The 288,358-nt window shown below is 44.4% G+C and overlaps 1 protein-coding gene and 1 long non-coding RNA gene across 2 annotated transcripts in view; one reads left to right on the top strand and one right to left on the bottom strand.

Moving 5' to 3' along the window:
• ERG (ETS transcription factor ERG) overlaps positions 1-47,931 on the bottom strand; it is a 247,873-nt gene extending 199,942 nt beyond the window's left edge. The window contains exon 1 of the mRNA XM_068270411.1: positions 47,852-47,931. Coding sequence (XP_068126512.1) covers positions 47,852-47,890 — 39 coding nt within the window. The 5' untranslated portion in view covers positions 47,891-47,931. The remainder of the gene's footprint in view (positions 1-47,851) is intronic.
• A 79,256-nt stretch (positions 47,932-127,187) lies between these two features.
• Positions 127,188-253,858, top strand: LOC137544942 (uncharacterized). The gene is made up of 4 exons (XR_011025947.1): positions 127,188-127,220; positions 134,989-135,106; positions 244,197-244,298; positions 253,660-253,858. It is a non-coding gene; the product is annotated as an uncharacterized lncRNA (long non-coding RNA).
• The last annotated feature ends 34,500 nt before the right edge of the window (positions 253,859-288,358 follow it).

The raw sequence follows: 288,358 nt of genomic DNA, 5'->3' as shown, positions 1-288,358 counted from the left end.
TCACTTTTTAATAATACATATAATCTGACTTAGGCCACATTTGCTGGTTTAAAATTCTGCATAGCGTACAAAGGGGTTAATTCAGTAAACGGTGATAACTCATAGCACAGCCACACTAGCGTTTTGCGTGCATTATAAGGAGCGTAACGGTTTTTGAGCGCAATTGTGAATTTTCAATTGCACGTGAAAATTAAAACACTAGCGCGGCCATGCTATAAGTTAGAACAGTTTAGTGAATCTAGCCCATAGTTCCATGTTACATACTACTTACCAACCTTCTGCCGCCTTCCCTCCCCAGTAACCTTCTCTGCCCACTTCTTTTTTTTTCAGCAGTTTGAAAACTTAAAGAGAACCTGTACTGAGTAAAATTATTTAAAATAAACACATGAGGTAACTTCAAATGAACATTACATAGTTACCTTGACATCAGTTCCTCTCAGAAGCTCACCATTTTCTTCTTGCCGTGATCCCTTCCAGTTCTGACAACATTTTGTCAGAACTGAAATATATCAGTTGCTGTCAGTTATATATCAGTTGCTGTCAGTTACAGCTGAGAGGAGAACTGATGTGTCCATGTTTCCCTATGGCTCAAGTGGGCGATGTTACAGTTTAACAGTGTGCTGACCAGGAAGCTGTTATGGGGTAATAGCCATTTTCAAAATGGAGGAGAGAGAATTCCATTGATTACAGTGGACAAACAGGACGCAGGAGAGGAAAAATAGATTGAGGAGTAGACTGCACAGGAGGTTAGTATGACTTGTGTATGTTTATTTTGACTTTTAATTTTCAGTTCAGGTTTTCTTTAAATGGGCACAGACACCTCTCTCTGCCCCACTATCAAAAAAAAGTACTGTATATCTGATGGGGCAGAGTGGTCGGTATACGCAGATAGGCACCAGGTATAACAAGTTAGAACTTTTTACTGATGCAAACGTGCAGAGATAAATCATAGACAACCATCAGGTAATGAAGCTTACTTAGAACAGAGAGGAACACAGAATGATATAGGAAGTCACAAGACCATAGAGATCATCACTGCACATTATGCACAGTGACATCTTGTGGTTGCCTTACTATACTGCAATTTAAGTAATAATGTTGATAAATCCAACAATATCACTGTAAATAACCTGACTTTTCAACACCAAAAAATGAAGTGCCAGCTTATCTGCAAGTGATGATTAAAATTTGACTTATGTGCAGGGCCTTCCTATGCAGTGTATGCATTGGAAGTGTGCCCAAAACTACAGTTAACTCTCCCGGTTCTGCCAGCAGTCCTCATGTGTCCCCTGAAGCTTTGAACTCCACATGCCGCCGAGCTTTACTGTGGTCACATGACAGTAAGCCCTGAAGCTCTTGCAGGGAGTTTAAAGCTGCAGGGAAGCTGCAGGGAAGAGGACTGCTGCAGGGAGAGGTAACTATGGTTACGGGGACACTTCCAATGACTTCTTTGCATGAGGGTGGGGCTGCAGGGAGGAACTGGGCTGTGAACCTATAAGTGGGTTAAACCTTTTGGCCATTTTTCTGTGGGTCAACCTATGTGTGAGTATATACATTATGTGTTAAAGCGGACAGACTTTGTAGAGTTGCTGTTGTTGTTCAGTCGCTATTGAGCTGTTTTCGACTCTTTACAGCCCAATCGACCATAGCAAGCCAGGCCCCTCTATCCTCTACTGCCTCTCACAGCTAGTCCAAGCTACATTGTAGAGTAAAAAAATGCCCTAAATCCATAATAATAGTAAAGTGCAGTTTAAGCTTTTGCTAATTTTTGAAAATTCATTTCTGGTCAAAAATTGAAATGGAAACATAATTTTTTAATCACATTAATTTACAAATCAAACCAACAAACGCTGATTATGGTAATACCTTTAAAGGGAAGGTTCAGGGAGGGTGGGTAAAAAATAAAAATCAATTTCCACTTACCTGGGGCTTCCTCCCGCCCGTGGCAGGCAGGAGGAGCCCTCGCCGCCGCTCCGCAGGCTCCCGGTGGTCTCCGGTGGCCGACCCGACCTGGCCAGGCCGGCTGCCAGGTCGGGCTCTTCTGCGCTCCAAGGCCCGGAACTTCTGCGTCCCACGCCGGCGCTCTGACGTCATCGGACGTCCTCCGGGCTCTACTGCGCAGGCGCAGAACTATTGCGCAGGCGCAGTAGAGCCCGGAGGACGTCCGATAACGTCAGAGCGCCGGCGTGGGACGCAGAAGTTCCGGGCCTTGGAGCGCAGAAGAGCCCGACCTGGCCAGGACGGGTCGGCCACCGGAGACCACCGGGAGCCTGCGGAGCGGCGGCGAGGGCACCTCCTGCCTGCCACGGGCTGGAGGAAGCCCCAGGTAAGTGGAAATTGATTTTTATTTTTTACCCACCCTCCCTGAATCTTCCCTTTAATGACTAACTGTACATGGTTTATTGCAAGCTTTCAAAACCAGTGATGAGAGAAAATGCCGATATTCTTTTTGCATATATTTTTGCAAAAATAATGTGAAATTCGACTTTCCGGCAAATATGCCTTAAACATCACTTTGTAATACATTCATGATTTTTCACGTTTTTAATCATTTTTTTGCTTTAAAAGGTGTGATTTTTTGTGTGTGTGTGTGTTTGTGTGTTTTGCTATTTTTAGATGTGGATGTAATTTGCTCTTAACTCATGAATTGCAATTTTGGCAAAAATGTTGGCAATTTTTTTCATACAAAAATTCACATTGCGAAATTACAATGTATTTTCGTGAATATATTTTCGAAAATAGCATTTTCAATGTTAAAAACGCTCTGACAAAAATTTGCAAGCAACACTGTTTGAAACGTTAAGTTTCTTCTTCAGGCATTGTAAAGGAAACCAGTAAACTTAACGTTTCGAAAGGCTTGCAATAAACCGAGTACAATTAGTCATTAACGGTATTACCTGAATCAACGCTTGTTGGCTTGATGCCTGCATTTCTACTCCTCAACTAACACCAGCCCATATTTCATTAATTTAGAAAAAAGAGAAAATATGTAACAAAGTAAGAAATAATACAAAAAAAGCTGAAAATGCCCATTTTGGGCATTTTTCTGTTCTTCTGCCGATCCTCTGTTGTTTGCATGCAATAAACCCATGCAATCCGCCCTTGTGCAGAAGCCAGCGAGTACAGTACAGTAGAGCATGTTATTAGTAATACTACACAAAATCCTTAAAACTCTTCAGATCACAAAGATCTCAGAGCTGGAAGGAAGCCTAGTTCTGCGTGCTTATCACATAATTATAGAAAGCCGTTATAATAATAGACAGACATCGGGAACGGCCTTTTAGGCAAAGCCAAAAAATTTCACAATCTTTTGTTTGTCGGATAACTTTAGCTGCAGTGAAAATCAAGACAATGGTCTGGAGTAAATTGATTAAATAACAAATATGGGGCCAATTATCAGTACCATTCGATAATGCGGACTAAATGGAAAGGCCTGCTCTTTGAATCTCTGCACACACATATTTGCTTTTAAGATGTGTGTTTGACTACAGGCCGGGATTAAGTAATTTATGGAGCGCGAAAGGCCTTAACATATTTACAAATCGATATATTTTCAGTGTCAAAGGAAAAATAAAAGAGAACCTCAAATTTAACAGATGCTGGTTACATAAAGGACCTCTATCGAAAACATTCGGAAATTCTCCTAACCCTTAATTCCTGTAAAGGCAGCAGATTAAAATAAAATCTCAAATTCTCAATATATTTTAGTACTTTTATAATAAAAAAAAGGTAGTGAACATAAAAATATCACCGTAAAAAAGAAAGGGAAAATCGAGAGCACACTACAGTGTAGTATTTTTAAGCAATAAGATTCAAAATCAGTTATTGGTTATACTCACAAGTGTGGGTTACCTGTAGGCAACCACTTGAAACTTAAGCCCGTCCCCTCAGGAAAGTTAAGATGTCGCTCTCCGTAGCAGGGGCGTAACTAGGAGCCACCGGGCCCCCCTGCAGAGATTCCGCCCCCCCCCCCCCTGGGGTCCACTCAGGGCCAATTTGGGGGGGGCTGGAGGGGTAGCAGCATGAGGGGAAAGCTATGGCCACACTCGGCGGGGAGGGGGGATGGTCCTCCCCCTCCCTCACCTTGGGCTCTCCCCTCCAGCTTAAATTTGTGTCTGGGCAGCGGTGGGCAGCGGGCAGATACATACCTTCCGTGCACTCCACCGGGAATGTTCCTCTTTCTAGCGTCTGACGTCACCTCCTGTATAAACAGGAAGTAGCGTCAGACACTAGAGCGAGGAGTATCTGCGGTGGAAAGCACGGAAGGTATGTATCTGCCCGCTGCCCAGACAGGGAGCAGGGGCTTCAGGCCCTATTATTACGCCCATGCTCCGTAGAATTTAGCAAAATGGAGAAAACCGCTCCACACAAGGTGAACCCGATGTATAGTAAGCAGGAACACAAAGGCGCCAATCAGACTGAGGGGCCTTTCACACGGGCGCAGTACAGTGCAGCATTTTACCGCAGCCTAACTCTAAGGCAATGAAAGTCTATGAGGCATATCACACTACACACGACACAGTGCGGCAGAAGTCCCTAATCTAATGCGAGGGCATACCTACGTTTCCATGAAACTCCTGTGACAACCTTCGGTAACATGCAGCAGACAGCAAGTCATGTAAGTCTATGGAGACGTGTGTGTTTTTAAACGACCGCCACAAATTTTGCATGCGGAAGCGTATTTTAGCAATATACTTCCGAGCATGTCATCGATTCGGCCACAGCAAGTGAGTGCTAGAGAGCATCACTTCCTGTTCAAAGCGGTAATCCCCAAAGACCTGTTTTAGGTGATGCGGTCTTCGGACCACACCACTCCACTAATAAATAAAATAGGTGAAGTAGCACTTACCTCCCCATTAAAAAATTAGTGCACGTTTTATCAGGAAAAATTCCTTAATTATTACTCCAAAAATGTTGCATTTTTGGAGTAATAATTAAGGACTTTTTCCTGATAAAACGTTGCGCGTTGCATAGGACCAAGCCCACTTCCTCATGCAAAAGAGACAGGAACAGCTGCTAGTAAGTCCAAGCGAGCGTGACGCCTCCAGAGGCGCCACACAGAGAAAATCAGTGTAAAACAATACTATGTTAGATTGGAATAGAACATTTTGTTGATGGGAATGTTGGATTTCGCAATTGTATCTGAAATGAAAAACTGCCATAAATCTCCAGTTTATGAGAACAATCAATAATTTAGATCAGGCAAAAACAGCATTGGAAATATGGGTGTTGCCAGAGTTGTTATAGGCTGTAATGTGAATTATGGCTATAGCGGAGCTCAGTCAGTAATTTGGGCGTCGTCAAAATATGGAGCCTAAATTACAATAAAACTGTGTAATTTGGCCACCAGCAATTACTAGTAATTAATACCCCCAGGACTTTTGCAGGAGTAGAGTGAACTTTTTTCAGCTTTATTGTGCGCCCGAATTTCCTGGTGCCTTCATTACACGGATGCCAATTATTACCTTCCAATTACTTCTGGTCCAGCAAATCTAATCAAATGATCACATCTGATGAAAATATTGTCCTATAAATAGATACCTTAAAGATAATCTGTAACAAAAAAAACTCCTCTCCTCGCCTGCACAGTAGAGCGGACCCGACGGAGATCAGCTATTTCCGCCTATCTCCGTCAGAAGAGCCGCAACAGCGCCCCCGCTGGAGCCTGGAAAGGTAAATATTGAACAGGCTGTCGGGTCTGTCGTGCCGCTGTTCGGAGGGCTGCAGCGAGAGGCTTCCCCCTCCCGAGGTGAGTACCCCCCAGGGGACGTTTTTATTGTTACAGTGTCTCTTTAAGAAAGATTTGCCAGCTGTAGGCTAAGTTTAGAACACATCATTTAAAGGACAACTGAAGTGAGAGAGATATGGAGGCTGCCATATTTATTTCCTTTTAAACAAAACCAGTTGCTTTGCTGATCTCTTTGGCCGTCGTAGTGTCTGAATCACACACCTGAAACAAGCATGTAGCTAATCCAGTCTGACTTCACTCAGAAACCTCTGATCTGCATGCGTTTGATAATGATGAACAGAGAATCAGGATAAAATTAGTTAAAAACATTTTAAAAAGGGAGGTAGTGGAGGACTTATCTTCCTAAAAATGACTTGAACAGTCAATATTCAGTAGTACAAAAGTTCTTTAACCATAAAACTCCAAAAAGTGCTGCAACGCGTTTCACAGGCTTGAACCTGCTTCATCGGGCAATAAAACAGGAGTGACTGTATACTGATTTAGGGTTTATGAGTATTAAAGGCAGAGAATCAGCATAACAGCCAACATAGTGATACTACAGCCATCGTTCCAAGCATTCATACTTGGGAAGAGAGAATATTATTTTCACTGTAATCTAAAGCTTCATACACATGGGCTACCGTTGTTGCTGTTGCTAGCACACAGGAGACGTGTGCGCAACAGCTCGGCGACAGCTCCGCCTAGGCGACAGCTGTCTACACGTCTCTGCCCAACAGGCAGAGAAACGGCGGAAGGTTCGGTCCCCTGCCGGAAGCTCCGTTCACAGTGTGTGGGTAACTGTCGCTAGTCCGCATACACACGCAGTACACATGGCGGACTAGCGACACTTGCAGAGACAGAAGTTGCCAGCGATTGAACTTTTCAGTTCGGGGTGCGCGCCTCATACACACGGGGCAACTGTCGCCCACACATGCACGTGCCACGTGTTTGTGGCGACAGTTGTGCCCTGTGTGTATGAGCCTTTACAGTGCAGCTACTTTATGTTTGTGTTCAGTCATACTTTATATTAATTGCTGCCGTTTCTGTCTACATTGCTTGTCTTACTACAGGTCTGCATAAGCTTCTCATGAACTTGTGACACTCTCAGGTCTAGTTTTGGGTGGAACCTCTGGAAAAAGTGAAGCCAAAGCACAGAAATATCTCTCCAGTGATGCTTTTGGAATTGATTTTATGAGAGGAGGTGGGAAAAAACACCTCACTGGCTGCTTAACTGGCATTCTAAGATTAGAGGGATTTTATAAAACACTTCTTGCACTAATATCTTCCACTTAACCTTTTCCTTCATACTATTTCAAAAACAATTAAACTTGTATTTTAAAACTATTGTAGGTATAAGAAATTTGAAATTCTTTCATCTCGGTTAAGACATATTATGACATGTATACAGTAAGTGGTACACAAGTCAGTTAATAAATGAATGCAAATAATAATTATGTTATTTTTATTCTGCAGCCTACTCTATAGGTCTTTAAAAACCACTACCCAACCACAGGTTTTTTTCCCTCAAAAATAAGAGGAATTTTCATATCACGCTCCTACCATTTATTCGCCAATAACTGTATTGTTACTTATCACACCAAAATGAACCATATATTGTTTTATTTTTCTATCTACATATTTTTGCCACACATTAGGCTTTCTTTGGCTGGTACTTTTTGCTAAGAATTATTTTATTTTATATACATTTTGAAGGGTATAAGAAGAAAAACATGAAAAAAAAATGTTTTCAGATATTATAGTTTTCAAATAAAATGTGCTACAATAGATAAAACCCAGACATTTGCCCAATTGTCATGGTTATTACAACATTTATATTGCATCTCTAGTACAATGTATGGCGATAATATTTTATGTGGAAATAAAGGTGTATTTATTTACAGAAATAACAGTTATATACCCTCATGACATGCATATTAAAAAGACCCTAAGGTAACTATTTTTTTTTTAATTATGTCATTTTTTGTTTACAAGTGTTTTCTTTTGGTAACTATGGGTTAGGGGAGATAGGGGTTAAGAACTAATTAAAATGTATTTATTTTTATACATAATAGTTTTCGTGGGTGTAGTTTTATTTTTTGGCCACTAGATGTCGCCACACTTAATGCCTATGTACTGTGAATAGTACACAGGAAATGGTATGTGTCTGTGTTTTCCTTTCACTTTGTGAATAAAAGCCAGCGTCTTGCTGACACCGGCTTTCATCTCATCAAAGGCACTGTGTTCTGCTTTGTGCACTGCTGTTCCCATTCACTGATCACAGAACGGTGGGGTGGCGACGGAAATTAATGAGAACTTTCCTTTTTTCCCCCCTTTTTCTTCTCTTTTTTCACTTTTTTCATCCCTTTTTTTTAAAACACTTTCCTAGCAGAAAATGGCTTCTGAGAGCAGGAAAGAGATAAAAAGGGTCAATAGTTCATAAATTGTAGCTCTGGCATACTTCAATGAATGTGTCATTGAGAAAAAACAATAAAACAGTTAAAACTTAAAAAGTGGATTTAAACATGAAAATAAAACTGTGGAAAAGCTTGAAAAGTCATTTTTATGAGAAGGAAGGTAGATACAATCGTTTATTTTATTAGTTTATTTTCGCCTCTGGTGTCCTTTAAGGGGCATAGAAATGCATACCAGTTGTGAGGAAGGGGTTAAGGGCCTGGACCGTGAAACAGCAATGTTTTTCATGTACAAAATCTGTACTTTTCACTGCTTATAGTAAAATATATACCACTCCAGTAGTGCTTCTCTACCTGCAGGTGCAATTAGCTGCTGGCAGCGGAATGCATTGCAACTCTAGAGGGGTGTCACCCACACTAATTAGAACACTGATGTCCAGTATTCATTTTGCTAAGGAAGGCTGAGCTATGCATATGGCTGTGTCTACAGATATGGCCAAGGCAACAAGTTTGTAATAATGTATGAAACCCCCCTTGTGATATATAGATCTGAACTGAGGGGATTTCTTTATCATAACAAGAGTGGAATATCTATTTTTTTAAAGCATATCACTAAAATGAGACTTTAAAAAGATCTTCAAGCAGGGGCGTAGCAATGGGGGTTGCAGAGGTTGCGACCACATCGGGGCCCTTGGGCCAGAGGGGCCCCGAAGGGCCCTCCCTCAATTACAGTATTATCTCTCTATTGGTCCTGTGCTCATAATAATCACTTCTATAGATACTTTGAATAGTGGTAATTATTAACAAGCTGTTCCCCATCCCCTTCTTGCACCTCTGACACTGCAGTTGCCATTGTCAGGTTTTGGTGCGCAGTATCAATTGTTATGTATAGAGTGCCTGGGGGGCCCCATTGTAAAACTTGCATCGGGGCCCACAGCTCCTTAGCTACAGCACTGTCTTCAAGGATATAACTTATTATGATAGTCCCTTTAAGCCATTTTCCAGCCTCTGGTCCTTGCAGAACCCAACACAGGAACTCACATACTCTCTGTCGTACCTCTTGTTTAATCTTCATCCTATTAAACTGCAAACTAGTAAGGGACTCAGTGTCCCCACTTCTCCAGTGCAGCATAGCACCCGGGGGGTACACATCTACAGCTGATGCATTGGTCATTCAGTATGATAAATAGCACCTTATTGGACTAGAAATGACCATCTCCACCTGTGCAGTGCAGATGAGCTCCACCAACAAGCCCTTGTTGATGGGCTTTAGGGGGTCCCATCATTGGAACAGCGAGGAAGAGGTAGAGGCTTCTCTCTACTTAGGAATCTATCCATTTGGGGCACTTTTTTCACTACAGGTACACTTTAATCTTTCCCAGACATAAACTTGTTACTGAAGCAGAAAGCCTTGTACACATTCCAGATGGTCTCCCACTAAAGAAGCAAGTCAAAGCCACCTCTTCTGAAAAGCTAGCATGTGCACAGTGGCCCTGGATCCACATCGATGTGTCAGTGAACAATCAGTCAGGCAGATGGTCTAGGCCAAGTGCATGTTCTTCTACTTAGCCATTCAACTCTGTGCCCAGGGGCGTAACAATAGCCCCTGCAAGGGATGCAGCCACAGGTGAGCCCTTAGGGAGAGAAGCCTGAGGGGGGGCCCTGGGTCTGGGGCCCTCTGGGCCATTTTTAGGGGAAGAAGGGGTGCAGTGCAGGTAGGGGGAGCAACAGGCACAAACAGTAGTGGTGAGGGGGGCCCTACTCCCCCCTCTCTCACCTCGGGCTACCATCAGCGCTCCCCCCTTTAGCAACAAGAGCCCCGCTAGCAACAAGAGACCCGAAACTTTGGATGGACGGGGCTGCCCAATGATTTCTAGTTATGCCCTTGTCTGTGCCATTCTGCTTTGCACTGCCTTGTCGACCCTCCTTCTCCCTTACATAGCAACAGTCCATAATGCAGTGGTGAGGTCGCACACCATGTGCAAATTGGCTCACAGTGATCACAGGGGCAGGAGCCAATGAAATCAGCTCCTGACTGGCTCACAGAGCTCTGCTGTCATACAGCAGAGTGAGTGGGCTTCAGGGATGAGAGAGTTGCACAATCACCGTGCAATGGGACGTCCTTGAGCCCAGTTTTCGGACTAAAAAGTCTCTGGTCCTTAAGGCGCCAGAGACTGCTGGTCTGAAAGAGATTGAACAGCATTTGTTTAGTATTGGTTAGTATTAGAGCGTTATTTTAGGAGGAACGCAAGTGCCCAATAGCACCATCCCTGGAGCTATTCAAATCCAGACTGAAAAGCCACCTGTTTAGCCTGGCATTTCCAGATTTATAAAATTCTTCCTCTGTACCACGATGGTCGGAGCCATGCTTATGCGCTTTGAGTCCCACGGGAGAAAAGCGCTTTACAAATGTTATTTGTTGTTGTTGTTGTTGTTGATGTATGTAGCCAATGATAGCTGGCACTTTGTCTTTACTATTATATAGCAAAGCCTCAGCTTCTTGTCTATACAGTTCAAATTTTCTTCAGAGTCCAGCTATTATATAACTCAATGCTGGTACCCAAATCAAACACCTGGCACTGAGCCTCTGTTTAGCATGAGCTCTTTGGCTTCACTGGTGACCCCATGTGCCCGGTTACACTGATTCCAATGAATAGACCCTCATTGTCCTCCACTTGTAGTGCAAACATACTCCTGGCAGGGAAGATACAGAAAAAGACTTGAAGGTTTAGGACTTAGGATATCTGCCAGGTCCGTTTCTGAATACACTTAAATGGTATAGAGAGTTTCCAAGAGCTCCTCAACCGTCAGCACAAGTTCAACAGTCCACATTTACAGAGCTATATAATGTCTACATGCCCATAACCATAGTCCAAAATGCCAGTTCGTATGCCAGTTTCCAAAATTCCTTAGCTCACTGGGAGGAACTGTGCAGCCTTGTGGGCAGCTTTTTTATCCCACCCTTTTTACTCCAACCAGTGGTGGGGAGAGGAGGTGATGCCAGCTCACACTCATCCATATGCTCAAGGTGTATATGCAGATTCCGAATTAAGGCCTTCAACTCAAAACTGCTAAATACCAATGCAAAAGTCTGAATTTAGAATTTTGGAAAAACTGTGCACTCATCCCTATCAGCTAGTAAGGAAGCTGCAGTTTGGTTTTCAGGTAACTGCAAAGTCTAATTGAAATCATTCCATACAAAATTGGCAATTGGCCATCCTAAAATCTGTAGAATCATATAGAAAGTTAGTATTAAAAATCTGAGTGAGTAAGTGTAGGACAGCTGAGATCTCTCCAATGTTAAGCTATTGGCATTTTAGTTGCCAACATCATATTGGCTACCATTTGTCTGTGCCAAGGTTTAATGAAGTCCGTGACAAGACTGATCAAAGCTAAACTAACTGAAGGCTTAGATCTGTATCAAACCAAATGAGAAATAAAATTAACGGATCTTTGCCATATTTTCATAATATGGGACATGTCCACCTAATATGTAGGATCAAGCCAGTACCCGAATAGTTTCTCCAACATCTGTTGCCCTTATAATCAACAGCGATGACTAAGGAGCTAGCATCACTTCGATACGCATGACCTTTATGATGTTCTGTCTGTTCATTGATTGCAAATAAAGATTGGACCGTTAAGACACAGTGGTGAAGCAGAGTTTTACCTCCTACTGGCATCATTCAGTCGCATCCCATTACTCTGCTTCAGGTGTCTGGGGGGAGGTGACCCTTCCTTCACTACTTCTATTGGAATGAGAATCTGAAATTGTGTTAATACCTGTGCCTTATATTTTTTTTAAATTGTGGTTTTTATACGATATTTTATAAGTAGGGATGGCAATGCTTGTGATCAGCAGGGCCGGATTTCTGGAAAGGCCACAAAGGTCAAGGCCTAGGGCGATAAAATTCAGCAGGGCGCTGGACTTGGAGAGATAAGAGGTCACATGTCAAAGTAAATCACTTCTGCTTTGCTCTATTCTGCCTGAATTCCAGAGATCCCTGCATCTCTCTCACTGCAGAGTGTGTGTGATGACAGTCAGCATGTGTTGTCATCTGAGGATCTTGTCCTTAGTATAATGAGTGGGGACATACAAGCTGCTGTGAGAAGAAAAATATATGGGCTCAAGTAGTAGAACTTTTGAGTTCAGATTAGTTTCTTTATGCAGCACGCATTCACGGACAGGAATTATCAGCTCTCTTCTCCCCCAGACTGATGTTTTATTACTTGGTCAGAGCTGTTAAAGACCTGAGACCTGTAAGATTTATGGTTTGTTTTCTTTCCTGACAACAACATTCTCTTTGCTACAGTTTAACTCTTCCCTGACATGTTTTAGAAGCAGCAAAGCATTGTTCTGTTTTAGCCATCAGTGAAAGCAGGATGTTTTGAAACAGAATGACAACTGTATTACATTTATTTATATTTACAAAACAATGTATGCATCTCCTGCTGACTTTATATATATCTGGGTTCCCCAACATCTTACATCTTGTATACAGGAACAAAGTCTGAAGATGACTCATTAGCCAAAGGCTCACTATTTTCTTTTGGTTAGCCAATAAATATTATCATTCTATTACAAAACGTAAAAACTTCCTGCTGACTGATTAAGATTTGTCTTAACTTGCCCCAAGTGCTAAATTGTCACTGTGTAAAGTACACCTGAGCTTATGCTAGATACACATGATGCAATTTTCTGACAGATTTACTGTCAGATCGACTATTTCCAACATGTCCCATCTGCTATCCGATAGATTTTCTGAATGATTTTTTTCATAGAAATGAACGGAAAATCGATTGAAAAATTGATCGGAAATCAGATCAGACATTGTAAACAATCGATGTGACAGTAAATCTCAGAATTGCATCGTGTGTACCTAGCATTACACGACATCTATGCCAGCGTGTGTAGTGTTGGATCCTTCTACTTACCTGTTCTGCTTTGGATGGGTTTCTCTCCTTTGCGCTGCACCATCACCTGTTTGTGACTCTGACTGAAGCAAGTCGCACAAAGGACAAAGAAGCAGTGCATGCTCTGTCCTCTCGGGCTTCTTGTTATTACGCACTCCTGTACTGATGTGCACAGCAGCCGAGGCTGGGGGTGTTATGGGTATGTGTACTTGACAAGTGCTGCTCATATATGAGCATCATTTCTGAATTATGCAAGCCCAGAACACTATCGGCTGCTGTGCATCCAGGCTGGAGTGCAAAATTACATGGAGTGGACAGAGCATGCACTGCTTCTTTGAACGGGGGGGGGGGGGGCAAAGCAGCAAAACAGACAGGAGCCCATGTAAACCAGTGATCACTAGTCAGAGTTGGACAGAATGGGGGAGGGGGGGGGTGGTTGGTGACAGCCGGCCTAGGGCGCTGGAAAGTACAAATCCGGCCCTGGTGATCAGTTTGATCAGCTGACAGAATTGTAAGGTTCTGATTTGCTGGTCATGATCATGCGTTAAACCAGGAAGTCATCACAGCAAATCAGAACCTTAGAAATCTATCAGCTGATCAAACTGATCATCTGCTTCTCCATGAGTTCCACTAAGCATCCTTTTATAAGATGCTCCATGAAGAAGTTGTATCATTGCATTTGACTAAAAGCCATGTTAGGTATACCCGAGGCAAACCTAAGAGAAAAAATTAGATACTTACCTAGAAGAGGGAAGCCTTTGGATCTTTCAGAGGCTTCCTGTGCCCTTCTGGAGACCACCATTGCCACACAAGAAGAGCTTGTCAGCAAGCCCGGATTTATACTCTTAATGCCCCTAGGCCAACTTTCTTGTTGCTCCCCTTCCATAGCCCCCTCATCCATATTACACATCCATGCACAGCAGCCCTTTTCTTTCATGTACAGCTCTCTTGGTCAGGAGCACCCCTTCTCCATGTGTTTTTGCCCATTTTCAGCCACTCTTTTCAATTTGAAGCCTCCACCTCCATATGCAGCAGCCCCTCTTCTCTATCCAGCTGCCCCTCTTCTATGTCCAGCCACCCTCTTGAGCTGCAGCTGCCGAAGGCCTTTGTGTCCACCCCTTTGACAGATATGTTATAGTAGTGGTTGCGCGAACACGGCTGTGCCTATGCAGTGAGCCGGAGCCTCTCATGCACAGAGAAGAATGCAGACACTAACCTCAAGAAGGTCCTAAGCAGTGGTGGTAGTCTTGAGGAGGACAAGGTAAAAGTCTGGAGGATCCCTCTTCATAGGTGAGTATGTGATTTTTTTCCCCTTTTGGTTTTGCTTTAAAAATGTTTTTAAATAAATCTGTACAGCCTAATTTCTGTGACTGGAGATACAGTAATAAAATCTACAGTAAGCAGCCATCTGCACCAGCAGAATATGGACACGCTTGGTGAGTGATCAGGATGCTCTTTATTATGAATTCCTCTGGAGGGCTTCATGCACAGCCCAGACCATGCAGCAAGTGCCCCGTAAAAGGTACGTCAACGTGAACATGTTCTCTTAAACAAACTTAAACAACGCTGTGGCCAAACTCAATATATCACCTTTTATACCACTTGGCTACAAAACATACATCAGACTTTCCACATATATATTTTACAAAATTATGTCTCTTGTGTGCAGCCTAAATACACTGCATTGGATTTATTAGCTCTGTGTCAGCACTTATGAAGTCCAATTCATCAACATGTCTTACATGGCTGGACAGGTAAGAAAAAAAGATTCCATATCATACAGTATATTAAAGAGAAAAGTAAGGTCTCCTTCACAAAATACGAGGTTGATGTGTAATTCCATATTTTTTTTTTTAAATGATAAAACAAATATCAGTGCCACAGAATCCACTACATAATATAAAGGGTAAGTCCACCTTGGTACAAATTTTGGCATATGTCATCATGAGTACAGTACATAAGCCATGTATAACTAGACATCACTAAACTCTTGGTGTGCACTGAAAGAACTGAAATCAAATGAAAGGAAACTGTATAAGAGCTGCCATGAAGAAATTCAAGAAAATAAACAAACGCTAAAACCTGAGAGCAACCAGCGCCACCTTGGGGTAACCTAGAAAGATAACATATGCTAACAAGATATCACACGTGCTTCACCCCTCCTCTGGAATGCTCTTCCACAACACTCCAAGCTTTGATATCCTCAACACTAACTTTTTCCGACAAGCATACACTCTACCTTAGGCCATTCACCCTTTGAACTAAGGCAGTGATAGGCAAACTTGGCTCTCCATCTGTTAAGAAACTACAAGTCCCACAATGCAATGCAGGAGTCTGACAGCCACAGTCATGATTCATAAAGGCAAATGCATTGTGGGACTTGTAGTTCCTTAACAGCTGGAGAGCCATGTTTGTCTATCACTGTCTAAAGCCAGGAAGCACTCCTACTAGATATCCTAAAACACACTGCCTCTATGTATGATTATTGTATACTAACCCATCTCGTTTCCCCTCTTTCCTTTAGATTGTAAGCTCACAAGGGCAGGGCTTTCTCACACTTTTGTTACCCCTTACATTTTATTCATCATGTTACTTTTGTCACTGTTATTACCAATTCTGTATTTTGTACCATATCTGTATTTTGTATATAGGTGTATACCTTTGTCTGTATTATTTATTATGTACCTCATGTTGGATTTTTACTTTGTACAGTGCCACAGATTATGTTGGCGCTTTATAAATCAGCAATATTAGTACCAACACAGTATTAACTGAAGAATGATTTTATTACAATAACAAATGTGGGTTCATAGCCTCTTTAAAGCTTGTCTACAGTTTTACATTTTTAGACCCCCTTGCTTCCACCTCCAACTAACTTAAATGTTATTTCTCTTACTCCTCAAACACCGCCTTATAGTCACCAGGACCCCCACAAGATCCAGCAACATGGGCATGCTGTTGCTATTGTCCATGGCTGAGTAAGCTTCTTGTATCACTGCATTACTAAAACCTCCTGCCTATGGACCTCTCTGCAGTATATTTAGCAGCGAGGATGATGTGACTGCAACAATGCATTATGGTAAGAGAAGATACAAGAGTTGTTGAGGAAAGGATTGATAGGCTCAGAGGTTCTTGGCCCCATGGTAGTCTGATAAGATGGTGGTCACATGACCCAGAATATCAATACTCCCAACAGTTAGTATAGGGAACATTTTGAAAGGTAGTGGGTGCAGCATTAGGTTAGATGAAGGAGTGAAAGTGGTTAGCTCTTACATAGCGCGCATTAATCTAACAGTGCTCATGTTACCTAGGTTACATTGGTCGTGCAAACTGCATGCTACCTTGTCAGTATAGTTAGCTGTAAAATTACTATGCGTATCAGTAGGAAAGATAGGGTTATGGATATTGATAGGAAGGTTAAGTTTAGGCATATCAGTAGGACTGTTAGGGTAAGTCTGATTTGGAGAAAATTTAGGGTGGGCATGTTGATAGGCATATCAGTAGGAAAGTAAGAATTAGGTATATTATAAGAAGGGTTAGTGTTAGGCAGATTGGAAGGAAAGATAGGGTTAGGCGTATTGATGATAGGAAGTGTGGGATAAGGCATAGTGGTAGGAGGGTTAGGGGTCAGTGGAGGAGGAGGTTAGAGAAGGCTACAGCATGGATCGGGAAAGAACAGTCACTAAGCCAGTTGGAGAATATCGGTAAGAGTACAAAAAATCCTTAGTGGCAAAACATACACTACTGAGGGTGATATGCCAGTTTTATAAAATGGTATAAAAAGAATAACTTCTTTTTAAAGTAATGTGACACATTCACTGAACAGGGAGGCATTGAAATAATGAGCTAACGTTTGTAAAATGCTATTTGTAAAGTGCAGATCTGAATGTTAACTCTTTCAGGTAGAGAAAGAAAAAAAAAGGAACACAGCCTAGTTATTTGTATGCCTGTCATGGTCCAAACACATTTATCTCATCAGTTTATTTTCTTCTCGATAGGAGAACTAGTACTAGTACAGTATATAGCATTTCCCCTTTAACAGAATATTTTTAACTCTGCACTAAATTCTCCTGGATCTAGTGTGCCAGAGAGAAGGTTCCAGCAGCGGCCGCGGCACAGTAAATATGAGTAATGTCTGATCCTCTCCATTTTCCACTGTCAGAGTGCTGAAATTTTGGAGAGCACAGATCTCATGGAAAGTGCTTCTCCCCCAGCTCTCACACTGTGACGTGACCGTCCAGATGGCCCCTCCACGTGGGCCGTTCGTCAGAGTGTTTGTTGTAAGACTCTCAGAGAAAAAAAAAAAAGGCCAAGTCACTATAAATACCCTGTTTATTGATGACCAGGCATTACCGATAAAAGCAAAAACGCTGGGTCGTAAAACTGAGATGAAAACTTTGTATACTTCAGAAAACTTTTACTGCTACTCCAGTTCATGCGGAATGGGTCAGTCGAATTTTTTTTATTGCCATATAATATTACAGGTTTGGTTGAATCTGTTCCCCCGAGGCCCAGGCGTGCCGCCCATCTGCACGGCAGAGGCCACTGATAAAGATGAGAGCTCAGATCAGTTTGCACATCTGTAAACACTCCAGACTTTATACCCGAACTTCATATCGAGTACGGTTTCATAGAGGATTGTGAGGAGGAAGTCATATGCTGGCCACACATTTTTGTCTTATGTATTCCTCTTTTTGGATGGCCACCAAGATGCTGAATATCCAAAGAGCGAAGAACGCAGGTTCAGGATCCAAGGCAGGACAACAAAACATCTGGATTTATCTGGTGATGCCCAGCTAGTGCTAAAGCATACCAAACTGGAACAAAAAAAAAAAAGTAGATTTTTACTTACCTGAGACTACTTCTAGCACCCCTGTGGTCTCTCCAGATCTTCAATGTCCTCCATCGTTCCACTGGCCCCTCTGAAAGATCTTCGGCTTGAACTCCAGTCATGGCTACTGAAAATAAGCAGCCCTTTCTGGTGCCTCCTTGATCATGTTCTGGTGGCTGAGACCGTTCTGCGCATGCGCAGTGCACATAGGACTTGATTTACAAAAGAGTACTAACTGTTAGCACGGCCGTTTTCACGCAAATGTTTGCGTTTGCGCACGATTGTGAATTTTCGCACGCAAACGTGTTCGCGTGCAAATGCGAATTTTCGTGCAAAATCGTTATCGATTTTTCGTGCAAAAACGATAACTATTTCATGCGAAAGTTTGCATTTGCGCGCGAACACGTTTAATTGCACGTGAAAATTTGCGATCGCGCAGAAACGTGAAAATTCACGGGAAAACGGCCGAGCTAACAGTTAGCACTCTTCTGTGAATCAAGCCCATAGACTTGTAAATGCGCATGTGCAGAATTCTTCCGGCTATGAGAACAGGATTGAGGAGACGCGCAAATGGAACCTGGCTGTAGCCACGACTGGAGTTCCAGTTGCAAATCTTTCAGAGCGGCAGCGGCACAATGGAGGGAACAGGGAGGAGGAGTCAGAGGGACCTAAAAGACTACAGGGGCCTAGAAGAAGCCCCGGGGTACTGTAAGTAAATATTTACTTTTTTGGTCCAATTCAGGTGTGCACTGCAGTTGATGCACAGTTTTTTTATATGCAGTCAATACATTTTAAATTATGTATTAAAAAGTTTTGCAAAAAAGCTACAGACTATTCCAATTTAAAAAGGAAGACACCTTGTAGATTATCATCTCGGTTTTAGAGATCTCTCCAGCTGCTTGCTCACTTCCCCATACTAGTCATTCTGAAGCGGTAGATCACTAAGATGGAGATGAGGATCTATAAACTGGTACGGAGAATATTTTTCACCATTTTGCAAATGCTACAGTGTTTCTTCCCACAAATAATTTTATGCATAATCAATTGAAGTATTGATATACAGTACATTTTAAATAAATATAAAAGCTGTTATGAAATGGGGAAAACATTTGGGGGCTCAGCTGAGTTGAGTAGGCCATAACCACTAAGAAAAAAGGCATGGCATACATCAGATCGGTCAGTGATAATCATTGCAATCACATAAACAAGCAATATATAAATTACTCTCAAATAGCAGATGGGCACAACTATGATCCCCAAATAGCATGAATGCAGCAGCACTATGCTCCACACATAATGTAAAGCCAGCAGCATGCCCCCCAAATAACATAATATTAGCAGCAACATGTTCCAAAATCCACACATAACAAATAGGCAGCATTATGTCCCCCAAATAACATAATAGCAGCAGCACCACATTTCACACACAACACATAGGCAGCAGCATGTCCCCCAAATAAAAAAAACTGCAGCACCACTATGTTCCATATAGGCAGCAGCAAATACATTTCTTTTTGAAAACAAAAGTTATGGCTGAGTTTTCCTAACAAAAACAATTCCATGCATACATTCTGTATCCATATCTCAAGCTGTTTAAGAAAACTGTTTTAACCCATTCGCGTTCCATCGTTTTCACTTGAGAAATGTTCACCTCCCATTCAATAGCCTATAACTTTATCACTACTTATCACAATGGACTTATCTATATCTTGTTTTTTCCGCCACCAATTAGGCTTTCTTTGGGGGGTACATTTTGCTAAGAGCCACTTTACTGTAAATGCATTTTACCAGGAAGAATAAGAAAAAAACGGAAAAAAAATCATTATTTCTCAGTTTTCAGCCATTATAGTTTTAAAATAATACATGCCTCCATAATTAAAACTCATGTATTTTATTTGCCCATATGTCCCGGTTATTACACCGTTAAAATTATGTCCCTATCACAATGTATGGCGACAATATTTTATTTGGAAATAAAGGTGAATTTTTTCTGTTTTGCATCTATCACTATTTACAAGTTTAAAATAATTTTTTTTTTAGAAATATATCTTCTTTACATTGATATTTAAAAAGTTTAGACCCTTAGGTAAATATTTACATTTTTTTTTATTGTAATGTTTTTAGTTTTTTTTATATTAAACATTTTATTTGGGTAGTTTTGGGAGGGTGGGATGTAAACAATAGGTTTGTAATGTAAATGTGTGTTGATTTTTATTTTTTTTAACTTTTAGTTGTAGTATTACTTTTTGGCCACAAGATGGCGGCCATGAGTTTGTTTACATGACGTCACTCTAAGCGTAACATACGCTTAGAGAGACGCATGGGGGAGGTAACAGCCAGAAAAGGCGCAGCTTCCGAGAGAAGCTGTCGCTTTTTCAGCGGGGGAGAGGAATCAGTGATCGGGCACCATAGCCCGATTCACTGATTGCCTGGCTAACGAACCGCGGGCCGGGAGCGCGCGTGCACGAGCGCGATCGGCCGCGGGAGCGCGCATGGTTCCATGACGTAGTTTCTACGTCCAGGAACCAAAATAGGTTAAAGTGTAACTGTCGGGCATAAAATCAAAAATCAATTCTTTATTTTTATCTGGTAAACAAGTAATAAGGATGCTAACCAGGCAATCCAAAAGTTAAAATCTCTATTACTTTTCTTGTTGATAAATGATCATTCCCCAGTTTACCTGACTCTTATATGGTACACACAAAATTTGGTACACAAAAAGGAAGTTGCAGGGCATGCTGGGTTGTCCATTTTTGCTTCTGTACATTAGTTAAATCTGAGGGGAAATAAAGAAGTAAAAAAGAGACAACCCAGCATGCCCTGCAACTTCCTTTGTGCGGCAACGTACCAAATAAGAGTCAGGTAAACTGGGGAATCTTATATGGTACACACAAAATTTGGTATACAAAAAGGAAGACAACCCAGCATGCCCCGCAACTTCCTTTGTGCGGCAACGTACCAAATAAGAGTCAGGTAAACTGGGGAATGATCATTTATAAACAAGAAAAGTAATAGAGATTTTAACTTTTCAATTGCTTGGTTAGCATCCTTATTACTTGTTTACCAGATAAAAATCAAGAATTGATTTTTTATTTTATGCCTGACAGTTACACTTTAAATGCATAGATAAGCTGAGCTTGTTGACACTATTAACAAAAATGTTAAACTGATTAAAAAGTTTTTAGACAGAAATAAACTGTTTAGAGTTCTAGGCAGCAGAGGCAGTAATAACCCTTCAGTAACTGAAGCAGGTGTCACATATTACTCAGAAATATCAATGATGCAGGTTATTTCCAGAAAGCAACCCACTCTCTTCACTCTGAAGCCCTGGCCAACAAAGTGATGACACTGTGCAATCATAAAACCAAATGATTTAAGTATTTAAGTTTGCTTTAAAGGATAAGTATACTTTCAACATAAGAAAACACTGTTGGAGGCCCTAATTGTATATAACTGGAAGATGGTATTGTCAGGCTTGTCTGGCTACTTGCTATAGGTCAGACTGTATGCCCATATGACTGACCTATAACCCAGCCCTAACACCTGCGTAAATTCCTGCCTAACAACAATACTACAAAACCCTGCAGGTAGATGTAGCATACAACCTGGCACATAGCACTTACCAAATACAGCAAGGTAATGCAGACACAGTATACTTGAATAGTCTATGGGCTGAGGCAATCCAGACGAAAGTGTAAACACAATACAGATGCGTAGTCAAAACAGGCCGGGATCAGGGCAGGCAGCGTTCATGCAAGGTCCTTTAACAATCCGAGGTTGGCAACAGCAAATCCAGTAAGATGCAAGGTCAGGTACAATCCGGGTTGGCAACAGGTAATCAAAATCTGCAAGAAGCGTTGATCAAGAGACATAATTCTGCAGCAAGACAAGGCACTTGGTGTGAGCGCAATCTCAGCTACAAGCTCAGCATAGGCTATCACAGGCGAAGACTGAGGGCGCTCAGCAGATTCAAATACAAGCATCCACCAATCGGAGTTCGGCGTGTCAGCTAATCAGCTGACACGCAGGGGGACACGTGACTACCGTCGGAGCGCGCACTTACACTTCTCATTTACATACCATCTTTCAGTTATATGCCATTAGGGCGCCTCCACCAGTATTTTAGTATAGTCCATACCCCAAGGGGTCCTGGTAAGAAAGACCGTAGTGTCCTCAGAAGTTATCCAGGAGAGCGACCGACCAGCATCTGCACCCAGTGGCGTTCCTACCTAAGGGCGCAGGGGGGCGGGGCGCACCGGGTACCAGTCAGCCAGGGGGGTGTCGCCACGACCCCCCTACACCTGACTAAGGAGGGGAAGAGCAGCGCTAGGAGGAGGGGTGACAGCAGGGATAGCGGCGGGGAGGGGGAAATATCCCCCCCTCCCTCACCTGGGTCCCCTCCTTTTGCCTCTCTTCTCCCCCCAAAAATGCGGGCAGCGGGCCGGTGGCAGTGGGCAGCGAGCAGGCGAGCGCGGAGTATACTCACGTTACTTCCGCGTATCAGCCTGGAACGCTGCGTCACCGTCACGTGCCTCTTCTGCGCCTCCAATCATTGGAGGCGCAGTAGAGGCACGTGACGGCGACGCAGCGTTCCAGGCTGATACGCGGAAGTAACGTGAGTATACTCCGCGCTCGCCTGCTCGCTGCCCACTGCCACCGGCCCGCTGCCCGCATTTTTGGGGGAGAAGAGAGGCAGAAGGAGGGGACCCAGGTGAGGGAGGGGGGGATATTTCCCCCTCCCCGCCGCTATCCCTGCTGTCACCCCTCCTTCTAGCTACACGGGGGGGGGGGAACTATACTACCTAAACTGGGGGCCACTATACTAGCTGGCAGCTGGGGGCCACTATACTGGAGGCAGCTAAACGCGGGGGGGGGCACAGGGCACTATACTAGCTACACTGGGGGCATCTATGGGGGCCACTATATTACCTATACTGGGGGGGGGGCACCATACCAGCTACAATGGAGGCAACTATACTATCTAAACTGTGGGCCACTATACTAGCTATACTGGGGCAACTATGGGGGCCACTATACTAGCTATACTGGAGGGAAGCTCTACGGGGGCCACTATACAAACTACACTGGGGGCAGCAACACTACCTACATTGGGGGCAGCAGCTATGCTGCCTATCCTGGGGGCAACTATACTAGCTATATTGGGGCAACTATACTACCTTCACTGGGGGCAACTAGCTACCTATACTGGGGGCAACTGCTAGCTACCTATACTGGGGGCAGTGGCGGCGGGGGGGGGGGGGTGTGTGCTTTGGGTGCTGAAGCACCCCTTAAAATTCTCCAAGCACCCCCCAGCGTGAACTGACTTTCGGCATCTAATAGACGCCGTATCAGTTCACTGCAGCGGCAGAGCAGGGCTATAGTAAAATGTCCGAAGCCCTGCTCTGGAGACTTTGGGAGTTGCTGGCTGCAGAGGATCATGGGAGCTGCGCACTGGACGGAGGCCGGAACAGGAGCTCTGCTGCAGGTGAGTAAATGTTTTTTTTTTTCTTTTTAATTTATATTAGCAGCCAGGGGTAGCATTTTTGTTCTGGCCAGGTCTGCTACACGATTGAAGTGTTTTCTGGACAGGTCTGCCACACGATTGCATGTATTTTCTGGGCAAATCTGCCGACATGATTGAACGTATTCTCTGGGCAAATCTGCCGACATGATTGCATGTATTTTCTGGGCAAATCTGCCGACATGATTGCATGTATTTTCTGGGCAAATCTGCAGACATGATTGAACGTATTCTCTGGGAAAATCTGCCGACATGATTGAACGTATTCTCTGGGAAAATCTGCCGACATGATTGAACGTATTCTCTGGGCAAATCTGCCGGCATGATTGAACGTATTCTCTGGGCAAATCTGCCGACATGATTGAACGTATTCTCTGGGCAAATCTGCCGACATGATTGCATGTATTTTCTGGGCAAATCTGCCGACATGATTGCATGTATTTTCTGGGCAAATCTGCCGACATGATTGAACGTATTCTCTGGGCAAATCTGCCGACATGATTGAACGTATTCTCTGGGCAAATCTGCCGACATGATTGAACGTATTCTTTGGGCAAATCTGCCGACATGATTGAACGTATTCTCTGGGCAAATCTGCCGACATGATTGAACGTATTCTCTGGGCAAATCTGCCGACATGATTGAACGTATTCTCTGGGCAAATCTGCCGACATGATTGAACGTATTCTCTGGGCAAATCTGCCGACATGATTGAACGTATTCTCTGGGCAAATCTGCCGACATGATTGCATGCATTTTCTGGGCAAATCTGCCGACATGATTGCATGTATTTTCTGGGCAAATCTGCAGACATGATTGCATGTATTTTCTGGGCAAATCTGCAGACATGATTGAACGTATTCTCTGGGAAAATCTGCCGACATGATTGAACGTATTCTCTGGGCAAATCTGCCGACATGATTGAACGTATTCTCTGGGCAAATCTGCCGACATGATTGAACGTATTCTCTGGGCAAATCTGCCGACATGATTGAACGTATTCTCTGGGCAAATCTGCCGACATGATTGCATGCATTTTCTGGGCAAATCTGCCGACATGATTGCATGCATTTTCTGGGCAAATCTGCAGACATGATTGCATGTGTTTTCTGGGCAAATCTGCAGACATGATTGAACGTATTCTCTGGGCAAATCTGCCGACATGATTGAACGTATTCTCTGGGCAAATCTGCCGACATGATTGCATGTATTTTCTGGGCAAATCTGCCGACATGATTGAACGTATTCTCTGGGCAAATCTGCAGACATGATTGAACGTATTCTCTGGGCAAATCTGCAGACATGATTGAACGTATTCTCTGGGCAAATCTGCACACATTACGTGTATTTTCACCCGGGTTCACGTCAAATTACAGTTAGCTCCGCCCTCATCCGATCATGGCCACGCCCATTTTTTGCCGCGGCGCGCTTCGCGCGCCGCATGTTATAGCGCCACCCATTTTTTGCCCCTTCACCTTTTTTTTGGGGGGGGGGGGGGTGTCTTATAATACCCAGCACCGGGTGTCAAATGCCCTAGGTACGCCACTGTCTGCACCTACAGACCTGAGATACCGAGCGTGGACAGTTATATTCCCGCAGGCACTGACGGTGTGAGTATATTACCCACTATCATACAATATTCCCTTTATCTAACGTTACTGCGCCATCGGGCTCCTTGTCTCTCTCATCCCACAGATAGTTAGAGGTGATTTACAACATAAATATTTTTAATAAGATCCACATTTATAACTTGATCAAAAATGTAGCTTTAATCCTTTACGTTTTTGACTACCTGGAAAGCCGCCATTGGCGAACGAATGCCATGATATATTCATTTTTAAATGAGCCCCCCTCCCCCCCACCTCAATACCTTAGAGTATGATCTATCTTAGCCCTGTCCACCTTATTCTGGGTCTGTTGCACCTCTGAACAAGTACATGCACATCAAAACAGTTAAATTACAATCACTTTAATAGATAGTGCTTCTTAATTCTGAATAAATGTCCACAGGGATGACTCCCAAATCCTTTTCTCTTCTCTTTGGCACTCTTGTGGCCGAGTATGCAGATAAAACCCTCAAAGAACCATAAAATAGAAGCGCTTAGTATAGTCTGTTTAGCACAGGAGTTCCAGGGTCCACCACCCAGAAATCAACTTCCCATATTATATTAGTGGATCACCAGCCTCCATCACGTATCTTTTTGATTGTTAACTGCCACCCAAGTGGCACGCTCACCTGGCCCTTTTGGTGCCCGCCCCCACAGACAGCAATATATGCTTAACAATACCACCGATTGGTCACCTCCACATCCACATCATCAATCCTTCCATACACCTCAGAAAGAATGAAACAACATCATTGTGAAAGTTATCTGTCTGATATGCAAGGCTCCACTGTCCTTTCACTTTGATAGCACACCCTCAACACTGCCACCTCTTGCTCACCCTTTGAATGTGCTGCCCACCCTCACAGACAGATGTAATGGTATTGCTTGTGGCTAACCTGGTATCAGACACTGTAAATACATATCCCTCAGACAGCATCCGGAATTCCTCCTGTATCTTTCAATCACCAATCTAAGCATGTAACAACAGTTCCCCTGCTCCATCTAGGGCACAGTTTCACAACCCTGTCCTCAAGGCCCACCAACAGTACATGTTTTGCAGCAAACCACAAACATGCACAGGTGAGGTAATTACTGTCTCAGTAGAGCTGATTAACCACCTCTGTGGATTTCTGCAAAACATGCCCTGTTGATGGGCCTTGAGGACATGGTTGGGGAACACTGGTCTAGGGACTGTGTATTCCCAATGCCAATAAGTAAACTAAATACCCATATATATTTGTGTATAAGCTGACCCATGTATAAGCCAAGGTACCCACTTTTTGCTTAGAAACCAAGAAAAAGTGATTGGCTCATGTATAAGCCCCCTCCACAGTATAAATATTTATCACCAGTATGAGGCATCCCCCTTCCGAGTTTAAATAGCCAGTTTTGCCCCAGTACTAGGCGTCCCCCTTTTCTGAAGGCAGATGTGCCCCCAGTACTAGGCAGCCCCCCTCCCCACATTGTGAGCAGCAGTGGCGGGCAAACATTTCGCACTGAAATTCACAATTATGTATCGTAATCGTAATGTGAAATTTCAGGGAAGATCGTAATTAATTCCGTGTGTAATAGTAATATTTCATAATTTTCGATAAATTTCGCATAATTTTGAGCAAACTTTAGTGATTAATAGTAAAGCCCTCATACATGCTATTGACACCAAAATTGTTAGATATGTTAATGAGAATAGTGGGTACAACTCAAAAAAAAAACATTAAAAAAGAACTTGTAGATTTTGAGAAAATCGATTTAAGAAATGCAAAAAAAAAATGTTTTTTAACTAGTTCTTTGCCCGGGTACATTATATCTACACCCCTTTTAACTTCACTTCCCCACCCGGAGCGTAGATACACGTACTACCGCCGCTACCGCTGCTGTACGTCCTCCCGCTTGCTCGTTCACGCTGCCACCTGCTCGCCCGGAGATCAATGAATGTGAATTTATTGCTCTATGTCCCCGAAGCAATGACCTGCGGCTTCTATGAGAAGCCGTGTAATCATTGTGGAAAAAAAAAAGTCTCCCATTCACAGTGCACTTTCTGTAAGCATACTATGTACGCTTATAGGATGCATTAAAAAAAATGACGGAGGCCATCTCGTGGCCAAATAGTAAAGTACTGATGTGGCCACATCAGTACACTTTTTTTTTAAATTACAAGAATTTTTTATTTATTTAAAATTAACTAATGCCTCCCCCCCACCACACACACACACACACACACACTCTCTCTCTCTCTCTCTCTCTCTCTCTCTCTCTCTCCCCCCTAAGGTAATCAATTTTTTTTAATATACATTTTTTTAAAAATTGACAATAAAAAAAATAAAATAAATATTGCAGCCATACATTGTGATAGGGACAACATTTAAAAGGTGTAATAACTGGGACAAATGGGCAAATAAATTACGTGGATTTTTATTGCGGTAGCAAAAATTATTTAAAAACTATAATGGCCGTAAACTGAAAAATAATAATTTTTTTCCATTTTTTTCTTATTTTCCTGTTAAAAAACATTTAGAATAAAATAATTCTTGGCATGATGTACCACCCAAAGAAAGCCTAATTGGTGGCAAAAAAAACAAGATATAGTTCATTTCGTTGTGATAAGTAGTGATAAAGTTATATCCCTGCAGGATCTTTATGCTAGCAGGTGCAGAAAGAGAGCGACCAAAATTGCCTTTGACCCCTCTCACCCAGCTCACTCCATCTTCCAGCGCATGCCTTCAGGAGTAAGATTCCGGTCAATCACTACCAAAACCTGCAGACACAGGAACAGCCTTTTTCCTCAAGCGGTAGCCGTACTTAATGCTGAACCACGTTAGAGCTGCCAGGACTTGAAAGTAATCAGCACAGAACAATTCTCACATTGCTTACTGACACTATACTTATAATGTCCTTGACTTGTAATATACACACTGTCTGTCCTTGTATTGTTTTTGTTTGTGTTTGTTAAGCAACTGCCAAAACTAATTCCTTGTAGGTGCAAACTTACTTGGCGAAATAAAATTGATTCTGATTCTGATTCTGAATGAATGGAAGGAGCGCTGAAAGGTGAAAGTAGCTCTGGTACTCAAGGGGTAAAACCCCTAAGTTGTGAAGTGGTTAAATGGTCATTTTTCTGAGTTTAAAAACCATTTTTTGCTTTGCATTTTTAAAATCAATTTTTTCAAAAACTACGAGGTCTTTTTGGAAAATTCCGTGTACCCACTATTCTCCTTAACATATGTAGCAATGTTGGTGTCAATAGCATGTATGGGGGATTTGCTTTTCACTGCCAAAATTACGCAAAAATGACTGGAAATTTTATGCGAAAATAATAAATGACTATATGAAATCAATTAAATGTTCAAATCGAAATTACGTATATGTGAAATTGCGAAAATGTATGCGAACATTTGCATAATCGTAGTTAGCTGATTACAATCATCACTAGTGAGCAGACTGTACAATAGTGGGGGGGAAGGAATCATCAGGGAAGTCCTCACATATCAGGATCACTGCACTAACTATACCTCTCTGATCCACATAGCCGGGGAACACGGACTCCACCATACACTCACAATGTGGGGGTGACTTCCGCATAAGCTGAGAGGTGACTTTTAAGCAAATTTTTGTGCTGAAAAGTTTGGCTTACACGCGAGTATATACAGTAGTCATGGCATTGGTTTTCCAGTGCAACCTTTTATCTCATAATGCCTAGCATAACCTTTAAACTGAAGTCAGCTAGCCATTGGCATGCACAAAACAATGCGGGTATGCAGGTTTGGGAATGCAGTCACAGCAATGAACGCCATCCCTATTGGCCAGCTGACTTCAGGTCAGAGGTCATGCTGAGCATCATGGGTTGGAGGTATCGGGTGAGAAAACACAGGGGATCCGGGAGCCCAATCTGGTGTAGTACGTTAGTGGGTATGGGAAGATTATGTAGAGACAACAAAATTTATACTCACAAGTGTAGGTTGCTGAATGAGGCAACCACTCGTTCACGCCTGTGGGGAAGTACCGTCCCCACTCGGTCTTTGTTCTTGGTCGCAGCTCCAAAAAAGTTAGATTTATCGGAATACTCCGATAGTGATCTTCCCCTAAGATAAGGGGTTACGATGTATTTATGGAAGGAGTAGGAGGCCCCCTGGTGACAAGGGAGTAAAATATTCACTCTATATAGTAGATACAGCATTCAGTAATAGATGGTGTGGTCCTACCTTCTAGATGTCCCCTTTCGGGAAGTATACAAACTGTTTTTTTTTTCTTTTGTGTAACGATTTTATTTTGCACAAGACAACGCGGATACACAGAGGCTATCTTACAGAGGCACTGCTATTGACCTGAGGAAGCGTTTTTTACCGTGAAACGCATTGTCTTGTGCAAAATAAAATCGTTACACAAAAGAAAAAAAACCCAGTTTGTATACTTCCCGAAAGGGGACATCTAGAAGGTAGGACCACACCATCTATTACTGAATGCTGTATCTACTATATAGAGTGAATATTTTACTCCCTTGTCACCGGGCGCCTCCTACTCCTTCCATACATCATGGGATGGAAGTTTCCTGGTTGTGAACTGATGCTGTGGTAAATTTCATCCCAACTGAGGACCCCCTGGTGACCAATTATTTACAGGCTTTTCCCCATTACCAAGTCTGTACGCGACAGGCAGGAGGAGGTCCTCAGATCTCTTCAGGGGAGCAGTATCAGTAATGGATGGTCATTGGGTCACTGTGTTATTGATCACTGGGCAATCTCAGGCTGATAGAACATAAGCACATATGCTTAAGCTTTCACTGAGCGTGTCCCCTCTGAACCCTCCTCATTTGCAGATTACTAGGAAGGAAATTGCACAGATATCCTGCTGTCGGCTGAGACCCCTCTTTATACACATTGCTGTCACCACTGCCAATCAGGCCGATGATGGATAACATATCTATGGAGTGTACATTGAGAACACACATGTGCACTGAACAGACTCGTTAAGACTCGGCCTACTTGATGACTACATCTGGCGCACATAACCAGAGCTCCTGATTAGAAGCGTATGCCTCTCTCCTGATTTATACAGTGGCTTTTATAAAAGGAGAAGGGAGAGAATATATCAAATCTAAAGCATTAGAGTCACCCTGCTGGAGTCTACAAATAAGACTGCATCCCCCCAATAACCGTATAACTAGCAGCTAAGGGATTAATTACTGTCACCTTGCAGCACTGGGTCCCTGATTCAATCCCAGCCAGGGTAATATCTGCATGGAGTTTCTATGTTCTCCCCGTGTCTGTGTGGGTTTCCTCCAGGTACACCGATTTCCTCCCACATCCCAAAAACATACAACACAGATAAGTTAATTGGCTACCCCCTTATATATATACATTGTATTTCACTCGCCCCTTATCCAATATAATACACCACATAGTGATAGCTAAGGGATAAAAACTATTCTACAGTATTTGCTTCGGTTTTTATGAGTCTGAAGGCTGCCAGAGGGCAGAGGTTCAAACAACACGTGTCCTCGGTGGGAGAGGCTCTTGTAATATTTTCTTAATGTTCCTAAAACAATAGGAAGTGTGTAATTCTTCTAGTGGAAGGAGAGGACAACTGACTACCTGTTGGGTGATGGTGTAGCGTGAAATAGGCCATTGGTCTCAATTCATTTGCCGCCACGGATTCTGTAGGATTCCTGCACTCAGGGCCGGTTCTAGACTTTTTGCTGCCTGGAGCAAACTGTGGAGGCTGCCCCTGACTGCATTTTGTGTTTTACCTTTAATAATTTCTGATCCAATTATCAAATCACCTACGTCCCCCCAGCATTTACTTCTGCTGTGCTAGGAAGGGGTGTGTGGGTAATCTCTCTGTGGTGCTGCAGGGGGAGTCGGTACGGTCTCTACCTCCTTGTACTAGTGCAAGGAGGCGACCAACCAGCACGGGAGGGGGGGGGGGGTGACCTAGGGTGAGGCTGGTAGCAGCTTGTGTGCTGTAGCTCTGCCCCTCATCGCAATCACACCAGCGCAGTGTGGTTCCAAATAAGACCAGAGTGTTGGACTTTGTTTGATGCGAGTAGCCTGACATTGTACCAGACTAGATATGGCAGTGGCGTGGGAATCAGGGAGCCCAAATACACCCAAGTAATATTTATTTCACGTGGCGGCAGCCATTATTAAGTTCCTTGTTGGACTATGCCCAACTTCAGAGCTGGAAGGGAAAAATCCAATGCCCAACAAAGTCTCTGCTTCCATTAGTTGTATGGCTTTGAGCGGCTATTATTAGTAATTATTATTAATATTTATATAGCACCATTACTTTACAATGGAAAAAAAAACAAATCAGGTACATAATAAATAGCATTGGTGCATAATATAGAAGTGTAAAAAAATATAAGTTACAGTGACAAATGTATGGTGACAAACAAAACATACAGAGGCACAAAAGGGAGAGAGTCCTGCCCTTGTGAACTTACAATCTACATAGAATGAGGCCCTTAAATGTGCATGGAAGATTAGTGATAACGGGAATAATGCCTGCATTGGTCATCACCAATGCCAGGAAACTAAATCAACCTAATGATAAATGGTTAAAAATGTATATTAATGCTACCAGTAATAATAGTAACAATGGTATGTGACTGTGGGGAGGACATTAGAGTGTGAGCTCTTCTGGTGCAGAGACTGAAGGGAATGAGTCATTGATTATTTTGGTCTTGAATGGGGTATTGTGTCACAGATGTTGCCGGTGCTGCTCCCTAGGCTGGTTTCACGGTAGAGCTGGCCCTGATTAACCACTTCGCATCCAGACCTTCTTATGGACCAGAGCAGTTTTGGCGCTTTAGCCATGTCCCTATTTAAACAGCCATAACTTTATCCCTACTCACGACACCTAAATAATCTAGGTATCATTTTTTTCAAGACATACTAGACTTTCATAAGGGGGTATTTTGACATAAGAAAAAATGTTATGCATTTTAATGGGAAAAAGAGGGGGGGAATGAAAAATTGCATTAATCCTTAGGTTTCACCAATTCTAGTAAAAAAAAAAATGATACAGTAGATAACAAACATGCCAACAGTATTACGTCTCCCAAGGATAGATAGCCAGGTGTGTCCCCAGTATCAGCCCCCCCCCAGTATAGCCAGGTGTGCCCCCCAATATCAGCCCCCCAGTATAGCCAGATCTGTCCCTGTATTTGCTAGCCCCGTATATAGATAGACAGATGCGCTCCCCGGAATAGGGCCCACCATTAGGGCAAGATGTGTCCCCGGGATCAATGTTCCCCATTGTAGCCAGATGTGTCCCCAGGATTAGCGCCCCCTCCCCATTATAGCCAAATGTGCCCCCAGTGTTAGGTTATGGCCCCCAGGACCATCAGATGTGCCCCCATTATTAATTCCCCACCCCCTGTTACCCTGATGGGCCCCAAAATACAGGCTGTTGCTGCAGCATGATCACAGGAACCAGTTCAGGTGAGATATTCAACTTGTAGGGGCATTTTTTTAACAATCCGACCACGGAGGGGGAGAAATGAATGATCACTGCTGTTGGCAAAAGCTGTGAAAGTTCATTCGCGGGGGGGAATCCCTAATTGGCTACAAGGGAACATGTTCCCTTTCGCCAATTAGTAATACAGCTGACAGTGCCGGGGGGGGGGGGGTGCGCTTTGAAGCGCACCCGATCATGCACAGCAGGGCTGCAAGCCAGTCAGTATATCTACGTCATGGTGGCTTGGAGGGTGCCACAGATGACATAGATATACTGTAGCAGGGGAAAAAGGGGTTAAAGGGCAAAAAAAAAAACCATTATTGTACTAATAGTATTTGCAAGTACAACTCTCTGCAAGTACAGTTATCCTTTGAGTATAAGCATGCTAACACTGTAACCAGTCTGCCTACAGAGTTGAATAAGGGAGTCAGCCATTCTTGGGAGCACACGGTAAAAGTGAAATTGTTACAATAACGCAGCATTTACATGAACTCTGAGCAAAGTTCACAGGAAATTGCTGGTATTGAACTAATTTCACACTTTCTTTTAGCGTTGTGCGAATAGTTTGGCTTAAACACACATCCAAATCTTTTATCCTTCATTTGTTTTAAGTGAAGCCAGATTATTTTTTTTTTACTCTGAAAAATAACAGATGCTTCACTTTCAAAAAATATGACAATTTCAGAGAGGCAGACGCAAGTCAGAAGCTTTGTGTATTGGGAGCGAACGCTGGACTCTGATCTCACAAATCAAACTGAAATCATGTCCAACAGATTTGGAAATGGACAAGATTAAAAAAAACAATATTAGTTCTTCTGGTCTGCTCTCTGCATTGTTCCCTGTAATCAGGCAAGCATCCAAAATCTGGAAGAGGGAAGAAAATTGGCTTTGAAACCGCAAGACAAACTCACTTAACAAAAGCCTCATAGAGAGGTGAAGAGTCTGTTGATGGCCAATGTTAACGTTAAGATTTTCTGAGGTAATGCTCGATTTTCTTTAGTTCGCTGCCTGCTAACCCTGCAATCCAACTTAAAGGGGAACTGCAGTGAAAATAACACCATTAATACAATTGCTTATTTTTTACTATATTTATAGATTATTTAGTCAGAGTTTGTCTATTGCAAAATTTTTCCTTTACCTGATTTCCATTCTGATATTTATCACAGATGGTGACATCATTAGTTCTGCCAGGTGATCTGTACGGAATGTTCGTTACTACGAGTTCTAGGCACAGAGGGAGATATTGCTTGGTTGGCTGTTGGAAAAAAACGTTATTTCCCACAATGCAACAAGGTTCACAGACAGCAAACTGTCATGACCTTGGTCAAGACAACACACTGTGGGAGGGGTTTTGCCACAATATTAGTCGCACAGACCCCTCCTGATGATCTTATGGTAAAGATTTCTCGTGGAAAAAGGGGGAATCGGCTACTGATGGGAATGAAGTTCAATCCTTGATTAAAGTTCCTCTTTAAAGTGTACCTGCAGTGGATTCATAAGACTCAAACTAAACATGTGAGAAGCAGAGAAGGGGAAGGAGGGTGGGGAGCTATGCCATTGGCTGGACAAGAATGGGGGGAGGTGCTTGTGCTGATTTTGAAGTGATATGTTTACACTTAGGACCTGAACACACCAGCGCACTAATGTCTGATTTTTAGCAATGTGTATAAGCCAATGTGTTGCTGACAACTGGACAGGAGCGTGTTTGTGTGTTCATGCCCTTACTAGGCTATGTTCACAGTGGGGCATTGCTTTGTATTTCCTGCAAAAAAAGGATCTCAATGCAATGGAGGGGAAAAGTCATACATGTGGTGCAATGAATAGGGTGGAAATTCAATATATACAAAGTACTGCACCAGTTAATATGCGCGTTATGTTGCACTGCATTGCTCCTCGTTATGGCAATGGATTCCTCCACACTGATGCTAACACGTCAATGTGAACGTACCATCACAAAATAATTGCATTGCGCCAGCAATTACATTATATCGTCTGATGCAATGCACTGCTCTAACTGCATACTTATTGGATTAGTATGCATTTGGCTGTGCACAGCAAAATGCGCACTGCCACACTGCCCATTGTAGTCAATGCCCCCCCCCCCCCCCCCCCCCCGAGCCCCCATGTTGTTCAGGTACATTGGCATACTGCGTTCGCATTTTTTCCCGCAATTTGAAATCGGACAGCTCTCTGCTTTTCTCTGCATGACACACACATCCTCCATTACAATGTATTCTATTGTATTCGCAAAATAGCGTGGAAAATCACATGTGCTCCATGTTTCTGATCCATTTTAAGCTCTTTTTAAAGATGTTCCCCAAAAACTCTTCCCCACCTCGTCCCTCTACCTTCGCCTTGTTCTCTGGACACTGCCAATATCCTGGCCACGCCTCCTTCCCTTAGGAAGCCAAGGCAGAGAAGCTGAATGGCAGGCCAGTCCCATAGCTCCCACAATCCATTGCACCATTGCCAGCATCTAACTTCTACCTGTTTGGCTGATGAAGGTTTCACCCATGGCACAAGACAAAAAGACCTGCAGAAAGTTAAAATGGTGGAGCCGGGATGATATTATGAAATATTTCTACCAGGGGCGTAACAATAAACCCTCCGCAGGGGGGCCCAGAAGCCACAGGGGGACCGTGGGGGGGAAAGTTTGAGAGACTGACAGCTAAGGGCATGGAGAGGAAAAACGTATTCTGCTCTCGCACCATTGTTATATTGACTGCATGTGTCCACCTCACAGATAAGGAATCGCACACACTTTGTGCACTGTCCCTGCTCCCTAGGGTTCGTAAAAAAACATTTGTCTCACGCTGCAGCTCAGTTTTGATGACTTCATGTACAACGTTACAAACAAAGGAGTCACAGGGTGAAAAAAAAGTTGTAGACTGTCCCTTATAAGCAATCACTCCAAAGAGATTCCTAGATTCTTATCACACACAGGCTAATGACCTTATGGCCTCTGATTACTTTGACAACACAGCGGAGTGGTTAAGATTTATGTCTAATTGTCCCCGCCTCATTTAGAGCTTGTCTCATACTGAGTCCAAGATCCTGTAATAGTATCAATCAGTGACATTCTGAATGTTTTGCCAAAGTTACAGTAAATACTATATCTTATGTTCAGCATGTCATTGTTGTTCCTCCATATAGCATGTGCTCTCATGTAGTAAAATAATAAGGCTGTGTGTGTATGTATATACTGGGAGCAGAGCTGTAACAATGGACTTGTCAGCTGCAAGGGGCTGGAGGAAGCCCCGGGTAAGTAGATCTAGGGGTAGCATAGATTGCCTGACATTTCCTTTAAGTCTAAGGGCTTGATTCACAAAAGAGTGCTGATAGCACGGCCATTTTCGCGTGAATTTTCGCGTTGCGCGTGATGCGAATAACGGTTACGGAACGATAATGGTTTTTGTGCGCAAGCGCGAATTTTCACGCAAAAACTATATCGATTTCACACGAAAACCGCTATCATTTCGCGTAAAAATTCACAATCGCGCGCAATGCGAAAATTCGCGCAAAAACGCCTGAGCCATCAGTTAGCACTCTTTTGTGAATCAAGCCCTAAGTGTTTTTATCTGCATGGGGAAAACACATTGGTCCTCAGTTTTCCTGTGCAGAAAGCGAGGGAGGTGGGGGGCCCTATCCAAAATTTCGCAGGGGGGCCCAGTGATGTCTAGTTACGCCCCTGGTTTCTACTTTGGATCTAAGGCTCAGAGTCATTGCTGATGGAATGTCATAGAGACTATGTGGAAAGGTAGCTGCGAGTAGTAGAGGAATATAGAGGCAACGTGGATTTATGTTGATTGTTTCCATCTCCCCATTATTAAAAACACTATGCCTTAACAGGCATTACTTTTTGATAGCCTATCATATATCAAATAAAAAGTCGGTGTGCGCATCTGTAATTTATTGTTTAACAGTCCCCAAGCGTCTATCTTGGTGCAACAGCCAAACAGATATACTTTTAAATATAAAAAAATGCACACCTGGCGTGCGTCTAAAGGAGCTATGAGCAGTCAGAACTATGCAGCAGCAGCCCAGTCCTAACTCTCAATTTACAAACGGTGTCTGGAAGTGTCTTATGCTGCACACTACGCTACACAAAGGGGTGGAAGAATGGTGAGATTAGCAAGGCAATGCTGAACTAGTCAGTACTAGCCTCAGAACTATGGGTTTTGGGAGGGGTACTTAGAGAGATAGTCCCCTGCTTACAAATGACTTAAATTACATTGTTTCAGGGACACAATCAAAGTTGTCTTCATGTTTAAAATATACAATACTATTTTTTATTACATATTTTGTCTGTTACATGTTGCAGTATTGTATAAACTGTCATATGTTGTTTAAAGTGGAACTCCAGTGAACATTTTACTGTTGGCAGGTGACGTAGCTGCTGCATGTTTTTTTGGCAGTTGGAAACAGCTGTAACAGCTATTTTCCACAATGCAACAAGGTTCACAGACAGAAAACTGCCAAAAGTTCAAACTTTTCTTGTGGGAGGGGTTTCTTGTGGGAGGGTTTTCACCACAATATCAGTCATACAGCGCCCCCTGATGGTCTGTTTATGAAAAGGAATAGATTTCTCATGTAAAAGGGGTATCAGCTACTGATTAAGATAAAGTTAAATTTTTGGTCGGCGTTTCTCTTTAAGGTTGCTTTTGCACTTGTGGTGAGCCCAGGGCAGGACAATCGCACTGCACCAATACTACATGCATATTATCTTGCGGCTGAGTGTGCCAACCAGGGCCGGGCCAAGGCAGAGGCGAGAGACACTCCAGCCTTACGGCGCAGTGTAAAAGGGGGCGCAAAACTCACTCAGCTATCATTCCCCTATTGTGTTTGTAGCAGAGAGATATCAGAAAAGGGGATACATGGCAGTGACTGCAAGCTAGATAACTAGAGATTAAGGTGTTGGGGGGTTGGGGGCCCTGGGGTGCCTCTTAGTCTATTAGCAATCAGTGTGTGACGGCTGGGGTGGGAGGGATGGAGGGGCGCACTTTGGTGTCTCAACCTTGGGTGCTGGAAGACCTTGTCCCGGCTCTGGTGTCACCAGGGCAATATGCGCAGTGCTGCCCCCTGCTCAGGAGACGTTAGCCAAAGCGAAGTCGTGATGTTTGGACATCCGTAGATAAGAGGTGTCCTTCTTCATTTGCTGATGATTGTAGCACTACACAACGTAAAGGGGCCCATACACCTAACGATTTTCCCGCCGAAATATGGCCGTTTCGATCACAGTGATCGAAACGGCCGTGAAATTGCCGCGCACACTGCTGACAGAACGATGGATTTCCGTCCGAAATCCATCATTCCCGTCGACTCCCGTCGATCCATCCGTGTGGAAGATTTTTCTCGGGTCGGGAGCGGGTCGGGAGTGCGTCGATAGTGCGTTCGAATGCCCGACGACCGACGCAATACAGCGGAGATACATTACCACTGTCACCGCTGTCACCTCCCGGCTGGCATCTTTTCCGCAGCACGGCATCCGGCATAACTTCATGTGTCACTGCAGTGACAGCGGAAGTACAAATAGAGGGCGCTCTATTTGAACTTCCGCTGTAACTGGAGTGACAGAAAGTTATACGAGGATGTGTGATGTGGAAGGTGATGGGAGAAGATGCCAGCCAGGAGCCGATGCAGAGAAGATGCCGGGACCGGGTGGAGAAGAAGACATCGGTGGACCAGGGGACTCGCGCCGGCCGGCCAGAACAGGTAATCTATGTGGGGGGGCAGCAGCGGCAGCTCCACCACAGACTGTGATCGGTTTCAGTCTGAAATCGATTCACAATCTGTTTGCAGAAGGTGGCCATACGATCCCTTTCTGATCAGATTCGATCAGAGAGGGATCTATCTTTTGGTCGAATCTGATGGCAAATCGACCAGTGTATGGCCACCTTAACACTTGTAAAATCAGATGACGTACTGATCCTTTGAACAAAGTCATTACATTAGTATCAGCAACAGCGTATGACCTCTGCTTTATCAAACTTCCCAGCATTCTATGACTATCTTAGATGATATCTAGTCCCAGTGAGGCCCATCAAATGAAAAGAGAACATAATACCTATCAATTATATACAGATGTGACCTGCACCATGGCGATGGCTAACACTGAAGTGTAGCATAAAGATTTCATTGTGTGTCTGTTAAAACATAGTTTTTCCTTTATTCCATTTCTCCTATTTCTTAAACAAACCGCATAATAAACAGTATTTCAAGGATTCAGGTTTTCATGATATCACTCGCCATATCAAATCTTTACCCAAGACGTGAAAAATGTTCCTACAAGGTCTTCATTCCCTTGTCAATGGAACTACCTGTTGTTTTAAAAACACACTCCCAAAACCACTTTTCACAACGCATGCAATTGCACAAAAATTGATATGCTTTTTGAATTGCAGTTTTTAACGCACAGATGTGGGGACCAAGCCTTAGGCCCCTTCTCCTCTTGCATGAATCAGGAATCGAGGGTGGCCATGCAATGTGTGGCATTCGCAGTCTTATGTGATTTTCGGCAATGTGATTCCAATTCATTATAAAGAATGGGAATTGCAACATGTTTGCAGGATTCGTCAGCAACCATGAAATTCCCACACCACACCTCTACATGTAGTGCAAGGTGCCAACAATACAGGTGTCCACCTTTTTTTGTTTCTGCTGGTGAAGAGGTGTGTACACCTGTGTTGCTGGCCCCTTGCGCTACACAGAAGTGTGGTGTGCAGAGGCGTATCTACAGGGGTACAGGTCTGACAAGTGCCATAGGTGCAACTTACTGGGGACACTGCAATATAGCATCCTTGGTGTTTTCCATACAGATTCTATGTTTTATCTGAGGGACATTTTACTGCCTGGTTACATCTTTTTGGGGGGCAAGCTCCCTGTTATTAGGAAATATGTACAGGCTGACCTATTACGTTACTCCATTCTTCCAGGCCATGCTTCACCTCAACTTGGACACAACCAATTCAACTGAGATTCAACGGACTAAATATTTGGTAGGTGCGACCCCTTCCCCGGGGGCGGATTTCAGTGTTTGCCATAGGTGCTGTTTTCCTTAGATACGCCCCTGGTGGTGATTGGGCCGGCAGGTTGGGGCAGCAAATTCTAACAGATTCAATCAGACTGATCGAATCTGCAGGAATTGGTAGGAAAAATCTATAAATATATGGCCTTTAATAGTTATTTTCTGCCTCCAAAAGTCTTTGGGTAGAGGTGGTAAATGAGAAGCTAATTACTCCACTCCAATGCAAATTGTATGTAGATTGAAATTTGGATAAATCAATGCATACAATTTGCATTGAATGTATACACAAGATAGAAAATGTTGCATCTTATTGATCATCTATGTCACTAAGATAACACAATTTGCACAGAAAGGAGGTGGGCAGTGCAGGGAGCTTGCTAGTGGCAACCTCAGGGGGCATCGGCAAAACAGGAAGTGAGGATATACGTGTAAGATCCCTTTTACACATGACAGAGTTTGCGTTTTCCGTTTCTGCAAATTTTCCCCACATCTAATGCAAGTCAGTAGCATCGCAATTGACATGCTTTATAGTGCAAATTTTCCTATCCGATTTTTCTGCAGAAAAAAAAACAACCTACATGCGTTTTTTTCAGAACAGGCGTATAAAATGGAAATGCAAATTTTCACATTACAAATTCAAAAATTTGAATATGAATATAACGTTCTTACATACAAATTCATGTAAAAGAATTGCATCGATACGTATGAAAAAATCGGAATGAGAAAATTTGCTGTAAAAAAAAAGAATCGGTTGTGAAAAATCGCAGAATCGCACTACTAAAAAAACATAAAAAGAAAATGTCTGAAAATTGAAGGAGTGAGTGTGACATCTAATGTGGCATCACTGACAAAAACTAAAAACACAGGTATATAATCAAAGGTGGCTCAGAGGAGAAGAAACAAACAGCTCTTATTTAAAAACGACATCCAGAGTTCAAGTCGACCTTAAACACAGGTTTGCGTTGGGTCCCAGCCAGCTAGGAATGCAAATAAAAAATGAAATGGTTTAAGTGTTGGGTACCGTGCAGGCCGACTGGGGTGTGTAGGCAATGTAGGCAGTGACAGGTTTGCTGCAACTGCAAAATAAACATTGTGAAATGACAGTTGGAAGCAGGACCTATATTTCAAGGGAGCCAACAGGTATCCATACGTCATATGCAGCTGACACGCTTCCTGTGCCTAAGAATACTAACCAGAGGTTTAAGATATCTACAGGCCACAAAAAAGAAACTAGCCACCTTACTACCGCTCCCTATACCCTGATTCACTAGTGTTTATTGCATGCTGATGTTTTTGTGGCAGTGCGTGAATTGTGTATGCATACGATGCATACATTGCTCATGTTATGTGCATTGGGATTTGCCAAAAAAGTATGCAATAGGTGCAACATATGCATTGTATGCTCTATGCACTAAAAGGAAACTTGTGGGCAAAAAATAAATACTTACCTTGGTAGATGGAAGTCTCTTGATAGTCCTAAGGATTCTCAAATCATCGTTGACCCCCCAATCCAGCGCTGTGACCCTCTAAGCAAATCCCACAAGCCTTTGATGATACAGAGGCTTCCCGTGTCCTTCTTGACCCCACTGTTTTTTGTCGGCAGGGCAGTTTATAGGCATAGACAAACCAGGCAGATGCCTGGAGTGACACCTGTAGAAGGGGGCACGCCAGAGCTATTCTTAGTACATCACGCTTGATGGAATTGTTATACAAAACGACTTGTTAAATTAAGAAGGGTATGAATGGTAATTCACATGCAGGTGCTATTAATAAGCTATTTAAGCAGTAATAGCTTTAAGTTTAGCCTATACTGATTTTGCATTTCTGACCTATAAAGACCCAGGCTGTACATAAAGATTATAATAATTTCTGAATATAATTTGTATATTTGTTAATGGCACCAGCCAGAGCCGGGACAAGGTCCTCCAGCACCCAAGGCTGAGACACCAAAGTGCGCCCCTCCATCCCTCCCACCCCAGCCATCACACTCTGATTGCTATTAGACTAAGAGGTGGCCCAGGGCCCCCAAATCTCTAGTTATCTGGCCTGCAGTCACTGCCATGTATCCCCTTCTCGTATTTCTCTCTGCTTCAAACGCAATAGGGGAATGATAGCTGGGTGAGTTGTGTCCTACACTGCCCCCTGAGGCTGGAGCCTCTCTCGTCTCTGCCTTGGCCCGGCCCTGGCACCAGCAAACTAATTGATTTTGATTGGGAGGGGGAGAGTGAGCAAAATAAGCCATGCCTGGGGCATCAAAATAGCCATAAACAACCCTGCTAATGCTACAATATCATGCTGGTCAGGCGTGCATGAAAAAAGGGCGCCCTGAAAAAAAGGGCCCGGCTGGATAACAAAATGGCGCCGGTAAATTACAAAACCTGATAATGATAAACATCGTTGTCAAACTTGGTTAACGATAAATACCGTTGTAAAAACAGAGAGAAAATAATAATGAAAAAATATTAACATAAAACATTGTTACGTAATTCAACAATACAGCTTAACCCAACCCTAAAACTAACCACTCCTGTGGTGGTGCCTAACCCTAACCACCCCCCCCCCCCCCCGATGGTGCCTAACCCTATCCACCCCCTGGTAGTGCCAAACCATAACCCCCCCGGTGGTTCCTTACCTAACCACCCCCCTGGTGGTGCCTAACCCTAACCACCCCCCTGATGTTGCCTAAAACTAACCGCCGCCCAGGTGGTGCCTAACCCTAACCACTCCCCCTGGTGGTGCCTAACCCTAACCACTCCCTCTGCAGAAACACCCTTTTACACATAGAAATGATAATATCTTTGATAACGTAAAATCTGTACATACAAACAAAATAATATGATAAAAACTATAACGTTGTAAGCTTCTAAAACGATAACATACTTCAAAAACTTTAATGTTCTAATGTTGTTAAAGATATTTATCGTGGCGCCCTTTTTTTTAGCTTTTTTTGCCGTATTAACGATAACTGCATTAGAATCTATGCCGGCGCCCTTTTCGTCCACCCTCAGCCGGCGCCCTTTTTTCCTACTACCCTGGTCAGGGCAGATAAAAGACAGTTTAGAGTTTCTACAGACAAAAGTTACTGGAAGTGCTACTGGCATTCAGAGATGGGAGTGCATTATATACTAATAAATTGGAGTGCCAGTAACTCCTAGTCACTACAATTCCCGTCTACCCTTACGATAAAAAAAACGGCTTAGAAAAATAAAGACTTAAAACAAATTGAAAAAGTACACCTGCTACAAATCAAACCAAAGCTCTAAAAGATGTTATTTCCATATCAAAGGAAGCGTCTTATATCCAGCTTCTCGGGAAAAAATGCTAAAAGAGTTCATCATCTGTCACAACTCTGCTCAGCGGCAGAAGCGTGGGCCGCAGCTGGACCCCGCCAGCAGGTTAGAAAACGATACCGCCGCTTTGGTTCGTACGGTTTCTGGCACTGCAGAGCCATAAACAAACACAAATAACTTGGACCCTGGCACCCACGTTTTCCTGGAAAAGGCCGTCTCCAAGAAAACCCATTAGGACTTCGCTGGAATCGCTCATTCTCCGAAGAAAGAAAGAAAAAAAGTTTCTGCGGTGCGTTCCAAGCAAAATCTCTCCTAATGAGAGTGTAAGCGTGCAGCAATGTGGGCAGAAATACTCCAGAACGGACCGATTGCAGGTGGTGCTGTTTTGTTGAACTTCTTGAATTACTGACTTGGGGCTCTCATTTCATACTGTTGTTATAAAAATATTATCTGTTCTGCAATAAGTCTTTCAAAGGAGAAATGCCTTCTGGGTAAAAGCCATTTTTAGGCAGCAAGCCTGCTAGTGAATATCCCACCTACAGGGATTTTATGGCGTGGTCTACAGGGTTTCCTACAGTACACTGATACACAGGAGCAGAGGCGTACCTAGGGTTTTCAGGGCCCGGGATAAAGACCCCCTCCCCACCTTCTGGACAGAATGGCCATGGCCTCGTATCAGGATGTGGAGTCAAATGTACAAATGCTATTTAGATAGCCCCCTTCCCCCCTATAGATAGCTATATGCCCCCCTTCCCCCTGTTTAGATAGCCAAATGTGCTCGCTTCCCCTGTTTGTGCCCCCCTTTAAATAGGCAAATGTGCCCCCAGTTAGATAGCTAGATGTGCCCCCCTTTCCCCCTTATAGATAGCCAGATGTGCCCCGCTTTTTCTTCTGCTGTTAACGTTTCTTCACTCCTCTGCATGTGAACGGAGAGAAGCAGGGGCACTTTGGGCAGCCAGCGAACCGTCTCTCACACACGTGGGGTGCAGCACTCACAGTACAACGCCTGCGGACACATGTCCCCCTCCCCCCATAGCTACGCCTCTGCACAGGAGCTGGGGTGTATCTATATCCATAGCAGCTGGTCTGGGGACTGAGGGTCAGGGGCCCCGTTTGAGTCCCCTGTTACCCAGTGGAAGTTTTGTTGGGGAAGTGGGACTGATTTAGTAAGCCAAATGACCGCACTCAGAGATACTTCAGTTTAGGTCTTTCAGGGACCACTACAGCTGGGCGGAGTGTGATGTGCTGGTGGAGTCGCAGTCAGATCCATTGATGTGAATAGGGAATGCTGCATGTGTGTGTACATTTCCTTATCCCTCACTGGTCATCACAGTCTCAGTGGCTAAACATTTAGAATATTTACTTTAATTTTCGCCGGCAGTGTGGTGCCTGTTGAAGTTTTTTTTTACACTCCGTACAAATGTGTGCATGGTGTATAGTGCACAACGTGTAGTAAATGCACAGCTTGCCAGCGCTGTTAGAGCATTTAGTAAAGCATGGAGCCTCCCACCTCTGATCTGCTCTGCTCCCAGCCCCCACATCATGTGATACCACAGAGCTGGGTCCCAGTCAGCTTCTGCAATCCCTGGGGAGAGAGGGGGGCTCTATATGGGGAGACTGTAAATGGGGAACGCCAGGGGTGCTGCAGCACAGCAACCCAACAGAACCCAAGGTGAGCCTAAGGAAAAAAAATTATATGCTTACCTAAGAAGATGGAAAGAAAAAAGGGGGAACACTGAGAGCCCAATATAGTGTAGTATGTAAAGTAATTGGATAAATGAGTAGTAAGTAAAAGTTATACTCACAAACCAGGGTTACCGTATAGGCAACCACTGTAAAGACAGTTGAGGAGATTAGACCTGTCCTCACTCAGGATTAAGATGTCGCTCTCTGTAGATCAGAAGAAGAAAGGGGATTTGACCCCTCCACCAGGGGTGGATATTGGTATTGTAAGAGTGAACAGAGGCGCCAAAAGGATAAAAAGTATTTAAAAACTTTAAAATTCACTCAGGAGGCAGTGGTGGACTTACCTCCCCGAAGTAGACATGAAACTGTCGATTTTCACATAGAAAAATGTATTCTCATAATCCAACAAACAATGCAACGCGTTTCGCAGGTATATTCCCGCTTCCTCAGGCATTAACAGGAAGGAGTACACAACAGTATGGTCTCAAGGTCCTGATAAGGCACTTCAGGGAGGTAAGTCCACCACTGCCTCCCGAGGAATTTTAAAGTTTTTAAATACTTTTTATCCTTTTGGCGCCTCTGTTCACTCTTACAATACTAAGAAGATGGAAGACTCTTGAACTTTCAGAAACATCCCACGTCCTCCCAGAGACCACCACTGCTGTCCAAGACACTCTTAAAGATTGCGCTTGCACTTCTTTCCATGCATGAGTAGAGCTGTTCTCCAAGCACGTCAGTATGGCCAAACCTGCTTACTGCTCAGGTGTGGCCATACTTGCACAGTATGGCCACGCTCATGCATGGAGAAGAGTGCGGTCACATAACATATCTGATAAGCGAGTTCACGTGTGGCAATAGTGGGGGGCTAGGAGGATTCTTAGGAAAGTATCTTTTTTTCCTTTTACCTTGTCTTAGGTACACTTTAAAGTAGGAGGAACCACAGCACTTGCCATACATTGAAATCTGGAGATACATCTCTGCTTACACAATTAAACGCTGGTGTTGGTAATGTTTTCACGTATTAGTGTAAATACATTAAACAGTGCTATAAAAATATATTAAAATGCTACAGGCTGGGATATGAAGCGGGGATTGATAATATACATTCTGCCCTGAGCTTAGACCTTCCATCCAACCCCACATCAGCTATCCTGTCTGAGACACAGCTGTATAAAACAATGGAAATCCCCACAGTTTCTGCATGGAATAATATAGAGCACGCCAATATGTTTTACTGTCCATCTATGGAAAATGTATAAATCTTGGGCATATTTCATCTTCATAAGACGGGCCAGGGAACATATGTGATGTCTCCATCTGCACTGTATTGCCAGGCTGTTTGTTTTTGGATGATCAGATAGGAGTCTATCTGTGACGGATTTTCGGAGCGCATTTGAATACAGATGTGAGTCAAATCAGATCCAGATCCGAGTGGCCCACGACGACTGCGAGGCTTATGTTTGCAACCTTCCCTAGCGCTTGGGTGAATTCTTGAGGGATAAAACTTAATACAAAACAGCCCAGGAATGTCACTGGATCTTCATAGGCTCATAATTCTCCTGCAAGGTGTCAGTCAGCGCGAATCACTGTCTCTGTATTTAGGGGGAGGTCATGTGCTGAATTTGTGTTTGGGTTGAAGGGTGAACCATTGCTGAAGATTAGAGGACCTTCAACAATTAGTTGACTTCCTCGGCTGGCAGACTGAAGGTAGAATTCTGTCCACCAGCTAGCCATGCCAACCAGTCGGAGGCATCATTGAAATCAAGACCTGGAGGGAACATTAACTACTGTAGTTCATATGACTACTGGTGTCTAGCATCTAATGCTTAGATTTCCACCAATGCTTGGTTTTAGGTGACCTATAAAATTCCTGACATTTCCAAAATCCACCTACTTACTTACAATTATGCAAAATTTTGTGTACATTTTTCTCAATTATGGCCATACGTAATTATGATTTAGACATACAACTGATTTAGTGTAATGCATTTGTAAGTTTAAAAATGCAAAGGACAAAAGTTTTTTAAAGTTTAAAAAATATTTTTAAAAGAGTTTCTAAAAAAAACGACAGGTCTTTTTGAAAGAAATAGTGAGAACAAGTCAAAAACGACTTTTTTTTACTTGTTTCCAATATTCCCTTTAACATACATAGCAAATTTAGTGACGATAGCATGGGGGCTTTGCTATTAAGTCGGCACAAAATTACACCAAATGTCAATATTGTGGTTCCGGATTACGTTTACACATGAAATTCATTACAATTTTCCCCAAAACTTTGCATTACGATTTTGCATTGTAATTGCGAATTACAATGCGAAATTATGATTATGCGAAATTCATGCTCATCACTTCTAACCAAGCCCTAACCCCACCGTTGTGCATCGTGCTTCAGCCAAAGACCCCCCCCCCTCTGTATTATCTGACTCCTTTCTTGCTGCTAACCCACCAAGTAGCCCTGCCCTAATCTCCCAACATCTACGAATGAGAAAGACAAACAAAAGAGTGCAAAACTATATATAGGCAAAGGGCATGCCCCTGGCACACCGCTGACACACCCCTTACACGCCCATGACACACCCCTGATATTCATCCAGTTAGGTTAGCTCTTTGTTCATGCAATAACCAGGTTGCGCTGTAGTGCAATGTAGTGGGCATACAACAGATAGACGGAATGGAATCCATCCAGATAGATGGAATCACATGTCTCTTGCAGTTCTGTGGGCTGCGCTACTATGCAACCTGGCATCTTTTCCTGACTTTGACATCATTGTCATTCATTAAACCAAAGGATACAAGATAAAGCTTCCAAAACAAAATCAAAATATGAGCCATGGAAGAAATATAACTATAAACTTAAACATGAAAAGACAACCATGGCTAAACACAAATAGTATCAACACCAATAGTGTCAAAAATAATGCAAATCTTTATTAGGGACATATCCCTTTCAAAATAAAAAACAATTAAAACCAAGACTGGCAAACAGCAATACAGATCAAGGTACTGCAATCAATTATACAAATAAGCAATACAACCAAGGACTGATAGGATCAACCAGTAGGTAAGTCAGCGTAAAATAGATTCTGGTATGTATATATAAAGTCTGGTATGCTTTGAGTAGCAGACTTCCTACCTCCATCCTGCAGGTGTCACTGTTGCATTATCTACACTTTCCTGAAGATCAGGATCGTCTACCCCTTGTCTAGTAGATCATCTTGGTGTGTTCTGGTAATGGCTGTCTGACTCATAAACCACTATTCACAGCTTGGCTTCCTGACTACAGTACACAATCGTTCACTACAGACAAGCTCTATTCTAGTACAAGCACCCCTACTATCTAGTGACACAAACTGCAGTACAGTAATAAGGAATTCAGTCTCTTACCTTGATATGAGCCGATGGATCTGGAACAGTCTGAATCATGTCCTTACTCCAGTCTGATCACCATACCATACAGTGAGTCCTGAGTGGAGCTGCAGAAGAGGAGACACAGTCTTTAAAAATATCACTAAGAAAAAAAGGACTAGTTGTTGTTGCATAAAGAAATAACAATGGTAGACTGCAAGGAGAAATGATGAGTAGTTGCAAAGATACAGGCAGCAAAAGCAATATGCAAATGTTGACTTTTCATGTAAAGCCAAATAAGGCATCACCCCTTTCACCTATCAAACTTTGGTCCCAGCCCTTCTGCCTCCCAGTTCATCCTTTTGGACATTTAGGCTTTGTTTGCATAAGTTTTCTTGCAACGCCTTAACAAGCGCAAATGGTGTTGCCGTTGTCTAGGCGTATGCATTTCAAGGGTTTATTGTATTTTGTAGCATTTTTAAGGCATCTGAACCAAATGCTTAAAGGACTTACGAGCTGAGTCATAGAAAAAAAGTTAATTACCTTAGGTGAATATCAGACCTCAGGGCAGACGATCAGTGGCCCCCTTGCTGTTTACAGACGCTCTTTTAGCCTAATCCACTTATCGTTAGCGGCCCTGACCCAGCCCAGGGTTGCCTTATCTCACAGCGATTAGAATCGCCGCTTTAAAAGTCCTCTGCCTGCGCAGTTCGCATAGCCAGTACTGCGGCTGCGCAGGCTTTCAGCCCTGGGAGCGACGCATCGTCGCTCCGTATACACTGTAATACGTCATGTGGGCGTCACCACATGACCGTCCACATGAGTGACTGCCCTTCGAGCCAGCCGCGCCCCCTCAGTACAGCATACCAGCAATGAACGAGGGAGGATGTGGTGACGCCCACATGACATATTACAGTGTATATGGAGCGACGATGTACGGTTCCCAGGGCTGAAAGCCTGCGCAGCCACAGTACTGGCTATGCGAAGTGCGCAGGCAGAGGACTTTTAAAGCGTCGATTCTAATCGCTGTGAGATAGGGCGACCCTGGGCTGGGTCGGGGTCGCTAATGATAAGTGGATTAGGCTAACAGAGCATCTGTAAACAGCAAGGGAGCCAGTGATCGTCTACCCTGAGGTCTGATATTCACCTAAAGTAATTAACTTTTTTTCTATGACTCAGCTCGTAAGTCCTTTAAGTGCTTAAAATGCTTTAAACAATCAGATAACTGGCTCAGTGAATTCTCAGAGAAATGCCCAGGAAAAGAAACAGCACAAATGCAGAGGGAAAACATCACCTATGGTAAACACTAAAATCTGCCCCTGGGGAAGGGGGTGTACCCTCAAACTATTTAGTCTTGGCTGAATTGGTTGTGTCCAAGTTGAGGTGAAGCATGAACTGTAAGAATGGAGTATCCCAATAGGTCAGCCTGTACATATCCCTCAAATAATAGGCAACTTGTCCCCCCAAAAGATATAATCAGGCAGAAGAATGTCCCTCAGATAAAAACTAGATTCTGTATGGAGAACACCAGGAATGCTACAGAACTGTGCCCCCAGTTAGAGGCACCCATGGCACATGCCATTCCTGCACCCCTGTAAATACCCTTCTGCACAAATGCTTCCATTATCTCCAGTTAAGCCTTTTGGCTGTATATTTGTACATATTATTCTGTTGCTTCCCAGATTATACATGCACAGTGTATTTAGACGCCACATGGTACCATAAAAACGCTCTAATGTCTATCCCCTAGGTTCTCAATATATGGTACTCATACCCTAGGGGTAGCAGTAGGGTATTGTACCGTGTTAGCCATCAGTAAAAGCAAGAAGTTTTAAATCAGGATGATACCATTTATTGGCTAACTACAAATGAATAAGAATGAACAAGCTTTCGGCCTTGCAGCCTTCGTCAGGTTTACATCCTGTTAGTTTGCAAGCTGGTGGTACAGACAGCTTATATACATGCAACATCAAAAGGGAAAACAGATATTTTTTTCAAGCATAAATACATCATGAAGATGCCTTAATACAAACAGACCATCTAAATGGGGTAAGATAAGGATCCTTGTTTACTTTATTGCTCACAGACCTGGTATTAGGATTGACCCAGAGGTATCGTAAATTCTTAGTTCACAAGTTCAGCTAGGGTGGCTGAGACAGTTCATATATCATCAATCTCATACCAATATAGAAAGTTGTTGTCCTTATTCAAACCCTTCTGCACAGCTTTGAAACAATTTATAAATTTTGTTTCTGCTATTAATCGGTCATTTGACGTTTTGAAGCCGCCCTTCAGGACAGTGACACGAAGATCATCCATGCTGTGTCCGTTGGACCGAAAGTGTGTAGCAACTGGGAGTCCAGATTTGGTATCATTAATAGTGTGCCTGTGTCCATTCATACGTTTGCGCAGAGTTTGTCCAGTTTCTCCCACGTACATAACATTGGGGCATTTAGCACACATGATCAGATATACCAGATTGGTGGACCCACAAGAAAATTTACCTTGTACTCTGTACTCCTGTTGTGAACCTGGTATCGTTACCCTGTCAGTGGAGTAAATGTGTCTGCAGGTCCCACATATTTTTTGTCGGCAGGGTGATGTTCCGTTTTGTTGAGGCCTATTCAAAGAGCTCCTGACAATCATCTGTTTTAGATTGTGTGGTTGCCGATATGACAAGAGTGGAGGTTTAGGGAATATCGTTCTCAGTCTGTGATCCTTGTGTAAAATGGGATGAAGTTCCTTAGCAATCCTCCTTAAGATTTCCAGGTGTGGGTTGTAGGTGACAACCAAAGGGACACGTTCCTCTTTCTGGTTTTGCTTATATTTCAGGAGTTCAGTCCTGGGGATGTTGCTGGCTTTCCTGATTTGGGCCTCGGCCATGGGAGGACTGTAACCTTGTTTAATGAAAGTGTTCTTAAGGTGATCCAGGTGCTTGTCTCTGTCCATCCTGTCAGAACAAATCCGGTTGTACCTTATAGCTTGGCTGTAAATTATAGAGTTCTTAATGTGCTTGGGATGAAAACTGTCATATCTTAGGTATGTGGGACGGTCTGTAGGTTTGCGATACACAGAGGTTTGTATGTTGTTACCCCTGATGTATATGGTGGTGTCCAGAAAGTTAATCTCTGTGTGAGAGTAGGTAAGTTTCAATTTGATTGTAGGATGGAAGGCATTGAAGTTCCTGTGGAACTAGAGAAGATCATCCTCACTTGCGGACCAGATGATTAAAATATCATCAATGAAGCGGAAGTAGGCCAAGGGTTTTATGCCACATGCATTGAGGTATTCCTCTTCGATTTTGGCTATGAATAGATTGCATACTGTGGAGCGAATCGCGAACCCATTGCCACGCCCATCTGCTGTAAATAGAGGTCCTGTCCAAAAGTGAAATAATTATGAGTGAGAATGAATTTGATCAGTCCAGTAATAGGCTTTACAGGTATGCCCTGACCCTGAAGATATTTACGGCAGGCCGCAATACCATCATCATGGGGAATGTTCGTGTACAGGGACTCCACGTCCATCGTGGCCAGTATGGTTCCCTCAGGTACTGGGCCGATGGCTGACAGTTTGTTCAGGAGGTGGGTGGTATCCTGTAAGTAGCTGGGTCTTTTACAGACAAGAGGTTTCAAGATGTTTTCCAGCCACCCTGAGATGTTCTCAACATCAGACTACATGTAAGGACCCTTATCCCTGAAGAGCCTAGAACAGCCTGCTTTTACATGCTTCCCAAGATCCACAAAGAGGGAAACCCAGGCAGACCCATAATCTCAGGGAGCGGAACTCTTACAGAGAACATCTCAGGGTGGCTGGAAAACATCTTGAAACCTCTTGTCTGTAAAAGACCCAGCTACTTACAGGATACCACCCACCTCCTGAACAAACTGTCAGCCATCGGCCCAGTACCTGAGGGAACCATACTGGCCACGATGGACGTGGAGTCCCTGTACACGATGCATGTGGCATAAAACCCTTGGCCTACTTCCGCTTCATTGATGATATTTTAATCATCTGGTCCGCAAGTGAGGATGATCTTCTCCAGTTCCACAGGAACTTCAATGCCTTCCATCCTACAATCAAATTGAAACTTACCTACTCTCACACAGAGATTAACTTTCTGGACACCACCATATACATCAGGGGTAACAACATACAAACCTCTGTGTATCGCAAACCTACAGACCGTCCCACATACCTAAGATATGACAGTTTTCATCCCAAGCACATTAAGAACTCTATAATTTACAGCCAAGCTATAAGGTACAACCGGATTTGTTCTGACAGGATGGACAGAGACAAGCACCTGGATCACCTTAAGAACACTTTCATTAAACAAGGTTACAGTCCTCCCATGGCCGAGGCCCAAATCAGGAAAGCCAGCAACATCCCCAGGACTGAACTCCTGAAATATAAGCAAAACCAGAAAGAGGAACGTGTCCCTTTGGTTGTCACCTACAACCCACACCTGGAAATCTTAAGGAGGATTGCTAAGGAACTTCATCCCATTTTACACAAGGATCACAGACTGAGAACGATATTCCCTAAACCTCCACTCTTGTCATATCGGCAACCACACAATCTAAAACAGATGATTGTCAGGAGCTCTTTGAATAGGCCTCAACAAAACGGAACATCACCCTGCCGACAAAAAATATGTGGGACCTGCAGACACATTTACTCCACTGACAGGGCAACGATACCAGGTTCACAACAGGAGTACAGAGTACAAGGTAAATTTTCTTGTGGGTCCACCAATCTGGTATATCTGATCATGTGTGCTAAATGCCCCAATGTTATGTACGTGGGAGAAACTGGACAAACTCTGCGCAAACGTATGAATGGACACAGGCACACTATTAATGATACCAAATCGGGACTCCCAGTTGCTACACACTTTCGGTCCAACGGACACAGCATGGATGATCTTCGTGTCACTGTCCCGAAGGGCGGCTTCAAAACGTCAAATGACCGATTAATAGCAGAAACAAAATTTATAAATTGTTTCAAAGCTGTGCAGAAGGGTTTGAATAAGGACAACAACTTTCTATATTGGTATGAGATTGATGATATATGAACTGTCTCAGCCACCCTAGCTGAACTTGTGAACTAAGAATTTACGATACCTCTGGGTCAATCCTAATACCAGGTCTGTGAGCAATAAAGTAAACAAGGATCCTTATCTTACCCCATTTAGATGGTCTGTTTGTATTAAGGCATCTTCATGATGTATTTATGCTTGAAAAAAATATCTGTTTTCCCTTTTGATGTTGCATGTATATAAGCTGTCTGTACCACCAGCTTGCAAACTAACAGGATGTAAACCTGACGAAGGCTGCAAGGCCGAAAGCTTGTTCATTCTTATTCATTTGTAGTTAGCCAATAAATGGTATCATCCTGATTTAAAACTTCTTGCTTATACCCTAGGGGGTACTTCTGGTGGTTCCAGCATATCAGCTCATTTTGGAGCAGCGCTTTGGGCACCACCATAGGTGGTAACGATAATTACAGCTATAGCGGCACTAATGATTAATTGTGTAAAAATACCTTCAAAACTGAGATCCACATCACACAGAGAGCAGAAAAAGACCATCAATCCTCTCAAGCATTACTAACCTTCTCTCCCTCACTGATGCCAGACTCACCCTCCTCCCCCCTCAAAAAAAAAAATCGAAAAAAAAATTGGCCAGTTGATATTTTTGGCACACCGCGGCCCCGACAGCCCCTAGCAAACATTTTCCAGGTGCCAACTGTCGAACATATATCAATACGGCAATAAATGAATATTCTTTCAGGTTTGTGCTGAGTGTAACATTAGATTTTACAAATGCTTAGGCAGTATAGTGAAAGCTTTGTATGGATAATGCACTTGTAATGCCAGCTGAGAGGCCTTTTTGTGACTTCTGCATGAAAATGTCAGAAGGAAAAATGGCTCTGCTTGTTCACAGGAACCAATCAGAATCTCCCAGCATGCCGCAAAAACATGAAAGAGTGATCCTTCAGTTGTTAGGGCAACATGACCCTTTCTTGCTTTAGGGATATAATGCACAAAAACTGCACACACACTAACACAAAACACACAGCTCATTTGTGGTTATGTGTATATAAAGCTACGCCAACACATGCAATAACTCTAGGCCGAAATGGCTGATAACGACCATTTCAGCTGATGATCATTTGTGTGTACAGCTGCTGCCAATCAATCTTGCTTGGGCATTAAGCATTGTTTAGGATCCGTCTTGATGGACCTTCAACGATCCCCGATGCCCGAGCATGATCGATCGAAATTTTATTTCCAAGCCCCACCTGATTGAAGGCGCTCCGTTGCCTGACGATCGTCGTCCCTCTGCCCTCCTCTATAGCAGTAGGACAAATCACTAGCCTCAAAGCTAGGGCTGTGTCTGTACAGCATCATTCCTCAAATTGTCGCCTGACAGATCATTTTCCGATCCCCGATGGTCGATAATTCTCGTATTGTGTGTACATAGCTTAAGGCACGTGTTTGACTATGTGGCTGGAATGTAAAACTTCATACACAAGCTTGGAAAAACTAGGCTGAGAAGATTGTTCTGCGCATAGGTACATGCCGACACATGATAAGCGAGCAGATTGCTTTTATTATGTATTCTGTGCCGCAGGACACCGCCCAATTGTGCACCACCCATCCTCCTTCCTCCCTCTTCTTCGCAGAACAGTTTCTCTCAGCTAAATTTTTCTTCCCTTTTCCCCCTGCCCCGAACTAATATAAAGCTTTCCCCTCTAATGAAAAAACAAACTTTATACTAAGAGGGACCCTCAAATCTCCCTTCCAGTGATGACATCATGCTGGAGCTTCCAAATGGGCTCTGTCAGCTCTCGAGTCACTGCTTTATCGCAGCAGTGACATCTGGGAGGGGCTTGACGCTTGAGCAACTCAACCCACTTTTTACCAGTAATTGGAGAGTACCGATGGCTATTATAGCCACCAACCTCATGCCAGCATTGTGAGTGGTCAGGGAAATTATTTAGACAAATGGGTCCTAAAAATACCTATCACAGATAATCCTCCACAAGTCTGAGACTTCTCAATATGACCAATGTAAGACTAAGGAAGCAGGAGGAAATAAATTATATATACAAGTACAAATTTTATTAATGACCAAAATACAAACACATATATATGTAAATCTATTTAAAATTAACCAGAACACACAGGTGTGCCAGCATGTCTAGGCCAGATGGAAAGATGTAGGGGATCCCCTAAAGAAAATATTGATAGTGCGCAATCCATCAAATATCTTAATGCAAAAAGAGGGGGAAGCGACTCCTAGCAGGTAACATTGAAACAAAAAAACAAAAACAAAAAAAAAACCCCTTGGAGAAAAATATATCATTGGTTTTGAAGGCCAAGTGTCCAGGACCTAAATGGAAAAAGACATCCTAGTAAAAAAGCACAGGTGTATCAGATTCCGGCTGTGTTGCTGCAATGTTTCATTGGTTTTAAAGGCCAAGTGTCCGGGACCTAAATGGAAAAAGACACCCTAGTAGAAAAAGCACAGGTGTATCAGATTCCGGCTATAATATTTCCAGTGATTTTGCAGGATCAAAAGGCTGAATAATGGCTGATAGAGAGATTCAATCCATCACAATAGGTGGTCTTACTGCATATGTTATCACAAAATAATTGATGTGCAGGTCCACAGGTCAGGCAAGCTGTCTCATTTAGGAGCTATAACAATGGCCAGGTGCACAGAGGTAGATTGATAGGCACACACTGTAGGTGGCAAGCACTTCGGCTAGTAAACAAAAAATTATATTCACAGCAAGCCTGACACATCCGCAAGCCCCAGGAGCAACAATTAGTCAGGGAAATTAGTTGCGGCAGAGGGTACAGCAATGTGGTGGTGGCACGTAGGTTCTCGGTGCTCAACATGGGAGGTTGTTGGTGAGCTGGAGTCAGGACAGTGGTAACTTTGGCTCCATTGGTGACATTTGGCTTGTTAAAAATTTGGCTTGAAGAAAAAAATTTAATTTACAATAGATACCGGTACTTATAAAACGTAAATTTCTCACAATGTAAAATGCACTATAAATTACTTTTTTTCTATGTTGCTGTCACTTTCAGTAGGTAACCAAAAGCTGACTGATACAGTGTGAAAAATTTTAGATAAGTCCATTTCCTCATAGGAGAGTATTACTTTTATTCTTTACAAAAGCACTCACTGGAAATGTTCTATACAAAGGTGTCAGGTGGCTTCCCTACTTATTTGCACACTATTTTGGTAGTCCTGTGTAACTGCAGTTCAGTAAGTGCTTTTGTAAATAAAAAAAAATAACTGAGACCCCCCCCACCCCCCAAGGAGATGGAGTAGTCCAAAACCTGACAGATATGATAGATTTGCACTACCTTGTATGGAACAGCAACGTAGGGAAAAAAAAAGTTTGTAGTGCATTTTATTCTGGGAGAAATTTACATGAATTTTCAATTTTACATTTTTTTTTTGCAATACATAGCTCCCAACCACTTTTGGAGGGACAGTCCCTATTTGGAAACCAAATCCCCCAGTCCCTATTTCTTCCTTATTTGTCCCTCTTTTAAGACTGATGTACAGATCTATATTAATATATGTATTTTTCTATTTTTCTACTGAAAACTGTGTGACTCTAGACTTTATTCCAATCAAATTCATATATTTCATATTTCAAAATGGTAAAATGAAGAAAAATGAATGTTGATAGAAAGGACCAGTGTGGTTTGAATGATAAAACTATATCTTTTGATTCTGAATTCCTTGTGATATGCATGGAGAGGGGTGTGGTGGGGTGTGGTTAGAGGTGTGACAGGGGAGTGTCTTACAGCATCCTTCTGTCTTATCTCAGAAATTTGGTAGTTATGCAATAGTTGTCCGAAGTTACTGGTAAATATATCTACATATATAAAGCAATCACAAAGACGTGCCTGCTGTGTAATTTCTTTTCTTTCTTTCTTTTTTTTTTTTGTGTGGCCTATATGCTTTTAAGTCATGTTTTACATCTTTCATAGCTTTACAGGAATAGAGGAAGTTGGTCCCTTACCTTCCTCAGTATATGTAATAACTTTTAGTTCCCCTGGAACTTTTATCATTGTTACAGAGAGCTGATCTACAAGTGGAACTGAAATTGAAAGGAAAGAAATATGACTTGTTACCATGGACAAGAGGAAATGCTTCCCATAACTCAAGCTACATTTAGTAAACATGAGCAAATTGCAGAAACTGAGCTGTACTGAGCTGAGAAGCAGAAGAAGCTGAGATGTGATCACTAGATAGATTTTAATAGATAAATACAGCAGCTATACAATAAAATGCAATGGCTGCTTCCAGAGCAGATAAACCGTACTTTGGAAGTTTGTCATTTGTAGACAGACAATATTACTTCTGCACAAAAGCAAATATGGTAACTGTATGGGTAATAAAAAGTAGGAAAACACATTTTTATTAAATGTTATGTCAAAGTTTTATCACACTTTAAGGTGCCCATTAACGATCCAATGTTCTGAATGATCAGCCATCCGATTCGATTGCTGCGATCGATTGATCGCAAACGATCATTTGGGCACACCAACAAAGTGGAAAATGATAAGCAATTTGATCAGACTGAAAGAAGCTTTGAAAATTATTATCAATTGAAGGATCAATTGGCACCATTAACAGTGCTCAATGGATTGTATGGTCGATAATTTGGGAGAATGTAACATTAATGGGCATCTTTAGATTATTGGACTGATGCAAGATAGGGTGCATAAAAACATCTAATATTTCTCATTTTGATTTTCCGAAGAATGGCCAATTTGTCCACTTTCCTTCATGCAGCATGGGGGGCCAACAGATTCTGAATACTGTGAACAGATTGTGTAGATAAGCTCTCATACTACTTGTGACGAATCAGCGTTTATTCGTCCTGGAAAAAGTAGTTAGAGCCTTATAAAATATTCCCTGTCGCCACTATTAAAAAGTGACAGATAGGGAAAGGCTTAATTTACAAAAAGATCAGGGAAGCCAGGGGTTAACAGTTCCTCTCCCTGGTCAAATGTAGCAAACACTGGCTCTCTGGTAGCTTCTAATTACAAAACATTGCACCTTCATGGGACCGGGTGTTTCCTGGCCTTATGTGGCCCCCTAGAGAGTTTATAAGCTCATCCATCAGATGAAGGGTAGATATCAGCCGACAGAAGCTCATAAATTGCAGTTTTCTCCAGTCTGATCGGCCCCAGTCTCAGCAGGAGATCTGACACCTAGGCTGCTGCCTGAGCTTCTAAAGACTTCTGACCTTAGGAAAACCTGCTGTGACCTCAGGAATACCAATATTCATATGTTCTCCATATTTCCTTCATAATTCCTGGCATAGCAGATCTCCCTGCCCATGAAATCTGCACAGGTTGTGGGATTCCACAGGGCGCTGGTTCTGACAGGTTTACGGACCAATCGGACTGCCAGATCTAGCGTAAGATTGTTTTAAAATACCCCTCTAATACCCCAGGGGTCTGATCCCCCAAGTTTGGTATCAACGTTCTTGATAAATTCTGACAAACCTAAAAATGTTACTAGATTTAACATAACTTGTATGGTTTGCAGATGAGCACACTTATCATGAGTCAGGTATATTTTGTGTTCATGCAAGGGGCGGGAAGATCTCCTGTTTTAAAGAGGTGTGTGATCCACGACCCCTAACCCCTCCTTGCTGGAGTGGGGGCTATAACCACAGAGAGCCCAGAAAGCTCTGAGGTCCTCTACCTTTCATCTGATGCCAAGTAACATCTTGGAACTATTTCTAACAAAGGCTTGTTGGCCGCATGGCAACCGCCATTTTGGACTCTACGCCAAAGACTTGCGATTGCCACATGGACTACCAATAACGGTATTTGAACTGTATACAATCGGACATTCTGTTTCTTTTCCTCTCTTCTCTCTGTCAAATCAATCTGTTCTAAAATAAGCTGTGTGTATGTAGTTTAGAAATAAACTAATGATTTTTATCGTTCAGTCGTGTGCCTTTTCTGGTCATCTGATTGCTGCTATAACGAATCTGCCCTCTGAAGAGTTAGTCATACTACCGCATTGTTTTATTACTTGCTTATAACTTGTTGATTTGCTAGCTAGGTTGTAAATAACCGTTTCTTCCTTTTAGGATTAGCTAGTACCAGATTTCCTGTGTGAAATCGATAACTTTCGTTTCTCGATTGTAAATACAATTCGAGATTGCATCATATAGGGGCCCAGTAACCTTTCTTTAACGTCACATTGCTCACAGTCTTTAAGCCGTTGGAAGTGACTATTCCCCCGAACGGTGACTGGAGCGTGTTGAACGTGATTGGGCTGGCTACCGTATTATGATAGCGTTGGGGTCTCTTCGCCCTAGTTGGAGACTGTCTGCTCCATTCATCCAATCAGGCAGTGGTGGCAGTGTATTTACCCGATTTCCAGCGCGAAATCGATATTTTTAGTTTACCGATTGTATATACAATCAGAATTGTACATGTATGGGCACCTCCAACCGATCTTAACCGTTTACTACGCACACAGTGAATTTGCCTCCAGCAGTCTCTAGTGCATGAGACCTGCATGGCAACAGTGGCCTAGTAATACGGGATTGGTGGATGTTTGTCCCATTACATATTGTCGGCAGCTGCGCGACCAATCTTTGTCAGTCTGTTCACCGTACTTCCTGCGTATGCTAACGGGAGCAGATTAGACGGGGTTGGCACACTCTGTCGCTTTTTCTTTTTTATTCCCTCTGACGATCCAGCAACCGGTCTCGTTGTCCGTCTGCGCCCGTACTTCCTGCGTACGCTAACGGGAGCAGATCTCGACGGGAACGCGGGGCTGGATTGTCACACTACTGTACATGGAAGTGGTGAAATTGGCCAATCAAAATTGGATGTGTGTAGGTACCATTATCCTGTCACCAACATCACATTACTAGAGATAGTGTCAGTTGCAGTTGCCTCTTTCAGGGGGCAGTCCCTTTTTGAGAACCGAGTTCCTCTGTACCTCTTTCTTCTTATTTGTCCCCCTTTCAGGACTCATGTACAGATCTGTGTTAACCACTTTGTCCTCCTTGACGTAGAACTACGTCAAGGAGGCCATGTGCACTCCCGCGCGCTCGGCCGCGGATCAATAGCCCAGGAATCAATGAATCGGGCCATGGTGCCCGATCACTGATTCCTCTCCCCTGCAGAAAAAGTGACAGCTTCTCTCGGAAGCTTCGCTTTTTCTGCCTCCTATGTCCCTCTAAGCGTACATTGTACGCTTAAAGTGACGTCATGTAAACAAATCAAGGTTGCCATCTTGTGGCCAAAAAGTAAAACTACATCTAAATATAAAAAAAAGAAAAATACACATGTATTTACCACAAACAAATACTATTTACATCCCACCATCCCAAAAATACCCACATAAAATGTTTAATAATAAAAAAACAAAAACATTACAATAAAAAAAAACAACACATAAATATTTACCTAAGGGTCTAAACTTTTTAACTATCTATGTATAGATGAAATATTTCTATATATTTTTTTTATAAGCTTGTAAATAGTGATGGATGCAAAACGGAAAAAATGCTCTTTTATTTCCCAAAAAAATATTGTCGCCATACATTGTGATAGGGAAATAATTTAAACGGTGTAATAACCGGGACAAATGGGCAAATACAATATGTGGGTTTTGATTATGGAGGCATGTATTATTTTAAAACTATAATGGCCGAAAACTCAGAAATAATGAATTTTTTTCAGTTTTTTTCTTATTCTTACTGTTAAAATGCATTTACAGTAAGGTAGCTCTTAGCAAAATGTACCACCCAAAGAAAGCCTAATTGGTGGTGGAAAAACAAGATATAGATCAGTTCATTGTGATAAGTAGTGATAAAGTTATAGGCTAATGAATGGGAGGTGAACATTGCTCAGATGCATAAAGTGAAAACGACCGAGGGCTTAAGTGGTTAATATATGTATTTTTCTACTGCAAAAAAAAGTGTTTAACTGATTCTTAACTTTATTACCATCAATGAAATTGATATATTTCTTTTTTTCAAATGTTAAAATTAAGAAAAACTAATGATGATAGAAAGTACCAGTGTGGTTTGTATGATAAAATGACATGTTTTGATTCTGAATGCTTTGTGATATGCATGACAAGGAGTGTAGTGGGGGCGTGGTTAGAGGTGTGGCAGGGGCGTGTCGTTAAGTGTCCTTTCTAATCTCAAAAAGTTGTGAAGTATACTGTTGGCCAATGGGAACAGCTTGGTGAGGCAGGAAGAGGCGGGCACAATGTATGACTAAGTGTGAAGTCTCTCTTTAAACACATATAAAAACCCAATTTAAAAGGCGAGAAAAGTTACAGTGTAGCCAGAGATGCTGCGATTTGAAGGCAGCAACAAGTATAATGTTTTTCACAGGTTTGCTTTGCTTGACAGTATTTGGCCGGGAGTTTCCTTGAAGCAGCCTAAGGCAAATCACTGCTCTGTGTCTTTCAGTGAGATCTTCCTTTTTAATTCCTTGAAAAATATCACATAGTAAGATTATATTAACATTTGCACACAATATAAGGAAAGAGCAGCTCTCTCACTCTCTCCAAGAATCACCGCACAATGTGTGATTTATGAACCAGTGAACCCGTATTTTGGAAGCGGAGAGGCCTGCAGAGTATTAATTATAAGATTTTCCAGACGGTTACTGAAGTAGCCACGCAGTGATGTCATCCCTCCGGGAGCAGAATTACGTTCTTTGCTTCACTATTCGTGCAAAAACAGCAACTTTTCTGTCTCTAAAACCACCGATAATAACAGAACGTTTTTTTTTCCTTTAATAACAGTTCATGGCAGAAGACATGGCAGGGCGAGTGATCGGTAAATCGGGTAAGTGGGGAAGCTGCTTTGCAAAATACATCATCGGGAACTTTGGGTTCAAAGGGAAATTCTATTTTTATTATCTCACTAATATTATAAATGAAAGTTTGTATGTTTGTTACTCAATCACGCAACAATGGCTGAACGGATTTGAATGCAATTTGGCACACACATAGTACATTGCCTGGAATAACATGTAGGATACTTTTTATCCCCATAACCAAAAAGTGGGCGGAGACATATAGTAAGTAAACTGCAGCCATTCTAAGGCTCCCTGCACACTGCAAATCCGATTTGCAATTCCGATTTTCCATGAATGCTATCAACAGAAAAACGCAGAAAAAACGCAGCATGCAGTAACGATTAAAAATCGAAATTAAATGTAAAAACCGATTAAAAATCGGAATCGCATGCAGTGTGCAGGTAGCCTTACACTGTTTATCGTTGGGTTCTCAAACTTTGCACAGTTGGTCACTAGGTGACTGGGAATAATACTCAGAAAAGTGGGTGGAGCCTGTAAAAGCCAATCAAAATTCACATATTAATTTTCAAGGGGAATTTAATTGCTACCATTCTTGCACTGTTAATGGCACAAGCCTCAAACCTGGTACAGTTGGTCATTGGGTGACTGGGGTTCAAATTCAGAAAAGAAGGTGGAGCCACAAACAGCCAATCATATTTGTTTCATTTCAATGCAAATTATTGATGCCAAAGAACGCAAAGCTCACAAACTTGGTCATTGAGTAATTGTGTGTTAGGGTTAGAAAAAGTGGGCGGAGCCAACAGCGGCCAAATACATACCCGGGCAACGCTGGGCCATCAGCTAGTTTTATAATAAATATTGCTCTAAACAGTGATGGGTGCTGCACAAATCTTTTTTGTAATTTGAGGCTCCTTTTACACTTGCCCATGTGTTACGCCCCTGTTTCTGCATCCATGCCATAAAGGCCATGCAAGTCTATAGAGATTTGCACACTTCACACAATGCAACGCGGTGCGCACGAAGTAGGCAAACTGCCGCATTCCCTCCGCAAAGCCTGCGGCGCGTTGCTGAATGGTCTGTGCCTACCGCATGGATTATGCAGCAATGCAAGTCAATGGGTGACGCAGTAAGTGTAAATGACGGGAGTGCGGTGCAACACAGCGCGGACCAAAGGGAATCCCGGGGTGAACTTCCTGCCCAGCAGAGAGTATGTCACTACGCACATCCAATAAAAGCGCCTGGAAAATTTGGGGCCCAGTAATGCCGATAGTAAAATATCAGTATTAAATACCGATATTTTACTATGGCCAAACCTAACCCTACCCTCACACAGAGCCCTCCCCCCTGACACCTAGCCCTTAAAGAGAAACTGTGGCCAAGGATTGAACTTCATCCCAATCAGTAGCTGATACCCCCTTTCCCATGAGAAATCTTTTCCTTTTCTCAAACAGATCATCAGAGGGCTCTGTATGGCTGATAATGTGGCAAAATCCCTCCCACAGCGTGATGTCATAACCATGGTCCTGACATCACACTGTGGGAGCCTTGTTGCATTGTGTCTCCAACTGCCAAAAAAGCAAGCAGCATCTCCTTCCACTGACATCACCTGCCAGCAATAACAATGTCGCCATGTGATAAATGTCAGAATGTAAATCAAGGAGAGGAAAGACATTACAACGGGCAAACAATGACTAAATAATTTATACATAATTATTGTAAACATTAAGCACTTTTTTTCATTACATAATTGCCACTGGCGTTCCTCTTTAATCCCCCCCCCCACCCCTGAACACTACCTACCTAAAGCCTAACCCTTAACCCCCCCCCCCACTACCTGCCTAATGCCTAACACCCCTCCCCCCCCACACACACACGCCCACTAGCTACCTAAGGGCCCACTTCCTCTAGCGGCGGTGCAATACAGTGATCGCATCCGCGGCAAAAAATCAATAAACCACCAAGATGTTTTTTGTCACCGCTGATGGTCACCTGACTTTAAGTTATATTTGGTGGGGTCTAAAATCCACCAGGTGCCTTCACTGTTTTAAATTCACTCTTAAATTTTTAGATTAGAGTTAGCACATAATTTTGCATCTGTTTTGCATTAGAGGCATGTATTCAGCCCTAGGGGGCTCTGCATTGCCGCTGATGGCTCACAATTCAGGTGCATCCTTGAGCGCTTATCATTTGTCTGTTTTGCTTGTCCTATGAAATGTGTATACCATTTATGAATAGCAGCACGAGGAATTATGTTTTTATTGCTAGGTTAGAGGTAGGTCTTCCCCAAGGGGGTACGTCACCGCCGTGGGGAAGTCTATTAGGTCATAATTTGTGCACTAATTATCACTGAAGCTAACACCCCCCCTTGGTCTATAGTGATGCAGGGTGTGTAATATAGTCCAGTTTCTGGAGCTCTGCCCACTGATGCAGCTTAATCACTAATTCCCCCTCCCTCTCTTTGCCTGCAGTGTATGCTGGGTGTGTAATTTAGTCCAGTTTCTGGAGCTCTGCTCACCATTGCAGTTAAACCATTCAGGTATGAGGTTGTTTGAAAGCGCTGCCATGTCTCCCACTGTGCAAAATTAAATGTAAGTATACTAGTGGCTAGCTGCCTTCACTGTTTTAAATTCACTCTTAAATTTTTAGATTAGAGTTAGCACATAATTTTGCATCTGTTTTGCATTAGAGGCATGTATTCAGCCCTAGGGGGCTCTGCATTGCCGCTGATGGCTCACAATTCAGGTGCATCCTTGAGCGCTTATCATTTGTCTGTTTTGCTTGTCCTATGAAATGTGTATACCATTTATGAATAGCAGCACGAGGAATTATGTTTTTATTGCTAGGTTAGAGGTAGGTCTTCCCCAAGGGGGTACGTCACCGCCGTGGGGAAGTCTATTAGGTCATAATTTGTGCACTAATTATCACTGAAGCTAACACCCCCCCTTGGTCTATAGTGATGCAGGGTGTGTAATATAGTCCAGTTTCTGGAGCTCTGCCCACTGATGCAGCTTAACCACTAATTCCCCCTCCCTCTCTTTGCCTGCAGTGTATGCTGGGTGTGTAATTTAGTCCAGTTTCTGGAGCTCTGCTCACCATTGCAGTTAAACCATTCAGGTATGAGGTTGTTTGAAAGCGCTGCCATGTCTCCCACTGTGCAAAATGCAAGTCAATGGGTGACGCAGTAAGTGTAAATGACGGGAGTGCGGTGCAACACAGCGCGGACCAAAGGGAATCCCGGGGTGAACTTCCTGCCCAGCAGAGAGTATGTCACTACGCACATCCAATAAAAGCGCCTGGAAAATTTGGGGCCCAGTAATGCCGATAGTAAAATATCAGTATTAAATACCGATATTTTACTATGGCCAAACCTAACCCTACCCTCACACAGAGCCCTCCCCCCTGACACCTAGCCCTTAAAGAGAAACTGTGGCCAAGGATTGAACTTCATCCCAATCAGTAGCTGATACCCCCTTTCCCATGAGAAATCTTTTCCTTTTCTCAAACAGATCATCAGAGGGCTCTGTATGGCTGATAATGTGGCAAAATCCCTCCCACAGCGTGATGTCATAACCATGGTCCTGACATCACACTGTGGGAGCCTTGTTGCATTGTGTCTCCAACTGCCAAAAAAGCAAGCAGCATCTCCTTCCACTGACATCACCTGCCAGCAATAACAATGTCGCCATGTGATAAATGTCAGCATGTAAATCAAGGAGAGGAAAGACATTACAACGGGCAAACAATGACTAAATAATTTATACATAATTATTGTAAACATTAAGCACTTTTTTTCATTACATAATTGCCACTGGCGTTCCTCTTTAATCCCCCCCCACCCCTGAACACTACCTACCTAAAGCCTAACCCTTAACCCCCCCCCCCCCACTACCTGCCTAATGCCTAACACCCCTCCCCCCCACACACACACGCCCACTAGCTACCTAAGGGCCCACTTCCTCTAGCGGCGGTGCAATACAGTGATCGCATCCGCGGCAAAAAAATCAATAAACCACCAAGATGTTTTTTGTCACCGCTGATGGTCACCTGACTTTAAGTTATATTTGGTGGGGTCTAAAATCCACCAGGCCCCTAGACTCTCTCCAGGCCCTAGGCAGCTGCCTAGAATTGCCTTGCGTATAATCCAGCTCTGGTCGATAAACAACAGGCAGCTAAGGGGTTCTCAGGACAGTTCAGAAGGGAGAAGGAAGAGTAACATGAGTAATGAATTACAGTTGGATTATTGATCAGTCGAACGCATGGAGCTAATATAGCCTATTTATGCTAAAAGAACACTTATCCTGTAAACCCAAAGCATGCAGCCAGCTGGCCCACCCAACTTGTCCTCCTATACTGGCATTTAGCTGCCTGTGTATGCAGTAACAGGGATAAAGCCATGGCCAAACTTCAAGAAAATAGCGATGGAAGTCCTCAGCCAAGTCTGTGATGCATGAGATCTGACGGGAATTTGGCTGGATGTACCTGGTCCGGCTACCAGTCTCACCCATCCTCGCATGCCGTAGCCCCATCTATCCTCCTCCAGCAGCTGGAACTGATGACAAAGAGAGTTCTAACGCAGACAGAGGAGTTAAGGACTGGAACCCTTAATCTGACGGGCTTCCAGGGAGCCTGTGTGCTAAAGTGCTCCTTCGATTCAATAAGTCACTCTGTAGAAAGTCACTCGCACTACATAAATCTGTTTCTACAGTGCCATATGTGCTTAATCACAAGCTTTCCCTCTCGTCTCCCGAGCCAGATGGCACAGAAGAGACTGTGTAAGTCTTACACCTTTCGGCAAACGCCATCAGCCTGTCCCCCTAACAATGTAATGTTCTGCAGGGATATTCTGCACAGGGAGTGGGGCACCAGTTAAGCAGGGATCCCTGCAAATCTCACTTTCAAAATAAATATGATAAATATCTTGCTCCAGAAAAAAAAATACATAAGAGTGACCAGGGTTGTTTTTTTCCATGAAGCAATGTGAATCACGTTCTCCAGAGCGGCAACAATTAGAGGGCGGCAAGAGGCCTCTCCCCTCCCCAAATGTCCCCCACCTCTCTCTTCCCATCTCCCCCTACCTAGATGCGCGGTGCCGCTTCACTCACCTGCTCTCAGCATGCGATCTCCACGCATCCTGTATCCATGGCTACAGCGGTGCCTCATGTGACCGGTTATGTGCTGCCGGGTCACATGAGGCGCTGCTGTAGCCACAGGGGAAGCAGGACTTCACATGTGGTTGGTGATCACATCGCTAATCTGCTGAGAGCGGGTGAGAGATGTGGCACCGATGCAGCACATACTCGGCATCCTGAGGATCAGATACTGTGGGCCAGCAGGGAGGAGATGGTGTCTTGAAGGGAGCAGAGGGAGGTAAGCGTAGTTCCAGTGCCTGCAATCCACAGCCCGGTGTGTCTCTCCCCTCCCCTGTGTAGTAAAAATACAGCTTTCTACAGTAATTCGGAATTCCGTAAACAAAATTTCCGTCAAGTAATTTCGCATTTCGGCACAAATTAGCACTTAACACGAAATTTCATAATTTGGTGTTTTCTATTGAAACAGTCATTTTAATTACAAAAATAGACATAATTTCGTTTTTAATAGTAATTATGCAAATTTAAAGAGACACTGAAGCGAAAAAAAATATATGATATAATGAATTGGTTGTGTACTATGAATAATTACTAGAAGATTAGCTGCAAAGAAAATATTCTCATATATTTATTTTCAGGTATATAGTGTTTTTCTAACATTGCATCATTCTATAATAAGTGCAGATTACACAACACTCAGCATTCAAAATGATTCTTTCAGAGCACTCTGTGAACTAATGACCTCTCCTCTGGCAGAGAAAAAGACATTTGTTTACTTACAGTTGAGATAATAAAAGTCAGATAACAGCCCTTTCCAAGACTTTGAAAGTCGTAGAGCTTAATGGCTTTTTTGCATAGAGATAACAACTGGAGTTTCTTAACTCTTCCTGTACTGGAAACAATTAGACTGATGTATCTGATCTTAATGTTTTATTTCTTAGCTGTACTACACATACAAATCATAATATCATAATTTTTTTTTCGCTTCAGTGTCTCTTTAAGTAATTACTAAACTCAGGAAACTCACTCATTGATTGCAATTACTAATAATGCAAAGGCCCCTGCACAAGCTGTCACTTTAAATGTATCAGGAGGCTCTACCTGTAGCCACTTCTAAGACAGGTGCTCTTTCCCAAGGTGCACTTAGCGGACATGCATTATGAGACACTTTGTTTTGGGCCTTGCAATAACTGATAATGCAAAGGTCCCTGCACGTGCTGTCGCTTTAAATTTATCAGGAGGCTCTACCTGCAGCCACTTCTAGCACAGGTGCTCTTTGCCAAGGTGCACTTAGTGGTCGTCCATGCTGAGACACTTGGTTTTGGGCCTTGCAATAACTGATAATGCAAAAGTCCCTGCACATGTTGTCAATTTTAATGTATTAGGAGGCTCTGGACTGGAACACTTTTTTGAGAACGGCCAAATTTCTGATTGTTTTCCGTTACGAAAACGATTGTAATTTCTAAAAATTACGTAAATTTGTGAAATTACGAATGTTCAATTATGGGCATAATCGTAAGTTTGTAAATTACATGTAATTAATAATCGTAATTAGGTCATTACGCTCATCACTAGAAACAGGCCCATAGGCATTTAGTGGAGTCAGTTTTTTTGCATCCAGAATCCGCGTGTAGTGGAAACAGGCCCTATGGCTGTGTTCACACATAAAAGGTGTACATTTCCAAATCCAGTCCAGTCCAGTCCAGTCATGTCCGGTCCTGTCAGTTTTATATCAGATTTGTATTCGTTTTCTGCGGATGTGCTCACACATAAAAGGTGTACAGTCCAGTTAGGTAAAACTGATAGAAAACTGACAGACAGGACAGTACTGGACTGGACCGGAAATGTGCAGATTTATGTGTGAATCAGACCTTATCGTTTTTTTTCTAATCTAATTTGCGGTTCTGTATGTTAGTAGTGTGTTCTGCTTTGCGCAGATCCCCCCATTCCGTGCTGAGCTGTAGGTCATGTTATTTCACAGAATGGAATGCCATGCAGCCTTCCCTGATACTGACATCTGTTTAGAAAACGAGTCCCAGAATTCCCCCAGTGCAGCCGTACAATCAAAGACATTTACAAATGTGCTTCGCATAAACAAAATAATTCCTATAGATGGAACTGAGACGTGAGTCATGTCTGACACATCGCAAGAAAGTCACTTTCTTTTCTCCCCCTCCTTTCAGTGGCTAAACAGGGTTATTTATTTTTCACTCATGACCAAAAACTACTCGTGAATGAAGCCAGAAAGTTATAATTGGGAACGCTGACATGATGTGTGGCAGGACAAATCACTGGGCCTATTCTTGCACTGCTGGATTTCAAACTCAAGCGGCATAGTGGCTGAGTTGTTTGCAGCCCTGGGGTCTTGTTGTCAGTTCCCACTAGGGACTGTCTGCATTTATATTATCATTGTGCTTGTGTGAAATGGCTCTACAGCGTGCATAAAACAGGGACGCAAAGAGAAATAGGCGCCCGTTTTCATTAATAAAATTATTGTTAATATCTACCGATATTCTTAATTTGTAAAGTGTAAATAGTGTAAATTATCGTAAATAAAATATCGGCATATATTAACAATATTTTACTACAACTTAACCTAACCCTACTCTCACATAGAACCCTCCCTCTTCTGATGCCTAACTCTAAAACCCCCCTTTCTGACACGTAACCCTAAAACCCCCTATCACGCTGATACATGAAGAGATCTGATGTAACAAGTGCAAATCACAGTACTAGTGAGAAAAGCGTAGTCTGAGACAGGCCGAGGTCGTACACGAGATCAGATGACTGAAGTACAGAAGGGCTAGGCAAAATCGTAGTCAAATAATGGGCAGAGTCATACTCATACACATAAGTCAGATGTCAGTCGTATTGGAAGGATCAAACGGTAGCGAAGTCAGGGACAGGCCGAGTCATACACAGAAATCAGATGGCAGTAGTACAAAGGGGCTAGGCAAATTCGAAGTAAATAAGCAGGCAAAGGTCGGTACACAAATCAATATACAATATTACAAATAATACAATACTGACTGACTAGAGTACATATATATCGTGCTGCTGCGCAATATATGAACTATAGCTCTCAAACTCTCACTAGCTAAGGGCCAAGAACCAGCGAACTGATTAGTATCAAGGCCGATGAGCAAGTGAATGCTCTGGCCTTAAGTACTCAAGGGACAGACCCTAAGCCCACCCCCAAAATTGACAGCACCTCCTGGAAAAGGTGTCAGCTGATGACCTCACAGCTGACACCTCATCAAACACACCTCCTAAGCCTATAAAGGCCGCCCTGTCCTGCGCGCGTGCGTCTGGCCGTACTGCGCACGCGTGCGCATTAATTCAATGCTGCAGGGGTGCTGGGGATGCCATCGGAGGACGGCAACGTGGAACTCCCGATTTGTGAATGAGTACTGCTGGAGACGCCACGTGAGACGTCGCGGGACCCGCTGTAGAAAGGTAAGATTGTTACACCCCCCTGAGAAGTAACTCACCTCTCCACTATCTACCAACGATCTACATTCCACCCACAGTCACTATCTCTGTGAATCCAGCATTGTCTCGTCATGTGACCCGCCAGCAGTTCACATGATGAGAGACAACGTTATAGTCATGGAGACAGGAATGTCTGGAGAAGGAAGATTACTGGTGGCGCTTAAAGAGGAGTGTTCTCTCCTCTGGTGCACTAGCTCTACTGAGTACTTTAGGCCCGGTTCACACTTGCGGTTTAGTAAAAACCACACCGGATGTCCGGACCGCACCGTATCCGGACCGGACCTGATCCGTACGGTTCCTATCCGGATCCGGTCCGTTTGCATCCGGTTTCCGTGCGGTGTGAACACGGTTGCGGTCCGGATCCGGTTTCTTAAGGAGATAACATCCTTTTAATTACCTGGGGTCTGGGAGGTCAGCAGAAGGGTCTGGGGTCATTGTTGGAGACAGGTGGACGTGTGGAGACCATCCGTGGATACAGAGACTGCAGTTGGGACCATGGATCCAGGCATTTACTCGTAAACCTGGGAATTCTCTCTGTTGTTCGCCTCCTTCAGCAGACATGTTGCTGGCAAAAAGAGCTCCAGCATGAAATCGCTGCTGCCCCACTCTTCGCTGGGCCCATGTGGTCCCCATCCAAAATGCATAGGAAGTGGGGTAGAACGTCCGGTTTTTGTAGCCAGTGTGTTGTGCGCTCTCCGGCTCTCATTGCTTTGTATTGGCCGGATGGTGCAGTCCGGCTCCGCTCCGGATACGGCTGCCGGAGGAGCCGGACCAAAAAATAGCGCATGTTGGAACGGACGCCGGAGTCCGGATCCGGCCCGGATCCGGTCCGGCTCCGGTCCGGCAGAACGGACGCATGTGAACGGACGCATAGGCTTTCATTGCCATGCCGTGCGTCCGTTCCGTCCGTTCTGAAAGCGGTTCGGCTCCGGCACGGCGATTCCGGACGGCCACCGCTAATGTGAACCGGGCCTAAGGTCCCTGCCGTGGACCTCTTTATCGCTGCCAGCTATGAAAAAGGGCCCCACAGCACTAGCTATGGCTGCTATGGTCATGCTATGGCTGCTATGGTCATATCCAGAGTTCACCTCCAAATTTATGGAACTAGAGCATCTAATTTACAGCTCCTACAAAACACAAATTACTCCTTTTTGCAGCCTTAAAAACCGTACTCCCTACACTCTGTTTGAAGTACTTTTTAGTTGTTGATGCTCTATGAAAAAAGATACAGTAATAGTAATGGCAACCCAAGGTGTGCTGATTGCCAGAGGCAGTTAGAATACCCCCCATGGTGCAAACCCGGAATTTGAGGACAACTAAACCATGTGACTGATCAGCTAAAGTGTTGGTCGGATGCCGGACACTCTGTTGAATGTTCATAAATACCTTTTTATTTTCTAGTAACTCCAGAGCTGGATCGTAGTTTTGCAGATCTTTTTTCAACCTGCCAGACTTAAGTCTCTTAAATGAATGGCCTCCAACCACCACTTAATGGTTATGGATGGAGGTGTGATGGCCAAAGCCAGGAGTGTAGCGTTGGGACGTTACATCTCAGTCTCTGAATGGATCGACTTTCTTAAGCTGTATTTACCGGTTGCCAAAAATTTGCTCTTAGAAAGCTCTGGTGGTAAAGTAGCTGTTTTTGGCCCCCGTTCCTCTGGACTTTGTCAGATTTCCAAGACAACGTTTGTTGAGTCCAAGAATCTGCAAGTTATAGGCCTCATCTAGGAGGTCATCAATATTTAATGATGTCTTTGTTCGAGCGCAAACCCCCCATGTTGTAATCCAATAAGTCCCTAGCAGACAGTTTTGGGTGGGGTCTGTCCAACACCGCTTCACTCATTTGGGGCTGTTTTTTAAAAGTACATTAGGTAAGTGGACGCTATTACACTAATATTAAAAATGGTAAAGTTTAAAGAAATATTTATCTAATATAAATGCACACACATCCATAAACAGTTTATATCAGAAACTCAGTAATTACTTTAGCAGGGGGGGAAAGCAGTGTACCGCTTGGCAAGAAGTCTTGGCAAAACTCTTACGCAATCCTAGGAATGAGATTACCCTTTTTAATAGTCACTTCTGAAAGGTAAAATAGTGTTTTTGCATGGATGGAGGTTGACTTTAAAGTACACATTGATCCAGAAATATTTTTTTAACACAAGATAGCACACTGAATACACAAGAGTTCAGATAAACATTAACATAAGTCCTGTGTCCAAATAAATAGCTAATTACGATTTACTTCCAAATTAAAATCCGGCCAGAATGAACTGTTGCCTATCTTGTATAAAAAAACGATAAGATCCTGCTGTTATTGTCCTGTCACTGGTAGTTATTTCAGATGACAGTTTGATTTAACATTGCACAGCTAGATGAAAGTCCTGTGAATTCTCCTTGCCTTGTAAATAGTGCTGATATCCAGGGGCATAACAATAAACCCTGCAAGGGATGCAGCTGCAGAGGGGCCCAGAAGACACAGGGGGCCCCATCTTGAGAGGGCAAGGAGAGAAAAAAACTTTCTGCTCTGCACAATTGTTGTAATGACTGCATCTGCTCAGCCACTGATAAGGAATCATACAAAGTTTTGCAGACAAAGATTTGTAGACAGTCCCTATACAGTGTTCAGCAGGGTCTTGTGTGCAGTGCTGTTCTACCCCATCCTCTCTACCCCTCCCTAAGTGCTGTGTACTGTAGTGATGCTTGAGGAGTCTGGGCACGGAGAGAAAAAGCTTTCTAGTCTCAGCCATTGGTAACAAATCGTACAAAGTTTTGTAGACAAAGATTTGTAGACAGTCCCTATTTGGAAAGCAGTAGGGTTTTGTGTACAGCGCTCATCCCCAACCTCTCCACCCCTCCCCAAGTGCTGTGTGCTGTAGTGATGCTGGAGGAGGGGTCTGCAGAGCCAGTTCTGCTCCATCAGAGATGGACAGAGTGAGTGTAATAAGCTGAGGCTGGGAGCACACTCATCTGTTGGTTTTCTGCATGCGTGCTTTGGCGGAGAGGGGGCCCCATTGCAGGGAGGCCCAGTGATTTATAGTTACGCCCCTGCTGATATCACTAACAAGAAGGAAGATGGTAAAGAATGGTAAATGATAGTAAGTGTCAGTGTAAGGGTAAGTGTCAGCTGATGACGCTATTTGAGGGGTCAACTGCTATTGAAGAGAAATATCTCATCATATTGACAGCCATTGCCAAGATCTATCCCACCATGGCTGTTAAAGCATTAAAACAAGCTTAGGCAGCATTTAGCCACCACAAGCTTGTTTAAAATATAATGTACAGCCTCTGCATGGTAAAAAAGGGTGATTTTACTTTAATCAGGATAGCCAGAGCAGATGATTGGATGGCTGGAATGAGTGGAGGTGAGTGGACATAAACTGTGGACATAAACTATCATGCTTCCTTATTCCTAATGACAGATCTTCAAAGCCAATAGGTACCGTTTAAAAAAAGAAAAAGTCAGATACTCACCTAGGGAGAGGGAAGGCTCGGTCCTAATGAGCCTTCCCTCTCCTCTCCCGGTGCCCTCGGTGCTGCGCTGGCTCCCCCGTTCGCGCCCGCCGTCGCAGGGACTTCGGAGGTCTTCGGGAGCACTCGGGCTTCCGAAGACGGGCCGCTCCATACTACGTACGCGCGAGCGCGTCATAGAGGGCGCTCGCGCATGCGTAGTATGGAGCGGCCGCGTCATCGGGAGCCCGAGTGCTCCCGAAGGCTTCCGAAAGCTCCCTTCGGCATGCGGAAGTGGCAGTATTTGACCGAACTGGTCGAATACTGCCACTGGGGATCCTGCGCGGGACCGGGCACCGGGAGAGGAGAGGGAAGGCTCATTAGGACCGAGCCTTCCCTCTCCTTAGGTGAGTATCTGACTTTTTCTTTTTTTAAACGGTAAACATTCACTTTAAGCGTCTAGCAGGAAAAACAGCGGTCAGTTTAGACCCCTGGGCCGATATGCAATTTACCTTTTCTCCTGAGTTTTAACACCTTATCAAAAAATGCCTTTTAAAGTTTTTAAACCCGTGAAAGCAAAAATAAAAATAAATAATCTTGATAGTACTTTTTCACCTACTTTTTGATACTTTTTCAATTGCAATGTCATCATGGGTAAATCGATCCCGATATCAAGCGGGGTAGTTTGGATATGTTGAGTTGATGCAAATTTATGGAGTTTGAAAATGGAGATTGAGACCTGGGTTTCAATTGATTGGTCCATTTTTAAACTGCATACATTTGCATAGAAATGTGCATAATTTCGGAAGAATTTGCACCTCATTGATCATCTCTAGTACCCAGCATTACTTAATGATTTATCTCTCCTTATCTATCTTAACTCATGATTTATCTCTCTATATTGATTTATCTTATCATGTATCTGATCTTTTCTGTTTATTTAATTAAATAGCTCTCTTTGCGGTTGATTCACAAAACACATTGCATACAAGCAAGTTGCAAAGCTTGTACAATATGCATTACATGAATGGCGTAAACAACTATCAAATTGCTGTGCATCTGCAGGGCCGCTTCTAGTCTTTCTGCTGCCTGAAACAAACTTTGGAGGATGAGTCCCCAAAACCCCCCCTTCCCCCGGGGAGAAATCACCATGGCCAGTCAGAGAGGAAGCTTTGGCACATGACCAATCACAACAGCCCGCTGCTCCTTTTCCTAACTGGTGCTGATGGCCCTGTGGGCGGGACAAGGGCACCGTCATTGGGCCAATCACTGCACTCGATCAAGATCAGTGATTAGCCCAATGACGGTGTCATGGACCCGCCAGCGAGACCATCGGCACCAGTTAGCAAAAGAAACCCGGCGCAGTTGTGATCCCAAAATGCATTTGATAGGAGATTTTTTTCTAATAATTCTTTTTATCGAGAGAATGAAATTTTACATTAGAACATAAATTCATTCTCAAACATAAGTTTTTTTTGTATATCAAATTAACATGAGGCGATATTACCTTTTTATCCATTTGGTAGTACTTTTTTATTTGTTAGGTGCTGAAAAGTTAATTTGAAATAAGATGAAAAATTATCTCTTGGGAGAAAGGCTAATTAAGGGCCCTTATCTGTTTCTCTCATAAGTTAGCTCTTCTTATTGTTGAGGTGAACAATAATAGAAACGCTTTATAAAGGCTCATACAACGTGCAGACAATCTGCCCAACTATCAACCCAACTTGTCTGTTGGACGATAGTTTGGGCGTGTGTGGGCAATAAACGACTAGACATTCGGACACAGTATTTTAATGAGTTAGTTGTTTCGTTGGTCAGCGTGTGTGTACGTAATGGTCATGCAAACACCAAGTTGTGTAGTTGGTTGTTTGGTCATGCATTAAGTTGCTGTGTAAGTACCTTAAACCAATCCCTTTGTTTCTTATAAATAGTGGGGCTAATGTATGGTGCAAAGCAAATTGTATGTAAGGTGCAAAGAAAATTGCATGGTGCAATAAAAACAGGTGCAAAGAAAATTGGAGGAAATTGAAAGTGTTTCCCGTGGCAAACAGGAAGGTAGGAGCCATTAGTGGATGTTCATTGGTCGCTCAGGGAGCTGCTAGATGGCAGGGATTAGATTGTGAGCCCCTCTAGGGACAGTTAAGTGACAAGACAATATACTCTGTACAGCGCTGTGGAAGATGTTGGCGCTATATAAATACTAAATAATAATAATAGCTGCTCCTGTGTAGTTATTGCTATTACTGACTTTTCCTCCACATTTCTGTTCACATCTTCACAGAAACAAGGAGAAGCCTCAGATAAAGTAAATGTTTATACAGCATCACCATCATTTTCCAACCGCTTAATCCTTTTTGGGTTGCGGGGGCAGCAGGCAGAGCAGAGCTGACTGTCCCAGAGTCAGACATCTCTCTGTCTATCATTTTTAATAAAGGAATTACCAGTAATGAGATATAACCTGACCAGCAAGCATAGAGCTATAGGCATAGCATGTGACTGCTTTTGGATCTGTAGCACGAGGGGGCCACTCATGTAGGTAGCAACACTATATGAAATGCGTTGGTAAAATTTAATATATATTTTGAACCAAATTTTAAAGCCCCAGTTTGGTCTGCATTATGTTCATTTGAAATTATTATTGCACAAAATCAGAAAATATGTGCTTCACCAGTTCATATATATTCATCTCCTCCTCAGCAGCCTACAGCTGCCTGCTCACTTCCAGTCTCATTTAGTCACATGAGCCTGCAGGGGTTAGAATGATTGCTTTGCCAGCTTAAAGAGAACCCGAGGTGTGTTTAGAGAATGTTATCTGCATACAGAGGCTGGATCTGCCTATACAGCCCAGCCTCTGTTGCTATCCCAAACCCCACTAAGGTCCCCCTGCACTCTGCAATCTCTCATAAATCACAGCCGTGCTGTGAGGCTGTGTTTACATCTGTAGTGTCAGTCTCAGCTGCTCCCCCGCCTCCTGCATAGCTCCGGTCCCTGCCCCTTCCCTCCAATCAGAAGGGAGGGAAGGGATGCAGGCGGGGACTGGAGTTCTGCAGGAGGCGGGGAGAGCAGCAGACTGACACTATAGAGATAAACACAGCCAGCTCTGGCAAGCTGGCAAGCAACGTGGCTGTGATTTATGAGGGATTGCAGAGTGCAGGGGGACCTTAGGGGGGTTTGGGATAGCAACAGAGGCTGGGCTGTATAGGCAGATCCAGCCTCTGTATGCAGTTAATATTCTTCAAACCCACCTCGGGTTCTCTTTAAAGAACAAGTGACACCCATGCTAACCTAGAAATAAAAAACTTATATATAAGTACAGTAAATAAATACTAGTTCTATTTACATAACAGATGTATTGCACTGTCCACGTTATGATTCCTCTGAATTTTATTAAAGGAAAAGCAGAGAATCCTATTCTAGACAGTTTCCATCTTGGTTACCTTTGAATGAAGCTAATCCTGACATCATTTCCTCCCTCCCTCTATTTTCTTCTCTTGGTAATTGTGTATTCGTTACCCGCCCTCCTCTCAGAGTCTTCAGACACTCCCACTGAGGTCTATACTAGGAAGTACACTGTTTTATGTCATTAGAAGGAGGGGAAATAAAGGGAAGAGAAGGAAGATATTGTAGATAAAAAGACTCCCCAGCATTCAACTGTTTTGTCAGCCAAAGGCAATGGCAATTAAAGGGTCAGTGCTCCTAAAGGTATATGATAACTCCAAACCATAACAGCAGAAAAAGTTTTGAAAGTGTTGAATGCAGAATTAGCATCTTCACCTCAGACACTCTGACCAGTTGCAGTTGAAATTTGATTTTTTTTTTTGTGACAATCCCACTTTAAAGGCAACTGAACACCTGGAGATCAAAATTGATAAAATGAACCTCCCCATAAGGGAGGTTCATAAGAGTGTGCCATGGAGGAAGGGGGGTGGGTGGATGCGAGTACATCTCTGTACTTACATAGACTACATCTCCCAGCATGCATTACAGTGGTCGCACGCCACTGGAAACTTCAAAATAGGGTACAGCTGCGGTCTGTCCATGTTCTAAAACATGATCACCACTTTTATAAGTTATATTTATTATACTTAGTCGCTGCAGACCCATGCTTGATTGCCAGTATCGGAATTTACTTAAATGCCAATATTGTAATGTACCTGAACAAGTCGATTCACTTCTATACGCTGTGACATTACTTCTCAGCAAAAGTAGCAGCAGGCATTGCATTGTCTTTTATTGTAGTCCTTTACCTGCTGCAATAGTGGCAAACCAATGTTTGTCATTACTACTTAACGGAGTTGCCACAGTGAAAGTGGCGTATGCTGCTTTAGAAAGTGGAAAAGTGTCGGTCCTTGATGGTTCCCAGTAATCTCCAAGTAGCTGTGGGCTGAGAGACTATGGTGATGTGAAAAGGTTCCATAATGTCTGAATTGAAAAAAAAGATCAATGGACATGCAGAATGGAACATGCTTTCCTATAGGCCCATTCACAAAGTCTGTTTTCACTAAATCTGGATTTGTGCATTGCGATACTGTAGCAAACATTTCCGATCTGTGCAATATTTACATGGTGATATACTGTATGGTATGCTTCTGCTCTGCAGACACTGTAAATACTTCAATGGCTCCCAGTTAAACTGTGTATGGGCAGAGCGCACCCAACCACAGGCCCGCGCATGCGTAGGAGTCGGATCTTTCAGAGGGGACAGCAAGCACCTGGGATGTAATCATTCATTTTTGCAAAAATAATGTAAATACGACTTTTGTGCGGAAATGCCATCGAAAATAATTTTTGGGTGATTTCTCGCAAATTTTCACACTAAAATAAATGATTTACGCACTTTCCGTGTATTTTTGTTGCAAAAATAATGACTTTTTGCGTTTTTCACAAATTTTCACATCACAAAGAAAAAATAGTTTTATCTGACCATATTGCAACAATACAATGTATTTTAGCAAATATTTTTTTCAAAATCAACCAAAGCATTTTCAATTTGACCTTGGTTAAAATTTGCACTGTTAGAGGTAAATGATCAGCAGTACAACCAGGGAATTTGCATTGTTTAAAAGGAAATAAATGTCTTCATATTTCACTTCAGGGGTGCTTTAAGACTGGCACCCAGTGCCCAGATATTTGTAGATGTTAAATCTGTGCACAATGTCATTTCTATATTGACTATTCAATCAACTTCTTATTCCTAAGGTACGCAAATATTAGGGTCCAGTCCACCCATTCTCCCAGCAAAAGTTTCTTTTTTGAGCTGTGCAATAACTGTAAAGGATTAAATGGTCTTTTTGCAGTGCTAGTTTATTGGAAATCTTGATGTCCACTTTAAGGTTAGTGTGGGGCAGAGCAGAGGGAGGGACTCAAACACATGCTAGAGGGTTGTTGGCCAAGGCAGAGTTCATGGCTGCCTCTGCAAAAATCTAGAGGATGTACGGCAGAAAAGGATTAAGATGGAATGGGCCCTAGATAAGATAGCAGTTTTTGCCATCCTGACTTTTTTAGTAAGATTTGGTGGGGGGCTAGTGTCCATCAAGCCCCTAGGCTCTCTCTAGGCCCTAGGCAACTGCCTAGGTTTGCCTTGTGGATGATCCATCTCTGATGTACGGGGGCCTCTGATCACCCCCACGTGTCAGTGAGAGATCAAGAGTGCCGGATCATCTCAGGGTCCTTTCACACTTACAACTTTGCACCACATTGCATAAAATCAGTGTATAGTGTGATGCAGAAGCAATGATGGCCCTCTAGGGATCACACTACTCGTGGCGTAGTGCAATACAATGGCTTTTGTCGGGGCAATGCAAAAGATACTCTTGCAAGGACAAAGCTCTGGCAGTGAGGCTTAATTTCATGGTAATGTAAGCCTCACTGTATGGTTGTGTAACTTTTTGTAACCATTGTGATGCGATTGAAGAACAATCGCATCACAAAGGAAAGCAAGAAGTGTAAATGGACCCTCATCGTTTTCCCTCCTCTCCCCATTTGCTCCGTGGTACTCGGTCATTTGTCACACATAGTCCCTCAAGTTGACTCCATAGCAACAGAATGTGTCACTACTCTGGAGGCTAGTGACACAGCATTGGATGTTGACGTGTCGCCAAAGGGTTGGAGTCCCAATCTCCATGCAGGCAACAACACTCACACCTTTAACAAAGCCAGATTTAAACTTTTTGTGCCCATAGGCCAAGTATGTTGTGGCTCTTTTATGTGCAGCAGCGGCCCTCCCATTCCATGTGCAGCCCCCTCTTCCATGCGTATAACCCATGCACAGCAGTGCCCCTCCCATTCCATGTGCAGCCCCTTCTTCCATGTGTATCATCCATGCACAGCAGTGCCCCTCCCATTCCATATGCAGCCCCTTCTTCCATGTGTATCATCCATGCACAGCAGTGCCCCTCCCATTCCATGTGCAGCCCCCTCTTCCATGTGTATCATCCATGTACTGCAGCCCCTCCCATTCCATGTGCAGCGACCTCTTCCATGTGTATCATCCATGTACAGCAGTGCCCCTCCCATTCCATGTGCAGCCACCTCTTCCATGTGTATCATCCATGTACTGCAGCCCCTCTTTTGTATACCCATCTCTCTTGGAGATCAGTTTCCCTTTTACTTGTGTTGCTTCCCATTTTCAGCCTCCTCTTTTCTTCTCCGTTCGCGAACGCGAACTTCCGCAAATGTTCGCGAACAGGCGAATCTAGCAAATCACCATAGACTTCAATGGGCAGGTGAATTTTTAAACCTACAAAGACAAAGTTTCTGGCCACAAAAGTGATGGAAAACTTGTTTCAAAGGGTCTAAAACCTGGACAGAGGCATGCCAGATTGGGATCAATGCCAAAAGTCCCACCAAAAATTACGGAGTTCATGCAGAGTCAGGTTTTAATCCCTAAAGGGCAGAAATCACATTATGCACAGCTCTGGGTGTCAGTGAGCTGTGGAGTGTCACACACAGAGAAATGCAATAGTACTATCAGAATACAGTGAAATAATAATGCATTGGAGTGGTTCTGTGCATGCAACTTAACGAGGCAACAGCTGCAGTGTGCACACAGCTCTGGATGTCAGTGGGCTGTGGAGTGTCACACACAAAAAAACACAGGAGACCGATGTGCTAGCCCTTAAAAGGCCTGCTTCCTTTCACAGCTAGTGATGAACAAGGACAAGGCTAGTGATGAACAAGGCCTAGCTAATGCTTTCCCTACCTATCTGCAGCAAGTCTGACCCTGCTCTCACTAACAGTCAGCAGCCAGCAGAGAATCCAATATGGCCACCGCAACTGCTTTTTGATAGGTGGGGTGAGGGGTCCATGAAGGGGTGCTAGCTGATTGGCTGCCATGTGTCTGCTGACTGAGGTAAGGGGTTAAATTTAGCTTAATGATGATGTATAGGGGGCGAATCGAACACGCCGAAATCGAACATCAAAATGCAAACTGTTTGGACCATCTCTATGCATTGGGCTGCAGCATGGGCCTTTGTGGCCTTTCCAGAAATCGGGCCCTGGCCTTTACTCAGGTGAGATAACAAATTTAGACTGCATAGTTCCTTTAATTTTCTTTAGGTAAAGTAAGACCTTCGTGACACAATCTCAGAGTGAAAAATAAACTATCTGTGTATATTCTCCAGCTGTTACTTTTGAGTTTTCCTTCCCTGCTGGTCCAGAGCCTCTCACCAAATCATTTATTTCATAAACTCACTAAAATACAAAAAAAGAGAAAAAAAATAAAGAAACTGAGCTTGTATAAAAATAGACAGAGACCAGTGATGCGTCATGGCAGTCAGGAGATTCACAGGATATAAGTCACGGCTCACTATGCTTTGATATTCGACATCAGGCTCTCGGTTTAAGTAAGTTGGACTTGCACCAGATGAGTAAAGGGTAGAAAGGGAAAAAACTTTATTCTGAACTTAACGAGAGCAATTTGTGGGAGGAAATTCTTTTGTATTGCTTCTCCCAGAAAAATTCAAGAAACTTAATCGGCGTAAAATTAATCCAAAGACCAGATCCATTCAGAAATAAAGCACAAATGATTAAAGGATGATCGTGTTCAATAAATGATAGATTTTTAAAGTTTCCCTTCAGGAAATAAAACTATATGGTTTTATAGAGTGTTAGAAGGGGTTATAACCTAATAGACTCTTTTCTAACTTTAGTCCTGATGCACAAAATGTTTTTCATGAGTTTTTGCTTCACTATGGCTCACTTTATATAATAATTTCCAGCACGGAACAAGCTGAAAGGTTAAAGTGTACCCAAGGTTACATGTGACATGATGAGATAAACACGTGTGTGTGCAGTGCAAAACATTTATATAACCAGGCTGTTTTACTTGCTTTATTTTGCTGCCTGAAAGAGTTAATTTCTAGGCATGGGAGTGACAGCTTCTGTCTTGTCCGTACCTTGTCAGGAAATATAATAAACATCACTGATTGCAGCAAATAACAGTCATAAAAGTTTTCCTGGTAGAACACAACTTCTGAGAGCAGGGGGAGATAAGATACATGAACTATTGACCCTTTTCTAACTCGGGGACACTTAATAGGCTGCCACTGATTAGAGACAGTGGTGCTCAGCAGAGCTCGAATATTCGAGTAGCTCGAATATTCGAGCTCTTTTTCAGCTATTCGAGCTCGGTATTCGAGCTCCGAATAGCTGCAGCTATTCGAATGGGCTATTCGAGTAAACGTGAATAGCCCATTCACTATTCGAGCTATTCGAGCAAACGGCGCTATTCGAGCTCGAATACAGAGCTCGAATAGCGTCATAGCCCAGATTGATGTCCTTAGAGCCAATCAGAGGGCTCCCAGGCCCTCTGACGGCAGCCAATCACAGAGGGGGACCCTGGCCAGCCCCTACCCTATAAATAGCGGCCGCCATGTTCCGTTTCTCCGTCCTTGCCTGAGACTTGCATAGAGAGAGAGTTGCTCCTTTGTGCTTTGGCTTAGCAAGAGCTCTATTGTGGTCATTTACCTAGCGTTTTTGCTCACATACACCTCCTATACACACCTATATTGTTGTTAGTTAGATAGACATTGTATTTTAGTTAGTAGCTTTTGTGTTACATAGAGAGAGACTCAGACAGCTGCTGCAGGCTTACAGCTTTAGGCCTCAGGGCCTTGCCTGTGTGGGCAGCTGTCCTCCTGTCCTCTGTTAGTTTATTTCTCATTAGTATTTAGACAGTATTAGATAGTATTAGACAGTATTTCTGCTGTCCTCTACTACTTAGTAATTGTATTTTGTATTGTAGTTATATACTGTAACTGTACTAGGACACTCACTGACTGTCACTGTTCATAGGCTAGCTCCTGCGTGTGCTTGCACTCACTGTCTGTGTACACACACTCTATTTCCTTCTGAATAGTTATATACTGTAACTGTACTAGGACACTCACTGACTGTCACTGTTCATAGGCTAGCTCCTGCGTGTGCTTGCACTCACTGTCTGTGTACACACACTCTATTTCCTTCTGAATAGTTATATACTGTAACTGTACTAGGACACTCACTGACTGTCACTGTTCATAGGCTAGCTCCTGCGTGTGCTTGCACTCACTGTCTGTGTAGTACACACACTCTATTTCCTTCTGAATAGTTATATACTGTAACTGTACTAGGACACTCACTGTCACTGTTCATAGGCTACTAGCTCCTGCGTGTGTGTGTGCACTCACTGTCTGTGTACTGTACACACACTCTATTTCCTTCTGATTACTGATTGATTATTGTAAATTCTACTTCCTGACAGTTACTACTTACTTACTGTAGTAGGGACACTCACTCAGTCACTGTTCATAGGCTAGCTCCTGCACGTGTGTGCGCGTGCGTGCACTCACTGTCTGTAGTGTACACACACTCTATTTCCTTGTGATTACTACTGATTATTGTAACTTCTAGTTGTACTTCCTGACTGTTACTACTTACTTACTGTACTAGGGACACTCACTCACTCTCTGTTCATAGGCCAGCTCCTGCGCGTGTTTGCGCGTGCGTGCACTCACTGTCTGTAGTGTACACACACTCTATTTCCTTGTGATTACTACTGATTATTGTAACTGCTAGTTGTACTTCCTGACTGTTACTACTTACTTACTGTACTAGGGAGTCGGGACACTCACTCAGTCACCTCACCCACCAACCCACTCCATTAAAGTACCCCACTTTTCACCCGCCCTTTTCAAAAACTTTTGTGTTTACGCCCAAAACATCGAAGATGTCTGGAAGTGGCAGCCAGCGCGGTTTGGGCAAGGGGAAGGGCAGCAAGGGAATCAGGAGGAGAGGGAGCAGCATTGTGGCAAGCCGCGGGCGCGGGCGCGCCACCATGCACAGTTCCGCAGCAGCAGCAGCAGCGTCAGTGGCTAACATTCCTCCCATAGCCACTGGCCGTGGACGCCTTGGGCGCCGCCCAGCAAGAGCATCTGCAACTCACGCTGCAGAGACACAGCAGCAGCAGCAGCGTGTAGCACCTGCTCCGATTTTCCTCCAGCCGGGTCGGAAATGTCCCATTGAGGAAAAGGATGCAGACACTGTGGTGCAACTGATGACGGAGGATGAGCAGCCCGCCATCAGCTCTGCATCCGAGGCCTCCACCCTCACCACCACCACCACCACCACCCCTGTTCGCAGCAGCCGCCCAGCAGGGCCTGGGGAGGAGGCCAGTTCACCGTCACTCGCCGACCTGTCATTCAGCAGTCTTTTGACCCCAGGCATCATGAGTAAATTGTCTGCTGTTGTTGGCGATCTTGAGGAGGAGATGCTGATGGGCACTTTGGGGGATGAGGGATTGGACAGCAAGACTGTGGCGACAGTCAAGCAGCCCATCCATGCATCAGGAGAGGAGTTTGGGGGGTCATCATCCCAGCAGGACATGTTTCAGGAGGGGGAGGATGATGATGACACGGTGACAGACAGAGACTGGGTGCCACCAGCTCCAGGGGATGTCGTCATCAGCAGCTCTGAGGAGGAGGAGGAGGATGCGCTTGTGGGCCTTGCAAGGAGGCGCATCATTGCAAGCATTGGCAGCAGTAGGCAGGTCCCCCAGCCTGCTGGTGTCTCAGGCTCAGCAGCAGCAGCAGCAGCATCTGCCAGTACCACCACCAGCCGCACCCAAGCCCCCCCCCCCCAACCACCACAGGGAGACAGGCAGCAGCGGTTCCATGCCGTAGGGGGTCGTTTTTGTCACCAATCTGGCGTTTTTTCACCATGCCCACAGTGTACAGCAAGTACGCCACTTGCAACCACTGTCAGCGGAAGTTGAGCAGAGGTGCAGACCCCTTAAAGTTCAGCACCAGCTCACTCATCAACCACCTTGCTGCGAAACATTTCCACCAGCATGAGGAGTTACAGAGGCTGAAGGCATCTGGTGCTGGCAGTGGCACCACACCCATCACTGCACAGCCTTCAGCAGCAGCAGCAGCAGCAACAGCAGCCACCCGCCCTCCTGCTCCTCCAGCAGCACCAGCAGGAGTGCGGAAACGCACTGCTCCTCCCCCCTCTGCAACTCCTGCCGCCGACACTGAGGCCTGTTCTGGCAGCCAGTCCTCAGTGGCCTCCTCTGCTGTGTCTGCTGATTCCCGTGCCAGCAAAAGGCCACGCCAGAGCCTTTTGAGCGAGTCCTTCCAGGGGGTGGTTAGGGCTCTGCCTCCCAGCAGCCGTCGCGTGCGGCAGCTGAACGGCTTGCTGGCACGGGCCATGTGCTCCCAACTCCTGCCGTACACGCTTGTGCAGGAGGGGAGCGACATGCGTGCGCTGCTTGCTTGCGCAGCCCCAGACTGGCAGCTCCCCAGCAGACACTTCTTCGCCCGCAAGGCCATTCCTGCACTGCACCGCTTTGTGATGGCCAATGTGGAGCGAGGGCTGGAGCACGCGGTTGGTGAAAGGGTCCATGTCACCATGGACTCCTGGAGCAGCCACTTCGGGACAGGCCGCTACCTGTCCTTCACTGTCCACTGGGTCAGCTTGGTGGAAGGGGGTGAGGATGGGAGAGCAGCAGCGGGCACAGCAGCAGCAACACAGTGGGTGGTGCCCCCCGCAGGGTCAGGGGAACTGCAGCAGCTTCCTCCGATCCTCTGCCATCCTCCGGCACACCTGGCCAAACCCCCCGCCTCAGCAGCAGCGTGAAGGCCCGCCACTGCCAAGCGCTGCTGCACTTGGTCAGCCTTGGGAAGACCAAGCTGACGGCAACCCATGTGTTGGCCAAACTCCAGGAGCAGGAGAGGATTTGGCTGACCCCCAGAGGCCTCAGAGTCGGAGAGGTGGTGGCCGACAATGGGGCCAATCTGGTTGCCGCAATAGACAGGGGAAACCTGACCCACATCCCCTGTCTTGCCCACGTGCTGAACCTGGTGGTGCAAAAGTTCTTGCGCACCTACCAGGGGATGGGCGAACTGCTGGAAACGGCAAGGAACGTTGTGCGTCACTTCCGGCGCTCGGCTGCAGCCTGTGCGAGCCTGGAAGACGTGCAAAAGGAGCTGGAGCTGCCACGCCATCGGCTGATCCTTGACGTTCCGACTCGCTGGAACTCCACCCTGGCGATGTTGGAGCGTCTGGTTGAACAGAAGCACGCTGTCAACCAGTACCTTGCCCTGGCCACTGTTTCCGCCGCTCGGAGAAGGGACAAGACCAGCAACATCCCGTCCATCGTCCCCGATGATGACTGGAGGCACATGCAGCAGGTGTGCTTAGTGCTGGCTCCCTTTCTGCAGGCCACTAACATGGTGAGCAGGGACCATGCTATGGTCTGCGAGTGGGTGCCCCTGGTTTGTCTGCTGAACAGGGCCCTCGATGCTTTGCTGGAACAGGGAGCGGCAGCCTTGGACCAGCAGGAGCGGCAAGCAGCTGCACAGTCCACCTCTGAGGGGGAGGAGGAGGAGGACTTGGTGGAGGTCCCTGACCTTGCTGCTGATGAGGGGGATCAGCACAGCGCAGCTGAGTTGGTGCGGGGGTGGAGAGAGGATGAGGCGGCAGAGGAGGAGGATGAGGAGGACAGCACTGCCGTCGATGTGCCAGCACACGTGGCCCGCCTCTTCCCAATGGCAGCGCACATGCTGGCGTGCCTGCGCAAGGACCCCAGGGTGATCCAGATGAAGCAGAGGGAGGACATCTGGATCAGCATGATGTTGGACCCACGCCTCAAGGGGAAGTTGAGCCAGTTCCTGCCGCCTGCAGGAGGAGACCCAGCGCAACAAATAAGGAGCTTGCAGCAGGCCCTTGTTGAGCGCTTGGAGGAAGCCTTCCCCCAGCCTTCCACCCCCACTGTCCAGCAGCCAGCACAGAGGCAGCAGCAGGTGCCTGCATCCAGCAGCAAGCGCCCCACAGACCTGCTGTCTCTCAGCCACGAGCTCTACAGGACTGTAGAGGCTCCGGCAGCAGTGACTAGAGAGGAGGTGCATGATGCAGCAGCATCCTCCTCCGGTCACAGCCAGCGCCTGACCCGCATGGTGGCTGACTACATGGGGTCCTACAGCGGGCTTGACAGCGATGCCCCTGTTGATCCCATGGAGTATTGGGTCAAGCGCCTGGAGATCTGGAGCGAGCTGGCGCAGTACGCCCTGGAAGTGCTGTCCTGCCCCCCTTCCAGCGTGCTGTCCGAGTGCTGCTTCAGTGCAGCTGGTGGCGTGGTCACCGAGAAACGCTCACGTCTGTCTCACAAGTCTGTGGACAGACTGACGTTTCTCAAGATGAACCAGGCGTGGGTGGAAGGCGAGTTCCTGGCCCCTGTTGTCGGCGAGAGGGGGACATGAACTGGCTAAGAACCATCGTTAATGTGCCTTACCACCCTTTACCACCTCCTGGCTCCTGCTCACTAAGCCAGCCTGGTTCAGTTTGACTATTACGTCGCCTGCAGCCACACATTTTACACCTACAGTGGGCTGCTGTGTACTGCCCTTCTGCTGTCTGTCTGTGTTTCCCACTGCCAGGGTACACAGAATTACATTCTGCTGCCACTCTGCCACCAGCTATTACGTCAAACAATAGCTATATATCTGTGTAATTGGTTGTACAAACAAAACCAAAAAACCATAAAAAAAAAAAAAAGGTTTAATTTTTCTGAGGCGCCCGGGTTGAAAACTGTGTTGTCCCAGTTGTTTATTGGACACGATGTGGGCTGCACGACCGCTGTCTGGGACCTATTGTTGTGTTTATTTACAGCCCTGGTATCACCGCTAGGTACCAGGGCTATTATGTCACGCTGCCTGCCTGCTGCCACACTCACACTACTCCTCCATTCCTCCTGCTGCTGCTGTCGGTCTGTGTTTCCCACTGCCAGGGTACACAGAATTACATTCTGCTGCCACTCTGCCACCAGCTATTACGTCAAACAATAGCTATATATCTGTGTAATTGGTTGTACAAACAAAACCAAAAAACCATTAAAAAAAAAAAAAAGGTTTAATTTTTCTGAGGTGCCCGGGTTGAAAACTGTGTTGTCCCAGTTGTGTATTGGACACGATGTGGGCTGCACGACCGCTGTCTGGGACCTCCTGTTGTGTTTATTTACAGCCCTGGTATCACCGCTAGGTACCAGGGCTATTATGTCACGCTGCCTGCCTGCTGCCACACTCACACTACTCCTCCATTCCTCCTGCTGCTGCTGTCTGTCTGTGTTTCCCACTGCCAGGGTACACAGAATTACCTTCTGCTGCCACACTGCCACCAGCTATTACGTCAAACAATAGCTGCTCACATTACTCCTCCATTCCTCCTGCTGCTGCTGCTGTCGGTCTGTGTTTCCCACTGCCAGGGTACACAGAAATTGCAGAATTACATTCTGCTGCCACTCTGCCACCAGCTATTACGTCAAACAATAGCTATATATCTGTGTAATTGGTTGTACAAACAAAACCAAAAAACCATAAAAAAAAAAAAAAAAAAAAGGTTTAATTTTTCTGAGGTGCCCGGGTTGAAAACTGTGTTGTCCCAGTTGTGTATTGGACACGATGTGGGCTGCACGACCGCTGTCTGGGACCTCCTGTTGTGTTTATTTACAGCCCTGGTATCACCGCTAGGTACCAGGGCTATTATGTCACGCTGCCTGCCTGCTGCCACACTCACACTACTCCTCCATTCCTCCTGCTGCTGCTGTCTGTCTGTGTTTCCCACTGCCAGGGTACACAGAATTACCTTCTGCTGCCACACTGCCACCAGCTATTACGTCAAACAATAGCTGCTCACATTACTCTTCCATTCCTCCTGCTGCTGCTGCTGTCGGTCTGTGTTTCCCACTGCCAGGGTACACAGAAATTGCAGAATTACATTCTGCTGCCACTCTGCCACCAGCTATTACGTCAAACAATAGCTATATATCTGTGTAATTGGTTGTACAAACAAAACCAAAAAACCATAAAAAAAAAAAAAAAAAAGGTTTAATTTTTCTGAGGTGCCCGGGTTGAAAACTGTGTTGTCCCAGTTGTGTATTGGACACGATGTGGGCTGCACGACCGCTGTCTGGGACCTCCTGTTGTGTTTATTTACAGCCCTGGTATCACCGCTAGGTACCAGGGCTATTATGTCACGCTGCCTGCCTCATTGACTGCCTGCTGCCACACACTCATCCTCCTCCTCCTGATGCTGAATTTACCTCCTGCTGTCTGTGTGTTTCCACTGCCAGGGAGCACATACAATGGCGCTTCCAACATGCGTGCGCCACCAGCTATTTGTTATGCTCAAAAATAGCTGCATTTCTGAAAAAAAAAATTGAAATGAGAAATAAGTGAAGAAGAAGACGATATAGAAGAAGATGAAGAAGATGAAGAAGAAGAAGATGAAGAAGAAGAAGATGAAGAAGAAGAAGAAGAAGAAGGAGAAGAAGAAGAAGATGAAGAAGAAGAAGAAAATGAAGAAGAAGATGAAGAAGATGAAGAAGAAGAAGATGAAGAAGAAGAAGAAGGAGAAGAAGAAGAAGATGAAGAAGAAGAAGATGAAGAAGATGAAGAAGAAGATGAAGAAGATGATGATGAAGAAGATGAAGAAGATGAAGAAGAAGAAGATGAAGAAGAAGAAGAAGAAGAAGAAGAAGACAATATAGAAGAAGAAGAAGATATAGAAGAAGAAGATATAGAAGAAGAAGAAGATAGAAGATAAAGAAGAAGAAGAAGAAGAAGAAGAAGAAGTATATACAGTACTGAACAAAATTCTGGACACAACTTCTCTTTTCACCTTTTTTTTTTGAAAGGAACATCCCCACATAATCACTTGCTGTTGTTACTTGGAAAAAAAGATGTTTCTTGCATCATTCACCCTCAAAACAAGTGTTGGAAGCTATTTAAAGAGACTCTGTAACGACAAAAAGATCCCCTGGGGGGTACTCACTTTGGGTGGGGGAAGCCTCAGGATCCTAATGAGGCTTCCCACGCCGTCCTCTGTCCCACGGAGGTCTCGCTGCAGCCCTCCGAACAGCCGGCGACTGTGCCGACTGTTCAATTCAATATTTACCTTTGCAGGCTCCAGCGGGGGCGCTGTGGCTGCTTTCGCTCCGAAGGAGGCGGAAATACCCGATCTCAGTCGGGTCCGCTCTACTGCGCAGGCGCCGGAGACTTGCGCCTGCGCAGTAGAGCGGACCCGACTGAGATCGGGTATTTCCGCCTCCTTCGGAGCGAAAGCAGCCAGAGCGCCTGCGCAGGAGCCTGCAAAGGTAAATATTACGTCACCGCTGTACGGAGGGCTACAGCGAGACCCCCGAGGGACGGCAGACGGCGTGGGAAGCCTCATTAGGATCCTGAGGCTTCCCCCATCCGAGGTGAGTACCCCCCAGGGGACGTTTTAACGTTACAGATTCTCTTTAAGGCCAATTCGAATAGTCAGCTCGAATAATGAGCTCGAATACCGACTCGAATAGTGAGCTCGAAGTCCGAGGTCGAATCGAATGGTAAAAATTATTCGACTCGAATATTCGACTGACCTCGAATAATTTACTATTCGAATTCGACCAAACTCGAATTTTAAAAAGGGGTATTTGAGCACCACTAATTAGAGACAGTAAAACCTTCAACCTGCTTTGTAAATATTTAAATATAAAAGAAAACCATGCAATACTTAAGAAAAGCCATTTTTTAGGAGAAGGTGATTCAAAATAATACTTTATCTCATCAGTTTATTTTCACTTCAGTTTCACTTTAAATACATTTAGAATTTTCCAAAGTATGACTGAAGATGAATCATATGGGGAACACAGTATCTATGGGATTTAAAATCAGGGGCACAGAGGGAGGATCAAGGTAAGGTAGTCCAATAATGACTGCTGAAGAGGAAGACAGAGGAGCATAATGACAGAGAAGGATTAGGAAGGGAGTACAATAGCAGAGGAGGACACACAGACTGGTGAGGAGCAAAATGAGGCACACTGAAATAAAAAGGTTCTGGGTGCAAAATGAGTGTAGATGAGCAAGATGCACATCACTGTGGAGGAGAAAAGCATGGACACAAAGACTGAGGAGGGGCAAGGCGTGGGCACGACTGAGGCTTGGGTACAATGACTGAGGAATAGCAAGGCATGGGTACAATGAATGAGGAGGGGCAAGGCTTGGGTACAATGACTGAGAAGGAGCAAGGCATGGGTACAATGACTGAGCAAGGGCAAGGCTTGGGTACAATGACTGAGGAGGAGGAGCAAGGCATTGGTACAATAACCAAGGAGGAGGAGCAAGGCATGGGTACAATGACCGAGGAGGAGGAGCAAGGCATTGGTACAATGACCGAGGAGGAGGAGCAAGGCATGGGTACAATGACCGAGGAGGAGCAAGGTGTGGGCACAATGACTGAGAAGGAGCAAGGCATGGGTACAATGACTGAGCAGGGGCAAGGCTTGGGTACAATGACTGAGGAGGAGGAGCAAGGCATTGGTACAATGACTGAGGAGGAGGAGCAAGGCATGGGTACAATGACCGAGGAGGAGCAAGGTGTGGGCACAATGACTGAGAAGGAGCAAGGCATGGGTACAATGACTGAGCAGGGGCAAGGCTTGGGTACAATGACTGAGGAGGAGGAGCAAGGCATTGGTACAATGACTGAGGAGGAGGAGCAAGGCATGGGTACAATGACCGAGGAGGAGCAAGGTGTGGGCACAATGACTGAGAAGGAGCAAGGCATGGGTACAATGACTGAGCAGGGGCAAGGCTTGGGTACAATGACTGAGGAGGAGGAGCAAGGTGTGGGCACAATGACTGAAGAGGGGCAAGGCTTGGGTACAATGACTGAGGAGGGGCAAGGCATGGGTACAATGACTGAGCAGGGGCAAGGCTTGGGTACAGTGACTGAGGAGGAGGAGCAAGGCATTGGTAAAATGACTGAGGAGGAGGAGCAAGGCATGGGTACAATGACCGAGGAGGAGCAAGGTGTGGGCACAATGACTGAGGAGGGGCAAGGCTTGGGTACAATGACTGAGGAGGGGCAAGGCTTGGGTACAATGACTGAGGAATAGCAAGGTATGGGTACAATGACTGACGAGGAGCAAGGTGTGGAAAAAATGACCGAGGAGGAGCAAGGTGTGGGCACAATGACTGAGGAGGAGCAAGGCATGGGTACAATGACTGAGCAGGGGCAAGGCTTGGATACAATGACTGAGGAGGAGGAGCAAGGCATTGGTACAATGACTGAGGAGGAGGAGCAAGGCATGGGTACAATGACTGAGTAGTAGTAAGGTGTGGGAAAAATGACTGGGGAGGAGCATGGTATGGCCACAATGACTGAGGAGAAGCAAGGCATGGGCACAATGATAGAGGAGGAATAAGGCGGGGCACAATGACTGAGGAGAAGCAAGTCAGGGTACAATGATTAAGTAGTAGCAAGGTGTGGGCACCATCACAGAGGAAAAGCAAAGTGTGGGCACAATGACTGAAGAAGAGTAAGATGTGGGCACAACCACTGAGAAGTAGCAACATGTGGGCACAATGACTGAGAAGTAGCAAGGCATGGGCACAATGACTGAGGAGGAGCAAAGCGTGGTCACAATGGCTGAGGAAGAGTAAGGCATGGATACAAATGACTGATTAGTAGCAAGGTGTGTGCAGAATGGCTGAGGAAGAGTAAGGCATGGGCACAATGACTAAGGAGGAGCAAGGTGTGGGCATAATGACTGAGGAGTAGCAAGGTATGTGTACAATGACTGAGGAGTCACAAGGTGTGGGCAGAATGGCCGAGGAAGAGTAAGGCATGGGCACAATGACTAAGGAAGAGTAAGGCATGGGCACAATGACTGAGGAGGAGCAAGGCGTGGGCACAATGATTGAGGAGTAGCAAGATGTGCACAATGACTATGGAGAAGCAAGGTCATTGGTACAATGACTGAGGAGGAGCAAGTCTTTGGTACAATGACTGGGGCGGAGTTAGGTTTGTCTCGGAGACAGAGAACAACCAGTTTAATGCTTTTTCTTGTTTTTGTTTTTCTTCGAAACGTGAACTAAAAAAAGTTTGCATGACCTTTGAAATAAGAACTGTATTGAGGTAAATGTTATTTTTATATATCTAGATATTTTCATACATTCTTTACATCTTGTATGGTTGGATTATGGGTTAAGCTATTTTTATAAATAACAAAAATATGATATTATGAGATTCCATTTATAGATCAGAGCCTCTCAGAACCTTCTCCTCACCCCGGCTTCTGCTGCTGCTGTGTACGTAGCCAGCTGCACTCACTGTCCCCTTATTTAAAGCACAGGTCTGGTTAGTGATTACGCATTCCAACGAAATACCTCCACCCAGCCAAAGAATCCGTGAAATAGTTTTTATCTGTGAAACTCCATCTAACCCAATTTCTGAAACTGCCACTTCTTTGTGGTTTTCTTCTTTGCGCTAGCCAGCAGCTACATATAAAAATATATGTATAATATATAAAAAAGGGGTCGGGCAAGTAACTGAAACAAAATGATTCATCGCTCAGGACCTCCAAGCTTCACTGAAAGCCCAACTCCACCAAAACGTTATTTTTAGTTAGCCCGGGGAAAGGTGAGGCCTGTCTGGGTCCCTGTTGTTTCTCCTTATTGGACCATATTTACAAAAGTTTAGTAAAGTTGCTGTGCACAGAGAGTGCACAGCAATTTTACCATTATACTGACAAGGCAGTGCACATTCTGCAATTAGCAAGACCCACGGTACCTAGGCAACACAAGCATTACTAGGATAACACACTGCTTACTGCCACTGTGGTTTTACCACCACCACCACTGTGTTCTTCTGCCCGATTCCACTGTCACTCTCCATCTCCCACCTCCATTGTGTTCTGCTGTCTGATCCGTCCCTCTAGTTCTCCCACCGCCACTGTGTTCTCCTCGCTGACCCACTGACACTCTAGGTCCCTCACCACCTCTGTGTTATCCTCACCAATCCCACTGCCACTCTGGATTCCAGACAACCTCTGTGTTCTACTGCCTGATCCATTATCACTTTGGTTCCTCACCACCATTGTGTGGTCCTCACTAATCCCACTGCCACTCTATTTCCCACACCACCACTGTGTTCTCCTCGCTGACCCACTGAGACTCTGGTTACTCCCATCACTAGGTCCTCCTCACTAACCCACTGAGACTCTAGTTACTCCCATCACTAGGTCCTCCTTACTGACCCACTGAGACTCTGGTTACTCCCATCACTAGGTCCTCCTCACTGACCCACTGAGACTCTGGTTACTCCCATCACTAGGTCCTCCTCACTGATCCCCTGAGACTCTGGTTACTCCCATCACTAGGTCCTCCTCACTGACCCACTGAGACTCTGGTTACTCCCATCACTAGGTCCTCCTCACTGACCCACTGAGACTCTGGTTACTCCCATCACTAGGTCCTCCTCACTGATCCCCTGAGACTCTGGTTACTCCCATCACTAGGTCCTCCTCACTGACCCACTGAGACTCTGGTTGCTCCCATCACTAGGTCCTCCTCACTGATCCCCTGAGACTCTGGTTACTCCCATCACTAGGTCCTCCTCACTGACCCACTGAGACTCTGGTTACCCACATCACTAGGTCCTCCTCACTGACCCACTGAGACTCTGGTTACTCTCATCACTATGTCCTCCTCACTGACCCACTGAGACTCTGGTTACCCCCATCACTATGTCCTCCTCACTTACCCACTGAGACTCTGGTTACTCCCATCACTAGGTCCTCCTCACTGACCCACTGAGACTCTGGTTACCCCCCACCACTGTGTTCTCCTCACTGACCCACTGAGACTCTGGTTACTCCCACCACTAGATCCTCCTCACTGACCCACTGAGACTCTGGTTACCCCCCACCACTGTGTTCTCCTCACTGACCCACTGAAACTCTGGCTCCCGCACCACCACTGTGTTGTCACCGATCCCTCTGTCACTCTAGCTCTACCACCACCTTTGTGTTCTCTAGGCTAATACCATTGCCACTTCGTTTTTCCCATCACTCTGTGCCCTCTTATCAGATCTCACTGTCACTGTGGTTCCCCAACTATAAATATGTTCTCCTGGTCCTGGTGCCAATGATCCCCACCACATAATGGGCTTGTAAAACAAAAAGAAACGAGAGCCCCAATAGTGTAATGTTGTTTTGAAAATATAGAAGTATGGGATGTGGGGATTGGTTACTCACAAGTGTAGGTTGCCGAATTCAGGCAACCACTGGACATGCAGGCGGGAAGTTTTAAGCCTGTCCCCGCTCAGGCTAAAAGGTCGCTCTTCGTAGATAGAAAAAGGTGGTCACACCTATCCAGCCAGTGGATCCAATAGTATTTAGAATTATACAGAGGCGCCCAAAGGATAAAATCACTATAACTTAAAACCATAAGATGGGGGGGTACTGGACAACTTACCTCCCCAATGAAGACAATTTGCGATTCAAACAAGATACAATTTATTCTACTCCACAATATAAATACTCTGCAACGCGTTTCATGGGTCCAACGCCCGCTTCCTCAGGCAATACAAAAAGAGAGTACTGTAATAAAAACATAAATATATTTTCTAAAAAAGCAGTCCATTACAAAATTTATATAATATTTAACATATAACACAGAAGATTTACCACAGAATATCTTCTCTGAACATGGTGGGGTTCCTTGCCCCTTTGGAGCAAGATGTGGGGGGCCATCCCCCTAATAGTGCTGGGTTTAGGGGATTATTATTGAAGCAAGACACTACCTGAGTAAAAGGCACCGTCTTAGTATCTCTGTGGAGATTATCATTAAAGCAAGAACCCGCATAAGTGAGGGGTACCAACTTAGTATCCCTGTAGGGATAAAAGCTAGTTTCCCTGATCGCCCTTCCTTTTAAATAACATATCTGGCTCACACTATCGTCAATTAAGAGCCAGTACCAAAAACCCTATTCCCTATTGGGCAAACGTGCTCAATTGGGCAAACGTGCTCACTTTCAGTATATAACTATGTAGCAGGCCAGTGACCCAAAAATTACTTGAGATTTACCGTTCAAAGTAATTTTGGGTCAAAAAATGTTGGTTTACATTTGAGTAAATATAGTACATACATGCATATTCATCAATCAAATTAGCTCAATAATTCATAACCAGAGTTACAAAGACTATATGTGCCTGACATATGTTTTGTGGGAATTCCCGCTTCCTCCGAGGTATGCAGTTGGTTACCTTGAAATATATGTTAGATAATCGCTAGTGACATAATATGCCGATGGCTGGGATTTCACATAAATGGACGCTGTCTGCAATCCCTGACATGCGTTATTGATATACATGGAGTGCAGAGTTCAAACCAACTGATATATCAGCATACGACTCCCCAGAACTTTCCACAAAGCACTGCTCAGTATGTACTGCACAATGCATATCTGTGCGCGGTAACAGCTAGGTGGCTAACTTGTCTTTCATAAGACATTGTTCAGTAGTATTTCTGATTTTAAAGAGGCACCATAAAGGCATAAGGGAAAAAGAGGCGCCTAGGGTATGATAAAACTGAGCCAAAACCAGTTAAAAAGAAGTTGAGGTGGCTTACCTAAAATGAAGACAGAATAAACCAATGAATGGCTTTAATATGCACTGGCAATGCATTTTGTGGGACTGTGCCCACTTCCTCAGGCCAAATAAAAGTGCCTAAATAGTGCTATGAGCCAGATATAGATGCCGCTTCAACTGTAGGGACATATAGTAGAATGCAGTAAATTATTTAGGTTACCCACTTTTTTCCTGGTTTCAGCATCAGAAACACTTCCTATATCTATACAGTATATTGTTGTATATTTTCATGTAACCCCGCCCTCCCAGTGATGTCACAGCCTAGGCTGATTACATATGCAGAATTCTCCCCCCTGAGCATTCTGGGAGACCAGCTATGTTTTTGCACTAGCTTTGGAACGCTCAGTAAATGAACATTCCGCAGAGAATGCCCACCAGTACTAAAGGTGTTGCCGCTTGTGATAAATTAGAGCATAAAATCAGGGAGAGGAAGGATTTTACAATGGGCAAACACTGACTATGTAATTTATAAATAATATTGTAAAATAAATGAGCAATTGTATTCATTTTGTTTTTTTCACTACAGTTTATGAACATGTTTATGTACTACTTTATGTACATCCATTCCTCTTAATCTACAGTGGGTGAATTAAACATTAAAGGGAACCTTAACTGTAGCAAAAAAAAAAAAAATGAGTTTCACTTACCTGGGGCATCTATCAGCCCCCTGCAGCCATCCTGTGCCCTCGCAGTAACTCACGGCTCCTCCGGTCCCCCGCCGCCAGCTAGTTTACTTTTTGCTGACTCTAAGTCTGCGGTCCACCACGCGTACCGTTGCACGCATTACCGCTGGTGCAGGAAGCTATCGCGGACATTAACAAGTACATTTTTCCAGTAACACGTAAAAATGTACGCGTTAATGTCCGCAAAAGCAGGAACGCGTGCAAAGTTACGCGTGGTGGCCCGCCAACTTTGAGTCGGCAAAAACGAAACTAGCTGGCGGTGGGGGAGGGTTGGACCGGAGGAGCCGTGAGTTACTGCGAGGGCACAGGATGGCTGCAGCGGGCTGGTAGATGCCCCAGGTAAGTGAAACTCATTTTTTTCCCTACATTTAAGGTTTCCTTTAAGGTTATAATGAAGTTAAGGAAATTGTTCATCCTGTTTACAATACCAAAAAGAGAAGGTAGACCTTGATGAAGACCCCTTGCAGTGAGAAGCATCATTTTCTGAGAGTTCCCCTTTAAGTTGCATTGATAAAGTAGAATTTTTGTCCCTTTGTTTTTATCTTATTCTCCCCAACCATTTGGGCTGCCATTGGGTGCAAATTGTCCCTCAACTATCACCGTTGTATGTTCCTAGATGACAGGGATATGAAGGCTGCGATATTTATTGTTTCCTTTTAAACTATGCACATAGCCTGGCTGTCCTGCAGTTCCTCTGCCTCTAATACTGTTGGCCATAACCAGCAAGCATGCAGATCAGCTGTTTCTAACTGAAGTCTGACTGGATTAGCTGCATGCTTGTTCCAGGTGTGTGATGCAGATACTACTGCAGCCATAAACCTCAGCAGGACACCAGGCAACTGGTATTGGTTAAAATAAAATAAATATGCCAGCCTTCATATCCCTCTCAGTTCAGTCTAAAAAGCTTTAAAGAGGAAGAGTTTTCTCAATGTCCATCTGAAAAGCAACAGTTTTGCTCATTTGTCATTCATAATCTGGGTACGGATGACTTAAGTTCAGCCAAGCTGTGTATTTTGTCCAGCCGGGCAGAGCAGCTGCAGTGAATGCTAATGAGCCTGGCATTGGTTTAGTAGAGATAAAACGATCTCTGTAGAGTTCACTATTTTTCATTCTTGAATGCTAAAAGCTGAATGATCTGCATAGTTTATCTCCCCAAACTCTCAGACGCAACAGCCTTCCAATCTGTAGAACCGAGTTATCTGGCAAAGACATTTATACTACTCTTTCTGATTTAACTTCTCATGTCCCTGATTGTTAAACTCTCAGGTCCATTCACTTTCTTAAAAGGAAACTATAGTCTAATAAAAAAAAATGCCAGTTTTACTTACCTGGGGTTTCTACTGGCCTCCTGCAGCCGTCCTGTGCCCGCACCGGTCCCCTGCCACAGCTTTCGATTTTGCAGACTGAGCCTATCGCTGGCCACTGTGCCACCCTGTCTACGTATGACCTCGTTCATGCTCCCATTGCCGGGAGTAGAGAATTTTTCGTATTGATCCTGCAAAGGACGCTCTGCCTCCTGGTGACGGGAACGCAAACGAGGACGCAAGCAGCCAGGTGGCCGCAGTGGCCAGCGATTAGCTCAGTCTGCAAAATCGAAACTGAGCCGTGACGGGGGACCGGAGGACCATTGAGGACCGGTGCGGGCACAGGGCGACTGCAGGGGGCCGGTAGAAGCCACAGGTAAGTAAAACTGCCTTTTTTTAAAATTAGACTTTAGGTTCCCTTTAAAGCGAACATTACTGAATATAATGTAATGAATAACATTGCTGTTTTTTTACAATATCTCACTAATATTATAAATGCAAACATTTGGATGTTTGTTAATCAATCACGCAACAATGGCTGAAGGATTTGAATGCAATTTGGCACACACATAGTACATTACCTGGAATAACATATAGGATACTTTGGGATCGGTTGAAAAGGGCGCCCGAGCTGCCTGTATGAAATGGGCGCCGCCATAGACATCAATGTTATTTCTGGAAATATGGGCTACAAGGTGTAGAAAAGGGCGCCCGAGTTTTGATATAGGTTACAAACGGGCGCCCCTTTGTAGCCCATATTTTTTCGGCTACAAGGTTTTCGGCTACAAGCGGGCTCCCCTTTGTAGCCCGTATTTTTTTCGGCTACAAGGTTTTCGGCTACAGTAAGGTGCCCCTTTGTAGCCCATATTATTGCCTTTTTTTGTAGCCTATGTTTTTATATGGGCTACAAGTGCTGGAAGCCGAATTATTTCATTCCCCCACTATCCATGGCGGCCTGGAGGGGGAATAGTAATTTACACATCCCGGAGTTTTTTTGCAGCCGAAGTTTTTATATGGGCTACACCAAGCGTCTTTTTTGTAGCCGAAGTTTATATGGGCTACACCAGGCCCCTCTTTTTTGTAGCCAAAGTTTTTAGATGGGCTACACCAGGCGCCTTTTTTGTAGCCGAAGTTTATATGGGCTACACCAGGCCCCTCTTTTTTGTAGCCGAAGTTTTTATATGGGCTACACCAGGCGCCTTTTTTGTAGCCGAAGTTTATATGGGCTACACCAGGCGCCTTTTTTGTAGCCGAAGCTGGTATATATGGGCTCCACCAGACGCCCTTTTTTACCGGCGCCCTTTTCATGTAGACCCGATACTTTTTATCCCCTTAACCAAAAAGTGGGCAGAGGCAAATACAAATTTCACTGGGAAGATGTAAACTGCAGCCATTGTTACACTGCTAGTGTTAGGGTTCTCAAACTTTGCACAGTTGGTCACTGGTAGTGTTGGGCGAACATCTAGATGTTCGGGTTCGGGCCGAACAGGCCGAACATGGCCGCGATGTTCGGGTGTTCGACCCGAACTCCGAACATAATGGAAGTCAATGGGGACCCGAACTTTTGTGCTTTGTAAAGCCTCCTTACATGCTACATACCCCAAATTTACAGGGTATGTGCACCTTGGGAGTGGGTACAAGAGGAAAAATTTTTTTTGCAAAAAGAGCTTATAGTTTTTGAGAAAATTGATTGTAAAGTTTCAAAGGAAAAATTGTCTTTTAAATGCTGAAAATGTCATGTTTCTTTGCACAGGTAACATGGTTTTTACCGCCAGGCAGTCATAAATGTAATAAAGATAAGAGGTTCAATAAACAGGGACCGGTAACGCTAACCCAGCAGCAGCAGCAGCACACGTGATGGAACAGGAGGAGGCGCAGGAGGAGAAGGCCACGCTTTTTGAGACACAACAACCCAGGCCTTGCATGAGGACAAGAAGCGTGCGGATAGCATGCTTTTTACCGCCATGCAGTCATAAATGTAATAAAGATAAGAGGTTCAATAAACAGGGACCGGTAACGCTAACCCAGCAGCAGCACAGAGCACACGTGATGGAACAGGAGGAGGCGCAGGAGGAGAAGGCCACGCTTTTTGAGACACAACAACCCAGGCCTTGCATGAGGACAAGAAGCGTGCGGATATAGCAGCAATGCTTTTTGCCGCCATGCAGTCATAAATGTAATAAAGAGAAGAGGTTCCATAAACAGGGACCGGTAACGCTAACCCAGCAGCAGCACAGAGCACACGTGATGGAACAGGAGGAGGCGCAGGAGGAGAAGGCCACGCTTTGAGACACAACAACCCAGGCCTTGCATGAGGACAAAAAGCGTGCGGATATAGCAATGCTTTTTGCCGCCATGCAGTCATAAATGTAATACAGATGAGAGGTTCAATAAACAGAGACTGGAAACGCTAACCCAGCAGCAGCACACATGATGGAACAGGAGGAGGCGCAGGAGGAGAAGGCCACGCTTTTTGAGACGCAACCCAGGCCTTGCATGAGGACAAAAAGCGTGCGGATATAGCAATGCTTTTTGCCGCCATGCAGTCATAAATGTAATACAGATGAGAGGTTCAATAAACAGGGACTGGAAATGCTAACCCAGCAGCAGCAGACGTGATGGAACAGGAGCAGGCGCAGGAGGAGAAGGCCAAGCTTTTTGAGACACAACAACACAGGCCTTGCATGAGGACAAAAAGCGTGCGGATATAGCAATGCTTTTTGCCGCCATGCAGTCATAAATGTAATACAGATGAGAGGTTCAATAAACAGAGACTGGAAACGCTAACCCAGCAGCAGCACACATGATGGAACAGGAGGAGGCGCAGGAGGAGAAGGCCACGCTTTTTGAGACGCAACCCAGGCCTTGCATGAGGACAAAAAGCGTGCGGATATAGCAATGCTTTTTGCCGCCATGCAGTCATAAATGTAATACAGATGAGAGGTTCAATAAACAGGGACTGGAAATGCTAACCCAGCAGCAGCAGACGTGATGGAACAGGAGCAGGCGCAGGAGGAGAAGGCCAAGCTTTTTGAGACACAACAACACAGGCCTTGCATGAGGACAAAAAGCGTGCGGATATAGCAATGCTTTTTGCCGCCATGCAGTCATAAGTGTAATACAGATGAGAGGTTCAATAAACAGGGACCGGAAACGCTAAACCATCCCAGATGTTCATTGGTCATGTTACTTGGTTGGGGTCCTGGAGTGTTGCGTAGTCGTTTCCAATCCAGGATTGATTCATTTTAATTTGAGTCAGACGGTCTGCATTTTCTGTGGAGAGGCGGATACGCCGATCTGTGACGATGCCTCCGGCAGCACTGAAACAGCGTTCCGACATAACGCTCGCTGCCGGGCAAGCCAGCACCTCTATTGCGTACATTGCCAGTTCGTGCCAGGTGTCTAGCTTCGATACCCAATAGTTGAAGGGTGCAGATGGATTGTTAGACACAGCTACGTCATCTGACATGTAGTCCTTGACCATCTTCTCCAGGCGATCGGTGTTGGAGGTGGATCTGCACGCTTGCTGTTCAGTGGGCTGCTGCTGCATGGGTGTCAGAAAATTTTCCCACTCCAAGGACACTGCCGATACCATTCCCTTTTGGGTACTAGCTGCGGCTTGCGTTGTTTGCTGCCCTCCTGGTCGTCCTGGGTTTGCGGAAGTCAGTCTGTCTGCGTACAACTGGCTAGAGGAGGGGGAGGATGTCAATCTCCTCTCTAAAGTCTCCACAAGGGCCTGCTGGTATTCTTCCATTTTGACCTGTCTGACTCTTTCTTCAAGCAGTTTTGGAACATTGTGTTTGTACCGTGGATCCAGAAGGGTATAAACCCAGTAATTGGTGTTGTCCAGAATGCGCACAATGCGTGGGTCACGTTCAATGCAGTCTAGCATGAATTGAGCCATGTGTGCCAGAGTCCCACCAGAATCCTCATCATCCTCTTGTGAGCGTTGTGATAGTTGTTGTGATGCATCATAGTCGTCACCTTCCTCCTGGTCTGCTTCTGCTGACCATTCGCGTTGAATTGTGGAAGTCCAACGTGCACCGCTCTGGCCCTCGTCAGTGGTGGCATGAAACTCCTGCTCCAACTCCAGCTGTTCCTCCTCCTCTTCTTCGTCATAGCTGCTGGGGCCAGCGTTCCCTGAGGCGGATGGCCTGATGTTGGTACCATCACGCTGATCGTTTTCTCCTTCAGATTCCCCCAGTTGCATCATGACAGCTGTTTCCTTGATTTTTAACATCGACCTCTTCAGTAAACACAGCAGTGGTATGGTAATGCTGACTGAAGAGTTGTCACTGCTCACAAGCAACGTGGATTGCTCAAAATTTTGGAGGACTTGGCAGAGGTCCAACATGTTGGCCCAATCGGATCCACAGAAGCTTGGCAGCTGGCCGGATGCGCCTCGGTACTGCGCCGTCATGTACTGGACCACTGCACTCTTCTGCTCGCAAAAGCGGGCTAGCATGTGCAGCGTAGAATTCCAGCGCGTAGGGACATCACACAGCAAGCGATGGTGGGGGAGATTGAAGCGCTCCTGCATCTTGGCGAGTGCCCCCGAAGCAGTACTGGAAGTTCTACAATGTTTGGCCACTCGACGCACCTTCAACAGAAGATCGGCCATGCCTGGGTATGTCCTCAGGAACCGCTGAACTACTAGGTTCATCACGTGCGCCAGGCAAGGGATGTGTGTCAGCTTAGCCAACCTTAAAGCGCGAATGAGATTACTCCCATTATCACACACAACCATGCCCGGTTTCAGGTCCAGCGGTGCCAGCCACAAATCCGTCTGTTCCTTTATTCCCTTCCAAATTTCCTCCCCTGTGTGCTGCTTATCCCCAAGGCAGATTAGCTTCAGCAACGCTTGCTGACGCATGCCAACAGCTGTGCTGCACTGCTTCCACGATCCTACTGCTGCTGGGTTAGCGTTTCCGGATGAGGTACAGCTTTGAGATGCGTTGGAGGAGAAGGAGTCAGAGAGGTAGGTGCTGCTGTTATCCAGTGTGAGGGACGGCGGTGCAGCTGTTTGTGGCGTGGGCAACACCCGTGCCGTAGCAGGTGAGGAATCGCTGCCAGGCTCCACAAGGTTCATCCAGTGCGCGGTAAGGGAGATGTATCGACCCTGGCCGAACGCACTCGTCCAGGTGTCAGTGGTGAGGTGAACCTTGCAGGCAACGGCATTCTTCAAGCTTCGGGTTATTTTGCTGACCACGTGCTCATGCAACTCAGGCACTGCAGAGCGTGCAAAGTGGTAGCGGCTGGGAACCACGTAACGTGGGATGGCCACTGACATCATGCCCTTGAAGCTGTTTGTCTCCACCAATCGATATGGCAGCATTTCGCAGGCCAGAAGCTTGGCTATGCTGGCTGTTACTGCCACGGCCCGGGGGTCATTTGCTGGCAATTTCCTCTTGCGCTCAAACATCTCCGACACAGACAACTGAACCGTAGCGCTGCACACGGAAGGGCTGTTGGTTGTTGTGTTTGAAGAACACTGGGAGACCTCAAGAGCACTACTCCGGAAAGTGACAGTGTCAGCGTCGTCTGATGTTTGTGAATGTTGTGAACCACGCAATGGCTGGGCTACTGCTGCTGCTGAGGCGGGTCTGGTGAACCCAAGGGAGGCAGTGTTGTTTCTGGTACCCTGTCCTGACGCGTTTGACCAAAGAGTGGGATGTTTGGATAGCATGTGACGGCTCATGCTGGTGGTGGAGAGGTTGTTAATACTTTTCCCCCTGCTCAGGCGGGTCTTGCACACCTTGCAAATCGCCATGGTAACATCCTCAGTGCAGTCTTCAAAGAAAGCCCAGACTTTGGAGCACCTGCCTCCTTGCTGGCGATTTCTGTTTGCTCCTCTTTTGCCTCTCACTTGAACTTCCACGCTTGTGGTGCCTGAAATTGCGCGCCGCCTACCTTGTGGCACAAGGCGAGCTCGTGCAGCAGTGGGTTCTTCAACAGACTCATCTGTGCTGCTGCTACGACGGCGATGTTCTCGTTCACAAACAAAATCTGGGTCTCTGTCCACATTGTCCATACCCTCCTCTTCCATCTCCTCAAACTCGTCATATGTCATTGTGGGCCGCCGCCGTGGAGTAGAGCTCCCCACAACAACCTCTGCGCAGCACACTCCAACGTCGTCTTCCAGATCTTGTCGGCCGACCTCCTGCAATTGCAACCCCTCCTGCCCAAATTGCTCTGGGATTTGGGTTTCCGAGTCCTCTTCGGACTTGCCTTGTATTTCAGTGCGCGGTGCATTTCCCACAGTTAACGGTTGTGAATCCAGGCACAACATTTCTGGCTGTTCCTCCATTGACCTTTGAAAGGTGGAAGTTTGTTGGGCTGGGAATAGCTCCTGCGAATACCCCATTGTGTCCTGAGGTAATTCATCGGACTGGTTATCTGGCAGTTGTGTGCGTGGTGTCGCTGCCGGTTGTGTCAGCTTTGTGCCCACTGGCTCCTTGTAACTGGCTGAGGACTCGGACCTCGTGCGTGATGTGCTGGTGCTGCTTAACCCACTGCTGGACGCTTGAGAGGTCATCCAAGTAATTATCTGGTCCTGTTCTTTTGGATTTGTGAGGGTGGTTGTCCTGGACAACATGGGCGGTATTGAGTGGGTTTTCTTGGGTGCTCCCCTGTGGCCTGTACGTGAACCGTCAGGGGAAACACCTCTTCCCTTGCCCCTCCCTCTTTCACCGGATTTCTTCCTCATTTCACTTATCCTTACAGTACACGCTGACTGGCAGCAGTACAGTGGCAGTACAGAAATGCTATACAGTACCACTATTCCCAGCAGCGACACAGAGCACAATGCTATACAGTGACGGGTGAGCGGTGTACCACTATTCCCAGCAGCGACACAGAGCACAATGCTATACAGTGGCGGGTGAGCGGTGTACCACTATTCCCAGCAGACACAGAACAGTACACAGAATGCTATATAGTGTGGCTGAACGAGCGGTGTACTACTGTTCCCAGCAGACACAGAACAGTACACAGAATGCTATATAGTGTGGCTGAACGAGCGGTGTACTACTGTTCCCAGCAGACACAGAACAGTACACAGAATGCTATATAGTGTGGCTGAACGAGCGGTGTACCACTATTCCCAGCAGACACAGAACAGTACACAGAATGCTATATAGTGTGGCTGAACGAGCGGTGTACTACTGTTCCCAGCAGACACAGAACAGTACACAGAATGCTATATAGTGTGGCTGAACGAGCGGTGTACTACTGTTCCCAGCAGACACAGAACAGTACACAGAATGCTATATAGTGTGGCTGAACGAGCGGTGTACTACTGTTCCCAGCAGACACAGAACAGTACACAGAATGCTATATAGTGTGGCTGAACGAGCGGTGTACTACTGTTCCCAGCAGACACAGAACAGTACACAGAATGCTATATAGTGTGGCTGAGCGAGGTACACAGTGGCAGTAAACAATGCTATATATAGTGTGGCTGAGCGAGCGGTGTACTACTGTTCCCAGCTGCGACACACAATGACTGGGGGGGACCCTGGCTAGCGTGGCTGGAGCGCGAACTACCCTGCCTGCCTACCCAAAGCTAAACCCACAGACAAATGGCGGAGATATGACGTGGTTCGGGTATTTATTTACCCGAACCACGTGACCGTTCGGCCAATCAGAGCGCATTCGGGTCCGAACCACGTGACCCGTTCGGCCAATCACAGCGCTAGCCGAACGTTCGGGGAACGTTCGGCCATGCGCTCTTAGTTCGGCCATGTGGCCGAACGGTTTGGCCGAGCACCGTCAGGTGTTCGGCCGAACTCGAACATCACCCGAACAGGGTGATGTTCTGCAGAACCCGAACAGTGGCGAACACTGTTCGCCCAACACTAGTCACTGGGTGACTGGGATTAACCAGCTGAGCGGTCTGGACGAGCTCAGCTCGTCCAGTACCGCCGGAGCCTGCCGCTCAGGCCCTGCTGGGCCGATTTGGCTCAAATAAAAAGCAGCACACGCCGCCGGCACTTTGCCAGCCGCGTGTGCTGCCTGATCGCCGCTGCAGTGCGGCGATCCGCCGCATGCAGCGGCGAAAGAGGGTCCCCCCAGCCGCCTGAGCCCAGCGTAGCTGGAACAAAAAGTTCCGTCCAGCGCTAAGGGCTGGATCGGAGGCGGCTGACGTCAGGACGTCGGCTGACGTCCATGACGTCACTCCGCTCGTCGCCATGGCGACGAGGTAAGCGAAACACGGAAGGCCGCTCATTGCGGCCTTCCGTGTTATTTCTGGCCGCCGGAGGCGATCAGAAGATCGCCTCCGGAGCGCCCTCTAGTGGGCTTTCATGCAGCCAACTTTCAGTTGGCTGCATGAAATAGTTTTTTTTTAATTAAAAAAAAACCCTCCCGCAGCCTCCCTGGCGATCTTAATAGAATGCCAGGGTGGTTTTAATATTCAGAAAAGGGTGGAGCCTACAAAAGCAATCAAAATTCATCTATTGGTTTTCAAGAGGAAAATTTATTTGCTGCCATTCTTGCACTGTTAATGACACAGGCCTCAAACCTGGTACAGTTAGTCATTGGGTGACTGGGGTTAAAATTCAGAAAAGGGGGTGTAGCCACAAACAACCAATCAGATCTGTTTCATTTCAATGCAAATTACTGATGCCAAAGACCGCAAAGCTCACAAACTAGATCACTGAGTCATTGAGTAATTGTGTGTTAGGGTTAGAAAAAGTGGGCACAGCCAACACCAGCCAAATACATACCTGGGCAATGCCGGGCCATCAGCTAGTTACTTTATACATTATTTTCGGCAGTGTTTGCCCATTGTAAAATCTTTCCTGTCTCTGATCTACATTTTAAAATGTAATTATCACAGGCGGCATCTTAGGCAAGGTGCATCACTGCGGAATGTTTGTTTTCTCTGTCTTCCAAAGCCAGTAAAAATAATACCTGGTCTCCCAGAATGCTCTAGGATGCTCTAATGCTCTAATTCTACATAATAAAAATCCCAGGCTTAGCCTCATTAGGAGGGCAAGATTATATATCAATATACAGCAATATATAGATATAGTGTTTCTGATGCTGAAACCAGGAAAATTAAAGTAAAAGTCAGTATCCTGAATAATTTTCTTCATTCTACTATGGGTCATTACAGTGCCTCTTTAAAGCGGTATAAAACCCTGACATAATATTCAATAAAAACATGTTTTCCTACTTTTTATATGCCATACAGTTATCATATTTGCATTTGTGCATAATTATTATTATTCATTTAGAAATTAAAATTTTTTGCTCTGAGAGCTGCCTTTGCATTTTATACATAACTGCTTTATTCATCTTGTATTGAAGGCAGAAGTGTTTTCTGATTGTCTCTCTGTGTTCAGGAGAGTCTGCAGTGTCAGAGAATGTGTCACATTCCTCACTTGAAACAATTAAGTAAACACAAGATAACACTCCAGTTCGGATGCGTTCAGCTTTCTCTGCACTGAGCTTGTAACTCCTGTGTTTAACTAATTGAATGCTGTTCTAGTAAAAAAAAATGGTGGTAGGATATAATATGCTGTAAATAATATTTTAGAGCAAAGAAGAAATGCTGGGTTTCATTCCACTTTAAAAAGAACTTGATGCATAATTAATATACAAAAGTAAACCTAAGGAGAAGGAAGCCTCCAGATCCTCTATTGACTTCCCACGCTATCCTTTGGTCCTCCACCGCTGCCCGGGACCCTCCTGCTGATCAGGGCCACGCTAACATGACCACTCGTGCTTGAAGCATCAATCAGATCTTTGGAGGGTCTGTGAGCAGCATCGGGGGAACAGAGGACGTCTTGGGAAGCCTCATCGGGATCCAGAGGCTTCCCTCTTCTTAGTTAAAGAGACTCTGTAACAAAATTTGCAGCCTTATTTCTTCTATCCTAAAAGTTCTTACACCTGTTCTAATGCGGTCTGGCTTGCTGCAGCCTTTTCTAGTTGCACTGTCTCTGTAATAAATCTAATCTTCTTTCCTTTGTCAAGCTGTGTCCAGGCAGAGAGGAATGCTGGGATAGGGATAAGTTATACACACCTCCTCCACGCCCCCTGCAGGCTCTCTGTGTAAGCTGTGTGTATGAGTCAGACAAGGTCTCTGCTCACAGCCAGAGTCTGCAGGCTCAGGAGCTGTGACCTTGTGAACCGCTGTGAGCGCAGAAAGATCAGTTCAGAGCTCAGACAAGCAGATAAGGCAACAAGTGGTGTAACATTTCAGCAATCAAATCACGTTTGAGAGGAGCCTCTGCAAACAGGCACCTGCTCTGATGATGTATTTCCTGTTTGGCGGCCATCTTCATTGTTTACAAAAACAATGAATAAAACAGTGTTATTATCACCAGGAAGGCAGCGGGAGCAGCGAAAATGGCACAGAGCAGGCTAGGAGAAGACAAACAGGCTGGTACGTTTATTTATGTAAGAGTCTCTTTAAAGCGGAATATAACCCTGCATTTCAACTTTGCTCTAAAACATTATTTACAGTATATTATATGCAACCAGCATTTTTTTTTTTACTAGACCAGCATTGGAAGGGTTACACAGAGCTTTAAAGTTTCCTGGAGAGAACTACAGACGCATCCAAAGCTTAATAGATACATTTTGTTTACATAAATGTATCTAAGTGTGTAATGTGACTCACTCACTCTGACTGAGAAGGAGCTGGAGGACAGCCAAAGAGTGTGTAACATTTATCACTTGTTACATTCTATTTAGTTAAACCTCTGTGTTTAACCCTTCCAATGCTGGTCTAGTAAAAAAAAATGCTGGTTGCATATAATATGCTGTAAATAATGTTTTAGAGCAAAGTTGAAATGCAGAGTTATATTCCGCTTTAAGTATGTGATTTTATACCCAAGTTTCGGCTCAGGTACACTTTAAAATAAAAAATACTTGCAGACTAAGCCGCATGGCTTCAATTTTGCATACAGTGGGTTGCAAAAGTATTCGGCCTCCTTGAAGTTTTCCACATTTTGTCACATTACCGCCACAAACATGCATTTATTTTATTGGAATTCCACATGAAAGACCAATACAAAGTGGTGGACATGTGAGAAGTGGATCGAAAATCATACATCATTCCAAACATTTTTTACAAATAAATAACTGCAAAGTGGGGTGTGCGTAATTATTCTGCCCCCTGAGTCAATACTGTGTAGAACCACCTTTTGCTGCAATTACAGCTGCCAGTCTTTTAGGGTATGTCTCTACCAGCTTTGCTCATCTACAGACTGAAATCCGTGCCCATTCTTCTTTGCAAAACAGCTCCAGCTCAGTCAGATTAGATGGACAGCGTTTGTAAACAGCAGTTTTCAGATCTTGCCACAGATTCTCGATTGGATTTAGATCTGGACTTTGACTGGGCCATTCTAACACATAGATATGTTTTGTTTTAAACCATTCCATTGTTGCCCTGGCTTTATGTTTAGGGTCATTGTCCTGTTGGAAGGTGAACCTCTGCCTCAGTCTCAAGTCTTCCAAGTTTGCCCTGCATTTGGCTTCATCTATCTTCCCATCAACTCTGACCAGCTTCCCTGTCCCTGCTGAAGAGAAGCACTCCCCGAGCATGATGCTGCCACCACCATATTTGACAGTGGGGATGGTGTGTTCAGAGTCATGTGTAGTGTTAGTTTTCCGCCACACATAGCGTTTTGCATTTTGGCCAAAAAGTTCCATTTTGGTCTCATCTGACCAGAGCACCTTCTTCCACATGGTTGCTGTGTCCCACACATGGCTTGTGGCAAACTGCAAACGGGGCTTCTTATGCTTTCTGTTAACAATGCCTTTCTTCTTGCCACTCTTCCATAAAGGTCAACTTTGTACAGTGCATGACTAATAGTTGTCCTATGGACAGAGTCTCCCACCTGAGCTGTAGATCTCTGCAGCTCGTCTAGAGTCACCATGGGCCTCTTGACTGCATTTCTGATCAGCGCTCTCCTTGTTCGGCCTGTGAGTTTAGGTGGATGGCCTTGTCTTGGTAGGTTTACAGTTGTGCCATACTCCTTCCATTTCTGAATGATCGCTTGAACAGTGCTCCGTGGGAAGTTCAAGGCTTTGGAAATCTTTTTGTAGCCTAAGCCTGCTTTAAATTTCTCAATAACTTGATCCCTGACCTATCTTGTGTGTTCTTTGGACTTCACGGTGTTGTTGCTCCCAATATTCTCTTAGACAACCTCTGAGGCCGTCACAGAGCAGCTGTATTTGTACTGACATTAGATTACACACAGGTGCACTCTATTTAGTCATTAGCACTCATCAGGCAATGTCTATGGGCAACTGACTGCACTCAGATCAAAGGGGGCTGAATAATTATGCACACACCACTTTTCAATTATTTATTTGTAAAAAATGTCTGGAATCATGTATGATTTTCGTTCCACTTCTCATGTGTACACCACTTTGTGTTGGTCTTTCATGTGGAATTCCAATAAAATTGATTCATGTTTGTGGCAGTAATATGACAAAATGTGGAAAACTTCAAGGGGGCCGAATACTTTTGCAACCCACTGTAACTTCAAATGGTAACTAAGCACAAATGCTGTGCTTGTTTCACCTGCTCTGGCAGTATTATTTTAAATCAATTTAACACAAATCATTTAGAAAAATAGACACAGATATCAGGGTATCGCTTGCAGCAATAAAATCTGAACCCCTGCCATCTTATCTATATGGAGTTCTTCTTCACATTTGTGTGGGTTTCCTCCTGGTCTTTCGGTTTCCTCCCACAACTCAAACATGCTGTTACGTTAACTAGTTTCCCCCATTTCCCACATGACCTCGGGAGGGGGAAGCCTCTGGTGGATCCTAATGAGGCGTTTCCATCCTCCGCAGCCAATCAGATACGCTGCTGGCAGCCCAAACAAAAGTAAACAATAACGCTGGTGCTCGCAGGTGTAGTATCGGCTTTCTGCAATGGCTCCAGCGGAAACAGCCGAAACCTGATCGGGTCCGCTCCACTGCATAGCATTCTATGCAGAAAGATGATAGTGCACACACACTGCTGACATCCAGAGGTGTCCCAATCCTGAGGAAAGTACCCCCCCAGGAGCACTTTTTTCTGTGCAGGTTCACTTTAAAGTCATTAGGAGTCATTTAAAAAAAATAAAAGCCAGATACTTACCTAAGGAGAGGGAAGGCTTTGGTTCCTATAGAGCCTTTCCCCTCCCGGTGCCCTCGGTGCAGCAGCAGCTCCTTGGTTTGAATTCCCCGCCGCGGGGGACTTCGGAAGTCTTCAGGAGCCGACTCCTTCCAAAGACAGACGGTATCATACTGTGTACGCGCGAGGGTGCAAAAGAAGGCACTTGCGCATGCGCAGTATGGAGCAGCCATCTTCAGGAGCACTTGGGCTCCAAAGCCTCCCTTCAGTGGCAGAGGGAGCAGTATTTCACCAAATTGGTCGAATACTACTCCCAGGGAGCCAGCGCTGGGACGGGGACGGAGAGAGAAGCGGGAAGGCTATATAAGGCCCATATATAAGACCCAGAGCCTTCCCTCTCTTTAGGTAAGTATCTGGCTTTTTTTTTTTTTTTTTAAATATGACTCGCAATGACTTTAAGCATGCTTATAAAGTACTGCACATTGCGTTAGTGCAACCAGCGTTACTTAGGTTGGTAGAATGATGTGCGCTATGCTAGTAGCATAACACTAAATGCACTCACACTAGCTAGAAACTCAAATCACACTACTTGTGTGGCGCGCTCTACTTTGTCAGTGTAATTAATGGTAAAATTGCCACGAGCCGCGCGCTCTCTGGGTTTGCCAACTTTACCAAAGTTTTGTGCATATGCCCCTTAATGTGTCATTACAGACAGTCCTCTACCTACAAACAACTCGAGATATAACATTTCAGAGACACAAACAAAGTTGTCTTCATGCACAAAAAAATACAATACTGTTTTTTAATTACATGTTTTTGTTGTTAAAATCAAATGTGAAAATCAAGAGTTGTCCAAAAGCTAAGTAAATCATTTATCCACGTTTCACCATACAGGACTCAACTTACAAACACATTTAACTTGCAAACAATCTCCCAGAATGGAACCTGTTTGTAAATGACAAGACAATATACTCTGTACAGCGCTGCGGAAGATGTTGGTGCTATATAAATCCTCTATAATAAAACCCCTGCGTCTCTGCATCCTGTGTCCGTGTGTGTGTCCCTGCATTTGCGCTACTGCGCATGTGCCGCAGGGACACCCTTTGGACAGAGAGCAGGACAGCTAGGGGGCGGCCGACTGGGTGCGCGGCTGGGGTGTGTGTGCGCGGCGGAAGGGCGGGTGCGCTGGCAGTGGTGACGGATAGGTCACTAGTACTAAATAATGATAATAATCATTGTAATAATAAGTACAGGACCACCCTTATTATATAAATATATAAATGCATAGGAGTAATAAATATAAAATAAAAATAAAATATAAAGAGAAAAATATATATAAAATAAAATTGTTCTTTAACCATTTCCCCGCTGCTCTTCCCTTTCCATAAAGGCATGCATTGAGGCCTGGCAGATGTTGAATCTATTTATTAGCCACCGATTCGCATTTCACTTCATTGGCCGATTGTGTGCCTGGAACGTTTGGGAAGAACGCCCAGGGGCCCCGGCCAATCAGATTAGTCAGAGTCAAACAAAACATGCAATTGTGAGTTGTAGTTGATTTTCTGGAGATGGAAAGTCTAGAGCAGTGTGTTTTCTTTATCGGCCCGGCGGTGTAACCCGAGCCGCCGTCCCCTGAAAGCACGAGGAGAATGTGTAAGATTTTCCCCAGCTTCACCGTTTCAGCTACATTTTGTTTTGTGTTTACAGAAGTGGGGGAACCGAGGCCGCGTCTCCATCGCCGGCCCACATGTGGGAACATTCCAGGTTTTGGGGCACCGGCGGGCTGCTCTATCCTCGGAGGATTCTGCTGATGGCTGATGGTTTTTCTGAGTACGCAGAAGAAAGTCGGGGGAAGTTATATATCTGGGGATTAATGACTAAACTGATTAGTGGCAAATGTTAGAGAAGTGCAAAAATGTGAATTTGTGACCCTATTTGTGAAAATTTTATTTTTTAAAAAGTTTTTTTTACAATGATCTTTGAATTTTACACAGTCAAAATGAGTGAAAAAAGAAAAAGACACTTTTCAAGACAAAGTAATGATGACCCATATAACCCTCCTGGCGGTCTATTAAAAACCGCCAGGGGGCAGTTTTTAAATTTTTTTTATTTAAATCATGTAGCGAGCCTAGGGCTCGCTACATGATAGCCGCTGTGCAGCGGCATCCCCCCACCCGCTCCGATCGCCTCCGGCAATCTGCAATCAGGAAATCCCGTTCAAAGAACGGGATTTCCTGGAGGGCTTTTCCTGTCGCCATGCCGACGGTCATGATGACGTCATCGGGAGTCCCGATCCACCCCTCAGCGCTGCCTGGCGCTGATAGGCCAGGCTGCCCAAGGGGTCTGGAGGGGGGGGGGGGCGTCGCGGTGGGTAGTGGCGAATCGCCGCAGAGCGGCAGCGATCGGAGTGCACACGCAGCTAGCAAAGTGCCCAGCAGGGGTTACCGCCAGGAAGGTTAATTCATTATCTTCTCCTTGATGTCAGGAGTGTTCATCACAACCAAACAAATGTTTTCTGACCTCTAATTTGTTTACAAGGAGAATCATGTTGTCATAGTGCATACCTCCCAACTTTTTGAAATAAGAAAGAGGTGCGCTTTAAGACACTCCCCTGCCACACCCTAATCAACCTCCCCCCCCCCCCCCCCCCCCCCCCAGCACACACCTAGTCACTGATACCAGATAGAATTCAGAAGCATAAGATGAAGTTATGACATTCAGACCACACTGGTCCTCTCTATCATTAGTTCACTTTCTTTTTAACATATTTAAGAAATATATAAATAAATGGAATTATGTGCAGTGTGAAAGGAGCCTTAGTGCCCACTTTATGACTGTACTCCAGCACAGAGTATATGGGTGCAGAGGAATGTGCTTGACTGGTATGTATCTCTCTCTTTAAAGCAGTGCCTATGCTGTCCTACACTCCACCATGACCCAGTGGTCCTGTCACATGATGTAAGTCACATGATGTAAGTGCAAGATGGCATTATGACTGGAGTGCAGAAAACAGAAATCAAAGGGAGCCACTGAGGAGGACTGCACTGGACTCAAGACTGGATTTATACTATTTCTGCCCTTGGGCCAGGTGTGTTGTGACTCTCCTTCCTTGTGCAGCAGCACCCCTCCCATTCCATGTGCAGCCCGCCATGTGTAACATCCATGTACTGCAGCATCTCTGTTTCATCGCTGGCTTCATTTTCAGCCTCCTCATTCATATGTAGCAGCCTCTTTTTTATGTCCAGGTGTACCCTTGGGCTACAGCCGCCCAAGATCCAGGCCTGTTTGGCCTTTCCAGAAATCCAACCCTGACTGGACTTCTGAAAGAAAGTCAGAGATTTCTAGAGACAGTGGGTAGAAAGGTGGCAGTGCCAGCTCATATCTTCAAGGTTTCCAAGTCTGCTGATAAGCCTCTAAGCCTCTACAACCTTCCAGGTCCTTCATAATTCACAAATGTTTTTGCTCAGCGGTAGAACCTTAGAAGATCAGGCCCAGCCCGTCACTACATATATATCACTAGAAAAAAGCTTTTTTTCTCAATTATCCATCAAAGGTTGTTTACGGGTGAACCACACGGCTTTTCAGGTCAGTTTTCTTTGTGATGGGCCTTTAAAAAGTTGATTGATAAATAAATAGATTAACCACTCAGTTCTGTTGCCAGAATCTAGTTGGAAACATGTGCCACAGTTTTGGTGCAGTTTTTGATGAAATGCTGTTTGGAGCAATCCTTAGGGCTTTATTAGGCGTTTTCATAATAATGGCTGTATCTTCTGATAACGAGTAATTGGCAGGGCATTAAAGAGAACCTGTCAGATTGCTTTTTGCCTGCATAACAGTTACAGCTGCAAAGGTTCTTGGATTTTGGGAGATGATCCTGGTGGAGACCATAAACCCGACTCCACTCGGGGTAGTCCAAGCCGGGACCTGGATGTGGTCGCTCAGCTTGAAAAAGTAGGGACAGGTGTCCACTGTGGGGCACCCACAGGTGGTCTGACACCACCCCTCAAACACAGATTGTTTGGGGGTATAGCTATGCACAATTGAAGGTAAAGAGGCGCCCTGGTTGAAATAAAAGCATCTAAAACCAGCTTAAAATCGAGCAAATAATATGAGGTGGCTTACCTCAATAACGAAATCCTTGTATATGACAAAAGATTTAGCCTGTGCTAAATAAAAATCTTTTGTCATATACAAGGATTTCGTTATTGAGGTAAGCCACCTCATATTATTTCCTCGATTTTAAGCTGTTTTTAGATGCTTTTATTTCAACCTGGAGTTAGTCTGACTGGGTGAAAAATTGGTTGAATTGGCGCCGAGTTGGCATGGTTATAACTAAAAGCCAATATGTGCCAGAAAATCATTTGGTCCTTCTTTGTCATCATGGAGTGTCCGCTACTGGGATTATGCAGATTACCTGTGGAGTAGGTATTAAAGGGAACCTAAACTGAGAGGAATGTGGATGTTTCCTGTTAAACAATACCAGTTGCCTGGCAGACCTGCTGATCTCTTTGGTTGCAGTGGTGGCTGAATCACACACCTGAAACAAGCATGCAGCTAATCCAGTCTGACTTCAGTCAGAGCACCTGATCTGCATGCTTGTTCAGGGGCTGTGGCTTAAAGTATTAGACACACAGGATCAGCAGGAGAGTCTGGAAACTTGTATTATTTTAAAAGGAAAAATTAATGTTCTTCTCAGTTTAGGTTCCTTTTAAACTTTTTACTAGCTAAGTACTAAATGGTGGTGTTAAAGCCTATATCCACTAAATGATTTCCGTGGGTGATTTTGCACAACGAACAATTTGTTTTCATGATATTGTGCAACATTGTTTAATAAAAATTAGTTAAACTTGTTAAAATGATGTTTAACTATGCATGCCACCCACGACCATCATTCGTGTTTGAATGACCGGCATGTCCGTTTAAAGAGAATCTGTACTCTAAAATTCTTACAATAAAAAGCATACCATTCTATTCATTATGTTCTCCTGGGCCCCTCTGTGCTGTTTCTGCCTCTCCCTGCTGCAATCCTGGCTTATAATTGCCGTTTTTATCTAGTGTTTACAAACAAAAGACATAGCAAGTGATACGCTGAGCGTACTCCGTGTGTGAGTCATACAGAGTGTGCAGGGGGCCTGGAGAGGGTGTGTATAGCTTCTATCCAATCACAAGCAGCACAGCACATTCCAGCCTGACTGCCTCAGCCAGACAGAGGAGAGAAGATTAGATCATATAACAGAGATAACACGGCCACTGTGCAAATAGGAAAGGCTGCAGTTAGACAGAGCACATTAGAACAGGTATAGGAACTTATAGGCTAGCAGAAATAAGGATGAAAATTTTGTTACAGAGTCTCTTTAAGACATTGAGGATCAGAATGCGTGGGTTTTGGTGCAATCATTGTAAACGATCGTTTACGCGATTGTTCATTTCCGATGCTTGCTGACGCTAGCCAGATGGATCGAGGAAACAATCGTTCTTCGGAGGGGATCCCCGATCCGTCACGCCGCATCTACCGTTAGTTACGTAGTTTCAGATATCTATCCCTAAGACTGGCCCATTTTTTACCTATTTAGTGCCCTAGACACAACAACCTCCCTCCACCATTCCCACATGCATGGCTGCATGGCACACATACACTATTCCAAGGAGAAGATGAACAAGGAAGCATCACCAAGGGATTATACTTCAGGGGACACTGAATAGCTGCAAGACATCACAGGGAAACTCTAATTGGTGAAATATACTGTGTTGTGCTCTGCAGAAGGCCTGAAACTGAATTTTATTACCACAAAGCACTGTACAATAGAAGGTGCTCCAGGCCTTTACCTGGCCTGTGCCCAGAAACAACCATGATTCAAAGGGAATTCAATATTAAAAACAAGCCTAGCTTATAAAAAAGCTGACAAAGGCAGAACTATTTAATGGCTTCTGGACCCTTGTAATTGAAATCTATGCCCTGGTTCGAATTTGTTATCCTTGCCAGGGCATAGATCTCAATTACTGTGCCACACGCTCCCCCCGCTACTGCCGGTCTTGCTGTTCTCCTGTTGCTGAAGCCCACTTGCTTCGTGAGATGGGCAGGAGCCAATTTAATTGTCTCCTGACCCTATAATCACTGTGATTGGCTCACAGTGATCACAGGATCAGGAGCCAATAAAATCAGCTTCTGACCTACTCACAGGGTTCTGCTCTCATACTGACAGCAGAGCAAGTGGGCTATAGCGAGTGGAGAGCGGTGTGATTTGCAAGAGAGATGGGTCCATGCCTGTTTCTTGGGCCGTGCGGGGCGTGCTGCCACCCGGAGCTCTGTAATGGAGGGGGGAGCCGGAGCCGCGGGGAGGGCAGCCCGACCTCTCCCTCCCTCTCCTGGGCCGCCCTCCGTGCTCCCCCCTCAGACGCATACTCAGGCAGGAAGCGCCGCTGTTTACAACTCACCTCCCTGGCTCCAAGCGCTGCTCGTCTCTCGCCGCAGGTCTCCTCTCTGTATACACGCTGATACACACGCTGCCGGAAGCAGCGTGTGTATCAGCGTGTAGGCAGAGAGGAAAAGACCGGCGGCGAGAGAGCGGCATTTGGAGCCAGGGAGGTGAGTTGTAAACAGCGGCGCTTCCTGCCTGAGTATGCGTCTGAGGGGGGAGCACGGAGGGCGGCCCAGGAGAGGGAGGGAGAGGTCGGGCTGCCTCCCCCCTCCATTATGGGGGACAGCTACCTATCTAACCTACGCTGGGGGGCACCTACCTAATCTAACCTACGCTGGGGGGCAGCTACCTAATCTAACCTATACTGGGGGACCACTTACCTAATCTAACCTACATTGGGGGCAGCTACCTATCTAACCTACACTGGGGGGCAGCTACCTATCTAACCTACACTGGGGGGCAGCTACCTATCTAACCTACACTGGGGGGCAGCTACCTACCTAATCTACACTGGGTGGCAGCTACCTACCTAATCTAACCTATACGGGGGGGCACCTACCTATCTAACCTATACTGGGGGGCACCTACCTATCTAACCTACACTGGGGGGCAGCTACCTATCTAACCTACACTGGGGGGCAGCTACCTATCTAACCTACACTGGGGGGCAGCTACCTACCTAATCTAACCTATACTGGGGGGCAGCTACCTAATCTAACCTATACTGGGGGGCAGCTACCCATCTAACCTATACTGGGGGGCACCTGTCTAATCTAGCCTATACTGGGGGGGAGCTACCTAATCTAACCTATACTGGGGGGCACCTACCTATTTAACCTATACTGAGGGGCACCTACCTATCTAACCTTTACTGGGGGGCACCTACATATCTAACCTATACTGGGGGGGCAGCTACCTATCTAACCTATACTGGGGGCACTTATCTAACCTGTATTGGGGGCACCTACCTACCTAGTTAGCCTATACAGGTGGCAACTATACTGGCTACCTATATTGGAGACACCTACCTAAATAACCTATACTGGGGGCACCTACCTATCTAACCTATGCTGGGGGCAACTATTCTGGCTACCTATATTAGAAGCACCCACCTAGCTAACCTGTACTGGGGCACCTACCTATCTAACTTATACCGAGGGCGCCTGCCTATCTAACCTATACTGGGGCAACTATACTGGCTACCTATACTGGAGGCACCTACCTGGCTAACCTATAGCGGGGGCAACTATACTGGCTCACCTATGCCTGGCTACCTATACTGGGGGGACCTATAGCTGGCTACCTATACTGGGTACCTATTCTTGGCTACCTATACTGGGGGGACCTATACTAAGTGCAACTAGACCTGGCAAACCTATACTGCGGGCACCCATACCTTGCTCCGGGGGGAGGGGTCTGGGGGGGGGGGCGCAATTTTTACACCTTCGCCCTGGGTGCATTTTAGCCTAGAAACTGCACTGGATGGGTCCATGTGGCCCGATGTTGGGGAGACGCATTTCTTTTTACCAGAAAGTCTTTGGTCCTTAAGGGGCCAGGGATTTCCGGTACTTAAAGCGGACCTTAACTCAGAACGTCCTCTCTGCCCTAAAAGATACACAACAACATAATAAACTTTATACAAAAATCATTTCTTTGTTACACCTGATACAAATCCTAAAATAAATCTACACTGTTTTTCCTTCCTGATTCATGGAAGCAGACATATTGTTAGCAGCCTGTGCATTCAAATGAGCTTAACTGCCAACTCTGCCGTGGCAGTCAGGTGACACAGGGGAGAGATCAAATTAGAAATTGTGATTAGACACAGATGAGGGGGAATTAGACAGGCTAAACTCTCTAAATACATACAGGGGGAATTTCTCTCTGTTTTCCTTCTGTCCTGTGCAAGAGTTCAGGTCCACTTTAAATGGTTAAAGGAAACCTAAAGTGGGAGGAATACGGAGGCTGCTAGTGCTATCTTCATTCTTTAATAAACAATGAGAGTTGCCTGACTTCTGTACTGATTCTTTGCTGCTAATACTTTAACCCTTCCCATTCCTTTTTCAGGATCATCCACATACTCCTCAGCACCCATTTTTTTCCAGGGTGCAGGGAAGTACATAGGTGATCCTGAAAAAGGATCAGAACAAGGGATCTGAAGGCTCTCCTATGTATCAGTGCAGTGTTCTCCCGAGCTTTTTTAGCCGGGTGCTCCACCCAGCCAATTTTGGTGAGCACCCGGCTGTCATCAGCTCACCTCCTCCTCCTCCTCCTATGCTGCAGGCAGAGTTGCACCAGCACTGCATTCCCCCATCATGCCCCACCCGGCTACTTTTTCATGCCATCCAGCTGGAAAAAAAAATTCTGGGGAGAACACTGTCAGTGGCAAGGGCAGGGAGCAGCATCAGTTGTGGGAGGTGGGGCCAGTGTCGGATTGTGCTTTAGATCAGCCCCCTTGCATGATCACCAGTGTAATGACATTATTACATGGTGCTTTTTACTTCTGAAGGGGATCAAAGTGGCAAAAGCTGAATTGAAAGCACTGAGTTTTTCTGAACAAAAATCATACATTACTGTGGACGATAATAGATCAACTGGTGATTTCTACAAAATAAAAAAATGCCTAAGGCCAGGTAACGGGAGCTTTGTAACGAGGCTTACCGCACTGCAATGCACCACCTATCTTGTTTTTTTTTGCCACCAATGAGGTTTTCTTGGGGTGTTATGTTTTGCTAAGAATTATACTATTCTAAATGCATTTTAACCTGAATAGTAAGTAAAAATGGCAAAAATTCATTATTTCTCAGTCATTACAGTTTCAAAATAAAATGTGCTACTGTGGATAAAACCCACACATTTTATTTGCCCATTTGTACGGGTTATTACAACGTTTAAAATATGTCCCTAGTACAATGTATGGTGACAATATTTTATTTGGAATTAAAGGGGTATTTTTTTTTCAGTTTTGCGTCCGTCACAGTAATATATCTTCATGACATACATATTAAAAAAGTTAAATCCCTAAAATATCTATTGATGGATAACCACCAGCGAGGCATAGATATACTGCCTCCGCTGCAGTGGTTAATGGACAAAAAAAATCGTACTTTTCGAATTAGCACCCTCACATTAACCATCGGTTTTGTTAATCAGTGATTTTGATCAGTGATCAGCTTCCCATTCTCAGAGTAATTTTAGCTTGTTGAAAATGTTTTCTTTGCTCACCAGTACCGCGATATCGGTACTGTCCGCCAACGGAGTTCTTCCAGCACTGAAACAGTTACACACCGCTCCGTAGACTGCGTAACCAGTCCGTTAAGCCAGATTAATGATAACCACATGCTGTTTGTATACACAAGGCCAACACATTACTAAAAAAAAAAACTTTGATTAATAAGCATGAAACGTCTGACTCACAGACCAAAGTCACCCAGAAACTCCACACTCAAACGTTTGGAATGCGCAAAGTACAACAGCAGCACACAATGAACACAAGGCATATTCCCCGTCATACGCCGGGCGGTTTCATGTCACCGGCTGTCCCAGGTTCAGCAAGCAGGAGACTGGTAGCAATCAGGCAGGCAGGCAAGACACAGCAGAAGCAGGAAGTCTAAATTTAGGTTTTACTACCTATAATGGAGGATTTATGGAATGGTTTAATTGGCAGTCTTGGGACTTAAACCTTTTTGCCGGAGAACAAAAACATCATTCTGGGCACACTCTGCGGACTCCACTTCAGAGGTCTGAAAAAAATGCAAACTAGGGGTGAACTTTTAACGATGTAATATCCCCTTTCAGGAACGCTGGGCTTAGCTGTCAGTGCCGTAATTTTTATGCGATAATGCACGTTTCTTATCCTCCTCTCCTCGGACGGTTCTCCAGATAATGTGATTATCTTCATCGTTTCAGCAGCCTCCGGGCCACCTGATACCTTTATTTGCTCAAAGATGTTGGAATGAGCTGAAGCACCGAGGCAGCCAAAACTTTCTTTTCGTCTTTGGGTTGAGCGGGAAAAAAAGTTTAGAACCAATGTTAGAATTTTATGGCAATCCGTGTTTTTGTATTATTATCACTAACGACCTTCATGAATAAAGCACCAACAGACATACCTCTCAACTTCTTGAAATAAGGCAGAGGGACACTTTAAGACACGCCCCTGCCACACCTCTAACCACACCTCCATCACACTCCTTGTCATGTATATCACAAAGAATTTAGAAGCCAAAGATGTTTTATCATTCAATCCGCACTGGTCCTTTCTATCATCAGTAGAGATGGCCCGAACTGTTCGCGGGCGAATATCTATGTGCCTGTACTACTTCCGGGTCGCTATGACCCATGACTATGACGCATTCCTGATCGCGCGCCTGTTGCCGGGCACTCTCTGCGCATGAGCGTGACGTCACTCATATGTGCAAAAAGTGCCCAGCAACATAAGTGCGATCTAGGACACGCACTGCCGGGCCAGCGCAGCCGTACTACTCCGGGTCATAGCGACCCGGAAGTAGTACAGGGTGAGGTGTTCGCCGGCGAACGGTTCGGGAACCATTCGCCGACATCTGTAATCAACAGTAGTTTTCCTTCATTTTACCACTGAAAAATATAAAAAAATTATCGATTTAACTGATGGAAATGGGTTTATAGTCAATTAAACACATTGGGCTTGATTCACAAAAGAGTGCTAACTGTTAGCACGGCCGTTTTCACGCGAATTTTCGCATCGCGCACAATCGCGAATTTTTGCGCGAAATGATAACGTTTTCGCGTGCAAACGCGAATTTTTGCATGAAAACGATAACGATTTCGCGGTAAAATTCGCGTTTGCGCGCGAAACCGGTTTTTCCGCGCAATGCGAAAATTCGCGCGAAAACGGCCGTGCTAACAGTTAGCACTCTTTTGTGAATCAAGCCCATAGTTTCAGAAAAAAAATACATATATTTACACAGATCTGTACATCAGTTCTGAAAGAGGGACAAATGAGGAAGAAAGAGGGACAGAAGGACATGGCTCCCAAAGAGGGAATGTTTGGAACTATGCCCACAGATTACATAACACCGTACAATAAGTAAGGAGGGTACATGATACATTTGAGAAACGCAGCCACAAAGACTTTACATAAAAAAATGGAATATTTAATGCTGACAGACAGCAGGTAAAGCCTTACATAGGCGCCTGATAATTCTGGGCCGACTCGGATGAGAATCTTGCGCTTGCTGGGCTGCCCCGTGTACTCATTAAATAACATTACTGTCCACCTCCCTCCTCCCCTCTCCATGAAGCAGAACACACTGCTTGGTTGTAGATGAGCAGTATGCCTGTACAGCACTCACTCCCCAAATTCTCATCTTGATAGATAATTAAAGAGTGTACAGGATGACAGATACTGAGTATGTGTGCAAACCTCAGGGACCCTTTTTCCACTAAAAATCATACCAACAGAAAGTTCACACTATGTGATTTTACATGTGTTGTGGCTTAATTTTTAAGTGATAGGACAGTTTTCACTGGGCAATTGCATTTTTTAAATTTGAAAAATAAAATTGGGGGTCCATCTGAGTGTGGTAGTGGTGGTGGTGGTGGGGAGGGGGGTATTAATTATACAAAGTGGATGTTAAAGGACATCTGAAGTGAGAGGGATATGTAAGTGCCATATTGATTTCCTTTTAAACTATACCAGTTACCTGGGAGTCCTGCTGATCTATTTGGCTGCAGTAGTGTCTGAATAACACCAGGAACAAGCATGCAGCTATTCTTGTCAGCTCTGACAATAATGTCAGACACACCTGATCTGCTGAATGCTTGTTCAAGGGCTATGGCTAAAAGTATTAGAGGCAGAGGATCAGCAGGACTGCCAGGCAACTGGTATTGCTTAAAAATCTATACATTTGGCAGGCTCCATATCCCTCTCGCTTCAGGGCTCGTTTCCACTGTTGCGACGCGATTTCACCGGCATTCCGACGCTTGTAAAAACGCATGCGGATGCGTTTCCGCATGCGTTTTTTACCCGCGATTTCGCGTGCGATTTCGCATGGCAGGGTGCCATGCGAAATTAACCATGACACTGCCAGGGCAAAATAAAATTGAAAAAGGTGCGAAATCGCGGGTAAAAACGCATGTAACAAACGCATGCGTTTTTACTATTAAATACATTAGCGGCGATTCGCATGCATTCCACTCGCAGGAGAATTCGTTGGCTCTTTTGTGCGTTTTTTTACCGCTGAAAAAAACGCACCTCAACAACGCTACAGTGGAAACAGGACCATCCACTTGCATTACATGTGCGAATCTGCATGCGTTGGACGCATGCAGATTCGCGATAGTGGAAACGAGCCCTGAGTTGTCCTTTAGGTAAAGTTTTTTGTTTTTTACAGTATGTAATGGTGTTTCATTATTACTATAATTATTTTTATTATGTTTTTCGTGTTATGTTTATGAGATATATTCATTCAGATGAACCTCAAAAAGATAAGGATAAGACTAAAGGTGGCCATACACTGGTCGATTTGCCATCACATTCGACCAAAAGATAGATCCCTCTCTGATCGAATCTGATCAGAGAGGGATCGTATGGCCACCTTCTGCAAACAGATTGTGAATCGATTTTAGCCTGAAACCGATCACAATCTGTGGAGGAGCTGCCGCTGCTGCCGCCCTGCATACATTACCTGTTCCGGCCGGCGCAAGTCCCCTGGTCCACCGCTGTCTTCTTCTCCGCCTGGTCCCGGCATCTTCTCCGCATCGGCTCCCGGCTGGCATCTTCTCCCATGACCTTCCGCATCACACATCCGGCATCCGCGCCCTCTATTTGTACTTCCGCTGTCACTGCAGTGACACAGGAAGTTATGCCGGATGCCGTGATGCGGAAAAGATGCCAGCCGGGAGCCGACAGCGGTGACTCGCGACGGTGGAGCAGGTAATGTATTTCCGCTGTATTGCGTCGGTCGTCGGGCATTCGAATGCCGCTATCGACGCACTCCCGACCTGCCGGCGATCGAGAAAAATCTTCCGCACGGATGGATTGACGGGAACTATGGATTTTGGATGGAAATCCATCGTTCTGTCAGCGGTGTGCGCAGCAATTTCACGGCCGTTTCGATCACTGTGATCGAAACGGCCGTATTTCGGTGGGAAAATCGTTACAGGCCCCTTAAAGGGATACTGTAGGGGGGTCGGGGGAAAATGAGTTAAACTTACCCGGGGCTTCTAATGGGCCCCCGCAGACATCCTGTGCCCGCGCAGCCACTTCCCGATGCTCTGGCCCCGCCTCTGGTTCACTTTCTGGAATTTCTGACTTTAAAGTCTGAAAACCACTGCGCCTGCGTTGCCGTGTCCTTGATCCCGCTGATGTCATCAAGAGTGCACAGCGCAGGCCCAGTATGGTCTGTGTCTGCGCAGTACACTCCTGGTGACATCAGCGGGATTGAGGACACGGGCGTGCAGGCGCAGTGGTTTTCTGACTTTAAAGTCAGAAATTCCAGAAGTGAACTGGAGGCGGGGCCGGAGCATCGGTGAGTGGCTGCGCCAACACAGGATGTCTGCGGGGGACCATTAGAAGCCCCGGGTAAGTTCAGCTCATTTTCCCCCGACCCCCCTACAGTATCCCTTTAAGAGTAGGTTGATAAACCAAAAACTATACATTGACTGGTACTCACAAAACTAGCATGGTCACAAAAGCAGTAACTGATAGAGCACATAAGGAACACAACCTCATCACCCATAACAACCCACACAAATGCACTAATACTTCATATCATACTGAATTGGCCTTATAAAGTGTGTTACCATGAAACGCATTGGGCGTACTGAATATTTTGTTGTTGTTGTTGCTATGGAGCCTCTGGAGACGTTTGCTAAGCAAAACAGTTGTTCCCGCTTCCATGCTGCCCCACAGCCACGGGGATTGGGTATGTCCATACCTTTTAACGTTGCATGTTGTAACATTGAAAAAGTTGTACAAATAAAGCTTTTTTACAGCTGCAGTGACGGACAGCCCTCTTTTTGCATAGAATACTGAATAAATCTGGTGGCTGTTTTTGGGAGGTAGGACTAATGGTTTAATCTCCATTTTACTCTATATTTACTAATATATATTTTCATTATTTTAGAGTATATTGGGTGCCAGTATGAAGGCAGTGCTTCCATAGAGGCAAAGGGGGCAATTGCCCCAGAGCCTGTGTGGGCCCTCCAAGGTTACCCCTCCTCCCCTCCCTCAAGCTATGGTGACCCATGAGAGCGGGGATGCTGTGTTTAATCTGTATAAGAAATGGAAGAGGTGCATAATGGGAACCCCAAAAATGCTTTTTAGGGGACATACGTGGACACTAATGATATTGTGTGATGGAAGAGGGGGGATTGGATCAGGCCTGGCAGCCGGCTCAGGAGCCCTGGGGGTGATCTGGTTGGAAGGGGGGGTGACCCCAAGTTACATTTTCCCCAGAGCCCCACTGTAGCTAGAACCGGCCCTGCCATGTATAATGATCATATGATACAGACCACAAAAACTGTCTATCCAAAAACAGCCTCTGCGTGACAGTGGTGTATGCAGGGGAAAGGATTGGATTGCCAATGATTACCACTATTTAACTGGTTCAGGACCGCATGTAAATAAAAATCTATGCCAGGTTTGCCTTAACTACATCGTTTCCGCTCCATGCATTCCCGTCGCACTCGCCTGCGTACCACCACCAACAACTTAGCTGTTCACACCCATTCACTGATTAGGAGCCAATTGTACTGGCGATAGATCATGTGATCACTGTGAGCCAATCAGTGAACACAGAGTGAAAAATAAAAGAAAAAAACCCTGGTGCAGAGCAGAGTGGTACTAGTGTAAAGCATGTATAATACAGGCAGCCGCCCCCCCCCCCAATAAATATGTTTTACTATCAGTTTCATAGATTGATATAATCATAATAGATCCAGATTTGCAATCCTGGGATTCTATAGAGAGGACACAAGATCATCCCAGCATACCTGTTGCACTTCCTTACTTCCTGTGTGAGGGGGAACCACTTGTACTCTCTTGGTTGATGGGGAGCTTTTCTTAGTTGCACTGTCCCTGCCCTAACCAAAGGATATCCTCCATGTCCTTCCAGGTATGATGATTCTTTTTTCTAAGTTTTAGCTTTACTAAAATCTACTTGTCACACATCTCCCTGATCTCTCATATGTCAGAGAAAGAGAAGAGAGTGTAGTCACAGAACAGCTTCCCTGATACTCAGTGCAGTGCTGTTTGGACATTGCATGTGACAGACATGACCACTTTATGCAGAATGCTGATTGCTGTTACCTGTGATATGCTGCAATGTATTTGCATTGATGTTATTTCTGAGTAATATGATGTTGTGTTATGTAAAATTTTATGTAGTTCCACTGTCCCTGCCCTACCCATAGGGTATCCTTCATGTCATTCCAGATTGTTTGATCGTCATTATCTAGCAGCCTCTACCCACCCCTATCGCACTGTAGAGTTTATTTATCATATGTGCAACACTAGGGAGGTTAAAGGACATCTAGGGGTGATTATTAACATCATAGCACCAAACTAAAAATCTAATGATGAGACTGGAGGAGGTCCCCACATGAGCACCTCTGGTCCAGGGGCCCTGTGTGGTTGTGGCCTCTGCAACTTCTATTACTAAACCATAGATCAATACCAGTTGTTGTCACTAAAGTTATTCTTTCATGTAATACTTCATTTTATCCACAGCGCTTTACTAAGAACATTGAACTGTTTATACGGCACTATGGGGTTGATTGTTGTAAAGGTGCCTATACATCAGATGATGTATGGGCAGATCGACCAAGAGACAGATCTCTGATTGAATCTGACCGGAGAGATCTGTTGAGCGCCATAAATGGCAGGCAGATTTCCAATCAATTTCAGCGGGAAATCTCTTGGGAATCGCCCTCATGACGCCGCCTCGCTGTCCCCAGCCTCTGTCCTCCCTAGTGTAAAATGTGCCTCGTGCAGTTATCATTTACCTGCCACTGTCCGTCGCTGTCTCTGCTCTCTTTCCAGATTGGCGCCCTATGTGGTTGCCGGCGTATTGCGTCATACACGCGTCCAACGCACTACACATCGCCAACCACGTGGGACACAAATCCGTAATGAGTTTGAAGACAGCGGCGGATAAGAGCAGGTAAAGTATAACTGCATGGGGCACATTTTACAACAGGGGGACGGCGGCTGGGTGATTCCGTTGTCTTCATAGTTTGCAATTATCGCATGCCGTTAATGCCGCGAACAATCATGTCGGCCCTGCATCTTGCAGCATGTTTGATCGATACATGCGACCAATTTTGGCACGATAATTTAATTTTTATCGTATTGGATGGTCAATCTGCTGCTACATCGGTAGATGTATGAGCACCTTAAAGTGGCACTTAAGTCAAATTAAAAAAATGAGTTTTACTCACCTGGGGCTTCCCTTAGCCCCCTGCAGCTGATCGGTGCCCACGTAGAGTCGCTCCGATCCTCCTGGACCTGCCGGCGGCCACTTCCGGTTTCGCCATCAGCCGCCAGCAGGCTGGGAACGCGAGTGATTCTTCGCGTTCCCAGCCACAATAGCACCCCCTATACTGCTATTGCGGCAAGGAAGACTGCAATAGCAGTATAGGGGGTGCTATTGTGGCTGGGAACGCGAAGAATCACTCGTGTTCCCAGCCTGTCGGCGGCTGATGGTGAAACTGGAAGTGGCTGCCAGCGGGTCCAGGAGGATCGAATCGACTCTATGTGGGCACCGATCAGCTGCAGGGGGTTGAGGGAAGCCCAGGTGAGTAAAACTCATTTTTTTTATTTGACTTAAGGTTCACTTTAAGGAGAGTTAGTACATGATATAAACAAATATGGAGGGATAATTAACTACCTGCGGACCGACGCAAATTAAATCTACGTCAGGCAGGTGTCGCTGCGGTTCTGACCTGACGTAAACTCTACGTCCCATTCACCGCGCGTCCCCGTCGCTCTCGCCACTCTGTCCCCGCCGCAATGTGATGCCCTGCCGCCTCTATGACGGCAAATCACTGTGAGCCGGGCAGGAGCAGTTTTCATTGGCTCCTGGCCCTGTTATTCCTGTAAGCCGTTCCCATTGGCTTACATTGAGTGACAGGGTCAGGAGCCAATGAAAGCGGCTCCTGACCCCGGCGCACAGTGCTCTGCTGTCATAGCGACGGCAGAGAGAGCAGCCTGCGGCGGGAACAGAGCGACGGGAGCGGCGGATTTTAGCGGCCATTCGTCAGGAAGCGGCGGTTTACTGTACCAGCACCCTCTGGTCCTTAAGGGGGCAGAGGGTGCTGGTACTGAAGTGGTTAATGAGATAAACCGATAAGGAGAGATAAATCATGAGTTAAAGGACATCCAAGGTGAAAATAAAGAGATGAGAAAAAACAATTGTATCTATCCTCCTTCTCCCTAAAATGACTTTTTTTGGGCTATCCCACAGTTTTATTTTATATTTAAATCTAGTTTTTAAGTTTTTACTGTTTCATTGTCTCTACTCAATGACACATGCATTGAAGTATTCCAGAGCTGAAATCTATGAATTGACTCTTTTTATCTCTTTTCTGCTTTCAGAACCCATTTACTGACAGGAAAGTGTTTTATGACTGTAATGACTTATCAGTGATTATGCTATAGTCTTAGGCTAGGTTTCCACTTGTGCGTTTTGTGTCAGTTTTTCTGCTCAGAAAATTCGCATAGATTTTAAAACTAATGTTAGTCAATGTAGCTGTTTCCACTCTATGCGAAATTTCGTTAGCGTTCGTACGCGTGAAAAAATCTGAGGTCCTGTATCATTTTTTCGGACATCGCGTACGATTCGCGTACAATGCTTTGTATAGGCAATGCGAATTTTCGCATTACTTGCCCGAAAATTCGCATTAGATCCATGGTTACAGGAAGTTGTCAGCAGTCATGACTAAGCTGTTACTAGGCAGATTATGCATATGTAACTAATGCGAATTTTCGCGGACGAAAATTCGCATAAAAACGAGTACAAATTTACATGCGAATGTTCACCAATCAGAAAAATCTTATAAGATTTTTTGCAGGCGAAAACGTAACGCTACAGTGGAAACGTACCCTTACCCAGTCTGACCCGAACAGAAACTGTCAATTGCATACCTGATGTTTAACTCTTTTAGGCAGAAAAAGAAAAAAAAAGGAAAACAGCCTAGTTATTAGTGTGCTTGGCACTGTACATACACATGTCTATCTCATCATGTCACATGTCACCTTGGTTGTCCTTTAAGTCAAATATGGAAAGATAAACCATGAGTTATGTCAGTAAAGGAGTGATAAATCATGAGTTAAGTTAGAGAAGGAGAGATGAATCATGAGTTAAGTCATTTAGGGAGAGATATTGTGACTGAATTAATAAATAAGGTGATATATTTCAACAGTAAAGCTTTGTGAATCAGCCCCTATGTAGCTACAATCTGCACAGTCATGGAAGTCCTAGAAATCGAATTGACTAGCTGGGAATTATACCGGACCGATCTAACCAATCCATTTCCACAGAGACCACAAGTCCATCTACCCCGCCATAATCTGGAGCACATTTCTCCAGGAGAAAACATTAGGCATGTAAGCTTATTAGGGTGGGAGGGAAAACCAGGGCTGTAAATAAACCTTGCGCAGGTTGTATGGCCGGCACACCAGAGGAGCCGCACACACAATGTGCTTTCAATGTGTTTCACCTCTCTTCTGGGGCACAGGCATAAGAAAACACATCCTAATGAGTACAGTTCCTGCCATGTTCCTCGGAAAATAGACGTGAGTAATCCAGTGTGGTTGCGAGGGACTTGCAGCAACCGCAGAGTAACCGAGTCACTTAAAATATCTTTATTTTTTTTTTTTTTATTTTTTTTTTTTCATTTGAGAACGTCACAACCCACCAAGTCTACTTCACCCAGAAATACAAACATGAAGGCTTCATATAACTTTTTAGTAATTAGTGTTTGCCAGTGCCACAAAAAACAAAAATGTTATTATTTCTTCTGAATCAACACGGTTTTTCTATTCGCTGTATCCCCCTCCCGATTCATTTTAGAATCAGCTTCAGGATCCTATGTTTGGCCTACAAATCTATACACTAGTCTTGCCCGACCTACATCTCTGGGTTGGTCAGCAGATACACACTTGGCCGCCCACTTTACTCCTCCAACAACCTCCCCCTAACCACCCCACAAATCTTCCACTTCCATGCATGACTACAGGACACTTTCAAACAAGCCCTCAAAACTCACCTCTTCAAGAATGCCTACCCCACCTCATGTGTAATAATCGTAAGTGTACTTAGCTTAAAGTGGATCCGAGATAAACTTTTACACATTTCATAATTGTGCCCCTTACATATACTGTAGTTTATAGGGCATTCCTCAAGCCAAATACTATTTTTTTGTTTTAATGCCCTAATTCCCTATAAACTAAACAAGCCACGCCCACAGCTCCTCCAGGGCCTAGGCATTTTGAGTCCCATGTAGCAAGTGCTCATGGGAGCTCAGTCTGGGGAGGAGGAGGCTTTTACCCAAAGGAGGAGACGTTACCAGCCGGGAGCTGCTGAGATTTCAGAGGCAAAGGGGAGGAGGAGAGGGTAGTGGAGTTTTCACAGGCTGAGGGGTGGAGATGCAGAGCAGCAGTGATGACAAGCAGAGTATGACTGCTCTCATTTGATCACAGGAAGAAATAATCATATACTGCTACTTACACTGGGTCTTTTATCAGCCCCCTGCAGCAGTAATGTCCCACGCCGTCCTCCTCCGATCCGCCATTCTTCGCCGCCGGCCCCGGTCTAGCGCGGCATGCCATCCAACTGCGGCCGCACGCCTGGTCGCTGCCACGCGCATCATCAGAAGCTTACTGCGCAGGCGCAGTACAAGAAAACTTTGTACTGCGCCTGCGCAGTAAGCTTTTGATGATGGGAACGGGATCGCGCATTATTCTTTTTGTTAGACGAATAATTGCCCAGTGACGGCAGCGGGGAACGGCGGATTGACGTGGAACATTACTGCTACAGGGGGCTGATAGAAACCCCAGGTAAGTGTCTGTTTTATTTTCAACACACGCACACACACACGCACACACGCAAGCACACACACACACCCTTTAAACTTTTTGCTTCTCAAATGTTCCAAATCCATTCCTCATTTATAAAATCTCACTCTGCACTCCTTATTCATTATGGGGATCATTATCAGCACTTCAGAATACATGAGATATGGGAGTACAGGTTAGCCAGCAGCCATTTCTTACAGTAAACAGGGTGAGTGACATGCCAGAATCTCAAAGCAAACCTGTAGTGAAAAAAACATATATAATGTATTCTATGTGTACTATGGATAATGAATACAACATAGGTAGCAAAGAAAATAGTCTCATGTTGTTTTCCAGTACAGGAAAAGTTAAAAAAAAAACTTCAGTTGTTATCTATGCAAAAACCTTCTATGAGCTCTTCCACCCACTGGGTCGAATACTGTCCTGCTTTCTGAAACACTTAAAGAGAACCAGAGACGAAGCACCCTCATGTATTTTATTACATTTATCAGTGGGAACATGACAGTAAACACCTACCCTGCTTTTAGTTTAAATCTTCTCTGCTTAATCTGTCTATAATCAGCTGTGATAAGAATCCCTGACTGAGTCAGTCGAGGTTTGACCTGGAATCATTATAGCTCTGTCACTCTTTTGTGGAGTCTTTTCAAGCCCAAGCCTTCCCACTCCTGGATCAGATTTCCTGCTTTATATACTGAGAGCTCTGATGACATGGGGGGGGCTGCTGCTGCAGGAAAAATCTCTGAAACAGACAAGAGTGGCTGTGTGATCTGTGTGCTCTGTCTGTGCAGCCACTCATCATTATTATCTACTGTATGCAGTTTCATTACTATGAGAGACACTTCCTACAGGCAGCCACACAGCATACCAGAATATGAAGTTGAAAGCATACAGATGAAATGCTGCAGCAGCAGCCCTGCTTGTCTATAGTCTCATAAAGCCTAGACAGCACATCCAGAACACCTCATAACCTGGAAGCAGACGGGACATGAGCCGGCGGCCATATTGGATATTTCCTGGAGCAATAATGGATAAAAAGCACTCAAAAAGGCACACCAGAGTGGCAAAATTATCGGGTAGAGCATTTATTCTTTACAAGCTATCAACTGATATGTTTATTTTGTGTGAATCGTTCATCTCTGGTTCCCTTTAAACAGCCAAGAAACAGCGAGAGACAGCTTGCGGTAAGGTTTTACTGCAGGAAAGTTCAAAGGGTCATTATTTCTGCTTTGTTTTATAGCTTAAAAGACTGAGTATGGTTTTGCAACTGCAAATATGACAGAATAATGCAATGCTAAAAAAAAATAAAATGTGAGACTAATTTCTTTGCTACTAATGTTCGATACATTATCAGTACTACACATACAATTCATGATATCATACGCTTTTTTTCACTTCAGGTTTGCTTTAAAACAAGGCCAAATTCAGTACTGCATGCATATTTCACCACTGACCATCAGAGTCGCAGCTTTAATGCTTTTTTCTGCAAGTTTACTACTGAAAAATGGTTAGCATGCCTCCATTGTGAGTGACAGCATATAACCCCGTATATGGTATAGCTCTGGCCTAACCAATAGTTGTTGGAGGTTGTGGTGGTTTGGGGGAGGAGGGGGTAGTTTGTTACTAATCCATTTGGTAATTTTTTAGTTGTTTATGTCTCCCTGTAAATGTCAGACACTACAACACAAGAATATTATTTGCCTATGCTAAAACCATTGTGTAATGTTATTAGAATGACTAACATGACTTTCCCAACTCAGCCTACATGTAGCAGTAATCTTATCCCTTGCTGTCATTGTGACTGTGCACTCTCTGTGCATGTAGCCCCTAAAATCATTTGTGCATATTTATTTCCCTTCTGCTGTAAGTGTATTATTCATACAGTTCAGTGAGCTCACAAAGAATTCATGACGTCAAACGGGTGCTTACGGCCCGTGTGCGGCCACTCCCAATTCAGTTTTATCGAAATTGTGGAAGGTTAGAGGCAGAGCGCAGGAAAAGTAGGAAACATTCAAATACGTATGGAAAAAACATTCATAATGCCTATGCTTGTCAAATTTAAAACACATACAAAGAAGAAGTATATTTCTCCCAGAGTAAAATGAGCCATAAATTACTTTTCTCCTATGTTCCTGCCACTTACAGTAAGTAGTAGAAATCTGAGATTACCGACAGGTTTTGGACTAGCCCATCTTCTCATAGGGAGGTTCTCAGGGTTTTCTTTATTCTTAAAAGCACTTAGTGAATGGCATTTTCTCTGTCCAACTGCCAAACTAGTGTACAGCAAGCAGGGAGGCTGGCCAGCATCTTTTGTGTAAATCTTTTTCAGGGAGTGTCTTTATAAAGAATATAGGCCATGCTGAGAATCCCCTATGGAGAGATGGGCTAGCCCAAAACCTGTCAGTAATGTCAGATTTCTACTACCTACTGTAAGTGACAGCAACATAGGAGAGAAGTAATTTATGGCTCATTTTACTCTGGGAGAAATGTATTTCTTACTTCTCATTTGTACATTTGTATGTGTTTTAAATTTTAAGATTTTCGCGACAGTTCCTCTTAAAAGAGAAACTGTAGTGAAAATAGCATAATGAATAAAATTACTTATTTATTACAATATTCATTCATAAATGTAGTCAGTGTTTGCCTATTGTAAAATCTTTCCTTGGCCTGATTTACATTCTGAAATGTATCACTGGTGTTTTTTTCTGTAGTTCTGGCAGGTGTTATGTATGGAATGTTCATTACTGAGAGTTCTATGCACAGAGGGAGATATTGCTTGCTCAATTGTAAAATGCTGTTATTTCCCATAGTGCAACAGGGTTCTCAGACAGCAAACTGTCAGGACCATGGTTATGACATCACATTGTGAGAGGAGTTTCACCACAATATCAACCATACAAACCCCCCTGATGATCGATTCGAGAAAAGGTAAAGATTTCTTGTGGGAAATCCATAATTTCAAACAGAATTACTTTGAACTCAACATTGCGAAATTCTGAAAGTTGGAATTCCGCGAAATCAGGGTGCTTATCCCTACAGGTGTTGTCATTTCAGGGGAGTGGGTGGGTGGTGTGGTAATGGGGTGGATAGCAGGAGCTCTCTAAGGTACTGAAAGGATACCCGTGGTGACATGTGACATGATGAGATAGACATGTGTATGTACAGTGCCTAACTCACAAATAACTAGGCTGTGTTCCTTTTTTTCTTTCTCTGCCTGAAAGAGTCAAACACCAGGTATGTAAGTGGCAGTTCCTGTCTGAGTCAGGACTGGGTCAGACTACAAGTGACTATATTCTCCCTGTATCCAGGCATAGGGTCTGGAGATGGACAAGAAAAGTTAATGAGCAAGGTACCCCTTTTCGGGGATGGGGGGGTTGGGGTGTGTGGCTGGGGAGTGCATTATGAAGGGACAGCAAAACGGCCATCATTTCAACCTGACAATTTGACCAGATTGTTAAAGCAACTCTGGCATAACATTCAATAAAAACGTGTATTCCTACTTTTTTATTACCCATAAAGTTTTCATAATTGCTTTTGTGCACAAGTAATATCATCCGTTTACAATTTACAAGTTCCCAAAGTACAGTTTATCTGCTGTGAAAGCTGCCATTGTAATTTATTGTATATATTATACAGCTATTACCGAGAGTTACACTCTTGACGTTAGCGCAGTTTCTATATTTATATTTAGTTTTAATTTATTGTATAGCTGCTGTATTCATATATTATAATGTATCTAGTGAGAATTTGTCTCCTGTTTCACCTTCTGCTCATCCATGCAAGCTGAAGCATTGCCAGGAATGTTTACTAATTTGTGATATAAAGAAACAAACACAATAATGTGATCACTTCCTCGACTTTGACTTAGGAAATAAGCTTCCCACTGAAGTAGAAAGTGCTGTGTTTAACTGATTGAAAGCTGTTCTGTTGCCATTTTTTTTTTCTGGTAGTAGGTTTTATGCCGTAAATAATCTTTTTGAGCAAAGAGGAAATGCTGAGTTTCAGACCACTTCAACGCTCAAAGGCTATGGCCCAAAATGCTACTTTAGCAGCATTTTTCAAGAGAGATTTCTGTTGATTTTGAAGCATTTTTAAAGAGACTCTGTAACAAAATTTTGAGCCTTATTTCTTCTATCCTATATGTTCCTATAGCTGTTCTAATGTGCTCTGTCTAATTGCAGCCTTTTCTAGTTGCACAGTGGCTGTGTTATCTGTTATATGATCTAATCTCCTCTGTCTGGTCTGTCGGGCTCAGGCAGTCAGGCAGGAATGTGCTGTACTGCTTGTGATTGGATAGAAGCTATACGCACCCTCTCTAGGCCCTCTGCACACTCTGTATGACTCACACTGAGATACTCTCAGCGTATCACTTGCTATGTCTTTTGTTTGTAAACACTGCATAAAAATGGCAATTACAAGCCAGGATTGCAGCAGGGAGAGGCAGAAATAGCACAGAGGGGCCCAGGAGAACATAATGAAGAGAATGGTATGCTTTTTATTGTAAGAATTTTACAGTACAGATTCTCTTTAAATGTAATGCAAGCAATTTGTACAGAGATTCCAATTTACAATTTTCTTTTTTCTGTGGTTCAGGGTAGTAAAATCACTAAAAACACTTTATAAAGCAATTGAAATGCGGTTTTGCAGTGATCCTATACTTTGTATGGAAGCTCAAATACTCCAAAAATGAGGCAGGCACCGCAGTTACGATTTAGGAAAATCCAACTGGGGATGGCACAGGAACAACAGGACGGAATACGCACAGAGGATCAGGAAGGTTCTGTCGTATGCAGAGCTTTCCCTCTACATCAGTACATTATGTACGAAACTTTTAGTTTTCCCCCCAAAATTTTCTTTTTTTGCATTCTCTGATGCAAACAATTGATAATATACTCCTCGTTGGGAAAATGGGAATTGGCGGAAATAGGAATTTACACGGAATCGGAAATGTGCATATCAGACCATCCCGAGTTACGAATCTGATTGCAATTATGATTTTACGGATAAACTTTCTTTTGGTAATCCTGCCATGATTTTATGTAATTTTTGTAGGTTGCCGAAATTGCATTCTAGGGAAATCCACTAATGTGTGGGCTTGAGACAACACACTTTCACACCAATGCATTGAAGTCTATCGGAATGAGAAAGTTCTGTTTTACCAAAACTAAGCATCGTCGGAAAATCACGCATCACAATTACGATTGTGTGAGAGATAGATTACATTTTACAGATTGAAATTTTACATTACGATTTCACATTGTAATTCCAAATTTTGCTCCAAAATTACAACTATGCAAAAGTGAAACTCATCACTCGTAGTAAGTACGTGAGTATGTGTGCTTCAGGATGCAGATAAGGACACATAGATTTCAAGTATGCATTGAGTGAAAGTTTGGAGCCTAGGAAATCCCCATACACATTCTGACCCTTCGATGACCCTTAGATTTACTTTAAAAACTTAAAAAAATATATAAAGCTTACAAATACCTTCAATTATTTTTGAATACAGTTGTGACATCATCATGCAGGCCCCACTAATCTTTCAATACCACAGATACTGAACTGAATCCATAGATAGTTCTGGGAATGTACAATAGGTTAATGGACTTCCGGGGGAGTAACTGAATTTACCTTTACTTACCTCAGGCTTCTTCCAGCCCCTAGAACTCACAGCTCACAAATGGAACACAAAGTACTTCTAGGTGCTGGAAGAAGCACCAGGTAAGTAAAGCTACTGTAAATTTAGTTACTCACCTTGGAAGCAGTGTAGTAACAACTATTGACCACTAGATGGCTGTGTAGGAAGACAGGAGAGATAGCAGAGCAGTTCTATTTGTAAGGTCTTCATAAGTCCACCTACTGTCCTCTCTGGTCTTTGCCCTCTTCTCGGTGTGAGTTTCTCTCTATGTTGCACATGACATACGGAAGACAGGGGGGTAGAGACCAGAGAGGATAGTGACACCTAGTAGCTGCGCTGGGAGCGCCGAAGAAACCGTAGAAGAGGTAAGCCCCGGTCATTACTACCACCACGCTCAGGGAAGTTTCTAGGCTAAATTTCACCCAGGGCGATGGTGTAAAAATCAGGTATAGGCGCCTGCAGTATATGCTTGCCAGGTATAGGTGCCCACAGTATCGGTTAGCCAGGTATGGGTCCCCCAGCATAGGTAGCTATGCATAGGTGCTCCCAGTATAGCCAGACATAGGTGCTCCCAGTATAAGTAATATGGCAGCGGCGGGAAGAGTGGTCATAGCACTACAATTCACCTTCCTCGGTCCCTGCACGCACGCAGCCTCTATCTCCTTCCTCCTAGGTGTCCGTCGCGACGTTGATAACATCACCCCTGTGATGACATGCAGTTATGTCATCACAGGAGACGCTGTTACCAACGCAACAGATGCATGGGAGGAAGGTGAGTTGTAGCACTATGCCCGCTCTGCCCCCCCCCCCCCCCCCCCCACCTGCTGCACCGTCTGGCACTCAGGGAAGTCGCACTGTCCGCACAGGGTGTGAAACAGGCCTGACCACACTGATTCTGTGGGCCTGACACAATCAGGGGAGTACGGGAGGGGAGCCCTGGTGGAGGAGGAGGAAGGAAAAAGTCTGGGCCCCTCCTCCCTGGCAGTCCCCCCAAGGGGGCAGCTGCCATGTAGTTATGCCACTGATAAGACCAAGGAATACTTCAAAGCAGATAACTCAAAACAATATGCCTTGAAAATAGAAAATGCACAACAAAAGCAATGTTCTGTTATTTTCCTGGATTGTGCTTGCATGAAGGAGATCTCCCCTTCATCTCTGCTATTGTACTATTACAGAATTTGCTATACACATTTTTGGGATTAAGCTGCTGATACATTTTTCACAAATCTTTGTGTGTAACAACCCAGCCAGTCACACTTAATATACTGCTGAGTCTACATGAGTGGAAATTTCCAAAGTCATTTAATAATGACTCTGCTGGCGTTTGTGGGTTATTTTTTACTTTCCTTATTTCCAAAAATAGCTAGTTATGGTTATGAAGTTCTATTAAATACCGAGAAAAGTCACTCAAGCTTACTCTGTATTTTAACAATGCTGACATTATAAGCAGTGTAGTATTCTGTCAGCTTACCTACTTTTTATTCCACTGGGTCTTCACTGCTGTTAGTGAAGCAGGTGAGCTTGATGCAACCAAAGTCTTGATAAGTTGGGGGTGGGCATCAGTGGCAAAGCAATAGCCATAGCAGCTGCTATGGGGCCCTGCAGCATAGGGGGCCCAGGTGGTACTTAATGTATTCACTATGAACTTTCTTGTGTTTTTCCACCCTCTGACTTTGTCTCAGTGCCCATGAACTATGTGAATGAGAATGTAAATTTCCCAAATAACCCATATCCATAGGGTAGGGGCAGGTTGTTTTGCGTAAGAGTGCCTACATCTGAGGGCCCCATGAAAGTTTTGCTATGGGGCCCCATGATCGCTAGCTAAGCCACTGGTGGTCATCAGAACTTATCAGTATAGAGAGCTTGGTTTGGGCTTCAGATAACTTTGTAATTGGCAGGGCGTAAGAATGAAATCACCATCGGGAGACTTGATTGCAGGATACAGCTGACATACGGCTCACCCTGCTCATGGCAGCATTAATTATTATTTCCTCTCCAGGTCGATGTGGATGGTGGGGAATGATGTAATTCGGCTGCCAGCTATTGCAGTGTTTTAAAAGTAACTTCAGCTGTCTTCTGACGGGGCTGAAGTTACTCACGGTGTTCTGCTATAGCCGCAATTCCTATTATGGTCTATCTTGGCGCTGGCTGGATCCAAATCTCCTGCGCTGTATTCGTTGTGTTCGATCAGCAGATGCCCGTGTCACTGAAATTACTTTCCAAAACACTGAGACTTGGGACACGGAAACCAAGCTGATGCCAAATGTGAGCATTAGTTAGCATTATTAACTAGGGTTATTGGATAGGGTTAGATCCGAAGGTTATTGGATAGGGTTAGACCCAAGGGTTATTGGATAGGGTTAGATCTGAGGGTTATTGGATAGGGTTAGACCCAAGGGTCATTGGATAGGGTTAGATCCAAGGATCATTGGATAGGGTTAGATCCAAGGGCTATTGGATAGGGTTAGACCCAAGTGTTATTTGGATAGGGTTAGATCCAAGGGTTATTGGATAGGGTTAGATCTGAGGGTTATTGGATAGGGTTAGATCCGAGGGTCATTGGATAGGGTTAGACCCAAGGGTCATTGGATAGGGTTAGATCCGAGGGTTATTGGATAGGGTTAGACCCAAGGGTCATTGGATAGGGTTAGATCCGAGGGTTATTGGATAGGGTTAGACCCAAGGGTCATTGGATAGGGTTAGATCCGAGGGTTATTGGATAGGGTTAGACCCAAGGGTCATTGGATAGGGTTAGACCCAAGGGTCATTGGATAGGGTTAGATCCGAGGGTTATTGGATAGGGTTAGACCCAAGGGTCATTGGATAGGGTTAGATCCGAAGGTTATTGGATAGGGTTAGCTTAGGCAGGTTAGTATGAAAAGATAAAGTGGGGGGATGTTATGGTCAGGTGTCAGAAAATAGTCAACATTATAGAGGAGGTTAGAGTTAGTTGTTGGGAAGGTGATTTATTGTCAGGGAGATTGGTTAGGGATAGACATTAGGAAAGGGATGTAGCATTAGAGGGATCAGATCAGGTTAGGATTCAAGAAGTGGATTTAGCACTAGAGGGATCGGTTGAGGTTAGACATCGGGAGGGGGAATTTAACATTAGAAGATTCAGCTCAGGCTAGGCATCTGGAAGGGGCTGAGCCACTGTTCTCTCTGTCCCAGGTGACCCTCCTCTGTAAAGCAAATATACTGCAGGGCACACACATACTATATGATTGGCCCCTTAGGGATTCCACATTGGTGCATATGTAGGATTGGCTGAATAACATAGATGCAAAGAAAACTGGGGCACAAGTTTGAGCAACTTTCTGGGGCAACGAGCTGTATTATTTTCTATCTTTAACCGTTAAATCCTGATCGGCTACTCTGGGCAATTTCTACACTTTTGCATAGATTTCGTAGTACGAGTCATCGTTACAGTCCAATGACATGAGTATATTGGATGGTAATCCTCAGCTTTCCTGCTGCCATGAGCCATACTTAAGGCTTTAAGCCGCATCTACACGCGTAGATGCGGCTCCGATGTTCCTTATTAATCGAGCCGCTGATGTGGCTCGATTGATAAGATCCGACAGGAGGGATCTCCGCACTGCCGATTCCCTGCTCGCTCCCCGCGAGGGGACAATGGCAGGGAATTGAGCGGAAGATAAGCGGCGCTGGCGGGGACGAGCGGGGAATCAAATCCGGGGAACGCGCGGGGACGCGGAAGAGGCGATCCAGCGGCTAATCGAGCCGCCGGATCAGAGCCGCATCTACGCGTGTAGATGCGGCTTAAAGCTGGGCATAATCAGTGAGCATTTGAAAGACCGAGATAAGAATATAACCTTATGAAAATACATAGACATGAAAATATCAGTCCTATTGTTTTACTGTATTACCTTTCCAAACTTTAGGCCTGAAAGCCCCCAGCAATGGTTTCTAATGTCCTGCCTGATCTTAATGTATGTAAACTAAAATCTCTTCCAGCTACTAAAAGTCTCAGTTAACACTTTGTAAAGCTGCCTGAGATGCAGGCTATGAAGTGTACAGTGAAAAAACGATAATCGAAGTCAATCGTCAACAGAGGTCATACACGAAGTCAGAGATATGCGGTACACTGGGACTGAGGCAGAGCAAGGTCAATAACAGACTAGGATCATACACTGGTAATCAGATGGCTAAAGTACAGTAGGCTAAGACAGGTGCGAAAACGTTATACAGGCCGCAGTCATACACATAGGTCAGATGTCAGTCGTATACGAAGGATCAAACAGGAGCAAAGTCAGGGACAGGCCGAGTCATACACAGATATCAGATGGCAGTAATACAGAGGGGCTAGGCAGATGCGAGGTCAAGAGGCAGGCAAAGGTTGATACACAGAACAATATACAATATTACAATAATACAATACTGACTGACTAGAGTACATATATATCGCGCTGATGCGCAATATATGAAATTTAGCTCTCCGGAAGTTTAACTAGACTAAGTAGTAAAGCAAGGTCCAGCGCTCAGAGAACTGAAAGCTATAGCGGACAGCAAGTAACTGAATGCCCAGGGCTTATATAGCAGGAATAACGCACAGACCAAGCCCCCAGGAGAATCAGACCAATCAGCAACATCCCTGCAGCAAGTGTCAGCACTGACACACATCTTCAGGGGCGCCAGGGATGCAAACATGCTGACTCACGTCTACAGTGGAGCCGGGGATGCAAACATGCTGACTGTCGTCTACAGGGGAGCCGTGCATGCAACTGACCAAAGAGGAAGTAGAAGCTTCCTCCAGGTGCTCCACACTATCAGAGCAGCCTCCAGAGACCATACCAGATAAGTTTGTTACACACTTTCTTTAGCTTTGATTCATGTATTGCTTACAGCACCTGTGATGCTAATAGTTTCATAAACATCTAGTGGCTGGCAAGAAATGCTACCTACAGATGTACTTGGCTAGTTTGCTGGCATGTTTTAATCGTTACTTGCTGGCAAGCTGCTCCTGTGTGGACATTTCACAGACAAATCATTCCTGCCCCCTGCCTGTGTCTCATCACTCTACAATAAAGGGGAGGGAAAGAGGTAGTAGGGGGAGAAACAATGTACATAATTCCTTATCTTAGTATCTAAGCATTGCTGAACACTAGAGCTTGTATGTTACAAACCAGAAGTTTTAAATCCGGAATATTATCCCGATTCAAAACTTCCTTTCTGTAACAATACAAAGTTTAGTTTATTGGCTAGTTTAAATGAAAAACAGTAAGCTTTCAGCTTGAAAGCCTTCTTCAGACTCTTAACACTGTTGACTGGCAATGCTAGGGTTTACAATGAGAAGGAGGTAAAGAGATGTTTTTGCAATTATAAGTGTTATAGAGATACATTAATTATAAGGGATCTTGCAAGGATTGTGAGGTATTTATGGCAAATAGACAAAACCCTTGGTTTACTTAACGCCTGCTTAGACTCAGACTGACATGGAGAGTTTTTTTTTTTTCAAAAATCCTGTCCTGTTCACTGCACACTGCTGGGGCCTGGAAACAGTCACCTGAATGTTACTGAGCAGGGAGACCACAGAGATTCCTGGGGGGGGGGGGGGGGGGAGGAGTGCCCCAGCCTGCCCCAGTGTAGTGCGGCCCTTGCATAACCATTTTTGTGCTTTTGCCATTCTATTAGCACAGAGGTCAGATGGTTTTGCTATTACAGAAAACCATACCCTATATTTCCAAAAGCCAGCAGGAAAATGTATTTATAGAAACATTATAGCCGTCACTATAATACATTGCTTCCTAATGGGTATACATGTGATTGCATGTGTGGAGATGCATGTCTGTAAATCATACACAGACATAAGTGATTTGCCTGTGATTGTATTTACGTTGTTGCTCATATTTTGCGCTTTTTCTAGCTGCATTTTGACTTTTACAAGCAGTTTGTTTAACCACCCTGGCGTTCTGATTAAATCGCCAGGGTGGCTGCGGGAGGGTTTTTTTTAAATAAAAAAAAAACTATTTCATGCAGCCAACTGAAAGTTGGCTGCATGAAAGCCCACTAGAGGGCGCTCCGGAGGCGATCTTCCGATCGCCTCCGGCGCCCAGAATAAACAAGGAAGGCCGCAATGAGCGGCCTTCCTTGTTTTGCTTATATCGTCGCCATAGCGACGAGCGGAGTGACGTCATCGACGTCAGCCGACGTCGTGACGTCAGCCGCCTCCGATCCAGCCCTTAGCGCTGGCCGGAACTTTTTGTTCCGGCTGCGCAGGGCTCAGGCGGCTAGGGGGGCCCTCTTTCGCCGCTGCTCGCGGCGAATCGCCGCAGAGCGGCGGCGATCAGGCAGCACACGCGGCTGGCAAAGTGCCGGCTGCGTGTGCTGCTTTTTATTTCATCAAAATCGGCTCAGCAGGGCCTGAGCGGCAGCCGCTGGCGGTGTTGGACGAGCTGAGCTCGTCCAGACCGCTCAGCTGGTTAATACAAGGAAAGCTACATTAGAGACATTAGCAAGTGCTCAGATCTCAGTGGTATGTAGTAGGCAATTACACCATCTGTACCTACAAGAAAATGGAGTCTGGAAGTGTAAGTGGTCCATTCGGCTCCCAAATGCAGCTTAACCTCCCTGGCGTTCACTTTCCCCAGGATTTCGGTGCAAAAAGTGATCCAATTAATTTTCATAACCTTTTTTTTCCTGTAACTTGCCACAATGTGTCAAGCAAGGGTCTAGTATACAGTGCAGGAGAGTATTGATGTGTATGCACGTCAATACTGTCCACAGCATGTTTTGTATGGACGTGTATAACCGTCAATACTGCTAGGTAGGATTTAAATGTGGGTGCTGCATTCAATGGCGTAACTACAATTTGAGGGACCTCCAACAAAACTTTTATGAGGTCCCCCAATGTTCACACCCCTTCTCTTGCCTCCCCTTGGTGCCCTTCCTGGTCTTGGGGCCCATCTCATCCTATACAATAAAACCCCTGCGTCCCCTGTCCCTGTGAACGTGCTTTTTTGCCAGCGTGCATGCTCGGCACACAGAGGTTACACGCTACAGGAGGATGATGGCAGGGAGGCAGGCGTGTGCAGTGGGCGGACATGTGCGGTTATGCATCATAGCTGTTGCGTGTGTGTGCGATGCGGCCGTGCACGCTGGCGATGCGGCGGTGGTGAAATGGGCGGGGGGGTTGTGAGGGGCCGAAGCCTAGTGTCCGTTATTGTAACGGGCCTAAGGTCTAGTAAGGGTCATAAATCAAGTGTAGCCATCATGATGTATTTCTTCACACCCATAACAAGTTTAGCCCCAAAAACACCTGATCTGAAGTATAGTCCTCTGTATTGGAGGGGGGGGGGGAAGTTTAGTAGTTGGGACCCCTCCCAGCTCTGCCCCCCCCCCCCCCCCCCCCCCCTGTGATTGCAGGGGCTAATCCCCTCTAGTTATGCCCCTGGCTGCATCTCATACACATGTGCCTCTAAGTACATCGCGGAGGCGTGGCCTAGTTCCACTTCCTATGCTCCCACATGTTGCACTCTACAAACAAATGGTGACATCACTCCCATGTACAGAAGCTGCTAAGGGATAAGGACTTCTGAAATCATGCACCATTTTAATCAGTGGACACAATGCTTGAAATCCCTCCTTCCAGCTTAAACCAATTGACTTCCATAGATGGGGGAAATGGGGTGAATATCACTATTTCTTTACTGTATATGTGCAGCAGGAAGTGGAGGAGGGGGGGGGGGTGCTGCATATGGAGAGCTGTACATTGGAGAAGGGGCTGCACACAAAGTGTGGAACTAATGTACAGTAGGGGTCTGCACATGGCATGGGGAACTGCCTTACAGTAGAAGTGAACATACACCTGGACCTGGGGACTGCTGTTGGGTGAACATAAACCAGGGGGACTGCTGCCTATGTGGAGCATTACATAGAAGAGAGGGCAGCAAATGGAATTGGAGAGCTTCTACAAATGGGGGATGATAAGCTGAAAAAGTGCTGCAACACTTTATATGGAACGGAGGTGCTGCAGCCCATGAAGGTGTAGGGGGGATGATGAGACACTGCACATGGAATAGGGGCTGCTTCTGCACAGGAAATGTAGGCAGATGTACACAGGGTGAGGGGAACCTGTGGAAGAGGTCAATGTGAGGCCAGCACATAGATAAGGGTGTTTGCTATATGTGGAGGCTGCACTTGGATTGGTAAGAGGAGGGTTGCTGCACATGAGTTGGGGGATACTGGTGGTAAGCAAGAAGAGTAGTGCTGCAGTGGAATGTGGGATTGCTGTACATGAGGGGCTGCTATACTTAGAATGGGGTTGGAGCACTGCACATGAAAGCTGGGATGCTGTACATGGGGGGCTGCTGCACAAAGGAGGAGGAGGGAGCAGGACACATGGAAGGTGGGATGCTGTACATGGGGGCTGCTACACATAGGAGGAGTAGGAGGGAGCAGGGCACATGGAAGGTGGGATGCTGTACATGGAGGGCTGCTACACATAGGAGGAGGAGGGAGCAGGGCACATGGAAGGTGGGATGCTGTACATGGGGGCTGCTACACATAGGAGGAGGAGGGAGCAGGGCACATGGAATGTGGGATGCTGTACATGGGGGCTGCTACACATAGGAGGAGGAGGGAGCAGGGTGCATGGAATGTGGGATGCTGTACATGGGGGCTGCTACACATAGGAGGAGGAGGGAGCAGGGCACATGAAAGGTGGGATGCTGTACATGGGGGCTGCTACACATAGGAGGAGGAGGGAGCAGGGCACATGGAAGGTGGGATGCTTTACATGGGGGCTGCTACACATAGGAGGAGGAGGAGGGAGCAGGGCACATGGAAGGTGGGATGCTGTACATGGGGGCTGCTACACATAGGAGGAGTAGGAGGGAGCAGGGCACATGGAAGGTGGGATGCTGTACATGGGGGCTGCTACACATAGGAGGAGGAGGAGGGAGCAGGGCACATGGAAGGTGGGATGCTGTACATGGAGGCTGCTACACAAAGGAGGAGGAGGGAGCAGGGCACATGGAATGTGGGATGCTGTATTTGAAGATGTATCATTCCCAAATCATTTAACCTAAAGGTGGCCACTAATGGTACAATTTCTAGCGAAAAATTGCTAAGCGATCAGAAATTCTAATCGGATTGGTTGTAAATAATCTCCATTGATGGGCACAATCGATTACGAACGATAATAAAAATAGACGTCCGATCGGATTTTGGTCAAACCAAATTCTGGATTTTCTAGTTGGTTGTGATAGATAGGAAGCAAAGATTGGTTTGTTGATGGTGTAGTGAACGGCTTTTCTTCCGATCAGAATTATCTGATCGCTCTAACGATTTTTCGCCAGAAATTGGATCGTTAGTGGCCACCTTAAAGGAGACAAAAAAGTATCAATTTGGCCCAGTCACATACGCTGCTACAATTATTTTTAGACTGTCTTAGATCAACATATTGCTGCAGGTCTCCAGTTACAGTGAAATAAGGGCGTTTCTATAAAATTGTACAATGGGGGTTTCTAAAGTCTGCAATTAAGAGCGTTGGCTAAACTTGAGATCCAGAGACGCAGCAGGAGCTGAAACACAGGTCAGAGTTTCCAAAGGGTCAAGTGTGTCTGTAATTGGTTTTGCAGGCTCTTAATAGTATACAGAAAAGGTTCCTTTAAGGGCTGAATTTACAGAAGGCCTCTATGAATAGAGATGCAGGGCAGGCTGGGGAGTATTAAGTTATACATGCTCTCAGGGGTAATGTATAGAAAACACAGAGTCCTGTATACAGCGAGAGAGAGAGAAATCACACTCTGTAAAAGAGACATGGCAGTGGGACTATTCCAGGGAACAAGAGATGTATTTTCACCAACAATGCTGCAAACTCAGCGTGTGACATCAGACATAAGAAAAAAAAACAGACAAAATCTTTGTGTAGTTAAATCACAGCTAAAATTTTCCAACAAATTAGCGCTGCAGATGCCCCACCGTTTAATGGGAAGTCCTCACCATGACCAAATAGGAGAATGAAAGCAAACCTCATGCAAAAATAAACTTATGAGATAATGAATTGTATGTGTAGTATAGCTAAGCAATAGGACATTAGTAGCAAAGAGTCATATTGTTTTCCAGTACAGGAAGAGTTAAAAAACTTCAGTTGTTATCTATGCAAAAGTGCTTTGACCCACTGGGTCGCATAAAGTCCTGTTTTGTGAAGCACTCAGAAAGTGAAGTGGTCTAACACCCAGCATTTCAACTTTGCTTAAAGGGGAACTGAAGAGAGAGGTATATGGAGGCTGTCATGTTTATTTCCTTTTAGACAATACCAGTTGCCTGGCAGCCCTGCTGATCCTCTGCCTCTAATACTATTAGCCATAGCCCCTGAACAAGCATGCAGCAGATCAGGTGTTTCAGTGGTTCAGACTTATAAGTCTGATCTGACAAGACTAGCTGCATGCTTGTTTCTGGTTTTAATCAGATACTACTGCAGAGAAATAGACCAACAGGGCTGCCAGGCAACTGGTATTGATTAAAAGGAAATAAACATGACAGCCTCCATATACTTCTTCAGTTCCCCTTTGAAAGATTGCTTAGAAACTATTATGCCAGATTTTTTTTTTAGCAGAAATTCACTGAATGGATTAAACATGACATTTTAGTGTTGCATTTAGCTAGAAATCCGTGTCCGTGCTGATGTTTAGATACAAATGTATCTATTTACAATGTAAATAAACAAACACCTCTCTGAGAGAGCACAGAGGGCTTCCCAGACAGGCTTTTCAGGGGTCTTTTTGCATTCCAAACAAAGATACATTTGTAACGAAACCTAAACAGATGCGGATTTCTAGCTAAATGCAAAACTAAAATGTCATGTTTAACCCATTCAGTGAATTTCTGCTTAAAAAAAAATCTGGCATAATTGTTTCTAAGCTGTAAGCAATCTTTTAAAGCAAAGTTGTAATGCTGGGTGAGACTCAGAAATGAATAAACATAATTGATTTATACATATCTGGGGCTTCCTCCAGCCCCATCCGCACAGATCACTCCTACGCCGCCGTCCTCAGCCTTCTCTATCGCTGGTACCGGATCCCGTAACTTCGACCAGTCGACACAAGCGCAGTGCGCTCCCTCTGTACAGCGCAGCCGCATGCGTAAGGCAGGCGTAGGAGAGATGGAGGGAGTCGCTGTACATGCGTAAAAGTGGCCACAACTGGCCGAAGTTACGGCACCCGGTACCGGCGATAGAGAAGGCTGAGGACAGCGGTGTGGGAGCGATACATGCGCCCCAGGTATGTATAAATCTATTATGTTTATTCATCTCTGAGTCTCTTTAAACAGCCAAGAAATAGTGAGAGACAGCTTTCGATAAGATTTTACTGCAGGAAAGTTCAAAGGGTCATTATTTCTGCTTTGTTTTAAAGCTTAAAATACAGAGTATGGTTTTAAAACGGCAACTGTAACAGAATGATGCAATGTTACAAAAAAAGAAAAAGGAAAAAAAAGCTATGATTAATAACAATCAATATATTTCAATCCCATCACAATTTTCTGGATCCCCATTTGACCCCATTTGATTTATACTGAAATTGAGTACAATGAATGAATCACTGTTATCTTCACAATCTAATTTAATAATAATTACTTAAAAAAAATAAACAAATGTATAATTTCTCAACGGCAAAATACACAGATTATGTTTTTGCCTAGACTGCAGCTTTTGGTAAATTTTTTTTGTATACTGGGGTAATAAATTATCCTTCCCTTTTTCCCTTTAACTTTTCTCCTTTCACTCTTTTATTGTCACCCTTGTGTTTTCTTGGTACTGACACCATACGCTGTAGCCTTATTCATGGCCACTATATTCTGTATGTTGTAACGCGTATCATAATACGCCTGGTGCTCACCAATAGGACGAAGCGTCAGCAGTCTATGCATATAGGAAGTACCCACCCCGTGCTGCGGTGCTGGCACGCATACGCATTCCAGCAGGTTACGTATCTCACAACACAGAAGGATGGGGGAAAGCCAATAGCGACAAGACGCCACTCATTGGACTTCTGGTTACAAATACCGGAAGTCAATGCACACCGCCCCACAGCCTCTGTAGAAGCGCAGTTTGCGCAAAACGGCTTTTAGGCTTCAGTGCCCAGCACCCACCACCACCGATTTCGCCTCTCTGCACTGGTGTGTGCTATTTTAGCATTTGCATGTGAATATTGCTTATTATGACAACCTATATAGACTTCGTAAAATAAAAGCAAATACCAGCAGTGCCGACTTTCCCTCTTTGTCTTCTAAAATAATAAATGATACTAGTGGTGAAGCTAGAGACTATAGGCTTGATTCACAGAGCGGTGCTAACCTACTTAGCACGTCTAAAGTCTTTAGACGCGCTAACCAGGGTGCTAAGTAGGTTAGCACCAGTTTTCTCAATCAGATCGCGCACTAACTTTGCGCGTCCCATAGGCTTTAATGGGCACTTCGCGCGGAGTGCCCTGCGCTCTGTGCAGTACGCGCATAAAGTTTTGCGCGCGTAAAGTTTTATGCGCGAAAAGCTTGTTTAGACGTGCTAAGTCTAAACAGTTAGCACCGCTTTGTGAATCAAGCCCCATGGGGCTTCATAGCAACATTTTCATGGGGTCTTTAGTTCTAGGCACTCTTGAGCAATGCCACCTGCCCCTACCCTATGGATATGAGTTGACTGGGCAATTTACATGTCCATGCAATGTACACTGTGTATAGTCCATGGGCACAACAACAGTCAGAGGGTAAAGATAAATAGGAAAGATAATAGTTAACACAACAAGTACCTCATCTCTAGGGACCCATAGCAGTTGCTGTTGCTATTGCTACGCCCCTGAATTATACAATTAATATGTGTAATATGTGTAGGCCGTTGAGATAAATTATGTGATGCTTTTTGCCTTTTTCAGTTTTTTTGCCCTTTTTTAGCAGGATTGGGGGTGGGAATATGTTGATGTTGTAAGTAATAAAAGTTATATATAGTAGTTATATAACAAAAATAAATAACCCATCAGATAGGACACCTATAAAAGGCATGCAGCATTTGGTGTATTGGTGTAATAAGATTTGCGCGTGTTGAGCTAATGAATTGAAGAACACTGGCGGCGTACAATTTATGAAGGGCTGCATCTGCAACAAGTTAAGTTTTCCAACCCCTACAGTGAGCTTCTTGTTGTAGATCACGGCACAGGCCCCGCTAGAGGAGAAAGTTGAACTTTTCTCCCCTGCGACTGATCCGCATGTTTTCTTAATAAACCAGCTCGGGATGTGACCTTCCTGTGCTGCTCCTCTGGCAGAGAGTCTAAGTGCCCTATCTCCTTTCATACGCATCTTGTGAGACTCCGGCTGCTCCTGAAGGTGTGAAGGCTGCAGCACAGCAACATGACAGCCACTTACTCTGCATCTCTGAGCTAATCCCAGCCCGCATCAGTGGCTGGACCACGACAAGATGGGGTGTGGCAGCCACGATGGGTTGATTCAAATCTAGAGGTGTTATGCACACATGCAGAAAGGGAGCTGGAAATTTGAGCGCCGGAAATAGCCGCTAGTAGAATATTACTTCTATTCTGCAGTGCTAATACCTTTTTGCTATAGCTAAACCTAACCCTATTCTCAGTGGAATTGGAGAGGAAAAGAACAGTACCTGGCACCAAATGCAGCAATGCAGACACACCGGAACCGGGACAAGGAGCGTGCACATCCGCAAACTTGTTGTATCCAGTAGAATCAAAGGAAAAACGGGGCACCACTTCTCTAAAATTCCTTTATTCCGGTGGGGGAAATAGCAGGTACACAGCAGTGGGGGTAAAAAGAGCATGACAGCTGTTTCGCTGGTTTAAACCAGCTTCTTCAGAGGCAGAGTGTACCTCAGAGCAGTGGGTGCCTGACCTGAAAAGAAGCATACCCCCCACCAATGCCTCACCTTAAAGAGAGAATGTCAGCCACAGAATCAAACTCCATTTACCCACTGCTCTGTGTTTAATATGCAGCCTGCAACCTTACCCTGCATTGTAAGCACTCCAATCTATGCAGAAATTTTTCTGCTGTAATAAATCTTAATTCAGTGTGTTTGGCTCTATTTTTTGCCATTGCCAATGAGAAGGAAGCTTGTCATCACCCCTCCCACATTCCTGCTCCTCACTGATTGGCTGAGAGCAGTTCAGTTGGTGCTAAAATCTGATCTATGCTGTGCTCACATGTGATTACAAAGCAAGCTAGCTATGACAGTGCAGTTTCTAGGAGGGGAAAAAAGTAAGGGAGGAAATGACATCAGGATTGGCTTCAGTCAGAGGGAAGCAAGATGGAAAAAGCCAGGAACAGAATTCTCTTTATTTACTATATAAAATTAACTGAAATCAAAATGTGTACGTTACAATACATCTGTTATGTAAGTAGAACAAGTAGTATACAGTGGAGGAAATAATTATTTGACCCCTCACTGATTTTGTAAGTTTGTCCAATAACAAAGAAATGAAAAGTCTTAGAACAGTATAATTTCAATGGTAGGTTTATTTTAACAGTGGCAGATAGCACATCAAAAGGAAAATCGAAAAAATAACCTTAAATAAAAGATAGCAACTGATTTGCATTTCATTGAGTAAAATAAGTTTTTGAACCCCTACCAACCATTAAGAGTTCTGGCTCCCACAGAGTGGTTAGACACTTCTACTCAATTAGTCACCCTCATTAAGGACACCGGTCTTAACTAGTCACCTGTATAAAAGACACCTGTCCACAGAATCAATCAATCAAGCAGACTCCAAACTCTCCAACATGGGAAAGACCAAAGAGCTGTCCAAGGATGTCAGAGACAAAATTGTAGACCTGCACAAGGCTGGAATCGGCTACAAAACCATTAGCAAGAAGCTGGGAGTGAAGGTGACAACTGTTGGTGCGATTGTTTGAAAATGGAAGGAGCACAAAATGACCATCAACCGACCTCGCTCTGGGGCTCCACGCAAGATCTCACCTCGTGGGGTGTCAATGGTTCTGAGAAAGGTGAAAAAGCATCCTAGAACTACACGGGAGGAGTTAGTGAATGACCTCAAATTAGCAGGGACCACAGTCACCAAGAAAACCATTGGAAACACATTACACCGCAATGGATTAAAATCCTGCAGGGCTCGCAAGGTCCCCCTGCTCAAGAAGGCACATGTGCAGGCCCGTCTGAAGTTTGCCAATGAACACCTGAATGATTCTGTGAGTGACTGGGAGAAGGTGCTGTGGTCTGATGAGACCAAAATAGAGCTCTTTGGCATTAACTCAACTCGCTGTGTTTGGAGGAAGAAAAATGCTGCCTATGACCCCCAAAACACCGTCCCCACCGTCAAGCATGGGGGTAGAAACATTTTGCTTTGGGGGTGTTTTTCTGCTAAGGGCACAGGACAACTTAATCGCATTAACGGGAAAATGGACGGAGCCATGTATCGTGAAATCCTGAACGACAACCTCCTTCCCTCTGCCAGGAAACTGAAAATGGGTCGTGGATGGGTGTTCCAGCACGACAATGACCCAAAACATACAGCAAAGGCAACAAAGGAGTGGCTCAAGAAGAAGCACATTAAGGTCATGGAGTGGCCTAGTCAGTCTCCGGACCTTAATCCAATAGAAAACCTATGGAGGGAGCTCAAGCTCAGAGTTGCACAGAGACAGCATCGAAACCTTAGGGATTTAGAGATGATCTGCAAAGAGGAGTGGACCAACATTCCTCCTAAAATGTGTGCAAACTTGGTCATCAATTACAAGAAACGTTTGACCTCTGTGCTTGCAAACAAGGGTTTTTCCACTAAGTATTAAGTCTTTTATTGTTAGAGGGTTCAAAAACTTATTTCACTCAATGAAATGCAAATCAGTTGCTATCTTTTATTTAAGATTATTTTTTCGATTTTCCTTTTGATGTGCTATCTGCCACTGTTAAAATAAACCTACCATTGAAATGATACTGTTCTGAGACTTTTCATTTCTTTGTCATTGGACAAACTTACAAAATCAGTGAGGGGTCAAATAATTATTTCCTCCACTGTATATGTCTTTTCTTTTCCTAGGATACTATGGCTGTCCCTGCTGCTTTAAAAGGCCCTCACCAATGCCTAACGTTAACTCACCCATAGTAATTTTACCTAGAGTAGGAAATTTGGGTGCTGAAAATTTTGGCACCGGAAATAGGGGCAAATTTATAGGGAACTCTATAGTGCCCAAATTTCCCCCTTTAGCCTAAATTACTGTGGGCACCTATGGTGGCACCCAGTCTGCTGTGGTGCCTCCAGTGGCAACATTTCCTGCTTTCAGTGTTAAACCCAGTGCAATGAATTTTTTACGAAATTAACATAATCCACTCATAATTTTGCATAATTACACGGAATTTCATACCCACTTTATCGGTTAATAGCAAAGCCCCCCCCCCCCCCCCCCCATACATGCTATTGTTACCAAAATTGCTACGCATGTTAAGGGAAATAGTGGGATCAAGGCAAAAAAACTAAATTTGCAGAGTTTAAAACCATTTTTCCTTTGAATATTAAAAAAAAACAAAAAAACTTTAAGATCTTTTTCAAAAAAACCTTTCTTTTCTTGTTACCACTATTCTCCCTGACATAGGTAGCAATTTTGGTGCAGATAGCATGTATGGGGGATTTGCTATTAACATCTAAAGTGAGCATTAAATTACGCATAATTATGCAACATTACAAATGGATTACGCGAAATCAATTGAATTTCCAAATGGTAATTACATATGGCTGTAATTGCGACACTTTACATGAAATTTTGTGTAATCATAATTAGCCGATTACAACCATCAATATTAGGAAATAAGTAGTCCCCTAAAGGCAGCCATACACTGGTCGATTGCCACCAGATTGACCAGCAGATTGATCCCTCTCTGATCGAATCTGATCAGAGAGGGATCTATTGGCTGCTTATACACTGTACACAGATTTTGAATCGATTTCAGCATGAAATCGATTCACAACCTGTGGAGCTGCCGCTGCCACCTGCCTCGCCTCTCCCAGATCACTTCTGCTTCCCCGGTCAGCAGCAATACATTACCTGTCTGCCGGCGCAAGTCCCTGGGTCTGTGCTGTCCCTTTCTCCAGGTGGCCTTCTTCTCCATCTTCTCTTCACTTCCTGTCCCGTCCTGTCAGAAGGGGAAATTCAAACAGAGCGCACTCTACTGTTTGAACTTCCCCTTCTCACAGGACAGGACAGGAAGTGAGGAGGAGATGCAGAAGACTAGCTGATGGAAGGGACAGCACGGGCCCAGGGACTCACGCCGGTGGACAGGTGATGTATTGCTGCGTCGGTCTTCGCTAAATAGAACACTGCTAACTCCCGACCCGCCGGCAATCGAGTGAAATTTTCTGCCTGGACAGATCGACTGAATTGATTAATTTCAGATGGAAATCGGTGGATCAGTCAGCGTTTGGGTTATCGACTTCACAGCAGATTCAATCACATTGATCAAATTTGCTGTATATCGGTGTATATATTTGCTGTATATCGGTATATAGGGTATGGGCACCTTAACACTTAGTTTTATAGATAAGCTAAGGCAGGGATTTTCAACCTGTGGTACACGTACAGTGGTACTTTGCTGTTGGCCAGGTGGTACACTCATGGTTTGCCTGCCACTTAATTACCCACCTGTCTCTTGTCCTGGTCCTGTCCAGCCTCCACAAAGTTCAGCTCCCCCTCCCTAGCTCCTTGCTGTGCTGCCCTGCGGCATACTTCAGACCTCAGCTAAGCGGTGAGGAGACAGCCAGGCGAATAGTGCACAGTGACTGCGGGTATACTTCATATACAGGAAATGACATCACTCCACCAAGCCTCCTGCTATTCCCCTCCCATATGTTTCCTCTTTTCTTAATGTGTACCAGTAAGAAAAAAAGTGCCCTGGGGAGTACTTACCTCGGGAGGGGAAAGCCTCTGGACTCTAAAGAAGCTCCTTGTCGGCGTGAATGCATGCGCAGTAGCAGCTCTCCGCTCATGCTCTGGCAGAAACAACCGAGCCTATCTACTGTGCAGGCACACTGGTGGTACTTTACATTTTTTATGTGATAAAAGTGGTACAATTCGTGAACAGGTTGAAAAGCCCTGAGCTAAGGCATTATTGTACAGACAATACATTACCTGGAAATGATTGACACCAGGACAGCATGAGGCAAGGTCTGCATGACTTGAATATGGAGTAAAAAGAAACTATACACACTGAAAAGATGATAATAAAGTACACGATAAGGGGATTCCTTAAGGGAAAACTGCATGACAAAATGATCTTTTGTTCCAATGATTTACCTCTGAGAAGTACTACTGTGGGCTAGATTGTCAAAAGGAATTATCTATAGCCCTTAAAGGGATACTTAAGTCAAAACAAAAAAATGATTTTTACTCACCTGGGGCATCCCTCAGTCCCCTGAAGCTGTATGGTGCCCTCGCAGCCTCGCTCCGATCCTCCTGTCCCCGCTGGCGGCTACTTCCGGGCTCAGCGACAGCGGCCGACAGGCTGGGAACGCGAGTGATTCTCCGCGTTCCCAGCCGCTATATCACCCTCTATGCTGCTATAGCATATAACATATACGCTATAGCAGCATAGAGGGTGATATAGTGGCTGGGAACGCGGAGAATCACTCGCGTTCCCAGCCTGTCGGCGGCTGTCGCCGAACCCGGAAGTAGCCGCCGCGGGGAGAGGAGGATCGGAGCGAGGCTGCAAGGGCACCATACAGCTTCAAGGGGGTGAGGGATGCCCCAGGTGAGTAAAAATCTTTTTTTTGTTTTGACTTAAGTATCCCTTTAATGCTTGTACACACATCGGATTTTTGCAAACGACCGGTCGTTTGGAAAATTGAATGTCCGGTCGTCAAATCGGGCGTGTGTACGGTTGGTCGTTCAGCTTATAACACCGAATTTGAACGATCCTCCAAGCGTATCGTTCAAATCCAGTCTTATCAGCTGAACAACCAACCGTACACACGCCCAATTTGGCGTCCAAAAGACCGAACGTTCAAACGTCCAAACGACCAGTCATTTGCAAAAATCCGACATGTGTATGCACCTATACACACGCTCAACCGCAGTCTTTTATGCAGCACAATTTTTGAACATCTTTTGTTGTGAAACAAGTTAAAACACCTAAAAAAAAGTATTTTGTTATTGTTCAAAGAGCCGATAAGACTGATAAGAAGTCAATCCCACAGTTGGATTGAATTCTTATCAGTCTTATCAGCTATTTGAACAATAGTAAAATACTTTTTTTAGGTGTTTCAACTTGTTTCACAACAAAAGTTGTGAAAGCATAAAAGACCGCTGTTGAGTGTGTGTATGGGGCTTTGGTGACTAGAGGAAGTTCCGCCCTTATGACCTTTCAAGCTTACCTATTGGTCCATTAACATGATGGATGGCTTCACTGACCAACAAAGAAGCTTTGGAGCTGAGATCACTACTATCAGCTCTTGTATCTTCTGCCAGTCTCTGGAGCTCGTACATATGTAATTGCCGCCGGGAGACTTGGGCGCAGGATACAACCAGTATTGCTTATCCTGCTGCTGCACAAGTCCCGGCGATGTTAATTACTATTCCCCCTCCAGGCTGCCATGGATAGTGGGGAATTATATAATTCGGCTTCCAGCTATTGCTGGAGGCCGAATTACAGTGTTTTAAAGTGTAACTTCTGCTCCCTCTTCTGATGGTGCTGAAGTTACTCAGTGTGCGCCCAAATCTCCTGCGCTGTGATTACAGCACTCGTCTGGAGCTGCTGCAAACATTGACCTGCAGTTTTTACTAAAGGTCCCTTCTGTTTATGCAGTAGTTTATTATCATATTGAGTCATTTATTGTGCACATGTTTACATTTAGGTAACTGTAAAGAAAACCTGTCATGAACAACAAAAATAAACCTATTTTGAAATCAAGCGCTGTCAGGGGTTACCTTTAATGTGAATTAAATGCCAGCGCGAGTATAGTTACTGTACATAGTTATTTAGGTTGAAAAAAGACATACATCCATTGAGTTCAACCAGAAAATAAGTTACAACACCAGTCTGCACACTCACATATCCCTGTTGATCCAGAGGAAGGCAAAAACCCTTACAAGGCATGGTCCAATTGACCCCAAAGGGAAATAAATTCCATCCTGACTCCAGATGGCAATCAGATAAAATCCCGGGATCAACACCACTGGGAATTATCTAATAATTATAACCATGGATGTCTTTCAACACAAGTAAAGCATCTAAAGCACAAATGCTTCATTCTGTTGGGCTTGTGCAGACCATGTTCGCACATACCTAGTATGGAAAAGCTTTGACATGGATGTGAGTGTGGCCACAAGAAAATGAATGTTCTGTGCAGCAGGTGGGCTTACTGAGGATCTAGGAAACCTCTGGACCATACAGAGGCTTCCTGCAGAGCTGGATCATCCACAAGGGAAACCTAGGCAGTTGCCTAGGGCCTGGAGAGAGTCTAAGGGCCTGGATTATGCTATCCCCTGCCAAATCTTACTAAAAAAAAAGCCAGGTGATCATCAGCATTAGGCAAAATTTGCTAAACTTGCCTAGGGTCCCGTTTCATCTTAATCCTTTTCTGCCTTACACGTTTGCTTTAGGCATACCACTCACTACATTTTTTTCAGTCACAAAAAAATCATTACAACTAAATTGTTGATCAAAAGTTGCAAAAAGTAGCAAATTGTATTGATTGCTTGAGAGAGGGAGTGACAGGGATACATTGTCACATTATTTGTACTGCATCAACAGTACAAAGCTGGTTTGATTGACTTTCTGTCTCGAGTAAGGTGGCAAAATAATCACTATTCCTCAGCCAATTTCTGACTAATCAGTCTGTTGACGGATTGGGCCGACGTCATACAGTCATTATACACTGAAATATCTGTACACCAAGGACAAACTACAGAGAAATGACACAAAAAAAATCGACTCTAGCATAAAATATAACAAAAACGTGACTCCCAACTCACTGCTGCACATGTAGATATCCTACCTGCCTATTGTCAAAAAATAGGTAAAGTTGCCATGTGTAATGATCTGGGAGCGATTTCCACAGTCAGCGCATACCAAGTGCGCTGAAGCAGATGGAAATCCCCACAATCACAGAAGCAGAGTACTCAGTATATATTTGTAGAGGGTAATTCCAACCAGCAGGTGGAGCTGTGGAGCACAGAGGAACAAGTCCTCTGTACATCCACAGATGGCAGATAGAAATTGCACAATGAAGCAACACAGGGCAATACAAACAAGGTAGCAACTCAAAAGAGAGCAAGAACAGAGACAGACTGTATGAATGTCTACCAATCTAGTCGCCACCCAGCGACAGTAGACGTATCACAAGCGAACAGACTAGAGTGAGAATGTCAGAAACACAAGACTGAGCAAAGACAAAGCAAGAATAGAGTAAAGGAATACACAGCAAATAACCACAATCCGAACGCCAAGTAAAATAACAAATGAACTAACTAAACACGGTCACCGCATGTTATGCGCAACAGTGACAAGCGCGTTAATAACACGGTCACCGCACGTTAAGCGCAACAGTGACAAAACGTACCAATCCTGACTAACAAATGAACACAAAAAACAAAGACAAACAGATACCGTGAACTCTTGCTAATCGGTTGCCCAACACCAGACAACAGCAAGCGTTTGCTCCAGACAAAACAGACTAAACGATTCACTATCAGCCACCACTGGAGACAGCGTAATCGCAAGTACAGGACAAGACAAAATTAGACAGTACAAATAATACACAAAGCTGAAAGCACTAGTAGGAGTGCAAAGTGCACTCCCCAATAATTAACTACACTAGAATATTCAGCAATAAGGTACAAAGAGGCTGAGGCTCTAAAGTCAGTCTTCACCAAAAAGAACCTATGACGAGCAAGGAATTCTGGGAGGAAGTGACATTTATACTGAAAACCTTCAAAGGAAGCAGACAAGCAGATTGCAAGATAAGTGAATGCAAATCAGTCAGCCTTGCAAACTGACAAAAAGGCCTCTTTTCCCTGGACTGAACTATGCAACCTGCACAGGAAACTAACAAACTGTCCAGGGAATCGAGGCCAGCATAGCGGATTCTGTCACCATGTGTAGGGAGCCCTAAATGTGCATCGCACTCTTCTTGTAGTGTAGTGTCCCAGGTTTTATTCCTGTGTAATGTTTGTGTGGGTTTCCTCTGTGCATTCCAGATTCCTCCTACACCACAAAAACCTAGACAACACAGGATCATTGGATCGCACTCTTGCCTTACAGCACTAGGGTCTGGTTCAAATCTGGGCCAGGACACTGCGTATGTTCTCCCCCTGTTTATGTTTATGTTTCCTGCAAGTGCTCCAATTTCCTCCCGCATCCCAAAAACATGCAGATAGGTGAATTTGAAACCCCAAAATGAGTCTACAACAGGAACATTAGACAATGACTGACTATGATAGGTGTTAGATTATGAGGTCCACGGAGGGACAGTTGACTATATACACTGCTGCAGAAGATGTCGGCCCCACATAAATACACAATAATCATGAGTATTCTACTTCAGTGGTTGCCATTTTCAAGTCATGACACACTATGACGAAATATCACTTTGTGGCAAAAATTCATTATTATTTTTTGGATTTATACTGTATATCCCCAACATATGCAGCGCTGGACAATAAATAAGGTTACATACAATGATAATAGGGGTGACAGACAACACAACAGGTAATAAGCAGTAGGACACACAATGGCAAATCATGCACAGGAGTAGTAGTCTCAGTAATTCAAGTTCACATTATTCTGTGGGCAGGATGCATTATCGGGTAAGATACAAAGGAGAGGGAGGGCCCTGCCAAAGGCTTACAGTCTAAACGGGGGTGATAACACAATAGAGTTAAGAATAAATGAGACCCTGTTCAAGATAGATTGATGCTTTGGATCCTTCCCCCTGGCTATTTCCTAAGGAGGAGTTAGCAAAGCCCCTTACACCTACCAGGCCCCAGGTACCTTGTCATGGCTGATTGGCTTACTGCCGTGGCATTGCTGGGTGCTGATACTGTCTTGGCATTGCTGGCTTCTGGTATTGCCTTGACATTGCTGGCTGCTGGTACTGCCCTGGCATTGCGATCTGCAGGGTAATGTTGTGGCATTGCTATGAGTTGGTTCTGCCCTGGCATTGCTGTCTGTAGGGTACTGCTGTGGCTTTTCTGTCTGCTGGTACTGCTTTGGCATTTCTGGCTGTGGGGTACTACCCTGTCATTGCTGGCTGCTGGAACTGCACTGGCATTGCTGGCTGTGCGGTACTGCACTGGCATTGCTATCTGCTGGTACTGCACTGGCATTATGGGCTGCTGGTACTGCCAGTGACCTAGAATTGCTATCTGCTGGTACTGCCTTTGCATTGCTTGCTGCTGGTACTGCCCTGGCATTGCTTGCTGCTGGTACTGCCCTGGCATTGCTTGCTGCTGGTACTGCCCTGGCATTGCTTGCTGCTGGTACTGCCCTGGCATTGCCTGCTGCTGGTACTGCAGTGGCAATGCAGGCTGCTGTTACTGCCAGTGACCTGGCATTGCTATCTGCTGGTACTGCCCTGGCAATGCTTGCTGCTGGTACTGCCTTGGCAATGCTTGCTGCTGGTACTGCCCTGGCAATGCTTGCTGCTGGTACTGCCCTGGTATTGCTTGCTGTTGGTACTGCCTTGGCATTGCTTGCTGCTGGTACTGCCTTGGCATTGCTTGCTGTTGCCCCTGTGGTCCCTTTTGTCTATATTGTGAGATATCTGCATCCTAAGTGAATGCAGCAGTCTCCTAATTATCCAGAAGTGAGAAGGTGACATAGCAGTGCTGCCATCACTAACCTGTCACAGCACAATGCTTGGACCCCTGTACCAGTCAGTAGATTGGCTTCTCCACAGCCTGGCCTTTGATTATGGCAGGGGCATTAGATTGTGAGCTCCTCTGAGGGGCAGCTAGTGATATGAATTATTCAGCATACTATGTAAATCAATGCAAATAATATCATAAATACATAGTAATATCTATAGAAATCCATAAACACTATATCGCTTTCCATTATAAAAAGGAGGATTCATTTGATGAACTACAAAATAAATAGGTTTAAAAAGTGTGTGTGTGCACCTATGTCTGTGTGTGTGTGTGTGTATGCGAGTGTGCAAAAGTGTGTGTATATGTGTGGGAGTGTGAGTGTGTGTGTGTGTGTGTATAGGTGTGTAAATTTGTGTGTGTGTATGCAAGTGTGCCCGAGTGTGTGTATGTGTGTGAGTGTGTATGCGAGTGTGCCTGAGTGTGTGTATATGTGTGTGTATGCGAGTATGCCTGAGTGTGTATATATCTGTGTGTGTGTGTGTGTGTGTGTGTGTGTGTGTATGCGAATGTGCCTCAGTGTGTGTATATGTGTGTGAGTGTGTGTGTATGCGAGTGTGTCTGAGTGTGTCTATATGTGTGTGTGTTTGTGTGTGTGAATGCGAGTGTCCCTGAGTATGTGTGTGTGTATGACAGTGTGCCTGAGTGTATGTGAGTTTGTGTGTGTGTATATGTGAGTGTGTGTGTGTACATTTCTGAATGTATGTATCTATGTGTGTGTCTGTGTGTATATGTGCATGTGTGTACATATGTGTGGGAGTACGTGTGTGAGTTATTTTATTTATATGGGTTTGTATATCTGTTTAAGGCTGGGTGCACACTAGGCAGTGCACAGAACCATGTATTTTCTGCACTGTGCATTTTTCTTTCATTAACAGCAAAATTGCAAGCGTTTCTGCCCAGTGTGTTACCTGCCTCAATGATGACCCGCTATCTATCTACCCATTCATAAAATAGAATGATTGAATACAAAGTATAGAAGGAATATCAACAATGTCTAAAAATGCAAATATGTGTGTATATATATATATATATATATATATATATATATATATATATATATATATATATATATATATATATATATATATATATATATATACAGAAATAGAATATATGAAAAGAACCTGTGAATATAAACCTGTATAACATAGAGAGAGAGAGAGAGAGAGAATGTATTTTCATTCATTTATCTATTATTTACTGTATAAGGCATAACATGCCATCCTGTATATACTGTATAATAGATAATATATCAGCTAAATGGTAATTGGATCTTAAAATTACAAGCTTGCATAAATAATGTGATTATATATATATATATATATATATATATATATAATGTGTGTGTGTGCTTATGTAATGTGTGTGTGTGAGAGACGTGTGTGTGTGTGCGTGTCACGTTTGTGTCACGTGTGTGTATGTGTGTTCGTGTCCACACAAATTAGTGCTCCGGTTTGAAGAGGTATCTTTGAGTGCATATACAGTATATTTTAGTCCTCCTGTATGATGTCCCTTTGCACAGCAGTCACCGTTCTGCTGCAAGTGAAGACGTTCGCTTAGTCTGGACAATAACACTCCATGAATAATGTAATGTGAGAATGTGAGTATTAGTAAGTATCCCGTCTGGCTAGATTACAGATACAGCTCAGTGATGGGTGGCTTTCTCGCTCCCGTTCTGCATTACACATCATCATCAGCTCCGTCACACAACTCACTCTCAACAGCCAAAGAGCAAGCCAAAAAGATTCTATATAATCCCATCGGAACACTCCGACCAAGAGTCATTTCTAAACATCACATGTAACTTCCTTTCCTGAATGACTGATTACACCGAGCGACTGCCTATCATCTGTCAAACCAAACCGCCTCAAGCTGACAATCCTCGAGTCGGAACCCTTGAGATCCTTGAACCACACTTCTAACTAACCTACCAAAAAGCCACCGAATAGAATGATTTGTACACATCTGGCCATAGTTGATGGGGGTGAGAGGGGAGGGCACCCCAACCTCCAACTCTACCAATAGATGCTAAAGTGACGTTCATGCGTCCAAAATTTTTTAAGTTAAGGAGAAGTTTGCTGAAGTAGGCTGTTGGCATGCTTGACAGTTCTTGACGGCCGTAAACTCTTGGCAACATGTGTCTTAAATAAAACAATTTTATGACACACACCGCAAAGGGGTTCTAGCGGAATGTGAAGGTTTCCTATCGACATGAACGTACATCACAGAGCAACAGGAGAAAAAAAGTTTGAAAAAGTTGCAAAAACTTACCAAGTCTTCTGGAAAGTGAGAGCTTATAGATCCGTGGATGGGGGAATTTTGTAACTGTAGCAGCAGCAGTAGAAGGAGGAGGAGGAGGAAGAGGAGGCTGGATGCAGGCTGGCTGAATTGGATGCTGTGCTGGCCAGAGTAGAAGTCAGTCTACATATGCATGTGTGTAATATCTCCCTGTGAGTGAGCACGCTGTGCTGTGTGGATGGAGAGGGCTGTGCACTGACTCAGTCACTGGCAGAGCTCACAGCTCAGTCTGCAGACCTGAATGAGTCTCTTTCTTTCTCCAATCATGGATCAGGGAGCCTTCAGTCCTCCCCAGACTGCTGCCTACACAAAACTACAGCATCATTCCTCAACGACCACCACCAGGCAGCAAAACAAACCAAAAAAAAAAAGCACCGATGAGATCCCAGCGTGTAAAAGTCATAAGTGCAAAAAAGCCACAGCAAGAAGGTGGAAACAAAAAGTGAAACAAAAAATAAAAATACATTACACTCAAATAAAATTAAACACATTTATATCTTTACACTCTCATGCCTGTATAATTTTGTTTGAGAAGCTCTACTTTCAGGGAAGATCCCCCATTCCTCTTGAGTTGTTGGTTTTTAGATTTTATCAACAGATCTGGGCAACTAAATATGCTATGGAACTACTGGTAATAAAAGAATGAAATATGCCAATGATCGTATTACTACAGGCTATGTGGTTTTCCAGTACCCTTTTCTGCTGATAAAGAAATTATTGTACACCTCTAAAATACATGAAAACCAACATTATTTCCAAAGTATTCTTGATGGATTTTTAATTGAAGGCATGTCATTAACGGTAACCTGGATTATAAACAACCACTGTCCAGATGCGCTTACTACCTACGATATTGTGTAATGCTGTTTCAATATTGACTGTGTTAATAACTATTTGTATGATTAGTTTACTTAAAGAGACTCCGTAACAAAAATTGCATCCTGTTTTTTATCATCCTACAAGTTCCAAAAGCTATTCTAATGTGTTCTGTCTTACTGCAGCACTTTCTGCTATCACAGTCTCTGTAATAAATCAATGTATCTTTCCCCTGTCAGACTTGTCGGCCTGTGTCTGGAAGGCTGCCAAGTTCTTCAGTGTTGTGGTTCTGCTATGAACTCCCCCTTTCAGGCCCCTCTCTGCACACTGCCTGTGTGATATTTAGATTAGTGCAGCTTCTCTCTTCTCTCATCTTTTACGAGCTGGATAAATCGTCCTCTGAGCTGGCTGGGCTTTCACATACTGAGGAAATTCAGACAAGGGCAAAGCTGTTTGCAGGAAGAAAAGAGCAGCCTGAAACTTCAGTGCATGAGAGATGCAGGGGGAAAGAAACACACAAATGATCTCTTGAGATTCAAAAGGAAGGGTGTATACAGCCTGCTTGTGTATGGATGTATTTTCTATGTGTGGACATACTGTACATCAACCTACTTCCTGTTTTGGTGGCCATTTTGTTTGTTTATAAACAAACTTTGAAAAACGGTTTTTAACCACTTTTAATGCGGCGGGGAGCGGCGAAATTGTAACAGAGGGGAATAGGAGATGTCCCCTAACGCACTGGTATGTTTACTTTTGTGCGATTTTAACAATACAGATTCTCTTTAATTCTTAGAACTGTTTAAAACCAATAAAAACTTAAAACAGAGAATAACAATAAACTTATGAGATACATACTGTAACTGTATGTGTAGTAGTAATGGTGAATAGAACTTTCTTGGAGTCTCATACTTTTATTTTCAGTTTAAAGCACATCTGTACTGGCCCCATACCTGTTACACTATACATGACAATGTGTTTAGTATGGGGTTTTAATGGCCCCCTGTATGGAAGCACTCCCCTCCATTGTGCCACTCTGCCCCCCCCCCCCCTTCCCGTTTGTGACGCCAACCAATCATGAAATGCTAGCATACTACTCTCTCTGTATAAATGACTTGTGAGGCCAGATTTGAAGGGGTTGGTATAGCAGCTTTACCGCTGCTAGTAAAATTATCAGTAACTTATATTACCAATATTTTACCATTGACTAACCCAACTCCCATTCTTACAAGAACCCTCCAGTCCTAGTGCCCAAAATAAATCCCCAGTCTAATGTCTAACAATAAACTCCCCTCCTAATGCCTAAAATTAACCTCCCCATCATAATTTCTAACACTAATCCTGACACCCAAACAACCTCTAGTTGTAGCCAGTTGCAGGGCTGTGGAGCCGGTACAAAAATCCACCGACTCCGACTCCTCAGTTTAGGATTCCGCCGACTCAGACTCCTCTACTCCGACTCCTCTAATTTGCATATTACAATCTTGTTGATTGAAAGTATGTAACATGAAATTCGTCTCTTAATTGCCAACACTTAGGAATTTTAACCTCTTGACGACCAGCTAACGCCGATTGGCGTAAACTGGTCGTCTGCGGCTTTCCATGGAAACGGCCACTCGTTCGAGCGTCCTTTCCATGTCCGTTCACAGAGGGTGTCTCCGTGAACAGCTGGAGAGCCGCCGATCACGGCTCGCCGGCAAAATGTAAACACGCGGGGAAGAAATCCCCGCTGTTTACATCATACGGCGCTGCTGCGTAAGGCAGATCGGCGATCCCCGGCCTCTGATTGGCCGGGGATCGCCGGCATATGATAGGCTGAAGCCTATCCTACAATGCGCAGGATGGATATCCGTCCTGCGCAGCCCAGGGAGGAAGAGGTAAGGAGGGAGAGGGAGGGAGCACAGAAAACGCTGCGGAGGGGGGCTTTGAAGAGCCTCCCCCCCCGCAAAGCGCAGCAAGCCGGCGGCGTTCAGACCCCCCCAGCAGGACATCCCCTAGTGGGGAAAAAAGGGGGTAAGTCTGATCGTCCTGGCATAATCCTGATCTGTGCTGCGGGCTGGAGAGCCCATGCAGCACAGATCAGGCAAACCACACCTGGTCGTCAAGTGGTTAAAAGACAACTGAAGTGAGAAGGATATGTAGACTGCCATATGTATTCCCTTTAGTCATAGACTAAAACTAGTCCTTGGTAAGAGTACTTGTAAAAGGTACATACCGGAACAAAGAACATCTATCAGGCCCTAGGCAATGTAACTGTGGGTACATGTAAGAGTGATGTGCAGGTACTCTGCAGGGGAATGAGGCTATTCTTCCTCTATTTCACATTCTTCATGTACAATCTGAACCAGGTTTATGGGTGATAGACAACACCTCTGTGTTCAATGTGCACAACATTCTCAGTGGATTCCCTGCAGCTCTGTGGAGAGTGCATATGTAGAGTATAGTACTACTGTGTAACAAAGTAAACCTGAGACAGATGAAATTAAAGTTTTATACATACTTGGGGCTTCCTCCAGCCCCCTTCAGGCTAATCAGTCCCTCGCTGTCCTCCTCCGCCACCTAGGTCTTCTGCTATGAGTCCAGGACTGCGCTGACTGGCTGAATTACCGGGACTCATAGCAGAAGATCCAGGTGGTGGAGGAGGACAGTGAGGGACTGATTAGCCTGAAGGGGGCTTGAGGAAGCCCCAGGTATGTATAAAACTTTTCTTTTCATCCGTCTCAGGTACCCTTTAATTTGTAAGCACCAAACCGAATTTTAACAACATATTAAATTATTTGATTTCATGAGCAAAAAGAGTGCATACATTTGCATAAATCAGCATCAACGCAGAATTATTTCCATCTCATTGACCATCTCTATTAGTGACACAGCTACACATCAGGCTTTATTCTTACAGCATAGATGTTTAGTATATACTAGCTGGACGCCCGGCGTTGCCCGGGTATGTATTTGGTGTTGGCCCCACCCACTTTTCCTAACCCTAACACACAATTACTTAATGACCAAGTTTGTGAGCTTTGCGGTCTTTCACATCTATAATTTGCATTGAAATAAAATAAATCTGATTGGCTGTGGCTCCACCACTTTTCTGAATTTGAACCCCAATCACCCAATGGCCAAGTGTACCAGGTACAGGTGATTAACAGTGCAAGAGGCTTGTGCCATTAACGGTGCAAGAATGGCAGCAATTAAATATTCCCTCTAAAATCAATAGGTGGATTTTAACTGGTTTTTGTACGCTCCACCCACCTTTCTGAATATTAATCCCAGTCACCCAGTGACCAACTGTGCAAAGTTTGAGAACCCTACCATTAACAGTGTAAGAATGGCTGCAGTTTACATTTTCCCAATGAAATTTTTATTTTTCTCCACCCACTGATTTCCTGACATTGTTCGGGTATGTATTGTGTCGGGTATGGCTGGTGTTGGCTCTGCCTACTTTTTCTAATCCTAACACACAATTACTCAACGACCAAGTTTGTGCGCTTTACGGTCTTTGGCATCAATAATTTACATTGAGATTAAACAAATCTGATTGGCTGTTTGTGGCTCCACCCCTTTGTCTAAATTTGAATACCAGTCACGCAATGACCAACTGTACCAGGTTTAAGGCTTGTGCCATTAACAGTGCAAGAATGGCAGCAATTACATATTCCCCTTGAAAATCAATAGGTGAATTTTGATTAGCTTTTTTAGGCTCCACTCACTTTTCTGAATACTAATCCCAGTCACCCAGTGACTAATTGTGCAAAGTTTGAGAACCCTGCCATTAACTGTGTAAGAATGGCTGCAGTTTACATTTCCCAGTGAAATTCATATTTGTCTCCGCCCCCTTTTTGGTTATGGGAATAAAAAGTATCCTATACTTTATTCCAGGTAGTGTACTATGTGTGTGCCAAATTTCATTCAAATCCGTTCAGCCATTTTTGCGTGATCGAGTAACAAACATCCAAACATTCAAACGTCCAAACATCCGAACTTTCCCATTTATTATATTAGTAGGATAAGAGATTCCTGTGTACATATCATATATACTGTACAGTTACAATCAGATGTGTATATCTGACTTTAAAAATACAGGGACTGCTTTATTGAAGCAGCATAAGTAACTAATTTTGATTGGTTTATTTCATTTTTGTGGGCTAAGCACAGCTATTACTGTATATATAAATTATTTTTGATGACTATTATCTGAGAAATAGAACATTTTATCATATTTTCTATTTTAATTACAGTTTAAATTCATTAGGAGTCGAAGTTGGTGCATTTTTTCCCGCCTCCGACTCCAGGCACCCAAAATTGCTCCGACTCCACGACTCCGACTACACAGCCCTGGCCAGTTGTCTACAATTGGTTGCAACTATTATTTCCTATGTAGTAGCCAATCGACTACTATCTGGAGCAGGCACCCAACTCACTACTTGGGCACCCGATTACTAATAATTTACACAGGAGTCTATTAGACACACCCAAATGCCCTGATCCACATCTGAAGTACGGAATTCAGCTTTGGGTACCACAGTATAGGAGGGAAATTGAAGTGTTAGAACAGGTAGAGAGATACACACCTTAATTAATTAAAAGGAGTGGAAGATCTCCGTTACCAAAAATGACTGGACAAAAGTATTAAAGTGAGCCTGAACTGAAAATAAACGTATGATATAATGAATTGTATGTGTAATGCGGATAATTAATAAAACATTAATAGCAAAGAAAAGAGTCTCATATTTTTATTTACAGTTATATAGCTTTGGAATGGAAGCAGTATCAGACTTTGTGTTGGGCTTAAAGAGACTCTGTAACAAAATTTTGAGCCTTATTTCTTCTATCCTATAAGTTCCTATACCTGTTCTAATGTGCTCTGTCTAAGGCCTCGTTCACATCTGCTGCGCTGAAAAACGCGTTAAAGCGCATGGTAAAAAACCCATGCGCTTGTGCGCGCTTTAGTCCGCGTTTCTATGCGTTGCGCTGCGCTTCTTTAAAGCACGTTTTGCTTACTGTAGCAGCAGCAGTTGTCAATAAAACTTTGTTTTTGTATGTAAATGTATTTTTTTCTCCAATTAGGGGTAAAAAACGCATGCGCTTCTATGCGCTTGTACGCGTTTCTATGCGCTAAAAAAGCGGACCCATTCACTTGCATTGATGTGAGCTTTCCAGCTGAACGCACAGAAATGCATGCAACCCTACGTTTCTGTAACGCTGCTCAGCGCAGCGCATAGATGTGAACCAGCTACATTTAGTTACATGGAAAAATCAATACCTTTCTGATCGCACAGGGCAGTGCGCTGTGGAAAGCGCACAGAAACGGCCCTGATGTGAACGAGGCCTTACTGTAGCATTTTCTAGTTGCACTGTCTCTGTAATAAATCTTATCTTCTTTCCTCTGTCGGCTCTGTCGGGCTGAGGCTGGAATGTGTGGAATGTGCAGCACTGCTTGTCATTGGCAGAAGCTTTACACACCCACTCCAAGCTCTGCATGAGTCACACAGTAAGCTGTTTGTAAACACTGCCTAAAACTGTTAATTACAAGCCAGGATTGCAGCAGGGAGTGGCAGAAACAGCACAGAGGGGCCCAGGAGAACATAATGAAGAGAATGGTATGCTTTTTATTGCAAGAATTTTAGAGTACAGATTCTCTTTAAAGATCCCTGCAGACCGATTTAGAAATGAAATTGTTTACTCCTTGGAAGGTAAGCAATGACAAACTTGGACAATGTAACAAAAAGCAAAGAAGTCGCCTAGTCAACAAAGGTTTGTACAGTCAAAGCCATGGTTTTTCCAATAGTAATGCATGGTTGTAAAAGATGGACCATAAGGAAGCCTGAACACTGAAGAATCAAAGGGGTGGTGCTGGAGATTGAGAAGACTTTTGAGAACCCTTTGGACTGCAAGAAGATCCAATCAGTCAATCCTTATAGAAATTAACCCTGACTGTTCATTGGAAGGAGCAATGCCGAAGATGAAGATGAAATACTTTGTACACAACGAGAAGGCAGGAATCATTGGAGAAGACCCTGATGCTGGGAAAGATTGAAGGCAAAAGGAGGAGGGTATGGCAGAGAATGAGTTGGCTATATAGTGTAATGGAAGCAACAAACATGAGCTTGGACAAGCATCAAGAGGCAGTAGAGGGGCGTGGTTTGGTCTATGGGGTCGCAAAGAGTAGGACACAACTGAATAGCGACTGAGCAACAAAAATATAGTTTGATTTATAACATTGCACAAGACTGTCACAGGTTGGAATCCACACTCTGGCCCATGGCCAATATTCAGTTTTCTCCTAGGTGATATTTTCACACCTTGCCAATAAAATGGCTATTGAACCATTGGTTTGTCACCATGTAATAAATGTCAGAATATAAATCAGGGATTTAAAATATTTTACAATGGGTAAACACTGACTAAATGATTTGTACATAATTATTGTAAAAATGAAGCACTTTTTTATTACCGGTACATTATTTTCACTGAAGTTCCTCTTTAAGCTCTTCAGAAAAAGGGAGTAACTTTGCCCAAGCTGTAGACTAGCTCAGAGAAGCTCTCTTGCATAGATAACTCAACTTTTTTTTAACTCTTACTGTAGTGGAAAACAGAAAGGAACTTCAAATAATTCCTTCGTAGGGCTAGTGTCACATGTGAATATGTTTATCTCATCATGTCACATGTCGCTTCAGGTTTACTTTAGGTTCTAAAGAATAATTTTATGGAGGATTCCCCATTATCTTAGCTGTCACTCACCAGGTTATTTGTGATCCTCCTGGGTGATAATCTAAAATGAGTACAGGTGACCTTGAGATTGCTGGCTTCCCGTTTAGTGATGTTCTGGATCAATCTCTGGCTTCTGTTGGTTCACGCTGCTAATCAGGGAATGCACTTGTATTACTGTACCAGATCAAAGATATAACAGGTACAGTAATATTGTTCAACGATGAGCCATTTCTGATCATGTTCATTGTACGCTGTCAAACATTGCAATGCACAAACTCCCAGCAGGACAGTTCGGAAAAGTTTTTTGAATTTCGTGCAGAGTTTTGTGCAAACTGCCTCTTCCTATGGTGATTATTATTATTTAGTATTTATATAGCGCCGGCATCTTCCGCAGCGCTGTACAGAGTATATTGTCTTGTCACAAACTGTCCCTCAGAGGAGCTCACAGTCTAATCCCTACCATAGTCATATGTTTATTGTAGTTTAGGGCCAATTTTAGGGGTAAGCCAATTAAATTATCTGTATGTTTTTGGGATATGTGAGGAAACTGGAGCGCCTGGAGGAAACCCACACAGATATGGGTAGAACATACAAATGCCTTGTAGATGTTGACCTAACTGGGATCAAACTGGGGACTTAGTGCTGCAAGGCTAAAGCGTTATCCACTACGCCACTGTGCTGATGATGAATGGGAATGTGACTGGCAAAAGTGCAAATAAGTGTCTTATACAGTGACTGGCCCTTGATCAATAGGTCCCTTAACCACTTAATCACCGCCTAACGCCGATAGGCGTCGGCAGGTCGAAGTGGTGTTTCCGTGGAAATGGCCGCTCGTTCAAGCGGCCGTTCCATGTCAGTTCACGGCTCGCAGGCTAATTGTAAACACGCGGGGAAGAAATCCCCGCTGTTTACATCAATACGGCCGTAAAGGAGATCGGCGATCTCCGGCCTCTGATTGGCCGGGGATCGCCACCGTCTCATAGGCTAAAGCCTATTGGAGGTGGTACAGGACGGATCGCCGTCCTGTGCCGCCCAGATCCGGAGGGAGAGGGAGGTAAGGGGAGGGAGCGCAGAATATCGCTGCGGAGGGGGGCTTTGAGGAGCCCCCCCCCACTCGGCCACACAGAGTGGCGGCGAGCAGGCCCCCCCCCCCCCCCGGCAGGACATCCCCCTAGTGGGGACAAAAGGAGGGGAAGTCTGATCGCCCTGCTTCATTCATGATCTGTGCTGCAGGCTGGAGAGCCCAAGCAGCTCAGATCACACAGAATCCTTAAGTGGTTAAGGCACTGGTCCCCAACCCCCGGTCCGCAGGACGGTTTTCGGTGGGCCGCAACTTCTTCCCCTGCCTCCTGCAGAGTCATTCCTCAGTTTCAAGCAATTCACTTGTATGCAGAGAGACGGCGCCATGGCCATGCATATCGGAGGTTTCTAGTCCCACCCCCTCTATCAGTGTGCCAAAGCATCCCCTTCTTAAATGTGCCAGCCTCCAGTCCCTCCCCCTCTATCAAACTGGCCAATGAAGGGCTACATCCCCTGCATCACTGCAGCTACTGTTTGTCGCAGTGTGCACAGCTGCAATGGCGAGTGTGCTTTTTGGAAGCCTGGAGTCCTCTTCCCACTGTTAAAGTGCCCAGTCAGAGGCAGCGACCCTACCTAGAATTATGGGCCTGAATTGGCGCTTTATACACAGCGTGCAGGAGCACCTGGGCACCATTTAACTAGAAAGAGCAGCTGTGATGGAGGTGACTAGGGAGAAGCAAGCAAGTATGTATGTATGCTGTTTTGTGCATTTTGTTATCTGTTGCTTGTACTTTTCAGGTAGCGGGACAGTGAGGTAATGCTGAAGGAAACTTGATCTGATGTTAAATGTACAGTCTTTTACTTCAAGCCCCCCATATTCCTTGCTGTCCCTCGGCCCCCTCTCGGTCCCCTTCATTCTTAAACCTGTGGCTCTGTTACGTGTGCGACCTGAGCAGGGGAGGAGTGTGCGTCCCACTCCATGCACTTTTGTCAATCGCACTTCAGTCGGCGGAAATGTTCTGCACAATAGAATGTTCTGCTGAAATGTTCTGCGCACAGTCGCACCGACTTGGGTTTGGGTCACACATGTAACAGAGCAGCCAGCAGGAGAATGAGGGGACCCAGAGAACACCAAGGGATCGCATGAAATATGGGGAGCTGGAAGAAGCCCCAGGTAAATAAAAGACTGCACATTTACCCTCAGTTCAGGTTTCCTTTAATATAGACACTGAACACCGTTTTATATATTTTTTGTTTTAGTGTACCTGAGATCTAATTAATGTGTGATCTAATTAATGTCTTTATTTATACTTTATACTTTATTTATTTATACTAGCTGTTATGTCCAGTCCCTCCGTTCTTGTGCTATGCCTTCGGTAATCTGGCCAGTCATGGCCTTCTGTGCATGCCAGTCACAGGCCCTGCTCCCATGCCTGATAGTGTGCTGCTCCTGTGCAATACTACTGCACAGGCGCAGAATGCTCCCGTCTGCAGGAGTGTGATGAAGAAGAGCGCAGCTGGCTGAATGGGGGGGGGGCAGAATGGAGAGAATGGTAAGGGAGCCCTTGCACCTGATGGGGCTGGAGTAAGCCACAGGTAAGGATAAATAAACACATTAATAAAATCTCAGGTGTCCCTTAAAAAGACTAACCTCCTCATTGGGGAGGCTCGTATATACACTGTATTGTCTATGTGCTTTTTTTTCCCCCATCCTGGTTTGCCGGGCCTTGGAAGAAATGTGTTGTGTCCAAGCAGTCCTCAGTTCCAAAAAGGTTGGGGACCCCTGCCTTAAGGTACTTACAGATTGGCGATTTTCCGTATTAGGGAGAATCATTCATAATCATCTTGTTAAAAATCTAAGACAAACCAGGGCTTTTTTTCTCTATTGTTGAAGCTGCTCTCTCATTCCCACATATTATTATTATTAATAATAATAATTTATGTAGCTATGTATACCATATATCCCCCCCCCACCACCACCACCACCCTTACATAAAGCAAAACAAGTCGTTTGGTTGTAAACATGCAGCATGTGTATGGAGCATTCATTTCTAAACTGTTTGGAATTAACACCAACGACCTTTCCACATGACAGACTGAGCGTCTGTAGGTAGCTTTAGGATGTGTACATTTATCGCATTTATCACTTTGATGTATTATGCGAGTTTACCTACTCAATCTGTTCATAGTATTTAAAATCTGTTTGCCCTCATGATCCATGGAAGTGGTAAAATTGACCAATCATTGGCCAAATTGGAATGATTTGTTGTACCCATTGACAAAAAATCATAACATTTAAAATACGCATTTTAAAAAAGTACATTTTTCCAGAGTAAAATGTTGGACTAGTAAAATTTTGGACTAGTCCATCTCCTAATGGGGATAAGCTCTTCATCAAGTGTATCATGTTCAACCACTAGCACCAATGTACTGTAGACCATTACACCAGAAAGTACAATTGACCTCTCCCCAGCTTGGGGTGGAGTTGTGTATTATCACATGAATTAGATACATGTTAATTCTTTATGTGTATAAACTAGGGATGGTCAGAGATACTGATTTCTAATTAATAAAAATGTTGATTATCAATTCCTTGGATTTCTGATTACCAATCTCATTTTGTTAATAAAGTAAGTTAAATACACTACTTGTGAGTATTGGACCAATCAGCCAATCAGAAGACTCAAAAATACTCAGTAGTATGCGGAGTTCAGCTATGACTAAGGAGCGAGTGCAGGCTCCGATACGCGTGACCTGAATTGCCTTGTTCAGTGTTTTTCATGTTTGAATAAAAATTGGATCTTTTATCGACCAGCTGAGCAGATCTTTCCTCTTTTCATGAAGCATGTCTATGGATTGGCTATCCTCTGTCCAGCTCTTGGCTTATGGGATGGTGTGGTGAGCAGTGTCCTCTCTTTTTTATTGTTTCACACATGGGGCAGTGCGATTTCATGTTTATATCACCCTGTGGCAGAGTGATTTGCATCGCTCAGGGATGCGCTCACGGCTGGACAGGATGCACGTCACTAAATGTTGAACAGTTGGTGCATACATGCCGCACCACTCAGCAACACACTGCAGTCTGCCTCACTGGTGGACCGTCATTCAAAGCACTTCTGTTGCATCTGTCAGGGCTGGATTTAGGCCAAGGCCACCTAGGCCATGGCCTAGGGCACCACAGAATCAAGGGCACCAAAGCAGCAGGCTGAACGTATGCAGCATTTGCAAGCTTGCAAATGCTGCAATGCAGGGAGATCAGGCACGCGCCTGACCACAGAGGTGCATCGGCCACCATGCTGTCTGTGCACGTTTGAATTGTGGCGGGCGCCTATGGACTTAAGCAGCATTGAAGATAACGGGGAGGAGGAAACCTTGTCACTGGAGACTAGCTGAAAAATGAGTGACGCTGATGGCTGCTGTGGTGTGAAGGCAAGCTGGCTACCTATACTGAAAGCGGATGGGGGGTGGGAAAAGGAGGGATTAAGGGAGTCATCCGACTACCAATACTGTAGGGAAAGGGGGAGGGGTCATCTGACTACCTATAATGGAGGGAAAGGGGGAGGGGTCATCTGGCTACATATACTGGACAGGGCGGCAGGTGACAGCTGGTGATGGTAAAAAGTACAAATCCAGCCTTGCCTGTGTATGTAGGTCACTGAGCTTACCAAGCCAATTTGAGTTCCAATAATTAGTTCTAAAGGCTTTGGAATCAATAAAATGACAACAGTGCCCAAATGTATGCACCTGCCTAATTTTATTTAAACAATTATTGCGCACATTCTGTAAATGCATTAAACTTAATTTCACTTCTCAAATATCTCTGTGTGTGTCTCCTATATGATATATTTACCTGACATTTTTTATCGTAACAACCAACGATGTATACAGGAAAATCATGACTATTTACAAGGTTGCGCAAACTTTCACATCCCACTGTATTTCATACAATAAGTATTAAAAATAGGAAACACACACACACACACACACACACACACACACACATACACATACACATACACATACACACACACACACACACACACAATGACATGTATAAATTCCCTCAGTCTGTGACCTCTGATGCATAAATGGTCACAGCACAGGTCATTAATATCTGTGAAACATACAGTCCCATCTATTTGAATTATTGAGAGTGCTGATGAAAGACATTGGTTATTATGGCATGCAGCTCTTTCAATAATACAACATGAATATGGACACCTAGTGATTGAAAAACATACATGATCAGCCAGGTTAATTGATACATAACCTCATGGGTAACTAGAGCAGCTGGTTGGCAAAGTCATTAATAACAGACTCCTATGAAAATACATTCAGGACAGCCTAGCCATTTGTCTTTTTGACTGGATGTTGATCTTTGGTAATTTCCTTTTCCCTGGTGGTGGAGCTATGAGTCTCCAGCAAGGGAGGAGAAGACTTATAGACAAATCCCACATTTCTAGCATTTGGAGTTCATGCTGTTCTTGCACAGTGCATTGTTGCTAGTAGAATAATAACAGATCGAGGAAGCAGATAATTCTGGCATGAGTATTGGCACAAATCTGGTGTAAGATATCATTGGGACTTCGGCGAAGGTCTTATGCTGGGAATACACGGGTCGATTCTGGCGCTCGATTCTGCGCCTGATCGTTTTGCCCGCTCGATTCTCTTATCTTCCGCTTGTTTTTATTATCTTTTTTCAATTCACTTCAATGATGAATCGAGCGGCAAAACAATCGAACGGTGATCGGACATGTCAGAAATTATCTATTGAGCCATCACTTTTCATGGACTGATTGCAGTAGTAAGGTTTAGGTATTTGTACAGCAGAAGGAAATGGCAGCGCTTCCAAACAGACGCCGCACGTGAAATGACTACCTGCACAAGTATGCAGAGCTCGAATAACCGGCAGATTACACACCTTGCATTCAAAACAGGTACAGTAAAGGGGGGCGTTAGCTTCAGCATAAGTTGTGCACAAATTATCCCTAATAGACACTCCTACGGCGGTGACGTGCCCCACAGGAGAGAAACTAACCACTAATCCAGCAGTGAAACATATCAAAAATTGAAGCATGTTCAAACAGTGAGAATTGTCCAAAAAAAAAGGGTTAAAACCTCAAAATAATGTAACAGTGAAGCATATTCAACAGTGAAACATATCAAACAGTGAACCCTAGCTAGTCTAAAATTCAAATTAAAAACATAATCCTTACCTGGTGCAGCTAGCCATAAATGGTATACACATTTGTTCAAAAGACAGTAAGCAATGGGCAGCACTCACAGGCTGCAAGTGAAGTGAAATCTCCAGAGATATGCCCAGCCCCTTGGGGCTAAAAACACACCTTGAATACAAATCAGATGCAAATTATGTGCTAACACTAATCTAAATTCTAAAATTCGAATGCAAGCTGACACCCCTGGAGGCAGCTAGCCTGAAGTATACTTAAGTTTTGTGCAGCAGAAGGAAATGGCAGCGCTTCCAGACGCACCTGAAATGACTACCTGCACAAGTATGCAGAGCTCGAATAACGGGCAGATTACACACCTTGCATTCAAAACAGGTACAGTAAAGGGGGGCGTTAGCTTCAGCATAATTTGTGCACACGGCACGGCCTACGGCGGTGACGTGCCCCACAGGAGAGAAACTAATCTAGCAGTGAAACATATCAAAAAGTGAAGCATGTTCAAACAGTGAGAATTGTCCCCAAAAAAAAGGTTTTTTTTGGACAATTCTCACTGTTTGAACATGCTTCACTTTTTTTTTTTTTAGCTACAGTAACAAGCTTATCACAACATGCAAATAACAAACTTCCCATTTCAGATAAGATAAGGACACGGGGAGATTTATCAACGCATTACTGACACTTTTTTCTTCTTAATCTGTTCTAACCAGCAGGGAGCACAGTTCTGCATGATAATAAGAACCTTCTTAAATCCTAGGTAATAGTGGCAGTCTAACATGAATTTCTAGAGCTGCACTACAATTAAGAGAAGTGCAAATCCATCCCTAAACTGGCGCAGATTAAGGAGTGCTTGATAGCAGTTCTAAAGATGTAGAACTGCAGGCTAGACATGCTTACAGAGGGCAGGCTAGACATGATTTGTGATGTGCTCCTCCCCATGCTGAATTCCTCCTCTGAGCCTGCTGCTATCAATACAGCAGGTGTGTTGGTTACCTCAGCAACAGCAATTCCCTTCACACACTGCACTGTCTGAGAGACTCCTCCTAGATCCTCCTATTTTACAACAGTTTTATAAGGAATCTGCACTATCTAATGATTTCTTAAGATGTCTGAGACAGTTCTGCATGAATTTCTAAAAACTTACTAATATTTTGTCTCAGACACTCTTGATAAATCTGGCCCACTATGACCAGAAGGTACTTGAATCTCCCTCCCTTTCAAGATGCAAGCCTGATATCTAGGTGATGTTTCCTTTAAGAGCCACGGTAATCTGTAAAATACAGTAAGTAGTGTGAGCTTGGTTAAAAACTACTACTGTTGCACATCGCATTAAGTATTAAAGTCTCCATAGACTTTCAGTGACTTAGCTACCTCTTGTGGTAAAATTGCTTACTCCAACACCTTAGTGTGAAAGGACCCTCAAGACATTATATTTGACTACCAATTAAACAGTTTGTTCTGTTCGATGGATGAGAGGGAGGAGAAGTTTGGTTGAGCAGACACCTACATCACAGGCTCATACCTCAATGCATACTTACTCCTCAATAGTGATAAGCCAAAATTTTGAATTTTTGTAATTGCCACACAAAATCTTAATTCATAATTATCAGACAATTTGCAATGTTGTACTTTCGCTTTAAATTGTAATTTTATGTTTCATTTGTAATTCCGTAATTTAGCAGAATTACGAAAATTATGGATAACACAAAATCGTAATTTCATGTTTTACATGAATATTTGTCCTGAAAAATACTCGTAATTACAAAAAAATGTTTGTAATTATGAAAATTTCATCTCGAAAACAACCGTGACTATAAAAACTACCATAATTTGTAAAATTTTGTGTATGGTCATTATTACGCTAAGTTTTGCGTAATGATTATGATTTTTCCATTGATTGTAAACATAATTACGAACATTTTTGCAAAATCCTAATAAGCACATTACGATCCTCATTACTTCTCAAGGATCAAAGTCATGAATGATCCACGCTGCTGGATCACTAGAGGGGCGTCCTTCCACCCGGGGGCTACACCTGGACACACAGATTTCTTGCAAGAAGATCAGGACTTATCATTTCAGCTAGTGAAAATGTAAGGTATGTAGGTAGTTTATATTGTGCACATACTTTAGATTTTCCATGGCTCAAGCACTTGTTTTGTGCAGGTGTCTCGAATGTTTCAGCGATCTGGAAGAAGAGATTGCTGTCTGCAGCAGACACTTCTCCCCTTCTAGAACAGGCTGAGAGCTCATCAGCATATCTGTACAGCATTTGTGCGGAAACAGTCACCAGAAATGATCACTTGCAATCATTTCATGATAGAGGTGATCAATGAGATGCTATTTTTTTCTATATTGGTTGAAAGTTTGTTACAAATAATATACAGCTTGAAACTGAGCCAATAACATTCTGTCTGCAGAGTCTGCATTTGTTTGGTCCAATTACAAGCTATTAGCCAAAAACTTAAAGGTATCCCGGGGTAAGATACATATGGAGGCTCACATATTCATTTTCTTTTAAAGTGAACCCGAGGGGAGAGTGATGTAGGCTGCCATATGTATTTTCTTTTGGGCCTCTTTTCCATGGGCAGTTGATAGTCAGTGAAATGCCTCTCAGATGCTCACAACTGCTTGCTGCTGCCTGACAATTGCTTGCTGAACACACAGTTCAACTGCCCGTGGAAAAGAGGCCTTAAAGAGAAACTGTTGCAAAAATCTTAACATTTAAAACACATACAAATAAGAAGTACATTTCTTCCAGAGTAAAATGAGCCATACATTACTTTTCTCCTATGTTGCTGTCACTTAACAGTAGGTAGTAGAAATTTGACATTACCGACAGGTTTTGGGTTAGTCCATCTCTTCATGGGGGATTCTCAGCATGGCCTTTATTCTTTATAAAGACATTCCCTGAAAAAGGTTTATGCAAAGATGCTGGCCAGCCTCCCTGCTCGCTGCACACTTTTTTGGCAGTTGAACGGAGCAACTGCCATTCACTAAGTTTAGTTCACATGTTCACATTGCGTTCGGCTCACGTGTCTGTCCACAATGAGCTGTTTTTGAGGTGTCTTTTTTTTCCGATTCCCGGCACTTGGGTGGGCGAATCATTTTTGTGCTTAGCGGTTTTCTAAGCGTTTTTTCCGAGCGGTTTTGTAATTTGCTCCCTGACGCAAGTCAGGAAGTGAACTCTTTGACCTGGAAAAGGATAAATACAGTACAATGTATTTATTCTTAAAAATGCAAATGCAATCGCTAAAAATGCGATTGCAAATCCGCTACACAAGTATAGCTTATCACCTATACTTTCCATTGAGGCGGATTCGCCTCAAAAATGGTACACGCACAGCTTTGCTAGCTGCACCGCGCACGACCCGTGCTGATATGAACCTTCTCATAGACATTCATTGTCCACGTGGTCGGGGGGCGTTTTTAAAAACTGCTCACGGGCAAAAAAAAGCCGAAAACGCCTGCAGCGTGAACAAGCCCTCAGTGCTTTTAAAAATAATGAAAAACCCTGAGAACCCCCCATGAGAAGAAGGGCTAGGATGATCATGAGATTTAATTGACAGGTTCACTTTAAGGTAATTACCCAGCTTCCATTTCACCAGCTTGCTGTAACTGAAACACAGGCCGCAGCACCTGAATGAGAACAGTTCCAATTCTGCGCGGCGATCATTGCACGCATTCTCTTACAAACAGGAAATGGAACCCTGAAGGATTTCGTGTTAAAGTCGGGGAAAATCAGAGAAGGAGAAAAGAGAGATGTGAGAGAGGGTGGGATCCTGTCCAACCAACGCAGAGCACAGGGGGCCACCGATCCTATCCGCTCAACCCCCAGGCTGACCCAGACACGGGGGTCCCTCTACGTGTTTTCTTTATGGTTTCTTTTTTTTTTAAATCTAAATCTCAGCTCCCTTTTTTTTCTATTATTTTGGCAGACTTTTTGGAATGTCTAGGAGCCGAGGAGGGCTTTGCTTCGTGGAGCAGAATCCTGAAGCGAGTAAAAGAGAAAGTTATAGACCAAACCACAGAAATGTAAACATGTCTGCAGCTAAAATAACTCGGCGTTCATTGGAAACACAGGGCGCGCACAATCGACTTCTGTGTGCTCCACACACTCAAACACCAGCTTTAATAGCTACCAATTAATAGATTATGCAGTGAGAGCTCAGGAGCGCAGCCTGGCTTGGACCTCCTCTTTATTTATTTTTTCTTGGGACAGCAAGGCAAGAGCCTTGTGTATTTTCTACTTAAATTTCAGCAACCGCCGACCGTGTAAACAAGGAAGGCCGCGCAATGGCGGATAACCCTTTTTGCCCATAATGCCACTTTTCAGGATCTCATAATCTAATTTTAAGATCAAAGAATGTTGAAAATCTAAGATTCCTGTTGCAGTTCAATTGAAATCTTTGAAGTTGAGACTTAAAGGCTTTTTTTTTTTAAATAAAACTATGATCTTAAATGTGGGAATGTGTAGTGGTTTGTTTTTATTTTCAATGGATTATTTATGAAGCGTATTACAAAGAAATAGATTATTTTAATTAGTAGATTAATTAGTAATTAATAAGTAGAAATGTATTAATGAATGTCCTAATGAAAATGATAGTAATAGTATAATACATGTGGAAATAATAGAAATGATTTAACACAAATTAAAATCTCATATTTGTTTAGCAATAGCTGCACCTGCTGGTTCATCTGGAAAGATGTGTAACTATAAGAAGGATCTTGTTTTACTGCTGTGCCATAAGAATAAAGTCTTTATCATGGACAGAAAATTATTAAATAATGTAGAGTAATGGGGAGTAGTTACCAATCATTAAGTCTAGAGACTTTGTTTAAAGAAACGCAGTTCCCATTCATTAAGCTAAGTACCCATGCCAATGATCACTGGCATCAATGAGATGCCTGAGATCATTGTACTAACGAAAAGTAACACGTCCATGCATTACTTCCTGTTACCGTACTAATAGCACGCACCGGAAGATAATGCGCAAGGACAACTTGTGGCCAAATAGTAAAAATTTTACTAACAAAAGACAAACCCATACATTTAAAATTAACCCCTTACCTCCTACACTCTCCCATAGTTACCCAAATAAAACTTTTGCATAAAAAATAAAAATAAATAAAATTAAAAAATAAAAAAATACATAAATGTTTACCTTAGGGACTGACCTTTTTTTAAAATGTGTATGTCAAGAGGGTATATTGATGTTATTTTTTTAAAATATGGGCTTGTATTTAGTTATGGAAGCAAAACTGAAAAAAATACAGCTTTATTTCCAAATATTGCCACCATACATTGTACTAGGGACATATTTTAAACGTTGCAACAACTGGGACAAATGGGCAAATAAAATGTGTGGGTTTTATCCACACATTTTCATCCGAACACTGATCCGAACACTGATAAATAATGCATTTTTGCCATTTTTTGTTATTATTCCCATTAAAGTGCATTTAGAATAACATTCTTATCTTAATGTGCTACCAAAGGAAGCCTAATTGGTGGTGAAAAAAAAACAAGATAAAGATCATTTTGTACTCTAATATCAAACAGATGCCCACAACATCAAAAATAAACCAAATCTCCAACTCCATCTTGCATATCAATAATCTTTATTAAGGAAGAAATGCTCATTAAAAACAATTAAAAATGTTAAGGTACACGGGCTGAGCCACAAAGTGTGGACCATATATTCAATATCTAGATACAATATCTCACATTGGGTAAGGAGGACAATCCCCTCGGTCTCAATAATCAGTCATTCTGAATTACAGTGCCACACAGAAATATAAAGTATACAATGTTGTAAAGCCATCAGGCTAGGTAGGTGAAAATGAACCTGCGCAGCCGCAAATAGAAGATCAGACTAAGACAAAAGCTTAGACTTACCCTGCATGTGTTGGTATCCACACAAGGAGGCCCGGCCCGGTACCTATCTAACGCGTGTCGGACATCATTTTGTAGTGATTAGTAGTGATTAAGTTATTGGCGAATGAAAGGGAGGAGCGCTGCCAGGTGAAAATTGCTCTGGTCCAGAAGGGGAAAAACCCCTCAGTGGTCAAGTGGTTAAAGAGGTACTGTAGTGACATAGAGTAGAAGGCAGTCAATTATTCAGGATACCCACTTTTACAGCAATTTTCCTAGTTTCAGCATTAGAAACACCTCCTATAATCTTTATTGGTATGTAGCCCCGCCCTCCCAGTTCACTTTGCCTAGGCCATGGTACACGCAGTGCGATGGGCTGCAAGGCCGGATTTGTACTTTTTACCACCCAAGGCCACTGTCACCAGCCGCCATGTCCAGTATAGGTAGCCAGATGACCCCTCCCCCTTTCCCTCCAGTATAGGTAGCCAGATGACCCCTCCCCCTTTCCCTCCAGTATAGGTAGTCAGATGACTCCCTTAATCCCTTCTTTTCCCACTCCCCCCTCCCCTTTCAGTATAGGTAGCCAGCTTGCCTTCGCACCACAGCAGCCATCAGCGTCACTCATTTCTCTGCTCGTCTCCAGTGCCAAGGTTTTCTCCTCCCCGTTATCTTCAATGCTGCCCAAGTCCATAGGCGCCCACCACAATGCAAACGTGCACAGACAGCATGGTGGCCTCTGCACCTCTGCGGTTAGGCACGTGCCTGATCTCCCTGCATTGCAGCATTTGCAAGCTTGCAAATGCTGCATAAATCCAGCCTGCTGCTTTGGTGCCCTTGTTTCTGTGGTGCCCTAGGCCCTAGGTCGGCCTTGGCCTAAATCCAGCCCTGTACATTGTGAATGCAATTATGAGAAAAATTATTTAAGGGGGTCAATTGTAAGTTTCCCTCCTCTTTTAATTTTCTCTGAAGAGTAGCAACATGGGGGTCTCAAAACAACTCTCGAATGACCTGAAGACAAAGATTGTTCACCATCATGGTTTAGAGGAAGGATACAGAAAGCTGTCTCAGATATTTCAGCTGTCTGTTTCCACAGTTAGAAACATATTGAGGAAATGGAAGACCACAGGCTCAATTCAAGTTAAGGCTCAAAGTGGCAGTCCAAGAAAAATCTCGGATAAACAGAAGCGACAAATAGTGAGAATAGTCAACCCAAATATCAGCACCAAAGACCTACAACATCATCTTGCTGCAGATGGAGTCACTGTGCATCATTCAACCATTCGGTGCACTTTACACAAGGAGATGCTGTATGCGAGATTGATGCAGAGGAAGCCTTTTTTCTGCCCACAGCACAAACAGAGCCGCTTGAAGTATGCTAAAGCACATTTGGACAAGCCAGCTTCATTTTGGAATAAGGTGCTGTAGACTGATGAAACTAAAATTGAGTTATGGAGGAAAAACAACACAGCATTCCAAGAAAAACACCTGCTACCTACAGTAAAATATGGTGGTGGTACCATCATGCTGTGGGGCTGTGTGGCCAGTGCAGAGAAAGTTGAGGGATGCATGGATTCCACTCAGTATCAGCAGATTCTGGAGACCAATGTCCAGGAATCCATGATAAAGCGGAATCTGCGCCGGGGCTGGATCTTTCAACAAGACAACGACCCTAAACACTGCTCAAAATCCACTAAGGCATTCATGCAGAGGAACAAGTACAATGTTCTGGAATGGCCATCTTAGTCCCCAGACCTGAATATAATTGAAAATCTGTGGTGTGAGTTTAAGAGAGCTGTCAAGGTCGGAAGCCATCAAACCTGAATGAACTAGAGATGTTTTGTAAAGAGGCTCTCCCCTCAGCGCTCCCTTCTAGTTTAAATCAGTGTCTGTGCAGCAGCAGGAAAATACACATACCTTCCTTGCGTTCCACCGCGGATGCTCCTCGCTCTAGCGTCTGACGCTACTTCCTGTCAGGACTTTCATAAAGTTGCAAAGCTCACAGAAGCTCCTTTGCATAGATAACAACTGAAGTTTCTTAACTTTTCCTGTACTGGAAATAATATGAGACTCATATCTGTGCTAATAATCTTTTATTTTTTTGCAGTACTACACATACAAATCAATATAGCATAAGTTTATTTTCACTTCAGATTCCCTGTAATGTGCTCATCGCAGGCCCATTCAGAAGTGGACAGGGATCAGGATAGGTACTGCGACTTTTCTGTGCCTAAATGCCCCATATGCATTGTGTTTTCTGACTCCTTTCTTTCATGGCCGGCATTCAGTTTTTTAACAATTTATGCTACAGTTAGTCTTCTGTGGGATCAGACTGGCCATCCATCCCTACAAGCACCAATGAGTTTTGGCCGCCTATGACCCTGTTTCTGGTTCCCTGTCATTCCTTGGACCTTTTTTTTGGTAGGTACTATGCACTGCATAACGAGAACACCCCCACAAGACCTGCCACTTTGGAGATGCTCTGACCCAGTTGTGTAGCCAGAACAATTTGATTGTTGTCAAGGTGGCTCATAACTTTTTACTTGGCCATTTTTCCTTATTTAAACACTGTTAATGTCTGACTTATATATGACGTAAACAATAGCATAGATAAAACCAAGTACAGTTCATCACGTGTTTTGGATGCTTGTACAAGGCTGTCATCTTTGGTGGGTCAAATAAATCAGCATCCAAGTATGGTACAGATTGTACTGGGCTTATGTAACGATCGGTGAAGCACAGAGAGGATCTGATTACCAGTGATCTGCAGTATCACAGGAAATACAGATGTATACCAGATTATACGTGATCTGCAGTATCACTGATAATCCGATATACTAGCTAACCTCTGTTCACCTGAGTAGAGTGTAGTGTTTGGTGTAACTGTAACACTTTGAGGACTAGGCCTCAGTGCAGCAAGGAGAACTGCACAGATTCCTTCCGCAGACTTGAGCTCTCCAAGACGGGAGGAGTCAGACTGACAGTAGGAAGGACAGACTGAAAGCAACCTTCAGGAGGAAGGATCACTAACAGAACGAGGAACCGCCTCTAACAGTAAGGTCGGTTCTCGGGGTCGGACAAGCCAGGTCGTACACACACGGACAGATAAAGTACAAGATCAGGAGGCAAAGGCGGAGTCAAAGTACAGGCAGGGTTCAGCAACAGGGTATCAGATATATCGGGGTACAAAATCAGGAGGCAGAGGCAGAGTCAAAGAACGAGCCGGGGTTCGGCAACAGAGTATCAGAAATATCGAGGTACAAGATCAGAGTTCAGGAGGATAGTCAAGGCAGGCAAAAGTCATAACAAATAATCACAATCAAACTAGTACTTTAGCTATCAACAGAATCTAGCTAAGTGTAGGATTACAGCTCCAGCTGGTCCCGGCACACTTGCGGATCTGACTACGGATCTGGGTGCTCCCACATATGTGATCGCACGCCAGACAAAGAGCAAGTGAACAACCAGCAGTATATATACTCTAGGACCTTTCCAGGACCTCCCTAATTGCTGGTCCAATGGGAGCAGTGGAATTTGTCAGCTGACCCAGCTGGTCAGCCGACACCCTTCTAACTGCTATTTAAACTCTGCCTCTGTGCTCGCGCGCGTGTAAGTCTGAATCTTGGTGGACTATCAGTCCCAGCCACACCTGTACTGTTTTGCAATGTATCCAGTGAACTGAGTGCGGGAGCCGCCTCCAATGCAGATTCCGCCGTTCCCAATGCGGATTCCGCCGCTCTGCCTAAGCGGCATGCAGCGTTTTTTCCGCGTTGTGACGCCATGCTGGACGCGGAAACAGCCGCCTCGCCTTGAGAGACAGCGGCTTTTCCGCGTTTCATCACAGTACCCCCCCCCCCCCCCCCGAGGAGTGGACTCTGGACAACTCCTACCAGGCTTCTCGGGGTGTAAGGCATGAAACTCCCTCCTTAACTCATCCGCATGCATACGCCTCCCTGGTACCCATTGCCTCTCTTCAATGCCGTACCCTTTCCAATGAACGAGATACTGTACCTAGTTTTGTACAGTACGTGAATCAATAATCTTCTCCACCTCATATTCGGGTTGGGCATCTACCAACACAGGAGGAGGAGGAGTGGGACCCACCTGGACTGCTGGTTTAAGAAGGGATACATGGAAAGACCTTACTCCCCGCATGCTGGTGGGAAGGTCAACGGTATATGTAACATCATTAATTTTCCTGACAACCGGGAATGGACCCACAAACCTGGGACCAAGTTTATCAGAAGGTTGTCTCAGGGTCAAGTGACGTGTGGATACCCAGACCAAGTCTCCTGGTCTGAACCTCCACTCCACTGAGCGTCTTTTGTCAGCTTGACCCTTCTGACTCAGAAATGCTTTTTCCAGGTTACTTCTTACCGTCCCCCAAAGGTTCCTAAATGACCTTTGCCAGAGCTCCAGGGCTGGGAACGGAGTGGAGACCACAGGCAATGGGGAAAATTTGGGTGATCTCCCTGTCACTACCTGAAAGGGGGAAAATCCGGAGGACGAATTTTTTAAATTATTCTGAGCAAACTCCGCGAAGGGCAAGAATCTGACCCAATCGTCTTGCGCCTCTGCAACATAACACCTCAAAAACTGCTCTAAGGACTGGTTTATCCTCTCAGTCTGGCCATTTGTCTGAGGATGATAACCAGACGAGAATGATAGCTTTATGCCCATGAGTTGGCAAAAAGCCTTCCAAAATCGGGAAACAAATTGCACTCCCCTATCTGAAACTATGTCTTCAGGAATGCCGTGCAATCGGAATACATGTGTAATAAATAACTCGGCCAACTCCTGAGCCGAGGGGAGTCCCTTCAATGGCACAAAGTGGGCCATCTTGCTAAAGCGGTCAATTATGACCCAAATGACTGTCATGCCTTCAGATCTGGGAAGCTCACCCACAAAATCCATGGACAGGTGGGTCCACGGCTCACTCGGGGTGGGCAAAGGCTGTAAGGTACCGACAGGTGCCAGCCGGGAGGGTTTGCTCCTGGCACATATCGTACACTCCTTCACATATTCCTTGCAATCTGCTGCCAGTGACGGCCACCAGGCGCATCTGGCCACCAGATCCTGTGTTCTAGATGCCCCTGGATGGCCAGCATTCTTATGCGCATGGAACATCTCCAGTACCTGGAGACGAAATGGTAGAGGAATAAACAAAACCCCTGCGGGCTTCCCTTCCGGGATGTCCTGCTGAAAGGGAGTCAAAGTCTCCTTCCAGTCCTCCCAAGTTCCAGTTGCTGCCAGTATCAACCTCTGAGGAACAATGGTCTCTGGAACGGAGGGCTGTGCTGCCTCTGACTCGAAACACCTGGATAACGCGTCCGCCTTAACATTTTTGCTACCTGGAGTGTACGTAATAATGAAACTAAACCTGGAGAAGAACAGCGACCATCGAGCCTGGCGCGGGCTCAACCTCTTAGCCCCCTCGATATACTCTAGGTTTTTGTGATCGGTGTAAACCGTGATGGTATGCTCAGCTCCTTCTAACCAATGTCGCCATTCCTCGAAAGCCAACTTGATGGCCAAAAGCTCCCTATTGCCAATATCGTAATTCCTCTCTGCAGGGGAGAACCTGCGAGAGAAATACGCACACGGGTGCAATCTACCCTGCAAGCCTGACCGCTGAGACAGCACAGCCCCCACCCCAACCTCCGAGGCATCTACCTCTACAATGAACGGGAAAGAGGCATCCACATGTCTGAGGATGGGTGCTGAACAGAATAGGCCCTTCAGGGTGGCAAAAGCCTGTAAAGCCTCAGGAGACCAGTGGGTGGTATCTGCCCCCTTCTTAGTGAGACAGGTAAGGGGAGCAATGACCGTGGAGTACCCCTTTATAAATCGTCTATAGTAGTTGGCGAAGCCAAGAAAGCGCTGAAGGGATTTCAACCCAACCGGTTGTGGCCACTCCAGAACAGCGGAGACCTTGGCAGGATCCATAGATAGGCCCGTGGTGGAGATTATGTACCCAAAGAAAGCGACAGTTGTTACTTCAAAGATGCACTTCTCAAGTTTTGCGTATAACGAGTTCTGCCTTAACTGATTCAACACAAACCTCACATGGTTTCTATGTTCAGCGAGGTTGTTGGAGAAGATAAGAATATCATCAAGATAAACCAGAACAAATTTCCCCAACACCTCCCGGAATACCTCGTTAATGAGTTCCTGAAAAACGGCCGGAGCATTACATAGCCCAAAGGGCATCACCAGGTACTCATAATGCCCGTCTGGTGTATTAAAGGCCGTTTTCCACTCATCGCCCCTTCTTATGCGTACCAGATTGTACGCGCCCGCAAGTCTAGCTTAGAAAAGATTTTAGCATCCGTAATCTGAGTGAACAAATCATCTATCAGTGGCAACGGATAGCGATTTTTTTACAGTAATCTTGTTGAGACCGCGATAATCGATGCAGGGTCGCAGGCCTCCATCTTTCTTTTTGACAAAAAAGAACCCTGCTCCAGCAGGGGACCGGGACGGGCGAATGAAACCCTTGGCCAAATTTTCACGGATGTACTCCTGCATGGCCAATTTTTCGGGCCCTGACAGATTGTACAAATGACCCCGGGGAGGTACACAACCGGAACGGAGATCAATGGGACAGTCGAAAGGGCGATGTGGGGGTAACTTATCCGCTGCCTTGGGACAAAATACGTCAGCATATTCCATGTACTGTTCAGGAACCCCCTCCACCTGAACCCTGGTTTGGCCCAAAGTCACCCTCCCTAAACAGTGCTGGTGACAATGATCGGACCATCTGGTTATCTGACCCGTAGCCCAGTCATATTTGTGGAGAATGGGCTTGTAACCACGGCATGCCTAGGATGATAGTGGAGGTTGACATATGCAATACAAAGAACTGTAGATGTTCCCCATGCAGTACCCCTAAGGTGACCTTCACCTGCGGTGTCTGTGACAGGGAACGATTCCGTTGCAGAGGGGAATCGTCTACTGCCGTGACCTGAATGGGGGGACTCACTGGAGTGAGAGGAATACCCAACTCCTGAGCAAATTCAGTGTTCATAAAATTAGCCGCTGAGCCCGAATCAATAAAAGCCTCAGTGGCTACAGACTTATTATCCCATGTAATCGTACAGGGGAGAAGCAATCTTTTCTCTTTTTGGGGTGAGAATGACGTGCCTAGGGTGTCACCCCCCACTACTCCTAGGCAGACTCGTTTCCCGGCTTGTTCGGGCAGTTTCGCTCGACCAATCTGCATTGGTTCGGGCGGAGGCAAGGCCGGAGAGGTTGAGACAGGCGGCTAAGGTGTTACTAGGGAAGTAGCGGATGGTGCCGCGTACGAAGTCACCCTGACACGGTGACTGCCCCTAGCCTGCCTCTGATGACGTAGCCTGCGATCAACTCGAATGGCCGATGATATGGCCTGATCAACTGTCTTGGGCTCAGGTACAGTTAACATTAGGTCGGAGACCTCCTCCGATAACCCAGACAGGAAGTAATCTATCAGGGCAAAATTGTCAAATCTAGCGGTGACGGACCACCTACGGAATTCTGCCGCGTATTCCTCGACCGACCCTCTGCCTTGGCGCAAAAGTTTGAGCTTCCGCTCAGAGGTTGCCGCAAGGTCAGGGTCGTCGTATATCACGGCCATAGCCTTAAAAAATTCCTCAACTGAGGTCAGAGCTGTATCTGTGGGAGGCAGATTGTATGCCCAGGTCTGGGAGTCACCGGTTAACAATGTGTTAATAAAAATGACCCGTTGGGTCTCAGTCCCCGATGATCGGGGTCTCAATTCGAAATATGACAACACTCTACTCCTAAAATTCCGGAAGTCAGACTTGTGGCCGGAAAACTTCTCAGGTACGGGCATACGTATGTCATAACTAGGAGGGGATCGCACCGAATCAACTGACGTCTGAAGGGATTGCACAGAGCCTTTAAGAGCCTCAATTAAGGCTTTGTGCTGGCCCAGTGCTTGATGGATGTTATCCACCGAAGTGGCAAGCACAGACAGAGGGTCAGCTTGTGCGTCCATCAGTATTTTTGGTCTGGCGTTCTGTAACGATCGGTGAAGCACAGAGAGGATCTGATTACCAGTGATCTGCAGTATCACAGGAAATACAGATGTATACCAGATTATACGTGATCTGCAGAATCACTGATAATCCGATATACTAGCTAACCTCTGTTCACCTGAGTAGAGTGTAGTGTTTGGTGTAACTGTAACACTTTGAGGACTAGGCCTCAGTGCAGCAAGGAGAACTGCACAGATTCCTTCCGCAGACTTGAGCTCTCCAAGACGGGAGGAGTCAGACTGACAGTAGGAAGGACAGACTGAAAGAAACCTTCAGGAGGAAGGATCACTAACAGAACGAGGAACCGCCTCTAACAGTAAGGTCGGTTCTCGGGGTCGGACAAGCCAGGTCGTACACACACGGACAGATAAAGTACAAGATCAGGAGGCAAAGGCGGAGTCAAAGTACAGGCAGGGTTCAGCAACAGGGTATCAGATATATCGGGGTACAAAATCAGGAGGCAGAGGCAGAGTCAAAGAACGAGCCGGGGTTCGGCAACAGAGTATCAGAAATATCGAGGTACAAGATCAGAGTTCAGGAGGATAGTCAAGGCAGGCAAAAGTCATAACAAATAATCACAATCAAACTAGTACTTTAGCTATCAACAGAATCTAGCTAAGTGTAGGATTACAGCTCCAGCTGGTCCCGGGCCGGCACACTTGCGGATCTGACTACGGATCTGGGTGCTCCCACATATGTGATCGCACGCCAGACAAAGAGCAAGTGAACAACCAGCAGTATATATACTCTAGGACCTTTCCAGGACCTCCCTAATTGCTGGTCCAATGGGAGCAGTGGAATTTGTCAGCTGACCCAGCTGGTCAGCCGACACCCTTCTAACTGCTATTTAAACTCTGCCTCTGTGCTCGCGCGCGTGTAAGTCTGAATCTTGGTGGACTATCAGTCCCAGCCACACCTGTACTGTTTTGCAATGTATCCAGTGAACTGAGTGCGGGAGCCGCCTCCAATGCAGATTCCGCTGTTCCCAATGCAGATTCCGCCGCTCTGCCTAAGCGGCATGCAGCGTTTTTTCCGCGTTGTGACGCCATGCTGGACGCGGAAACAGCCGCCTCGCCTTGAGAGACAGCGGCTTTTCCGCGTTTCATCACAGCTTACTAATAATAATGCAAAACATTTATGGGGGTAGTAAGCATAAAACAATGATAAGCCCTGACGAGTTTTGTGTCTGCTTCTTTGCCTTGATGAGTTTCATGTCTGCTTCTTTGCTTTTTCAGGAGGGCATTGTATCTTAATTATTACTGCTAAGGTGATTCAAGAGTACATTTATCAAACAAGAATTATACAACAATTTAAATATATATTTGTATATGCATAGGAACATTTAGCAAAATTCCATAGGTGCTTGCTATGCCCATTCTTACAATTAATCCTTAAAACGGGATGTGTCAATTAAATACATATTTTGCTTTTATCCCAGAGGCAGCCAAAGAAATCCTTTATCTATGTAAAAATACATGGTTCACGATAAAGTGAAAGGAATGTGGCTGCGGAAATAATTTGCATTTTATCCCATCTCCTGGGTACCAACTTCAGATTCTGAGGGAACTAAGCATGTTAGAAAAAAAAATCTTAGTACTCAACACTTCTCTTGCATGAATGTTGACTTAGGGCTCATTCACAATTGAAAAGAGGCAAAATAGGGTAGCGCTTAGCGCTACTGTTTTGAGCGGGTGATTTTACCGCGATTATCGCAGTAAAATCACTGTACATATTCACCTTTTTTGCGATCTCGATTCGCACTGTAATAGCATGCTAATCACGATTGCTCTTCAATCGCAGCAAAATGATGCATGCAGTGCGTTTGTGATTGCCATTAATCGCAAAACGTCTGCAATTGGCGCCAATTGCAGCAGTAAGATCACTGCCAAATAGTTACAATTGCGCTTGCACTTTAAAAAGTGCTTGCGTTACGGCAATTAGCAGTAAACGGCCGCTAATAGCCCTAGTGTGAATGGGCCATAAGAGTATAGATTAACTTCCACCACACCCAGTAGTTTGGGACTTACGAAACGGATAGACCCAACCAGGTCTGTATGCATGTTGGGACACTAAATCCCTCACCTCTCTGAATCTGCGGTAAGAATCCCAGACACACTATCCTCTTCACTATCGACACAATTTCCCTCAGCAGTCAAGTGCAAGATATATTTCACCAGATTACCTCAAATAAAAATGCCTTTTTTAGTTTCAATATTGTTTACATGTATTCATGTATAAATAGATTGAGCACTCACAATCTGAAGACTTTAAAATCAATTTAGCATAATGTAGAACAGGTTCTCCTCCATATGTTGGCTATTTGCATGCTTCCCTCTTGCAGATTGGCGCACTCTCAACCCTGCTCACCGATAATCTCCAGACTCCAGTCCCACCAGCAGTCTGCATGTTCGACACCAACTCTTACTTCTGCATCCCAGCGCCAGCTAGGATGTGGAAGTAAGAGTCGGTGTCTAACAAACTAGTCTTTGTGACAACCTCTCCACCAACCAAATATCCAAATTAGGTTGACTTTGGGCCCCAGATATCAGTATTAGGAAGCCATGCTGTAGCCCCCCAAATGTAGAACAAGCAGCAGTGGAGTGTGAACTTAGTTGTGCTGTCCCATTGCTCCCTTCTCTGGCCTAATCAGTGCACTTCAGCCTCCTGAGATCTCCCCACTGACATTGTGCCACTGTTTCCCGCCAGCATGTGCAAACTGACGTCACATGCCATGTAACCAAGGAGATTGGATGCACAAACCGGAGAAGCGCTACTGTTTTGCACTGGTGATTTTACCGCGATTATCCAACTTCAGATTCTGAGGGAACTAGGCACGATAGGAAAAAAAAAATCTTAGTACTATCAAGTACTTAGTACTTTATAAAGACATTCATTGAAAAAGATTTAAACTAAGATGCTGCCCAACCTCTGTGCTTGCTGCACACTTTTTTGGCATTTGGACGGCGCAACTGCCATTCACTAAGTGCTTTTGAAAATAAAGCAAGGAGTTTTGAATCAGAATGATACCATTTATTGGCTAACTTAGAGATTTCTAAGTTAGCCAATAAATGGTATCATTCTGATTCAAAACTCCTTGCTTTTTCTGATGGCTAACACGGTGCAACACTCTACTGCTTTGAAAATAAAGAAAACCCTGATAATCCCCCATAAGAAGATGGGCTAGTCCAAAACTTGCCATTTTTTCAGATTTCTACTACTTACTGTAAGTGAAAGCAACATAGGAGAAAAGTAATTTATGGCTCATTTTATTCTAGAAGAAACATACATCTTATCTGTATATGTTTACATATATTTTCGATTTTAAGATTTTCACTACAGTGGTCCTTTAACTCTGCATTAGCATCACCTGATGGGCGTCTGAGTCTCCTTGCCACCCAACCCCACGGTGGCTCCATGGGTCGCAGGGCAGCAGCTATTGTTAGGCATCTCACTGCATCCAGAAGAGTCTGTCCTGCAGCTGGTGTTCAGCTAAAAGTGATAAGACCAAAGAGATACTGCACAGATATATACAAGTCCTGCCGCTGAGCAGTGACTGGAGCTGGCCATCGCTAAAAGGGCCCATCAGGACGGCTGTGCTGTTTCCGATTAACTATGATCCCCTTGTTTCTCAGTAAAAGCCACAGGTCACCCCTCGTCTGATCTAGGACACGTTTTGTCACACCTGCTAATAATCTGCACTCGCTCCGCTCCATCCAAAGCATGTTCAAGTTGACATCATTCAATTTGAGAAACAGGAGATTCTCATCAAGCCTAATTCCAGGAGAAGGCCGGAGTTCAGGGGCTTCCAGCCAAGAGGAGAAGACGGCAAAATGAAATCTCTCACTTTCTGCTTTCAGCTGATACATTTTGCAAGTCGTAAAGCTCTGTTTTTTTGCGATATATATTTTTTTCCCTCTCGCAGGTGGAGACATTCTGCTTTTTGCTTGTTTTACGACCGTCCGCTGGTGAGAATTACAGGCAAAGGTAGCAGTCTGCCTCCCTTTTGTACACGGGCAGCGGGGAGGAAGTCACAGATTCTGTTTTATATAAGGTAATGGTGTTGGATTATTCACACTAATGCACTTAAATCTTCAAAGGACGTAAATCACAGGCAGAGTGGGTAAAGATTAGGCCAAATCTCATCCAAGGAAATTAAAGAAACACAAATATTACCATGGTTATTGCAGATTATGGAGTAAAGGGGGCCAGCCTCTCGCCAGATGGTAGAGAAGTTCACCCCGGACAAAGCTGGGGTTACCGACATCTCAGAGAAAATGAGACATGCGATACTCTAGCAGGCTGAGCCTGGCAGGTCGTCCCTGAAAACGACTGCATTTTTTAACATATGCTGTCAATCTTATGGGAAAACGTGTAAGAAGAAAATAAAGCATTTTGAGAGGGGAGGAGGAATTCTGGGACACAAAAAGTTTGGTTGAACGGATGATCGCCGGATGAAGGTGATTTCCGTTTGTGTCAGTCTACCTTTACTTTCTGGACAAACACCAGATCACGTTTTTATAGCATGCTTTCGCCTTAATCCTATATTAATTATTTGTTTCACTACTTGAAATTTAAACCAGTGTTGACTGATTAGATGGCCGTGTTATGTCGCCTGCCCGCCTCTACCAGCCAATGTCTAAACAAGGATTTTATAAATCTTTATTTGTAAAGCCCAAAGCCTGGGGGAACATTTTTCAGTGTTGGATAGTGTGGAAAAGTGTTACAACCTCTTTGGAATTTATATTGCTGTTCGTGTCTAGTCTGGAAGAATTACCCTCACACTTCACTTCCTGGAAGGGCTGCAGTCCGACATAGGACTGTGGTACACATAGGAATGCTGTGGACCTAAATAGTTGAATGTGATAAGGTCTTGTGTTATTTTCTGGCTGTTACTTTTTCATATATTTTAGGCTGAAGATTCTCCTCAACTTCCAGAATATGCTGTTGCTGGGAGATACTATAGGAGGAGGAGCTAGTGTGGTAGCTGAGAAGTGGTAGTAACCTGTAATTGAGTGATCTAATTTTCCCTCCAGAAGTGCTCTACCACTCACAATTAGTTTGTCATGCCATATCACTCTTATGTCTGCCAAATTTCACAGTGTTCTGAACTTTAAGCAGTTTCCACTTCCCCTCCCCAAATTTGAATTATTATTATTTATTTATATATTTCATGTTCACTTATTTTATAGTGCTTTGTCGAGGACTCATACTTATTGGGGGAAAAGGTCTCACACAAAAGTGGGAGGACAATGTTGTTTAATGTCTTCCATGGAAGTGTGAGGATTAGTTGAACAGCTTTTCGGAACTCTTAGTGTCACCAAGTAGTTCCAAGAATGAGTGATTGCAACCCCTAGTCACACATCAGCCACAAAACTGAAGTGAAACAGGTCAGTGGGGTTCACAATATTTACACCTTCTCCTTATGCTCCAAGCTTTGCACCAAGTGAATGCTCCTTCTCCAACACCATGAAGAATTCCCTGCGTTCTCACTGACATCCAGACAATAATGCATTAAAAGAAGCTGTCAGGAAGTTAAAGGGAACCTGAGATAGAGAATTAGCAATAAAATATACATTCCTGGGGCTTCCTCCAGCCCTCTCTGGCCTGATTGCTCCCATGGCGTCCTCTTCTCCCTTTCCATTTGCCCCCAATTGGCCCTGGAAGGTCTTCCGGTCCAGAGTCAACGCTCTAGGCGACGTGAACAAAGCGAGAGTGCACGTGCATTTGGCCCCGGACCGGAAGACTTTCTGGGACCAATTGCGGGCGAGCGGAGAGGGAGATGGGAGCGAGACAGGGGAGCACGTCTGGCCGGACTGCGCATGTGTCGACTGGCCCCAACTGCAGGATTTTCCAGGGACAGTTATGGGTGAATGGAGATGGAGAAGAGGACACCGTGGGAGCAATCAGGACGGAGGGGGCTGGAGAAAGCCCCAGGTATGTATATTTTATTGCGGTGATCCCATCTCATGTAAACTTTAAGACCCCCAAAGTGGTACATAAGTCAATACAAAGATGGCAACAATGCTTCAACCTACAGAGTTAATATGTGAAATAAGCAGAAGTGTGACCTGCAAGAACGTAGTCAGGATTTGGGCCAGGGAGGGTGCAAACCATGTTAGACTGAGACAGACCAATGGGATCCTGGGAACATAGAGGCTGGAGAGGGTGATATAGGAAGCTCAAAGAGTAAGGAGGGGACAAACCAAGTGTGATGGTAATAATATAACATGCATGCTAACTAATGCTAGAAGCCTTTCAAATACGATTGGTGAACTGGAGTTTCTGACAAGAGAGAATGACTATGACATTGTAGGTGTAACAGAAAAATGGATGCTAGCCATGATTGGATGGTAAGTAACAGTGTTTTTAGAAAAGATAGATCCAATACAAAGGAGGGGGATCTGTATGTTTGGTAAGACTTCCTTATCTCCAGTTTTCATGGATGACAGGGCCGTGGACTGTGACTGCGTGGAATCTTTATGGGTAAGTGTTCATGCCGGAAATAAGTGTTGTCAATTGCTTGTTAGGATCTGTTATACACCTCCACATATAAATGAAATGGAGGAAGTGCAATTAATTGAGCAGATTGAAAAAGCTGCTAGCAAAAGAGAGGAAATAATTATGGATGATTTCAATTATCCAGATATTAACTGGGAAATTGAGGCCACTCATTCTAGTAAGAGGCAGATTCATATCAACACTGCAAGATAATTACTTAACTCAGATGGTAACTGAACCAACCAGGGGAGATGCTCTGCTGGATTTGGTTATTTTAAATAGACTAGATGTTATATCTAATGTGCAAGTTTGAAAACATTTGGGGAATAGTGACCATAATATGGTAACATTTGACCTACAACTCAACAGGGGAACAAGGTGACAACTAAAACTATGAATTTTAAAAAGGCTAACTTTACAAAGCTCAGGGACTCGCTTAGGCCCCATTCACACTTGAAAGCGGGAGTGATTTTTCCGCAATTTCACGTGGAAAAATCACTGGACACTGCAGCGATTTTCCCGCAATCGCGTTTAGCACTTCTATAGCACTGAAAAGTGATCGCCGGGAAATGGCCTTAAAATGGTGCAGGCTATGCGTTTACGTTTGGCGATTTGCGTTAATTGCCGGCGATTAACGCAAATCGCCCAAGTAAGAACGAGCCCATAGGGTATTAAGCACTAGCGCTTTCAAAAGCGCTAACGCTTGAGCGTTTTGCTGAAATCGCCGGCAAAATGCTCTAGTGTGAATGGGGCCTAAGACTGGTAGACTGCGGGAGTCAATTACAGGGCAAGGACACTGCAAGTAAATGGCAAACTTGAAACAGATTCTTAACCTATTTTGGTTCCTGGACGTAGTTTCTACGTCCAGGAACCATGCGCGCTCCCGCGGCCGATCGCGCGCGTGCACGCGCACTCCCGGCCGCGGAATCGGTAGCCAGGGAATCAATGTATCGGGCTATGGTGCCCGATCATTGATTCCTCTCCCCCGCTGAAAAAGCGACAGCTTCTCTCGGAAGCTGCGCCTTTTCTGGCCGTTCCCTTCCCGATGCGTCACTTTAAGCGTATGTTACGCTTAGAGTGACGTCATGTAAACAAACTCATGGCCGCCATCTTGTGGTTAAAAAGTAATACTACACCTGTAAAAAGAAAAATTAAAATTAACACATTTACATTATAAATCTATTGTTTACCTCCCACCCTCCCAAAACTACCCATATAAAATGTTTACTATAAAAAAAAAAAAAACATTACAATAAAAAAAAAAAAACATGTAAATATTTACCTAAGGGTCTAAACTTTTTAAATATCAATGTAAAGATGAAATATTTCTATTTTTTTTTTATTTTAAACTTGTAAATAGTGATAGATGCAAAACGGAAAAAATGCACCTTTATTTCCAAATAAAATATTGTCGCCATACATTGTGATAGGGACATAATTTTAACGGTGTAATAACCGGGACATATGGGCAAATACAATACGTGAGTTTTAATTATGGAGGCATGTTTTATTTTAAAGCTATAATGGCTGAAAACTGAGAAATAATGAATTTTTTCTGTTTTTTCTTATTCTTCCTGTTAAAATGCATTTACAGTAAAGTGGCTCTTAGCAAAATGTACCCCCCAAAGAAAGCCTAATTGGTGGCGGAAAAAACAAGATATAGATCAGTGCATTGTGATAAGTAGTGATAAAGTTATAGGCTAATGAATGGGAGGTGAACATTTCTCACGTGAAAACGACGGAACCTGAATGGGTTAATGACTATTGTAGAATGTACAAACCTTATGGAAATAAAAATTATAGATCTAAAAAAAAGCCAGTATGGATTAATAATACTGGTTTTAGACATGATTAAGTGTAAAAGGAGTGCCTTTAGTGCCCTAAAGAATGAGGAGACTGCATCTGCACTAAAGAGTTATAGGGAATGTAAAAAAACTGCAAAAATATAATCAGACATCCGAAACTGGAAGTGGAAAAAAAGTGGCTAGTGATATAAAGTCAAATCCCAAAAAGTTTTACAAATATATAAACTCTAAAAGAAAGAAGGTAGAGAATATAGGACTTTTACAAGATTAGACGGGAAACTTGATTGTGGAGGACAGAGCTAAAGCGGAAATTTTAAATGCTTGCTTTGATTGTCTTTCCCAAGGTGATGCCTTTAGTTCATAAAATGGCCCTGGGTTGTTCCCAATCTACCTCATTCAGCATGAATTGCCTAACACAGGAAGTTGCGCAGGCACAATTAAATAAGATTAAGATACACAAGGCACCTGACCCAGAAGGCATCCACCCCTGGGTATTAAAGGAGTTGAGTTCAGTTATCAATAAGCCACTTTATCTTATTTTCTGTGATTCTCTTTCAAGTGGATCAGTTCCTTATGACTGGCATACAGCTGATGTTTTCCCCTTATTCAAGAAGGGAAAAAAATCAGAGCCACAAAACTATAGACCTGTAAGCTTAACACCAGTTGTGTGTAAATTGAAGGTATCCTAAGGGATGCTATTTAGAATTATGTAGCACAGAATAATCTTATTTCAGGTTGACAGCATGGTTTTACTAAAGACAGGTCCTGACTCACCAACATGCTCAGCTTTTAAGAAGTGGTGAATGAAAATTTAGATATTGGGAAAGCTATAGATGTAGTGTAGTGTAGATGTAGTGTGCTTGGACTTTGCAAAGGCTTTTGACACTGTTCCCCACAATAGCCTGGTGCAGAAGCTGAGGATAAAAGCATTAGAATAAAATGTGTATGTGGATAGAGAACTGGTTAAAGGATAAAGGGCAAAGAGTGGTGGTAAACGGAACATACTCAAAATGGGAAACTGTTAGCAGTGGGGTACCGCAGGGGTCAGTACTTGGTCCAATTCATGTCAATCAACACTAAAACGGATAGTGATATATTACAACAGGACCCTGACAACATGGCCATATGGGCAGGCACATGGCAGATGAAAGTTAATGTTGATAAATTTAAAGTCATGCACCTTGGGCTTACCAATGGTAGATCATCATATAAAAGAAATGGCATACAGCTGGAAACATCAGACTTGGAGATGGATTTAGGAATACTGGTTGATAACAAGTTAGGTTATTGTATACAATGCCAAGCAGCAGTAGCTAAACAAATACATTTCTGGGATGCATAAAAAAAGGAAATAATATCTTTAGATGCTAGTATACTACTCTCTCTGTATAAATGACTTGTGAGGCCACATCTGGAGTATGGAATACAGTTTTGGGCACCACACTATAGAAAGGACATTGACATTCTGGAACAGGCACAAAGAAGGGCAACTAAATTAATCAGAGGGATGGAAGATCTCACTTACCAAGAACAGTTGGACAAACTGGACTTATTTATCTTGGAAAAAAGGCGACCTGATTAACATGTATAAATACATCAGAGGGCAATACAAAAGCTTGGCAGATTAGCTTTTTGTCTCTAGGGTTGTATGAGGACTTAATTTGCGTATGGAGTAAAAAAGTTTTTGCCATCTATTTAGAAAGGGGTCTTTCACAGTGAGAGTGGTTAAAATCTAAAACATTTTACCTCAGGAAGTAGTTATGGCATACTCTATATCTGCATTTAAAGAGGCCTTGGGTGCTTTCCTTGCATTGAAGGGCATCCATGGCTATAATTATTAGGTAATTCCGGAAGAGTTGATCGAGGGACTTATCTGACTGCCATCTGGAGTCGGGAAGGAATTTTTTGCCTTTTAAAGGGAAGGTTCAGGGAGGGTGGCTAAAAAATAAAAATCAATTTCCACTTAATTGGGGCTTCCTCCAGCCCGTGGCAGGCAGGAGGTGCCCTCGCCGCCGCTCCGCAGGCTCCCGGTGGTCTCCAGGGGCCGACCCGGCCATGCCGGCTGCCAGGTCGGGCTCTTCTGCGCTCCAAGGCCCGGCACTTCTGCGTCCCACGCCGGCGCGCTGACGTCATCGGACGTCCGCCGGGCTGTACTGCGCAGGCCGAGGCCTTATAAGTTTTTTCACCTTCCCCTGGATCAACTTGGATTTGTGCAGGTTCAGGATGGTGAGTTTTTATTATTATTTTTTATTATTTATTTATTTTGTTATTATTGTTATTTTTTTTTTCTGGTTGGACTTGCTGGACGGATGTCTTTTTCCAACCAAACTATGTAACTAGGTTGCAGGTCAGGGGACATGACAAGATAAGAGAAGAAAAAATTATGTTTCTATGTTGAACGTAGTCATCAAGTTACGCCAGGGATGTCAAACTCTAGTCCTCAAAGGAACGAGGTCCTCACACACGTTTGGCACAGCCCACATTAATTACTGGGACTGAATGAGGAAAGTGCTGTAGTAGGACACAATCCTCAATGAGAAAAGCAGGTTTCATTTGTTGAAAAAGGTCATCAATTCTTTCACCAGTTCTTCCATTGTCAGCTCCTTCATATTGAGGCTCTTTGCCTTCTTCTCTCTCCAAAACTTGGACCAGAGCTCTACCTTGCTATCAGAATTTTCGAAATTACAAGGGGTTGCTCGGGTGGAGGACCTGAGGCTACTTTTCTTATTCTTCTCTTTTCCTACTTCTCTTATTTTGCTTGCTCTCTTACGTTGCAGATGCTGAGTTGTAATTCTTTTCTTTATTAATGTATGCATATATGCCTAATTGCATCCACCTAATGAACAATATTATGTTGTTTACTTAATGCAAAATGCCTTTATGTATACCTCAGACCGTTTTACTTAAACTGTCAACAACTATATGCTGTATACTCTGTTATTTTAGACTTTATCTGTATTTTTTGTGTTTTCTTTGATAAAATACAATAACAGTGATTTGTTAAAGGACCACTATCGGGAAAATAATAAAATGTAAAAAAACACGTAAACACATTCAAATAAGAAGAACATTTCTAACAGGGTAAAATGAGCCATAAATTACTTTTCTTCTATGTTGCTGTCACTTACAGTAGGTAGCAGAAATCTGACAGAACCAACAGGTTTTGGGGTAGCCCATCTTCTCATGGGGGGTTCTCAGGGTTTTCTTTATTTTCAAAAGCACTTAGTGAATGGCGGTTGCTCCATCCAACTGCCAAAAAAGTGTGCAGCGAACAGGGAGGCTGGCCACCATCTTTGTATAAATCCTTTTCAGGGGGTGTCTTTATAAAGAATAAAGGCCATGCTGAGAATCCCCTCTGAAAATATGGGCTGTTCCAAAACCTGTCGGTAATGTCAGATTTCTACTACCTACTGTAAGTGACAGCAACATAGAAGAAAAGTAATTTATGGCTCATTTTACTCTGGAAGAAATTCACTTCTTTTTTGTATGTGTTTACATGTATTTTACATTTTTTAGCGATAGTGGTTCAATAAAGAATTTTCTAAATTATAAACATCACAGAAACTTTCCTCTCACAGTGTGATTGACATCTCCAACATAAGAGGAGGGTGCAGTAATGGTACAGAAAATGCAGATAAATTGTCATTGGAAAATCTTTCCTGCAGTGACAGTGAAATTGATCCACAGAACGTTGATAAAAGTGTTATGTGAGACAGTGTACAGCAACTTTACTAGTATTTATGCTATTATCATCACAGCACTTGTTGCGCCTATAGCACAACTGGTGTTATGTACACAACCAGTGGCGGCTCCAGGAATTTTTTTTAGGGGGTGCTATGCAGGTACTGGACCAATTTCCGGGGGAGCTGCCGACCTGCGCGCCGCGGCAAAAAATGGGTGTGGCTACAACCTGCGGCGCGCTTGGTGAAAAATGGGCGTGGTCATGACCGGGTGAGGGCGGGGCTAACTGTAATTTAAAGTGAACCCAGGGTGAGAGTGATATGGTGGCTGGCATATTTGTTTCCTTTTAAACAATTCTAGTTGCCTGGCAGCCCTGCTGATCTATTGGCTGCAGTAGTGAACTGAATTACACCAGAAACAAGCATGCAGCTAATCTTGTCAGTTCTGACAATATTGTCAGAAACCCCTGACCTGCTGCATGCTTGTTCAGGGTCTATGGTTGAAAGAATTAGAGGCAGAGGACCAACACGGCAGCCAGGCAGCTGGTATTACTTAAAAGGAGATAAATATGGCAGCCTCAATATTATTCTCACCTCGGGTTCCCTATAAAAGTGCAACGCAAAGACAGAGGGCCCAAGTTTTGGTGACCCTTTCCCCAGAAAATTCACATATTTGTGCAGGTTTTCTCAAGAAAATACACGTAATGTGAGCAGATTTGAACAAAAAACACGTTCAATGACCCCAATATGCACAATCGTTATCAGGTATGACCCCAATATGCACGACCGTTATCAGATATGACCCCAATATGCACAACCGTTATCAGATATGACCCCAATATGCACAACCGTTATCAGATATGACCCCAATATGCACAACCGTTATCAGATATGACCCCAATATGCACAACCGTTATCAGATATGACCCCAATATGCAAAACCGTTATCAGATATGACCCCAATATGCACAACCGTTATCAGATATGACCCCAATATGCACAACCGTTATCAGATATGACCCCAATATGCACAACCGTTATCAGATATGACCCCAATATGCAAAACCGTTATCAGATATGACCACAATATGCACAACCGTTATCAGATATGACCCCAATATGCACAACCGTTATCAGATATGACCCCAATATGCACAACCGTTATCAGATATGACCCCAATATGCACAACCGTTATCAGATATGACCCCAATATGCACAACCGTTATCAGATATGACCCCAATATGCACAACCGTTATCAGATATGACCCCAATATGCACAATTCTTATCAGATATGACCCCAATATGCACAATCGTTATCAGATATGACCCCAATATGCACAATCCTTATCAGATATGACCCCAATATGCACAATCCTTATCCAATATGACCCCAATATGCACAATCCTCAGCAGATCTGACCCCAGTAGGGACACAGGAGGCAAATATAGGGGACACAGGAGGCAAAACGAAGGTACACAGGAGGCAAAACGAAGGTACACAGGAGGCAAAACGAAGGGACACAGGAGGCAAAACGAAGGGACATAGGAGGCAAAACAAAGGGACACAGGAGGCAAAACGAAGGGACACAGGAGGCAAAACGAAGGGACACAGGAGGCAAAACGAAGGGACACAGGAGGCAAAATGAAGGGACGCAGGAGGCAAAACGAAGGGACGCAGGAGGCAAAACGAAGGGACGCAGGAGGCAAAACGAAGGGACACAGGAGGCAAAACGAAGGGACACAGGAGGCAAAACAAAGGGACACAGGAGGCAAAACGAAGGGACACAGGAGGCAAAACAAAGGGATACAGGAGGCAAAACAAAGGGATACAGGAGGCAAATTGGGGGGGGGGGGCAGAAGGGGCCACACTGGGGACAGAAGGGGCCACAGAACAACACAATAATTGGGGGAGAGCATCTACAAGACACTCATGGACTAGTATGGAGCAGATTTAATATATCTTTTTTCCATGGTTTTTGCCCTTGTAATTATCTATTCCACATTTGACGATGCTGTAGGATATGAACGTTGTTGTTGCAGTCTTACAATCCTTCAGTATTTGCAAATCAGTAGCAATGTTGTGAACTATGATTTAAGCAGATGATAAAATTTCCAGGCATATAAAAAAAAATCTGCTGTTTTACAACGTCCTTTGACAATCCTTAAAATTATTTTCATGTGGTCCAAACATTGTAACATTTTTTGATTGTGAAGGGGTTCTAGCAGAGGTGAATATTTTTCAATCAGCCCCACACACATGATGAATTCCTATTCCGTTCTAGTACAATGTACCTGAAAGCAGCTGGAAACAGCGTAACCATTTTTGATAGCATTTCCATCTCTTCAGCAATACTTGGGAAATGTTTGAATATGCTGATTCTTTTCACTCTGGAGACCAACATGTCTCACATAAGGCTGGAATGTTAGATACATACTTGTACTTGCTTCGCACAACAGATTCTTTACTGTGGCGACTGGATATCAGATTCCTGGTGCACGCTTTATACTGTTCACAGACAAATTCAGTGTGTGACTGGCAAAATAGAAAAATAGTGTTTTTATACTTATCCATGAAGATCTACATAGCTTCATTTTAGTGGTGCTCTTTACAAGTACAGTGCTGCCTAGAATTATTCATACCCCTGGCAAATTTTGACTGAAAGTTACTTTTATTCAATCAAACAAGTAATTTTTTGACTGGAAATGACATAGGTGCCTTTTTAAAAGATAATAAGATGATGTACAAGAGACATTATTGTGTGTGTGTGTGGGGGGGGGGGGGGGGGGGATTCTCATCTTTTATTTACATTTGAGCATAAAGTGTCCAGCCCAGAATTATTCATGCCCTTCTCAGTAATCAATAGAAAAGCCTATTACAGCAATGCAAATGCTTCCTATAATTGCAGACCAGGTATTTTTGCCATTTCATCTTTAGCAATGAGCTCCAAATCTTTCAGGCTGGAAGGTCTTCTTGTCATCACCCTGATCTTTAGGTCCCTTCACAGATTCTCAATTGGATTCCAGTCAAGGCTCTAGCTGGGCCACTCAAAAACGTTAATGTTGTTGTCTGCTAACCATTTCTTCACCACTTTTGCTGTGTGTTTAGGGTCATTGTCATGCTGAAATGTCCATTAGTGCCCAAGGTCAAGTTTCTCAGCAGACTACCTGATCTTGTCATTGAGAATTCTTATGTATTGCTCTTTTTTCATGGTGCCGTTTACTGTAATTAGGTTCCTGGTCCTTTGGCTAAAAAACACCCCCAAAGCATTAGGTTCCCACCATCATGTTTGACGGTGGGGATGGTGTTCTTTGGAAGTCTTCTTCGTCCTTTGTTCTTCGTTGTCCAGATGGGCATTTGCAAAGGCCAAGCTTATCCAGAGAATCTGGAGGCCAAGCTTATTTTTGTCTGCATCCTTGGAACCCAGCAGTGTGCAGTGTCCGTTGGATTGTCTGCCTTGAGACCAGCAGAGCCTAGATTCACCAGGATGGCCTTGGTGGTGATCCTTGGATTCTTTTTCACCTCTCTCAAAATCCTCCTGGCCAGCACAGGTGTCACTTTTGGCTTCTGACCACGTCCTCTGAGATTTCCCACAGTGCGGAACATCTTGTATTTTTAAATAATACTTTGCACTGTAGCTACTGGAACTTGAAAACCTTTGGAAATGGCCTTGTAGCCCTTTCCTGACTTGTGAGCAGCCACAATGTGCAGCCGCAGGTCCTTACTGAGCTAATTTGTCTTAGCCAATGCAGTTCACAAACCAACTGCAAAGAGCACCTGCTGAGTTGATTAAAACAGCTGTTCCCAATTAATAAGGGTAAGTAGGATGCTTTATAACAGCTTGGACTATTTGGAATGGTATAGAACTTTGGATTTTAGGGGTATGGTATTAGGGGTATGAATACTTTTGGATTGGACACTTTTTTGCTCAAATGTAAATGTTGAATAATTATTGGCAGCACTGTAGCTACGAGTACTTAGCTACTCGTAATTGAAATTTAAATGAGATTACACTGCATGACGCATTCCATGTAACTCCGCTACTTCCTCCTTCCGGGTTTGAAAGAGGAAGTAGTGGAGTTACGTGGTCCGCAAGTGGAACACATCGTCTATAGGTGGCGGCATAGGTAAGTAACACTACTTCACTTATATTTCTAACAGAATAATAAGAATGAACAGAAAGTAAACATTTTGTCTGCCTCTGTTGGTTATTATGAAGAATTGCATTTGTTTCCTCAAAGAGCACCGGTGTGCTCAATAATCAATTTACTTTGTATTTGATGTAAATAATAGGTACAATCGGCTATTATAAATTAAATTTGTTCGCCTGTATTTGTCAATTATTCTTAAACTCCTCCCCCCCACCATGGCTGTTTTTGCCCGTAGCCTCTGATGGAGTCTACAGCTCTGTGGCCACCACCGTCTGTGTTACCATGGCCCGCCCCCAGCTCAGCAGCTACAGCCTGATAGGCGACCACTCAGCTGGGAGAAGACCATGGCAATACAGGTGGGGGTGGCCACAGAGCTCCAGACTTCTCCGGAGAGGTTTCAAGCAAAGCCTGTCATGGTTATTTTGTAGACAGAAGGGGTGGGGTTTAAGAATGTTTGTGGGTGAGTAAACTATCGTACCTTATATTTAAATAAGGTGTACAGTAAATTGATTATTGAGAACGATGGAGGTGCTCTTTAAAGGGTACCTAATCTGAAAAAAAGCAGTTTAACCTGGGGCTTCTCCCAGCCCTGTGCAGTCATTTTGTGGCCTTTCTGTAAGTCTGTGATCCTCTATACGCGTCCTTGATCATACTACCGTGGCCGGGAGTGTTCTGCACATGCATAGATTGCTCCCATCCACCGGTATATGATCAGAAGGCATGCAGCCTGGGGACTGGAAGAAGTCCCAGGCAAGTTAAATTGCTGTTTTTTTTCCCCACTTTAGATTCCCTATGAGTCTGGTTTTACGTTTGTGTTGTGTGCTTGCAGTGCGATGCCCCGCCCCCACCGCATTCCATAAAACCACAAACATATAACCCTGCGGCAGTGTGCGCCGACAGGGTCATATGCATCGTGCCGTCCCATCCCTCCACCCCCGCACACACCGCCCCAGTAATGTACTCCCTGCTGGACAGAAAGTACGTCACTGCGATTCCCGGGGTTTTCCATCGTTTCACATGCGTGCCGAACCACCGTCGCTAACTTTTAAAAAATATATGCATCACCCATTGACTTCAATGCCTTGCGCCACCGCGGAAGTTGGCTGGTAATGCGCTGTTGACGTTTTGGCTTTTTTCCATTGTGTTACCCTGCAGTAAAACAGGGTAACCCAACACATGTTTTCAATGCAAGTGTAAAAGGGGTCTAAAACTGAACTGAAAATAAACTTATGAGATAATATATTGTATGCATAGTACTTATAATAAATAAAACTCCACTAGAGCCTCGTCATTTTATTTTCAATTCAAGAGCTGAATTTCTAAAGCTAGCCATGCATAGATTGATAACGGTCTGATATACCGTCCGTGCAAACAATTTTTCCAATTATTTTGGTTTGTTATTCAAGGGAGGTAAGGCCATCACCTCGTTTATAATCGTTTTTTAGTACTTTATATTATAGGCCCCTTCACCAGTGTTCATTAAAGTACTCCTGAATATAAATAACTTGTTAAAAAAGGCCCCACAGCATAACTCACCTACTCTGTGTTCCCCTGTCTCTTCCGTAGAGTCAGCTCTCCCATTCTGCTGCTGTGTCCTCTCGTAAATGCTGACATTTTCACAGCAATGGTGCTGACCTGAAAGCACTTACGGGCTACTTCCGGGTCAGTGACATTGCTTTGAAAATGCTGGCATTTACTAGAGGACACAGCAGCGGAACGGGATAGCTGACACTATAGAGGAGACAGCGATGGAAACACGAAGTAGGTGAGTTATGCTGTGGGGTATTTTTTTAACCAGGTTATTTATTTAGGAATTGACGGAGCGTGATTTGGGGCGTTCCTAGGGAAGATAACTGACACTTCCTCCCCACCCATATTCAATGTTCCAGTCAGTTGAAGATTTCAGCTGACTAGTGCGGGGACCACATTGGACACTAGAAAGAGAGGATGGTGCTGTGACATATGTCACATCACCACACATAAAATATTATGAACAGAAAACAAATCCCCTCTCAGTTCAGGCATACTTTAAGTTAGTCTATGATATGGCTACCTCTCTGAACCCAATCCCGCTACTACTTTTGCTATTAATTTTCACCATGACCCCAGACTGGCAAGTGCTCATCGTGAAAATCTGCTGTGATAATCTCCCAGGCTGAACCAGTAACTGAGAAGAGGGGTGTTCCCCAGTCATTAGTGGGATTCCACAGTAAGTAGGGTATGATATTGCCACACGCTCTTTAATTCAATTACCATCTTTCTTTCCACTAATTGGCATCCTCTGTGTGCTCACAGCAGTTCCTAATAACAAGAAGTGACCACAAACGTCTCTGAAAATTTCCAGGCATTTAAAGTTTAACTAAAGTCGTAAAATGTAAAAATAAGCCAATAAATAAATAAAGCTACAAGGTATCTATGGAGGGGAGCAAATTGACATGCCTTCCTTCAGTCAGCTGTGCTTGATTTTTTAAATTACACTTCCAAACGTACAGCAATGTATGGTCATTCAGGTCAAGGGGCACCTATGAATGGCTGGAGCTCTCCCCAATGTCTGAGCAGACATTGCCTCACCCCCAATAAACTGTCATTTTTATTCCTTCACAGAGTTACCTCCCCCCAAAGCGGCTGTAAGCTTTTATCACAAGGATCATAAATATCATTTCTGGCACTATAACAAAAATGGGGAAAAAATGATTGCACCGTGTGAGTAAAATATTTTACAGATGCTCTCATACACGGTGAAGGGAGGAGCTTGACTTTGCAGTGCTTACTTTTTGGAAACCAAGAGTTCCACCTAATGCCAATTTTAGACAAAATGGGGTCCTTGGGTAGGTAAATTGGGAACCCCATGAAAGTAATATATTAAAGAAAACCTGAACTGAAAATGAAAAGTCAAAATAAACATACAGAAGTCATACTTACCTATCTACTCCACAATCTCTTTCTCCTCTCCTGAGTCCCGTTTGTCCACTGTGATCAATGGAATTCTCCATCCTCAATTTTGAAAATGGCCATTACCCCATAACAGCTTCCTCCTGGTCAGCACACTGTTAAACTGTAACATCGCACACTTGAGCCATAGAGAAACATGGACATTACCTGGCACATCAGTTGTCCTCTCAGCTATACCTGACATCAACTGATATAACTGATAGCAACTGATATATTTCAGTTCTGACAAAATGTTGTCAGAACTGGAAAGAATCATTGTCAGAAGAAAATGGTGAGCTTCTGAGAGCAACTGATGGCAAGGTAACTATGTAATGTTCATTTGAAATTATCTCATGTGTTTATTTTAAATAATTTTACTCATTTCAGGTTCCCTTTAACATGCTTAGAAAAAATACAGACTGTTTCTGAGTATGAGATAAAGTAGCAAATGAAGCATTTCGCTTTTAGTAATGATTTGGATCTCCTATGTATTATCTGAGGTAAAAAGAAAGAGGCGGATACGGTCGCAACGTGTTTTTATCTTCCCTGTATTGTGCAGTCACTGGGCCAGATTTATCAAGAGTGTCTGAGACAAAATATTATTAGTTTTTTAGAAATCCATGCAGAACTGTCTCAGACATCCTAAGAAATCACTAGATAGTGCAGATTCCTTCTTAAACTGTAAGGAATAGAAGTTAGAGTAATTAGGAAGGTCTGTCAGGCAGTGCAGTGTGTGAGGGAAATTGCTGTTGCTGAGGTAATTAACACACCTGCTGTCAGCAAGCTCTGAGTGAGGGAGGAGGAGCCCTCCACAAATCACATCTAGCCTACACTATCTGTAGAACTGCTAATGAGCACTTCTTATCTGCAGCAGTTAAGGAATGGATTTACACTTTTTTTAACTGTAGTGTAGCTCTAGAAATCCACGCTAAACTGCCGCTATTACATAGGATTTGGGAAGTTTCTTACTAACATGCAGAACTGTTCTTCTGCTGGTTAGAACAGTTTTAGAAGAAAAAACTGTCGGTAATGCTTTGATAAATCTGGCCCACTGTCTCACCGCCTCCTACAGCAGGAAGTAGTAGTGGGTGGAGCTATCTTTTAAAAGAAGCTGCTGACTGAAGTGCGTTCTGGGATGAAATTCACCATACTAAACCTCTCGCCCAGTATGCATCAGAGCCTGCAGCTTCCTTTAGGCATAATCATGTGACCACAGCCGAGGCAAAATGGAAGAGGGGCATTTAAAGGACAACTGAAGCGAGAGGGATATGGAGGCTGCCATATTTATTTCCTTTTCAACAATACCAGATGCCATGCCTGCTAATCCACTGCCTCTAATACTTTAGCCATAAACTCTGAACAACATGCAGCAGATCAGGTGTTTCTGACATTATTGTTTAATTTGACAAAATTAGCTGCATGCTTGTTTTGGGTGTGATTCAAACACTACTGCAGCCAAATAGATTAACAGGATGTCAGGCAACTGATATTGCTAAAAATAAAATAAATATGGCAGCCTCCATATACCTCTCACTTCAGTTGTCTTTTAACTTGCATAACCCACATTGCTGTAGCAATGCCCTAGCAACGCCACTGTTACCAAGGTAATGAGGATTGTGCTAATTACATAACATATGCTATGTAGTCGGTGTAAGTGATGGTAAAATTGTTGTGCGAAGTTTAGTGAATATAACCTATTGCATGGATAATTCAGAGATAGCTGCTGCACAACACATGCCCACGTGCCCACCAGGCAACAGCTGCATTGTGAATTGAGCTAACTGCCCCATTCTTTCATTCTTTTGGCATAAATAAACAGGCTTCTATACATGTTGCTGCATGTAAATGGAAGGTGCTGCATTTAGGAAAAGTAATAATGGCATCTTTTAAAAAAGGCAGCCCATTCAATTTAATGCAAATCTTTTCTCTATTGGCGCCAACTGTATAAAAAAGGCGCCGCATAAATGTAAAACAACTATATTGCTTGTTATCTTTACTTTTCATTGCCATACCGACTTTATTGATTACAATAACCCATTTTTTAAAGCAGTAGGATCAGCCATACTATGCCAGGGAAAAAAAACACATATATAAGTAGATAAATACTTGATCTACTTACATAACACATGTATTATACTGTCCACATTTTGATTTCAGTGAATGTTACATAGTAAATTACGAGAATTCTGTTCCTGGTGGGGGCCATGTCTTTTGCCCACAGTTAAGGCTAACTCGTGATGTCATTTCTGCCCTTTACTTTTTTTCTTGTCTCCTCCAATCGCTGAGTCGCCTCAGCCTTGCTTGTAAACACAAGTGAGTAGGGGATTAGGTTTCAGATAAGAAGCTGGCAGGGAAATAAAGGGAAGAGGAGGAATAGATTATAGATAAAAAGAACCCCCAGCATACATTTCTTTGGCATGACTACTAAAGGGCCAGTGTTCCTTAAGTATGTGATAACTCCAAATCATAATGTGAGAGAACGCGGAAAAGCTGCCGCGTGTACTGACAGCAAGGCGGCTGATTTCGCGTCCAACGCGGCAGTCTGCACGCGGAAGCGTGGATCTAGTGACATGGCAGAACGCGGAAGCCTTAAGCCTGACTCCACCCCTTGGAGAGTCTCAGGCTGCTGGAAGGTTTCTGTACTCTCCATAGCAGTGTCTTCTGTACTGCTTGGAGTCACCTGTTCTTCAGGTGGGTTGCTCAGAGTCATACTGTTACACCAAACACTCACCATATATATCTAGAGGTGTCCAGAGGTTAGCACTATATCTGTATTATTGGTGATTCTGCAGATCATCCATAATCAGGGATAGATCTGTATTCTTGGTGATACTGCAGATCACCAATAATCAGATTCTCTCTGCGTGCAGACACCGATCGTTACACATAACAGCAGAAAAAGTTTTACAAGTTTTGAATGCAGGATTAGCATCTTTATCACTTAAAGAACTACTGCGCATGCGCAGTACAGCCCGGCGGACGTCCGATGACGTCAGCGCGCCGGCGTGGGACGCAGAAGTCCCAGGAAATGGAGCGCAGAAGAGCCCGACCTGGCAGCCGGCCTGGCCAGGTCGGGTCGGGCACCGGAGACCACCGGGAGCCTGCGGAGCGGCGGCGAGGGCACCTCCTGCCTGCCACGGGCTGGAGGAAGCCCCAGGTAAGTGGAAATTTATTTTTATTTTTTTAATCCCCTCCCTGAACCTTCCCTTTAATACACTCAGACCAGTTGCTGTTAAAATTTGATTTTTATGGTGACTATACCGCTTTAACAAATAATTACTTCTAAACTGTATGATTTTTTCTAAAACTGTTTCCTATGCTTTTTTATTTCAACTTTTTGCACCTATTACCGATTTTTTTATACTAATTTATATTATGCTATTATGTTCTGCTTTAGCAATGCTACATGTATTTGGTGCCTTAGGCACTACCAGAAAGATTACGGTTAGGCAAAACGGGGGGGGGGAGGCACCAAAAGGGTTACCAAAAGAGTTACCGATATTTCGATATTTTCCTATATAGATGAAGTAGTACAATATTGTAAATTAACCAATATTTTATAACTTTTCCTGGTGTCCATTTTAGTAGATGTAAAAATAGAGGTTACAGTGGGGAATAGTAGAATATCAGTATAAAAAATGATACTCTGGCGCCCATTTTACTAAGCGATAAGTTGAATATCTTTATATCTGGCGCCCTCTTTAACAGCAGCAATTATTATATGCAAGCCCTGCAGTATCCTATCCAGTTTCAGAAGCAAAGTCTGACACAGAGCTGTATTAATGAGGTGAAGGGGAATTTGAACACATTTGCAAGTTACCTTTCATCATCACAGTTATAAGTTAAGTTGACTGCAGCCTATTTTTACGTATTCATCTGGAGGTGATCTTGAATGCTTATTGGCTCAGAGGGTGTGCGTACAACAGGACAGGCAGTGCAGGATGGATCAGCTGTCAGGCCGCGAGGGCGGACGGACGCAATACGGTTCAGTGAGGACAAGAACAGTTTAAAGCTGTGATGTAAATATTTGACTTATGAGGGGCACATTTAAAGTGGAGATGTTTACATCTTCTGCAAATAATGAACAAGAAGAATAATGTATACATTTATGTTATAGCAGCCTCATGTGACAGGCAAAAATGTGAAGCTGAATAAAAGATTAAGAAGATTTTTTCTTTCTTGGACGTTTTTCCGCGTTAGCACAACGCCAGCAGATGCATTAGTCCAATGAATGAGTCTTATTAAGAGTGAAAATATGCATTGTTCTCCCCTAATACATGAGTTGTGGTTAAAGACAAAGGATGAAAGGGGGGCGGGGGGCTCAATGCGTCTGTGTACCATCATTACATGTGAGCTAAGGAAGAAAATCCCACCAACACCAATGTATCTTTTTGAAAGAAACACAAATATACACTGTGCATGTATATATATATATATATATATATATAGATAGATAGATAGATAGATAGATAGATAGATAGATAGATAGATAGATAGATACTGGCTGATGGCCCGGCGTCACCCGGGTATGTATTTGGCTGGTGTTGGCTACGCCCACTTTTTCTAACCCTAACACACAATTACTCAATGACCTGGTTTGTGAGCTTTGCAGTCTTTGGCATCAATAATTTGCATTGAAATGAAACAAATCTGATTGGCTGTGGCTCCACCCCTTTTCTGCATTTGAACCCCAGTCACCCAATGACCAATTGTACCAGGTTTGAGGTTTGTGCCATCAACAGTACAAGAATGGCAGCAATTAAATATTCCACTTGAAAATCAGTAAGTGGATTTTGATCGGCTTTTGTAGGCTCCACCCACTGCAAAGTTTGAGCGGTTTTGCAAAAAACAATATTTTGCGTTCAGCTATTTTTGGGGTTTTATTTGCGGCAATGTAGGGCGGTTGCGGTTGGGTGTCCGTAAGGGAGGTTTAGGTTAGGTATCGAGAGAGGGGTTGGTTGGGGTTAGGCATTACAGGGGGGTTGGTTAAACATAAGAGGGCTGGTTAGGGTTAGGCATTGGAAGGGAGGGTAGTAAGGGGTAGGCATTGGAGGGGAGGGAGGTAAGGGTTAGGCATCAAAGGGCAGTCCGGTAAGGGTTAGGCATCAGAGGGGAGGGTGGTAAGGGTTAGTCATCAGAGGGCAGGTCAGTAAGGGTGGGGCATCGGAGGGGAGGGCGGTAAGGATTAGGCATCGGAGGATAGGGTGGTAAGGGTTAAGCATGGGAAGGGTGGTAAGGATTAGGCATCGGAGTAGAGGGTGGTAAGGGTTAAGCATTGGAGGGTAGAGTGGTAAGGGATAGGCATGGGAGGGTAGGGTGGTAAGGGTTAGGCATCAGAGGGGAGGGCAGTAAGGGTTAGGCATGGGAGGGTAGGGTGGTAAGGGTTAGGCATGGGAGGAGAGGGTGGTAAGGGTTAGGCATCCGAAGACAGGCCGGTAAGGGTTAGGAATCGGAGGGTAGGATGGTAAGGGTTATGCATGGAAGGGTAGGTTGGTAAGGGTTAGGCATCCGAGGGCAGGCCGGTAAGGGTTAGGCATCGGGGGGTAGGATGGTAAGGGTTATGCACGGAAGGGTAGGGTGGTAAGGGTTAGGCAGGGGAGGGGAGGGTAGTAAGGGTTAGGCATCAGAGGGGAGGGCAGTAAGGGTTAGGCGTCAGAGGGGAGGACGGTAAGGGTTAGGAATGGGAGGGGAGGGTGGTAGGAATTATGCATGGGAGGGGAGGGTGGTAGGGGTTATGCATAGGTAGAGGGAGGGTTCTGTATTAGAATAGGGTTAGGTTTAGCTGTAGTAATATATTGGTATAGTTTACTGATATTTTACTATAGCCATTTGCACTTCATAGTAGTACAATATTTGTAAATTTACCAATATTTTACTACCGATATTTCAGGCGCCCTTTTGCATGTCCGCTGGAGGTGTCCACAAGCTGTCCCTTTACTGAGGTCAGGTTTTGGAACTCCCTTTGCTGCCTTGCAACCTCTATGCATAAAAAATACAAATTTGTGTCCACTCTATGGCAGACTTTTAACATAAATGTGTTAAATAATACCCACATTGTGCCCTGAATAATAATGCAATTATCATACATAAGGTATTTTTTCACACTGGAAGCTAGAGTCAGTGAATTCACTGCCTGACAGCAGCTCCCATTACTAGCGCTCAGCCACAGCCTTGATCAGAAAATCTTTGGCTGCAAAGTACGGTAACCATACTGCCTGTCAAATGCTGCCACGTGGAGTTACAAACGCTGCCAAGTGATGAGTGATGGGGTTGGAACTATAGATATGGTGACAGTGGAGGAAGATAGATCATCAAAAGAACCTGAAGAGGTGAGTTACTTTCTCTCCTTCACTCCACTCGATACTCTGCACTTCAGGGGGCCTGCCACAGGTCTCCACAAAGCCCACAATGGACCCTCTTATGTCCCACCACTGACACCTGGCCCCCCATGAGCATACATTTGAAAAAGTTGCTAGCTAATTTATGCACGACGATAAATAACAATATTACTAGCAATATCGGCAAATAACAATTTAAGCACAACGTTAAATAACAAAAACTATAACAAAAATGTTAAATAATTACATTGTGGTATTACATCATCTGTAAATTCACCGATAATGTTGAACCTAACTATAACCTAACCTCTGCCTACTCTCACACAGAACCCTCCCCTGGTGGTGTCTAACCCTAAACCACCCCCTGGTGGTGCCTAAGCCTTAAAGAGAAACTCCAACCTAGAATTGAACTTTATCCCAATCAGTAGCTGATACCCACTTTTACATGAGAAACATAATGATTTTCACAAACAGACCATCAGGGGGCGCTGTATGACTGATTTTCTGCTGAATCCCCTCCCACAAGAAGCTCTGAGTACCGCGGTACTCTGGGCAAACTGCCACAATGTAACAATGTTCACAGACAGGAAATGGCTGTTTACAGCTGTCTGTAACAGCCAAAACAGCTAGGAGCAGCTATATAACCTGCCCACAGTAAAAATGTCACCATGTAATAAATGTCAGAATGTAAATTGGAGAGAGGAAAGATTTTACAATGAGCAAACACTGACTAAATCATTTATACATAATTATGGTAAAAAATGAAGCACTTTTTTTACTACATTATTTTCACTGGAGTTCCTCTTTAAACCCCCCCAGTGGTGCCTAACCCTAAGATCCCCCTGGTGGTGCCTAGCCCTAAGACCCTCTTGGTGGTACCTAACCCTAAAACCAATCTGGTGGTGCCTAACCCTAAGACCCCACTTGGGGTGTTTAACCTTAAGACCCTTTTGGCGGTTCTTAACCCTAAAACCAACCTGGAGGTGCTCAACCCTAAGACCCCACTTGGGGTGTCTAACTCTAAGACCTCCCTGGTGGTGCCTAACCCTAAGACGCCCCAATGGTGCCTAACCTTAACACCCCCTAATCAACACTAACAATAATACAATAAATTTCAATGTAATTTCAGCTACTCACTAAAAAGTGTAATGGACTTCTATATTACAATAAATAACAATTGGGCCCACATATATCGATAAATAACAATTGCGCCCATTTTTGGCAGCAGCCTTTTCAACTGCTCCTCCCCATGACATAGCTATGGCTGCTATCATGGTCACTACACCACTGGGCCCAGCTAAGGCCAAGATTCAGTACCATAATAAGAACTATCTTAACTATTTACTGGCTCTTTGTCCTCAGATTTCCATCAGAGAGTATATTCTGAAAAGATGCTTTGATAACTACAGATAACAGTAGGCTCATTTGCTCATTTTCAAAATCGCAAGGCTGCAGATTATTTGCAAAAAATTCTCGTAATCCTAGTCCAACCATTTTTGGTAAAATAGCCCACGTAGTGTCTATGCAAAGGTCTAAAGCCATATATGTATGTTTCCAGTGCTGCTCAGTTTGAGTGCAGGATTAAAGCGGACCTGAACTCAGACCTTCCTCTCTGCTCTAAAAGATACGCAACAGCATAATAACCTTTGTTACAGCTGATACAAATCCTGCAATAAATATGCACTGTTTCTACTTCCCACTTTCATGGAAGCAGACATATTGTTAACATCCTGTGCTTTCAAATGAGCTTATCTGCCTTGGCAGTAAGGTGACACAGGGGAGAGATCAAATTACAACATGTGATTAGACACAAGAGGGGGAATTAGATAGGCTAAACTCTCTAAATACATACAGGGTGCATTTCTCTATGTTTTACTTCTGTCCTGTGCAAGAGTTCAGGTCCACTTTAAGATTGGTGAAAGACACTAAGAATAAGAGTATTCTTCACTTGCAGGCAGCTAATGGCAGATAGGTGTATCATTTGAGTGTAAGGTAAAGCCAATCACTACATGTTGGTTATCATATAGCTAAGTGACAGGTGAGGTACCCAGGCAACGTTTGAGTTTCCTAAATAATGTGGGTCATGCTAATTGTGCAAAATGCACTACGCAAATTGCTGTATGTTCCATGCACATGTCAGTTTTAGCTGCATAGTGAATATGGGGCAGTAAAATTGCTGTGCTCAGGGAGTCCATGGTAATTTTACTGTTATTACTGCCGGCGGTGGAGCACCGTCCATTACCAGTTCGCGCCACAGGCATAACTGTGGTAAACAAGCGGTGCTTCACCAGTGGTAATAACAGTAACATTACCCTGCGCACAGCATCTTTACGCAATTTATTGCATCTGGCCTGTGTTGTGCTAACAATAAATGTATAAGTGCCAAGGGCAACAAGGGATACTTACCGCATTTTTCAGCATATAAGACACACTTTTTTTTGCCCCTGCTGTGTATGCTGTGCATTTTCAATGAGGCATTGATAATCTGACATCTGTCAAGTGTTGGATTAGTCCATCTCCTCATGTGGAATTCTCAGTTATTTCTTTATTTACAAAGCACTTACTGAACTGCAGGGTGTGCTTTTATAAAGAATAAAAAGTAATGCTGAAAATCACCCATGAGGAGATGGTCTAGTCCACGCATGGGCAAACTTGGCCCTCCAGCTGTTAAGGAACTACAAGTCCCACAATGCATTGCAGACGTCTGACAGCCACAGTCATGACTCATAAAGGCAAATGCATTGTGGGACTTGTAGTTCCGTAACAGCTGGAGGGCCAACTTTGCCCATGCCTGGTCTAGTCCAAGATCTATCAGATCTGTCCGATTTTTACTACCTATTGTAAGCGACAGCAACATAGGAAAAAAGTAATTTATAGTACATTTTATTGTGGGTGAAATGTACATTTTATATAATTGTATTTTCAATTTTACATTTTTTTTTGTAATACTTGTCCTTTAAAGGGGAACTGAAGAGAGAGGTATATGGAGGCTGCCATGTTTATTTCATTTTAATCAATACCAGGTGCCTGGCAGCCCTGCTGATCCTCTGTCTCTAATACTATTAGCCATAGCCCCTGAACAAGCATGCAGCAGATCAGATGTTTCAGACTTTAAAGTCAGATCTGACAAGACTAGCTGCATGCTTGTTTCTGGTGTTATTCAGATACTACTGCAGAGAAATAGACCAGCAGGGCTGCCAGGCAACTGGTATTGATTAAAAGGAAATAAATATGGCAGCCTCCGCATTCCTCTTACTTCAGTTCCCCTTTAAGCCACTAACAAGATAGCTTATGTTAACCTAGAGAAAGTTTAATTATCAGAAGAAAAATGCTGGCTAAATAGATAGCTAGAATCCCTCTCGCTATGCCAGAGCATTCTACGCCTCTTGGTTTTCCAGAAAGCGTGGACTGGATGGATTTCTGGGCCCTGAAGCAAAGTGTAGTGCGATAATTGAAAAGAGGATCAACTGTTTAACAGATGTCAGTTGCAGCAAGTTCTGAAAGACTATAAACAAAGAAGAAGCAAAATATACAGTCTTGCTACATCTCGGCCCTCTACGCAAAGAGAAGAAGCTGAATATTTAGTGTCAGGCTCGGGCGAGGGGTATCGATGTCATAGCCGCTCTGACGTAGCCCGCAGTTCAGCTGCAATCTTACATCTTTATGTGAGGCACAGACACATAAACTTCTGTTTTTGGCATTCCATGTCAGAGACTGTTTTAAGCTCGGAGGGGGGAAAAAAATAGCAACGTCGAGTCTAGACAGGGGAGACGGGACTGAAATCTGGAAGTTATTCAGCGAGGCCGCGGCACATGGCTGCAGCGCGGGATCACGTTACAGCGCCTAATTACACATGAAAAATGTACACATCACTTTGCCTAAATGCTTGGAAAATAGATGATTACATGGCACTCCTGAGCTGAAGTCAGCTGGACATGACTGCAGCATTGTGGGAGATGCATAGAGGAGCGTATACTTAACACTGTATCCCAGAGGAAAAAAAAGAACTGTTTTAGATAGTGTGGCAAGGGCTTGGAACCTAAATTGTTATGGCTGTCCTGTGCCCACTTCTGTGAGAATTCCCATCATTTCCTGTCCAGACAGGAAGTTGGTAGATTGAAAAGGGCAACAACATTTTTTTTTTTTGTAGAGAGGGAAGCAGTGATAAAAAAAAACATAAAACACTTTAAGGGCCCTGCCACACTGCAGAGCATTTTCTTGATCGTTTTATTTAAAAAAAAAAAAAACACTTCCATTAACATGAAATAAATTTGCATAAAAATCACGGCAAAATAGACACAATTGTGATTTTTTGAGAAAGTGCAATTGGGGCAATTTTGCAATGCAAGTCAATGGGAGCGGAAAACGACCTGAAAAACGCTCTCTGGTGCGTCTCCAGCCTAACTCCTTTACTGCCCAGTTTTTGAAGTGAGTTTCCCCCTTCAAAAAAATCACACTTATTTGAAAATGCAGGCGATTTGCGATTTTCTGAAAAGTGATTGCTGCAATGTATTTCAATGGCGTCACAATGTTTATACATTTGTATGTGATTTGCATTTCTTGTGACTTTAAATTTGGACTGCAGAGTGGCCACGAACCAGGGGGGTAACTGCAGAGTAATGCCCCTTCCCCGCAGTATTCAGCTAACAGGCGGCCTGGTACAGGACAGGTCCTCTTTACTCTACCTCATTGCTGCGCTGTGCAGCCAATCGCCATACAGCTCTCATTGCATGTCACATTTTTGTTATTATTATTGATTTATGAAGCACCAACATATTCTGTTGCGCTGTACATAGTGAGAAACAAACATGGGGTACATAGTAATACAGACAATGGTATACAATCTACAAAATACAGGATTGGTACAAAATACAGAATTGGTACAAAATACAGAATTGGTGCAAAATACAGAATTGGTAATCACAGTGACAAAAGTACCATGGTGAATAAAATGCCTTCATCACATCATGGATGAACTACTGCAATGCCCTCTATGCAGGCCTCCCAAACAAGGACCTGCACCACCTGCAACTTGTACAAAATGCTGCTGCAAGATACAGTGGTTTGCAAAAGTATTCCACATTTTGTCATATTACTGGCACAAACATGAATCAATTTTATTGGAATTCCACGGGAAAGACCAATTCAAAGTGGTGTACACGTGAGAAGTGGAACGAAAATCATACATGATTCCAAACATTTTTTACAAATAAATAACTGCAAAGTGGGATGTGCGTAATTATTCACCCCCCTTTGGTCTGAGTGCAGCCAGTCAGTTGCCCGTAGACATTGCCTGATGAATGCTAATGACTAAAAAGAGTGCACCTGTGTGTAATCTAATGTCAGTACAAATGCAACTGCTCTGTGACGGCCTCAGAGGTTGTCTAAAAGAATATTGGGAGCAACAACACCATGAAGTCCAAAGAACACACCAGACAGGTCAGGGATAAAGTTATTGAGAAATTTAAAGCAGGCTTAGGCTACAAAAAGATTTCCAAAGCCTTGAACATCCCACGGAGCACTGTTCAAGTGATCATTCAGAAATGGAAGGAGTATGGCACAACTGTAAACCTACCAAGACAAGGCCGTCCACCTAAACTCACAGGCCAAACAAGGAGAGCGCTTATCAGAAATGCAGTCCAGAGGCCCATGGTGACTCTGGACGAGCTGCAGAGATCTACAGCTCAGGTGGGGGAATCTCTCCATAGGACAACTATTAGTCGTGCACTGCACAAAGTTGGCCTTTATGGAAGAGTGGCAAGAAGAAAGCCATTGTTAACAGAAAAGTGTAAGAAGTCCCGCTGGCAGTTTGCCACAAGCCATGTGGGGGACACAGCAAATATGGGGAAGAAGGTGCTCTGGTCAGATGAGACCAAAATGCAAAACGCTATGTGTGGCGGAAAACTAACACTGCACATCACTCTGAACACACCATCCCACTGTCAAATATGGTGGTGGCAGCATCATGCTCTGGGGGTGCTTCTCTTCAGCAGGGACAGGGAAGCTGGTCAGAGTTGATGGGGAGATGAATGGAGCCAAATACAGGGCAATCTTGGAAGAAAACCTCTTGGAGTCTACAAAAGACTTGAGACTGGGGCAGAGGTTCACCTTCCAGCAGGACAACGACCCTAAACATAAAGCCAGGGCAACAATGGAATGATTTAAAACAAAACATGTCCATGTGTTAGAATGGCCTAGTCAAAGTCCAGATCTATATCCAATCGAGAATCTGTGGCAAGATCTGAAAACTGCTGTTCACAAACGCCGTCCATCTAATCTGACTGAGCTGGAGCGGTTTTGCAAAGAAGAATGGGCAAGGATTTCAGTCTCTAGATGTGCAAAGCTGGTAGAAACATACCCTAAGGACCCTTTTCCACTAGCGGCGATTGCGATGCTGAATCGCAAACCGCTAGTGATTTTACGGTTTGCTTTTTAACATAGGAATCGTGGTAGATAATTTCCACTACCGCGATTCGTCTCTTTACTCAAACGCGATAGCGCCGCGGAGCGATTTTTGCCACGATTTTGCTATGCTTTGCATTGCATAGCAAAATCGTGATTGCAAACACTGGGAACATTTGTTCACTTTGGTGAATCGCAATCGCTAGCGTTTAGCGTGAACGCTAGCGATTGCTAGTGGAAAAGGGCCCTAAAAGACCGGCAGCTGTAATTGCAGCAAAAGGTGGTTCTACAAAGTATTGACTCAGGGGGGCTGAATCATTACGCACACCCCACTTTGCAGTTTTTTGGGGTTTTTTAAATGTTTGGAATCGTGTATGATTTTCGTTCCACTTCTCACGTGTACACCACTTTGTACTTGTCTTTCAAATGGAATTCCAATAAAACTGATTCATGTTTGTGGCAGCAATATGACAAAATGTGGAAAACTTCAAGGGGGTCAAATACTTTTGCAAACCACTGTAAATAACAAACCAGCCTTACCACTGTCACATTACACCAATTCTTCACTCACTGCACTGGCTACCTGTAAAATGGGGAATATGTTGCAAGATTGTGCTGTTGACATTCAAATCACTACACAATTTAGGCCCTGGCGCTACACGAAGGACTTGCTGAAACTGCACCACACCTCCCACAACCTCAGATCAGCAGAATCCATAAACTTGGTCACTCCCAGAATGCACCACACCCAGTAAAGAATCAGGATAGCCCCATCCCTGGAGTTATCCACGTCCAGACTGAAAAGCCACCTGTTTAGCCTGGCATTTACAGACTTGTAGAATTCTTCCTCTGTGCCACAATTTACCAATCAACCAATTACTGGAGTGAGCCATGCTTATGTGCTTTGTGTCCCATGGGAGAAGTAATTCAGGGTCTGGTGAATTCTGGAACCCAGAATTACCCTTGCTCAGGGCTTGTAGTATAGCACAACTGCTATAGTAGCGCCCAGCTTCGGTGCTCAGCACCTGGTGCCAATCGCTGAATCAACCTACTTTGCCCTATCATGTGCTTCTGCTCCTGGTCCCAGAGAGGAATTAAGATGTCATAGGGCCCTAGGCAAGGTAGTAGATGTGGGGGCCCCCTGTGGTCCTTTAGGTAAGCTGAAGTGAATAAAGTTCAAAGAAGGTGGCAGGTGGTCCCCTTGACACCCACTATGCCCCAATCACCTGCCTAGGTTGCCTGGTGGATGATCCTGCTCTGCCTGGTCCCCTCCCTACACTGTGCTCTCTGCTTCTGTTGCCCTTACTATGTTAGTGTGAAAAATTAGGGATAGTAGAAATAGGGTCAGAAGAATTAGGAATATGAGAATTAGACATATGAGAATCGGAGACTTCAGGAGAGGAGAATTTAGGGTTACGAGAGAAATAATGGATCTAACACAATTAACTGAAAGCTCCTGGCGCATGTATCCAAATACTAAATTTTCTTTTAAAATCTGTGAATTCAACCTCCTCATTAACCTATTAACTTATTGGCACATAAGCAATTAAAGCGTGCATGAAAAAAAGGGCGCAGTGAAAAAAGAGCCCGGCTGGATAACGAAATGGCGCCGGTGGATAATGAAATCTGATAACGATAAACATCGTTGTCAAACTTGGTTAACAATAAATACCATTATAAAAACAGAAGAGAAATAATAACGAAAACATTTTAACGTTAAATATTGTTACGTAATTCAACAATACAGCTTAACCCAACCCTACCCTCACACAGAACCCTCCCCTGGTGGTGCCCAAAACTAACCACTCTCCTGGTGTCACATAACGCTAACCAACCCCCCGGTGGTGCCTAACCCTAACCACCCCACTGGTGGTGCCTAACCACCCCCCCCCCCGGTGCTGCCTAACCCTAACCAACCCCCTGGTGTTGCCTAACCCCCCCCCCCCCCCCGGTGCTGCCTAACCCTAACCAACCCCCTGGTGTTGCCTAACCCTAACCAACCCCCTGGTGTTGCCTAAAACTAACTGCCGCCCGGGTGGTGCCCAACCCTAACCACTCCCCCTGGTGGTACCTAACCCTAACCACTCCCTCTGCAGAAACACCCTTTTACACATAAAAACGATAATATCGTTGAAAACTTAAAATCTGTACATACAAACGAAATAATATGACAAAAACTATAACATTGCAAGCTTCTAAAATGATAACACACTTTAAAAACCTATACAGCTTGATTCACTAACCGGCGCTAAGACGGTTAGTGAGCCTAAAGGGATAATGGGCGCAAACCACGGGGTAAAGTGGTTTGCGCCCATACATCGCGCACAGCCAGCAATAGTGAGCGGTGCGACAATAACGTCACACCCACTGCCCTGTAGAAAACAATGCATCAGGTGCCCCCTAAGCTGCGCACTGATGCGGTGTGTCGGGGGCATCCGATGCGCCGTTTTTGTTTACAGGGCAGCGGGTGCGACTTTATCGTCGCACCGCGCACTATTACCGGCGGCGCGCGCACTGCCCTGGGGTTTGCGCGATGTTGCTTTGCTGGCTATTAGTGCCCGCAAAGCTGTTTTTCAGGCACTAAGTGGCTGTTCACTCCGGCGCTATCACTTAGCGCCAGTTAGTGAATAAAGCCCATAATGTTCTTATGTTGTTAACGATATTTATCGCGGCACCCTTTTTTCTGCTTTTTTCACCATATTAACGACAATTGCATTAATGTCTATGGCGGCGCCCTTTTTGTCCACCCTCAGCCGACACCCTTTTTTCCTGCTGCCCTATTAACTTTTTCTCCTTAGTTTTCTCCAAGTTGATATTTTTGCACCTTGTCATTAAAATGCATTTTATGCCACCAGGAAGCAAGGAAATACACTGAATAAATTTGACAGTACCTTTTCACCTACTTTTGGTATTTTTTCAACTACAAAGTGCTGAAAAGTTATTTCAAACAGAAGATGAAAAATTATCCCCTAGGAGAAAACTCAGGAGAAAAAGTAAATTGCATATGGGCCCTTAACTCTCGGATCTTAAAGAGACTCTGTAACATCAAAAACATCCCCTGGGGGGTACTCACCTCGGGTGAGGGAAGCCTCTGGATCCTAATGAGGCTTCCCACGCCGTCCTCTGTCCCACGGGGGTCTCACTGCAGCCCTCCGAACAGCCGGCGACAGACCCGACTGTAAATTCAATATTTACCTTTGCTGGCTCCAGCGGGGGCGCTGTGGCTGCTTTCTGCTCCGAAGTAGACGGAGATACCCAATCTCAGTCGGGTCCGCTCTACTGCGCAGGCGCCGGAAACTTGCGCCTGCGCAGTAGAGCAGACCCGACGGCGATCGGGTATTTCCGCCTACTTCGGAGCCGACAGCCGTCAGAGCACCTGCGCAGGAGCTGGGAAGGTAAATATTGACGTCATCTTGCATGGAGGGCTGCAGCGAGACCCCTGAGGGACGGAGGATGGCGTGGGAAGCCTCATTAGGATCCGGAGGCTTCCCCTACCCGAGGTGAGTACCCCCCAGGGGACGTTTTGACGTTACAGATCCTCTTTAAAGAGACTCTGTAACAAAATTTTCAGCCTTATTTCTTCTATCCTATGAGTTCCTATACCTGTTCTAATGTGGTCTGTCTTACTGCAGCCTTTCCTAGTTGCACAGTGGCTGTATTATCTCTGTTATATAATCTAATCTTCTTTCCTCTGACGGCAACTCAGGCAAAAATGTGCTTCTCTGCTTGTTATAGGCAGAAGCTATACACACCCTCTCCAGGCTCTGTATGAGTCACAGACTGAGCTACTCTCAGCCTATCACATGCTATGTCTTTGGTTTGTAAACACTGCCTAAAACTGGCAATTACAAGCCAGGATTGCAGCAGGGAGTGGCAGAAATTGAACAGAGAGTACAGATTCTCTTTAATGAAAAATCACATTTTTGTTTAATTTTGTGAAATTTTCCTGAAAGTCATCACATTTTTGGAGAGATTTGACTTTTTAAATTTGCTAATGACCATACGCCTAGGATTGCCTTCCAACAACATCATAAGGTTAACTCACTGACAGTGCTGTATAATTTAATTTTCAAGGAAGAGTTTTGAGAACAATTGAGCTCCCTAAAAAGGAATTAATTTTGGCTTCCTATCAACCGTAATTACTATCAGCAGCCTCGTCTTCTACATGCCGATATGGAATGACACTGAGGTAATCTCAGGAATCATATAATACAAACAATATTTTGCTAATGATTAGCTGAAGTCATCAGATGCAGCTATTATTAATTATGAGCTGGGTGGGCAGAGAGAACCTGGAAGTCATTAGATATAACTCGTCAGGCTTCATTGGAGTATCACTGAGTGGACAGATCGTTCATCTGCCTACATTATAGGGATGAGAGGAGGAGATCACATATTTCATTTCCTAAAAGCTTTATAGATAATTGTCAACATTCAATCAAACACCTGCAACCAGCACAGATAGGACTCTAACCTTTTAATGTACTTTGCTGCCCCTCAGGGATTGATATAGGTTGGTTCAGATTTTGGGGTCTGGACCAGTGGTGGTAAACGCTTTAGATATAGATGGACTCAAATGAAGTCCCTGACTCCACCACCGGGCAACTCATAATATTGCAAGTTACTCATCACATTAAATAAGGGCACCACGTAAAAAGGGCACAAGGTGAAGCTGAAATTGTAAAATACTGTCAATAATAATAAAAAAAAAACGAATAAATATTTACAGTTGTAATGAGCATAGTAAAACATTGGCAAATATTATCGATATTTTACTACAACTAAACCTAACCTTACTCTCACACAGAAACCACCTCTACCGATGCCTAACCCTAACCCCCCCCCCCAATGGTGCCTAATCCTAACCCCCCCCCCCCCCTCCAGTGGTATGAAACCCTTAAACTCCCCTGACGTCTAACCCTAATACCCTCCCTTTCTGATGCCTAATCTTAAGACCCCCAATCCTGACGTATAACCATAAAACCTCCTCACAATAAGGTAAAAAAAAAGAAATTAATAAATTCTAAGACACTAAGGGCTCGATTCACAAAGGTGTGCTAACGTAGTTAGCACGCCTAAACAGCTTTGGGCGTGCAAACTAGGGGGCTAAGTAGTTTGCACGTCTAAAGCTGTTACAGATCGTGCGCAAACCTTTGCGTGCATATTAGCGCGTACAGCTGCCGTTTTTCGTGCCCTAAGTTCCTTTTCACTGGCGTGCTAACACTTAGCACTCTTTAGTGAATCAAGGCCTAAATTTCAAAACAATAATGATAATTCTCAAATCGAAATTCAAAATGAAAAAAAAAAATGATCATTTACAAAATAAATTTGAAAACAATTTTTAAAACGATAATTCTCAAAATGAAAAATTTTGATTGGACTTGCTCGGCGCCCGCTATTTATCGGATGCCCAAATTTCTGCTTTTGGCCCCCAATAGATGATATTTTGCATTAGCGCCTACATATTTTAAATTTGCCCAAGTAGTCCATTAGCAACAGGTGCCCAAATTTCCTGCTTCCCATCACTGACCCTGACCTTGTGACCCAGCTAGGGTCAAGATTCCTGAAACCCCATCACAAGTACCAATTTGATGGTCTCCTGGCTTTGTAATCCTAGTTTTTCACAGGAAAGTATGTTCTTCCTCTAAAGAGGTGCTTTGGCCATTGTCAAGGTTTGTACAAACCAAAGATGTCCAATATGGCCATTTTCCACTGGATTAGGAAACAATGAATCACTCTAGAAAGTCTCTAGAAGGATTGTCTTAAGCTGGCCAAACATACAACTGCATTTTTGATCTGCACCACAATCAACATTAGGATCCACCTGCAATCGAAGTCACCTAGAACCAACATTGCAGTTCTGTATTTCGATCATGATGCCTTACTAATGTCTATAGCACAGTGCAATGAATTTCTTTAGCAACTACATGTGAAATAAAGACTTTTTATTGTGTTATGTGCAAGAGTTCAGATCAGCTTTAGGGACAAAACCTACAACCCTCGTGGCTGTAAATCATCAAATCTGTTTCTCTAGTTATCTCCTGACTTCTCCAACTGGCTAGAGAGAGTATTGAAAAGTTCTTATAACTTTCTTTTTATTTATTTTAAAGGTATAAATGCCATTTCTATCCATTATCAAGCCCAATGCCACTTTTGTGGCCACTTTGTTACAGTTATTACTGCAGCTTTGTCATATTCTGGCCTGTGTTTTTTATTTCATTTACCCTGTGCTGTATATGAAAGCCCTTCTGAAAAACATTTGCCTCTGAAAGAATGGCTGTGAAAGGCTTTGCTTTTAAAGTTAAGTTTTTATTTTTTTCTTCAAAACTCCTTTAATAGTCTCATTAAAGGCATTTTAATGCCACTTTGTAGAGTAAGAACTAATTTAATGACATTTATTGACCAATAAAGCATTACTCCAAGGTCTGTGATTCGCTGAATGGGCCGTTTGCGTTTTCTAATTTAAAGGTGATTAGTTTGCTAATTCGTCTGCAGATCATGTGGTCCTGACTTTGTACAATGTCGGGTTTTCTCAATAGTACATGAGTTCCTAGAGGTGATGCAAATTAGTATTTGTTTTTTCTGCATTTTAATTGAACTAAATAAAAAATACTCTTTTTTGATCAGAAAATAAATAAAAAAGCTATAAATATTGTACTGGCAGATAGACCTACCAATGGACTTGAAAATGGCTTGGCTTGTATTTTTCAGATAATGTCCTCAATTCTGGTAGAGTTATCAAACAAATTACCTCATGAGAGGTAATTTACCTCATGAGGTAATGACATTTAGCAATTCTGGTAGGTTTTAGCCATGTTTTACCTCAATTATGAGGTAATTCATGAGGTAATTTGCATTAATTTTACCGAAAATAGCTATTCTCATGGAAATTAGGGGGCATGTTTGTACATAATTTACCGATCAGTTTAAGACCTGCCTGTACCTGGAGGTAAAGTCAATTTGTATGCATTTTGCAGTTTTTATTGGCGTTCCTATTTAGGTTCTGTAATAGAAAAGAATAGTAGAAATAAAACACAAAATATTTACTGGATTTTTTTTATAAGGGATGCCTATAAATATACTTGTTATAGGTTGCTACATAATCAAATACACCTTTCCCCCTCAAAAAAAAAACATCTTCCAAAGACTATCCTAACTTGTGGAAGACAATTAAAGACTACTATTATTTATTTACTGCATGCTTACTGCTGAAATACCTCATGTTTTACCTCATGTTCGGAAATGAAGAAAAATCTTTCAGAATTGCTAAAAAAAAAGAGGAAAATACCCCATGAGGTATTTTACCTACAAAAAAAATATTTACCTCATATAGCTACCAGAATTTAGGCCAATGCAGACTGCAGACTTAGGCCCGGTTCACATTAGCGGTGGCTATCCGGAATAGCCGTGCCGGAGCCGCACCGCATGCTGGCCGGACGAAACGGACGCACGGCATAGCAATGTAAGTCTATGCCAGGGTTCACATGTGTCCGTTTCGTCCGGACCGGAGCCGGACCGGATCCGGACTCCGGTGTCCGTTCCAACATGCGCTATTTTTTGGTCCGGCTCCTCCGGCAGCCGTATCCGGGGCGGAGCCGGACTGCACCATCCGGCCAATGGAAACCAATGAGAACCGGAGAGCGCACAACACACTGGCAAAAAATCCGGATGTTCTACCCCACTTCCTATGCGGATTTTTGCGGCGATATTGGCTGGGGACACATGGGCAAGCATTTTGGAGTGGAGCAGCACGAGCTGGAGATGTTGGCAGCATGTTGGAGGTGGAGGTGAGTGCTAAACAGCGGAGGGCCTGATTCCACAGGTCCCCCTTCTGCTGACCTCCCAGACCCCAACATTTTTTTTTGTTTTTATACAGGTTGTTACTCTTTAAGAATCCGGATCCGGACCGCAACCGTGTTCATACCGCACGGAAACCGTATGCAACCGGACCGGATCCGGACAGGAACCGTACGGTTCAGGTCCGATCCGGCTCCGGTGCGGTCCGGACATCCGGTGCGGTTTTTGCAAAACCGCAAGTGTGAACCGGCCCTAAACTATAATGACTGCCTCTGAAATGAGAACATTGCTTATCCCTTAGCTTAAAGGGAACCTTAACTGAACGGGGGGTAAAGAGTTTTACTTACCTGGGGCTATTACCAGCCCCCTACAGCAGTCCTGTGCCCTCGGCGCCGCTCTGGAATCCTCTGGTCCCCCGCTGTCACTTAGTTTCGTTTTTGACGACTCACCAGTCGCCGGCCGCCATGCGTATTATTGGACGCATTCACCAATGCAATTAGCGCTATTGCGGACCGCAACGCGTACAAAAATACGCGTTGCCGCATTCCGCACGCGTAGATATGCGGCAACGCGTATTTTTGTACGCGTTGCGGTCCGCAATAGCGCTAATTGCATTGGTGAATGCGTCCAATAATACGCATGGCGGCCGGCGACTGGTGAGTCGTCAAAAACGAAACTAAGTGACAGCGGTGGACCAGAGGATTCCAGAGCGTCGCCGAGGGCACAGGACTGCTGTGGGGGCTGGTAATAGCCCCAGGTAAGTAAAACTCTTTACCCCCCCGTTCAGTTAAGGTTCCTTTTAAGTAATACAGAAGGTGCCTCTAGGAAGGCAGCTTTTCACATTTAAAGCCTACCATGTTTTGTGAGCTTAGAAGTTATTGTACAGCAATATTTTACCAAGAGCTGATTATATTAATGCCAAATTCTAAGTTCAGAAAAGCTTCTTCTTGTTATCGCCTCATTCTCTAGGCCACTCTTATATACAGTTCCCAGGTATTTAGTGCTCCTCCCTCCCCTACAGAGCTCCCTGGTGTATAGTAGTCCTCCACCCTCCCCTTTACATTTTTCTGGTGTCTAAAGGTCCCCCTTTCACCCCTATGCAGTTGCCTAGTGACCCCCCCCCCCCCTATACAGTCTCAAGTGCTTCCTCCGTTGGGCGAACATCTAGATGTTCGGGTTCGGGCCGAACAGGCCGAACATGGCCGCGATGTTCGGGTGTTCGACCCGAACTCCGAACATAATGGAAGTCAATGGGGACCCGAACTTTTGTGCTTTGTAAAGCCTCCTTACATGCTACATACCCCAAATTTACAGGGTATGTGCACCTTGGGAGTGGGTACAAGAGGAAAAAATTTTTAGCAAAAAGAGCTTATAGTTTTTGAGAAAATTGATTGTAAAATTTCAAAGGAAAAATTGTCTTTTAAATGCTGAAAATGTCATGTTTCTTTGCACAGGTAACATGGTTTTTACCGCCATGCAGTCATAAATGTAATAAAGATAAGAGGTTCAATAAACAGGGACCGGTAACGCTAACCCAGCAGCAGCAGCAGCACACGTGATGGAACAGGAGGAGGCGCAGGAGGAGAAGGCCACGCTTTTTGAGACACAACAACCCAGGCCTTGCATGAGGACAAGAAGCGTGCGGATAGCATGCTTTTTACCGCCATGCAGTCATAAATGTAATAAAGATAAGAGGTTCAATAAACAGGGACCGGTAACGCTAACCCAGCAGCAGCACAGAGCACACGTGATGGAACAGGAGGAGGCGCAGGAGGAGAAGGCCACGCTTTTTGAGACACAACAACCCAGGCCTTGCATGAGGACAAGAAGCGTGCGGATATAGCAGCAATGCTTTTTGCCGCCATGCAGTCATAAATGTAATAAAGAGAAGAGGTTCCATAAACAGGGACCGGTAACGCTAACCCAGCAGCAGCACAGAGCACACGTGATGGAACAGGAGGAGGCGCAGGAGGAGAAGGCCACGCTTTTTGAGACACAACAACCCAGGCCTTGCATGAGGACAAGAAGCGTGCGGATAGCATGCTTTTTACCGCCATGCAGTCATAAATGTAATACAGATGAGAGGTTCAATAAACAGAGACTGGAAACGCTAACCCAGCAGCAGCACACATGATGGAACAGGAGGAGGCGCAGGAGGAGAAGGCCACGCTTTTTGAGACGCAACCCAGGCCTTGCATGAGGACAAAAAGCGTGCGGATATAGCAATGCTTTTTGCCGCCATGCAGTCATAAATGTAATACAGATGAGAGGTTCAATAAACAGGGACTGGAAATGCTAACCCAGCAGCAGCAGACGTGATGGAACAGGAGCAGGCGCAGGAGGAGAAGGCCAAGCTTTTTGAGACACAACAACACAGGCCTTGCATGAGGACAAAAAGCGTGCGGATATAGCAATGCTTTTTGCCGCCATGCAGTCATAAATGTAATACAGATGAGAGGTTCAATAAACAGAGACTGGAAACGCTAACCCAGCAGCAGCACACATGATGGAACAGGAGGAGGCGCAGGAGGAGAAGGCCACGCTTTTTGAGACGCAACCCAGGCCTTGCATGAGGACAAAAAGCGTGCGGATATAGCAATGCTTTTTGCCGCCATGCAGTCATAAATGTAATACAGATGAGAGGTTCAATAAACAGGGACTGGAAATGCTAACCCAGCAGCAGCAGACGTGATGGAACAGGAGCAGGCGCAGGAGGAGAAGGCCAAGCTTTTTGAGACACAACAACACAGGCCTTGCATGAGGACAAAAAGCGTGCGGATATAGCAATGCTTTTTGCCGCCATGCAGTCATAAGTGTAATACAGATGAGAGGTTCAATAAACAGGGACCGGAAACGCTAAACCATCCCAGATGTTCATTGGTCATGTTACTTGGTTGGGGTCCTGGAGTGTTGCGTAGTCGTTTCCAATCCAGGATTGATTCATTTTAATTTGAGTCAGACGGTCTGCATTTTCTGTGGAGAGGCGGATACGCCGATCTGTGACGATGCCTCCGGCAGCACTGAAACAGCGTTCCGACATAACGCTCGCTGCCGGGCAAGCCAGCACCTCTATTGCGTACATTGCCAGTTCGTGCCAGGTGTCTAGCTTCGATACCCAATAGTTAAAGGGTGCAGATGGATTGTTAGACACAGCTACGTCATCTGACATGTAGTCCTTGACCATCTTCTCCAGGCGATCGGTGTTGGAGGTGGATCTGCACGCTTGCTGTTCAGTGGGCTGCTGCTGCATGGGTGTCAGAAAATTTTCCCACTCCAAGGACACTGCCGATACCATTCCCTTTTGGGTACTAGCTGCGGCTTGCGTTGTTTGCTGCCCTCCTGGTCGTCCTGGGTTTGCGGAAGTCAGTCTGTCTGCGTACAACTTGCTAGAGGAGGGGGAGGATGTCAATCTCCTCTCTAAAGTCTCCACAAGGGCCTGCTGGTATTCTTCCATTTTGACCTGTCTGACTCTTTCTTCAAGCAGTTTTGGAACATTGTGTTTGTACCGTGGATCCAGAAGGGTATAAACCCAGTAATTGGTGTTGTCCAGAATGCGCACAATGCGTGGGTCACGTTCAATGCAGTCTAGCATGAATTGAGCCATGTGTGCCAGAGTCCCACCAGAATCCTCATCATCCTCTTGTGAGCGTTGTGATAGTTGTTGTGATGCATCATAGTCGTCACCTTCCTCCTGGTCTGCTTCTGCTGACCATTCGCGTTGAATTGTGGAAGTCCAACGTGCACCGCTCTGGCCCTCGTCAGTGGTGGCATGAAACTCCTGCTCCAACTCCAGCTGTTCCTCCTCCTCTTCTTCGTCATAGCTGCTGGGGCCAGCGTTCCCTGAGGCGGATGGCCTGATGTTGGTACCATCACGCTGATCGTTTTCTCCTTCAGATTCCCCCAGTTGCATCATGACAGCTGTTTCCTTGATTTTTAACATCGACCTCTTCAGTAAACACAGCAGTGGTATGGTAATGCTGACTGAAGAGTTGTCACTGCTCACAAGCAACGTGGATTGCTCAAAATTTTGGAGGACTTGGCAGAGGTCCAACATGTTGGCCCAATCGGATCCACAGAAGCTTGGCAGCTGGCCGGATGCGCCTCGGTACTGCGCCGTCATGTACTGGACCACTGCACTCTTCTGCTCGCAAAAGCGGGCTAGCATGTGCAGCGTAGAATTCCAGCGCGTAGGGACATCACACAGCAAGCGATGGTGGGGGAGATTGAAGCGCTCCTGCATCTTGGCGAGTGCCCCCGAAGCAGTACTGGAAGTTCTACAATGTTTGGCCACTCGACGCACCTTCAACAGAAGATCGGCCACGCCTGGGTATGTCCTCAGGAACCGCTGAACTACTAGGTTCATCACGTGCGCCAGGCAAGGGATGTGTGTCAGCTTAGCCAACCTTAAAGCGCGAATGAGATTACTCCCATTATCACACACAACCATGCCCGGTTTCAGGTCCAGCGGTGCCAGCCACAAATCCGTCTGTTCCTTTATTCCCTTCCAAATTTCCTCCCCTGTGTGCTGCTTATCCCCAAGGCAGATTAGCTTCAGCAACGCTTGCTGACGCATGCCAACAGCTGTGCTGCACTGCTTCCACGATCCTACTGCTGCTGGGTTAGCGTTTCCGGATGAGGTACAGCTTTGAGATGCGTTGGAGGAGAAGGAGTCAGAGAGGTAGGTGCTGCTGTTATCCAGTGTGAGAGACGGCGGTGCAGCTGTTTGTGGCGTGGGCAACACCCGTGCCGTAGCAGGTGAGGAATCGCTGCCAGGCTCCACAAGGTTCATCCAGTGCGCGGTAAGGGAGATGTATCGACCCTGGCCGAACGCACTCGTCCAGGTGTCAGTGGTGAGGTGAACCTTGCAGGCAACGGCATTCTTCAAGCTTCGGGTTATTTTGCTGACCACGTGCTCATGCAACTCAGGCACTGCAGAGCGTGCAAAGCGGTAGCGGCTGGGAACCACGTAACGTGGGATGGCCACTGACATCATGCCCTTGAAGCTGTTTGTCTCCACCAATCGATATGGCAGCATTTCGCAGGCCAGAAGCTTGGCTATGCTGGCTGTTACTGCCACGGCCCGGGGGTCATTTGCTGGCAATTTCCTCTTGCGCTCAAACATCTCCGACACAGACAACTGAACCGTAGCGCTGCACACGGAAGGGCTGTTGGTTGTTGTGTTTGAAGAACACTGGGAGACCTCAAGAGCACTACTCCGGAAAGTGACAGTGTCAGCGTCGTCTGATGTTTGTGAATGTTGTGAACCACGCAATGGCTGGGCTACTGCTGCTGCTGAGGCGGGTCTGGTGAACCCAAGGGAGGCAGTGTTGTTTCTGGTACCCTGTCCTGACGCGTTTGCCCAAAGAGTGGGATGTTTGGATAGCATGTGACGGCTCATGCTGGTGGTGGAGAGGTTGTTAATACTTTTCCCCCTGCTCAGGCGGGTCTTGCACACCTTGCAAATCGCCATGGTAACATCCTCAGTGCAGTCTTCAAAGAAAGCCCAGACTTTGGAGCACCTGCCTCCTTGCTGGCGATTTCTGTTTGCTCCTCTTTTGCCTCTCACTTGAACTTCCACGCTTGTGGTGCCTGAAATTGCGCGCCGCCTACCTTGTGGCACAAGGCGAGCTCGTGCAGCAGTGGGTTCTTCAACAGACTCATCTGTGCTGCTGCTACGACGGCGATGTTCTCGTTCACAAACAAAATCTGGGTCTCTGTCCACATTGTCCATACCCTCCTCTTCCATCTCCTCAAACTCGTCATATGTCATTGTGGGCCGCCGCCGTGGAGTAGAGCTCCCCACAACAACCTCTGCGCAGCACACTCCAACGTCGTCTTCCAGATCTTGTCGGCCGACCTCCTGCAATTGCAACCCCTCCTGCCCAAATTGCTCTGGGATTTGGGTTTCCGAGTCCTCTTCGGACTCGCCTTGTATTTCAGTGCGCGGTGCATTTCCCACAGTTAACGGTTGTGAATCCAGGCACAACATTTCTGGCTGTTCCTCCATTGACCTTTGAAAGGTGGAAGTTTGTTGGGCTGGGAATAGCTCCTGCGAATACCCCATTGTGTCCTGAGGTAATTCATCGGACTGGTTATCTGGCAGTTGTGTGCGTGGTGTCGCTGCCGGTTGTGTCAGCTTTGTGCCCACTGGCTCCTTGTAACTGGCTGAGGACTCGGACCTCGTGCGTGATGTGCTGGTGCTGCTTAACCCACTGCTGGACGCTTGAGAGGTCATCCAAGTAATTATCTGGTCCTGTTCTTTTGGATTTGTGAGGGTTGTTGTCCTGGACAACATGGGCGGTATTGAGTGGGTTTTCTTGGGTGCTCCCCTGTGGCCTGTACGTGAACCGTCAGGGGAAACACCTCTTCCCTTGCCCCTCCCTCTTTCACCGGATTTCTTCCTCATTTCACTTATCCTTACAGTACACGCTGACTGGCAGCAGTACAGTGGCAGTACAGAAATGCTATACAGTACCACTATTCCCAGCAGCGACACAGAGCACAATGCTATACAGTGACGGGTGAGCGGTGTACCACTATTCCCAGCAGCGACACAGAGCACAATGCTATACAGTGGCGGGTGAGCGGTGTACCACTATTCCCAGCAGACACAGAACAGTACACAGAATGCTATATAGTGTGGCTGAACGAGCGGTGTACTACTGTTCCCAGCAGACACAGAACAGTACACAGAATGCTATATAGTGTGGCTGAACGAGCGGTGTACCACTATTCCCAGCAGACACAGAACAGTACACAGAATGCTATATAGTGTGGCTGAACGAGCGGTGTACTACTGTTCCCAGCAGACACAGAACAGTACACAGAATGCTATATAGTGTGGCTGAACGAGCGGTGTACTACTTTTCCCAGCAGACACAGAACAGTACACAGAATGCTATATAGTGTGGCTGAACGAGCGGTGTACTACTGTTCCCAGCAGACACAGAACAGTACACAGAATGCTATATAGTGTGGCTGAACGAGCGGTGTACCACTATTCCCAGCAGACACAGAACAGTACACAGAATGCTATATAGTGTGGCTGAACGAGCGGTGTACTACTGTTCCCAGCAGACACAGAACAGTACACAGAATGCTATATAGTGTGGCTGAACGAGCGGTGTACCACTATTCCCAGCAGACACAGAACAGTACACAGAATGCTATATAGTGTGGCTGAACGAGCGGTGTACTACTGTTCCCAGCAGACACAGAACAGTACACAGAATGCTATATAGTGTGGCTGAACGAGCGGTGTACCACTATTCCCAGCAGACACAGAACAGTACACAGAATGCTATATAGTGTGGCTGAACGAGCGGTGTACTACTGTTCCCAGCAGACACAGAACAGTACACAGAATGCTATATAGTGTGGCTGAACGAGCGGTGTACTACTGTTCCCAGCAGACACAGAACAGTACACAGAATGCTATATAGTGTGGCTGAACGAGCGGTGTACTACTGTTCCCAGCAGACACAGAACAGTACACAGAATGCTATATAGTGTGGCTGAACGAGCGGTGTACTACTGTTCCCAGCAGACACAGAACAGTACACAGAATGCTATATAGTGTGGCTGAACGAGCGGTGTACCACTATTCCCAGCAGACACAGAACAGTACACAGAATGCTATATAGTGTGGCTGAACGAGCGGTGTACTACTGTTCCCAGCAGACACAGAACAGTACACAGAATGCTATATAGTGTGGCTGAACGAGCGGTGTACTACTGTTCCCAGCAGACACAGAACAGTACACAGAATGCTATATAGTGTGGCTGAACGAGCGGTGTACTACTGTTCCCAGCAGACACAGAACAGTACACAGAATGCTATATAGTGTGGCTGAACGAGCGGTGTACCACTATTCCCAGCAGACACAGAACAGTACACAGAATGCTATATAGTGTGGCTGAACGAGCGGTGTACTACTGTTCCCAGCAGACACAGAACAGTACACAGAATGCTATATAGTGTGGCTGAACGAGCGGTGTACCACTATTCCCAGCAGACACAGAACAGTACACAGAATGCTATATAGTGTGGCTGAACGAGCGGTGTACTACTGTTCCCAGCAGACACAGAACAGTACACAGAATGCTATATAGTGTGGCTGAACGAGCGGTGTACCACTATTCCCAGCAGACACAGAACAGTACACAGAATGCTATATAGTGTGGCTGAACGAGCGGTGTACTACTGTTCCCAGCAGACACAGAACAGTACACAGAATGCTATATAGTGTGGCTGAACGAGCGGTGTACTACTGTTCCCAGCAGACACAGAACAGTACACAGAATGCTATATAGTGTGGCTGAACGAGCGGTGTACCACTATTCCCAGCAGACACAGAACAGTACACAGAATGCTATATAGTGTGGCTGAACGAGCGGTGTACTACTGTTCCCAGCAGACACAGAACAGTACACAGAATGCTATATAGTGTGGCTGAACGAGCGGTGTACTACTGTTCCCAGCAGACACAGAACAGTACACAGAATGCTATATAGTGTGGCTGAACGAGCGGTGTACTACTGTTCCCAGCAGACACAGAACAGTACACAGAATGCTATATAGTGTGGCTGAACGAGCGGTGTACTACTGTTCCCAGCAGACACAGAACAGTACACAGAATGCTATATAGTGTGGCTGAGCGAGGTACACAGTGGCAGTAAACAATGCTATATATAGTGTGGCTGAGCGAGCGGTGTACTACTGTTCCCAGCTGCGACACACAATGACTGGGGGGGACCCTGGCTAGCGTGGCTGGAGCGCGAACTACCCTGCCTGCCTACCCAAAGCTAAACCCACAGACAAATGGCGGAGATATGACGTGGTTCGGGTATTTATTTACCCGAACCACGTGACCGTTCGGCCAATCAGAGCGCGTTCGGGTCCGAACCACGTGACCCGTTCGGCCAATCACAGCGCTAGCCGAACGTTCGGGGAACGTTCGGCCATGCGCTCTTAGTTCGGCCATGTGGCCGAACGGTTTGGCCGAGCACCGTCAGGTGTTCGGCCGAACTCGAACATCACCCGAACAGGGTGATGTTCTGCAGAACCCGAACAGTGGCGAACACTGTTCGCCCAACACTACTGGTGATCTAGGGCTTCACCTCTAATATAGCTTCTCTGGTGGTCTAGAGTGGGCCAAACAAAATGCAATGGGGAAACTACTTGTTGGCCAAATTTGGCACCGGGGCTAGAGTTTGAAATGTATGCTCTAAGTATGTCTTTGTATGTACACAATGATGTCATCAAGTCTGGACTGCATAGGAAAGCCTGGTACTTCCAGGCCACTGGGCACTTCTGCCTTCAAGTAACCAGTGGAGGCATAAGACATATGGTCACATGGGGGAGGAGCTTGCAGAGATCAGTGTCATGTGGCAGGAAGCGGTATGTAGGACCACAGCTGCACTCCTGGATCAGCCTCTTTCAGGACAACAGCACACCAACGCAAGATGGTGAATCCTAGAAGGGAAAAAACAAAAGATTTACTGCATGTAATTTATTTAGGTAAACAATAGGAAACTGCGCTATTGCTTGCAAACAGTGCATGTGTAGGTACACTTTAAATTTCACTTTTTGTTAAAAGAAATGCTCTAAAATGTATTTTTTAATTTGATGTTATTCTAATTATTTATTTATATAGCATTGACATTCCACGGTCCTTTACAAACAGAACACACTAAGCAATTCTCCCTCTCCTAATTATAAATAGAAGCAGTAAAGTGTTGTACCGTGTTAGCCATCAGTAAAAGCAAGAAGTTTTGAATCAGGATGATACCATTTATTGGCTAACTTAGAGATGAAAAAACAGTGAGCTTTCGGCTTATAAAAAGCCCTCGTCGGACTGGTTTCTGACAAAAACTGAAAAACACAGCTTATATACACTGACATACAGAGGAGAAACATTGTTTAGCAGACATAAATGTAATTAGATGCCTTAACTGTTACTCAGGAGCCTTTCCCAAGCATCCTGGCTAAATTGATAAGATCAACAGTTCCCTCAACATGACATAAAGTAGACTCTGGTGATGGGGAGACATCATAAATTCTGAGCTCAAATTGTAACTGGGCTGGTTACATGCACCATTAATTCTAAGCTAAAGAGAATTGTGGCATTAAACCAGCACATGAAAGCAAATAAAATGAATAGTGACAGTGAACACCATCCTACACAGCATATGGCACAAAAAATGAATGAATAGATAGAAGCCACCCATTAATACAGTGACGCGAAAAAGAACTTCATCCTGTTCTACATAAGGATCAGAGACTGAAAAAGATATTCCCTGAACCTCCCCTCCTAGCGTTCCGACAGCCACCCAATCTTAAAGGAGTCATCAGGGGATCTTTAAGAAAATGAGTGCTACTTATCGGGGGCGGCTTCCTCCAGCAGTACAGTACAGGCCGACCTGGAGGTCGCCCGGACGTCATCGCCGGGAACCGGGACGGAGCTACGGCGAACAGCTGAAGGCAGAGCTGCGGCGAGGCACATGCTGGGAGCTTGGGGCTGGAGGAAGCCCCTGGTAAGTAGCACTCATTTTCTTAAAGATCCCCTGATGACTCTTTTAAGCAGATGATAGTGAGGAGTGCCTTAAATAGGCCAGAACAAAATGGAACATTCCCCTGCCAAGGGAAAAGGGGTGGGACCTGTAAACACATTCATTCCACTGACAGGATACTAATACCAGGTACACAACAGGAATACAAAGTACAAGGCACCTTTTCCTGCAACTCATCTAATGTGGTATACCTGATCATGTGTGCAAACAGGGCTGTGGAGTCGGAGTCGTGGAGTCGGAGTCGTGGAGTCGGGCAATTTTGGGTGCCTGGAGTCGGAGTCGGGAAAAAATGCACCGACTCCGACTCCTAATGAATTTGTAACTGTAATTAAAATAGAAAATATGATAAAATGTTCTATTTCTCAGATAATAGTCATTAAAAATAATGTATATATACAGTATATATACAGTAATAGCTGTGCTTAGTCCACAAAAATGAAATAAACCAATCAAAATTAGTTACTTGTGCTGCTTCAATAAAGCAGTCCCCGTATTTTTAAGGTCAGATATACATATCTGATTGTGACTGTATATATGATGTGTACACAGGAATCTCATATATACTAAATAACATCTGTGCTGTAAGAATAAATGATGTGTAGCTGTGTCACTAATAGAAATGGTCAATGAGATGGAAATAATTCTGCATTGATGCTGATTTATGCAAATGTATGCACTCCCTTTGCTGATGAAATCAAATAATTTGAGTGGTGTTAAAATTTGGTTTAGTGACTGCAAATTAAAGGGTACCTGAGACGGATGAAAAGTAAAGTTTTATACATACCTGGGGCTTCCTCCAGCCCCCTTCAGGCTAATCAGTCCCTCGCGGTCCTCCACCACCCGGATCTTCTGCTAAGAGTCCTGGTAATTCAGCCAGTCAGCGCTGTCCGGCCGCATGCCGCTCCCACAGCCAGGAACATTCTGCACCTGCGCAATAGTGCTGCACAGGTGTAGTATGCTCCTGGCGGTGGAGTGTGTGCATGCGCACTACGCCCGACTGGCTCAAGTACCTGGACTCATAGCAGAAGATCCAGGTGGTGGAGGAGGACAACGAGGGATGGATTATCCTGAAGGCGGCTGGAGGAAGCCCCAGGTATGTATAAAACTTTAATTTCATCAGTCTCAGGTTTACTTTGTTACACAGTAGTACTATACTCTACATATGCACTCCCCACAGAGCTGCAGGGAATCCACTTAGAATGCTGTGCACATTGAACACAGAGGTGTTGTCTGTTTACAATCTCCTTATTCCCCTGCAGAGTACCTGCACATCATTCTTACATGTACCCACACTTACATTGCCTAGGGCCTGATAGATGTTCTTTGTTCCGGTTTGTACCTTTTACAAGTACTCTTACCAAGGACTAGTTTTAGTCTAAAGGGAATAAATATAGTAGTCTACATATCCTTCTCACTTCAGTTGTCTTGTAAAATGCCTAAGCGTTGGCAGTTAAGAGACGAATTTCACGTTACATACTTTTAATCAACAAAATTGTAATATGCAAATTAGAGGAGTCGGAGTCGAGGAGTCGGAGTCGGTGGAATCCTAAACTGAGGAGTCGGAGTCGGTGGATTTATGGACCGACTCCACAGCCCTGTGTGCAAAATGCCCCAAAGGAATTTATGTGGGAGAAACAAGTCAACCACTGCGTGATCTCATGACACACCAGAGGTTCACTATTAACAGCAGAAAAAAGGATATTACAAAATATACTGATCTCCCAATACTAACACACTTTTGTTTACCTGGACACAGTTTAAGCGATTTTCGCGTCACAGTATTAATGGGTGGCTTCAAATCGGGAAACATGAGACTAACACAAGAAACAAAGTTTATACATTGGTTCAAAACTGTAGAAGATGGTTTAAACAAGGACTCTAACTTCTTGTGCTGGTACGATGGGTTTTAAATGCCACAATTCTTTAAATCTTTCTATCTTTTCATTCATTTTTTTGTGCCATATGCTTTGTAAGATGGTGTGCACTGTCACTATTCGATGTATTTGCTTTCATGTGCTGGTTTTAAATGCCACAATTCTCTTTAGCTTAGAATTAATGGTGCATGTAAACAGCCCAGTTACAATTTGAGCTCAGAATTTACGATGTCTCCCCATCACCAGAGTCTACTTTATGTTATGTTGAGGGAACTGAGTTGTTTCTCCTCTGTATGTCAGTGTATATAAGCTGTGTTTTTCAGTATTTGTCAGGAACCAGTCCGACGAAGGCTTTTTATAAGCCGAAAGCTCACTGTTTTTTCCACTCTAAGTTAGCCAATAAATGGTATCATCCTGATTTAAAACTTCTTGCTAATTATAAATATGCATGATTATACAAGAATGGTTTTTATACATATGCGCTGTCTAAGACACAGCCTATAAGCGATTCGCAGGATGTTGAATGCTGACTCCATGTTTTATATTTCAAGGCCTTGTTTACTGACCTGATGAAGCAGCTGTGAGCTGTGAAACGTGTTGTCTTTTTCTGTGCAAATAGAAGCCTGAATCTTATTTTCAGTGAATTATTGAAGGTAAGTTAATACTCACCTTCTCTTTTTTTTTTGTTTTAATCATTTTATACTGTTTGGGCGCCTCTTGTGTTCTTCTCAGATGTATCAAGCGGTACTAGAGATGAAGTTCCCTTCATTAGCGAGTACGTTGCAAACCCATATTTTGGAAAGAGGAACATACTATAAACATTTTAAGAAGCGTTGCTATAAAGCGTGGGCTGCCCAGCCCCTGTAAACAGCAGGAAGCACTGCAACTGTGAAGTAATCACCTGCAGTATTCAGCAAACTGACACAGCAGTCAGCAATCCGGTGGCAAGACTGGAAGCATCTGTTTCTTCAGATAAAACAACTGTAATAGTGGCCACTAATGATCCAATGTTTTAATCCAATCTTACCATTTCTATGTAACATAAGGGATTGCCTAAATTATCTAGTCAATATATTTACAACAAAGGACAACTGAAGTGAGAGGTATATGGAGGTTGCCATGTTTACTTCCTTTTAAACAATACTGGTTGCCTGTCAGCCCTGCTGATCTATTTGGCTGCAGTAGTGTTTGAATAACACCAGAAACAAGCATGCAGCTGATCTTGTCAGATCTGACAATATTGTCAGAAACACCTGATCAGCTGCATGCTTGTTCAGACTCAAGGGCTAAATGTATTCGAGGCAGAGGATCAGGCAGACAGCCAGGCAACTGGTATTGCTTAAAAGGACATAAATATGGCAGCCTCCCCATCCCTCTCATTACAGTTGTCCTTTAAGATGGCCACTAACGATACAATATGCTGAACAATCGTTTATGAACATTTATTAGTATGAACGATTGGAAATGATTGTTTGGGACCACTAATGGAAAAATATCTTCTAACTAATCCGATTAGATTACTAAAATCAATCCGAAAATTGGATTAATTTCAATAATCTGATCGGATTGGTTAGGATATTTTCGTCCATTAGTGATCCCAAATGATCATTTCCGATCGTTCATACAAAGAATCGTTCTTAAACGATTGATCGGCAAATTGTATCAGTAGTGGCCAACTTTATACTACACAGATTTAGTAAATTTGGATGAAAAAGATTGGATCATTAGTGGCCACCTTAAGACATCTGAAACTTTTGCATTAAATACTCGTATTGTACAGACCTGAATTTAGAAGATTGTTTTTTTGGGGGGGTTTTTTGGTCCTCCTTCAACAAAAGTGGAATTTCACTCTAAGCAAAGCAGATGCAGCAACCAGCATGCAACATGTAATTTCCTCAGCTGGCCACAAGATGGAGCAACTGCACATTAAACAGTTACAGTAAACTCACACATCATCAACACATATAAAAGCAAACATAGGGGAAAAACATGAAAAGGATGATGTAATCAAGCTCAATATAGTGGAGAGAAGCACATTAATTAAATCATACACATATACAGTATTTACAGTAGCAAACCTGTTTTGATCTCCAAATTAAACCCAAACCTTGCATGCCCAAAACTTAAGAAAAAACAAATATAATAATGTATTCATAAGGATCCTTAAAGAGGAACCGTTGAGAAAATAACATAATAAATCAAATGTTTTTTGTTGTTTTTTTTTTATTTACAACATTCATTTTTAAATTATTTAGACAGTATTTACTCATTGTAAAATCTTTCCTTACTCTTATTTACTTTCTGAAACATCTTTAGTGGTGACATCTTTAGTCCTGGCTGATGCTGCTCTGTGGAATGTTTGTTTCTGAGAATTCTGAAGCCAGTGAAAATGATGCCAGGTCACCCACAATGCTGTAGAAGTAGAATTCGTAATATCTCAACAGCCTAGGCTAAGCATTACTGTGAGGGCAAGGCAACATATGAATATTCAGCAATATATAGATATAGGAAGTGTTTCTGATATATCACTACAGTGCCTCTTTAAACTATAACTCCAGGATAAAAAGTACATTTCTCTAGCTTTTTATTGCAGGAGCAAGAGTTAAAAAAAAAATTGTTAAGCTTTTTATTGTTGTCTGGGTCCCTGCTGGGGAGGTTTTCCCTCACAAGAGTTGATTCGTTTCTTTTATATAAGAAAAAAAAGTGAAAGTGAGAGATGATTGTGACCAGCCAATCAGAGACCACATCAGTCACTTGACTGAACCAATCATGTACTTCTCTATAAATTGGAGTGGCAGGAACTGACCATCTCTGACCATCTCTGATCATCCCTTCCTATCTCTGAAAGACCTATTTTACATGGATGGATTTGAGTACAGAAAATTCCTACTTACCCTGTGAAACCGCTAAGTATTAGTCTGTATATACTCACATATAAGCCGACCCCTGTATAAGCCAAGAAACCAGGGAAAAGTGATTGACTCGCGTATAAGTCCCCTCCCCAGTATAACCCCCAGTAGCCAGATGTTCCCCCAGTACAAGTCAGCCCCCCTCTCCTCATAGCCAGATGTTCCCCAAGGATGATACAGCTGTGTCTCAAGATGCCGCTAGATGGTGACACAGATATGAGACAGCGATTACCACATAAGAAGAATCCCCGATCATTGCATTGCTGACACGTTGTTGGCATGCTCCACTCCCCAAGCCAGGGGACACAGGTAGTCTTGAGCAGTGCACTCTGCACACCATGTTGCAGGAGATGGGGGGCATGCCAGCTGGCAAGAACAGGATCACTAGTGCACGATCCTTGCGCTCCTCTGCCAGTAATAGAACCTGTTCCTCCATCCATTCTGCTCCACTGACCCGCATATAAGCCAAGGGGTTAACTTTTCAGCTCATTTTTTATGCTGAAAAATTAGGCTTATAAGGAATGTGGCCACACACGTGTACTATTAGGCTACGATGTTTCAAATAGTGTTGATCGTACAGTGTTCGCCACTGTTCGTTATTCCCCGAATATCGGGGGGTTCGGCTCGAGCTCAGCCGAGCACCATGCAGTGCTCGACTGCGCTGTTCGGGGGGGGGGGGCTGGAGGGGACGCAGCATGACGGGAAAACCATGGCCACTGACAGCGGGGAGGGGGGACGGTCCCCCCCCCTCCCTCACCTCGGGGCTCTCCCCTTTGCGCTCCCCACCAGCTTAAAATAGTATGTGCGGGCAGCGGACAGATACATACCTTCCGTGCGTTCCACGGATACTCCTCGCTCTAGCGTCTTTACGCAACTTCCTGTATAACAGGAAGTTGCGTCAAACGCTAGAGCGAGAAGTATCCGTGGAACGCACGGAAGGTGGAGGGGAGCGCAGAGGGGAGAGCCCCGAGGTGAGGGGGGGGACCGTCCCCCCTCCCCGCCGACTGTGGCCATGGCTTTCCCCGCATGCTGCGTCCCCTCCAGCAGGCATGCTCGGGTCCCCATTGGCTTCCATTAGGCTCGGTGTTCGGCCAAATATGCCGAAACATCTGGACCGTGTTCGGCCGAGCCGACCCGAGCCTGAATATCTGGGTGTTCGATCATCACTAGTGTCAAACAGCTTGCAACGTCTAGGTTGTACCATCCTGTGTTTAACAATTAGCTGCTCTGCCGAGGCAGCCAACTGACACAGCTGTAAGCTCGCAAGGGCAGGGCTCTCTCCCCCTTTTGTGTCTTGGAAATCATTTATTCATCATGTTACTTTTATCACTATCATTACCAATTCCATATTTTGTAATCTGTATTTTGTATCTTTTTTTTTTTGTATTTTGTCACTAATTATGTATCTTGTATATTAGTGTACACCATTGTCTGTATTATGTACCCCATGTTTATTTCTTACTTTGTACAGCGCCACGGAATATGTTGGCGCTTTATAAATCAATAATAATAATAATAATGAGGGGGAATTATACAGGTTAAAATTCTGTAAATACATACAGGGTGCATTTCCCTCTGTTTTCCTTCTGTCCTGTGCAAGAGTTCGGCTCCACTGTAACCATGGTGAAGGTAACTGATTTGATTTGACCAAAATAAAGCAAATACCAACAGATCTGCTTGCATCGTATGCTCCCCTCTCATTTGCTGCGGTGTGTAGGACGAGCTCTCAGTAGTGTTTTGTTCTTGCACTTTGATATGTGGCCTGTTTAGGGCATGTAAAGCAGTTGACAGATGAGATATGAAACACCTCTTTATGTGTGATGAGTAATGGAGTGAAATCTCTCCCCTTAACACACTACAGCCTCCGTCCCCCAATCCTTGCCCTGAGCTATCCCATCACCAGCGGATGCCGCATTGTTGGCAGGAGAGTGGATGTAAAATGAAATTCCACTTTAAAGAACTGAAATCCCGGGATTACGGGGACGGCTGCAGCATATCCTGGTCCTGAGAACAGCGCAAATGAAGCGCACCTCAAAGAAAGTCTGAGATGCCAAACTTTATATCAACTGAAGCCCGTCCACATGGCGGCTGTGTCTTCCCTGCCAGCTGTCCAGATATTGAGCCCGATATCTAATCCTGCATATCGCAGGGAAGAGCTCCGGCCGTATAGCTATTTATAACGCTGAAACAGTTACAATCTATGTATAAGGGCGTGTCCACATGCAAGACACAAGCAATGTTTGGTCAATCATCAAATCAATCCTCAGTGCTAGTTTCCAAACTATTGCCAATGCTGGTTCTCTGTAGTCACCCAGTGCTTAAAGAGACTCCGTAACAAAAATTTCATCCGGTTTTCTTCCATCCTACAAGTTCCAAAATCTATTCTAATGTGTTTTGGCTTACTGCAGCACGTTCTACTATCACCATCTCTGTAATAAATCAACTTATCTCTCTCTTGTCAGACTTGTCAGCCTGTGTCTGGAAGGCTGCCAAGTTCTTCAGTGTTGTGGTTCTGTGATGCATCTCCCCCCTCCAGGCCCCTCTCTGCACACTGCCTGTGTGTTATTTAGATTAGGGCAGCTTCTATCTGCTCTATTATCTTTTACAAGCTGGATAAATCCTCCTCTGAGCTGGCTGGGCTTTCACATACCGAGGAATTACATACAGGCACAGCTGTCTGCACTCTGCAGGAAGAAACAGCCTGACACTTCAGTGGAAGATAGCTGCAGAGGGAAAGAAACACACAAATGATCTCTTGAGATTAAAAAGGAAGGCTGTATACAGCCTGCTTGTGTATGGATGTATTTTCTATGTGTGGACATACTGTACATCAACCTACTTCCTGTTTTGGTGGCCATTTTGTTTGTTTATAAACAAACTTTTTAAAACTGTTTTTAACCACTTTTAATGCGGCGGGGAGCGGCAAAATTGTGACAGAGGGTAATAGGAGATGTCCCCTAACACACTGGTATGTTTACTTTTGTGTGATTTTAACAATACAGATTCTCTTTAAATAGACATACAGCACATATATGGTCACCACCACAAAAAACAAGGCAAACGATTAGTGAAATCATTAACATTTTTGAAGGGAATCTGAAGTGAAAATAAACTTATGAGATAATGATTTGTATGTGTAGTACATCTAAAAAATAGAAGATTAGAAGCACAGATACAAGTCTCATATTGTTTAACTTCAGTTGTGTTATCTATGCAAAAGAGCTTCTCTGAGCTCTCTGACTAATTAAGTCAGAGAGCAGTGCTATTTTCTGAAGCTCTTATGTCAACCTGTCTCTCACTGTTTCTTGTTTATTTAACCTTTTCGGGACCGCGTGCATTAGATTCTACACTGCACTTGTGGCTGTTCTAGCCTGATGCGGCGTAGAATCTACGCCGGCCCACAGTTTCCGCTCCCGGCGCGATCGTGCGCACCCGGAGGGGGAGATTAAGCTGTCATATGACAGCCGACATCTCCCCCGAGTGATCAGCAGCCATCGCGTATGGCTGCTGATCACATGATCACTACGATCGCCGTCCGATCATAGTGATCAGTTTGACAGCTGCGGCGGCAGGGGGTAAAGAAGAGGATCCACTCACCTCCCTGCCGTTCCCGCGACGATCGGCGCCCCTCTCCGCTCTGGCCGGCATCTCCGCTCCGTCTGACGTCAGCCCTGGGTCCCGGCTTTATGATGTCATCAAGCCGCGACCCGGAACTGATCGTCAGACAGAACGGAGATGCCGGCCGGAGAAGAGGGTCCCGTGCGGCTCATCGCTGGAGCCTGGAAGGTGAGTGAAGGCTGCTTGCAGAAGGGGGGGCACAGGCCACTATGGGGGGACACAAATCCAGCCAGCCACAGACGGGATCCGCCGCCTGACCCCCCCAAACGCGCGCACACCCCTCCCGCGCAAAATGCCTGGTCCTTAAGGGGGGGGTAGGCGGCCGGTTCTGAAAAGGTTAAGGTTTTTCTGCCAGGAAGTTCAAAGGGCCATTAGCTCTGCTCTGTTTCATCATTTAAAATACAGAGTGTAATTTGTAAACTGCAAAAATTAGAGAATGGTGCAATGTTGTAGAAAAACAGCTAAGGTATTGTAATAGATAGCAGAGATACCGCCGCAGAGGCAAGCGGCATGGCGGCTATCTCCGCATATCAGCCGGCGGCCTCTGCCACGCAGTTACATGCGGTTACTCTGCCTGGTCCTTCTATTGCACATAGATTGAGGGCTACGCGCGTGCATGCCAGGCGACAGGACCTTTGTACAAATAGAAGGGGAGTCAGCTGATCTGCTTAGTCAGCTGACTCCAACGGTACTTTGGATTGGCTAAGTGATGGGGGCGGCGCTGCGGGGCATCTCTGTATATATAGTACTAGTCTGTCAGTTGCTCCATGTCTGCTGTTGCGAATGTTAACGTGTTAGCGCTCAGACCCTTGTCAGATCCCAAAGTGTGCTAGAACCGACTGGAGCTGGGGATCCACACTTAGCCAGATTCTGTTGATAGCTTAAAGTACTAATTGCATTGTATTATCTGTTATGACCTTCCGCTTCCTTTGACTATTCTCCTGCTTGTTGATTCTGTACTTCTGCCCATCTGATTCCTGTTGCCAAACTCTGCCTGAACTTGACACTGAATCAGTCTTCTGTCTTTGTACTTTATCTGTCCCTACGTTGCCTACTCTGCTTTTCTGACCTTCCTGTCCTCACCAGTGGGCCTAGCACCTGGTGAGGGATCTGTAGTAGCCTTCACCTATTCCTCAGGTGAAGCTCCGCTGCAGCACTGTTTGTAACACCTGCTCCTCAGGTGTCCGCTAGCTGCAGTATAGTCTTAATCACCTGCTCCTCAGGTGATCGGCCTTCGCAGCACAGTCAGTGGTCCCTGCCCCTCAGGTGTCCACTGGCTGCAGTATAGTCTTAATCACCTGCTCCTCAGGTGATCATCCTTGCAGCACAGTCAGTGGTCCCTGCTCCTCAGGTGTCCACTGGCTGCAGTATAGTCTTAATCACCTGCTCCTCAGGTGCTCATCCTTGCAGCACAGTCAGTGGTCCCTGCGCCTCAGGTGTCCACTGGCTGCAGTACAGTCTGAATCACCTGTTCCTCAGGTGATCATTGACTGCAGTACTGTCTGAATCACCCGCTCCTTGGGAGATCTCCTATTACTCATTACTGTTGCACCAAGCACTATTTCACATTGGTTGACCTGTGTCTGGCTATACTAGCATTATTGGTGATTCTGCAGATCACCACATAATCAGGTATAGCATCTGTATTATTGGTGATACTGCAGATCACCAATAATCGGAAAATCTATTTTGCTGACACTAATCGTTACAGGTATATAACGGAAAAAAAAAATATGAGGCTTTTTTTTCTTTGCTACTAATATTCTATTTTTCACTTCAGTTTCAATCTTAAAGGCAATAAACTTTTACTCTCTACAAAGTACATTAAACCATTACAATACTCACTGAATTACCCCTGATGATGGCAGAATGCCAAAGCCGGTCGGGATTGGAGACTAGGCAACTGTTCTGTTGCACAACTTATGAGAGTGTACTGCATGTACACATTACGCCTGACATTCTTGAAGTGGTCCCTATCATAACGGCCCGGGATGTGAGTATTAGAGTTATCCTTCATTCCTCAGGTGAAGGATGACAGTTTTTAATGTTTTACAGCTCCCAACTTAAAGTGAAACAGAGACGAAGCACCCTCATGTATTTTACCATCCCTCCCTTTAGATTGTAAGCCTCTGGCAGGGTCCTCCACTCCCTAGTGTAATCTACAGGATCATGTGCTCCTGTCCTATTACAGCCTGTACTTGTATTACTGGGCCTACCTAACCAGTCCATATTGCATGATCATGTATTTTGTACAATTTGTATGTATAGCTTTGTTCTATGTGTATAACCCTATGTATGTCATCCTTGTATCATTGTATATATTTATTGTCCAGCGCTGCGTAATATGTTGGCGCTTTATAAATACAATTAATAATAATAATAATAATAACATTAGAGACAACACCTAACCTGCTCTCTGCTTCATCCTTCACTGCTCAGCCTGCTTGTTATCAGCCTTGATAAAATTCCCGACTGAGCATTCAGTCTGGCTTTGCTCAGGAATCATTATAGATAAGTCATTATAGCAGAGCCAGAAGGGGGCAGGCTTGGGCTTGAAAAGACATCAGAGAAGACAGACTCAGCTATAATGATTCCTGAGCAAAGCCAGACAGAATGTTCAGTCAGGGATTTTATTAGGGCTGATAACAAGCAGGCTGAGCAGTGAAGGATGAAGCAGAGAGCAGGGTAGGTGTTTTCTCTAATGTTCCCACTGATACATATGGTAAATACACGAGGGTGCTTCGTCTCTGGTTCACTTTAGACTATTATTTGTTCCCTGCACTCAGAATGCTTTCTGTTGCTTTGTAGGGGTGGAAGGTCCATGGCGCAAGGTATGACGAAACAAGAGGGACAAGGATAAAAACAATAGGCTCAGCCATTTATATTGTCTGTATTAGGTTCCAGACCAGGCATGGGCAAACTTGGCCCTCCAGCTGTTAAGGAACTACAAGTCCCACAATGCATTTGCCTTTATGAGTCATGACTGTGGCTGTAAGACTCCCGCAATGCATTGTGGGACTTGTAGTCCCTTAACAGCTGGAGGGCCAAGTTTGCCCATGCCTGTTCTAGACTTATGCCTTGGGTAGTAAAGCAGACGTGCAAAAAAAGGGTGCATTACATTTTAAAGTGAATTTTTACAAAACCCCTTTTTCTAAATGGAGTACAAGGTTTTTGAATCCTGCTCACAGCAGCACACACAGCATTCCAGTGATCTGATCCTCCTTTTTGCTAGAGAGCTCCACCTGCTGGCTGCAAAGGATAGACGTTCCTATGTAACATTTCATATTTAACAGATGGGAAAAATTGAGAAACCAAAAATATATTTTTATGACTGAATCATATTAGGAAATGTATACATTTTCATCCTTGGATGTAAAGAAGTACAGATTTAGTCACTTTGGAGCTTGGTGGTGGTGGATCTATTTACGTCTTGTAGTGTGTAATTATTTTGGACCAATTAAAGAACGATTTGTCCTCTTTCCGACAGCACCTGTGAGGAGAGCAGCAACAATAGGTGAGATTGTTCTGCAAGGGCAGTGATGAATGGCTGACAATGTTTTACCCATCTGGCTTAAAGGAATCCACAGACCAAACAAACAGTATGAGGCAGATCGGGGACGGTCTGTGCTGTGTTTGTATCAGTAAGCCAATGAGGACGGCATTAAAGAGGTAGAACAACAATCATATATGTAATCTACAACTTGTGTCTTTTCTAAAGCAACAACTAACAGGTCTATTTAAAGGACCACTATCGCAAATAATTGTAAAATTTAAAATACATGTAAACGCAAATAAGAAGTACGTTTCTTCCAGAGTAAAATGAGACATAAATTAATTTTCCCCCATGTTGCTGTCACTAGAAAGCTGACAGAAAGGACAGGTTTTGGACTAGTCCATCACTTCACGGGGAATTCTCAGCATGGCCTTTATTCTTTAAAAAGATACCCCCTGAAAAGGATATACGGGGAGTGCACATTTATTAGGCAAGTTGCATTTTTGAGGAATAATTTTATTATTGAACAACAACCATGTTCTCAATGAACCCCAAAAACTCATTAATATCAAAGCTGAATATTTTTGAAAGTAGTTTTTAGTTTGTTTTTAGCTATTTTAGGGGGATATCTGTGTGTGCAGGTGACTATTACTGTGCATAATTATTAGGCAACTTAACAAAAAACAAATATATACCCATTTCAATTATTTATTTTTACCAGTGAAACCAATATAACATCTCAACATTCACAAATATACATTTCTGACATTCAAAAACAAAACAAAAACAAATCAGTGACCAATATAGCCGCCTTTCTTTGCAAGGACACTCAAAAGCCTGCCATCCATGGATTCTGTCAGTGTTTTGATCTGTTCACCATCAACATTGCGTGCAGCAGCAACCACAGCCTCCCAGACACTGTTCAGAGAGGTGTACTGGTTTCCCTCCTTGTAAATCTCACATTTTATGATGGACCACAGGTTCTCAATGGGGTTCAGATCAGGTGAACAAGGAGGCCATGTCATTAGTTTTTCTTCTTTTATACCCTTTTTTGCCAGCCACGCTGTGGAGTACTTGGACGCGTGTGATGGAGCATTGTCCTGCATGAAAATCATGTTTTTCTTCAAGGATGCAGACTTCTTCCTGTACCACTGCTTGAGGAAGGTGTCTTCCAGAAACTGGCAGTAGGACTGTAAGTTGAGCTTGACTCCATCCTCAACCCGAAAAGGCCCCACAAGCTCATCTTTGATGATACCAGCCCAAACCAGTACTCCACATCCACCTTGCTGGCGTCTGAGTCGGACTGGAGCTCTCTGCCCTTTACCAATCCAGCCACGGGCCCATCCATCTAGCCCATCAAGACTCACTCTCATTTCATCAGTACATAAAACCTTAGAAAAATCAGTCTTGAGATATTTCTTGGCCCAGTCTTGACGTTTCAGCTTGTGTGTCTTGTTCAGTGGTGGTTGTCTTTCAGCCTTTCATACCTTGGCCATGTCTCTGAGTATTGCACACCTTGTGATTTTGGGCACTCCAGTGATGTTGCAGCTCTGAAATATGGCCAAACTGGTGGCAAGTGGCATCTTGGCAGCTGCACACTTGACTTTTCTCAGTTCATGGGCAGTTATTTTGCGCCTTGGTTTTTCCACACGCTTCTTGCGACCCTGTTGACTATTTTGAATGAAACGCTTGATTGTTCGATGATCACGCTTCAGAAGCTTTGCAATTTGAAGAGTGCTGCATCCCTCTGCAAGATATCTCACTATTTTTGACTTTTCTGAGCCTGTCAAGTCCTTCTTTTGACCCATTTTGCCAAAGGAAAGGAAGTTGCCTAATAATTATGCACACCTGATATAGGGTGTTGATGTCATTAGACCACACCCCTTCTCATTACAGAGATGCACATCACCTAATATGCTTAATTGGTAGTAGGCTTTCGAGCCTATACAGCTTGGAGTAAGACAACATGCATAAAGAGGATGATGTGGTCAAAATACTCATTTGCCTAATAATTCTGCACTCCCTGTATATAAAGATGCTGGCCAGCCTCCCGGCTCTCTTCACATTTTTTTGGGCAGTTGGACAGAGCATCTGCCATTCACTAAGTGCTTTTGAAAATAAAGAAAACCCTGAGCACCCCCCATGAGGAGATGGGCTAGTCCAAATCCTGTCAATTCTGTCAGATTTCTACTACTTACTTTAAGTGACAGCAACATAGGGAAATAGGAGAAATGTATGGCTCACTTTACTCTGAAAGAAACATACTTCTTATTCGTATGTATGTACGTGTATTTTAAATTTTATGATTTTCGCGATAGTGGCCCTTTAAGCTCATTGGGCACTTTATTTGGAACACAATTCGAATACTGCGTAGGGCCTTTTTTATTCTTCATTTAGAACAAATGGAATACCTATATTTTGCATATATCGTTGTCTGTATATGTACCACGTGTTTGTTTCTTACTCTGTACAGCACTTTATAAATCAATTGAAAGCTGTACCATCTAGCAGATGAATAAATGAAAGAGAACAAGTTGTAAATCAAACACAGTTTGGCTGTACAGCTGTTCAACCATCTAACGATTAAGGTGGAATGAAACTCAAAATTATATTTCTGCTCTGAAACATTAAACACAGCAAAAAAAAAAGAATATGAAGCATAAACAGAGGCGCCTGGTGCATCCCTGACCTATAACTGTTGTGTGCTCCCCTTTTTATTGCCTGAAGGATCAGGATTATACCTGTGAAACGCGTTGTAACAATTTGTGGAGTATACCAATAAATTTGTCTGTTTTTGTGTCTGCTTATAGGAGGTAAGTCCACCACTGCCTTCCAAGCATTTTTAACCATTTTAACTCATTTTATACTTCTGGCGCAATGAAGCATAAAAAGACTGCTCTAACGTTATTAGAAGATAATATTTACACTGAAGCAAATTCATAACATTGCAGGTTGCTAGACAAACATCAGAACAGGAATTTAAGTATTTGCAAAGCAAATAAAGCAGAGAAAGCTCACCATCATGAGCAATGTTCTCCCCAGAATTTTTTTTCCAGCCGGGTGGCATGAAATAGTAGCCGGGTGGCATGAAAAAGTAGCCGGGTGGGTCGAGATGAAAATGCAGGGCAACTCTGCTTACAGCATGTGAGGAGGTGAGGTGATGACAGCCGGGTGGTCACCAAATCAAGCCGGGTGGAGCACCCGGCTAAAAGAGCCTGGGGAGAACACTGATGAGGCCCTACTTTCTTCCCCACCAATGAGGAATGATCATGTTCCCCCATTGTACCAATGCTCCTCCATCCAATTACGTGTCTTTAGTATAGGCTTGTCCCTCTATTTCCCCAGCATACCCAATAGTGATATTTCCCTCCTTTCAGTATTGCAGTGCACCCGGGCCCGGTCCGCCCATGATGCCAAGCGAGGCAACTTCCTCAGGCGGCAGAAGTCTGGGGACAGCACCAGGCAGAAACAGGAAGTGCAGAGAGTGCCTGGCCAACCTATACGGGGGGCATCTGTACCTGGCTAGCCTATACTGGGGGCAACTGTACCTAGCTACCAACACTGGGGGCACCTATACCTGGCTACCTATCTGGCTACCTATCTATACTGAGGGTGTTTTTTAGGGGGCTCGAGGCAGCTATATCGTGCAGTGCAAATTGTCAAATGCTGTGTGATCATTCCAATTTGGGGGGGGGGGGGGCGTCACATCCTCACAAGTTTGCCTCAGGCAGCAAAAAAAACAGAAACGGCCCTGAGTGCACCCCCAACTATTGAAACTTTCTCCAGGTAGAGCCATCCCCTTTTTTTTCCGTATTACAAAATCCTCCCAATATAGCCATGTCCTGCAGTGTCCTCAGTATATCCATGTTCCCCAATGTATCCATGTCCATGTTGCAATATGGACATGGAGCACTTGATAAAAGCCTGTGTGCCGAAACATTGTGCTATGTTTTGGCTATGGTACTAATAAATTAACATATTATCGAGAAATCCAGGTCGAGGCTCAATTCTTTTTTCTGTTCTCTGCTAGTGTAACCGTGTTGACCTCCTAGTAGTATACACTATCCCCCTACTGCAGTGTAGGCATTTTATTGTTACTTGATAATACCCAGATAGCTCAAGGTGACCAAGAACCACTAGGAAAGTATAAAGGACTTAAAGAGAAACTCCGACCAAGAATTGAACTTTATCCCAAGCAATAGCTGATACTACCTTTTACATGAGAAATCTATTCCTTTTCACAAACAGACCATCAGGGGGCGCTGTATGACTGATATTGTGGTAAAACCCCTCCCACAAGAAACTCTGAGTACCGTTGTACTCCTGGCAGTTTCCTGTCTGGGAACCTTGCTGCATTGTGGGAAATAGCTGTTTACAGCTGTTGCCAACTGCCAAAAAAGCATGCAGCAGCTACATCACCTGCCAACAGTAAAAATGTCACCATGTAATAAATGTCAGAATGTAAATCAGGGATTTAGAAGATTTTACAATGGGCAAACACTGACTAAATCATTTATACATAATTATTGTAAAAATGAAGCACTTTTTTTACTACATTATTTTCACTGGAGTTCTTCTGAACTGTAGTGAAAATGACATAATGAATAAAACTGATAATTTTTTTACAGTATTCATTTATAGATTATTTAGTCATTGTTTGCCTATTGTAAAATATTTCCTCTCCCTGATTTACATGCTGAAACTTATCACTGATGGTGTCATCTTTACTACTGGCAGGTGATCTGTACGGAATGTTCGTTACTGAGAGTTCAAAGCACAGAGGAAGATATTGCTTGCTTGGCAGTTGGAAACAGACATTATTTCCCACAATGCAACAAAAGTTCACAGACAGAAAACTTTCAGGACCATGGTCATGACTTCACACTGTGGGAGGGGTTTCACCACAATATCAGCCATACAGACCCCCCCCTAATGATCTATTTGAGAAAAGGCAAAAGATTTATGGCGGTAAAGGGGGTATCAGCTACTGATTGGGAGGAAGAGCGATCCTGGGTTAAAGTTCTTTAAAGAGACCAAAAAGCCCTTTATTAAAAATTACTAATTACATTTAGCTTTATTGTTACTTGTCCCAGCACACTGCGAAAGCCTTTTTATGCCTGGCTATCCAGCCAGTTTTCTATTTTCTTCATGTTCTCACCAATGTCTAATCGTGACTTCTGCAGAGGATGTTTGCATGGATATAAGGATGTATAACTATACAATGCCCCTCTCAGACCTTATAGAAAGAGTTGCAAATAAAAGGTTTACGAGGTGCTATTTTTGTACAGTATGTGTATGGGAAAAAGGGGAGTATTTGGCATCCACACTCGCCAATAAACAATCCGGCTTTACACAAGTTGCCATTATTTTCTCATGAATCATTCACTTCAATAAATGTTCATAAAATTTTAGTCTTTACAAATCAGAGACATTTTCATGACAATTTTGGCAAGGTGAAATCGGCTGTTAGCCTCGTCGCAGGCTCACCATTCTCTTCCAACAATGATTCCTTTCAATTCTGACAAGATTTTGTCAGAACTGAAATATATCAGTTACTGTCAGTTATGACTATAAAAACAACTGATGTGCAAGGTAATGTCCATGTTTCCCTATGGCTCAAGTGGGTGATATTACAGTTTAACAGTATGCTGACCGGAAAGCGGTCATGAGGGAAATGGCCATTTTTAAAATGGAAGACAGAGAATTTCATTGATCACAGCAGACAAACAGGATGCAGGAGAGGAGAGATTGATGATTAGGCTCTGCGGGAGGTAAGTATGATGTGTGTATGTTTATTTTGACTTTTAATTTTCAGTCCAGGTTTGCTTTAAATATTTTTGCACTAAAATGAGTCCTCTTTCACAAAAAGTTGAGATTGTGAGCAATGATGAACTTTTTGTCTATCCGGTTAACTCTTTTCAGCCCCATCCCCGACATCTGGCTGGCAGTCCTCACACATGGCCTGCATTTAGGCATATTTGTTCTCTTAAACTCTCTTAAAAGCAGAAATGAGAAGCGTAGCAATGACCTGAAACACAATTCACATTATTCATTCCAAATGTTTCCTAGCTTAGGATGGCTTCACGGCTGCGATTCTGTTACTTATCCAGCAGAGCGCAGTGTAAGCAAGTCATTTCACAATGATCGCAGCTGTAGCCCTGCAGAAGGCCTTTGCACTGGCTGTACTATTGCTGTTGTCTGTTATAAAGGAACATGCTATTATTTAAATGTCCAGTTCTAAAACATTAAGTGAAAAGTGAGAACTAACAAGGGGAAACATCGCTGTTGACCCTGACAAGCGCATCGTGCTCCTGCGACTAACAAGGCTTGGCTGTACAGCGCGTACACTTAGTTTTAAAAGGGATCAGTAGTGGTTTTACTCTAATTTCAACTGAAACAACATTTTCCCAGTTTGTTTTGATTTTGTGTTTAACCCCTTGCGTACCAGCAGTCTCTTGCCCCTTAAGGACCAGAGAATGCTGGTAGCACAAAACGGTGCTTATCAGGGGCGTTTCTAGGTTCCTGGGAGATCCGGGGGTCCCCTGGGCACCAAAGGGAATGATCGCCGTAACAAAAAATGGGCGTGGTCATGCAGCGTAAAGTTGGTGTGGTCATGGGTGGGGCCAAATGTACATGAACATAGCAGTGGCGTAACTTAAAGAGAAACTCCGACCAAAAATTGAACTTTATCCCAATCAGTAGCTGATACCCCCTTTTACATGAGAAATCTATTCCTTTTCACAAACAGACCATCAGGGGGCTCTGTATGGCTGATATTGTGGTGAAACCCCTCCCACAAGAAAAGCGTACTTTTTTTGGCAGTTTCCTGTCTGTGAACCTTGTTGCATTGTGGAAAATAGCTGTTACAGCTGTTTCCAACTGCCAAAAACCATGCAGCAGCTACATCACCTGCCAACACTAAAATGTTCACTGGAGTTCCTCTTTAAATATACAGTGGGAATGCGAACGTTTGGGCAACCTTGTTAATCGTCATGATTTTCCTGTATAAATCATTGGTTGTTACGATAAAAAATGTCAGTTAAATATATCATATAGGAGACACACACAGTGATATTTGAGAATTGAAATGAAGTTTATTAGATTTACAGAAAGTGTGCAATAATTGTTTAAATAAAATTAGACAGGTGCTTACATTTGGGCACTGTTGTCATTTTATTGATTCCAAAACCTTTAGAACTAATTATTGGAACTCAAATTGGCTTGGTAAGCTCAGTGACCCCTGACCTACACACACAGGTGAATCCAATTATGAGAAAGAGTATTTAAGGGGGACAATTGCAAGTTTCCCTCCGCTTTTAATTTTCTCTGAAAAGTAGCAACATGGGGGTCTCAAAACAACTCTCAAATGACCTGAAGACAAAGATTGTTCACCATCATGGTTTAGGGGAAGGATACAGAAAGCTGTCTCAGAGATTTCAGCTGTCTGTTTACACAGTTAGGAACATATTGAGGAAATGGAAGACCACAGGATCAGTACAAGTTAAGAATCGAAGTTGCAAACCAAGAAAAATCTCGGATAGACAGAAGCATCTAATGGTGAGAACAGTCAGAGTCAACCCACAGACCAGCACCAAAGACCTACAACATCATCTTGCTGCAGATGGAATCACTGCGCATTGTTAAACCATTAGATGCACTTTACACAATGAGATGCTGTACAGGATCTTCTCAAAAAATTAGCATATTGTGATAAAGTTCATTATTCATTATGTGCTGAAAAATGAAATCTTCATCTACATAAAGCTTTTGTGTATTTGAATCTAAAATATATAAAAGTGTAATGTTTATCAGTACATTACAAAAAATAATGAACTTTATCACAATATGCTAATTTTTTTTAGACGATCCTGTATGTGAGAGTGATGCAGAGGAAGCCTTTTCTCTGCCCACAGCACAAACAGTGCCACTTGAGGTATACTAAAGCACATTTGGACAAGCCAGATTCATTCTGGAATAAGACTGATGAAACTAAAATGGAGTTATTTGGGTATAACAAGGGGCGTTATGCATGGAGGAAAAACAACACAGCATTCCAAGAAAAACACCTGCTACCTACAGTAAAATATGGTGGTGGTTCCATCATGCTGTGACTGGGAATCTTGTCAAGGTTGAGGGATGCATGGATCCCACTCAGTATTAGCAAATTCTGGAGACCAATGTCCAGGAATCAGTGACAAAGCTGAAGCTGTGTTGGGTATAGATCTTTCAACAAGACAACGACCCTAAACACTGCTCAAAATCCACTAAGGCATTCATGCAGAGTAACAAGTACAATGTTCTGGAATGGCCATCTCAGTCCCCAGACCTGAATATAATTGAAAATCTGTGGTGTGAGTTAAAGAGAGCTGTCCATGCTCATAAGCCATCAAACTTGAATGAACCGGAGATGTTTTGTAAAAAGGAATGGTCCAAAATACCTTCAACCAGAACCCAGACTCTCATTGGAACCTACAAGAAGTGTTTAGAGGCTGTAATTTCTGCAAAAGGAGGATCTACTAAATATTGATTTCATTTTTTTTGTGGTGCTCAAATTTATGCACCTGCCTAATTTTGTATAAATAATTATTGCACACTTTCTGTAAATCCAATAAACTTAATTTCACTTCTCATATATCACTGTGTGTGTCGCCTATATGATAGATTTAACATTTTTTATCTTAACAACCAACAATTTATACAGGAAAATCATGACGATTAACAAGGTTGCCCAAAGTTTCGCATCCCACTGTATTCAATAGGTAGTATTTCACATATATAAGCCACTCACCTGGCTTCTGTCTTGTCTTCGGCTGGCTGGCCTGTGTGCTGTACTCAGCTGGCGGTTATGCTGGGCTGCCTGGCTGGTGGTTATGCTCTGCTATGCTGTGCCGGCCTGGCTGGCGGTGATGCAATTTGGCTGCCGGTGATGTTGAGCCGACCTGGCTTTGCTAGGTGACTTGTTGGGCGCTTTTGTGGGCTGGGCAATTTGCTGGGGGCATTTTGGGGGGCTTTGCTGGGCTGGGGGCTTTACTAGGCTTTGCTTGGCTGTATGCTTTGCTGGGCTGGAACCAGGAGGCTTTGCTAGGCTGGGGGGTTTGCTTTGCTGAGGGCTTTGCTTTGCTGGGCTGGGGCCCTGGGGCTTTGCTTGGCTGGAGATAGGTAGCTTCCCCCAGCATAGGTTAGATAGGTAGGTGCCTCCAGTATAGGTTAGATAGGTATGTTTCCCTAGTACAGGTTAGATAGGTAGGTTCCCCCAGTATAGATTAGATAGGTAGCTTCCCCCAGCGTTGGTTAGATAGGTAGCTTCCCCCAGGTTTGGCTGGCGGTGATGTTGAGCCGACCTGGCTTTGCTAGGTGACTTGTTGGGGGCTTTTCTGGGCTGGGCAATTTGCTGGGGGCATTTTGGGGGGCTTTGCTGGGCGATTTACTAGGCTTTGCTTGGCTGTATGCTTTGCTGGGCTGGAACCAGGAGGCTTTGCTAGGCTGGGGGGTTTGCTTTGCTGAGGGCTTTGCTTTGCTGGGCTGGGGCCCTGGGGCTTTGCTTGGCTGTAGATAGGTAGCTTCCCCCGGCATAGTTTAGATAGGTAGGTGCCTCCAGTATAGGTTAGATAGGTATGTTTCCCCAGTACAGGTTAGATAGGTAGGTTCCCCCAGTATAGATTAGATAGGTAGCTTCCCCCAGCGTTGGTTAGATAGGTAGCTTCCCCCAGGTTTGGCTGGCGGTGATGTTGAGCCGACCTGGCTTTGCTAGGTGACTTGTTGGGGGCTTTTCTGGGCTGGGCAATTTGCTGGGGGCATTTTGGGGGGCTTTGCTGGGCGATTTACTAGGCTTTGCTTGGCTGTATGCTTTGCTGGGCTGGAACCAGGAGGCTTTGCTAGGCTGGGGGGTTTGCTTTGCTGAGGGCTTTGCTTTGCTGGGCTGGGGCCCTGGGGCTTTGCTTGGCTGTAGATAGGTAGCTTCCCCCAGCATAGTTTAGATAGGTAGGTGCCTCCAGTATAGGTTAGATAGGTATGTTTCCCCAGTACAGGTTAGATAGGTAGGTTCCCCCAGTATAGATTAGATAGGTAGCTTCCCCCAGGTGTAGGTTAGATAGGTAGCTTACCCCAGCATAGATTATATAGGTAGCATCCCCCAGCATAGGTTAGATAGGTAGCTTTTCCCAGCGTAGGTTAGATAGGTAGCTTTCCCAATCATAGATTAGATAGGTAGTTTCCCCCAGTGTAGGTTAGATAGGTAGCTTCCCCCAGCGTAGATTAGATAGCGGGGTGCTGGGCAGGGGGGAGCGGGCAGTTAAAAACTCACCTCCGATCGCCGCAGGTACAGCCTCCAGCTTCTTCCGACTTCCTCCCCTGGCGTCACGTCATCACAGGGGGCGCTGTAACCAAGGCGACAGATCCCGGGGAAGGAAGTCGGAAGAAGATGGAGGCTGTGCTTGCAGCGATCGGATGGGGAGTTTTTAACTGCCCGCTCCCCCCGCCGCTCCGCCCAGTGCCCCCTCCTGCCGTTCTATCGATCCGGGGCACCATTGCAACAGGTTTGGGAGCAAAGCCCCGGATCAAAGGATCTAGCGATGCCGCTGGTGCTTACTGACTAATCACCGCACATACAGCTCTCACCGGTCACGCCGATCTCCCATTGCCGCTGGCCCCTTTCTCTGCCATCGCTATGAAGGCAGAGCTGTGTGAGCCAGTCAGGAGCCGCTTTCATTGGGTCCTGACCCTGTCCATCAATGTAAGCCAACAGGATTGGCTCACAGTGATCACACGGTCAGGAGCCAATGAAACCTACTCACAGAGTTCTGCTGTCATAAAGGCTGCAGGACGAGTGAACTTTTGTGGGGAGAGAATGACGCAGTGGGAGGTAGCAGTGGAAGCGTGAGGCAGGGAAGTTGAAATCTACGTCCTGTCAGAGCCGCGCAGCCACCTGCAGGACGTAGATTTCAACCAACACGGTCTGGAAGCAGTTAAAGCAAACTTTGGAGGTTTGAAATGGCCTAAAATGTTTACTTACCTCCAGCTGCTCAATCCAGTGCTGAGACCTCGAAGCGCGGCTGCACTGCTGCGCCTGTGCAATAGCATGGACCCGCCAGGCCGTGCTGCGGCAGACTAACTAAAGCCAGAACGGGCCTGTCCTACTATGCAGGGGCAGATGGATCTTGCAGGCACAGCAGCATTGGCCTGATTGGGCTCCACTTTTGATGAAGCGGTCCTCGTGCACATGAGAGGGCTGTCGACAAGCAATTTTTCAGGGGTTCCAGCACCGTAGGGGCATTTCTTTCTCCTGCAGGTACACTTTAATTCCCATGTCAGGCAATGATGCCATGCTTACGATCGCCTCTGCCAAGAATCCAGCCTGTGCTGTGTAAAGCGGCCCCCGATGCCCTGGCCAGCAATATACTGGGCGGACCAAGTTGGCCGATTGCTGACTGAGCGCATTGATCTCTCTACTCACCCCATCACTGGGTGATGTCACTAGCGCGCCACTCTGTAGTTCTACTGCCCCCCGCATTGAAACAGACTATGTCTCAGGCTAGCAAACCAGTGACGAATTTGTATAGTGTCAGCACCCGTACTGTCACTCTAGATATCCGGTAGTGATCCCTCGCTGCCCACTTTCCTTGTGTCTGTACAGGGCTTAAAGGAGTCATCAGGAGAAAAAAAACAACAACCCAGCCCCGCTCTACTTACCTGAGGCTTCCACCAGCCCCTTGCAGCTGACATGTCCCACGCCGCAGCTCTACGTTCAGCTAGGGGAGGTTTTAGGGTTAGGCATCAGGTAGAACGTTTGTGCGGGGTGGGGGTGTTTTTGATTAGGCGTCAGGTAGGAAGTTTGGGGGGGGGGGGGGTTAGGCGTCAGGTAGAAAGTTTGTGAGGGGGGGGGTTAGGGTTAGGCGTCAGGTAGAAAATTTGTGAGGGGGGGGGGTTAGGGTTAGGCGTCAAGTAGGAAGTTTGTGTAGGGGGTTTTAGGGTTAGACATAAGGTAGGACACTTGTGCGGCAAGGGTTAGGGGTCGGGGAGGGATCTGTGCGAGAATAAGCTTAAGTTTAGCCTAGTAAAATATTGGTATTAAATAAATCGGGATTACCAGGCACCCAAATTGTGTCTTTTTTTGATAGACCAGGACTGAGCCCCCACAGCCCCTGGGACCACCCCTTTCCCCCAATGACCACGTTAGTCGGGGAGCTATTGCTACACTCCTGGATTTGGTTTATGCTGATGCCTGAGCTTCTCCACAGCCAGCTGTTTACCTTTCCTGGCACCGGCTACTCCTGTGACATCACAAAGATGAGTCTGTGTGGGAAGTCATGATGTCACAGTTTCCACTCTTCATTGTGTGATGGCTCATCAAGACATCATAAACCGTAGCGTCACATGAGGGGCTGAATTCCGAATCACACGTCTGACAGTTTCCAAAAGCATTCCAAGAATGCGGCCGCATACAATGACAAGTACAGTATTAACCAGCTTGTGAAACATAAATAAAAGCCTTTCCAGATGTTCCGCATCATAGCGTGCTGCCTCGGTCAATTTCCCTGAACTGAGGAGAATATAGACTCTGCCATCGCTGACTCTTCTTTTAAAAATGCTGCTTCCTCTTTCTTGTGTTGGTGGCCCTTAAAGCAACCCTAAAGCAAACCCAAACAACAGAATCAGAGCACGCAAAACAAGACAATATAATGAAACATTGCCTAGAGTGACAACTCAGTATCTGAATTTTCAGTAGCTCCTACATGTTTCTATTGGTTAGTGAATAACAACCATCACAGATCAGGGGCGTAACTAGACCTAATAGGCCCCCCTCTGCAAAAATGATATCATGAGGTCCTCTTGGTACGCAAACACCAGGCAGGTTATGTGATTGAGAGCCGAAGATTGGCAACAAAGAGTGTTCTGCTGTGAAGCCGCGTCTGGAAGCAGGATAAACATTACACATGCTCCTGCACACAATTTTTGTAAATGAACGGGGAGGTTTTTTTGCTAATTCACTGCACTTGCGCTTGGGGAGATGGCAGGCTCGGATTTACATCACAGGAGCCTATAGGCACAGATGTCTTGGCACCCTAGACTGGAACTTCCTTGTACTCACATACCCCAGTCGTCTTGCATTGCAAGTTTGCTGGCTGGTCCAGCTTTCACCCCCCCCCCCCCCCCCCCCCACTTACCCTGCCCAGCCTGGGTAGCCACAGATGCCCCTTAGTATTAGGTAACAAGAAGCACCCTCAATATTAAAGTGAACCTCCAGACTAAAAATTGACTCAGCAGCACTGGAAAGGCCTGGTGTTTCTTTAACAGTTTCACAGAATCAGAACTTTTTTTCTCTTATACAAGCCTCATTTTTAGCTGCACAGAAGAAAACTGCCCAGGCATTTTTCCCCTGATGCTGTGCAAAGCATGATGGGATTTCTGATGTTGTTGTTCTCGTTCTGCTGTTTTGGTGCAATTTATTTTTTTTACATTTTGAATTTGTCATTTGAAGCCTAGCACGTGCAACTGGGAGGGGTGATCAGGACACCGGACAGTTGGAACTGTGTCTCCTGCTCCCTGTCACCTCCTTTCAACCAAAAAGATGGCTGCCCCATGACAAAGATGGCAGCCCCCATGAATCACAAACATTTGCCTGTTCTTTTAAAACGGGGTGGGTAAGTGATTATATTACCTATCTATTCTAATTACGGTAACATACTAATGTAACTTAATGACAGTATGTTTGTTTAGGCTGAAGTTCCCCTTTAAGTAGCTTAAGATGCACAAGGTTATTATTTAGCTAGAGGTGCCTCCGGCTGAAGGGAATTCTCGTCAGGGGAATGCAGAGAGCAGGGTGAGTAACTTCTCATTTTAGCTCTGCTCAGCACTCTGTATAGAGAAGGTAGTGGGGTACAGGGGGGTGGAAGTGAGCCGCCTTTCCATCACCAGGCGCCTGTAGGCACATGCCTACAGTGCCTTATGGTAAATCCAGCCCTGGGAGATGGAGGAGGAGGGGCCCCCAAAGCCTCTGGGCCCCTTGCAATGGCAGGGGTGATTGTTACACCCATGTTCACAGTCCACCAATAGGCATCACCATGCCTGACTCAGCTTGAACCGTTCTGTAAAGAACAGTGGGCAAATACTGTGCAGTCTAGAGGCGCAAAGTTGGCAGAGGAGTAACCAAACACATGCAAGGCAGTAATTCAAGTAAAAGATGGATCCATAAAATACTCTGGAGGGAGGGGTCTTTTATCCATCTCAATCAGAGGCATAACCAGATGGGAGCAGCACCTGCTATCGCAGGGGAGCCCAGAGCTGTGGGGCCCCAACTATGAACTTTCCCTTCCTCTGATACAGGGGACTATACTTCAGATCAGGTGTTATTGTGGCTACACTTGTTTTGGGTGTGAAGATCATGATGGCCACACTTGTTTTATGACCCTTGTGAGATGAACCCCAAGGCTGTGAAGAGCACCAAGGGAAGGGGTGTGAACATTGGGGGCCAATCATGGATTTTAGTTTCATCACTGATCTCAAAAGTTTCCTTTCTTAAAACAGAAATAATTTGCGATAATTCAGGTTGGAGTGAGCTTGAGATGTCTCCCAGAGCAACACTGCTGAATATATGCAAATCAACCATTGTTACCTTTAGAAGCTAAACACACCTCCAGAACCGCTGGATTGCAATGATGTGTCCGTTTGTAATTTGTACAGAGCCATAATAATCCAACATGCATACAGACTGTTTCGGATTGGTTGATCCTCATCAGTGCACGGCATGGATTAATTTGGCTCTATGGAGTAGGGCTTGAAACACCCAGAGGTACAGACTAACTTTGGACCATTGAAGCCCCTTACACACTCCAATGAGTTCTGGTTCACCATGAGCTTGTTGGTTAGTCTGTATCACTGATCTCAATACCACAAAACGTGGCACAAACCACTGGCTGCTAATAAGTTTCAGTAGCAGGAATAGCACACTACATGTTATGGATTGATTTCCTTCATTGGGTGTAGAGTTAAAATAACAGATAGAGCATTTATATTCCATATAGCCCCACCCAGAAAAATACATCATCTAACTTAATGCAACACTTTAACCCTTACCAATCATATCCTACATCAGAGCACACCTGAAATGTGGAGGGGGAAAGGTAAGATACTTATACCTCAGTAGTTGGAATCCTCTAGAAGGTTCCGTTTGTAAGGCATGTAACAGAACCGGTCTTTTATATGCCTTGACAAAGGGGACCTGCCGTGGCCCCGAAACGGTCGTTGGTGATATGAATGGACATCTGATGCATTATGCGAATAAACAACACTGAATTCTACCGGAGTGTGTGGAACCTTTGGATTATTTGCTTTGAGGTTTGATCCAGCACTTTAAAACATTTAATGGTGGGTGTGGAGCTTCTCTTCTGATGCAATCCTTAGATTAAACTACTCACTTCTGCATTTACAATACTTTCAAAACATGTATAGTTGTCAGAGAATTGCAGAAGTTGCGCTTCGTGCCAGCGGGCCTGCCCTGTACCGTACCCTACTTGCGTGACTTCTGTATGCTGTGCGAAGGTACCAATGTCACCATATGAATTCTTGTTGAGAAATCTTTGCAGCTAGCTCTGTAGATATGATCAACTCTGAAGTGCTTCCAAAATAGGGCTGTGCGCAAATCATGTAAACCCTAAATTTAGTGAAAATAGTATTACCACAACATTGGCGCATATACCCAAAAGTCCCATGTTACCTAGGAAACATAGGGATAACACAATCAAAATGTTGCTGTGTGGCTACATGCTCTGTGGTTCCACCCCTGACGGCAACATTCTGCATATGTTGACAGTAAACTAGCTGCAGTAAGTGCTGATTCCTGTTTTGAATTGCTCCTACAGATCATGTAAACTGACCCTGCTTACTCTTTATCATCTCTCCACTGAAATGCTGATAATATCTGCAAACAGGAATTATGAAAGTATGGGCTGGGTGACTCATTTGTGTAATGTAAACAATAGCAGTGACAAGCTTATATTTTGAAAATGCACACGCTCCACAGCCTTGACAAGCAGTATACCATTCCATATGATACTATGGAACTACTTCCAAAACAATCAGTCAGTTCACATGTGGTTTTAAAGTGTGACATATCACATAATCATGTGTATCTAGAGTGCAAAACATATTAATAACCAGTCTGTTTAACCAGTTCACCCCCAAGGGTTTTTACCCTAATGGACCAGAGCAATTTTCACCTGTCAGTGCTCCACCCTTTTATTCCCTAATAACTATATTACTACTTATCACAAGGAAATGATCTATACCTGGTTTTCTTCGCCACCAATTAGGCTTTCTGTGGGTAGTACATTTTGCTACGAATTTTTTTATTCTAATTGCATTTTAATTGGAAAAATACAAAAACAATGGGAAAAAATCGTTATTTCTCAGTTTTCAACCATTATAGTTTTAAAATTAAACCTGCTCCTGTGGATAAAACCAACACATTGTATTTGCCCAGTTGTCCCGATTATTAAACCGTTTAAATTATGTCCCTATCACAATGTATGGCGACAATATATTATTTTGAAATATAGGTGTTCTTTTTCTGTTTTTTTTTTTGTTTGTTTTTTTTTGTTCTGGCCATAATTACAAGCCCCTATGTAATAAAGTAAAATTAATTTTTCCTCATACAATACAGATTAAAAAAGCTGAGTCCCTAAGACAACTATTTATTTATTTATAGCTGATTTTTTTTTTTTTTTTGAAAAGTGGGTTTTTTGGGGGGGTGGAAATGTAATTTATTAATTTTATTAATATTGTGTGGATATTATGTATTTGCCTGTATTTGCAATATACTTTTTGGCTACAAGATGGCGCTAGTGAACACTCTCCCATTAGGAAGTGATCACTTTTTTTTCTTTTTACATTTTAACAACTGTGACAGTTTCCTGTTTTGTGAATGGATGCCCCGCTGTTCGCGGTCGCGTCCATTCACTCCAGGCAGTGCGATTGCGTAGAGGATCGCTCGGTCCTCTTCCCCAATCACCCAGCACGGGAACCCGATGGAAACGGCGGCGGTAGCGGCGCGGACACGTGCGGAGCGGCGGCGGGAACGCGCGACGTATTAAAACGTCATGTTGCCCTTAATAGGGGAAAGCATGACGTTTTAGTACGTATGTTTGCCGTTAAATGGTTAACTTTCTTTATTTTGTTGCCTGAAAGGGTTAATTTTTAGGCATGGAAGTGACAGTTTCTTTCTTGTTGGTACCTTGTTGGGAATATAGTAATCATCACTGATGAGCAAATTACAGCCATACAAGTTTTCCTGGCAGAATACAATTTCTGAGAGCATAGGAAGATAGGAAAAGGTCAATAGTTAATGTATTTTCTCTCAGAGACACTTAATAGACTGCCTCTGAGCAGAAACAAAAAAAGGTTCAATCTACTTTGTAAATGTCTAAATGTAAAATAAAACCATGTGATGTCTACAAAAGTCATTTTTAGAAGGAGGAGGATTAATACAATTGTTTATCTCAACAGTTTATTTTCACCTCAAATTCACTTTAACCTTTTGGGGACCGTCTCTATTAGATCCTACGCAGCACTTGTGGATGTTCTAGTCTGATGCGGCGTAGGATCTACACCGCCCGCCGTTACCGCTCCTGACGCGATCGTGTGCACCCGAGAGGGGAGATGTCAGCTCACATCTCCTCTTAGTGAGGCCGCCCAGCATTGCAGGCAGTAGCACCCAGCAAAGCAAACAGCCCTCCCCAGCCAGCCATGGCTACCTAATGCTGATATATATGGACACATGGTTACTTAATTATATTTTCTGGGAAACATGGCTACTTAATTTATGTATACAGGGGCTATTTGGTTACTAAATTATTTTATTTTGACACACCTGGCTACTTAATTATTTTATCTGGAGGTGTGTGACTACTTAATATTTTTATTTAGCGGCATTTGACTACTTGATGAATTATCATGAGGCATGTTACTACTTGATTATTTTATCTAAAGTTTATTTTGTCAGACCCAGTCTTTATGAATACTATCGCTACTTATTTTGTGTATTTTTGGGTCTGCCCATGACCCATCATGGCCACGCCCATGTTCCAGTGCATGGCCACTCTTATTTTTTTGCTGTAGCCATCTCCCTGTTATAGACTGAGCTCACAATCTATTCCCTACCATAGTCTAATGTCCTACCAAATTAAATAAATTGTACTGACATCTGCGCAAAATTTCTAGAGTACATGCGTATGTGAGCCCAAATTGGGGGGAGGGGGTGGGATTGGGCCAGGGTCAGACTGGGCCACAGTAGTACAGTTTTTTCCCTCGGGGGGCCCTGCCTCCAGGTCTCTGGTGGGCCCCCCCTCCTTGTCTGACAGAGCTCCAATTGCTGCCTGCAGCACAAAGATTCTCTTCTCAGTGCTGTAATCACTCATGCTGAGAGCAGTGGCGTAGCTAAGGAGCTGGGGGCCTCAATGCAAATTTTACAATGGGGCCCCCCAAGCACTCTATACATAACAATTGATACCATGCATCAAAACCTGCTAATGGCAACTACAGTGTCAGAGGTGCAAGAAAGGGATGGGAAATAGCTTGTTAATGATTACCACTGTTCAAAGTATCTATAGAAGTGATTATTATGAGCACAGGACCAATAGAGAGGCAATACTGTAGTTGAGGGAGGGCCCTTCGGGGCCCCTTTGGCCCAAGGGCCCCGATGCGGTCGCAACCTCTGCAAAGTAGGACATTACTTTATATTGAAGGAGGGGACTCTATGCAAAGTTTTGCTGGGCAGCAGTGTCTCTAAATTACAATGTTGCTAAGATCATGTACATTTGGCCCTGTCCATAATATATCATGACCACGCCCACCTTCCGGTGCATGGTCACACCCTTTTTTCACTGCAATCATGGGATGTGTGGGCCCCAGGTTGAAATCTCTTTGGTGGGCCCCCAGTGTCCCAGTCCGACCCTGGAGTGGGCCCCAGGCTGAAACTTTCCTGGTGGGCACTTGGTGTCCCAGTCCGACCCTGGTTAGGCGGCCTGTCCCCAAAGGGTTAAAGAAACCCCAGTACTACATATTGGTGTAGGTTTTGTTTACTAATCAATATGCAGTTTGCAGAGCCTTACAGACCCTGATGAGTTAGGCCCCACCTCCTCCAAAGTAACCCATTATGCCACAAAGTACAGTGTCTGCTTGTCAAGCTGTCAGGAGCAGGATTCAGTGTGACGTTCCCAGCCCTCTGGGCTTCTGAATGGTACGCTGCACTGGTATGTCTCCATGCCAGATCTTCAACTGGTTATGATGGTTATATCCCTGAATGGAAGGGTGGAAAAATCAATCAATTAATGCATGCTTGTTCAGGGTCTATAGCTAAACGTATTAGAGGCAGAGGATCAGCGGGATAGCCAGGCAGGGAAATGAATATGGCAGCCTCCATATCCCTCTCACTTTAGGTGTCCTTTGCATGCAATGCAGGTGCAGATTGACATAAACTAGTAAGGTAGCTCAGTCTCAAGGTGGCCACTAACGATCCAATCTTTTTTATCCAATCTTACCAAATATATGTAATGTAAGGGTAAATTGAGTGAATATACTGAATGGATACTTCAGGCAGATACCTGATATTACATGGAAATGGTAAGATTGGATGAAAAAGATTGGTTAGTGGCCACCTTCAGACATACACAAAGATTTATTAAGTATGCTTGCAGTCATATTTTGGTACTATGCCAGGGCTGCCAGCAGTACTGACTAAAGATACAACATATACACGCATGAGCAAAGTCATCTGAGGCATCCGATAATGACCACCTCAGCTGATAATCATGCTTGTGTACAATGGACGCCGACCGGCGCTACACAAGCGATCAGTCTGGCAGATCAACTTGGCCGAGTGAACGCCAACTTCATTTTGCACTCTGCTCCCCTGCCCGCCACGTGACATCATGCAGAAGCTGCTCCATTGTCCCTCTGCCCACCTGCATAGCATTAGAGCGTGATGTCAGCTACACAGCTGACTTTGTGTTTTCCAGCCCGGCCAGGCCCGGATTTACATCACAGGAGCTATAGGCACAGATGCTCTGGCACCCTAGACTTTGCCCTCCTCAAAACCACAGACCCCCACCGAACTGCACTGCAAGTGTGCTGGATGGCCTAGCTGTCACCTCACCCCTACTTTTCCTGCCTGACGTAGGTAGCAACAAGTGACCCTTATTATTAGGTAGCAGGAGGTACCCTCAGTATTAAGTAGCTAATGGTGTCCCTAAGTATTAGGTAGCTAGAGCTGCCACCAGGCTGAAGGGAGATCTCGTCGGTGGAATGCTGAGAGCCGTGTGAGTAACCACTCATTCACACTCTTCTCAGGACTCTGCATAGGGAAGGAGGGAGGGAGGCGCCCAGGGAGGGGAGTGAGACGCCTTTCCATCATCAGTCCCCTGTAGGCATGAGCCTATAATGCCTTATGGAAAATCCGACCCTGAGCTCAGCCCAGTGATGTCGCCCAAGAGATCAAGTCCCGATCTCCGACGGGCAACATCAGTCAAAGGTGTGTATGCACCTTTACTTTACTGTATGCAACCATTGTTATCTACACTTATAGTAAATAGTAATACTACAGAGCGCTGCAGAAAACAAACACATAATTATGCCTCAGTTATTAAAAACACCCAATGACTCAACCTGAGTGAATGAGTAAAGGTGGCAGCACAGCCTCGGGTTACATAAGTCACCTCCACCTGTCCAGCATCCTATAATAATCACATCATTTTCCACCATGGCTCACCGATAGAGCACCTGGTTCCTTCATCAGCGGCTGCAGTCTGCTGCCAGATACCTGCTCATGTCTGCCTGGTAATTACTAGCAACAATCTCTGACTACGGAAAATATTAGTCTGCGGCAAATAGTGAGGAAATTCCCTTCTTCATTGTAGAGGCATGGAAGCAGCCTTCTGACACTGACTCAGGTCAATGAGTAAATGGCCCTTCATAGCTAATAGATGGGGAAAGGCCATAAGGACTGTTAATGGATATAATCTGTGCTGCATGTCTATTGATTCCCTAATCAATAGCAGATTTCAAGGCTAATTGCAATGCCAAATAGGGAGGGTGGCTGAGATACCTGAAACTGCATAGATGTGGAATGTGCTGATACGCTTTCATAATTCAAGGAGGGGAATATGGAGGCGTCCATTAGCAGAAAAAATAGAAGGTTTTTTGTTGAACCATGTACAGCCACCCAGTGGCATAACTAAAAAGAATTGGCCCCTCAGCAAAACTTTAATGGGCCCCCTCAATGTCCACAACCCTTTTCCTTGCCTACCCCTGGCCCTGGTGACCCTCACACCCTGGGGGCCCATCTCACAAGGGTCATAAAGCAAGTGAGGACAGGACATCATCATTTTCACACCTATAACGAGTATAGCCACAAACACCTGATCTGAAGGATGGACCCTTTTATCAGAGGGAGTGCCCCCTTAAAGCTCTGGGGCCCCCAGACCACAGGGGCTGCTCCTCTTTAGTTATGCCCCTGTGGCCACCTTTAGGGTGAATGTAGATACAGTTGTATATCCCATTAGTTTAGTTTCAGTTCAGGTTTACTTTAAGGTATAGAGGAGAAAAACCTCCAGATTCCTCCGTTTGTAAAAAATACAACTAAAAGCCCAGAACAAACAACAATAAATATTTACTGAGTGCTAAAATAAAAAAGGATTGTTATTCCTCGTTTTAAATATTTTAATGAGCGTAACGCAAGCGGAAAGCCGCAAGTCTCTCAGTATGATCTCAGCGGGGCATTAAGTTTAAGTGACATCAGCGGAGACAGCCGGCATTTTATTGCAGATCTTCCTCTGTCTGTTTACAGCTTTATTGGAAGTTTACATGTAAGTGGACAGGGGCTGCGGTGCCAGGATTCTCAGTGTCACGGACCATCTGCTCCTTTCTGCTGAAAAAGCAAAATGATTCACCTACGCAAATCAAAGCAGTCAGTACTTCATTTATCAGCACTCACAGGTCGTTTCAGCTCCCTCCACAGGGAAACATGTTTTACTGATCTGGAAAATCTTTGATCTATAGACTGTAACCTGTAGATGAAAAGAACATATTCAGTGTTTACCTAAATCACATCTCTGTATGTTCCCCTTTCTGTATCCGAGTGGACCTGTCATTACACTTCTCGTACTGAATGTCCTAAAAGTCGTACTGGTCGGATTCACGAAAACTTGTCTCAGGAGCAGGGCCAGCGCTGCCAATCAGGCAAAGGGGGCAATTGCCCCAGACTGCTGCAGTGGGCCCGCACTGATGGACCCTGCCAAGTTGTCACCCACACTGCACTGCTCCCTGAGCCCCTGCACATGATGTAGCTGCAGATGAATAACTCACGTGTCCTGGTCCCAGCACTGATCCATTAGTACCTTCTCCAGCATGTTATACATAACCCGTTCCGGATGGAGAAGAGGCAGTCAGCATGGCTGGAGAAGTTACTGAAAACAAGTATCAACCCCAAAAAGCCCAACTTATGGTAAAAAAAAAGTTATAGGTCATTTAGGTGGGATAAATAGCAATAAAGATATTGGCAAATGAAAGGGAGGAGTGCTGACAGGGGAAAATCATTTCTGTCCTCAAGGTGAAAACAGCACACTGGCTGAAATGGATAAACCATGTGCTCAAATATTTCCTATTATTAACGCAACTCTGAAAGCTTGGGAACATTTCCTAAAATCCCCCCTTTCCTCTTCTTAAAAGGATCAGATAAATTCTCCCTTGAGCTCTCTCAACTTATTCACTCCCCATTTGAATATAGCTTCATGGTCCAAGATAGGTATACTCCATTTTAATGACTTTATATCAGAAGAAGAAACTATTCTCATTTCAGGAACTCCAGAATAAATATAACTTACATGGTTACCAACTTTTCATAAATCATATCACTTGGTTCATGTTGGCGAGTTAAGCATTTACTTGTTCCCATCTTCCATTATAGATATTTGAAAAGCAAATTTCTGATTAAAGGGATTATCTCAATTTGGTATAATTGTCTCCTCCCCAATTCCAACCCAGGAGAAAACGCTCTCAAGATTCTCCAACTCTTGGGCCAATGACCTTCAAATGGACCAATCCCTTCTATGCTTGCCAAAACCACTCTCTTAAAAAGGAACTGTCAACCACACTATCTCAGGAAAAAAACACATATATAAGTAGGTAAACACTTGCTCTACTTACATAACGTATGTCTTGCACTGTCCACGTTTTGATCTTAGTGATTTTTCTATAGTAAAAAAGAGAAAATCCTTCTTAGGATTTTCCATTTTAACTGTGTCTATCTTGAAGCTAATTCTGGTGTCATTTCCTCCCTTACTTTCCTCTGCCTGATTGTGTATGCATTACCCGCCCTCCTCCCAGTCTTCAGGCACTCTCACTCAGCTCTGCAATAGAAAGTGCATTGTCTCAGCATGAGAAATATTGGCCAATCAGAGAGGAACAGAGGTGTGGCAGGTGAAAACGGGGTAAAGAGGCATCAGCCAATCAGGCTACATTAGTTAAGTCTGAGGGTCAAGTAAAGAAGAAAAAAAGACAACCCAGCATGCCCTGCAACGTCCTTTGTGTGGCAATGTACCAAAGAAGAGTCAGGTAAACTGGGGAATGATTATTTATCAACAAGGAAAAATAATAGTGATTTTTAACTTTTTGATTGCCTGGTTAGCATCCTTATTGCTTGTTTACCAGATAAAAATAAAGAATTGATTTTTTATTTTATGCCCAACAGTTACACTTAAAGAGACTCTGTAACATGAAAAAGATCCCCTGAGGGGTACTCACCTCGGGTGGGGGAAGCCTCCGGATCCTAATGAGGCTTCCCACGCCGTCCTCTGTCCCACGGGGGCCTCGCTGCAGCCCTCCGAACAGCCGGCGACAGACCCGACTGTCAGTTCAATATTTACCTTTGCTGGTTCCAGCGGGGGCGCTGTGGCTGCTTTTGGCTCCGAACTACACAGAAATACCCGATCTCAGTCGGGTCCGCTCTACTGCGCAGGCGCCGGAAACTTGCGCCTGCGCAGTAGAGCAGACCCGACGGCGATCGGGTATTTCCGTGTAGTTCGGAGCCGACAGCCGTCAGAGCGCCTGCGCAGGAGCCGGGAAGGTAAATATTGACGTCATCTTTCACGGAGGGCTGCAGCGAGACCCCCGTGGGACAAAGGACGGCGTGGGAAGCCTAATTAGGATCCGGAGGCTTCCCCCACCCGAGGTGAGTACCCCCCAGGGGATCTTTTGACATTACAGATCCTCTTTAACAGAAATTCAACAAATATAATTCCCATGGGTAACTTCATCAAAAGGTAATTTCAAGGTGGTTCTAAACACCCAGGAGGTTAGCCTCCTTCTCTCTTTCAGCTTCTTAAAATTGTTGGATATGCCAGAAGTGCACAGGAATGCTTCTCCACATACTGTAGGATTGTCATAGTGGAGAGGTTGTGGAAAAAAGTGGATTTTATGTTACAAACATTACTCTACCCACTTTCGATAGCTATCTACATACTTGATGCAAACCTTCAACCCATAGTTTGCCACCTGGAAGCATTGTAAAACATTCAACCTATTTTGTAAATGATTAAATATAAAAGAAAGCCATGGAATACGTAAAGTGGTTGTGAAACACTGACATAACATTCAATAAAAATCTGTTTCCCCATAGTACAGTTACCTTATTTGCTTTCATGCACAAGTAATATTGTCTATTTACAAATAACAAGTTCCCTGATTATCTGCCCTGAAAGCTGCCATTGCATTTTATTCAAGCTGCTTTTTATTACATATTAAAATAATCTATTGAACTCATCTAAACTGTGTGTATGCTTGAAGCACAGAGAGCTCATTTTCAGTTGTTACACACAATGTAACAACTGATGAATGTAAACAAAAGATAATGTTATCTCCACTTCGGATTGGATCCTAAGCTGAAAGGGGCTTTCCACTGCAGGAGAAAGTGCTGTGTTTAACTGTTTTAATGCTGTTCTGCTACAATTTGCATTTGTGCTAGTAGGTTTAAAGCTGTAAGGAATCTTTTAGAGCAAAGAAGAAATGCTGAGTTTCAGACCACTTTAAAAAAGTCATTTTTAGGAGTAGGGGGATAAATGTAATTGTTTATCTCATCGGTTTATTTTCATCTTGGGTTCACTTAACATCCAAGAATTTATTCAGCCATCTTCAAGCGCTAGTGAGTAGTAACTTAAAAACATGAAGTAAGTATTAGGTACAGGTCCATGACAAATGCTTTGTCTTATCAACTACCACTGAACTGGTGGGAGCTTTGCCCATAGTAGCACAGTTTACTCCTAGGAAGATGAGCCAATTGTTAGACCATTGAGCCTGCAGGTAGCTGTCTACTGCCAGGAACATTAAAAGTGGGAGTCTGTCTTTTGGTCCTTTATGATTGTATTATTAATTTGTATGTTTAAGTGAATGGATGTACCTCATATTGGGCCTTCTCAGGCCTGTTGTAGTATTTAATTGTACTTACCGTATATACTCGCATATAAGCCGACCCACGTATAAGCCGAGGTACCCACTTTTCCCTCAGAAACCAAGAAAAAATGATTGCCTCGCATATAAGCCCACTCCCCAGTATAGCCCTCTCCACAATAGCCAGATGTGCCCCAAGTACAAGTCAGACCTCCTCCTCATAGCCAGATGTGCCCAAGGATAGTACAGCTGTGTCTCAAGATGCCACTAGATGGCATCGTAGATATGAGACACAGCAATTGCCACACAGGAAGAATCCCTGATCATTGTACTGCTCACATGTTGCTTGCACGCTTCCCTCCACAAGCCAGGGGACACAGGTAGTCTTGAGCAGTGCACTCTGCACACCGTGTTGCAGGGGATGGAGGGCACGGACACAGCAGGGAGCCAGCTGGTAAGAGCAGGATCATTAGTGCACAATCCTTACGCTCCTCTGCCAGTAACAAAACCTGCTCCTCCATCCATTCTGCTCCACTGACTCGCATATAAGCCGAGGGGGTAACTTTGCAGCACATTTTTTTGTGCTGAAAAATTAGGCTTATACGCGAGTATATAAGGTATTGGTTTATTTTCCGTGTTGTTGGTTTGTTTGTTTTTTTATGAGACCATTGTTCTTACATTAGAAGAAATAATGTTTCAGTTTGTGAAGTAAGTGTCTCCCATGACCCAATGTGCTATCAGGATAAGCTCTAGGTTGTTTAGATTAATAGTTTATCACTCAATCGAACATGGAGGTATACATTTTGTTTACTACTTTTTTATGATTAGGTGTACGCACTTTTTCTCCATGGATCAGTTTTGTATCATTTAGCAAATTTGACCTTGTTGCTTGTATGTTAACCTCTTGAGGACCATGGGCTTTATCCCCCCCCGCCCCTAAAGACCACTCTATTTTTGTTAAAAAAAAAAAGGCCACTGCAGCTTTAAGGCCAAACTGCAGGGCCGCACAACACTCACCAGACGCACAAAACCAGACGCACAAAAAAGGTTTTGTGCGTCTGGTGAGTTCAGACGCCCCCCAATACATGGCCTCTTAAGCCTGACCGGTCTTCCTCTCTTTGGTTGAGCTACGCAGGTTTGCTGATTATTTCTTTTTCTTATGTTCATACTAAAACCTTTGGTCTAGTAATGTCTCGCACACTATATATCTTTTATTCTTATCTGGGGATCAACCTGTGAATATGAGGACTGATATTTACTAGTCTCCAGGAGGTGGTCCCATCCCACTATTTTCAGCACTCTTTTTTGTTTTTTTGTCTTTCCTATATATTGTCTTCATCCAGACACATTTTAGACTATTATAATTATTGGTTTGATTTCACTTTACTGATCACCTATTCTATCTCTGGGGTTATCTAGACATGTAGGTTCTTGGATTGAACCTGGTGTACATGCCATGAACCCTGCTTGGTGTTGGGTCCCTCTGCTGCGACAATCCTTTTTTGTCGTGTTTGATGGAATCACATTTCGTGATTTTAATGTGTTGTTATGTATTGTTTTTATCTATAGAGTTGGGTATCACGGCCTGATAAAGGGCATATATAATTCTACATAAAAGCCCGAAACGAACATGTGTCGTTGCCTTGAAGTTTAATACCCGCAAAGCTATAACCACTTGTTGATTCCAAACTAATTCAATGTATTCTTAAGACCTACCACTGTGATATTGAAGAACCATGTTTTTGGATATTTTTTACCTGTGTCAATAAAGTTTTTTCAGAGATTTTTCTGAGATTGCATCAGCTGTTATAGTCCTTTTCAAAGATATAAAACAAGTGTTGGTGGGCAAGGTGGATTGCCCTGAAAAAGGACTGTGTTTTGATCCTTCACAATATAAAGGATTGTACCCTGAAATTTTCTCTATAGGGCCGCACAACACAGCACACCAGCGATTTCTCCCCCCTTTTCTTCCCACCAACAGAGCTCTCTGTTGGTGGGGTCTGATCGCCCCACCCCCACCCACAGTGTTTGTTTATTTGTTGCAAATATTGTGCGTTTTTTTTAAATAAATGTACATTTTTTTCCCCTCTCTTTTCCCTCCCTCCCACCCCACAGCCAGCCAATAATGGCGATCGGCTGTCATAGGCTTTTGCCTATGAGAGCCGATCGCTCTCTAGTGTCCCATGGACACATCCGTGTCACACGGCTGTCCCCAGTACAGTGCTGCTGCAGATCGCAGTGCTGTACAATCTAATTAGATGGCGATTCCGCCGTCTAACAGTCTCCCGAGCGGCAAGCGACGCTCGGAGACTGAAGGCGGAACTCTGCTCCGCCCAGTAACAGGAGATGCACGCGCAGCGTGCACGCAATCTCCTACACTGCGAGCCCCAAGGACTTTACGCCAATTGGCGTTAGCTGGGGCTGCCGCGGCGGCCACGCCCATCGGCGTGACGCGGTCGGCAAGTGGTTAACACTATTTTTCTATATTTAAAAAAAAATCAATAAAAATTAATATGAAAAAAAAGAAATAAGTACCTGCTTCGTCAGAGGCCTTTATTGGCCTCTGATGAAGCAGGTAGACCTGCGAAATCGCTGTCAGGCTGTCCTATTCACCCCTTTTGATGTAATTTATTGTACCTTCATGGATTAGAATTGCATTGATGCATTAACTGGTGCTCGACCTGCTGTTCTTCTCGCAATTGGATGTTGAATCTTCTTAGGTGGTAAGCACAGTGGTAACTTCAGAATCCAAGGTGCAAAACTTTCCAGTGTACATACGAGAGTCTTTACTGCTCTTCACATATTTACAAGTACATAATTACTGTCATCTGCAGGGAACAGGTTTCATTTTTGCACACAAGGTGGAAATTGAGGAACCCTAAAAATAGTAAAGAGTTTTCTTCTGTAAATGTTAGGTCACTCAGTTTCTCTTTTTTAAACTTATCAGTTTCACATGAATTTCTGGCAGTTTTGATTTCGTATAAATGAATGATACCTTAGCTCTCAAACATTTCCAAAAGGTTCTTCTCTGCCACCCTCCGTTATGTTGTAAAGGCCCCCCCCCCGGAGCTGCTTCCATGTCGGCCAGGGTCGGTGACGGTGAGCAGTGCACAGGTGCTGCCCGGCAATGCATGTCCTTGATTGGGTGCCTGTGGCTGGGAGCACTTTGCATATGCACACTGTGACATCATGGGGAATGTCAACCAGTAGGGTAGATCACTAAATGATACTGGGGGCAGCTGTACACATTTTCAGCTTAGATGCCAAAAATGATCATGAGTGTGGAAGAGTTAGGGTGCCAGGACACCCTATAGGAAAAAAAGACACAAAAACAACAGGAGCCCACATACCGTAGTATGTTTTTAGTTGGAACAGAAAAAAATATAAATTACATGATGCCTACTCACAAAAGTGGGTTGCAGTATATATATTATAGATAACAAGAACCCCCAGCATGCAGCTGTTTTGGCAATGGCAATTAAAGGGCCAGTGCTCCTAAGGTATGTGATAACTACAAACCATAACAGCAGAAAAAGTTTTGAATGCAGGTTTAGCATTTTTATCACTTAATACACTCAGACTAGTTACAGTTGAAATTTGATTTTTATGGTGACAATCCCGCTTTAAACAAACAGTCCTGGCTGCACTAGTGTCTGAATCACACACCTAAAACAAGCATGGGGCAGATTCAGTCAAACTTCTGGTCTACATGCTTGTTCGGTGTCTATGGCTAAAAGTATTAGAGGCAGTAGGACAGCCAGGCAATCTGCAATGTTTAAAATGAAATAAATATGGCAGCCTCCATATCCCTTCACTTCTTTAACACTAATTACACAATGTAAAATACACTAAAAAAAAGTTTAAAAAGGGAGGTAGTGGTGGGCTTACCTCCCCAAAGAAGACTTAAGTTGAATATCAGATAGAAAGAGGCTTTATTTGACTTCTCCACAATGCAACACATTTCGCAGGCATGACCCGCTTCATCAGGCAAAAATAAGGAGTAACTGGAAAGAATGTAATTCAAACCACATTCAAACCAAGCGCCTATTTTTGTCTGATATTCCTTCTTTGGGTAGTCCACCAGTGTCTCCCTTTTTAAACTGATTTTAGTGTCTTTTACCCCATGATTGGCGCCTCTGTTCAAATGTTTCCTACCAGTTTAGTAAATATGAGTTCTCCAGATCTATAGAAGCTGCTAATGCATATTATTCCAGTGATTTGTCCATCCCCCGTACATACAATCTGACCGGGCAGATTCCTGCCTAGCCAGGTGAGCTGTTGACATATAAACGATACTGAGCGGGCTGTTTTTGTTATTTCCCTCTGCTGAAAGTAGAACTGATTTGCACACACATTTGCAACGATGTCACGTGAAGTGATGTCACCGGAGATGATCCTAGTGACATTGCTTTCACCTCTTTCCTGGCTGAACAATTAACAGTGTCAACCTTAGCAGATGTGGTTGTCTCACTTCCGCACATATGAGAAGTTTCATGAGTGCCTCAAATTCTGATCTCTTGGCAATCACATTAAAGAGTCTCTGTCAGGGCAGATGTTGGTTGTCATAGGTGTGGCATCCTTCTATTGAGGTTGATAGAGTTCTAAGAGACAATGGAAATCCATGGGCACTCACTATGTCTGAGCAGTGTGGTGACTAAGTGGTAAGCAGTGTCACCTTTGGGTTGCTGCCTAATTCAAATCTTAACCAGGACACTATATGATGGTGTTTGTATGTTCTCTATGTGGTTGGGTAAGTTTCCTTTCAGAAATAGGGCTCCAAAACACCCACCTTAGTCACTAAAACCAGAAAGGATTCAGAAGCAAAAGACGCAGTTTTATAATTCAGACCACAACTGGTCCTCTCTATCCTCTCTATCATAATTAGTTTGCTTTTAACGTTAAAAATTAAACATATCAATTGAAATGACGATTTAGAGTATATTAAACACATTTTCAGTAGACAAATACATATATTTACATACAGTAGATCTGCACGAGTCCTGAAAGAGAGACAAATAAGGAAGAAAGAGGGACGGGAATTTGGTTCCCAAAGAGGGACAGTTCCTCCATAAAAGGGTTGTTGTTCAGTTGGGAGCTATGTCAGAGCCTAATGTTGTCACCACTCAGAAAATTATAAAAACACTTACAATACAGCAACTAAGTTCGGGACAGATAGCATCTCTGGAATGCTTTAAGAACCTGTGAAGCCATGTTGCGGACAGTCTGAAATATTCAAGCTACAATCCGCCACAGTTGTGGCATACACTATACCAGGGCTGCCCAATAGGTCGTTCGCGATCTACCGGTAGATCGTGACCGCCTGATTGGTAGATCGCGGCCTCATGGCCGTGTCCCATTGAATTTTGCGGCCGCTGTTCTGTGTCCAATCAGGGAGGAGAGAGGCGCGGCTGAGAGGCCAGGGGCCATGACGCAGTGTCATGGCTGGGGGCGGAGCTGGAGGCAACACTTCCGTTTCCACTCACGTTGCCCGCTGGAGCACTCCCTCAGCTGCCTGATGTGCAGCGATCTCCACTGGTGAGGTAGGCGGTGAGGACGAGGTGTCATGGCTGCGCAGTGCTGCTGCATATGGCCTGTTTCCCGATGCAGTGCGAGTGGTGATAGGGAGCTGGCTGGTGCTGCAGGTGACAAAGAGGGTGGACAGTCAATTGCTGGTACTTTGCTGTGGCTGAATCGTAATTGTGGCTTGCACTTTGGAAGAATAGGTATAAGCAGAGGCGGGACAAGGTCCTTCAGCACCCAAGGCTGAGACAGCAAAGTGCGCCCCTCCATCCCTCCCACCCCAGCCATCAACACTAATTGCTATTAGACTAATAGGTGCCACAGGGCCCCCAACCTCCCCAACAACTTAATCTCTAGTTATCTGGCTTGCAGTCACTGTCATGTATCCCCTTTTCTTATTTCTTTCTGCTTCAAACACAATTGGGAATGACAGCTCAATGAATTGTGCGCCCCCTCCTACACTGCGCCCTGAGGCTGGAGCCTCTCCAGCCTCTGCCTCGGCCCGGCCCTGGGTATAAGAGATGACACATATACTTAGCTAACCTGTACTGAAGGCACATATGCCTAGCTAACCTGTACTGAAGGCATATATACCTAGCTAACCTGTACTGAAGGCATATATACCTAGCTAACCTGTACTGAAGGCACATATGCCTAACTAACCTGTACTGAAGGGACCTATACCTAACTACCTTACGGGGGGGGGGGGGGGGAGTCGCATTTGAAAAATTGGTAGATCTCCTGGCCTCTGCGAATTTTTAAGTAGCCTGCGAGCCAAAAAAGTGAGGGCACCCTTGCACTATACTCACCTGTTTCAACGGGTACATCAAATAAAGGCACAGGAAAATAAGGGCACACAGTAACGGTGTTAGTAAAATATTGTTCTGAAATACCAATATTTTAATATAAAAATGTACAATATTGATATTAAATAACAATATTTTGCTATAGTCAAACCTAACCCTGCTCTCACACAGAACCCTCCCCCATGACTCCTAACCCTTAACACCCCCAAAGCCTAAAACTAACCCCCCACCCCATGGGTGTCCGCAGAAAGTTTTCCAGTGGGGGGCGTAGACAAAAAAGGGGGTGTGGCCATGGACCAGGATGTGGGTGTGGTCACAGGTGGAGCCAAATTTACATGAACTTAGCAATGGTGGTACATTAGACTAGGAATATAGTAAGAATTAGATTGCGAGTGACAGGTGCCCCTTTAGGTAGTGACAGGTGCCCCCCAGTTTAGGTAGTTACAGGACCCCCCCAGTTTAGGTAGTGACAGGTGCCACCTAGTTTAGGTAGTGACAGGTGCCCCTCAGTTCAGGTAGTGACAGGGACCACCCAGTTCAGGTAGTGACAGGGACCAACCAGTTTAGGCAGTGACAGGTGCCCCCACTCCCCATGTCACAGCAGGCAGCCCAGCGTGAGCTTCACACCTTAGAATTAGCCAGCGACCAGTGAGAACGGGCACACTGTACTCCGTAAACACCGCGCTGCATATGCGGAAGTGATGTCACTTCCGCATATCAGTGCGGTGACCACTAGGTCCTAGTGCCCGCACTCACTGGTCGCCGGCTGATCAGAGGTCTGACGCTAGGCTGGCTGTTCTGCCTTAGGCAGCGGGGACGGTCGGGGGGGGCAGCTGGCGGTCGGGGAGGGCAAGTGCCCCATTTTGCCCAACGTGGGGATGCACATGCCCCTCCCGCACACACTAACCACCCAACAACACCACCAGGTGTGGTGCGGTGCGATGATCATATGGCACAAAATACATTTTAAAAAGTTAAATATTAGGCACAGCATAGTGCCAGGATCGCAGCTGCAGCAGCGGGAGGAGGTGACGGAGGTTTGCCACTGGAACCCCACCTGGCAACATAACATCAGCCCGACTATATGCTGTGCCCAGAGAGCAGCAAGGTGGGGACTGCCGGTGGGTGGCACTGCCGCCAGCCAGGGAAGGAGAGGGAGGGAAATGCAGAGATGGAGAGCAGGAGGCGGGGGTGCGTGATTTGGCCATAACAGCATAGGCTCTGTGCACTCGGTGTATGATGTGCTGGTGGAGGAGAGCGGTCACTTACCAGGAAGAGACAGGCTGGGCTCACAGAGGCTCTACCTGCGGCCACAGGTCAGGAACATCATGGTAAAACTACAGATAGCCAAAAGTTCCAGTTTCCACATAGGACTCGACCCTCCAACGTGTAATATACAAAGAGGTATTTAATAATCCATAGCGGTGATACAGCACACAAAAAAGCACAACGTTTCGGGCAAAGGGCCTTTCTCAAGTGCTCAAGTGAATCTGGCAAAACTAAATCTATATATATAAAATCGGATGTATGTGTGTGTGTGTGTGTGTGTGTATGTGTGTGTGTGTGTGTGTATGTGCCGCGATCACGCAAAAACGGCTTGACCGATTTGAACGAAACTTGGTATGCAGATCCCTTACTACCTGGGATGATACGTTCTGGGGGTCTCGCGTCCCCCCTGCACACCTGGGCGGAGCTACAAACAGCAAATCAGATTCCACCCATTCATGTCAATGGAAAAAATGTAAAAGGCTGCCATTCTCACAGTAAACAAGCCAGAGTCCCCACACTTGGCACAGTTGGTCACTTGGTGACCGAGGTTACAATTCCAGGAAAAGTGGGCGGAGCATAAAACAGCCAATCAAATTTCAGCCATTCATTTTAAATGGGAAAATCTCAACTGCAGCCATTCTTACACTCGCAGGGTTTTCAAACTTGGCACACTTGGTCACTGGGTGACTGGGATTAATATTCAGGAAAGTGGGTGGAGCCTACAACAGCCAATCAAAATTCACCTATTGATTTTCAAGGGGAATATTTAAACTGCTGCTATTCTTACACTTTTTAATGGCAGAGACTTCAAACTTGCTACAGTCGGTCATTGGGTGACTGGGGTCCAAATTCACTAAAGGGGCGGGGCCACATACAGCCAATCAGATTTCCTTGGTGGATAAATTGCTTCCATTTACACAAATTTGATGTCAGGAACCTGACAGCTCACAAACATGGTCATTGAGTGACTGTGTGTCAAGGTTACAAAAAAGTGGGCGGAGCCAAAACAGCTTTTACAGGGAAAATACAAACTGCAGCCATTCTTACACCGTTAATGGCAGGGTTCTCAAACTTTGCACAGTTGGTCATTGGGTGACAGATTAAGATTTTGGAAGGTGGGTGGAGCCTACAACAGCCAATAAAAATTCACCTTTTGATTTTCAAAGGGAATATTTCATCTGCTACCATTCTCTTATACTGGTAATAGCAGATGCCTCAAACCTGGTACAGTTGGTCACTGGGTGACTAGGGTCCAAATTCAGGAAGGGGGCAGAGGCACAAACAGCCAGTTTTGTTTATTTTTCAATGGGAATATAGAAAGTATTGATACCAAGGACCCCAAAGCTGATAAACTTGATAATTGGGTGACTGGGGTCCAAATTCACTAAAGGGGTGGAGCCACAAACAGCCAATCAGATTTGTTAGATTGATTTCAGCCATTCTGTTATTGGCAGGGTTCTCAAACGTGACACAGTTGGCCACTGGGTGACTGGGACTAATATTCAGAAAAGTGGGTGGAGCCTACAGCAGCCAATCAAAATTCACCTTTTGATTTTCAAGGGGAATATTTACATTGCTGCCATTCATGCACTCTTAATGGCAGAGGCCTAACATCTGCTACAGTCAGTCACTGGGAGACCGGGGTTTAAATTCTGAAGGGAGCGGGC

Source organism: Hyperolius riggenbachi, chromosome 2 (assembly GCF_040937935.1).
Source record: "Hyperolius riggenbachi isolate aHypRig1 chromosome 2, aHypRig1.pri, whole genome shotgun sequence".
Classification (NCBI taxonomy): Eukaryota; Metazoa; Chordata; class Amphibia; order Anura; family Hyperoliidae; genus Hyperolius; species Hyperolius riggenbachi.
Note: the sequence above shows the minus strand (reverse complement) of the source record. Positions and strands in the feature narration are given on the sequence as shown.